This window comes from Microtus oregoni, unplaced genomic scaffold, assembly GCF_018167655.1.
Source record: "Microtus oregoni isolate MIOR12 unplaced genomic scaffold, Mior012 000011F_ref0000422, whole genome shotgun sequence".
NCBI classification, from domain to species: domain Eukaryota; kingdom Metazoa; phylum Chordata; class Mammalia; order Rodentia; family Cricetidae; genus Microtus; species Microtus oregoni.
The window spans coordinates 47,909,973-48,153,765 of NW_024543070.1; the positions used below are offsets into that span (position 1 = coordinate 47,909,973).

At 43.3% G+C, this 243,793-nt stretch overlaps 7 protein-coding genes across 13 annotated transcripts; 6 read left to right on the plus strand and 1 right to left on the minus strand.

The window, feature by feature from the left end:
- Positions 1 to 72,548: 72,548 nt before the first annotated feature.
- On the minus strand, positions 72,549 to 81,663 carry LOC121453233 (recQ-mediated genome instability protein 1-like). Of its 3 annotated transcripts, none has more exons than XM_041659757.1 (3): positions 81,533 to 81,663; positions 76,997 to 77,083; positions 72,549 to 74,736 (listed from the first exon to the last, which is right to left on the minus strand). In XM_041659757.1, exon 3 carries the CDS (start codon positions 74,706 to 74,708, stop codon positions 72,852 to 72,854), a length of 1,857 nt encoding a protein of 618 aa, XP_041515691.1. In that variant the 5' UTR covers positions 74,709 to 74,736; positions 76,997 to 77,083; positions 81,533 to 81,663; the 3' UTR covers positions 72,549 to 72,851. The 3 variants fall into 3 exon arrangements, with proteins under 3 accessions (XP_041515691.1, XP_041515690.1, XP_041515692.1); XM_041659756.1 differs by having other exon boundaries at positions 81,412 to 81,549; XM_041659758.1 differs by lacking the exon at positions 81,533 to 81,663 and adding an exon at positions 80,710 to 81,376.
- A 9-nt stretch (positions 81,664 to 81,672) lies between these two features.
- Positions 81,673 to 92,978, plus strand: LOC121453234 (heterogeneous nuclear ribonucleoprotein K). 5 transcript variants are annotated; one of them, XM_041659760.1, is made up of 16 exons: positions 81,673 to 81,808; positions 83,761 to 83,845; positions 84,182 to 84,279; positions 84,961 to 85,017; positions 86,377 to 86,420; positions 87,278 to 87,350; positions 87,992 to 88,063; positions 88,563 to 88,676; positions 88,967 to 89,095; positions 89,444 to 89,751; positions 89,851 to 89,905; positions 90,023 to 90,106; positions 90,373 to 90,388; positions 90,467 to 90,549; positions 90,879 to 91,048; positions 91,762 to 92,978. In XM_041659760.1, the coding sequence occupies exons 2-16, from the start codon at positions 83,788 to 83,790 to the stop codon at positions 91,793 to 91,795; spliced, it is 1,395 nt and encodes a 464-aa protein (XP_041515694.1). In that variant the 5' UTR covers positions 81,673 to 81,808; positions 83,761 to 83,787; the 3' UTR covers positions 91,796 to 92,978. The 5 variants fall into 5 exon arrangements, with proteins under 5 accessions (XP_041515694.1, XP_041515697.1, XP_041515693.1 ...); XM_041659759.1 differs by lacking the exon at positions 81,673 to 81,808 and adding an exon at positions 82,087 to 82,160; XM_041659762.1 differs by lacking the exon at positions 81,673 to 81,808 and adding an exon at positions 82,087 to 82,160 and having other exon boundaries at positions 91,822 to 92,978.
- A 4,002-nt stretch (positions 92,979 to 96,980) lies between these two features.
- LOC121453690 (queuosine salvage protein-like) lies at positions 96,981 to 104,745 on the plus strand. The gene is made up of 4 exons (XM_041660619.1): positions 96,981 to 97,376; positions 98,204 to 98,463; positions 102,067 to 102,262; positions 104,402 to 104,745. The coding sequence occupies exons 1-4, from the start codon at positions 97,046 to 97,048 to the stop codon at positions 104,632 to 104,634; spliced, it is 1,020 nt and encodes a 339-aa protein (XP_041516553.1). The 5' UTR covers positions 96,981 to 97,045; the 3' UTR covers positions 104,635 to 104,745.
- Positions 104,746 to 113,238: 8,493 nt separating this feature from the next.
- Positions 113,239 to 177,685, plus strand: LOC121453347 (kinesin-like protein KIF27). The gene is made up of 17 exons (XM_041660063.1): positions 113,239 to 113,536; positions 119,751 to 119,951; positions 120,664 to 121,622; positions 124,243 to 124,386; positions 133,873 to 134,079; positions 134,873 to 135,042; positions 135,660 to 135,763; positions 140,052 to 140,207; positions 145,575 to 145,780; positions 148,463 to 148,660; positions 159,984 to 160,097; positions 161,812 to 161,988; positions 163,898 to 164,113; positions 170,238 to 170,444; positions 172,022 to 172,220; positions 173,933 to 174,097; positions 176,875 to 177,685. The coding sequence occupies exons 1-17, from the start codon at positions 113,239 to 113,241 to the stop codon at positions 177,333 to 177,335; spliced, it is 4,182 nt and encodes a 1,393-aa protein (XP_041515997.1). The 3' UTR covers positions 177,336 to 177,685.
- Positions 168,607 to 169,130, plus strand: LOC121453346 (signal peptidase complex subunit 1). Its single transcript, XM_041660062.1, has one exon. The coding sequence runs from the start codon at positions 168,676 to 168,678 to the stop codon at positions 168,982 to 168,984; it is 309 nt and encodes a 102-aa protein (XP_041515996.1). The 5' UTR covers positions 168,607 to 168,675; the 3' UTR covers positions 168,985 to 169,130.
- Positions 177,686 to 187,945: 10,260 nt separating the features above from the next.
- Positions 187,946 to 192,147, plus strand: LOC121453225 (translation initiation factor IF-2-like). Its single transcript, XM_041659749.1, has 3 exons — positions 187,946 to 187,982; positions 190,839 to 191,536; positions 191,750 to 192,147. The coding sequence occupies exons 1-3, from the start codon at positions 187,946 to 187,948 to the stop codon at positions 191,978 to 191,980; spliced, it is 966 nt and encodes a 321-aa protein (XP_041515683.1). The 3' UTR covers positions 191,981 to 192,147.
- A 47-nt stretch (positions 192,148 to 192,194) lies between these two features.
- On the plus strand, positions 192,195 to 243,210 carry LOC121453619 (G kinase-anchoring protein 1-like). Its single transcript, XM_041660503.1, has 12 exons — positions 192,195 to 192,317; positions 200,278 to 200,517; positions 200,934 to 201,077; positions 205,337 to 205,414; positions 210,904 to 211,027; positions 216,238 to 216,260; positions 223,241 to 223,393; positions 226,887 to 226,988; positions 230,302 to 230,365; positions 231,683 to 231,753; positions 232,193 to 232,270; positions 242,899 to 243,210. Exons 2-12 carry the CDS (start codon positions 200,302 to 200,304, stop codon positions 242,944 to 242,946), a joined length of 1,101 nt encoding a protein of 366 aa, XP_041516437.1. The 5' UTR covers positions 192,195 to 192,317; positions 200,278 to 200,301; the 3' UTR covers positions 242,947 to 243,210.
- Positions 243,211 to 243,793: the final 583 nt, after the last annotated feature.

Sequence of the window (243,793 nt, forward strand, 5' to 3'; positions counted from 1 at the left end):
AAACACTAGTGTGGGGAGACAGAGGAAGAGGAAGCCCTGGGAAGAAGAGAACAGGAGCGGTGACCCTTGGTTTCCATGGCAACGCCAACTCCATTTTATGTCCTTGTGCTTCTGTGTATTTTTATTACCATGGAATTAGTGAACATCATCTTCTAGACAGATGAGAGCCAAGAGAACAGAGACAGCCCTACAGAAAGAACGCGCGCTCCGCGGGAGTGGTTTAATACATGTTTTTCAGCCATCATCTTGAATTTAAAAACCTGCAATCATACACGCAGACAGAATATTGTATACAAAATAAAATAAATTTTAAAAAAAAAACAAAAAAAAACCAAGCAGCTGGCTTTTTTCACAAAGAGGTTTAATAGTATACGGAGAAGCGGGGAAGAAATTGAGGTAAACACTCGGGGAAAGAGGGGAGGGAGATCGAGGTGAACAACGCCTGTGTCAGAGCCAGCTGCACGAAAGCCAAGCCTTACAAGGTGAAGCACTGTATCCTCCTCTGGTAACAACGTTAGGATACACGACACTGGATAATGAAGGGGTCCTTAATAACTGATGTGGTTTAAAACATAATGTTCCAAACATTCTGAAACTCAGAATTGTGCCAGTAAATGCAAAGGTGGCGTCACCCTACTCCGTGGAAACGACGTGACTGTTGAAGGGCAGATCGCAGACTTTGTGGTGCCTCCGTGCACCGCCAATGCTCCGACGTGCTTCTTTCTGCCTATTTTTCCAACTCAAATGCATTCTGGTTTGAGCTGACCGTTTCGAAGTTTCCATGATATCTCCAGCCTGTTTTGTTCGTCTCTTACCGGCTTTGACATTTCAACACAAAATTAGCAAAGTACAAGTCATAGATGATTTGTAAGGACATCACAGAATGTTCTAGAAAGCCAAATAAGGGACTCTGGCTTGTTCAGCAGATCCGTCTCCTTGCATGAGGCTGTGCACCTTGTACGCTATTTAATCATCACATTTAGATGGAGTCTGGTGGAGGGGGACATCTGGTCACGAAACACAAAGACGCCTTCTAAGTTCCACTTAGGCTAAATTAACCACACGACCAGCAGAAAGGTGCTGCCTTCCCCATAAATATAGATATTAGCAGAGATGCCAGCTAAATAAATTCTGCTTAGTGGGAAATGAATTATGTAAATGCAATTTATACCATTAATTCGGCCTGTAAATTTAATCCACTCAGACACAGAAAGGATTCCGTGCAAAGAATATCTCTGAGGCTGTTTAATATGTTAAAATAAATATTGAACAGCTGACAGAAAAACATGTTCCCCACATCACAAAAGCTGCTTTGAAACAACACTTTAAATGCATGCTGAGTATTGACGATTGTGAGTTTCTAAATCTTATCTAAACTTCCTCCCTAAAACACACTCCACGTGCCAGCCATCCAAGCCACACGAAGCAAGAACTCTTAAGGATGATAAGGGTCATAATATGGGCAGAGGGGAATGCTGGGTGAAAAATAAGCCTATTTAATGCCACCCAGAAGGCTGAAAGAAGCACATGTATTTGGGGGATCTATATCCTCCCCTAAGGCATCTGCCACTCACCATCAACCCAGATGAGGGATTTACAATATTAAATATCAATCAGAAATAGAGTCATTTAGAAGCTTTATTTAAATGTAAATAAGACTTAAAATAATGCATTAAAAATATATATGAGCAAAGAATATGAAACAAAAGTTGCTTGCTTTGATCTTTGGAAGAAAAAGGGAAATGAACAGTTTAGATTTAAAAGCTTCCTAGCCAGGAGGAATGCATGGAGGGTGTTAGGCTCAAGCATGGGGACCCCAAAGCTTTCCTCACTCACTCTGTCTCCTCTCTAGAGAGGGGGTGCTGGGGCAGCCTCAGTGAGCAGTTTGAACATAAGCTCTCATCGTTCCCACACTGAGTTATTCTCACAGCTTCATTCTAAAGTGCTTTGAACCTCGTTCTATGATAGAACCAGTCTGCTAGGAACGCAGCAGCGACTCTTATCTAGGTGTCCAGTGTTTCGATGTCCCCTCTCAAAGGCACAGTAGCCAGCTAGGGCTACTGGCTGGCTGCCCTGGAAGCCGAGGCAGAGAAGGAGAATGTGTGGTCCTATCAGTCAGCACTGGCTTTCATCAAACACAAAGGACATCCCTCTCCATCCAGGGGAAGGTTCAGCAGTGCCAAAGACCTCAGGACCCAGAGTAGGACTTAAGTCTGGGCATTTGAATCCCCAGACTCCATTGTGCTGCGTCTGGTAGCTGAATCTCTAGCTTTACAATAACACACACGCACACACGCACACATGCGCACGCGTGCACACACACAACATACATTACACATGCTTACAGCTCTCGGCCTTGCCTAGTACTTTGACAACTGTACCAACTTTGGCCAGTGCTCTGCCTCAGTCCCTCATGGGAACCACTGCTGAGCACAAAGGCCTGGTCCCAAAACACATCATCTCTGTCCACTTACTTGGCCCTTCCTCTGACTCTGAGAACCAGCTAGGCTGCCTAAGAGCAGGCCCACGTACCAGTGAGCGGTTCTCTAATAGTCTCTTGGTAACTTCTGTACCTGAGTTCCAGCTGCCCACGGAGATGACTGGCTTGAGAACACTCTATTTGATGTCTGCCTTCCCAGTCCCAGAGTCACTTCCCCAAACCTTGCCTGCATCTCCTTTACCAACTTACAGCAGAAGCAGCTTGGAGTGGGGGAGCTATATTAAAATAATGGCCCAGCAAAGACGCTCCCTCTGGTATCTACCTGTCCCTGACTCCATCCCACAGAGGCAGAGACTAACTGGCTGGCCTCTGGATTGCAGCTGTGCCCAGCCTCCACCAGGCTGGACAAGCCAGCTCTCTCCCCGAGAGGGGATCTTCTTCCATTGCAGCCTGAACATTTCAAGCACAGAACGTGAGATGCCCAACTCAGAGGATCCTCCCAACCTTCCAACTGTGAGAGCAAAGTCACAACCCCTCTTGTGATGACAGTTGAAGGATATTAACACAGGATCAAAGGTGACCATCAAAATATCTTCTATGAGGTCCAGCCAGTCAGGACAGATACCAACACTGAAAATCAGTGTGGCAGTAGAGATGTGAAACAGCTGTGCATGAGACATGTAAGGGACCTCTCCAGTCTGGGGATGGATGAGGCAGAAGGAGGCCAGAGGCAGGCTGGCCAGTCAGGATCCTTTGAAATAATGACCAGAATCATCTGAGGATTAGCAGACAGGCCACCCCCAGGCTCTGCTATCAGACCTTAAATAAGAGTCCCTGGGCCAAGCAGTGTGTGTGTGAGTGTGTGTACAAGTGATGACTGTCTCCTCTCAAGCTGAGAGGCCAAGTAAATTCTAAACCAAACCCATCTTTGGTCTTTCAGAGACCTGTGGCATGAGGGTATCCTGCTCCATCTTCTACGGAGTGCCTGGGCCTGACCACCCCAGGTGTCAATCTTTCAAGTGCCCCTAAGTGCTTCTGATAGCAAAGTTCAAAATGTGGGAGGCAGAGACGCCACGGTGGGCACGCAGCAGGCCTAGCGACATGGCCCGCATCCTCTGGTCTGTTAGTCCAGTCGGTGTTCATGCAGAAACTGTCTCTGCAGCCGAAAAAGGATGCATCTAAACTCCTGCCAGAGGCAGCCGGTGGGCAAAACAGTGGGAAGGACCACAGCGGCTGCTCTCTTCTCCCAGATGGAGATGTCATTACCTCGCCCCAGGCTACTGCTGCAATTATAGGCAGCAGAGAAAAGGGCCCTGCCCAGCACCTGGCCCTGGGGACTGTTTCTAGGGCAGATAACCCAGTGGCTTAGTTATTATTTCAGTCTCTCCTCCTTCAGTCCTCTGCAAAGACCACCCAGACGTTCTTTTTCCTTTCCTTTGAATAACGAGAAAATGGCCAAACTACGATGATCAGAAAAGGGGACAGAGTCTGCGTGATTGTTACAAGGGCTGAATTCTTCCCTTCAGACAGGAAGGCAAAGGAAAACTATGCTTTGTCTATGGGCTTCAGCAAAGGTTCAATTAGGAGTAATCTCAGGGCCAAGCAAGGTCATTAGTATATTAAGCAGGACTGATGGTTTGATAGCAGGCCAAATTTAACCACTTGGAACTACGAGTAAGTGAGACAGCTGGGGGGCTATGATGCTGGTGCTACCCAGTCCCTGCCCTCTCCCTAGTACCCTTCGACAGGATGCTTCACTGAGCCTGTGCACTCCCAAAATAAAGACTGGTCTTCCTTGCAAAGTTTTAGCTGAGACGTGTAAGAGGAAGTGGTATACGGTGTCACCTAAGAAGCGGCTTCTCGCTCCTGCAGCTTGAGTGTGGACCTGGCGGCTTGAGCTGCAGCGGCCTGGGCAACGGCTGAACCTGAGAATGGAGAGCAACATGGAGACAGAACACAGGATCCCCGTGCTGTGATTATCACGTAAACCTGAGACCTTTTACCCAGGGTTTCACATGGAAAAAAAACAACGGTTTTCAGGCAGTTGTTGGTTTGGATTCTCTGTCTTTTGCAGCTCGTTCTAATCCAGACAGTTATCATTTCGGGTGGCCCAGCACACAATTTCCTGTGAAATGCTCAGGTTCTTACATTTTTTGTTTACATCAAAATGAGGCACTAAGATACTTGGGTTCCCTGTGTCTTCTGGCTCTGCTACCAGCAGAGGCCTTCCCTGATAAAACAGTTTCATTGTGGTTATCACCTAATGGAAATTTTTAAAAATTAAAATAGTAAATATAGTTTTAATTTTTAAAGAAAAAACCCTGCTTTGTGTGTGTAAAAACAATCTCATTCTCCTTACTTGATTCTTGGGGCTATCTGTATGTTTAACAGTTCTTTCGTCCCCTTCTCCTCCTCCCTCTCTCCCTCCCTCCCTCTGTTCTCTCCCTTCCCCTCCCTCCCCCTCCCTCCCCTTCTCTCCCTCTGCTTTCTGTCCTCTCTCTCTCCCTCCCTCCCTCTCTCTTCTTCTTCCCTTCTTCCTTCTCTCTTCCCCTTCCCTCACTCCTTCCCTCCCTCCTCCATTTTTCTTCTCTCGTTCCTTTTCTCCTTACTTTGTTTTTTTCTTCAAAGACTTTTAATGCTATCCACCTTTGAGAGACTAAGGGAAGACAACTGAGGGGAGGAAGAGGGTTTGATCATGTAAAACTGCAAGCTTCTTCAAGGGTTGTGGCTCCAGGGAACCCCTGAAGCATCTGAGGATCCTCACCCTGGCAGGTGATTCTGTGCCCCTTGATTCTGTAACAAGGTCAGCGGTAGCTGCCAACAGTCACCTGCCATTCATAGTCCCTTGTGACTGGTCTTCATCAACACAGTCCTCTCCATCCTCCTGCTTCAGCCTCCTGAGTGCTGGGATTACAGGCTTGTGCCATAACTCTCAGCCTGACACTATAAATTTTTAGTAATATCCGTGAAATCACAGATGAAATTATCAATCCAAATTTTTTCACTACATACTAAAATACAAGCTTTTAAAATGGGTGTATGCTATTGTTTTTAGATTAGGTTCAAATTAGAATTAAGACCTTTTGTTTGGCCAGGGGGTGGTTCCCAGGAAGGACCACCAGGGAACCAGGGAACATGAAGGCCATTATCTGGGGAGACTCTGTGAATGCAATACTGCCATGCCCCAGACTGAGCCTCAGAGGTCCACCCAGTAACTTCCGTTCTTCATGGATAAAGAATTCTCTTGCTGGCACTGCAAGCCTGCAGTACACAGTGAGCCATCTCCTGCCATCTGAGTCCCGCCCCCCACCATCAGCATTCATAGACCTGTATGGTTAGAAGCCATCAACAGAGAGGAAGGAGTGCCATGTTGGTACCCTCAGGCCACCAACCACATCAGCTACATCTGTCACACTGCACGTCTCACAATTGGAGTACACACTGCAGGACATGCCACTGAAATGACCTAAAGAGAGTGCCCGTCTGCATAAAAGGGCATCCGGTCAGGTGGGATGGACACCTAACTACACACCATACTTTCTGAAATGCCAGGAAAGGTTCCCGTCCCCTCTCCCCCTCCTTTCTGACTGCCAAGAGTAAGGAGTTCCACCACCAGCACCAGGTTCTTTATTAAACATCAGCTCAGCAGAAGATGCCAGCCTGGTCTACATAGTGAGTTGTAGGCCACCCTGGTCTACACAGTTCCAGGCCAGCCTGGTCTACATAGTGAGTTCTAATCTAGGCTAACCAACCAAGACACAGTGAGACCCTGTCTCAAACAAAGTGAACAAAAAAAAGAAAGAAAGAAGATAGAAAAAGGAAAGAAGTGAGGGAGGAAGGGAGAGAGAGAGAGAGGGGAAGGAAGGAATGAAGGAAAGAGAGAGAAAGAAAGGAAGGAAGGAGAGAGAGAGAGAGAGAAAGAAAGAAAGAAAGAAAGAAAAGAAAGCAGCTTGTTTTGACAGCAAAAAGACACTGAGAGGCTCTGAGAATCCCCTTGCACCCCTTTGTGGGTGCAAGGAGACCACAACTGCCTTCCCACAGTTGAGTTACTATGAGTACATACATGAAGACACAATTCTATACACTCCCCTCACAAGGTTCCCACCATCCACCACCTCCCTTTCCCCTGTCTGCCTGACTCCAGCATGGGGTATATGTTTCTGTCACTCCAAGAGCCTGCTTGGCTCTTACCCTCAAGAATGCACCACCATATGGGACCAGGTATCAGGAACAGCCTCCCAGGAGCCAAGCAGGCCACAGGGCCAGCTGGCAGGCTCCACAGCTCTCAGCAAGGCCTGTTCCACTCTAGCCTGTCACTCACTGAATCTCCAGATACAACACTGTTGAAGATGAGAACACATGTGTGTGCACACCCCTGCACGCATGCACACACACATGATGAACAAGTGACTTCCGGATTCTTCACATATTTGGGTCATGTGACAGACTGTGCACGATTGCTCCCGTCCACCAGCAAGAACCTCATGGCCACCTCGTTAGACCCACCAGTAAAAAGTATGCCTGGCCAACAAGGCTATTGTTGGAGCTGAGCAGCCTGGTGCAGTTTGGTGCTAACTTAAATGCTGCTCAGGCGAGGCAGCTGCATCTCTGCGAGTCGCAACGCCTCAGCGACATCCATAAAGTCAAACCCATATGGAAACAGCAGACTTTCTAGCCAGACGTAGTGGCATATGCTGGAAAGTCAACACTCTGGGGCCGAGGGGGGAGGATTGGAAGCTCGAGCCTGCCTGGGATTCACAGAAACCCTGGCTCAGAAAAAGAAGAGGAAGAGGAGAAAGCAGAGGAGGAGGAGGAGGAGGAGGAGGGGAGGAGGAGGAGAGGATAGCAAACAAAACCCACTCACTATAAATATACAATGCAGCCAGCAGCACAGGCCAGCCACAGCCCTAGCCTACTTCAAGCACTGTTCATAGCTTTGGCAATGAAGTCACCTAAGAGAAGGGGGTGAAATGTGGTCTCCATGCTTGGTCATTCAAAATACACAGATGGCTAACAAGAAATTTCCTGCAAAATTCTTTGCAAATTATAGAAATAAAAGCATAGAGAGGCTACTTAATAACAGGACTTATTTGGAGCCAAACAGGGGGAGCACATTGTCTCAGAGATCCCTTGCTAAGGGGCCTCAAATTTAGCCCTCTGACACCGTCTCTCGGTGACGCTGAGGGACACACAGACCAAGGCGTTCTGAGAGCTGCGGGGAGAAAGGGCCATCATACAATTTTAAAGCCGTTCCATTTCTGGATCCTGTCACCTACCTGCATTAATATTGTAAAGCAAGCTTACCGACTCCCAAATTAAAAACTAAAGAACCTCACAGTATTTTTGTGTGAAATCATTACATCATGAAAGGTGAACTACCTATCCCTACACATACACTTCAATGTACAGTTTTTCAGTGGCCGTTTGCTGGCTTTCTCTATTTTTAATAGACCTAAGTCTCAAATGTTTGAAGGCTGGGGAGAAGGCTCGATGGATGAGTGCTACACAGGCGTTAGGACCTGAGGCCTAGTCCCCAGACACGTGCATTCGTGCACCCAAGGTTGAAAAATAAAGAAATATGTCTCTAAATAGTAGAAGTGTCCCTGAACTCATATTTTTCTTTTAAGTCAAAGCCTTCGTAGTGACAGCCCTGGAAGCAGAGTCTGCCAGGTCCTGTGTGCGGCTGAGAGAATCCTAGAGGCTAGAGAGGCAGGTGGGAAGACAGCGCTAGTGAGAGTTACTCTAAAGCGCTTGACTCTCCTGACCGCTAACAGGTTCCCACGGCACGTAAAAGGCGCCCACTCTCTTGTCAGACTTCCTTAACGCCTTCAGCTGACCTCCTGGTCTCACAGCTGTCAAGACAGCCCATTCTTATTCTGTGCCCTTTTCCTATGAGGACCAACCCGCCTCTAGAGAGGTATGTCCCAGGCAGGTTGAGCCCTGGATGCCTCTTAGGCATGCGCATTACGGTCTGCCTGGCTAGGTTCCTCTGAAGCCAGCACTCTGGGAAGAACACACTTTCTCTCTCATGGCCCACATTTGCTTTTGAGGAATTACTGAGATTCATGCCTTATAAAGACATGCACTTCCATACTTCAGCCCGTCCTCTGTACCTACAACACGACACCTGAGGCTTGATAATGCACACGGATGTCTTTGACTCACAATTCTGTAGGCTGGGAACCCTGAGAAGATTGCCACGGTGGCAGCTGTCTCGTTTTTCTTCAGAAAGAAAGAAAAGTAGGTTAGCATAGAAAATAAGGATTTCATTGTGACATCCTGCTGCGTGTGTGCCATACACTTTGTTCTAGTTCATTTCCTCCTCCTTTATCCTCCCCCATCGTTCCATTCTCAGAGGCCCCTTCTGCTGCCTTACTATATGTCCCGTTAGACTGTGACTCCACCTCATTCCCCTCACTGAACATCTCTTCTTACTGACAACAGAGGGTTAAACATAGTTTTTCTCTCCAGCCAGTTAGTCTCTGCCTCCTTATCGGTGAGTGTTCACATTTAAGGTTATTCCTGAAGGAAGTTTTTACTAATTCCTGTCGTTCTATTTGTTACCCGTTCTCTGGTTGGTTCTATTTTTATTTTCTCCCTCTTAGTAAGAGCGGCTACCGCATAAGACGTGATGGATTCCTTCTAGTGTTTCTGTCTATCTATCTGATGGAGGAAGGTCATTGGCTAATAAAGGAACTGCCCTGGCCCATTTTATTGGTTAGAGGATAGGTGGGAGGAGAAAACAGGACAGAACACTGGGAGGAAGAGGAAGTGAGCTCAGAGACTCCACAGCTCTGCTCTCTCTGGAGCAGACGCCTCAGCAGAGACGCCATGCCCTGCTCCCTGGCAGACACACGTGATGAAGCTCGGACCCAGGATGGACTAGGCTAGAATCTCCCCGGTAAGCGCACCTTGGGGTGCTACACACAGATGATTAGGAATGGGCTAAATTAATATGTGAGAATTAGCCTAGAAGAGAATGGGCCAAGCAGTGATTAAAAGAATACAGTTTGTGTGTTGTTATTTCGGAGCATAAGCTAGCCATGTGGGCGGCCGGGTGTGGGGGACGCAGCCCTGCCGCCCCATATTACTACATCTATCCCTTCATACTCTCAAACCTTCGCACACATTTACACCATACTTGGATTATATTCAACCCGTTCCTTTCCGTTCCTCCCAAACCTTCTCCCCGGGTCCCGTTCCACTTCGTGACTCCTGTGTGTGTGACTTACTGCGCTTCATTAGGGTTGCTTGCGTGAGCGGAAGGGGGAAACTTATTTACTTGAACAGGGGTGACTTCCTCCAGGGTTGCTGGGGTCTGAGCCCCTCCCCCACCCAGGATAGAAATGGATGCTTGTAAGTCTGGTGACAGTCGATGTCCACACGCATAGAAACTGTCTAGACCCCTCTGGGAACGTACTATGATACTACAGGGAAATATTTTGACAATAATCTGATGGAATTATTTTCCTAGGCCTGTGTGCACTTCCTGGCTATTGTCAATAGAACAGCAATAAATGTGGATATCCAAAAATCTCTGCAGTAGGATGTGAGGCCGTGGGGTATGAGCCAGGGGTGGTATCACTGGATCACATGGTACGTCTAATTTAAGTTACTTGAGAAGTCTCAGCTGGGTGGTGGTGGCACAGACCTTTAATATGAGCACTTTGGAGGCAGAGGCAGGAAGATCTCTGTGTTCAAGGCCAGCTGGTCTACAGAGTGAGTTCCAGGACAGCCAGGGCTACACAGAGAAACCCTGCCGCAGAAAAACAAACAAACAAAAAGAAGTAACCAAAATTTCTTCTTGTTTCTCTGTAACCTAAATATTGAAGAATTTCTTCTTGAGGCAAGCTTAGAATTGGCCCACTTCTGCCCCACTTCTCAGCATCACAGCTGACCTTGGAGATGAAGACTCACAGGTGTGAACCCCACAGTTCCCTCTGGCCTGTGCCCTGACTCATGCGGTCCTCCAGGCTCTTAGCTCTCCAGGCACCTCGCCTGCTCCCAGCTCTCTTCCTCCCAGATCCTTCCCTCCCAGACAGAGCAAGAAGAGCTGTACAGCAGCATCCCCGTGGAATGCCTTGTCTGCTCTCCTTCACTATCGTAGAAAAGTGAGCACGGTCATACACTCCATAACCCCAGCACAGAGAAGGCTGGCACAGGAGGATCGTGGGTTCAAAGCCAACCTGGAGAATATACCTACCAAATACAAGGCCAGCTTGGGCCATACTTCAAAGGACAAAAGAAAAAAAATGTGTCCTATCATTCCAGACAACTCCTAAACTTATGTAAGAACCGTCAAAATCAATAATAATAATAACAACAACAATAACCTTGGTTTAAGCTGAAAAACAATCCTACCCACTAACATTTTGACAAACATATGGGTGAGATTTTATATGTTAGAGGAGCCAACACACGTCGATCTCTGCCATGTTCTACTTCCCTGTTTATACAAAGCCATACGGGCTTTTCTTTATCACATTTGTTAGTTAAAGGTTTTTATCTTTTCTTCATGGATTTTTATTCTTAATGTGAAAAAGCAAGACTGAGTCGGACGTGAAGGAAAAGAGTGTCACGTGGCAGCACTTGTCCTCCAAGCGGCAAGGCTGTGCCTCGTCTGTCTTGAGCAAACACATAGTTATGGAAGAGCAAAACACTGGGGGAGCTCTCAATTATTGTTAATTCATCACCAATTTCAAACGCACGCAGCCACTTTCTCCACTGTGTAAATTGGGAATGAAATGAAGTAATAATTCTGCTTTGTTGAGCAAAAACATCAGCCAAAGCAAGACAAGATTTTCTTAATGACCTAAAAATATGTGGATTTTCCTTTTCTTTCCTAGAAGAGGGAGGCATTTAAAAGGCGGCGACAACACAGTGTTTTCCCCAGAGATGGTAATTAGAAAAGAATTAGCGCTTCCGACAGGGAAAACAAGCGAGGCGCTGTTCACGTCTCACACCAGCTACAGCCGGGTTTCTGAGCCTTCATTACGGAGAGTCGGAGAGTCATGGAGAGTCGCCTCCCGGCCGTACCCTACCAGTGGGCACGGTTTGCAGCCTTCCTTCAGCTGGGACTTGAGACACAGTGGTAATTGTTTCCAATCTGAGGAGATCCGGTCGTATTCTAACTAAACCAGCTTCAGCATCGAAACAGCATTTCCACCATGCTTTCTCCAGCTCCTTTAAAAGTATTCCAGCATTCCTGGAAAGTCGTCTACAACCTCAGACTCCACTCTCAACCCGTGTCCTTTTGAGGAAACTCATGTCTGGCGGTGTTTTACTCTGGGCATCGCACTAAAGACTTTATCTGGGGCCAGCCAGTGACCTGCCTCCAAGCTTGATCTGTCATCGAGAACCCACCCAGCGGAAGGGAAGAACTAACTCTCACTAGTTGCCCTTGCCACAACGTACAATTTAAAAAAAGGGAATTCGTCCAAACAGGAGACAAACTTTACAGGGATAAACATGTATGCGGAAAGCTGAGGCCATCGGGACAACCTTCTTAGTAGGCCTGCCTTCTCCCCGCTGTGTGGCTCAGGCTGTCTTGTAGCCGCTGGGCCCATCAACCTCAGCTACTCAACCCCAGAAACAGTACGAAAAAGATTGGAAGCCTTAGAGGAGGCCACTGCCCATCATGCCCACCTTGGTTAAAGGGCTCTTGCAGGTTCAAACACGGAAAGCTTCACCAGTGTCAGCGAAAAGTTAGGCACTAGGAAGAAAAAGTAAAGACAGACCAGTTAAAGGAACGCTGAAAGCACGTAACTGAAAAAATAGGTGTAGAAGTGGCGACTTGAAACAGAAGAGAATGACAGAGGTGATCCTCAGAAAGGTCCTGGGACGCACAGGAGGTGGGGGGGGGGGGGGCAAGGAGGGCAGGGGTGTGCAATTCAAAGCTCCAAATTTACAACAAAGGGCCTTGATCTGCATTCAAAGAAATGGAAGCTTGTCATTCATGTGGACGCTTTTTAAGCGGTGCCTTTTAATTAACATACAACAAACAAGCTGAACAGAAAAACGGAAAAACGTTGTTTGACATCCACAAGCCACTTCTTTACAGCAGCAACGGGGCTGTGTCCCCAGGGAGCCGGCAGGACAATCTGCTTGGTCACCATTTGGGTGTTCTTATGCTCCCACGTTGGAGCTGGTTTCTAACATTCCAAAAACAGCCAAAATGGCTCCTCAGAGTCAGAAAGTGAGGCACAGTGTCTACAGTGAGAGGGTGTGAAAGTCCAGGAAAGGGGGCTGGAGACACGGTTCCGCATAGATGACTCTTTCAGAGGATCCAGGTTCAGTTCCCAGCACCCACCTGTAGCTCCAGCTCCGAGGAAGCTGATGCCCCTGGCTTCTGGGTTCCTGCACATACGTGCACACACCCTCCCATCCACACAGATTTTAAAATAAAGCAAACATTCGAAAAGAGTGAGAGAAGCCAGAGCGTGAGCGTAGGTAGGAGTGCGTGGGACGCCATCTGCGTTGGTCTTCAGGCAGCTGCTGAGGAAACCGCTTTCATCTAATAGTTACGAGATTCGGTGCTGCCAATCGCGTTCCACAAAAACAGTTTCAGTCGATGTGTTTAACACACGTACATGCCAAATGTCACTCTGTGAAACCCAAAGTGACCATTAATGGCCCCACGGCCCAAGAAAGAGGTTCCATTACAATTATCTTCTCTCTCTCTCTCTTTTCTCAAGACAGCGTTTCTCCATGTAGCCCTGAGTGTCCTAGAACCAGCTCTGTAGACCAGGCTGGAACTCATCTGCCTCTGCCTCCTTAGGGCTGGGATTACAGGTGTGTGCCACCATGCCCCAGGCTTCAGTTATCTTAAGACATTGGTGGGATGTCGTGCCTCATGCCTATAATCCCAGCCCTCAGGTGGGGCTGGTGGGTCACTGCAGATTCAAGCAAGCCCAGCTTGGACTACATCATAAGACCTTTCCTCAAAAAATAAATAACGAACAAGCAAAGCAGCAACTTGGAAATGTATTTAGGGAGTATTGTGATGCCGCTGACCACAGTGCTTCATGCACAGAAATGAGCTCCACCCCCACCCCCATCCACGGTCATCTGTAGAGGAATCTTCCCCCCTTGTGATCACGTGCTCTTTGCTGCCCATACTGCACACACGGCTGCTTTTCTAGGATTTCCCCTTTAGTGATGGCTGTGCTCCCCATCACTTAAGTTTGCTCACATCTAAGCTGCCTCAGGAAGGAAGCAAGGCTTTCTCTTGAGATGGAGGGGAGGGGAAGGATGCCCCTTTCTCTCCTCCTATCTGGCTGACCTCTTCCCCCAGCATTTCAGCCTCACCCTGAGGTAAGACAGCGGTCAGATAGCCCAAGGCAGGCAGACAAAGTTACCCTGAGGCATTACAGCAGTCAGATAGCCCGACTGGCAGACAGCCTCACCCTGAGGTAGGACAGCAGTCAGATAGCCTGACAGGCAGACAGAGAAAGGGGCATAAATAAATACAACAGCATCCTCCCAGCTTTGTTTTCACACAGAACAGAGTCCTGGCTGGATTCCCACCCGCAGTAGGCCCCCTTTCAACTGCCCTGCCTAAGCTGGCCCTGGACACGAGCTGGGAGCCAATTAGCCCTCTTTTCTTTGTCGAGGCTGACCAAAGTAAAAAGGGAGGGGAGGGGATCATCCCAGGCCACCAAAAACACTTAAATCCTGCCCAGCCTCTGGGGGAAATTGGATTTTAGTTTCCAAATCCCCTTTCCGTGTTTGGGGGAGTCCTTTGCTCTGTGTGTTTGTTCACTTCTGATTAAATCCGCTACCTGTTGCTGCCTGCTGTATCTGAGGCTTTGCCTGCCTTTTAATTCTTTTGGTCAGCAGAGAAAACAAACTCCATCAAGACCCCCAGACAATAACAATTTTGCATTTGTCTTGATTTCTAAACTGGATTTGTAGGTTCTGCACAAAACCTCTTAGTTCAGTTCTGGTTTTAGCTCGGTCCTCTCCAGGCACAGAAAGATCTTCAAGGGTCCTTCTCCGGCCCGAGTATCTCTTTTAAGTTCACCCATAACTGAGTGAAAATAGACTCGGGAAAGATTGCAGTGTCTGCGGTGGGCACTCTACAGCTGTTCTCATTCACTCCAGGTGGGATTAAACAAAGGTCTTGAAAAAGAACGTGTTTCTGCCTGGGCAGTGGTACCCCTCTCCTTTAATCCCAGCACTCAGGAGGCAGAGGTAGGTCTCTGTAAGTTTGAGGCCAGCCTGGTCTACAGAGCTAGTTCCAGGACAGTCTCCAAAGCTACAGAGAAACCCTGTCTTGAAAAACCAAAAAAGAAAAAAAAAAAAAAAAAAGAAAAAGGAAAAAAAGAATGTGTTTCTTTTTAATCCTGAGACATGTACAAAACTATCTCGGACAGAAAGAACAGGAAGTCAGGTTGATGAGTCAGAATTGATCATCTCAGCCGAGGGTCTTGCGAACAAGACACAAATTGGATCATTTGTAATAGTCCCACCTGGATATAAAGTTATTTTCGATAACAACCTCTATTTTCTTGACTTACTTTTTGTGATGGCTAATTTTGTGTCTATTTGACACAGGCTAGAGTCACTTTGGAAGAAGGAACCTGGATTGAGAAAATATCACCACTAGACTGTATTATGCACAAGGCTGAAGTAATTTTTTTTTTTTTTGAGACAAGGTTGTTGTTTTGCTTTGTTCTCATGAGACTGGGAAATGGAGCAGCCCCAGATCTGCTCCAGGCATAGAGAGACCGGAAGGTTTCTATGACCCAGACAGCGATTGCCTTCCGCCGTGCATTCGTGCTTACCCTAGCACACTTCCTCCTAAGAAGCCGTGATGAAATTAATAGGGCCGAGATGATCGTCTCTTGTGTTCCTTCCTCTCTCCACTCCTCCTCGTCTCCCTTTCTAAGCCTGAAGAGTCATAGAAAAGGGGTTGCTTTGGTTACCGCTAAATCATCCTAACCGCCTATACTTTCACAAGCAGAAAATGAATTCAGCGTGATTCTGATTACACCCCAGCCTGATCACACCTAATTACAACTCGATGCGGGGTCCCTATCGTGGCTGCATATAGGTAATGGAGCCTGCATTCTAGCCGACTGTGTTTTGTTAATGACTAGGAGCCAAGAGGCCTACACGGCGTCTCCGATGACCTCTCTTGCATCACAGGAGCAAACTGCCTTGGTCGACACACTAAGACAGTTATTACCCATTATTCCGTTTCATAATTAGCAAACACCTGGCGCACCAGTAGTCGGGAATCCTTTGCTGTCCACTTGTACTCGAGCAAGCTCTCAACTCCAGTGTTCTGCCTTGTCTATTTCCCCTCACCAAAGGAAGAAGATGGTGAGCAAGGGGCTGTGGGAGGCTCAGAGAGGCGCTGCTGCTCCCGCCGCTGCTTTACATCTCATGTTGTTTTCAAGGAGCAGATGACGACAGAGCCCTCACAAATATTAGACACAGGTTGGATAGAACTGGCCTTTTAAATTATGTCTTTTTACTTTCTAGAAAAAAAAAATACTGGGTTTGGTATGTTGTCAGATGGGCAAGACCATGAGGACCCACAAAGGCCAAAACACAGCCACACTGCCACCTTCCCGGCAGCAGAAAAACGGAAAAGCTAGTTACGTCTCCCTCATCTGCCTGTGAGTTCAACTTGCTCTCTTCTGATTCATCTACGGTGCGCCCCCCACTATTGCATGGGGTAGTGTGATTTGCCTTGGCACGCTTATTTGTTTGTTGGTTGGTTGGGTTTTTTTTTTGTTTGTTTGTTTTTTTAAACTTGCATGTCTCGGTTCACTCACGATCATCCTTCTGTAGGAACAAGAAGTTTATTAAAGGCCAGTGTGTACTCTCCAGGACAGAGGGTCTACTTTCTGAGTGGCACTGGGTTTATCTTCTACTCAGAGATTCAGTGCATGTTTTTTCCAGCCTGACATCTCTCTGGGGTTCTTAGCAGTCCCCCCAAAAATCAGTTTTCTCCCTGAGTCATCAAAGGACAGACAGGAACAAGAGACAATTTGAAATAACTTCGGAAAGAAGCATACAGGATTCACAGGTTCCCAGCTCGAGACAAGCACAGCAGAGGGCCACACCAGCCCCAGTTCACACTGATCAGCCTGTGAACCCAGGTGCTGGTGTGAATGTGACTCCAGCCTTTGTCCCTAACAGAATCAGATCCCTGAGCACCATAACAATGCGAGGAAAGCCGAGTCCTTCCAAAAAAAAAAAAAAAGGCTGCACTTCACTAGGCAAATTGTGAACTCGAGGCCAGTTCCTCGACAGCCAGGGTTACACGGAGAAACCCTGTCTTGGGAAGGGGGAGAGAAAAAAAGGACATGAAATTGGTAGAGAATGGGGAGGTGGGGCTGGATCTGGGAGGAGCTAGGGATAGGAACAGGGGTGACTGTTGTCATATGGAATTCTCATCGTTCCCATCAACACATCATATGGAATTCTCAAAGAAGCAGCACGGATCTATTTCTAAAAGTCACAAGATCTCTGAGTGTTCTGCATGCAGATGTGAGTGGCGTGGTGGTAAAGTTGCAAGCGAATTTATAGCTGTCATCCACCACAGCCGAGCCCAGGGCGGAATTCAAGCTGCAGGGATCCTACAGCTTTTCAGTTTTTCGCTTGGTTGCTGTTGGCCATTTTCAAGTATCAGTTAGTGAATGCGACTTAAAATTTTTCTTAAATAAGATCTGTTTGGGGATACAGACAAGCCCTGCATAGAGAGAAAATGTACAGAGTAAGAGTCATGTCTTAAGATGACACTGCAATACATTTTGCTAAATACATACACCTGCATGATCATTCCCCCAGAAAATTCTTTTTCTTCCAGTTTTATTGAGATTTGCTTGATAAGTCAGCAGCCTTGTTCAGTCCTAACATTGTAGCTCTGCTGCTTGAGGCACGCTTGGCCGCTCCGTGGAGCTGGCTCCCCTCCATGCCTGTAGCTTTCCTAATGGACATCCCATGTCTGTGGCATCTCCATTATCCTGGAGTCTCACTATACCTTCACACATAGCCCACCCAGGAGCACCACGGGGAAGTCAATCTTGCTGCTTTCCATCTTCAGAGAACCTTCCGTGTCTGTCATCTCCCCTTCTGCTGCTCTGCAAAGGCATAGGCAGCCTTAAGGCGCACTCTGATAACCTCCCCAGGTCAAGATCCTCACTGATCCCATACAGTGAGTCCCTCCCTCCGCACAGGGCAAGGTGGGTTCCAGGCAGTAGATGTGCTCATCAAAGGGAGGAGGCTCGTTCCTTAGTCTCCCGTGCTGTGTGCAGATTAAATCTCAAACAGGTAAACAATAGTTATGAATAAAATTACACATAAAGACATTATCCTGGTGCTACAGGTTCAAAACGTACAAGAGACCGCGAGAGATGGCAGATGATCGAGCTATAGAATTTGCTGTCTTGATTCAGGCAGGCAAGCAATGAGGGACGGCTTTTTAGGTGAAGGAAGAGTGCGAGCTGGGATTAGTTGACAATGGGAAATTATTCGGAGGTAGGGGTATTGCGGGTGGTGGGTATGGATTCTCTCTGCTAGAATGTACGTGGTGTCTCCAGATCACATGACATGATGTCCAGCAGGCGCGTTTCGGGGTTCTGGAACATAAGAACGGATCGTAGCAAATGGGATCTGCACACAAGCAGGCTGGTAAGTGAGCTCGTGGCTGGCCAGGCAGGGAGAAGACTCAGCTCTCCATTCTTCCAGATTTGAACATTTTTTTAATTTTTTTAAGCAAATGCATTCGTGGAAACAGGTTTAATTTTCTTATATAAACTCTGAACAAATTTTATGTGGGAGTTTTTCACAAAGTACAAGATCCCCCGATCCTTTCAGACATATTTTCTTAATTCTAACATTTAAAACGCTATATTTTTTTTAAAAAATTAAAGAAAGAAAGACTGTTAGAGATGTACTCAATGTTCTTCTGGTCTTACCCCGAATCTCCTCAATCAGCGTCATTTTCTGGGCTCGGTGACACAGCGAGGTTGTAGAGCCTTTCCCTAAAGGAATTGATCTTTATTTTTTCAAAGAGCAGATAAATAAAGGCTTTCAAAATGTCTCATTTCCAAAGTGCTCTGGGCGTTCTCTCCTCTCCCTCTCTCTCTCCAGCATTTTTAAAGTGCTTTCAGAAAAAAAAAAAAAAAAAAAGCAAATGCAATCTTGAGATTGAAACAGCCCCTGCAGCTGCAGCCCCGGCTTCAAGTGGCCCACTGTTTTGAAAGAAGCGCTGTACACAAGGGCTTCTTTTCCCAAGGGAAAAGTCAAATCTACCCCGGTGTTCTTCTAAACAGAAAATGAAAACCTTGAGGCTGCCACAGAGCAGGGCAGGGCGGAAGGAGACCTTTGGCAGAGCAGATACCAGTGGGTAGCATCCAGGGCTGCAGCTAAGAAGGAGAACTTGGCTCTGGATGCCTGGAGAGCTGGAGATCAGAGCCCAAAGCTGAGGGGGCTGAGATGTGCAACTCCTTCTTAGCCAGGGATGCAGCAGGCAGGTGTGCATCCTTTCCAGCCCCCAGAAGTATCCCACGATGGGGAACGCATCACCCCACCCCACGCCTGCCTTAAGTAGTTGCTTATCTTTGGATTTGGTTTGGTGTTTTGTTTTGTTTTGGATGTTTATTGAAGCTCTTATACGCAAAGTAACCATTTTCAAAGAGCATGAAAAGTTAGCCGGGGGAAATACGGTTTCTCTGGATCTCAAACTCCCACAGAAGCGGCCACCTCGGGGCTTCTTTTACATCTTTGCAGTTTTGTCTTCTTTGTTTTCATTATTTTAAATTGTGCATGTGCCTGAGTGTGGACATGTCAGGTGCCCTGTGGACCTCACATGCGAAGGTGAGAGCACAACTTGTAGCAATCAGCTGACTGAGTATCAGTGTAGGTATATACGTATCTTACCATTTTGTTTATTCAACTTTTAAGTCCATGTATTTCCCAATCTCAAGGTAGATCACTTATGGAAGTGATTCATACAGGTGAGCATTTGGACTGTCTCCAGGGTTGACAATTCCCAGCAAAGCTACAGGAAATTTTGAATACCCTCAAGCTTTCCCTGAAAAGACCCATGCACCATGCTGACATCAAAAGAAAAAGGCAACAACCAAAACCACTCAGAGTCCTCAGAAAAGGCAACAGAAAATCACAAGCATCCGACAGAAGTCCATGCTGGTCCGGCCACCAGCCGGAATCAAAGCCACAGGAAGATTCCAGCAGCAGCGGTCCTCAGCACCCCGCAGTTGGCTTTGTTTAAAAACCTCCCAGGCTGCAGAGTAAACCCTTTTATCTGGGATCTTTCCCCTTCACCTCTGACCTGAAAGCCCAACCCAGCTGGTTCTGCAAACCCCGCCCCATCCCCCAAGTTTAGAAAGGTCCCTCCCTCTTTCCTTCTTGTTGGGAAAAGACTTGTATGACAGAGCGCGAGCCTGGAGACCTCAGTGGAAGCCAAACCTCCTCCAGGGACAGAAGTCAGGAAAATGAAAACTTCATGCGGCCCCAGGGCCCTGCCCTGCATCCTAAGCACCTTTGGTCAATGTTTGAGCAAGTGGAAAGGGGGCCAAAAGTTGTCTCTCAGCGACAGCTAGAAGAGATTCACCAACAACTGAACCATCACAGGAGCAAGTAAGCTCACCTCACAGTCCCAGGGATGCTTAGTTCGTTAGGGCAGATCTGGGGTAAGCAGTTCAAACTAATTACATATCAGGGCAATGGGCTATGCTGAGACTATAAAATGGGATCTGGGGAGGATCCATCCAGCTCTGATGCGGGAATCTCCACAGCTTTGATTCTGGGCTGGTGGTAAGTGCAGGCAGGGGCTTCCGTGAGTCTGAAGCCAGCCTGGGCTACACGGTAAGAGTCTGTCTTAAAGAAACAAAAATGAAAGTAAAAGGAAAGAAGGAGGGAGGGAGGGAGGAAGGAAGGAAGGAAAGAAGGAAGGAAGAAAGGATATTTATCATGAAAAGCAGTGCTCTGAAGCCCTTCAAACCGCTCTACCCTATCGAGTGGATTAAACGCTCATTCCCAGAGGTAGCACTTCCTATTCATTTGCCCACCAGACACCTTTCCTGCTCATCTAATATTAATCAACTCATGTTTCAAGTCTGAAACGCTTCCATATGGCATACAGCTTCACAGTTCCCAGAAGACAGGGCTTCACCAGTTTGGAGGATGATTCTGTGTAAGAACCTAAACTAATGAGTGGCCTGAATCCATGATTCCACGCCTTCAGATCTGACTAACCACAAATAGAACATGGAGTCGGTGACACCCTGTTAATCCCAGCACTGAGAGGCAGAGGCAGGTGGGTCTCTGTGAGTTGGAGGTCAGCCTGGTCTACAGAGCCAGCAGAAGTGCATAATGAGATCCATCAGAAAGAAAGGAAGAAAACTGTCAGGTATTTCTCCTAAGCCGAAACTTTCTATCAATGCAAATAATTCCAATCAGACTAAATAAAAGATGCCCATGTTTAATGAAATGCTCCCATGTGGCCCCGGGAAAGCATGGAGAAGGAAAGAGAGAAAAGGGAAACCACATGTTCCTTCTCTGGGGGGCAGTTTAAACAGCCTGTGGGAGTGGTCTGGACCTTCCCTGGGGAGGGGTCTATGCCAGAGGCTGGAGTGAAGCCCCCAGGCAAACCATCCAGACTTTTTGTATAAAAGGGTGTTAGGGAGCTGGGGTGATGCTTACTACCAAACAAAAAAGGGAAGAAATGAGTCTATATTGACATACACAGACTTTTTCTTGGCCTAATATTTCCTAAACAAACAGAACAGTGATGTGCATAGCATGTTCCCTTGGCATAAGACACCGGGCAATCCAGAGATCATTCAAGTGTGTAAGGAAATGAGCACTGGTTCTATGCAAGCACCACCCTTTTCATACATGTAACTTGAGTTACCAACTATGGCAGTGGTTCCCAACCTTCCTAACTCTGTACCCTTTTAATACAGTTCCTCGTGTTGTGGTGGCCACTGCCATGAAATTATTTCATTGCTGCTTCATAACTGTGATCTTGCTACTGTTATGAATTGCAATGAAAGATCTGTTTTCCTCTGGTCTTAGATGGCCTCTGTGAATGGATCATTTGATTCCCACCTCCACAAATGAGTCACAACCCACAGGTTGAGAAGCACTGATCTATGGGATTTGGTGCCCTAAAGGTTCCTGGAACCAAAGACCCCTGGACACTAGAATACTATTGTAAATACTGTTCTCTCACCAGGAGGAGAGTCCAAGCCAGAATAGCTGCCTCCCACGGGCTCCAGCAAGGTCTTTGTTACTCCCAACACTGTTGGACTGGAGGAGCCTGTGTCTCCGGACCATCTGCTGTTGAACTCAGAAGATTCTATGTGAGGCTTGCAGGATTTTAGGAGCTGGAGCAATGGTGGCAAGTGCGGGGTTTCAGGAGCTGGAGCAATGGTGTGCAGTGCAGTTTCAGGTGCTGGAGCATTGGTGTACAGGGTTTTGTGTGCTGGAGCAATGGCGTGCACTCAGCTTCTGTAAAGCTTCTGTAAAGTCACAGTCAACAAGACAAAACAGCAGCCTACAGAATGGGAAAAGATCTTCACCAACCCCACATCAGATAGAGGACTGATCTCCAAAATATACAAAGAACTCCAGAAATTGGTCATCAAAAGAACAAAAAAATGTAATAAAACCATGGGGTACAGACCTAAACATAGAACTCTCAACAGAGGAATCTAAAATCCCTGAAAGACACTTAAGGAAATGTTCAACACCCTTAGCCATCAGAGAAATGCAAATCAAACAACTCTGAGATTCCATCTTACACCTGTCAGAATGGCCAACATCAAAAACACTGATGACAACTTATGCTGGAGAGGTTGTAGAATAAAGGGAACTCTCGTCCATTGCTAGTGGGAGTGCAAACTGGTACAGCTGCTTTGGATATCAGTATGGCAATTTCTCAGAAAATCAGGAAACACCTTCCTCAAGACCCAACAATGCCACTTTTGGGTATATACCCAAAGAAAAGATGCTCAATTATACCACAGGGACATGTGTTCAACATAGCATTATTTCATTATTCACAGCAGCATTGTTTGTCATAGCCAGAACCTGGAAACAACCTAAATGCCCCTCCACTGAAGAGTGGATAAAGAAGATGTGGTACATTTACACAATGGAGTACTACACAGCAGAAAAAAATAATGACATCTTGAAATTTCGGGCAAATGGATGGATCTAGAAAACAACATATTGAGTGAGGTAACCCAGACCCAGAAAGACAATTATCACATGTACTCACTCATAAGTGGCTTTTAGACATAAAGCAAAGAAAAATCAGCCTACAATTCACAATCCCAGAGAATCTAGACAGTAATGAGGACCCTAAGAGACTTACATAGATCTAATCTACCTGGGAAGTAGAGAAAGACAAGATCTCCTGAGTAAATTTGGAGCATGGGGATCATGGGAGACGGTAAAAAGGGGAGGGAGAAGGAGGGAAGGGAGTGAAGAGAAATATATAGCTCAATAAAAACCATTTAAAAAAAAAGAGTCAGCAATGGCAAAGGCCAAGTCTAGCGCACCCCACACACAGTCCAGACAGTCAGCAGATGGGATATTCACTCACAACACCTACAGGAAGCATTCACTGTATAGACCCGGAACGACACAAGCAAGACATGGTCACGTGGTCTAACAGCATCTCCCTCGTGAACCCCAAAGGGGAGATTCTGAGAAGATCACCAAGACTCTCGGAGCATCCTGTCCTCCAGGAAGGCTCTGCAGAGTGTCCCTGAAGTCACAAACATAGACAGTGTGCACTGCCTTATACTCTGTAACGAAAGACTGACCTGGCTCAACCATGCTGGATGAGTGCATGTGCCTATGTGTGTGCATGCATGTGTCTGTGTGTTTGTGTGTGAGCATATGCATGTATGTGTGAGTGCATGTTTGTGTGTGCATATGCACATGTGTGCGAGTGTATGTATTTACTTACTCTGGAACACAACCCATCTGAAATCCCCTCCACCAGTACTCTGTAAATAGGTTGGGGCCCCACAGAGTGAGGCTAAAGCAACAGCCTTGTGCCTGCTGCAGTAACAGCATAGAAATAAATAAAATCACATTGTTTACCCCTCTATATATTCCCCTTGTTTTTCTTCATGAAAAATAATAAGGAAGCCTCATTAAAATGTTTGCTGTGCTTGTTAAGCTTATAATAGCCCCAATAGAGCATTTGCTTCCCTGCCTCACGTGGAGTTGTGATCCGTCTGTATGCCGTCCCTCACTGTTGTTGCACTGTTGCCATGACAACACTTTTCCTTTCAAATACCAAGGAAATCACGGAGCAGCACATACAGTGTGCTCCTGTAGGTGAATGCTTCATTGCCGTCTACACAAACGTGTCGTTTGTTGGACCCACTTCGTCCTATCTTGACAAACCCAGCTCCATTAAAATCCAATTTTTTAATTTCTTTCAAGGAAATTCAAAAGTCTAGTTCCACCAAAAAAAAAATTGAAGAGGTTGGGGCTTTACACATTTTTAAATGTTTTCCCTATTCCGCGATTCTTCAGGAGGGTTACTGATACAGTAAAAGTTTTAAAACTCAAGCCAAGAGGTTAGCAACTGAAGTCTTCTCCATCACAGACACCGGAAACCCTGGCCTCACATCTTAGTGTGACTCCCAACTGAGAGACACACTGGGCTCTAAGAGTAAATGCCACAGGAGTTTGGGGACATTCATATATGTGGCCAATAGCCTCACGCCTCTTGAGCTCCCGTGCATGTGATGAGCTACACAATCGTGCAACGTTGTCACCCCTCCTCCGTCAACAGCAGCAATGGCTCCCAAATGCCCTGGCACAGACACAGCTATTGCAGTCACACAGCACTCCTTTTTTTTTTTTTTTTTTTTTTTTTTTGGTTTTTCGAGACAGGGTTTCTCTGTGGCTTTGGAGCCTGTCCTGGAACTAGCTCTGTAGACCAGGCTGGTCTCGAACTCATAGAGATCCGCCTGCCTCTGCCTACCGAGTGCTGGGATTAAAGGTGTGCGCCACCGTCGCCCGGCTACCCAGCACTCTTTAGTAATGTATTCTGTGTGTAGTGCTCAGGGTTAAAGTCAGAGCTGATCTGTAAGGTAGCCCAGAGGGTTGTGAAAACCTGAGATCAAAAACGCACATAAGCTCAGTAGCTCGGGCTTGGCAAGGAGACAGTTAATAAATGAGAGCTCTATCTGTTGATAATAAAACATTAATGGCAATATTCTACAGCAGGAGGGGGTGGGGTCGTAATAGGGTCTGGTGAATAGTGAGGAACTCCTGGGAATGCATGCCAGCTCCAGGGAGAAAGTCGGAGTCCTTAGTGGCTGAAGGTCCCTGGCAGATCCTCTCTCTCTCTCTCTCTCTCTCTCTCTCTCCTCCCTTTCCCTCTCCCTTCTTCTCTCTCTCCTCACCTCTCCTTTCTTCACTCTCTTCTCCTCCCTTTTCTCTCCCTGTTTTTTTTTTCTCCTAGACAATATGTCAGTAATGTAGCCCAGGCTGGACTTGAAGTAGAGATCTCTTTGTCTCAGCTATTTCCTCCTCCCCATTGTCCCCCACCCCACCCTCACCCCAATGCCTGTGCTAAGATTGGGAAACTGCAGGAGTTTGTCACCCCACCCTGCCTCAATAATCCCTCCTTACACTTAGAACAAGCCTAATAAGGTTTCTAGGATGGGGTTGGCTGCTGGACCAGGCCAGTGTCCTTCATATGCTGTCTCATTTATGTCCTTTGACACAACAGCCCAGGGTTGGTGGAAACAGTAGGGAGAAGACTTTCAAGGAATCCGCAGGCTCTTGAGGTCTTTTCCGTGAAAAAGTCTCTGTAGGAGTTCCTGTGAGTCTGGGAGCAGTGAGGCCACACAGATGAAGGGTGGAGCCTGAACATTCTGTGTAGTCCGCAGCAAGTGTATAGGGACAATGCAGTCAGACTGCGTGGAAGAAACCGAGTCCTGGCTCTCAGCCTTTCCTGACATCATCTGTAGTCTTAAATCAGCCTCACTTTTCACATCACAGTTCTTAAGAACTTGGAAAACAGCTCAGAACCCGTGTAGACATGTCAGAAAACAGCTCAGACCATGTGCAGGCACGTTAGAAAATGGCTCAGAACATATGTAGACATGTTAGAAAACAACCCAGAACATATGCAGATATAGTAGAAAAAACCTAGAACATATGTGAACATGTTAGAAAACAACAGCTCAGAACCCATGTAGACATGATAGAAAACAGCTCAGAATATTCAGACACGTGTGTCCTTCTGTTCTCACGGGTCCCAGGAATCCCAAACTGAAATGATTCAAACATCGAACGACAGCTAAATAAGTCACAGCAAACAAAGCTGTAATTTCATGGAATTGTTAAAATTTATGGAAACAAAACAAAGGACTGCGCCTGTGCTCTGTGTGCGTCAGAGGATCTACAGTTTCGGTACTCTGCTATGAACTTTTTAATGTTTTACATTTATAATTATTTTGTGTGCTTGTGTGCGTGCATGTTGCATGTGTATGCACTCTGGGGGGCACACATGCCACAGCACGACAACTTTGCGGCATCAGTTCCATTCCTGTGGGTCCTGGGGAACAAACTGATGTCGTCAGACTGTGCCGCAAGCGCCTTTACCCACTGGACCATTGTGCTGGCCCCTGCTGCACACTTTTTAGACATGTTTACTATCAGAGATTTATATTTTAAGATGTCATTTTAATAATCAGAACTCTTGTGTACAATAATATGACAGAGGAAGTGAGAAAACAATAAAAAAGGGATTGTAAATAAAAACCTTATGTAAAAAACAAAGAATTCTGTAACTTTACTTCCCTGAGGTAATTGTACTCAGCCTTTGGATTCTTCTACACCTGTTTGTGTTCTAGAAAATGAAGTACCACTTTGATACTGAGTTACTATGATAAAGGGAAAAGAATTCCTGTGGCTTCCAATAGAAACAGAAATGAAGTTTTACCCTCTCTAGCTACAGTCCCTAAAATAATGAAATCTTAATTTTTTTTATATACTGATGTCTAAGAATAACTTTCTCTCTCTAACTTGCAGTGCTGATAAATAGTAACATAAATAGTAATATATCTCCTTGGAGAAATATTAGCCATTAGAATGTAAAAGAAGTTTGAAAAGCAAACAGGACTAGAAGTACCCAGCATGCTGTATTTAAAATGGGGCTAGATGGTTTAAGCTACAGGCTTCTGCTCTCTTGATACTTTGGTAGCATTTTATTAAAGATATCTGACTTTTTTTAAAATGGTTTTTACTTTGTTTTTTATTTTTTGAGAGATTCTTATATTTTAGAAATATCTTTATTTTAATTTTTTCTAAATTTATTTATTTATTATGTATACACATACCAGAAGAGGGCACCAGATCTCATTATAGATGGTTGTGAGCCACCATGTGGTTGCTGGGACTTGAACTCAGGACCTCAATGTTTGACATTTTTACTTAAACAATTTAACAACCCAATTGACATTAAATAAAAGAAATAAAGGAAAACTTCAGGGTAGGCCTAGGAGAAACTGTGGCTTCAAATAGGAGAATGTTCCCCTACCCACCCACCCACCCACCCACTCCCACGCAGTCCTTCAGCCAACAGGTTAGAGTCACTGTGTTGTAAGTTAAAAAACGAAAACCTAACAGGGAAGACAAGAAGAGAGGGAGGGAGGGAGAGAGGGAGGGAGGGAGGGAGAGAGGGAGGGAGGGAGGGAGAGAGGGAGAGAGGGAGGGAGGATGAGCAAGCCCACAAGGTAGGAAGTCCCAGGAATCATGAAAGACAGAGAAAAGAATCTCAAAAACCGTGCACACAGAGAAAACTGAGGAAGAGCAGAGAGCCGCAGAAGATGACGAGGCATGCGTAGGAAGAAAACTAGGCCAGACACATAGAGAAAAATGATGACAAGTATGACCAGGCTTGGAAACGTCAGGACATCATAGCTAAAGGGGTTGGCACACCAATTGAAGGCTCGCGTCTGTGGTAACTGTCTAGAGATCTCTATGATGGACTTTGAGGTTCCTTTCAACTTCTCTATAAATCTGCCCTGAGCAGCAAGTTGCTTTTACTTAAATCATGATTTACTATATGCTCCAAAATCACTGACAGTATGCTTCAGGGGGTCTCACTAGAAAAAAAAATGGTAGATAAGTTGATGAATATATTAACTAAATTATTTTAATCATGCTAGATATTCTAGCTTTATAAATATATTACATTGTGTCCCATAAAGGTATGCAGTTACACTTTCCAATAAAAAAGAACAATACTAAATTTTAAATGATTTTTAAAAAAGCAACTCAATAACTTCCTTTCACATGGAGGTCTTTGTGACCCTAAAGAGTGCTGTGTTATCTATTTTTTAAAGTGAAATGACTTCCCATTTGCCATAACTCTACTGTGAGCCGTGTGTAAGAGCCAGCAACTGTCTGAGTGGCATTTGGTCCACATGGATCAAAAACGCCACTGTAAGTGAAGGTCACGGCTGTGTGGTGTGTGACAGAAGGAGCAATATTTTGAAAGACACTAACAAGTCATGAATCACAGAATGTACTCGGGGAAATAATAAGTTTCTGGGGACAAGAAATCTCTTGAGAGGAAATGCTGCTCCCGCCTTAAACTGGCTAATGAATTTGCCAGAATGGCAGGCACATGACTCAGCCCAGGAGTCCACCGTCTGTGCGTGCCTCCCTCTACCTTCCTAGCAGGTGGCAAATGACCACAAGGCCGGTTGACACCAGGGACTGCTCAGAAAAACAAGTTCTACCCATCATCTCCGGTCACCAAAGCTCACGTCTGGCACACACAACACAACCCAAAGCTGTATTATGGCTCCGGAGAAGGCCCTGAAGTTGAGTGTTTTGGGGAGGACATTGACAAGCCTGCAGGGACAAACAAGGGGACAGTAGAACTCAGGTGTCCCTTTTAGAAAGAAAAATAAATTTTTTGTTGTTTGTTTTTCAAGACAAGGTTTCTCTGTGTGGCCCTGACTGTCCTAGGACTTGCTCTGTAGACCAGGCTGGCCTCAAACTCAGAGGTCCGCCTACCTCTGCCTCCCAAGTGCTGGGATTAAAGATGTATGCCACCACCACCCAGCAAGAAGAAATAATTATTTTATCAGCTCTTCCAAAAGCAGTGAATTTCTTTTGTTTGTATTTTTTGGTTGGTTGGTTGGTTTGGGTGAGTTTTCACAGTTTTGCACACAGTAAAAAATATAAAATGGGAGGAGACGAAGGAACAGAATGTGGAAGAGTCTTGCCCTTCCTTCAGCCCCTACTTCTTACCCCACTCCACTGAGACCCCTAGCAATGTCCCAGGGAACTGTGCCCACCCATGCGTTTATGTGATGAGTCAGGACATGGTGGTGTGAGCAGAGGAAAAGAACTCTGAGCCTGTGGGAAAGCTCCCCAAGAAGAGGGCTGCACAGAAGCTCAGAGTCTAAGAGGTGTGTGGGAGCTTCCTGAGCTCGGAAGGGCGGAACTTCCTCAAGGGTAATCTTTGGAAAGCCAGCCTGTTGAACCAGAGTGAGCCGATGACTGGGAGTCATGGCCATGGTCAGTGAGGAGCTGAGGAAATGAACTAAGGACAACCAGGGACAGTGCCCTCGCTTGATTTCTTCTGCTAACGCTCGGCAGTAATGATGTAATTTGCTGAGGCTGGGGAGAGGACACCAGGGGCTCTGTCATCCCTGCAACTTTTCTGTATCTCTAAGATTATCTCAGATTTAAAAGGCTTTGTTTCTTAAATTCACACACTATGCTTTTAATATCCCAGAATTATCTGATAAACATTCCAAGGGAATTTCTTCCTTGCCTCATATGCTTACTTTTATTTAGCTTTATAAAAGTCTTGGAATATTTGTGGTGGACACACAATCCCTAGAAATCTCACGGCAGACTTCTCACAGCTACCATTCCCATCAAAACCTAACATCCTGCAGCACAATGCAAACGCGACCACAGCACCTTGCCCTTCTCTGGAACCCACACCTCCGTGCATGCCACTTAGACGTCCTGCATGGCCGTGAGGGTAGGAAGTCCCCTGTTGTCGTGCCCCCACACCCCTGTACCTCCCACCCCCCCCACTTCTCCACCCACCCACCCCTACCCCTCAACTGCATGGCCCTGAGGGTGTGAAGTCAGCCCAGCAGGGAGCGCTTGCCTCAGACTAAGATGTGCAGGCAGAAGTGGTGAGATGCTTAGTGAAGTGTGTTTACTACAATTTTAAAGGAATCCAGGTTCCAGATATAACTCATACCTAACGTGTATGAGGCTTGGGGTTAAATTTCACACGCACATACACATGCACATACACATACATGCACACATACACATGCGCACATACACACTTACTGATACAAGTCAGTCTCCTGACCTTCTTACCTTCATACACACGCACACACATACACACTCACTGGTACAAGTCAGTCTCCTGACCTTCTTACCTTCACACACACGCGCACACATACACATTCACTGGTACAAGTCAGTCTCCTGACCTTCTTACCTTCATACACACGTGCACATACATATGCACATACACATACTGCACACATACACACGCGCACACACACACTCACTGATACAAGTCAGTCTTCTGACCTTCTTACCTTCATACACACACGCACATACACACTCACTGATACAAGTCAGTCTCCTTACCTTCTTACCACACTTACCACACTTGAAAAAAAATCTACTCTCGAAATCTAAAATCTGACCAAATACAACCTCTTCTAGAACTCGGATGACCTTGGCCCGCACCACCCACCAATAGCCCTCCAGCAACTCAGGGCCTCTTGGAGCCCTCAGGTTCTCAGAAACACTGTCCTTTAAAATCCAGCCAACACAAGCAAACACCTACAAAAGATTTCTTTTAAACGTAGCTATAGTCTCCATGGGGTGTGTAGCAAAAGCTAAAGAATCGGAGGAAGGAAGTTAGTGTGAGGGATATGCTGTTAATTCTGTCCCTGCCACCTCTTGTCTCTCCTCCACAGACAGAAGCTCCCGAGGGTCAGCAGAGCCTTTTGTCTCTCACTCAGCCCGTGTCCAGGTCTGTTTATTTCTGCCCCTTGTACATGGTTTGCTTTGTCGTGATTCCAGATGGCCACAATTTTGGATTAAGCTATTAAACTGGGTCCCGATGACGAAACTGAAAGTCGGAATGAAGTCACAGTTCTAGTGTCCCCATCTCCAGACCTGGGGCACAGACTTGCCTGACCCCCTATGAAAGGGGAGTGAGAGTGAGCCAGTTTTCCTGAAAAGACCAAGGGCCATGGCAGTGGAACTGTCTGCTTTAATCCCTAGATAGTTTCATTTCTTTTTAAATACTTATTTTATGTGTGCGTGTTCCTGAGCATATGGATGTACCCAGAGAGGCCAGAAGACAGCAGAGGATCCCTTGGAACTGGAGTTATAGGGGGGTGTGAGCCACCATGTGGGTGCTGGCAACCAAACCCGGGTCCTCTGAGGGAGCAGTAAGTTCTCTGAATCCTATCTCTAGACTACATGTAATCCTCTTATCCTCACAAAAGTAGCCTGGAGAAGCCAAATAACTGCTGACCAGTTAGTTGTTCTCTATTGTCCTTTACAGATGAAGGGATTTTGAAAGGACAGTTCTTCTCTGTTTCTTCTTTCTGCTGTGTGACTTTCTCTAAGACTGATCTCTTCAGCTCAGCCCTCAGGACAGCTACTCTTTGTATTATTAAGTTAGCATAGAAAATCATGGGTTTCCTTTTGCATTTTCCTGCTTGCAGTTGTACATTTTCCTTCTCATCCACCTCCACTACCTTCTCCCATTCCTCTCTCCCTCTCTTAAAGGTCTCCTTCCCCTTGCAGATAGCCCCCCTTCTATTTTCATGGAATACTTATGTTTCCTTATAAAAATCACAGTGAAGGCAACTTTAAACTTTAATCTTTAAACTCAATTATCATATTTTCCTTTGACAGTTTTTTTGCTTTTATTTTTTGTTCTGTTTTGCTTGTTTGTTTTTAACCTTTCCTAACATCATTATCATAGCCTCTCCTGCTACTTACTGTCCCCTCATTCATATTTGGGAGGGGAAGACAAGCAGAAGAAGCTGCCCAGTGGTCAAGACTGCAGTTTTCTTCTCAGAGAAGATGGAAGCTGAGCATCCATTGTCCTGGGTATATCACCCATGTGACCTGCTAAATGCCCTGATGATAAGAGTCGTGTAGGGACATGGATAAACATACTTAACCTCTGTATTTCTTATGAAATAACTTTTGGATGAGATTTGCATTTAAACCAATTCTATTTCCAGGAAAGTGCAGTTCTTCAAATTGAATCTCAGATGAGTTTGATTAAAGGTGGTTTGGGTGGTGAAGGCTGCGCATTTCCCATCTCACAGAAGAAAGGGATAGTGCAGCCGCTGGCAGGCAAGAGACGATTTCTGTTGTGTACCCACATCCCTTACAGCATTTGTCCCAGCCAAGATGGAGGGTCAGCCTGGCCAGGTGCCCGCCGATGATTACTCTATAAAGAAAACAAGGCATCTGTGAACAGAGAACTTCGATTCAGCAGAGAGAACAAATGATGTCACGGTCAGGAGAATGGGCTGAACTAGAGACCGGAAAGTTAAGCAAAATAAACCAGACTCAGAAAGACATTTTTCTTTCACATGTAGAATTTATATTTTAAACAGACACACATAAAAGAGAGATCTTAGGAAAGAGAAAGTGGGTCAAGGAGAGAGAGGGGAGATAAGTCTGAGTCACAGGATGAGTAGTATTGAAGTACAATATGCACACATAAAAATAGCGAGATGAAACCCACTGTTTTCAATAATTAGTATATACCAGTTTCTAAGAAGTTGCCTTGCTGATTCTGACCACAGGACCACAGGCCAGCTGTGCAAAGTGATCATGGGACCACGGGCCAGCTGTGCAAAGTGACCACAGGACCTCAGGCCAGCTATCCAGAGTGACCATAGGACCACAGGCCAGCTGTGCAAAGTGACAATAGGACCACAGGCCAGCTGTGCAAAGTGACCACAGGACCACAGGCCAGCTGTGCAAAATGACCATAGAACCACAGGCCAACCCAGGCAGGTAGCTGCTGTCTTTATCAAACACCTATCTCTGCTACCTGATTGAATAACTTATCTCAAGAAGGAATTTAGCATTTCATGGATCCTTATTCTGAGAATGAAATCTTATTGCTTTCTACCCAGTGTAATCAGTTTTTCCTAATATTACTCTTTTTATTGTTTATTATTTTATGTATATGTACCAAAATGTATATGTCCCTTGTGTGTGCAGGTACCTATTAAGACCAGAAGAGGGTGAGAGAGAGCCCATGTACATGGAGTTCTAGGCGTTTGTGAGCCTCCCAGTGTGGGTGCTGGGCACCAAATTCTGGCATTCCTAACCTATGGACTGCTCCAACCACCTGCTGTTGTTCTGTGGCAGTCATTGCCCGCTGTGCAAGTCAGCCAGATGCCCTGGTGAGTGCAACATTGAGTCAGACTCCCTGACAAATCCTGGCTCAGCTTCTTTTCTGTGCTCCAGCCTGCTCTCCATAAATCTAAGGGGAGAGTAACCTTCCTTTGCAAATAGTCAACAAGTTTGCACACACAGTGTTTACAGTGTCAGTGTGGCTGGCAGTGAGTGTTCAGGTGACTTCAGCCTTCAGCATCACTGGTACTTTTGTAAGTTTTATTTCTTTTCAATTTATTATTATTATTATTATTATTATTATTATGTGTCTGTACATGACACACATGGAGGCACATGTGTATCAAAGCACACACACACGGAGCCTGGAGAACAGCTGCTGGGAGTCGGTCCTCCCCTTCCACCATGCATTCTGGGGGTCAAACTCAAGCTGTCAGGCTTCAGGCTCAAGTCCTTTCACCCACTGAGCCATCTCTCCAGCTCCTCACTGGCACTTTGAAAATGAATTTTTGACATAAACTATTGATAGTTTAGACTTCATTACAGCCTTCTAAACAGCTTGCCCGGAGTCATGCAATTAAAAAGAGCTAAAATCTGATAAAAAAAAATAAGGTTTATAAAAAATAAAATAAGGTTTTATTCCAGAATTTCTATTTGTCTTTCTAGCTCATTCACAAGCTTGATTTATTCCAGACCTTATTAACAGGCGGCGGTTTCTCCAAGCATGCGACACTACATTAAAGTCCAGGTGTAACGTGTTACGCATCCGTCACCCTCTAGCCACAGATTTGTTTCCCCTGGTTTCAGTTAGCAGCTGTCAGCCGCTGTCTAAAAATAGTAAATGGAGAATTCCAGAAACATTCATAAGTGTAAAAATAATAACAACTAATAAAAGATCTATGTCTCAGTATTTTCCCTTGAACTGTGATGTCCATGTTGGGCTCAGATATACATACACACTTTGTCATATTAGGTGAGAATGCTCGGAATTCTACTTAATTGGAAGTCTTTGTTAAAATTCAGATGATATTTTCCAATACACACTCTCAATGTTTCCAATAATCATCCTCAATGATTACAAATTTTTCCATAGAGCCATGAGCTGTGCAATTTTACACTAGTAGACTATTGGCCATTGATCTTTTTGTTTCTAGAATATACTTTTTAAATTTTAAAGGCACTTTCTCAGGTTCCAAATTTTAATCCTTGTCCTCCTGGGGATCAAGATTCATGTAAAGCCACAAAACTGACAAAAAAAAAAACCATCATGAGTGTTTGTGTATGTATATGTGTGTTTGTGTATGTATACATGTGTATGTGTGTGTATATGTGTATTGTGTTTGTATATATATATGTATGTATGTATGTTTGTTTGTGTGTATATGTATGCGTGTATGTATCTCACATACTGAGATGATTTGGGTTTAGCTGATAAGAATAATTAGAACTTGAAAATTTTTATCCACAGACTTTTTGTTCTCATCTGTTTAGATTATGTTATTATGTTAAGATTATTTGTTTAGAAGTTTGCGTTCTTGCCGCAGTGATAATCTCCAGTCTTTGAGAAAACAGAGGCTATTTATCTCATCAGGAGCCATGTGAAGGAGGCCTCTTTCCCTGACGGCGAAATTTCTCATACACAACAGTACCAGTGTGGCACCAGATCCCGGCCGGACTCTGAACGTCAGGATCCGCTTGTCACAAACCTCCTTCTGCTCCTGCTTTCCCAGCATCCCTAGCGCTCGGCCTGAGCCGTTTCCTTCCTTCACGAAGGTAGCTGTCTTAAAGCCCATTTTAACGTGTCTACTCTTGTAATTCACACGTACTTTTGTTTTCTCAGATTTTTGTCAATTTTTAATTTGCACTATCTCAAATTCATTAGACCCTTGCCGGGTGACTCACTCGGCTCTGAAAAGTCAGAGCCTGAACTGATAGGCAAAGCGGAAATTAGTGAAAACTCCCTGATAATCTATGCTTCTGGAGAAAAAAAGTTCTCATCTAAGCACACAAAATGCTACATCCTACGTCAGTTGCAAAGCGGGGGTATTGATGAGATGCAGAAGATTTAGAGTTCAAAATTAACAATATTCTGCTTGGGAGAAAGCCCATCTTTCTGTGTTACAGCGACTACATCGTATGTCTCTGCTTCAATCAATAAGAGTCCAATTATACTTGAAACGAGGATTAATTACTCTAAAAGCACCAATCAGTCGGGCAAGGACACCAGGAATAATGCATCTCTTTCTTGTCTAGTCCGTGAGACGGCATCGCCGTCATCTCAGCGGCTGATTGACACGAACCCCTCTCCCCTCGGTTAATTCAAACAGAACGTTTCTTTGGTGCTTCAGCTGATGGGATGCTAAATAATTTGCCGACTAAAAGTTGAAGTGGATTGATTAGAAGCAATTTTTTTTCTGTTTTGCACAATAAAAGGATGAACCACATGGTCCAGCAAACCCATTTCCAGAGTGGTCTCGTCTCTCTAATTGCTGCCAGGCTAATGCAGGAGAAGCGAGTCACAGGAAGTAGAGAAATCCATTTACCCGACCATGACATTTAAGTAGCAAACACAAGCAGTGGATTTTTCCATTACCCTCCCTCCCAGCCCCAGCCCATTCCACCTGTGGCCCTTCCGTCATGAGCGCAGGGCACTTACATACAATTTGGTAGCTATAATCAAGGTCCACTTCAAAATGTTTGAGAGCAGACTAAAAACATTTTTTTAGAAAAGCATAATTAAGTCCATAACCAGTTTCACTAATTCATGATAATGTATTGGAAAATCAAATCGCTTCATAAGGCTCTCAGAAATGCATGTCTTTCTTACCAAAGGGAGGGAAGCGCCATCATTTATGTCCCAGCGCACACGGAGAGTCCCAGCCATGGGCTCTTGTTTTGTGAGAGAATTTCTCCTACAACAAGAACCACACAAGTTCTCTGAATGTGCCAGCGACCCCACTGTTGTGTGTTTTGTACAAGAAAGGAAATGTTATCTGAATAGAATCCATACCGCACATCAGAGAGCCTCGGGCGAGTTTGCATCAAACTGAGGCAAAGAACTTAGAGAGCCGCCTTCTGCTGTGTGGCCACTGTCCTCCCCAGTACAGGAACAGGGCGGACAGCCCATGAATGTTTGCTGACCAGCGGAGGCAGGACCTTTACCAGGCCCTAGACTTTGAGGGTGTAGAGAAGACCAGAGCAACGCTTTGAAATTTATCAAAGTCAGTTTTGTTTCATCTCGGATCTCTAAGGGGTCCCTGCGGCTCTAAAACAGAAATGGAGAAGAGAAATTGAAACCGTTATCGCTGGTGTAAATTTCTGCAATAATTCATCAACACCGCTTTGAAGTCAAATCATTCACTTCGGTGCTGAATTCAGAGACTGGCTGCACCAACCGTCAGCCTTGGGCTGTGAACAGACTGTGCAGAGCCGCAGGAGGAGAGCCCAGTCCTGGAGACTGTATTTGTCGAGCCCTAAACATTTTGCCCCTTTACTTGTTGTTTGTTTACATTACTTCAGCAGAATATTTATGTTAAGGGTTTTTCCTGGCATACATTGAAAGGCCAGACAAAACCATCAAGTTCAAGGGTTAAGGAAAATATCAACCTTGCTTCCTTTTTATTTTTATGTTATTTATTTTACGTGCACACATGCCAGGGTACATGTGTGGAGGTCGGAGGACAGCAAGAAGGAGTTGGTTCTCTCCCTCCTGCCATGAGTTTTAGGGATCAAACTCAGGTTGCCAGACTTGGCAGTGGGCACCTTTACCTCCTGCGCCATCCTGCTGGTCCTGCCTTGCTCCTTAATAACAGCAGCCCACCTGAGTAAGCACGGCCAGCTGCATTCTTAATACTTTAACAAAGATATTTTTAAAAGCAAATAAGTAACTGGGCGGCAGTGGCACACACCTTTAATCCCAGGGCTCCCCAGCACTCAAGAGGGTGAGACAGGAGGATCTCTGTGAGTTCGAAGCCAGCCTGGTCTACAGAGTGAGTTTCAGGACAGTCAGGACTGTTACACAGAGAAAACCCTGTCTTGAAAAACCAAGGGAAAAAAAGTCAGTCTCTGACTGAAAAATAATCTAAAATAATAGACAACCCCCAACGTTAGCTTTTCTTGGCAGAATGATGGTTTTCTTGGTTCAGCTGCTGTACACTGTTTCTGCGAAATTCTTTTTACAAGGCAGGCAGCCCATGCTTAGGAATATTTACCTTACTGTGGGTGCAGTTTTTCTACTTTAGTTCCAGCATTCAGGAGGCAAGTGCAGGCAGATCTCTATGAGGCCAGCCTGGTCTATATTGTAAGCTCTAGACCAGCCAGGGCTGTATACTGAGATCCTGACTCAAAAAAAGGATTTTTTTTTTTACTCAAATGGTGTTCCATAACTATCAAAAGCTTCACCAATTTAAAAAAAAAATTGTGAAACTGGGTAATAATGGCACACACCGATAATTCCAGCACTTGGGATGCAGAGGTAGGCGGATCTCTGTGAGTTCGAGGCCAGCCTGGTCTACACATCAAGTTCCAGGACAGCCAGGGCTACACAGAAAAACCCTGTCTCAAAAAAACAAAGGGGGGGAGGGGGTGGGACACACACACAAAATCAATTCAATTAAAAAAATGAATCCCTGTCATTTGTAACATCCTGGATGTAATCTACGACAGGTTCTGAAAGGTAAATTGTTTTTTTTTGTTTTTTTTTAAATTTATTTATTTATTAAGGATTTCTGCCTCGTCCCCACAACCGCTTCCCATTTCCCTCCCCCTCCCCCGATCAAGTCCCCCTCCCTCATCTGCTCGAAGAGCAATCAGGGTTCCCTGACCTGTGGGAAGCCCAAGGACTGCCCACCTCTATCCAGGTCTCCTAAGGTGAGCATCCAAACTGCCTAGGCTCCCACAAAGCCAGTACGTGCAGTAGGATCAAAAACCCACTGCAATTGTTCTTGAATTCTCAGTATTCCTCATTGTCCGCTATGTTCAGCTAGTCCGGATTTATCCATGAAAGGTAAATTGTTACATGACCTTACTCACACATAGAACCTGGAAAGATTGCTCTCCTGGCAGCTGGGGGAGGGTGGCGGCTCTCTGGGGCTGCGGAGAAGCAGGTTCACAGGGCCAAAGAGAGTTCGGCAAGAAACCTGGCGCTGTGGTACGGGAAGATGATCAGTGCGGATAATGCGCTGTGCGTGTCAACGCCTGGGAAACAGATTGTGAAGGTCCTCCTGGCAAAGAGATTGCACACGTGTGAGGACATGGACATGTGTACCCCGGTGCAAGCATTGTGCAGTGCAGGCGTGTATCAACACCACCTTATCCCGCCACTGTGTACACGTTTATGGTTTATGTATGAGTTAGAAAATAAATTTCATTTAGCATTTAAAAGGAGCCAAGGAGATGATTCAGATGGGAAATGCTTGCCTGCCAAGTACAGGAGCCTGAGTTCAGAGCTCCAGTTTACATAAAGACCAGATGCAACCCGGGTCTGGAACATCCGTGGGGTTTGCGCAAAAACAGGCGGCTCCCTGGGGCTCGGGGCCAGCTTGTCTAGCCAGCTGGTGAACTCTGGGCTCGGTAAGAGACTGTCGGAAGGGACTGTCTAAAAAAACATAAGTCAATAAATTAGGTGGATACATGCTAACCAACATCAGCCTGGGGTTTCACAAGTCACAGATGGGGTCAAACCAGCCCGAGTTCTTGGCAGTGTACCTGGAGGACCAGAGTGGAATGCCTGCTGAATGCAGGGCCTTGAACACGACCGCCCCACTGTCTAGAAAGCCAAGCTACAGAGCTTCCTGTCTGAGGACTGAGGTGCGGACAGCTGACTGAAGGCTGCGGTGATTATTATCAGAGGAACCTCTTAGCAGAGCTGGAGGGCAAGAAACGCGTGCGCGGGGCTGAAGAAGTGGCTCAGTGATTAAGAGCGGCCAAGGGCTGTTCTTCCAGATGGCCCTGGTTCGATTCCTAACACCCACAAAATGGCTCACAACCATCTGTAAACATTAGTCCCCGGGGAATCAGATTACCTCCTCTAGGCCCTGCATGCCGTGGCGCACGACACACACACAGGCAAAACATCCACACAAATTAACTGCAGATAAAATAAGGCTTTTTTTTGGGGGGGGGGGGATGTATGTTCAAAGGCGCTGTGCAACCCTGGAGCATTAGATCCGCAGCCAGTTTCCAGGGTCAAATCATAGCCACACAAAGGTGTCCTGTCTTTTATACTCAGCCTCCTACCTGGGAGGCTATGGTGAAATTTTCAAGAGCTTAAGGCCAGCCTGGGCTAGATAGCAAGGACCAGACCAAATCTACAGTGTGAGGTTCTCACAAAAGAAAAAACAAGAACTGTGTTTACACTCGTCCAGAACTGATAGGTCTGAGCAGTCGTTAGCATTTTTTTAAATATTTATTTATTTATTATGTATACAATATTCTGTCTGTGTGTATGCCTGAAGGCCAGAAGAGGGCACCAGACCTTATTACAGATGGTTGTGAGCCACCATGTGATTGCTGGGAATTGAACTCAGGACCTTTGGAAGAGCAGGCAATGCTCTTAACTGCTGAGCCATCTCTCCAGCCTCCAGACGTAAGCATTTGAGCATGTGCCTGTCCCTCAGAACTGTCCCAGTGAAACAAACCAGTTCACTCCTCAGATGGGGGATCCAACCATAACAACACCTGCTTTCTCCACATCCAATGTTAGAAAAAAAAAAGACAAGGCAATTAGTAAACAAGTGCTTTAAATTTATTTATTTATCTATGTATTTTTATGTGCATTGGTTTTTGGCCTGTATGTGTGTTTGTGTGTGGGTCTCAGATTCCCTGGAACTGGAGTTACAGACAGTTTTGAGTTGTCATGTGGGTGCTGGGAATTAAAGCTGGGTCCTCTGGAAGAACAGCCAATGCTCTTAACCACTGAGCCATCTCTCTAGCCCTAAGAGCCACTTTTTAAATGCCCAGATGTTTTCAGTTTATTTTTCTACAGAGAAGTTGTTGCTCCACAGTTTACCTTTATCAAAGAAGTCAGAGGCAACTGAGGGAAAGATTTGAGAACACTAACAGTGCCACTAACAAAGACATGGTGGCGCATGTCTTTAATCCCAGCATTCACGAGGCAGAGGCAGGCAGATCTCTGTGAGTATGAGTCCAGCGTGGTCTGCAGAGTGAGTTCCAAGACAGTTTGGACTGTAGCAGGCCTGTTCCCAGCTGCTCAGTCCCGAAATAATCACATAGAAACTGGATTAATTAAATCACTGCTTGGCCCATTAGCTCTAGCTTCTTATTGGCTAACTCTTACATATTAATTTAACCCATTTCTATTAATCTGTGTATTGCCATGTGGCTGTGGTTGGCTAAAGTTTCAGCATCTATCTTGGACAGGGCTACATGGCTTCTCCCTCACCCCACCTTTCTTTCTTTCAGCATTCAGTTTAGTTTTCCCCATCTAGTTCTGTTCCCCTATAGCTCTGCTATAGGCCCAAAACAGTTCCTTTATTAGTCAACGATATTCACAGCATACAGAGGGGAATTCCACATCATGGGACTACATAGAGAAAGCCTGTATTGAAAAACTTAAAACAAAACAAAACAAAACAAAAAAAACTCTAACAGCAAACAGCTGGGCATGGTAGTGCACATCTTTAATCCCAGTACCCGGGAAGGAGGCAGAGGCAGGCAGATCTCTGAGAGTTTGAGGCCAGGCTGGTCTACATGGTAAGACTCTCAGAAAACCAAAAGGGAGGAAGAAGAAGAAGAAGAAGAAGAAGAAGAAGAAGAAGAAGAAGAAGAAGACAATGAACAACAGATCTTGAAAGCCTAGGTCAAGAGAGGGTGCGTGACTTTGGGTGAGATAATTAACCTACCTGAATCTCATCTGAAAATGCAGACAGCAAGTAACAGGGGCGTTACATGAGGCAAATCCTGCAGCCTTAAGTATTGTTCTTGGCACACATTGAGCCATCCATACCAATGACTGTGCTCATACCATGCTAGTCAAAGAGCCCTTGGTCATCCTGTGCCCTGTCCCTCCCTAGTTCTTGCTGTTGTTTCCTGGGGTTTTTTTTCCTTTTCTTTTCTTTTCTTTTTTTCTTTTCTCTCTCTCTCTCTCTCTCTCTCTCTCTCTCTCTCTCTCTCTCTCTGGTTTTTGTTTTGTTTTGGTTTTGGTTTGTTTGTTTTTGAGATAGGGTTTCTCAGCAGTTTTGAAACTCACTCTGTAGCCCAGGCTGGTCTCAAACTCATAGAGATCCTCCTGTCTCAGCCATCACCGCCCAGCTCATCTGTTTTTTCTGAGTTGAAGTCACACTGTGCAGCCCTTGCTGGGGCTCAGACTGTTGACATGACTGAGTCTGAACTCAAAGCAATCTTGTGCCCGGGCTCCTGAGTACAGGGTTACAAACTCACACCTCTACGCCCAGACCCTCGAAATTCTCTTTGGGCTACAGGAAGGCAGGAGTGTGTCTTGACAGACTGCATGTTGAATTTTCTTCTTTGGGAAGGTTCTTCATTTCGCACTGACTTCATCTCAAGTCCCAACCGCTTCTAAATGGACTTAGGAGAGTTGGTTGTGCACTCTAGGGAAATACTATAAATGCAAACTAAGAGTAATTAATAAAATAAGTTGTAGTGTGAATCTAATTCCAAATGATTTGCAGTTATTCATTTGTTGTGCACCTCTTCCATAGAAAGAGAGAGATGGCTGCATGCGAGGGCCCTGCAGGCCTTCGAAGACTAAAGTGAGTACATTGTCCCTTCAAACAAGATCAACTCACGCCCTCTGAAGAAAACGTCATGCCATCTGAAACACTCATAACTTCATTAGGACGACTTGTTCCCACAGGAACGCTGTTAAATGGGATAGTTCTGGTTCTATTAAATGCCATTTTTCCAAAATAAGATGCTAACACAGCTGGAGCCTCAGAGGGAAAGTAAATGTTACAAAGGAAAAGGAAGAGCCCAGGAAAGGCCAGGTAAGAAAGGGAGCAGCAACAGGAGATAAAGGAGGAGGGGCAAGCTGGATGGCACACAGGTCGGTGGCGCCTGTAAGCCACATAAGCCCAGCTGGGAAAGCACCAAAGCTGTTCACTATTCTTCCCCTGACAGCCAGCTGTGCCTGGTTCCGGAATGTGGAGCCACAGCTGTGATCACACACCCATGAGTCCAGACCCCCAAAGGCCCCCTGACATCCAGCTGCAGGAAACAGCTCTGTGATGGTTGCCAGTGAAATTTGAATGTGTGTTGTTGTTCCTCAGTGCTCTGTCCACTAAGCCTTCACCTCGGGTCTTTGTTTTGTCTGTGCCCCAGGCCCAGTGGTTTAGCCAAAAGTGACCAGGAAGCGGTTTGATGGGTGGAGGGCAGCAGGGTTGGGAAGAAGGTAGTTTGGAGGCTCCTTATGTCTTAGCACTCAGGGACAAAGCCCCAGCTCTGCACCCTCTGTAGCACGCCATGTTAACACGTCTAGGAAAGGGTTGTATTTCAGAGACAACATGGAAGCAGCCTGCCCCGTTCTTCCTCAGCAAAGTCACCTGCAGGTACAGAAGGCATCTGTTGTTAAATGTTCGGTCGCACGAGTTAACTGGAGCCGCAGCATTTAATTTCGAAGGAAATTAGATTGGATCTGAATAATTGAAGATAAGTGGAGAAACATTTTAGTAGAACTTAGTCATTTGCCTCATTGTTCCCGGGGCCATTAGTGCTCGGTCTCATTTGATGTACCATAAGTGCGTGGTCGGCGAGTACGGGCTAATAACACTCACGGAGCCCTTTCCGTAGCTGAAAGCTGTTGTGCTGGTTAAACGGGCTTTCATCCATCTTCCTCAATCTGAGCTTTTGTCGTTCTGCATGTCACTTTCAAAAGGGGCCATAAAACAAGGTCGCTGTTCACCTCCACCACCGCGGGCACAGCACAAATGTCTGCTACTGTTGGTTCCATATCGAGGTCCCTCCGTTTTCGGCAGTGACTCCATTCCCCCACCCCATGAACGACAGAAAAAAGTCCTAAAGCATTGCCTTTCTCTTCTCACCACACCCGGTGGGACAGAACTCTGTCAACAGCCCCATGCTCAATCACAAGGCTAGCTGGGTTTCAGTCTGACTGCGTGCTGAAGAGGAAGGGTTCCTTGGACCCTCAAACTGTTTCTGCTTTGTTCACACATATAAGAAAAGGAAGAAACTGTATGTGTGAGCTTGTAGTGAGGAAGATTTGTCTTAGACTGAAGACGAAAGGTTGGCAGATGCGTCACGAAATAAAAGTAACCAAAGACACCACCTCAAAAGGTTCGGATAGAATAAGAAGCCGGGAAATAATTCAGAGTGTATGAATATTAATAGTCAAGTAAGTACTACTACAGAACACAAAAGATCCAAATGACGCACAAATAGATAAAAAGGTGTCAAAGACCCAGCAGACGTTCATGTCTTGCTCACAAAACAGTATAGAACACGTGGACAAGCTGGCAGAACAGCCGGTTGGAGAAAGGAAAGTGATAGAGGCCTGCCCATGTGCAACACAGGGTTTCCGTGGTTACCCCTGGAGTCATCTCATCCCAGCTGGCCTGGAAGAAAAGAGAAGGAGGCAGACGGCAGAGGTTTTATGGACCATACTAGAAGCAGTGCTGTATCAGGTTTGAAAAAACTCAAGCAAAGCCAGGCACAATGCCGCATACCTTAATCCCAGTAACCAGGAGGCAGAGGCAGGCGGATCTCAATGAGTTTGAGGCCATTCCCAGTCTACACAGAAAATCCCAAGCCACCCAAGGCTGTATAGTGAGTCCCTGTCTCAAAGACTCAAAACAACCCTCATGTATGTGCCCAAACCAAGTGAAAAGGAGGGCAGGAGACCATGGACTTTGGTGAGCCTCTAGTATTTCTTGACATGGACCATTTGCAGGCCTGAAGAGAGGGTTGAAGAAAGACTTCCGTCAGTTCCAAGACCCATACTGTGTTTGCCTTCTCAGATGGCTAACTTCATACAAAGACAACCCATTTCTAAACCTGCTTCTGCAGCACAGACAGTAAAACTGGAACAAAACAAAGAAGACCTGCGTGGTGCATGTGCAAGGGTGACTTTTCTGGAGGGTTCCATGTTTTTTCACACAAAAGTAGAAGGGGGTAAAACTAGGGAAGAAATGGTCTAAAGGAATTAGCAATATGTGAAAATAAAAAACACAGAAACCCACTCCCTTATAAGCTAACTTTCAAAAAAAATTTAAGGAGATATTTAGATAGAAATACTCTACATGGATGGTCAGTACTGCTTCCAGAAGTCACCAGTATTCAAAACCCTCCTGTCAAGTGAGGGATAGCTCCCCATGAGCTGTTGGTGTGGGAGCCTGCAGAGAATCCCTAATGCAACCCAGCCCCTTACCATTGCTCCTGGATGCCCAGCAGAACCAGACAGTAAGACCGTATTGCTGAAGACACCCACGCTCTGAATATAGGACACAGAAACCAAAATGGCACTGAGCTTCTTGCCAGCGGTGGTCTATCAGTCACAGAGCCAGATGGTGCCATGCCGACCGCTAAGGGAGCAAAGTCACTAACAACCAAACCCAGCATTCTGCAGTACTGAACTTCCTGGCAAGAGATGCACAGTGGTCCAACTGGGGGGAACCAAGCATCTCTAGCTCGAATTTAAGGCCGACTTCATACTTGGAGCTGATGAGCTGATCAAAAGCCTATAACTGGGCTGGAGAGATGGCTGAGCTGTTAAAGGCTATGCTCACAACCGAAATATAAAAGCCTATAGCTAAGGAAGTCACGGGCCCCTTAGGAGAACCTACGACAGACATTACCCCAAGTAGACAGGTATAGTTTAACTGTCTCCTCATCGTTTGTGCTTACACCCATAGACTAGTGTGTTGTAGTATTAACGGCGAGGCTGCGTCCCCTGCACCCGGCCGCCCGCATGGCTAGCTTATGCCCCGAAATAATTACACGGAAACTGTATTCTTTTAAACACTGCCTGGCCCATGAGTGGAGCCCAGACATAATGGGCTAAATCCACTTAAAAACCTGAGAAGGCTTAAAAATAAGGGAGAGAGAGTTTAACACAGATTTTTGCTGTTTGTTGGTGGCGTACTGTTAGAGAGATTTCCTGATTCGGCAACAGCAGCAAAAAAAAAAAAAAAAAAAAAAAAAAAACGCTGTGTCATTTTAAAGCGCAGCTTCTTGGGGCTGTGCTGCCAGCGTGAACTCTGGCTTTAAAGCATTTCAATGGCTTTTATGTGACTGTATGTTTGTATTCCCGCTTGGAATTGGAAGGAGAGTGCGTTGAGACCGTGCTGATGGCTCAGCGCTCCCCGCCTGCAACTGGGCAGACTGCAGAATCAGGCTTAGGCAGGCGGAAGAGCAAGGCAGATTCCTGCTGCCATACAGAGACGTGTTTTCATACTGCACAGTGCTCTGCCTGTCAGATTTGGCTGTAACTTGGATGAAAAGAATTTCTGTGCTGCACGCTCAGTCTCAGAATTAAAGTGCTGAGTGCCGCTCCTACCTAGCGGCCCCAGAGCTCACACAAAATGGTATGTCCTCCATTTTGAAATTTTCCTAAGGTGAGCATTCAAACTGCCTAGGCTCCCACAAAGCCAGTACGTGCAGTAGGATCAAAAACCCACTGCAATTGTTCTTGAATTCTCAGTATTCCTCATTGTCTGCAATGTTCAGCGAGTCCGGATTTATCCCATGCTTTTTCAGACCCAGGCCAGCTGGCCTTGGTGAGATCCCAATAGAACATCCCCATTGTCTTAGTGTGTGGGTGCACCCCTCGTGGTCCTGAGTTCCTTGCTCATGCTCCGTCTCCTTCTGCTCCTGATTTGCTGATTGCTCTTCGAGCAGATGAGGGAGGGGGACTTGATCGGGGGAGGGGGAGGGAAATGGGAAGCGGTTGTGGGGACGAGGCAGAAATCCTTAATAAATAAATAAATTTAAAAAAAAAAAAGAAATTTTCCTGACTCAGCAGCAGGAAAAAACTGGCTGTTTTAAAATGCCGGCTTTCTGGGCTGTGCCGCCATTGTGATCTCTGTCTGGCTCCTGCGGGAGACAGAGCTTTTGAATGAAGCATTTGGAGTAAAGTGCTATGATTTGTTTGATGGCAACTAGACTCACTGTGTGCCTAAAAGGAAGTCATTGTGTGCTGTGGCTCAGAGGCACAATCAGTTCCACCACGCTACTGGTGCAATGTGCAAGAATCAGAGGCACGAGCGGCTCCGCCATGTTGGACTGGGCAGGGCAAACGGGCAGTACCTGTTTTTGACCTAGGAATTGTCACAGCTTAGATTCTTAAGCGCTTAGTGATTTAAAGGCGCAAAACAAAGTGCTCCTGGATAGTGTAAAAAAAAAATTACAGATTCACAATAAAACAGATTCAGACACTGTTGGATGAATGTACGTAGGCTTGGGAGAGAGAAGAAAAAGAATATAAAGAATAAAGTTAATGTCTTTAAAAAAAAGGTAAAGTCTCTAAAGAGACAGAATAAAGTAAAGTGATAGAGTAAAGATAAGCCACGTAAAAATGGAAAATTCACAGAGAGTCTGGATTCTTTGTATTATTGTGTTTTCTTTAAAATTTTTGACTGTGAAGGAGAGACATTTCATTATATGGGCTGCTAAGCTGAACCTGCACATATGTTCTGAAGGTATCTTGACTTCAGAATTTGGATCTAAGGTTATGATGCTTTGGAAAAGTCCTTCTTTTGTTTTCACAGAGGATGAGACTCTATGGATTTCTTCTATTTCAATATGGTATGATAGACCTCGCCCTCCTGAAAGGTTGCTGTGAACACCCTCAAAAAATTACTTTGCTCAACTGCTGAATGAGATGGACCTAGCTGACAGGTTATCCCATAAAAGACCTGAATAACAGTGCCCCCATTCAGCAGGAAGCAGTTTGGAGAGAGAAAACTGCGCCAATGTTCCCAAATATTGTTTATAAATGTTCTTTTACATTTAAAGGGGGATATGATATAGATATGAATAATTTGCATTGGTATGGATTTTAAGGTCAAATTTTGTTATATGTATATGTATTTCTGATCTTGATTAAGGTATTGTGATTGTGTAGTTCATTTTTAAAATGTAATGTATAATTAGGAAATAAAGGTTGTTGATGGATAATCATAAATAATAGTCAAGTTTGTAGTCATGTTACTTAGATGTTCTAGATATATAGAGATATATTTCAGATAGGCATTCTTCATATCTCTCAAAGGCTGCAGAATATGGCATTTAAAATATTTTAATAATTTAGGACTTTTCATGACAATGAGACATGTCTGCTCCTGGCAGCACCAATCTACTTCGAGAGAAAGATGGGCATCGAAGAGGATCCTTATGGAGTTTGATAGCCATTTGGGCAAGAAACTGTTCTTGCCTGGACTGTTGCATAAAATGGACACAAAGAACCTGCAGAGAGAGGAATTGCTGAACTTGCCTAAAGGTGAGACAGTCTTTTGGGGTTCATGACTCATGAAAGAGTCTGCGAGACATTCTGCAGGACAAACTGCCTTTGAAATTTCCTGCTTCATAGAAAAGTCTGCTGGATACTATGGGCCTGAAGGCTGAAGATGGATTCCCCAACGGTACAGAGGAATTTTGAGTGACTGTCCAGGCAGCGAGATGTCTCTGTCATTTATTTCTTATTTGCTTAGGTAATATTATATCCTTCTGGAGTCTTTGATGGAACTGAAGAATGGATAGTTATAGTTTTCCTTAGTTATGATAAAAGATATAAATATTGTAACTGTAATTCTTGCTTGATAACTGTTTTGCTATATCTAATTTTACTATGTTAAAATGAAAGACTTTTTTTGTTTAAACAGAAAAAGGGGAAATGATGTGGGAGTCTGCTGTTTTGTGTTAATTTCATTGGTTAAATAAAGAGACTGCCTTGGCCCTTTAAGAGGACAGAAAATTAGGTAGGCAGAGTAGACTGAACAGAATGCTGGGAGAAAGAAGCAGATTGAGGAATCGCCATGATTCTCCTACCAGACACAGATGCAGGTTAAGATCTTCCCTGGTAAGACACCTCGTGGTATTACAGGGATATTAGAAATGGATTAGGTCAATATGTAAGAGCTAGCCAATAAGAGGCTGGAACTAATGGGCCAGGCAGTGTTTAAAAGAATACAGTTTCCGTGTAATTTTTTCGGGGCATAAGCTAGCCATGCAGGCGGCAGGGTGCCGGGGAGGCTCTCAGGCCTGGTCCAAGAAGCCTCTTTCAGAAGTGGCTATAGGCGGGATTCATAAAGGGCCAAGTGCTGAGAGTAAGTGATTGTGGAGCACTCAGTCCCAAACAGGACACCATGTCATCCTTTCCGAAACCCAGGGAACATTGCAGAAGAGGGACAGAAAGGCTGTGTGAGTCAAAGGCTGTAGAAGAGTTCCATTGGACTCTCTCACCTGGGTATGACTTGACCACTCCAACCATGGACAAGGCTGGGGCAAGGGAGGGGATGAGAAAGTGATAGGAGGTAAATGTGATTATGGTGTACTGTAAACAAGCATGGCAGTGTTAAAAATGTCTTTGAAATTCATTTTCGTGGCTGGAGAGATGGCTCAGGAGTTAAGAGCATCTACTGCTCTTATAGAAGACACACATTCAGTTTCCAGCACCTATGTGATAACTCACAACCATCCATGGCTCCATGACCTCTTCTGACTTCAGAGAGAACCAGGCATGCCCATGGGACACACACGTACATGAGAACAAAACATTCATACATGTGAAAAAAATATTGCTAAACCCACTTAGAAAAACTACACTTCTAGATGCCCTTTTAGGAAACTTTCCTCTCCCAATTTTTTAAAAACAAGAAAGGCAAGCTGGGCTTGGTGGTGTGCATCTATAACGCCAGCCCTCAGGAGGCATGATTGGTCTGCACAGTGGATCCTAGGACAGTGGGTGCCACACAGGAAAACCCCATCTTAACAAAAAGCAAGGCAGCTTCGTCCTTCCGGTGTGTCTGGAGGGTCATTCTGTTCCCGGGAGGACACAGGAACAAGGTGGCTGCTTGGAAGTAGGGGGATGTCCTGTGTGGCCCTGTGCGTTTCTCCGGAGAATGTCACACTGGTGCAGTCTTTGTTAAGTCACCGATCAATCCTCTGCAGAGTGCAGTTCTAGAAAACCTAGTGTTTCTACTGTTCCCATCTGCCCCACTCTGAGCAGGAGATGCCAAAAAAAACAGACACACTCTGTCTCTTACCCACAAACCCTAGTAGGCACGCGGATGGATAAAAAGAAGAATTCAGTTTTCAGTTTACAGGAGGGAAGGCAATTTAGAAGGAAATATTTTAAATGCCTATTTGAATGGAAATTATAGCACAGCATTTTCACGTGTCAAGAGAGTTCCAAGAATTTTCTTGAAAAATTAGCATTTGCTTATATGAGCTTGATGTTTTCACGAGATCCACAAATAAAAGGGGTTCTGGATTTCATAGCAATTACCAAAAAACAGATAATTATTATCTCTGGTAATATTTGACAAGAAATTTATTTTTATAATGAAAAACAGGATGGCTCTTTACCCCATCCAAGAAAAGCCAGGGTATTAATGCAATTAATACCCAATGGTTTTATACAGACGTCTACCCCACAATCCCAAAAAATCATGAACCCTGACTGACACCCCAGAACATTCTAAGAACAATAAAGAGTGAACAAAGAAGCCAGAAAAAGCCTTGGAGAAAAAGCCCCCACTGTCCTGTTTTTATTACAACCTTTCCTAGCCCCAGCGTAGCCGGTTGTGATAGCTACAGGCCCAGATTCCAGGCTAGAAAAACAAAAGTGTGCCCAGGGAATCAGAGAGGATCCGGCGGGTCCCTGAGAGGACGGAACTCCGGAAAACAAACACACTCATTTCCTGTGAGTTCCCGGTTCACCCCAGAGCGCACACGTGGCACGTGGCTTGGACGTGAGTGTCCCGTGTTCAGCTGCATCTTCACTGTGTGCATTTAAAGTGAGTGAGATATCAGCTCTAAATTGGATATAAGATGCTATGTAAATAGTTCATAATTCCTAATAAAAGGACTGTGAAGAAACACAGTGTAAATCTCCTTCATTCCTAAATCCCAAACCCAAAGTACTCCAAAATCCAGAATTTTCTGCTCCCTACGTGATACCATAAATGGAAAACTCGACTTCTCACTTTTGCGTGACAGGGCACAACAAAAACACAAGCACACTAAAAATTCTGTGTAAGATTAACCAGCTAGAATCACAAGGTATATTTGAACCATAAAAGAATTTTGCCTTTATTCTTGGGTTTCGTTCCCATAAATCTTATAAATATCCTAAAATGAAGGGAAAAAAATCTGAGATCTGGAGCATTTATGATCCCAAGATCCCTGAATATGAATACAAGATGCTAACCACCAAAAAAGTAAATAGATATCTGGGGGGGGGGGCAGAATATCCCAGGAAAACCCATTACTTTATATGCTAACTAACAATAATAATAGCCAAAGAAAACGTGGCCAGGACCTGTGAGATGGCCCGGCAGGCCCTTCTTGTCTGAGGACCTGAGCTCATCCCTGGAGTCCGCACAGTAGAAGCAGAGACCCCATTCCCATAAGTTATTCCATTACCTCCACACCTGTGTATATGGGTGTACACACATAAAATAAATAAATGTCATAAAAATTTAAGTGATCAAGTCCACAATGGATAAATTAAATACAACAAAAAAAATGTTCAAATAACCCTAAAGAAAAAAAGAAAAGGAAAATAGAACTAAAAGTTAGAGAGAGAAAAAACAGAAAAGAAATAATAAAATTAGTCCTAAATCCAAATATATCACCTATTAGATATAAATACTGAATTAAGTGTAAATATTTTAAACATATCAATAAAAAAACAGAAATTGGGAAGGACACAAATAGGTTTAGAAATGAATATAAACATGAGAATTTATGTTGCCTGAAGAAAATTCACATTAAATACCACTTGTCTTCCAGCCTCTAGACACACACCTAAGTCCTCTGTCTCACACACGGGCATATGCACATAGATACACATACATATACACGTACCACTGATAAAAAAATTTAAAAATTATATCTGTGAGTTTGAAGCCTGATCTACATAGCAAATTCCAGGCCAGCCAGGATTACACTAAATAAATAAATAAATTTTTTAAAAAGTCTCAAACTAGTAATTGAAGACGCCTTCTGAAACAGAAATAAATCCAACTACGGTGGTTTGAATGAGGATGGCCTCCATAGACTCTTACGTTTGGTCTTTAGTTTGTGGAACTGTTTGGGAAGGGTCTTGTTGGAGGAAGTGTGTCTCTGAAGTGGTCCTTGAGATTCCAAAAGCCCCCACCATTCTGTTAGCTCTCTCCTGCGCATGCTTTCTCTCTCTCCCTCTCTCTCTCTCCTCTCTCTCTCTGTCCTCTGTGTGTCTCTCTATCTCTCTGCCTCACGCTGTGACTCAGATGTAAGCTCTCAGCTCGTGCACATGTGCCCTGCCTACCGACCTGCCTGCTACTGTGCTCCTGCCGTGATGGCCATAGACTCCCCGTCTAAAACTGAAGCCCCAAACAAACTCTTCTATAAGTTACTTTGGTCATGGTGTCTTGTCACAGCAGTAGAAAAGTAACTAAGACACCAATGTACAAAGTAGGGGGATAGTAGAGCTAAAAGTAGAAACCGTTGAAATTACAAACAGGAAAACAATGGAGAAAGATCAATGAAACACAAAGAGAGCTCTATTAATGGATCAATGTCTCTAGCAAGACTGACATTGATCAATAAGAAGGATAAGCCTCCAGTAAGACCGACAAGAAACAGAGAGGTCAAAGATCACCAGTGCCAGGAATGAGATGCCTGCGAATCCAATACACCTGCAGCCACAAAAACTCAAGGCGTGCCGGGAGGTGGTGGCGCATGCCTTTAATCCCAGCACTTGGGAGGCAGAGGCAGGCGGATCTCTGTGAGTTCAAGACCAGCCTGGTCTACAGAGCTAGTTCCAGGACAGGCTCCAAAGCCATAGAGAAACCCTGTCTCGAAAAACCAAGAAAAAAAAAAACTCAAGGTGTGGGTAAAATGCAACATTTTGCAAAACACCAGTTGCAGCGTTCCCTTGAAGTGAAGGTAGCCAACAAACCCATAGAGAAATCCGTTCATAGCTTCACATCCTCTGAACAGACAGCTCAGAACATTTCTCTGATGGAGTCTACCAAAACAAAGCAAAGGAACACACACAAATTTGCACAAGTGTTTTCCAAAGCATAGGAGAGAGAAGAGGTACATGACATGACACCAGGATGAATCTAGAACTAAAGCCTAAGCCATTATAACAAAAGGAAGCCTTGTACTCTGAGCTAGAAAGGTCCTTCAGCAGGAGCACTCACTGCCCTAGGGAGGACCTGGGTTCAGTTCCCAGTACCCACATGCGGTTCACAGCCATGTGTAACTCTGTCCCAGTGGATCCAGTGACTTCCTCTGACCTGCATGGGCTCCCACACACATGTGGTGCATATATGTACACACATAAATTTAAATAAAAACTTAAAAAAATAAAACAATGTCTTGTAAATGTTTTCCAAAAACCTCAACAAGATATTAACAAACTGAATCTAGCAATAAATTAAAATACTTTGTTGTCTCAAAGTACAAGAAACAATCAATGTGATCCACCATTATCACATTCTAAGGAAGAAAAAGCTACATGATGCAATCGAAATCACACTGCACTCACTTGACACAGCTCAGCCTTCACGTATGGTAGGAATTCTCAGCAGTTTACAGATATAATGGTGCTTCCATAAGTAGACAGAAGCATAGCCGACGGGGTAGACCCAAGCCTAAAACCTTCCTGTCTCAACCTCTTAAGAGCTGGGATTACATCACATGCCATCATCCACTGCTCCTGGCTGTGGGCTTCTAGGCTCCAAAGCTAAGGTGTTATTTAGAGTGTGAGGGTGACAGCATACCCGCTCTTGCAGACAACCGGAATTTGGATCCCAGCCTCCAGAAGGTGGCTCAAAAGCACCTGTAATTCCAGCTCTTCTGAGCTCTGTGTGCTCTGCACACACATAGTAAATCGACTCACACAGGCATATGCACACATGCATGCACACATAATTTTAAATGCATTTATTTGTATGCATTTGGGTGCTTTGCTTACATGGATGTCTACTCACCATGTGAGGAAGCCGGAAGTAGACGTCAGATCCCCTGAGACTGGGGTTACAGATGGTTGTGACCTGCCATGTAGGTTCTGGAAAATGAACCCCAGGTCCTCTGCAAGAACAGCCAGGGTTCCTCATTGCTGAGTCCTCTTTCCAGCTCCTACATAACCTTAAAATATGTATTTAAATTTTTGGTGTAGCTCAGTGGTAGAACACTGCCTAGCATATTCAAAACTCAATACCACAAAGAGACAGAGAGATTTAATATTTAAGTGCCCAGTCTGTAGCGTCTGTTACCTGTGTTAGCTGTACTTAGTAGAGGCATCTACAAGCCAGCTTTAGCTGACCTCACACCTTATTGAGGGGCAAATTTCTAAGTTTTCTAAGAACAAAGAGGAAATGACTGTAGTTGTCAAGTAGCTCAAAAAGGTGACTTAGACAATCTGGTCCACAGACGGTATTCCCTCACCTCAGTACCCTCAAGGTGTGTACGCCCGTACCACATACCTGTTATCTATATGTTAACCACTTTTTAACCACTGAGTCATCTCTTTTCCCTAAAGGTCTCCATTAAAACACTTTCACCTAAATTATCCAAATTGTCCCTGAGTTCACCAGGCGTACACAAAGGCTGTTTGAACATAATGAGGGAAGAGGCAGGGAATTGGGTTCACCCCAAGAATATGAAATCTGCGTGAAACAAAATTTAAAAAGCAACAGGATTTCAGTGTGCTCATGTGAGCGTCCTCAGCCCTGTTCGAAGGGCCAGGGTTCAGCTAACGGAGCTTCTGAACCCCGTTGTGCTCTCTCTGTTTATTACCCCAACCCTGAGGAAAGGGGGACAAAATGTGATTAGATGCAGAAAGTTTCTCAGAACCCTCAACCGTGAGTCATTTGGAGATGCAGCCCTCCCCACACATGTATCGGAGCAATTTAGAACTGCAGGCTCCACTTCGCACCCACTCTGACCAGGCGGGAGTCTCACGCTAAACATAAAAATTGCAACTATGGTTCTCAGACGGCTGCTTCACCTGAAGTCGGTGAGGGCCGCGGTGCTGCGTGGCGTGCCAAGTCGGCTCCAGCAAATAAGGCTAGTGTTCGGTGGCTCTTCTCTCCCAAGGCTCTTTAAACAATGCCTGGATATGCTCCCCACTCCCGAATTACCTTTTAAAAGAACGCAGCAGTAATTTAGCATCACTGTGTACTGTCACTTCTGCAACAGTAAACACCAGAACCTGCTGAGTAATTAGAGAATAACCTCGTAATGAAATGCAGAGAAGACTTCTAATTAAACTTTAATGTCGCTGAGAATGAGTCTGTTTTAAAAATGAGAATTTTCCGGCCGCGTGTTCTAATGAGTTATCAGAATGCAGCACCCTCCTCCGCCCCAAACCGCGGAGATGGTCCCTGAATATTAGCACCAGCGGGCACATGTGTGGAAACATTTATAGGCAAAATTATTCACCGCGCTTAAGTGGTTGATGTGTAGTCACACATGAGAATGCAGTGCCAGTGGGGAAAGGTAATTATGAAAGCTCGCTTCTCAGTTACTCTTCAGTCAGCCGCAAGCGAGCTCAGAACTCCCTGCTCTGAACGTTGCCAGCAGGTCAGGAGCTGGCAACGCCTATGCTGTCCACCGCCTTCAAACGCTCCCTGGCCCCAGGCGCACACTCAGACCTGCCCACGTTCTCTTGTTTTCGGGTTCCATCCACTCATCCTCTTCTGTGCATTTGCTGGAAATCCCTTTGGTGTCGATTGAGGTCAGACATGGTAAACAGCCCTTACCGGTTCTCTTTTTCTCGTGGCAGGAAGGCCACAGCCATCTCTTTTCCTCTTAGCACAGTGTGTTGAAGACCTGCCCCAGCATTGCCTGAAATCAGCGGCGTCCTCATTACTGACATGAACAGCAGCATCCGCAGAGAGAACTTGCTTGGGTAGTTACTGGGAGACAGGACTTATTTCCAGAGACAGGGTTTCCCTGTGTAACCCTTGCTGTCCTGCACCTTGCTTTGTAGAGCAGGTTGGCCTGTAACTCACAGAGATTCGTCTGCCTCTACCTCCTGGGTGCTGGGATTAAAGGCATTCATCATCATGCCTGGCTAAATAGCTTTTAAAAGTAAACATATAATTACATCATTTTTCCCTATACCTTCCTCCCTCCAACTCCTTGCACACATACCCTTCCTCACCTCTCTCTCTCTCTCATTCAAGACCACGGCCTCTTTTTCTTTGTTGTTTCATATACGTGTATACTCCTAAATATATAGCTACAATCTACTCAGTCCTTATAATGTTACTTCTGTGTATATGATATGATTTCAGGGCTAATCATTTGATTCTTGATAACCAATGGAGGGGGTTCTTCCCTGGAAACACTATTTCTCTTATTCCTTAGTCCTTTGTTTAGGGTTGGAGCCCCATTAGATCTCTCTTTTTCATGTCAGGATGTCTATTGTAGTTCTTTAGCTGGGGTTGGAGCCCTATGAGATCCCCGTTCCATGTTGCGTGTCTGTGATGTCCTCTTTGCCCAGGTCTTGCTTTGGCAACCACATAGTAGAGACCTCATTAGTGTGGCTTCCCTTACTCTTCTAGGAAACACAGTCTATCTCACAGTCAGCTTCTTGTCCCCTGGCTCTTACCATCTTTCCACAAGATGTTCCTGAGCCTTGGGAGCAGGAATTGTGTTTCACAGGTATCAGGTGGGGTTGGGCATCCAGGATCACTTGTTCTCTGCATTCTGACCAATTGTGGTTTTCTACACTGGTCTGTTACAAAGAAAAGTTTCTCCGAAGAGGGGTGAGAGCTAAACTTATCTGTGGGTGAAAGGATAAATCTTTATAGTTTGGAATTCTGCTGGTTTAGTGAAGTGACATTTGTAGATTCTCCTGCAAATCCAGGACCTCACTCCCCCAAGGGAGGAGTCAGTTAGGCTTGCAGGACCAGGCACGGTTTTCCTCTGGTTGAGTGGAACTTTGTCACCACCAAGGTATGTGTGCCACGACTGCACCCTTAGGGTTACCACACCATGCTGGTCCTTGACAGTTGGTGGCTTCTCACCTTTGGAAGCTTGTGTGATGCCTTCTGGTATCATGAAAGCCAGTCCTCAAGAAGGATTTTATGTCAAGCCAACTCTGATTCTCTAGGTTCTGTGTCCAAAGTACAAGGTATCTTCAGCAATAGGGTCTTACTTTCAACATCTGAGAGGAAACCAAAGGCAAAAGCACTAGTTCAGGTTTTTAGAGTCTCTTAGACTCTCCTGCCCTACAACTAGAAAGGGGTTTCTCATTTCTGTCACTGGGGTTTTTGTTAGATAGTCTGTGGCTCTTGAGGGAAGGAACATTGTCAACCCAGGTAGAAATTTTTCATTTAAATTATATATGTATTTATGTATATGTGTGTGCTGACTTTCATGTATTATATATAATTTTAGATAAACAGATAAAATATGAATCCTTAAATTTTTTTTCCTTAAATTTTTTATAACATCCTTACTATTATTTTACACTCCTCCTCCCTCTCAAAAAGGTTACTTTTATCTGTAGGCCAAGTTTCACAGTCTGAGTCTGGTAATCATTTGTTTCTAATAATAAGTTAAAACTAGCCCCAGGAGTACCATCACTTTGTTGATTTTGAATCTTTATTATTTTTACTGCACACACACACACACACACACACACATAAACACACACACACACACACACACACACACACACTTGTCTGTGGTAGCTCAGCATGGGAGGTTTCTCAGTCAGCAGAGTTCCACAGTGAGACTCGGCGAGCCCTCCCACACTCCCACTGATCACTCTGGATTGGTTCCCTTTCCTTTGCTTTCATCCTTCTCTCCCACTCAGGGATTCCTGAGAGACCATCTCCCACATAAATTAAATCCTCACGTGTATCCAGAAGACCTAATCTAAGCCTCTCCCATAGATCATAGATTGGGAGGTCTAGACAATAGAAAGTAAGTTTCCAGAAGCACATTGGCCATGACCATACTTGACATAATCACAGAGGTGATTTCTTCCAAGGTTTCTTTCCCTGGGCAGAAGAAGGTCATCTTTCCTCTAAATAGTTACTGTCTTTCAACTGGAATCAGCCTCCAAGAGCCAACAAAAATCAAGCAGTTAATGTAAAAGTAGTGGTAGTTGTTTTAAGATAGGGTCTCACGTGGCACAGGCTAGGCCTAAAATTTGCTATGTAGGAGAGGATGGTTTTGAACTCCTGATCTCCCTGCCTCTGCTTCCCAGCTGCTGGAATTACAGGCATGTGCCACCACACCAATTCTTTGCAGTGCTGGGGATCAGATCAGGGCCTCATACACGCTACGTGAACACTCTACTAACTGAGCCGTATTTCTAACCCCATGAGTAGTTAAATATACTCTTTCTATTTTCGACTAATGCAATTTTATTTTGAGACTGTGAGAATTTGAGATAGTGGAAAATTCCAAAGAAGTTATGCCAGATATTTACCCAAAAACATGTTCGTTCCAACTTAGCCCAACCAGTGTGCATATCAGGCCCAGCAGGCTGCTGTGAGAAACCCTGCTCCAGACCTGAGCAGCTTGGCCCCAAGGACACACTCAGGTCTTGGTGTCACAATGGCGATTCAGCATCGCTGCTTTTAGTAAGAATTTAACCTAAATGAATGCAAGCCCCTTAATTCTGAGTATTTCTTTATGTCCTCTTGGAGCAAGGCCATGCTCATCTTTCCAGGATGGTCCTGACGTTGCCCTGGAAGCCAGCATCCTAGGACATTCCTCATTCCTAGCCACACTGGAATGGCTGATAATCCAGAGTCCCTCAGAGTCAAGGGGGTGGTGGGGAGAGGTGGGAGAAGAATGGAAAACTGATAAGAAGGGAGAAACCTGATAAGTATTGGGCTAAATTGAAAATGATTATTTTTTCTGAGACTGTTGCCAGTCTAGTTAGTGCAAAGATATTCTCAATTCCTTGCATGCTTAACTCTGAAATCTAGTAGTTGGTAAGGAAGTGACATTGACCATGAGAAAAATAATCACTCTATCGAGATTCTGAGAGAAGTCATGTGGGATACAGTAGAAGGTGAGAGAGAAGATAACTCCTTTTGTAAGGTTTACTTGTTTGTTTTGTTTTTGTAGTTTTTCAAACAGGGTTTCTCTGTGTAGCCCTCTCTGTCCTGCCTCTGCCTCCCAAGTGCTGGGGTTATATAGCCTACCACCTGACTGAGAAGACAGCTCCTGAGCAAGGCTGTCCACAGTTCTCCACTGCAGCTCACACCTCATGCTCTCATAGCTGTGCCGGAAACCACTTGTTGAACGTTTTTACATTTCTTTCCTCACTAGACAGCAGCTTGCTCCAGAAGCCTCCACCTCACTCATCAATGAAGACCTGTTGACATATTAAAATACTTACCAATTGCTGGTTGATTAAATAAACAATCAGATTATGAAAATTTCCCATTTTTAGCATTAACAATGTATTTTTTGCTAACAAAATCAGCGTCCCATCCAATAGTGATCAAAAGGGCCAGGCATGGGATCGTCAGTGAGGTCCTGGAGATTCCACCCCCACAAAAATTGTAGGTCATTGCTGTTGCTTATGGTTACCTGTAGAACTTGACTATAAGACCCTATTACCAAAGATTCCATATATTTGAGTCATAGGAAAATGTAACGCCTGCGCCTGCGTTACTCTCTTGGAACAGTTTGCACGCCACTGTACCGTATGTGAGCCGGGCAAGGGCCTGGAGATCAGAGACTAACTATAGTCAGTATAATGAATATGAGCAGAGGCAAACTTTTCTTCAATTAAAGAAATACTTTGCCTTGTCTGAGGTGTCAACTTACGGAAGGAGGCTGGATCTGGACTCCGCAGCAGAATGTGCTCTAAGATCTTGCAGCAGCCTCCATTTACCAGACTTCTTCTTAATGACAAATATAGGAGTATTCCAGGGAGAAGTGGATGGCACTATGCATCGTGCCTCTAGCTGTTCCTGGACCAGGGTGTGAGCAGCCGATAATTTTTCCTTACTTAGGGGCCATTGCTCTATCCATACAGGTTTTTCAGTTTTCCATTGCAGCTTTCTGGCTGCTCTGCAATGGTGCCGAAGAAAAATTTCCCAACCCTGCACGCCGTCCAGGTAACTGTTGTATTTATTTTCTTGTCCGCTAAAATTTGCGTTATCTCCCTGCAGATTTTTGCCCAGCCCCCGACCAGGGACAAAGCCCTGGTTTGTTAACATGCGCTGCACAGGTTCAGAGGTCAGAACTACTCCCATAGCTTGCAAAACATCTCTTCCCCACAGATTGAAAGGAAAGTATTCCAGGACAAATGGTTTAAAAATGCCCTTATAGCCTTCTTCATCCTTCCAGTCTAAATATTGGGTACTGCACTCTGGAGAACTGGCCATTCCTACCCCTTGTAATGTCGTAGAGGCCAGGCTGCAGGCCAGTGTTTTTTAACAATCACAGAACTATCAGCCCCTGTATCTGGAGGGCCTTGGAACTTTTCCCATTAATTGTTAATGTAAGTGTGGGGCAGTTCTCTAAACTAGAAACCCAAAAAGCTCCAGGGAGTCCTGTGGAGCCAAACCCCTTGTCCCCTTGCTCTTGTTTAAAGAAAGGATTAGTAGAGCGAAACCTGGGTAGAAGCACTAGTTGAGCTATTCTCGCTCCTTGAAAGGATGGTGCCTGGGGACGGGAATCCAAGCCTCAGGCACCACGTGGTGGAAGGAGAGAATTGACTCTTCCAGCAAGTTCTCCTCTGACCTCCACATGTGCACACCCACACAGGGGAAAACATACATACATACATACATGTAACTTTTAAAAAGGTATGAAAATGGGAGGGAACTTGTAGGAGGAGATGGAGGTTAACAATGGTGTTGTAGAATATTATTTTAAGGTGTGTTTTGTTTATGATCTGGAACTTTTGTTTAATGATGCAAAGATGTATTTGATTAAATAAAATAAAATTTACTGTGGTCAGATGCATTATATATACATATGTATGAAATTGTCAAAGAAGCTTAACTTTAAAAATACATAAAAAATTCTGGGCATGGTGGTGCACAGCTTTAATCCCAGCACTGGAGAGGGAGACCTCTGTGAGTTCTAGGCCAGTCAAAGCTACATAGTTTTGCCCTGTCTTTTCTGTTTGTTTTGAGACAGCATTTCTCTATAGTTCTGACTTTCCTGTAATTCGCTAGGTAGACCAGAATGACCTTGAACTCACAGAGATCCACCTGCCTCTGCCTGAGTGGAGTTGGGATTAAAGGTGTGTGCCACCACCACCTGGCAGTGAAAGCCTGTCTTAAGGAAGGAAGGAAGGAAGGAAGGAAGGAAGGAAGGAAGGAAGGAAGTTGTAACGAAACCCACTATTTTGTGCATCAAATTAAAAATATTAATAATGTCATATTATGTGGCATGAGGTAGGACCATGACAGGGGACAAACATGCCATCAGACAGGGTTTACATGGGAAGGAAGTTTACTGGGGAAGGTAAGGGTGTGAGAGGAAAGAGAGAGAGACCTGACTCCTCAGAGAAATGGCAGAAAGAGACGAAGAGTGGGAGGAGTTTGTCTCTTAAAGACTTTTGTAGCTTCACACAGGGGCAGGGTCTTGCCTGCCACACGTGCAGGGGTGATCACTCTGCCTCTGCCAGGTCCCCAAGTGGCAGGGCCAGGTTTGCATTTGCCTGGATGTTAACAAATAATACATAATTTAATTGATCCTTTGTCTATACTAAGCTGCTTCAGAGTAAAAGTTCACTACCTCTAGAATTCTATTTATGTTGGAAAATATTATCCTTTTTTAAATGCAAGCTACTCTTAACTGCTATTCTGTTACATAAAGTCCAATATAACCCAACTAATTAAAACAGTGACTACATGCCAAGCAGAGATCCAAAAGCTTGCAACTTCATGAAGGATATGTAATTATTATCCCATTATACAGATTGTATAATTAAGATCTCCTGAAGTCAAATAACTTCAATCCTGCACACCTAGTGAGTAGCATAGCAACGGTTTGAAGCCAGCAATCAGCTCCCAAGTCCCTTACTCTTGGAGGCTGCACATACACATGGATGACAACACACAGATAGAAGTCAGGAGCAGGTGTTCATAGTTGAAATTCCAAGTGGAAATGTCTATCAGGAAGCTAGATATGCCAAAAACAGATATTCAGAAGAGGGCGTCATTTTCATGAGACAAGAGTTGGCTTGCGACTTCTGAAAGATGCAAATCCTCCTGTTTGCAAGGTGAACTGAACAGAGGCATGCGGGGAGCAACTCTCTACCTTGGCCTGAATAAAGATCTTTAATTGATAAAAATGCCTTTACATCTCCAGAAATGAGCACACTTCTCAATGCAAGCCTTTGCATTCTGGCTTACATCATCAGGAGTGCTGCGAAACAGAGCTCAGGCTGACCTCAGCTCCGTACTGCCAGGGGAGACTTTGGCTGTGCATAGCAATTAGAACATGACCTCAATCTCCCAGCAGCTACCCGTCTGCTAGGCTATGCTGACCCAGCAGAACTGGACAGAATCTGAAATGAAGTTCCCAGGGCCGGTGGCTGCTCTAACACTTCCAACTCCAAGCAGCTAGTCCTCGAGAGCAGGAATGGGTGAAGTTCCCAGGGCTGATGGCTGCTCTAACTCTGACCTCAGAGCAGCTAGTCCTCCACTAGTCCTCCAGAGCAGGAATGGGCGCTGTTTTATCTTCACAGTACTGGGAAAGAAGAAAGCAGGAGAGAGGGTAGATGGCATGGGTTCCAAATAAACAACGACAGGTTATAGTTGGTTTTCCCCGGACTTGGCCATTATCTCAAAATTTCTCTCTGGAACCCTAAAAATACTTCCAGAGAACACAACGTCCACCTCCCAAGAGAAAAGGGTTGGTGAGGGATCTTCTGTTACTTTGTGAGTTGTGGATGTTTGTTATACTGAGGGGGATCTAGGACAAAAAGACAACTATTAATCTCAGATATTTTGCATTGGCATGGATTTTGGTATATGGGCACAAATTCAAAGTCAATTTTGTTACACTGTATATATGTTTTTACTCTTGCTTAAAGGACTTTTGTATATTGATACAAATTTAAAGTAATTTTGTTACAATACACTGTATGTGTATATATATATTCTTGCTTAAAGGATTTTATATATTGATACCAGTTTAAATTTATTTTTGTTACAACACATTTTATATATGTTTTTGCTCTTGTTTAAGGTGTTGTACCTATGCAGTTCATTTAAAAATGTTAGGTAAAATTGTAGTTTTGAAAGCTATTATGAACTATTTAGAGTAATCAAGAAACATAGGTCAGTAGTTAGCCATCTATAACAATCAAATTTGTAGATATGCTAGGTACATTTTCCAGATCATATAGAGATATATTTTAAATAGACAAGTGCTGGGATTAAAGGTGTGCGCCACCACCACCCAGCTCAGAAAATCATCTTTAGATGACTTGTGCACACCATACATTCCATACTTGTGTTAATACAGATATATATGTTACTTTTAAAAGTTTGTGTTTTCAGAAAAAAAGGGACCAGACACCAATGAAGACAAGCAGCCTAGGTGATCCAGCCTCTCAAAATGCCTCTGTTGCAGTTTACTCAAAATTCTACATCTAAAACAACTTCAAAGCTGCTAGCTGAGATGGTTCAGTCTCACAGATTACTTCATCCAGGATTTTAGATAAGCCCTATACTTTCCTACACAGATACTAAGCAACAACAGCTAGCTCTCCCAGGACTTGACCATTATCCCAGTTTTCTCAGGGTCTCCTAGAGACGCAGTCACACTCCACACCCCCACCCCCAGACAGCAAGAAGCAGTCTAAAGAACACAAAACCCACATTCCCAAGAGGTGGCATGGTGGTTTTTGGTTGTTTGGTGCATTATGTCACTGTTTAGGAGGGTTAGCTGCAAGTAGTTATTGATAATTGTCAGGGAAAAAATTAAGCAAAGGAGGTTAGATTTAGGGATCTTGTTCTGCGAAGATAAAAAGGGGGATATAGGAATGATAGGATAAAAGGGTAGATCACTAAGTACTTTTAAACTAAATAAAAACAACTACTTATCTCAAATATTTTACATTGTTATGAATTTTTGTATGCTGATTAGACATTTAAGATTATTTTTGTTTTAACATACTGTGTATATATATTATTTCCACTCTTGTTTAAGGTATTGTACTTATGCAACTCATTTAACAATGTAATGTAAATTTCTAGTCCTTGAAAGATATTTTTATAAACTAGAATAATTAAGAAATTCAGGTTAGTAGTTAGTCATCTATAACAAACTTGTAGTCATGTTAGGTATGTTTTAAAGGTCAAACAGATATATCTTAAATAGATTGGTCTTCAAACACTTCAAAGCTCTACAGAATATGGCATTTAGGATGTTTTAATAACATAAGGCTTTTCATGACAGTGAAACACATCTGTTCCTGGCAGCACCAATTTGCTTCAAAAGCATTGAAGAACATCCATATGGAGTTTGTTTTCAATGTGGCAAAGCTAGCCACTGGGCAAGAAACTCTCCTTGTTTGACTGCTAACAGTATACTGTCCAAATTGGACAAGTAGGACACAAAAGAAGGTGTCTGCCAAACTTTGCCAAGACAAAGTACGACAGTCCTTCAAAGTACCCGCTTCACAGAAAAGTTTGTCTGATATTCTAGACCCGTAGGCCAAAGATGGATGCCCCAATGCTGCAGAGGAACCTTGGGTGACTGTCCAGGCAGTCAGCTGTTTCCGTCATTTCTATAATTTGGGGAGTTGTTTGATCTACACTTCCTGTTAACTCAGGTAATATTTCCTTCTCAGATCTTTGATGGGGTTGAAGACTAGATAGTTATCACTACAATTTTCCTCAAATAAAAAACTCTTAAAGAAGCCAGGTGGTGGTGGCGCATGCCTTTAATCCCAGCACTTGGGAGGCAGAGGCAGGCAGATCTCTCTGAGTTCAAGACCAGCCTGGTCTACAAGAGCTAGTTCCAGGACAGGCTCCAAAACCACAGAGAAACCCTGTCCTGAAAAACAAACAAACAAAAAAAACTCTTAAAAGATGTAAAGTTTGGGGCTGGAGAGATGGCTCAGTGGTTAAGAGCATTGCCTGCTCTTCCAAAGGTCCTGAGTTCAATTCCCAGCAACCACATGGTGTCTCACAACCATCTGTAAAGAGGTCTGGCACCCTCCACTGGCCTTCAGGCATACAGACAGAATATTGTATACATAATAAATAAATATTAAAAAAAAAAGATGTAAAGTTTATAAGGTTGAGAGACATAAAAGCTTAAGTTGTGTAAGAAAATGTTTTAAGGTCAAAAAGATATTTTTAGTTTAGTAGTACAAGTTATTATATAAAATGGTTTAGATACAAAACTTTAAATTCATGAAGATAGGATAAATAATAAGAGTATTTTCTCTGAATTTGCCAAATACAAATGGACTGGACAGGGATGAACCAGTTCAGCTGGAGCACTGGGACCAACAGGACAGGGTCTCAGGAATAGGTGGTAAGGAGTCGGCAAATGGCAGACACAATACTCAAAGGAATTGCATCTGAACGTGTCTTTACTAAGCATGAGGCTCATCCTTTATACAGAAGAGATTGCTTAACAGCATGTATTGTTTGTCGTGTGGTACAGATTATTCTTAGTATCATTATATCAGATACATGAGAATAGATTTTCATCAGACAGATGTCCCCAGTGTGAGTCTGTGGTTGGTCATGTTAGACATGGCTTGGCATTAGTTTTGATATAAATCTTTTATCTAGGCTATGAGTTCATGGCATTTTGAGCTAAGGGCAAACAGTTGTGGTTAACAGTCACGCAGTTTACAGTCTTTTTATATTTATGCAATCTATGCAGAAGAACTTCTTCTTTCCCTCTCCTTCTCCATATTTCTAACTCCTTTTCAAATCTTCCCCCAAACCAGTGTCAAGAAGTTACAGGCATTTATCTCTCTCTTCTGTCCTTATCCCATTTTTGCTGAATTTGTCTTAATTTTAATAAGCACCAGATTAAACCTGGCAACCTTTTTTCCCTTGAATGTTAACCTCTTCCTCCATTAGCATCATATACTCCTGTATATGGCAATGGTTCATCAAAAACATACTGTCTTCCCTTCCAGGGGAAACCAGACTCTATTCCTTAGAACATAAGCAGATAAAATGCCAAAAATGCAAGGGCTCTGATGCAGGAAGCACAGCACACACACACACACACACACACACACACACACACACCTTCTCTGCAGCACTCTTCCTTGAAGCTTGTGCCACATCTTACGTGAGAGACCACATAGACCCCATAAGAGGTGGTGTGACACTGGATATTGTAAATGTAATTCTTACCTGATAATTGTTCTTATTGTATATAGTTTTTACTATGTTAGCATTAAAACCTTTTCTTTTTATTTAGACAAAAAGGGGGAATGTTGTGGGATTATTTTTTGTATAGTGTGAAAATACATCTTTGTCAAGGTATCTTCTGATTGGTTTCTGAGTGGCCAACAGCTAGGCAGGAGAGGATTAGGCAGGATTTCTAAGGAGAAAGAAGAAGAGAAGGAATCTAGGTATGTGAATTATGCCATCAAGAAGCCAGGGAGAAACTGAGAAGGTTGGACATGTGGTACAGAGTAGAAGTAACTGAACCATGTGGCAGAATGTAGGTTAATAAAAGGTTAATTTAAGCTATAAGGCCAGGCAGTGATGGCACACGCCTTTATTCCTAGCACTCAGGAGACAGAGACAGGCAGGTCTCTGTGAGTTCCAAGCCAGCCTGGTCTATAGAGCGAGTTCCAGGACAGGCTCCAAATGCTACAGAGAATCCCTGTCTTGAAAAATCAAAAAAAAAAAAAAAAAAAAAAAAAGAAAGAAAGAAAGAAAGAAAAAAGACAATTAAGTTATAATTTATAACTTATAAGAGCTAGTGGGACTCATAAGAGCTAATGGGACAAACCTAAGCCAATGACCAAGCTTTCATAATTAATAATTGGGGGCTTAAGATCCAAAGATAGTCCAACAAGAAAGCTTGCTACAGTGCACAGTGTGAAGTTATAAAGGAGCTTCCAGATAACCCTGGTAGGCTGAGTGTGGTAGAAGCAGAACACAAGGTCAGCTGGTCTACACAGAGAATTCTAAAACAATCAGCACTATATAGAAAGACCCCAATTCCAAAAACTAAAAATAAAAGGCTTATAATTTTATGTGTGTTGGTGTGTGGCTGTGTACACACAAGGGCAGGTGCTCTTGGAAGCCAGAGTTGTCAGATTCCCTGGAGTTCGCTGCCTGACGTGGTGCTGGGAATTAAACCCAGGTCCTCTACAGGAGCAGTAAGAGCTCTTAACCACTGAGATGTCTCTCCAGACCCCAATATGTATTTTCTTTTTTTAAAAAATAATATTTATTTATTTATTTATTATGTATACAATATTCTGTCTGTGTGTATGCCTGAAGGCCAGAAGAGGGCACCAGACCTCATTACAGATGGTTGTGAGCCACCATGTGGTTGCTGGGAATTGAACTCAGGACCTTTGGAAGAGCAGGCAATGCTCTTAACCACTGAGCCATCTCTCCAGCCCCCCAATGAGTATTTTCTCATCAGCTAACAATATCTTGTGTCTTCATATGCTCCTTCACTGAGTTTACATGTCTTGCCTTGAAATGTCATTTTGTTCCCTAAATCATTTTATCACAGTACCAAGAAAAGCAAATAAGACAGGTATTGAGCCGGGGGTAGACTATTGGCCTGATGAAACCATCAGTGCACTTACACAGGCCAATTGCTCAGCCCCACAGCTCAAGCAGCTTATGTCCCAGCAAGCACCAGCACTTAAATGGGGATATTTTCCCTAGGACATACTTAGCAATATCACAACTAGAAGGAAGCCGAGGGTCTTCCTACAGCAGGAGGAACATACCTGTACAGATTTGGACAACTACGAACAACCTGGGGCAAACTCAGGATGGGAAGAAAGGGGTAAGTTGATACAAAAAAAGCAGTCAGACTAGATCACTAATTGGGTAAGGAGTTCAGACATTACCTTGTATTTAAGAGGATAGTGAGAGATTGATATTAAAGGTGAAGGAGGAGAAAACAAGTAGAAAATTAGAAAGATCGTTACCAAGTGGCAACCAAAAAACCATCTTCCAGACAGCAGAGCTGATCATGTATGAACTCACTGAAGACTGTGGCAGCACACACAAGATTTGCACAGGTTCAAACGGTACAATCTCAGCACAAGGAAGGGAAAGTGAACACAAAGTCCCATCTCTAGCCAAGGAACTATTTACAATTGATACCTGCTGGGAAAGGGAACTGTTTTCTCCAACTGAGCATCAAACACACTGCAGGGTAGGCTCTATGCCCAAAAGTTGTTGGCCAACATGAAATGGACACCATGGGTTTTTTTTTACATTTGTTTGGTTTTGGTGTGTATGTTGTTTATCTTTTTGAAGAGAGACAACAGGTAGGTATGGAGGTGGGTAGGATCTGAGGAAATGGGGGCAGAAAAATATTGTCAAATATATTATAAGAAAAAATTAATAGAAGAGATTAGTTGGGTGGTGGTGGCACACACCTTTAATTCCAGCATTTGGGAGGCAGAGGCAGGCAAATCTTTGCAAATTCGAGGCCAGTCTGGTCTATAAAGTGAGTTCCAGGACAGTCAGGGATACACAGAGATACCCTGTCTCAGGAAGGGAAAAAAAAGGGGCACTCTTGCAACCCTACAAAGAATGGTTTGACAACAAAATAAAGACCAACTAATAAACCACTGAACACGATCCAAAACAGTTTAGACTACAAACCAAATCACAGTAATCTTGTTTGCCAAGTGACTGGGTCTAGAAGCAAATAAAAGATACACTTCTGGGTGGGTCTGTAATGGTATTTCCTGGAAGGACTGAGGGAAGCCCCTCCCCCAGATAGAAAGCTTTCCCAAGGCTGCTGCCACCATCCTTTGCTGATATAGGAACCCATCTTTTGTGACCTTCCAACACAAGACTAGTAGCTCTCCAGGAATTCTTCAGGTTTTTAACATCAGACAGGGACAGCTGGGGCATCAAGCCTCTTCAAGCCAGACTGACCCTGGTGCCCATTTTCCCTGGTATGCAGATGACCACTGATGGACTACCCTGCCAAAATGGCTTAATCCAATTGCATAAATTCTTTGTGTAATATATATATAATAATATACATTAATATATATTATATATTATATAAAAATAATATATTAATATATATTATATATTATATAAAAATAATATATATATATATTCATTCCATTGGTTCTGATCTTCTAAAGAGCCCCAATTCAAACACCAAAAATGAATATAGAACAATGGACTCGTACTTCTATTCAGTGATGCAATATGAAGATCTATTTTTATGCACCATCCATGTATTAATCAGGGTTCTCTAGAGTACAGAACTCACAGAATGAGTTTCTCTCTATATAAAGGAGGCTTATTGAATCATTTACAGGCTGTACTCCAGCAAATCCAACATGGCTTGCTGTGAACATTAAGTCCAAATGTTCAGTAGTTGATCGGTCCATAAGGCTGAATGTTTTGCCGGGCTTTCAGTATAAGCTGGAATCCCAAAGAAGTAGGCTCCAATGCCAGTGAAGAAATGGATGTTAATAAGGCAAAGGCAGCCGGGCGGTGGTGGCGCACGCCTTTAATCCCAGCACTCGGGAGGCAGAGGCAGGCGGATCTCTGTTGAGTTCGAGACCAGCCTGGTCTACAAGAGCTAGTTCCAGGACAGGCTCCAAAACCACAGAGAAACCCTGTCTTGAAAAACCAAAAAAAAAAAAAAAAAAAAAAAAAAAAGGCAAGGGCAAATCAACAAAAAGCAAAGGCTTCCTTCTTCCCTGTCCTTATATAGACTTGTAGCAGAAGGCGTGGCCCAGATTAAAGGCGTGTCTTCCCATCTCAAAATCTGGATCAAAGGTCTAAGTATTCCTACCAGACTAGAAGTGGTTTCACCCACTTCGAACTAAGCAAAGCAATCGCTCACCATTTCTGGATTGCAGTTCGTTTCAGATGTAGTCAAGTTGACACCCAAGAATAGCCATCACAATCCACAGTTATTTAAAAGAAAATGTCACACACACACTACTTAGATCTCATAAAGATACTTAAGTATACAGATGAGTACTATGAGAGTATGTATCAACAGTATCTGGTATTCTTGGAACTGGAGAGAAGGCTCAGTGGTTAAGAGTACTTGCTGCTCGGGGGCTGGAGAGATGGCTCAGTGGTTAAGAGCACTGACTGCTCTTCCAGAGGTCCTGAGTTCGATTCCCAGCAACCACATGGTGGCTAACAACCATCTGTGATGAGATCTGGCGCCCTCCTCTGGCGTGCAGGCATACATGGAGGCAGAATGTTTATACATAATAAATAAATAAATCTTTAAGAAAAAAAAAAAAGTACTTGCTGCTCTTCCAGAGGACCTAAATTCAGTTCCAGGCACCCACATTGGGCAGCTCACAGACACCAACAACTCCAGCTCCAGGTGATTTGATGCCCTTTTCAGGTCTCTGTATGCACATAAACACATGGAAGACACACGTGTTAAAAATACTTACTGTAGCATGATTAATAAAAACCCAAAGACAGATATTGGGGTTCAATCTGAAGGTCAGGAAAGCAAAACAGCCAGCCACTGGCTCTTACCTTTACCTCAGTCTGAAATGGTGATCCTGCCTCCAGGAATCTCAGAATGAGACTGTGAGAGCTGTCTCCTCCCATTTTATAATCCTCTCTAGGGCTGGGATTAAAGGCGTGCACCACTATTGCCTGGTTTGTAAAGTAAACTAGTGTGGCTGCTGGGACTAAAGGTGTATGCTATTGTGGCCTGGTCTGTAAGGCTGACTAGGGCAACTGTTTTACTCTCTGATCCTCAGGCAAACTTTATTAAAATACAAATGAAATATTACAACTTATTATTTGTATTCTTGTGCTTTGAACTGTTTTTTTTTCAATGAAAAACATTTTTACATCTTTTTATTCAATTTTTTTTAGGTAAGTCTCATGTGGTCCAAGCAGGCCTCTATGTAGCCAAGAATAACCAACTTTTGATCCTTGATCCTCTTACTTCGTTTTTCTCAATTATGAAATCAGGCATGGTGGCACACACCTTTAATCCCAGAGGCAGGTGAATCTCCAAGTTTGAGGCCAGCCTAGTCTACAGAGCAAGTTCTAGGATAGCCAGGACTACACAGAGAAATCGTCTCAAAAATTTTTAAAATTATGTGTGTGTATCCACTATGCACACAGCCACACCTGGGAAAGCCAGAAGAGGGTGTCAAATCCACTGGAGATGGGTTTACTAGTATTATGCCCAAATCTGCCAAGTCCCAGCAAAAGCCAACAAGGAGAGCCTTTATTTTAATCAAGTTTGCAAGCCGGGTGGTGGTGGCGCCTTTAATCCCAACACTCGGGAGGCAGAGGCAGGCGGATCTCTGTGAGTTCGAGACCAGCCTGGTCTCCAAGAGCTAGTTCCAGGACAGGCTCCAAAACCACAGAGAAACCCTGTCTCGAAAAAAAAAAAAAAAAAAAAAAAAAAAAAGTTTGCAAACTGAGTCTCTCCACATATTCAATGTATTGGAATAAACAGAGAGTCCTGAGCTCAGTTAGAATTGGTTTTTTATAGTAGTAAAGGTGGAAGTGATGGGTTTCTGAGGTTTAGGAAACCTGATTGGCTGACACTTGGTGAGGTGATCCTATCTACAGCAGTTGCAATGCTACGCATTTCCTTTGAATGGTCTGTTCTTGGGTGGAGGTTGGGTAATCTCAGTTTATGGTTCCTCCTGCAACCAGGCATAGCCTCAGGGTAAACTACTGAGACTCAGGCCTCCATTTAAATTTATCGATGCCTAAAGATAATGGTTGGAAGTAAAGAACTTCCTTTGGGTGACCTGCCCATACTTAGCTTATGGCTGGCCCCCACAACTAGCAGGTCAGCAGTCCATCTTGGGACCCAAACTTGGGTTTTCTAGAAGGGCAGCAGTCAGTTCTTAACCACTAAGAAATCTCTCCAGCACCCCATTTATAATTTTAAGAGAGAAGATTAAAGTAACTTCACCTCCCAAACATAATCTTGTAATAGCAAAGTGAGTGTGGTCTTTTTCAAACAGCCATAATAAAATGAAACAACTTATATGCACAGCTAGTTCAGAGGACTAGAAGCCTCATGAATTTGAGACTACCCTGGGGTACATAGTGAGATGCCATCTCAAAAACCATAGGGCAGTCGTATGGTCCAGTAAGAAAGTAGCTGCTGCCAAGCCTGATGACTGCTTCTACAATCTGCATGGCATGAGAAAAGCAGCTCACAGGTTGTCCTCTGAACCATACACAGACAGTGTTATGGTTTTGGTCCCTTTAAGAGACAAGCCACACCCACCCCTCCCCCATCCTCTGAGGCAGGCTGATCTTCAGCTTCTGGCCTGAGCTCGCTCTCTTTCCCATCTGCCTCTCTCCCCACTTCTCTGCTTCCCCCTTCTGTCTCTTTCTCCTCTTCTCTCTCTCTGTCCCCCCCTTCACCCTTCCTCCTCCATAACCCCCTGAATAAACATTCAACCTCACCCTGCATGTTGTGTCTATCCATGTTTCTGTCTTCTGCCCGCCCGCCATGTATCTCCCTGCCTGGGACCAGCCATTGCTCAGGGACCAGCAGCCGTTTTTGCCTGGGGCCCACTGCTTGCTGCCACATGGCCCGCCACCACCGCTCAGGCCACCACTCTGGGACTAGCAGCCATTTCTGCCTGGGACTGGCTGCTCCCAGAGCCTGCTGCCTGCCACCACATGGCCCACCACCACCATTTGGGACCTACAGCATTTCTGCTGCCTACTGCCATGGGGATCTTGCAGCATTTTTTAAAAAAGAATATTAGACAGTAAATATAAAGACTCCTAAATAACAGCACAAACAAACCTTTGAAATATTGAACATATTAGGGGAAAATTACTTTTACAATTTGCAACTTTCAATAATGTATCTCATAGGGGAACTTTTAATTCCTTGTGCGTACGGGGGAGGGGGCGAATGTGGAAATCAGAGGACATCTTGTGGGAGACAGTTCTTTCACCATGTAGGACCAAGAGAAGAATCAGGTCATTAGGCTCAGCAGGAACAGCCTTTACCACCAAGCCATTTTGTCAGGCCATCACAGTTCTTTACCCATTATCTCATATTCAACAAGGAGAAAGCCAGTTTCTCAGCAAGAATGAGTCAGCAAAGTTCTTCAACATGGGTGACTGGGGATTAGCTCAGTCAGTAGAGCATTGGTCTAGCACATACAGTCATGGTTTAAACTAGTGCACCAACTGAAACCGAAGAACCCTAATCCAGGCACTTGGAAGATGGAGACAAAGATCAGAAGCTCAAGATCACTCTCAGCTGTACAAGAGAGCTTGAGGCCAGCCTGGGAATGTAGATCTTTTCCAGGAAAGGGGGGAAATTAAGGGTCTAGAGATTAGGCTTCATGATAGAGGCTTGCTTGCATTACAAGGTCCTGACCCATCATTATCAAATCAAACAAAAATACCCTTCACATTCATTTTGATTAGATACCTTTATTTTTAAATGTCACTTAGTGTATATGTGTTTTTATGTGTGCACAAGCTCTATGCTGCATGTGTGAAGGACAGACAACAGATTTTGGGAGTTGTTTCTCTCCTTCAGCTACAAGGGACCAAGGGATCAAACTCAGGTCCTCAGACCTGGCAGAAGCCTGTTTAACCACTCAGCCATCTCACCCATTTTTAAGCTCAAAAGCTTTTTCTTCCTTTACAGAGTTTCAAAAATAATACGAACAAATATTTGCATGTTTTAAAGTGTACTCCAATAGTATTTTGTCAAATTATTTATGCAGCCGCTTCTTTAGGTTCTCAAGGTGCTCCACACCAACATCTTGTAATTCAAGTACCAAGGCTTTATGTGAAGAAGGATCAAACAAAATAGTCATTAGGCAACACAAATCTATCAGATCTCGCTGACATTTTTGTAACCCTTTTAGGAAGTTTTGATATTTCAGAGGGTCTTTTTTTAATTGCTTCATTTCTGGTACTGAAAAGCCTATCATACTGGTAAGTATTTCATCTATAAAGTCCACATCTAGATAGGCGGTGCCATCAGAAACCTTTGCAGTTACACACCAGCAGCCACCGGAGCTTGAGAGATTCCCAGTCAAAGTGACAATAAATGCTTTGATTGTCACAGTGGTGACTTCCTTTGGCTTCCTGGCCATTAGAACAGACAAATAGATAAAGGGTGGAGAATGTAAGTCCATGTCAATAGAGAGATCAGTATTATTCTCAACTGATCTTGAAGACTGAGCCTGTAACGGGGAGCCATTTTCATTAGAAACCTCTGAACTCTTTTCTGATAGACAGGTTCCTAGTTTTCTGTTTAACATTTTATTACTGGAGCAATGTTCATCTGAACTGTCAATGTTTTGCTCTGTTGTATTACTGACTTCCAAAGTCTTACTGTCATCTGTAAAATCATGGGCTAAGAGTCTCTTATGGTCTCTCGCAGATGGGCAGCTAAAAAATTTGTCTTTGTAAACTATTTGTTCAGATAATTTTTTTTCATTGCAATTGCTGTTTTCTTGTTTATTAATCAAAGGAGTATGGTTCAGAGTATTAGGTTTATGTGAAAATATCTCTACACATTTATCTGTGTTTTTCTTCAAAGTTAATGGTTGTAATGCGTTTGTTTCCATCTGTTCTTTCTGGACAGTTTCCTCTAAAAGCAAGGCCTCTTCCAGTGAGAAGTCGTCAAACTCTCCACTAGTGAAATGCACAGACTGGTTTGGCTTCTCCTTGTGCTTTGAATAAATATTACATCCGGGCTCAAAACTAGACTGAATTATGGGAGTGGGAGTTGAGGAGCTGCCTGTGCTGAAACAGCTTCCTTCCGTGGGTGATGTATCATTGCTTGATGCAGGCTCTTCACTTTCATAGAGACTTGCTAAGAGTTCTTCATCTGAAGGTCCTGAAACAGCATCCAACCCTCCTGAAACTCTGGGCAAACTGTGATCAGAATTACTTGGTACAACTGAAACTGTAGGATCAAGTTCACCAATTAATCTTGCAAGTACTTTCTCTTGAGCATATTCTTCTGAAAGACCATCTACCTCACCCCCTAACACCTTCACATTTTCTGGTTTCAACAAGAGAACACCAAGACGGAATGAAATGCGTCCATGAACCAAAATTTTTGTACCTGGGGGAAGACCACCATGGAGAGCTGGAATAGACTGATACTCCATCCCTTGAATTTGAGTGACACCATCCGTGAGCTGTAGCATCAGCATCCGGGAAGGCCTTGCTTCCCATGGTTTTGGAGTAATCTGTGTTTCAGCTGAAACTAGATCATTGGTTGTATTCTTTCCTCTCAGCTTTTGTATCTGGGAATACGCGGGCTGACTTACATCAACCAAAGAATTGATCTGTAGAGCATAAAATCCATTCAGTTCTCCCTTTGGAATTTCTAAAATGTTATCAGGTAAGAGAGGATATTCCAAGTCTCTCAGGTCAGTAAGAAGCCATTGTTCCAACACCTGTTTGTTTATTTGTGCTTGGCTCAAATTAACATTATTATTTTCTTCTTGGATCCAATTAACACAAGCTTCCAGCCACATTAGAGGCACTTTAACATGCCACGTTGCCAAAAGCCAGGTTTCAACTCTTAATACATCACTAGTTAAACTCATTTTTTAAAATAGGAGCATACACATCCACCTGAAAACAAATAGAAAAGAGATTCAATAAACTTAAAGTTACATTTGTTTCTTTTAAACAAGAACATCTATGTCCACTTGATTCCCTAGACTTAAATACAGCACCTCTACCTCTCAAATCCACAGGCAGGCCTAATTACTTACCACTCCCTTTACACGTTTCTCTCCAGCGCTAAAAACTACTTGACTTTCTACCCAGTCAATACGCAAACCTTACAAGTACTAAGAATGAGGAAAAACAAAATGTTTATGAGCTAGCTTTGTCAAGGTAAAGGCTACATGACCTAACGCCAGTACTTTAACTTCTCTACTCAGTATGTTCATCAGTATCACCAACTGTCTTACACGGTTGCTCAAACATTGATATGCGAAAGGGTAAATGTCAGATCTTTGAAAGACAGTCATTACTATATCTTATTATCTTCTCAAAATTATAATCAGATTCATTTTTTATCACCCCCTCCTTCCCTCTTTTTCCCCCCAAGGTCTGATCATTTATTTGTTACCCTTTATAGACTTATTTTTGACTGGACTCAGACTTAGAAGCAGAAGCTTTCAGTGAGGACAGCCTTCGCCTCTTGGCAATCTGTTCTTCAATGGCAGCATGGGCCAGGAATTCTTCACGGCCTCAGGTGGCCTCACAGCCTACTCACTCACATCAGGCTGTTCCTCTCCACCCTTATGTCTCCTGATCTGCCTCTCTTTACAGTGCTCAAGCTGTTCAGCTTCTTTCTTTCCCATCTCTCCACCCCATATTTGTTTTTTGTTTTTTTTTTAGTTTTTCGAGACAGGGTTTCTCTGTGGCTTTGGAGCCTGTCCTGGAACTAGCTCTCGTAGACCAGGCTGGTCTCGAACTCACAGAGATCCGCCTGCCTCTGCCTCCGAGTGCCGGGATTAAAGGCGTGCGCCACCACCGCCCGGCTCCACCCTGTATTTGTACACAGCAGTGGCTTGTGCCACAGGCAAGCCTTGTTGGGTGGGGTCTTTAGGTGTGTTCCTGCCTACTCTGCATGATGGTGGGTGGAGCCTATGTGTGCCTTCAAGTGTTTGTCCAACCCAAAGCTTCCAAAGAAAATAAATCTCTGGAAAACGTTAGACACAGCAGGGCAAAACTGTAATTCAATATAGAGTTGTCCAGTCTCATAGCTGAACCACTACAACCAATGATGAGAAGTCCCAGCAGGACACGTCCAGTCAAATGGGTCTCCATTCTGCGCAGGCACTTCTCTTCCTCCTGGGCTAGGACATGGCTCTGGGAGTCATGGTAACTTATATGGTGGTCAGTTTTCTCAAGGGAAAACTCGCAGGCCGACTAGTGCTTGTGTCTGTCGCTGACTCTTGTGATGAGCTGTGTATTTCACCGTTTCCCAAGGAACAAGCACAGCAACTGCCTTCCACACCTCATGTGCACCTCACTTGACAGCGCACATCTTTTGTGTCTCTGCCATCTATCACTTCCCACCTTGTCTCGGTGCTTCCAGCATGCAGGATGATCCTAAGTCATGGTGCCTGCCAGGAGCTAGCACTGCTCTCACGCTGTTCCTCACAGCCAGGTCTCACCTCACCAGGCTGCAAGGGCACCAGAGCTCTCATTCTAGGGAAAAATCAAGGCCCTGGCCGAAGCTTCAGCTGCCTCAGTCACTGCCGAGACCTGGAGCCTGACGCTCAGGTTGCAGTGGTCACTAAGGCCATCATGATTCTCCAAATAATCATACTCTATTAATTTAAATTTTACTTAAATAATGTTCACTAGGTTCTTTTGAAAGCTATACTTAACTGTGTACTTTTACAATTAAAATTTATATATGTATGGTTGGCTACCTACCTCTCTGGGCAGATATTGAGAAGTCTTGTTTTCCTAAATATTCTCAACTGTGTTGTCAGTAACATTTAAATCTGATTTTCTCAGAGGGGTGGTGGTGGTACATACCCTTAATCCCAGCACTTGGGAGGTAGAGATAGGTGGATCTCTGTGAGTTCAAGGCCAGCCTGGTCTACAGAGTGAGTTCCAGGACAGGCTCCAAAGCCACAAAGAAACCCTGTCCCAAAAAACCAAAACACAACAAACAAAAAATAAACCTCTCAGTATAATACAATAGCAAAGTACTAAAGACAAATCTCTCTCTCTCTCTCTCTCTCTCTCTCTCTCTCTCTCTCTCACACACACACACACACACACACAATATCTGTTCCTTCTAGAGATGAAGACACTAAAGAGACAGAACTTATTTAAGGTCTAACATGTCCATAAGAAAACTTACTTCACAGAACAGCATGAACTCTGATGACAGGATTTCAAGCTAGGTGCCCAGTGGAGTACTCAAAGCCTCTATTACAGAGAAAGGACCCTGGAAAGACAAGCAGCAGTAAGGATTCGAAAACGAATTAAAGACTCATTGTCCTATTTCCATGAATCTAAGAGTATGATTGTATAGTTCTGGGGACTCCCTAACAGTCAAGATAAAACGGAAACAATATAGGCTAGAAATGAACAGAGACTCTTTGTGAGTTCAAGGCCAGCCTGGTCTACAAAGTTAGTTCGAGAACATCCAGACTCCACTGAGAAACACTGTGTTGCAGGGGGAAGGGAAGGGGAGAATAGGGTGAGATAAACAGAAACAAGCTGTTGAGAGAAAGTTACTCCTTTTAGACCTGTTTCCTCATTTCATTTGTAAACCCAATGGGTCGTGAAAGTACGGTAGAAGAGAATTAATAAAGTAAATTAGTGAAGTGTGTGATGGAGCGGTTCAGAGGAAACTGTAACATACTACCATCACTTGTATGTCTGGAGGGAGCGCATCTATACCACGGTACCCATGCATAAGTTTTTTTTTTTTTTTTTTTTTTTGGTTTTTGGTTTTTCGAGACAGGGTTTCTCTGTGGCTGTGGAGCCTGTCCTGGAACTAGCTCTTGTAGACCAGGCTGGTCTCGAACTTACAGAGATCCGCCTGCCTCTGCCTCCCGAGTGCTGGGATTAAAGGCGTGCGCCACTATCACCCGGCTCCCATGCAGAAGTTTGCACAACTTGCAGGAGTTGGTTCTCTCCTACCAGGTGGGTTCTGGGGACAAAACTAGGGTTTCAAACTGGGTGGCCAGTGCCCTGATCTGCCGAGCCACCTTGAAGAAGGCAAGCATAGCAGATAGTTTAGCCCAGGACCCCACCTGCTTTTGGTAAGACACACCCCCACTCCTATAGAATTCTATTACCATAGTCACAGCAGGTAACAGCTCAGAAGGAAAGGCTAGCTAGGATGGCACAATTTCCCATTAGCTGATAGACAACAGCCGCAGAGTCTTAAGAACCCCTCAATACAGGAAGAGAAACAACTTTGGAAAAGATGTCTCTTAAACTGAACGTTAACTTGTAACACACATTCTAACTTTCTAGAACCAATATTAAAAGAACAATCAAAACCAAACATGGTGGCGCACGACTTTAATCCCCAGTACTCAGGAGGCAGAGGCAGGTGGATTTCTGTGTTCCAGAACAGCCAGGGCCATTACACAGAGAAACCCTGTTTCCAAAAACAAACAGGAAAACACACCCAATTAGAAATAAAGATAAAGGCAAGAACAAGATATAGCTAGCTCTGGGACCCTGGGTTCAATCTCTAGGACTTACTAAAGGGGGAAAGGGAAGACTAGAGGAAAAAGAAAAAAGATATGAGAACAATCATGTCAAAGTTCATGTTTTTATATTAGAGGGATTCTGAATGTTATCTAGAAAAAAATTGCATCATGTTCATGAAATAGAAAGCTGTGTAATCTTAGATTTTTAAAAATGTTGAGTATGCCTGGGCATATGCACGAGTGCAGGTGCCAAAGAGGCGAGGAGTTGAGTAAACTCCAGTCCTCTGGAAGAGCATCAGATACTCTGAACCTCCGAACCCTTTCTTTTCTTCTTTTTAGACAAGGTTCTCTGTATAAGTGCCCTAGCTATTCTGGAACTCACTTTGTAGACCAGGCTGGCCTCAAACCTGGAGATCCATCTGTCTCTGCCTTCCAAATGCTGGAATTAAGGTATGCGCCACCATACCCAGCTCTGAAGAGGTTTTTAGGGACTACTTAATGACATGAAAATGTGTTCATGTTTTCTTAGTATAGTAGCCACATACAAAATTACAGAACTTAACCCTCCCTGCTTTTACAGTAAGAAAAAAAAAATATTTGCATTAACCTTTGTGCCTGATAGATTTGTATGTCCGTGCAAATCTTCATTCTAAATCCCAACTACTAGGAATGATCAGAAGAGAATAAAGCAGGAAGGTTCCATTACTTGTCACTAAGGCTTAGGCATAGCTGGCTCAATGATTAATTATCAATCAGCTTCAAATATTTTTAACAGGAAAGCAGCATCCCTAGATGGTATATGTGACTCCCAACCAATAGCTGAGATTCTAAAGCACCAACAAAAATCTACATCCACTTTAAGGGTATTATTTAAAAAATAAAAGTTGGGCCAGCAAGATAAAGGTGCCTGCCACTAAGTGTAATGACTGAGCCCATTGCTACTGTCCCACACGGCCGATCAGAGAGCCAACTCCTCCACAAGGCTGCCTTCTGGCTTCCACTTCTAGTCTCTCTCTCACAACGTAATTAAAGCATTTACTCTTTAAACCCACTTTAACTTGTTAAAGACTTCAAAGAATTTCAGAATTTTGAAAAGGTACTTCAAAAAAATCAGGGATGAAAAATTGTTTTATTGTCTGGGCAGTGGTGGCGCACGCCTTTAACCCCAGCACTCAGGAGGCAGAGGCAAGTGGATCTCTGTGAGTTCGAGGACAGCCTGGTCTACAGAGTGAGTTCAAGGACAGCCAGGACTTGTTACACAGAAAAACCCTGTCTGGGGTGGGGGTGGGGGGATGTTATATTATGGTTGACATAAAGTAAGAATAGTAAGAGCTGTCTGTGCATCCCCCAAAACCCAATAAAAGGAAACATGAAAGAAAATTCCATTTAGGAGTCTACAACCCAGCTGTTATGTGGCCTTGGATATGGTTCTTATCCTCAGTACTTTTTACATTGTGTGTGTGTAGATTCACGTGGAGATTAGAGACAGATTGAGAGTTGGCTCTCTCCTTCCACCACAGGCCTTCTGGTGACAGAATTTACATCATCAAGCAAGGCCTCAGCAGGAGCCACAAGCTCACCAATTCCTCTCATCCCCACCCCCCCCCCACCGCCAGGTTTTTAGTGTTTGTTTTGTTTCTTGAGACAGCCCTTGGCTGACCTCGAACTCACAAATCCACCAGTTTCTGCCTCTCAACTGCTAGGATTAAAGACAGGAACACAAAACAAAGATAACCACAATTTACTCAAAGTACTGTAATAGCATTTAACTGCCAGTACAAAGTCTGGCATTCAGTAGAGAACTCGGGATATGGTACCTATAGTATTTTAAATATTATTCCAGCTAGCTCCTGTACAGTTACAATTATATTAAATCCCAGTTAAGTAAGGGCTCTAAAACATTAGCCTATACAATTTAACCATTAACCCCTCATGTACCCGGGTGTCACTAAATGAAGAGGACTGTCACAGTGCCCAAATCCAGGGCCATGCCACAGAGCTGTACATCCAGTCCTGAGCAGGGGTTTTAATAATGAACTGAAAACGTCCAACTTCAAAGAGAAAATGGAAGATGGAGGCGAGGCAAACTTTCAGTTACACAAAGAGGAAACCTAAAAAGACAAAACCAAATAAGTATAGCTGAGTTTGGAGAAAGTAACTTTCCACTAGCGTCTACTCAAGATAGTTCCAGTAATTTCCTTTGGATTCACACTCATCACTGGTTACAGGTTAGAAAAAAAAAAGGCGCAATAGAAATACTAATTTTAGCTGGGGGTTGTGAGTATGCCTTTAATTCCAGCCCTTGGGAGGCAGAGGCAGGAGGATCTTTACGAGTCACAGAGTGAGACCCTGTCTCAAAAAAAAAAACAATTAAAAATTGTGGGTCAGGTGTGGCGGCACACACCTTTGATCTCTTCATCTGAGAGGCAGGAGTATATTATATCTGTGAGTTCGAAGCCAGGCTCGTCTACGTAATAAATTCCGTCGCAGACAGAGCTACATAGGCTATCTCAAAACCTTTCTTACGTCCACCCGCACTTCAAGCCTCACCAAATCCTCAATTCCCAGTTTTCCTCTGCCAAGTAAGTAAAAGATAACGCAACGACCATAAATAGCGATCCTTAGAAGGATGCAGGCATAGATATCCTGAGATCATTCAAGGGTCAGGACACGGGTGGACCAGCAAGGAAGCCTCACTGATTAGCTTCCAGAGACCAACATCTTGCCGTCCCAGCAAGAGTCTGGAGCAGTGGGTGAGAATCGAGGGAACTACCGAAGCCGGCTCTTCCCCAGGTCGGGCGGCCACACCGCCCGCGAGCTTCCTGCGGGGGAAGGAGTGCTGCCCCGACGCGCGGGGGCCTACGTCGTGTTCTGCGCTCTACATTTTACGGGGCCAAGGCGAAAGTGACTTGGGTCAGTTACAGCGACCTGAAGGCCTCGCCAGGCCGGCGCCCCTCCCGGGCCGCGGCGTCCGCCCGCCCTCCCGCCCGGACCGGGCCGTTAGCACAGCGGGTTTCCCGGGCCCGGCGGAGGGGCGCGCAGAACCGCGGCACTGGGAGCTAGCGAGCCGCGACGGGGAGCTGTGGAACCCCGGCCGATCACCGACCTGGCCATCCCGCCTCGTGTCGCCACAACCGTGGGCTCCCCGGCCCGGCGAGGCACCGCCGCGCGCTCCTTCTCCCGTTCGCGGGCTCTTTCCCCTCCCGCTTCCACTTCCTACCGCCCACCTCGCGGCGCGCGGCCGTGCCTCCTCCAGACCCGCAGCCACCCCCTCGGGGCTCGCAAACGCCCAGGCGCCGCCCCCTCCGCGGCACACGTGAGCGCCCGTGGCAAGTCTCGCGAGAGCGCCGTCCCTCCCCCCCCTCCCCCTCGCGACAGAGTGCGCGAACGAGAGAGGAGGAGGGCGCTCTGGGCGACAGCGCTGCAGACGCCATTATCCTCTGTGCCTCCGCTGCACGGACGTCGCCGTCGTGCTCGCCTCCCGCTCGCCTGCGGCCCCTCACGTAGGTGTCGGAGGGGACCGGGCCGTGGGGAAGCGGCGGGTCTGGGGAACGGGCGGGCGCCGCGGGACGGCGGGTTGCTCCGGAGGGCGTCCCAGCCCGGGTGGGTTGTCCCAGGCCCCGCGGCCTGCCAGCCCGAAGGGAGTCGCCGGCGGGAGGCGGGGTTCTGGGCGCCGTCATTGACGCGGCCGGGGGCCAATCTCCGCGCGCTCGCGCCACCGCAGACGCCCGGGCAGCCAATGGGGCGCGGCGCCGAGGCGGGAGGGGGTGGGTCCTCGGCCTCTGTCTGGAGCAGGGACCGACCGTAGGAGGCGGTGCGGTGCGGCGGCCGGGAGGCAACGGCGGACTCGGCGCGGTGAGCTCCGGGGGCCGGGCGAGCGGCGCGCGCGGCGGAGAGCGGGGCCGGAGCTGTGGCGCTGCTGTCGGGAAGGGCTCGGGCCGGCGCTTGGTCCCCCGCCCGCCGGGGAACGTTGCCCGGGCTCCCCTCCCCCACGGCCGCCATTTCCCCGAGCGTGCCTCTGCAGTTGGCGTGCGCGCCGCTGCTGCCGCCGCCGGAGACTCTGGGGAGCTCGTGAGCGGAGGCCCGGGGGTCGGAGCCGAGGGGCGCCCGGGGTGGGAGCGGCGCGGGGATGCGGGAGTCTCTCCTCAGCCGGGACCCCGATGGAACGGGAGCCGCCGCTTTGTCTCGAGCGGGCGGGCGGTGGGGGGAGGTGCGGGGGCTGAGCTCGCGGGCCCGCGTGCTGGGTGGGTGGGGGAGGGGGTCTCGCTCGCGCGGCGCCGCCTAGTCGCACGTAGTCGCCATTACGCGGGCCGCCATTTCCTGTCGGATCCGGGTGAGGAGAGAGGGAGGGAGGCGGGCGCTGCTCCGCTAGGCCACCGGCCGAGCCCGGGAGGGGAGGGCCGGAGCGGACCGTGAGCAGGGGGACGGCGCGAGCTTCCGCGCGGCCGATCCCGCTCGGCTTTCGCGGACGTGGGCTCGACTCTTATCGGTCGACCCTGCTGTCGTCCGCGCCTGCATCCATTTGCGGTCGTGGCTGCAGAGCGAGCCGAGCGGCGGGTCCTCGAGCCGCCCTTAGCGACGCTAGCAGCCGGCGCTCGGGGGTGGAGGAGGCGTAAGTGGGTTTCGGCCTCAGCTTTGTTGTGCTGGCTGTTCGCGTGGTACGGCCACGAGAGGACCGGACCAATTGTGTCGCTTTGGCTGTAGTCTTTAAGAGCTGTATTAGAGGTGAAATTGTTGGGTGCCTTTTTAAAGCACCGTTTACAATCGTAGTGAGTGGTGGTGGTTGAAGGTTCCGCTGGCTTTGCTGGAGAATGGCGCTGGTTTGAGTCTGTCTTGTCAGGGCTTTAGATTGTTCCCTGTGGACGTTGAAAAGCAGCTTGTATTTGCCGTTATATTTGTAAACTTGGCAAATGTCATTGAAGTGGTGTTGACATTCGCAAACAGCCACAATAATTTCAGTTACTTACTGGTCTTACAATAACACTAATTTTGTGCTACGGTGCAGTCTTTCCCAGAATTAGTTTTGTGAACAAAATCTTAGGGCAGTTGACTTTCCAGTTGTAATGATATGAAGTAAGTTGTTGAGGACGCGATTACTGAATTCCTTGGGGGAAATTTTTCATTTCATGGTAGTGAGTTGAGCTGTTGTGTTTCATTGAGACAATCCAAAAGCAATCCACCACACTTGTTCCTCGCCTGAATTTTTTAGAGTAGGAAGGAACAGCCGGCTTCCTCAAATCAGACTTGCGACCCAATATTAGTATTGAATAATAAAAGGAAAAGCGCAGTTGATTTGTGTTGGTTTTTATAGGCTGCTGCGGCTCTGCGGTGTCAGTTCAGCGTTGCAAAGCTGTGTGTGTGTTCTGGAAGCACGGTCCCTTTTAAAGATTTTAAGCAAAATAGTGTTTGCTTTTTCCAATAAGCCAAATGTACTAGCTTCTTTATTTTTCTACAGGTTGGTGTATCCATTTAATTCAAGAAAATGGAGACCGAGCAGCCAGAAGAAACTTTCCCCAACACTGAAACCAATGGTGAATTTGGTGAGAAGATATTTTAATTATAAGCAGTTTATGAATATATTGTTAGTTTCATTATGACAGTAGCTTTCTGAGCGTGCTGTGGTTACCTCTTACTATAAAATTCTGTAGTTTTGAGATTCTGTTAAATCTTGGTTTTAATGAACAAGAAGTAACCCTGTCTTGCACAGGTAACAGCCAGTACAAATTGTTTTCATCCAAATTTTTAATCCTTTGAAGTATTATGATCTTTGTTGCAAAGGGGAAAGACCAGGAAAACAGCAGGGATTTTATAAAGTGTATTTTAAAATACATTTACTTGAGGATATTTCTAATTCAAAATATGAACTTAATTTGTAGGTAAACGCCCTGCAGAAGATATGGAAGAGGAGCAAGCCTTTAAAAGATCTAGAAATACTGATGAGATGGTTGAACTGCGCATTTTGCTTCAGAGCAAGGTACAAATACAACTTTTTGAATTTTGGATATTTAAATTTTGTCCTTAAAACTACAGTATTTTATTCTAAGCCCTAATTTGAATCCCAGGAACACTTTTAGAACTTTCCACATTGAATGAAAGTTTGAAAGATTTCATTGGTGAGGCTGGCCTTAGCGCTTTATCCATCTGTCCTCTGCCCTTGATTGCTGGCAGAACAGATGGACACTAACCATGAGTTAGTTGGTTTGGCTCTTTATAAGCAGACTTGTGAATTCTTGGTAGTGCTCAAGTTCTGAAGGTGTGAAAGCCTTATTACAGGGTTGCCACAGATGTCTTTGAAGTATGAGCGGGACTCTGGGCATTGAAAGTTTTATTTCCCCTGGGAACTAGTTTGATTTTGGTTACCTTATAACTTTGCTCAAGTTACAGTATAAAAGTTTGCTGAATAGATTTTGGCCTGGTTTTCACAAGATAGCACTGGTAAAGATATTCTGCACTTTCTAGGAACTTTACACATGTTTGGTGTTATAAATATTCCAGTGATGTATTGTAAAATATCTCATACTCAGTAAATAGAATCTTGGTTTCCCTCACTCTTAAGTAGATTCTCTGTCGTGTGCAGACTTCGTTGTTAAAGTTTAAAAATACAGGTAGGAATACCAATTTTATGGAAATGCACAGTAATTTTTTTGTCTTTCAGAATGCTGGTGCGGTGATTGGGAAAGGAGGCAAGAACATTAAGGCTCTGCGTACAGACGTAAGTATTAAACTACTAAACAAACAAATTCGTTGTCTGTTTCTAGAATTTTAAAGGATCACATCTTAGAAGTCACTGTAGCTACAACCATTTGTAATAATTAATGGTCGTATAGAGGATTCCTATTCTTTTTTTAAAAGCTCTGATGGTGGAACATATATAATTAAATCTTTTCATTTTATGGGAAGGCCCTTCAAATTAGTTCTCTTTCAAATAAGACAAAACATCTTAATTAGAAATAGAGACAATGTGTGAAAACCCTTAATTGCATCATTCCTCTTGTGTGTGTGTGCGATAGAGAGAGGGAATCTGTATTACTCAACGCCATCGTGGATGGCTGATTAAAACAATTTTTATTTTCTTTTAAAAAAAGACTATCTGTTCCACAGCTTGCAACATAGAGCTAATGTTAACTGATTTTTAAACATGAATAAATAATAATCTTGCCAGTCGAGCTATCTGCCTATAATTTGAGTCTTCATAATTTATAGTGGGTTGACTCTTGTGATTAGACACATTAAATGTTGGCAGCACCGGAAGTGTGTGTGTATTTCTAGACCTTGATTATATCAAAATTTCCTTACTTAGTAAAATAGAGGCGAATAGCTGTGTGGAGTACCTAACAGTAGTATTTCATTTCTCTCGGTAACAGATCTTCATGTTTCTCTTTATTGCTATAAACTTTAAATTTTGTTTTAATTTTTATAAGCCTGCTTTTGAGATACAGGATTGTGTTTGACACCTCATGAAACCAAAACAGTCTTACTAGTTGGGGGTTTGGTGTGGGAATTTTTGTTTTGTCTTTGAACCTCTTTCTCCTCTTAATCCAGATGTTCTGTATAATTATCTGGGTTATTTCCCCCATTTTCCTCAAGAATTTCAGTAAACTTTTGAGTCATGACAGGTTTTGTGTCTACCCTCACGAGCCAGCCTGCTACTGAAACATTTTTTAAAAAAACAAAAACAAAACTAGAACCATCAATTTAAGGTCCTTAAATGTTAAGCCACAGTCAGGTATAGAGAAGTCCATTATTGTGTTAGTCTTCAGAACAACTTAAGCTTGTTTCATTAATTGAGAGTATGAGTATAGTTTGTATTAAATTAAAATTTATTGCTTTTCCCCCTTTTCCCTCTCCTTGTTTTTTTGGCCATATATCTCCGTTGCCCATGTACTGGATCGACTTACCCCTGCGTTGCCCACCATGACGTTGGCCCATCCGCCCCTGAACGCCCATGTGAAAACCCTGGTTGGCTATGCCCAAAAATGTGCTCGTTGCCAAACGGGTACAATACTTGACAACTTCTGATTGAATGCCCATGCCCAATGCCAACATCCACGAACGCCAATGACCAATGCAGTACAATGCCAGTGTTTCAGTCCCAGACAGCAGTGGCCCCGAGCGGTATGTCCCAACAGTTTATGCCTCACTGCCTGATTAGAAAGAGAGAAATGTATTTTATTACCTGCCTTTTATATAATTAAATAGTATCCCCTTTAGACGGTGTATTGTTTTTCAAGTTTCTGTCTTATTTTCCCCATTAAGTCCTTTTGTCACTGAACTTTTACCGTGAGTTGCCCACCCAAACGATCCACTAATTTTATTTCGATGGAAGGAGCACAGCTTCAAGTGTTGCATATTTGCTGCATTGTAAATCAAACTGTTACCCAAATAGTCTCTCGCTCTGTCTTTGTGGCCCACCTTGCTTCCCAACATTGTCTGTTCATAATGTTTTCTGATGAAACGCTAACTGGTTCACTTTCCTTCACTTCTCATTTGTATTGTCTGTTTTGTCTTGGCATTTGTATTTGTTTTCTTGCAGAGCCCATTAGTAGTCTAATTTCTAACTGGTATCCATAACCTTACTCCAGATACAATGTTCACCACTTGCATATTCCCCCACTTTACCCAAGAGAAGGTGTGCCAGTATTACCAATGTAACAGCGAGGGTGTCCTTAACTTGGTGGCGGGGAACATGAGAATTCAACTCTGCTTCAATTCTGGTCGATTATTGCCACTTAATCTGAGCCCTTCCAGCAGCCCATTCTCTCTGTCTTTCTCTCTCGAAGTCTTCTAATAATGTTATGTCTGTATTGGGCATAAAATAAAATGCATGTACAAAATTCATAAATAGGTTACTTTAAATGGGGACTATTAAGTAAATGTGATGTTACTTCTCTAAAAGATGACAAAACTGCTGATGACAAAACTCATTTTTCTTTTCCACCTTTTTGTATTATGTGGTATTTGATATTTGGCAGCATACTGAGTATCAGTGCTGATATTGAAACGATTGGAGAAATTCTGAAGAAAATCATCCCTACCTTGGAAGAGGTAGGTTTCTTTTGTTATAATAAAAAGATGTTGGGGAAAGTTGAGGGTTGGTGTTTAAGTTTTATTGGAGTGTACTGAGGGATGGGAGAGAAACTGAACAGTTCTGTAGCAGCAAAATCATTCATAGTATATAACGTTCTCTATTTGTCTTTAAAATTCAGGCTGGCCACTCCTGGAATAGTAAATATCTGTGGTCATGTATTATGACTTAAAGAAAGGCCTTGATTTTAGGGTCGGTTTTCTTAAACTGACAATGTTGAAAAATAAAGGGCAGATTTGTTTTGTTGTTGTTGTTTTTTATTTTTTTTTTAATTCGGGAGAAAGGGTTTGTGTACAGTTCAGTTGCGGGGTCATAGTCCCATCTAAGGAAGTTTTAGCTATAGAAACTTGTCGTGGCTCTTCTGTAGATAGGAAGCAATGAACCCATGGCTATGGCTCATTTTCTATATTAATATTGGCATTAAGGGGTCTGAACATTTATTTACTGGGTATACATGGAGGAAAGATTTTACTGTTAAATAAGTTGTTTTCTGGATTAGTAATATATTTTAATATATGTTGTAGTAGCTTTACCAATATATGCGACAATAGCCTGATCACGCTAGACACTTAACCTATTATTCTTATTTTTCTACTTTCAGGGCCTGCAGTTGCCATCACCCACTGCAACCAGCCAGCTCCCGCTCGAATCTGATGCTGTGGAATGCTTAAATGTATGTCATAGTGCCATTGAACCCCACTGAAGTATGGAGCCTGGCCCATAGGATTGATTTATTTTTAACATAGTGTGCTTTTCCCATCTCTATAGAAAAAGGCTTAAAAATATGATATATGAATGGTCTTACAACTCACTGTTGACCCTGCTCCATGCTGCAGTGGGAATTAACTACATTTGCAAAGTGCTTTGCAGTCATTTTTATTATGGTGTTATTTGAATGTTAATAATTTTGTGGTAACAGCGACATGCTAAATGGCTGCAGTGTGGGTATGGTGTTGCAGGACCTGAAAATAAAATAGTTTTTTAAGGTGGTGCAGATTGTCCTTTTTGGGCCTGGCTATTGAGGATAATAAGCACATAACTGGTAAAGTTATTGAGATACAAATTCAGGTTGCTTACTGCAGCAGTGCATTATGTTGTGCTTAAACATAAGCTGATAGTGTGTCGGGAAGAGAGTTATAAGAAAGTAAAATTGTGTATTTCCCCCTCCACAGTACCAACACTATAAAGGAAGTGACTTTGACTGCGAGTTGAGACTGTTGATTCATCAAAGTCTGGCAGGAGGAATTATTGGTGTCAAAGGTGCTAAAATTAAAGAACTTCGAGAAGTAAGGCATTATTTTGCTCTGTTTTGTTCCTTGCTGGATTTCATAATTTTCTGTGCAGAGTTGGTTCTTTGTGCTATTCCCAATGATAGATAACCCCATCGCTATTTACTTAGGTCTTAAAGTAACAAAACTAAGTTGTTTTGTTCAACTTGTATCATTTCTAGGTCTTGTATGTTTGACCACATTTTTTATGGGAATCATTGGGTTCATATGTCTGAAGTAGGGAGCCTGGATGTTGTTTAAAGTGTTAACTTCCTCTTATGAGTTTTCTTTCTGTGAATGTGTTACAGAACACTCAGACAACAATCAAGCTTTTCCAGGAATGCTGCCCTCACTCTACTGACAGAGTTGTTCTTATTGGAGGAAAGCCTGATAGGGTTGTAGAGTGCATCAAGATCATCCTTGACCTTATATCTGAGGTATTGTTGGGAGATTCTGTTTGCATTCAGTTTATCACACTAACAGAAATATGGCAGTATTTAATTTTGGCATTTCCGTGGGAGTTTATGTTGCTAGCTTTAATACAGAGCCTTTGGTCGTTTATGCAAAGGTCCTTACATATAGTTCTGTATTGCCTGCTTCTTTCAGACATATCTGGGGTAATGGTCTTAGTAATTTTGAAATCCTTTCTGTCATTGCCTCTTTATATCTCTGCCTCTATTACCTTTTGAGGCTGGTTAATTAATAATTACTAATAATTAATAATTGGAATGGGTTGATAAGACCAAGGCTCTTCAGTCTTTAAAGTGTTTTGTTTCTGTTTTTAGTCTCCCATCAAAGGACGTGCACAGCCTTATGATCCCAACTTTTATGATGAAACCTATGATTATGGTGGTTTTACAATGATGTTTGATGACCGCCGTGGACGTCCTGTGGGATTTCCCATGCGGGGAAGAGGTGGTTTTGACAGAATGCCTCCTGGTCGGGGTGGGCGTCCCATACCTCCCTCTAGAAGAGATTATGATGATATGAGCCCTCGTCGAGGACCTCCACCACCACCTCCTGGTCGTGGTGGCCGGGGTGGCAGCAGAGCTCGGAATCTTCCTCTTCCTCCACCACCACCTCCCAGAGGGGGGTAAGTTTTAGCCAAACAGCAACATAAAAAGAGGCTGCGGTATAATGGGGTTGTCTTGGTGCGAGGCTAAAATTATTACAACACATGTTATGCTTACAGAGATCTAATGGCTTACGACAGAAGAGGAAGGCCTGGAGACCGCTATGATGGCATGGTAAGGATTTTGATTTATAAGGGGGTATGTATGTGTTGTAAGAGACCTTTTAATCAAATATTCTGTACAAGATTGTACAGCCATCTAAATAGTTTGATATTTTTGTGTGTAATACAGGTTGGGTTCAGTGCTGATGAAACTTGGGACTCTGCAATTGACACATGGAGTCCATCAGAATGGCAGATGGCATATGAACCACAGGTTGAGTATTAATAACGTTAATGTAATTATCAGCAATATAATTTGCCTATTAGAAGTGGTTCGTGTCCCTGCTCCCTGATAATTTCTACCTTCTTAGAAATCTGTGCATCTAAATCTTTAGTTTGCTTACTGGAATAGTGTGGGTGTGGGTTGATATGGGGGGAGTTATTGTTTTTTTTCCTAAGCTCTGGGTTTTGTTGGCTTTTTGGGCTTTGTTTTGTTTTAGGGATATTGAAATAAGTAATTTTATTTTTCTTTGTTTTTAGGGTGGTTCTGGATATGGTAAGTTTCTTCTTTTTGAAATCAGACATTGTTTTATACTTATTTTTCTAAGAACTTACTGCTCATTATTTAAATCAGATTATTCCTATGCAGGGGGTCGTGGCTCATATGGTGATCTTGGCGGACCTATTATTACCACACAAGTAACTATTCCCAAAGATGTAAGTATTTTTAATTCAGGGAACTTTCATTATTTTTTTTTTTGTTATGATTGCTGCTTCTGTAAATTTAGCAAAGACTTTCAATTTAAGATTGAGATAATGTTTAGGATTTGTGGGAGTATGTTAAATCTAACAGCAGATAGTGCCATGAATATAGGTGGTTTTGGATTTCTTATTAGTTTGTTAAGGAAATGTTAAATTATAACAATCTAAAATATAGTTTAGAAATTTAAGACTGACATTCTATAAAGTTGCTCCTCTTGATCATCGATAAGGGATTAAGTTTTCCTTAAAGTTGTCATTAAGCTTATATTTAAATATCTTTTCAGTTGGCTGGATCTATTATTGGCAAAGGTGGTCAGCGGATTAAACAAATCCGTCATGAGTCAGGAGCATCGATCAAAATTGATGAGCCTTTGGAAGGATCTGAAGATCGGATTATTACCATCACAGGAACACAGGACCAGATACAGAATGCACAGTATTTGCTTCAGAACAGGTCAGTCTGAGCTCCGTTTGTGTTAGCATATGCACACTAAAACCTTTTAAAGAGCTCTTCTTCCCAATTGATTTTTCTTTTAGAAACCATGGTGTTTCCGTCACTTGGGGAATCTAACTTCTTAAACATCTTAATTAATAGCTCTGCCTTGATTTTCTTCTGTTTTCTTACTAAAAATGAAGACATTCAATACTAATCTTGCTGGAAGAAGCCCTAACCAAGCAAACTTCTCATTTCTCTGGTGAAAACTGCTGCCAAAACCACCACTTGTAATAAATTATACAGAGCCTGTAGAAAATGTAGAAGAGTCATTGGATGTTGGCCTAGTTCTGTGTGGAAGACTAGTGATTTTGTTGTTCTTAGCTAACTAAAACGACAACAAATCACAGTCTGCCATATGGCACAGGCCACCTCTGCAGGACATGATGGTGCTGGAAATCGCAGCATTTCACACCTGCCTCGCATGCCTTGTCCTTTCTACCAAGGATTAACAGCTTCTAGTCTCATCTTCTTACTCTGCACTACTTGCACTACTGTCTAACATTTCTTGAGTTAACATTGCTTTAACTTAGAGTTGCTAGTGCTCTTTAAAGTTCTTCTAAATGTAATGGACATGTTTATCATTTTAATTTAGCATTGAAATTGTCTTAATGTTGATTAAGATGTTTCGAACAAAAATTCTAATTCGTACTTTTTTTTCTTTTCTTTTATAGTGTGAAGCAGTATGCAGATGTTGAAGGATTCTAATGCAAGATATTTTTTCTTTTTTATAGTGTGAAGCAGTATTCTGGAAAGTTTTTCTAAGACTAGTGAAGAACTGAAGGAGTCCTGCATCTTTTTTTTTATCTGCTTCTGTTTAAAAAGCCAACATTCCTCTGCTTCATAGGTGTTCTGCATTTGAGGTGTAGTGTTGACAAGATGTATAATGTTTTAGTTACTTACAGGGTTGGGGGGAGGGCATGCAAAAACAAACATTAAAAATTTGAAACCGCAGCAGAGTGAGTGAATTTAATTTTTCTTTATTGTTGGTGGTTTTAAAAAATTTCCCCCCGTGTAATTATTGTGAACACCTTGCTTTGTGGTCACTGTAACATTGGGGGGGTGGGACAGGGAGGAAAGTAATAGTCCACATGTCCCTGGCATTTGTTCAGAGCAGTGTGCAGAATGTAATGCTCTTTTGTAAGAAACGTTTTATGATTTTTAAAATAAATTTAGTGAATCTATTTTTGGTGGTCTTTTTTGTTTTTTTAAGGCAATTTTCAAATCGTGGTTGAACTTTCCAGCCCACCCCTAAACTAAACACTAAGTTTGATTTTCAGCTCCTCTGTTGGATATAAGTGCACGTCTTAGACATAGGCAAAACACATTGGCAATTTCGGTTTGGGTGATTTTCTTAATGGTTGGAAAGATGTGGCTTGATAAATTTCCATCACATATTCATGCTTATAATAAGCTTGGAATTTTGTTTGTTTTTGCAAATGTTTGCCACTACTTTTTAGCAGTTTTTTATGTTAATGGGGAGAACTAAGGTGGGAAACAATATTACAAGAGTTAACCATCCTAAGTATATGCCAGAAGCCTAATGGGCAGTGAGCTTTATTAATCAGAGTAACACTTGGTTATAGAAGTGGCTGACGCTGAGTAAATCCTGGTTATTTTTGTTAGATAATTTCTCACCTATAGACAAATTGTCAACCGCTTTAGTGTATTGTTAGTTGAACTTTGTAAAAAAATATATATATACTTGTTTTTTCCATTGTATGCACAATGAAAGAAAAAGGATGTACCATTTCTCTGTGTGTTGAATTATGTAGGAAATGTTTGTGAACGATTCAAAAAATGGAAAAAGTTCCTGTGGATGTTGTGTGTAGACTTGGCATCTGTATTGGTAGTTCAAAATCCACATCTTAAATAAACTTCCATGATGTTAGTTTTGATGTGTGCCCAATTTGAAAGGGGGTTGACTGATACATACAAAGTTTATTGAAGTGTTCCTCTTGTAAGGAAATACAGTAATCTTAAGTTACATGGGGATTTTTGTGTGTGTGAAATGGGATTTTTGTGTGTGTGAAATGTTCTAGCACATGGAGACATTGTGCTCAAGGGTGGCACAGGAAAACAAGTTCTTCAAAGAAGCTGCTGATACTAGTTAGACCTCTGTTCGGTAACTGCAGAGAGTAAAGAATAGCTGGCTCTGTCTATCAGAATAATTTGCTTTCAGCTCCAGTAAATTTGAGGTGAAGTCATAGCTTAAGTCTGAAAATGTTGGGGTAGGGTCTTTTAGCACACGTTGAGTAGTGTTTGCTTGCCAAAGGCTTTTTAGAGTGAGTTAACTAGCTTAGTTTGTGGAAGGGCATATATATGGTTTTGTTAGGAAACCATTAAATGAATCCTTTTGCAAATCAGCAAGAAGTAACCTGAGATTTGCATCCTAGGCAAGACCTTGCCTTGGCATTTAAGTGAATTTAAGGTTGGGGATAAAGCAAACCCACCCCCCACCCCCACCCCGCATGAGAAAAATCAGTACCAAATTGCTAGCCCTACTGGAGGGAAGTAGCCTTCATTTCTATGCTTTCATAACATCAGTAGAACACATGTTCTTTTAGGTTTGCTTTTTAGCATAATTTAACATAAATATATGAATACCTTGATGCCCTTGGAAAGTGACACTGATTTGAATACAGTTCTGGACAGGATAGATGTTTTACCTAGGGATTTAAGGACTAGGATGTCCGCAGGGCTAAAGGGGTGTTTAAGTTGGCATGCTTGAGGCCTTTGGTTCTATCTTAAGTACCCTGTCAGCTAGGATTGTACATAGCTGTAACCCAGGACAAAGGGGTCACAGAAGGTTTAAGCCAGCCAAAGGATACATACTACATGAAATTGTCAGGAAGCAGTTGTCAACTGCTTTAGTGTCTTGTTAGTTGAACTTTGTAAAATATATATATATATATTTTTTAAATATATATTTATAAAATATATACATATATGAGCGCAACTGGTGCATTAGTTTTCTTGAGGTTGGTATGCATGTGTCTCCCTGAAGGGATTACACATGGGGTGGGGACCCGAAGGTTTTCACCAACTCAACTTTCTTCCTAGCATGATTTCCAGGCTCCTGCCTGGCTTTCTGTAGGGTTTTGGGAACCCTAACTCATGGTTGTATAGCAATCATTTTTCACCGACAACTATTTTTACCAGCCAGTCAAGAATATGCTTAAAAAAAGATTTATCCAGCCCAAGAATATGCTTTTTTGAAAGACTTACATGCCTGCGAAAATTTGGAAATAAGATTTCCAAAAACTCAGCAATGAAATCCCAAAGTTCTACTATATTCATCCATTTGTGTGAAGAGGGGGTGTGTTTGTGTGCCGTGCATGTGTGGAGGCCCGAACAATTCAGAAGACTAGATTTCCGTAACTGGAACTGGTCAGATTTGGTACCTTTAACCTATGAGCTCAAATCAACTTTTAATGTGTTCTTTTTGTTTGCTTTAAGATGGGCTTGCTGGCAGACCTTCAACCTGTGGTCCTTAAACCTCCTGAATATAGGGATAATGATCTTGTAACACCACACTGAGCCTGGCCCAGCTTCGTGGTACTGCAGAATTCCTGGAAAGCAATATTGTAATGTTTCTTATTGTATTATTAGAACCAACAAAAACACCAAGGGTACCGGTTAATTAAATCCAGGGGGCAACCAGCACTTGTCACATAAGCCTTGCGTCCTGAGTTCAATTTCCAGAACCACAAAGTTGTCCTTCGATCTCCCCTTGCAGAGGTCAGAGTGCCCACCCATGTCAAAATACACAAAAATTTCAAATTGATATTAACAAAAATGTAATTTCAATGACCCATTTAAAAAGTCGGGGGTTGGGGTGGCACATTCCTTTAATCCTATCACTTGGGAAGCAGAGGCTGTGATTTTGAGGCCAGCCTGGTCTACAGAGGGAGTTCCAGAACAACCAATAGCAACAGAAAAACCCAGTCTTGAAAAACAAAGTTTTAATGCAAATTCACACAGCACAGGAGAGGTTGGAACAAGAAGGAGTTCAAGACCAGCCATGGCTGCATGAGACTCTGTCAAGACAAGAAACAAAGCAAATTAATAAGTCATACTAGTCAGCATATTCCTAGGTGTGATGGGGAAGATTACCTATGAGAATAATCTGGATTGGGTTAATTGAGGCAGGTAAGACTCATCTAAAATGGAGGTGCCATTGTGAGTGGCTAGCTGAACCTCCTGCTGCATGGTAAAACAGTCTTCAAACTTAATTAGAATTACAATCAGCATAAACAATATCAAGCAAGAAACACGATAAATGTTTCAGTAATTATCCTAATGAGTTTATGTCTTGGATATAAATAACTTGGCCAACTCATGAGAGGAAAGTAACTACAACTATCTAGTCTCCAACCCCAAAGAAGACCCGAGAAGGGAAATAATATTACTTGAGTTGCAAATGAAACTTTGGGTGATTGCCTGGGTAGCCAGTTGTCTCTGTCATTTGATGCACATTTTGGAAGTTGCTTGATTGCACCTCCTGCTTACTCAAGTAATATTTCCCTTCTCGTGGACAGTGGTAAGACTGGAAGACGGTGCTGCCTAGGTGGGAAAAGTTGGCCACTTTGGGAGGAGTATGAATGCATGTATATATATATGCCTTCGAACTTGGTTCCTAACTAAAGATGACTTTGGTTATCCTACCTCCACCTCCCATTAAACTGTTTCTTTTTGTTTTACTTTTTGAGATAAGGTCTCTACATAACCCTGGCTGTCCTGGAACTCACTGTGTAGACCAGGCTGGCCTTAAAGACACAGACACCCACCTGCCTCTGCCTCCCTAGTTTTGAGAATAAAGGTTTGAGCAGGCACCACACCTGGCTTCTCAACGATTTAAGTTCTTGTCTATCATTACTGAAAATAGTAACCCCAATAGAGAAGGCCACTTACAGTTTATAGTCAATTGAAAGTCTTTATTCCAGCCAGTTGGGACCACCCAGGGAATTCAGGGACCTGGGTGTGGTCCTGAGTGTCTCTGTCGGTCCGTGGTTTTTTCGTTTGTTTTTTTGAGACGGGGTTTCTCTATAGCTTTGGGACCAGTCCTGGAACTTGCTCTGTAGACCAGGCTGGCCTCAAACTCACAGAAATCTGCTTGCCTCTGCCTCCCTAGTGCTGAAGCGTGCGCCACCACCGAGCCCAATCACCAGTTTTTTAAAGGCAGAAACCACGTCCTTTCACCTCGCTCAGCAGTTGTAGGGAAGTTTTGAAGAAGCAAGTAGTTATAACAAAATCGAAGAAAAGCAGTTGACTGGAGGGGCTTCCGCCCAATCAGGCAGTTCGCTGACGTCTGGGTCCTAGAATAGAGAGTTGGGTAATTGTCTATGGGATTGTCCATCAAGATCAGATTCTAGATAAACCTGAAATTGTCTCAACAAGAATACACGATAGAAGAACTTTTGCACTGTTTTACCCTATCACAGCCTAAAGGCCAGAATGATTGGCGTCTATGATTGGTTCATACTGTTTATTAAGTCTGATGGGCAAACAAAGGTACAAATTTCAGCCTTCGCTATTGCTTGAGGGTGGGGAACCTCGACATTGAGTGTGCCCCCCCCCCTTTATTTGCAAACCGGGGTCACCATCACTCCTGTCACATGCAGGAAATTCAGGGTCGAGCACAAGGCTAGACATGAGGTTTAACAATACTGTTCCCTCGTCTACTCCATGTTCTGACTAATCCTGAAGCTTGGGGATGGAGGCCAGGGGTGTGCAGAAGCGGCCTGGGAGCCGGCTTGCTGGCGGCCGCCGAAGTCTGTCTCCATCTCGCCACCAGGCGGCGCGGGGCAGCAATTTGAGCCCCACGACCTGCGCGATTCCCCGGAGGCCAGCCGGAAGTCTCCTGCGCGACTTCCGGACTTCGACCCGGAAGTGGGCCCGAGCGCGTGGCCGCGACCAAGGCTCCCAGCGGCGTTGGGGGGCGAGGGAGCTGACAGCATGGAGGCGCCGCTGTTGCCGCGCGAGTCCGCGAGGTTCGTGGCCGAGAACAGTCGTGACGTGCTCGTGGACCTCGAGGGCGTGCGCAGGGCGGCCGAGCTGCTGCTGCCCGCGGCCTCGGCGTGGCGTGTGGAGCAGTGGAAGGCCCTGCACGAGCTCAACCCGCGCGGGGCCGACGAGGCGGCGCTCGACTGGGTCTTCGTGGTGGACTCGCTCAACTTCTCCTTCTGGGCGGAGCAGGAGGAGCGCAAGTGTGAGGTGCGCTACGGAGGAACAGCGTACACCGGCTACTGGGCCCTGTGCGCCGCCTTGAACCGGGCGCTCGACCAAGGTGGGTGTGGCCCTTCGTCGCCTGCTGCCTCGGGCGCGCGTCCTGAGGTGTCCCTCCCTCTGCCTAGAGCAAAAGCCCGACCGCAGCGCTCCGGCCACCAGCAGAGGTGGCAAAGCCAGTTTTCTTTTAAAAAAAAGAAAAAGAAAAAAGAAAAGTTACTTTAAGTTGGGCATACTGGCTCCTGTCTGCAATCCCAGCACTCCAGGCCACGGCAGGAGCATCACTATGGTTTCTAGGCCAGCCTGAGCAACGTAGTTTTAGGCCAGTCTCATAGCGAGCAAGACCCTCTCGCAGAAAAACAAATGAAAAATAAACGCCTCCTGAAGAAGAAAAGGACAGATCATAGAACGTTTTATGCAAGGAAAATACACGTGCCACATTGAGTGGTTGAGTAAGCAGACAGCGAGGGGCGGGGTTATTTGTGCGCTTTTGATGCACTTCTGGAGCTCTCATTTGGTTACTTATTCTAGAATTATTTTTCATTTGTATGATTTTTATTTTGGGGTTTTTCCTTTTTCTGTTTGGTTTTTGTGCACCACGTGCATGCAGTGCCCATGGAGGCCACAGAGGGCGTCGATCCCCTTGGACTGCAGTTACAGAACGCCGTGAACCACTGTGTGGGTGCTGGGAATTGAACCCTAGTCTTCCGAAAGACTCACTGAGTAGCCTTGACCGGTGTAGAATTCAGACTACGCTGGCCTTAAACGCTCAGGGATCCCATTTCGAATGCTCAGGTTAGGCCAGCACCACTGCACTCCGTCTTCTTTAACACGAATTTGATTCCATATTGTTTGCAACTTCTCCATCTCTGAATTCGGTCTTTAAAGGGATACCAGTAACCAGCGCCTCCTACTATGCCACCGTGACTCTTGATCAAGTTCGGGATATATTCCGTTCAGATACCGCCGTGCCCATGCCCTTAATAGAAGAGCGGCATCGGATTCTCAATGAAACTGGGAAGATTCTGCTGGAGAAGTTCGGCGGCTCTTTTCTTAATTGTGTACAAAAAAGTGAAAAGAGTGCACAGAGGTTAATGCACTTGGTCGTTGAACATTTTCCTTCTTACAGAGACGAGGCACAGTTTGAGGTGAGTTTGTAGCCGAGGATTTTAGAATGCGCACTAACTCCGAGTTAATGCTTTTCTTGCCAGAGCTGTTTTTAAGGCTAGCCACTTAAAATTTGAAGCTTGCTCACCTTGGACTAGAAGCAGTAACAAAATTTGCGTTTCACACCTGTCACTTTTTGTTTTCCCATCAGTTTTTAACATGTTTCAATCTTAAATAGAATGGCATCACCTGAGGCTAAAGAAAGCAGGATTAGTATTTTAAAAAGTTCACAGAGGGCTGGAGAGATGGCTCAGTGGTTAAGAGCATTGCCTGCTCCTCCAAAGGTCCTGAGTTCAATTCCCAGCAACCACATGGTGGCTCACAACCATCTGTAATATGGGGTCTAGTGCCCTCCTCTGGCCTGCAGGCATACACACAGACAGAATATTGTATACATAATAAATAAGTAAATAAATAAATATTTAAAAAAATAAGTTCACAGAGCTGGATGAAAATCAGAGTGGAATGTATAACAGTTTTTCTCCAGGAAAAAAGCATTTCTTGAAAAGCTTGGTATATATTTTCTTTCTTCCACACTGTTCTTTTATAATATTTGTTCTAGGATACGAAACAGTTGAATGGAAGTACTTTTTAAATGATGACCGTTTGTTTTATGCTCCCACTACACACCTAGGTTTCATTTTTGTAAAATTCCTTTGGAATCCTTGCCGCTGAATATCTTTTGTTCTGATTTCTTTTATGTGTATGAACTGTGAGCTGTCAGCTTCCTGTGCTGTGTGTGCCACCGGCCAGGCCCCTTGCCCCCAGACTCTCCCTCTGGAGCTGTCAGCCCAGATAAACTCTTCCTTTTCTAAACTGCTTCGGGTCGAGGTGCTTTGTCACAGCCCCAGAAGAGCAATGACATCCCCTCCCCCATCCCGAGTTTCTTCCCGTTTTTAGATATGTCTGATTTGTGTATTAATGCATTCATGTTTTGGCTTCCTGTGCATGTGTGCACCACGTGTGCCATGTGTGTGTGCCTTTTGCCTATAAAGTTCAGAAGTGACAGGTTTGGGAACGGCTGTGAGCCACTGTGTGGGTGCAGGGAACCACCTCCTCCCACCCCAAAGTCCTAATGAACATTTGTTCCTTTCATAAAAGTAGGTCAACCTTAAGGTTGGGTAATAGGTTATTTCTCATTGTGAGGGAGTGTTTTGGAGTGTTTTTAGGTATCTTTTTTTGCTGCTTAAAATTTACTTTGGTTTTTATACTTGTGTGTGTGTGTGCATGTGCACACACCCAAGCCTATGTGTACACTGCATGTGTGCCGAGGCACCCATGTGGATGTCAGAGGACAACTTCTAGGAGTTGGTTTTTTACCACTGTGGCGTTCAGGAGGTTGGACTTGGTGGCAAGCCATCTTCAACAGTCCTTTCAGTGTTTTGTTTTGCTATGTTTTTGTGATATTGGGGTCAAATCAGGGCCTCCAGGATGCAGAGGAAGTCCTCTATCTCTGAGCAACACTCCCAACCCTTGTGGACTTTCTCTATGGGATTTGTCCTTAAATTAATTCCAGAGGGCGTGTGGTGGTGCACATATCCAGCCTCCACTCTTGGAAGGCAGATGAGAGGACTGAGTTCCAGGCCGGCCAGGGTGCTATCGTGTGATCTTGTCACACACAAAACTGTATTTATTTATGGTATTTGCTAATTCAGTTATTCTGAGGTGGTAGTTGTATGTTCTGAGAGCTAGTTATGGATTATTTTCAGTAGATGAGCTGCTTTAAAACACGGAGAGTACAGCCACAGGGATCAGACTAGGAATAGATTTTAATTATCAGTATTTTTTGTAATCTATTCATTAGAGGCATTTGGGGGAGGGGCTTTATGAGAGGCTTGAGGGTGGAGAGGGGCTGTAGAAATCCAGACCCAGGTGATCTGATGTCCTCACTGGGGCTGACCTTCCTGACTCCAGGCATCATGCATGCTAGACAAGCACTCACCGAGACATAGCGCTGGTCTGTTACGTAGACTCCTTAAGTTATGGCCACGACCTTATTCTGTGCTTAAATGGAATTGGCACTTTTGTTATGTAGACTCCATACTGACTTTTATTAATTGCCCTGGCTGGATCCTGTCAGTTACATCTTCATCTCTAAATTAAGTGTGTGATTAAAAATCAGCGCTGTGCTTTCTGTAGCCTAGAGGTAATTATCTTCTTCACCCTCCATTATTTATATATGGTTAGTGTGAACTGCGCTCCAGTTAGATGAGCATTCTCTTTTTTCTACTGTGCTTGGAAGTGAACTCAGAACCAGTGCTTCACCACTGGGCCACACCCCCAACCACAGATTCGCATGTTTTCAAAAACAATGCTGCCTACATATAGGAATACTAACTAGCTGAATTATAGTACACGGGCATATATTTATGAATAATATTGAGAGAGTGCTAGAGACTGGAGAGTTAGCTCAGCAGTCCAGAGCTCTCACTCTTCCAGACCAGCGTTTGGCTCCCAGCACCTATGTTGGGCAGCTCACCAACACCCGTGACTCCAACTCCAGGCTATGTGACACCTCTGGCTTCTGCAGGCACCCACACAGGTGTCATATACCATCCCCTACACATGCATATATGCAAATGATTAAGAATAAAATCTTTTTTAAAAAAGAAAAAATACTGGAATCTAGGAATATAGCTCAGTTGGTGGCTATAGCTCAGTGTGTTTATCAGTTGGTAGCTATAGCTCAGTGTGCTTATCAGTTGGTGCCTATAGCTCAGTGTGCTTATCAGTTGGTAGCTATTGCTCAGTGTATTTAGCTTCTGCACATGAAGCCCTGAGTTTGATCCTTCACACTGGAGAGCAAGGGAAGGGAGGGAGAAAAGAAAAGAAAATGAGTACTGAATGCTGAATGGTGTCAAAAGTGAATATTTTGTGTACCTTGGGGTGGTGAGGGGAACAGCCAGGCATAATAGTGCACACCCTTACCCTAGCACTTAGGAGGCAGAGGCAGGCAGATCTCTGTGAGTTTGAGGTCAGCCTGGAACTCTACAGAGCAAGTTCCAGGACAGCCAGAACTACATAGTGAGACCCTGTCTCAGAAAACAAAAAGAAGTTTTAGTGAGAGTGTTAATTAGATACTTTAAAATTTTGTTTTGCTTTGGTTTGAGATAGGGTCTTCTTACTGTGTAGCTCTTGCTGGTCTGGACGCTGTGTAGACCAGGCTGCCCTAAAACTCAGAGATTTGCCTGCCTCTTCTTCCTAAGCACTGGGATTAAACACGTGTTGCCACACCAGGCGAGAATTTTTCTAAACTACATGTTTATTATGTGCTCAGGTCACGGTTGTGTGCTGTACTGCACAGTGAGTGTGGAGGTCAGAGGACAACATTTGGAAGTCGGTTTTACCATGTGAGTCCTGGGAATTGAATTCACCTCATCAGGCTTGGCAGTGCAGACCTTAGCTTGCTGAGCCATCTTGTTGTCAGGTCCTTTTATTTTCTGTAAAACGTTTATATTTATAAATCTTTATCAACAGAATAGGATCGTTGTAGACAGTCTCTCTCTGTCTCCATCGCATGCCCTCTTTAAATAGCATACGGTAAGAATTCAGAAGCTCCAGTGATAAGTATTCTCCAATCACAGGGGAAAAGGATTGCCTTTTACAAGCGAGCCCAGATCCTTGTGGCGGACACATGGAGTGTGCTGGAAGGAAAGGGGGATGGCTGTTTTGAGGACATCTCCAGCATCACCATGTTTGCTGACTACAGACTGCCGCAGATTCTCGTTTACCTTGGAGCCCTGAAATACTCCGACAAGTTGCTGGAGAAGCTTCGCAAAGGTTTGCAGCTTTCTGTCCTTGTTTGCTGCTCTGTGGTTTGTTGCTGAGTCTGTTTGGTTTTTGTTTACAAACAACTCTCCTTTGCTTACAAAACAGCACTGGCTTGAGATCTATGTGCTGGGCGGGGTGGTGGCTTCCTGTACTGAGGAGACAGAAGCAAAGGGTGGGGAGTCCCAGAGCAGCTTGGGCTACAAGGGGAGGGGGAGAGAGAGCCTCTGTTGAGTGGGGCAGGGTAGCACACACACCTTTAATCCCAGCACTCAGGAGGCAGAAGCAGGCAGATCTCTGTGAAGTGGAGACCAGCCTAGTCCACAGAGTGAGTTAGTTCTTGGACAGCTAGGGATACACTGAGAAACCGTGTCTCAAAAACAAAACAAACAAACAAACAAAAAAACCCAAAAAAACACGACTAACAGAAAGGAAAGAGAGGAATAAAACATGCAAGGGTAATTGAAATGAAAACAAAATGGCTTTTCTTGTTTACACTGTGGAATGTAGACATTATTGAAAATTGTGTTTACTTGGTCATTATCATTTCAGACCTTGATAACTGAAATTTAAACTTGTTACATAGAGATGTGTGAAATAGGTACAGTGATTAATGTGTAGTGATTGAGCTGAGTAAATTCCATTGTGATGGAGGTGGGATCAGAGAGAGGAGGATTTACAGAGAGCTTTCTTTCCCAGGCTTACCTATTGCCATGCTTGGGCACAGTTACAGAAGAGTAAGGCTGGGCATCTTACTCGTTGGAATAGGCGGGGTACATTGAAAAGTTCACGTGAGCGTGACTTCTTTTTATAAGAAAATGCCACTTTTGCTGGGCGGTGGTGGCGCAGCCTTTAATCCCAGCACTCGGGAGGCAGAGGCAGATGGATCTCTGTGAGTTCGAGGCCAGCCTGGTCTACAAGAGCTAGTTCCAGGACAGGCACCAAAAACTACAGAGAAACCCTGTCTCGAAAATCAAAAACAAACAAACAAAAAAACAAAACAAGAAAATGCCACTTTCATGCCAATTTACCTCTCAGGTAGAGGAGTTTCTGTTACTTTATTTTTAAAACCAAGTTTTTATAATTGAATCATTTTCTCATGTGAAATAAATGTAAACAGAATTATTATCCATCTAAAGTTCACCAGGCTTTGTGCTGCCTGGAGCAGTCCTTTCTGTCTTTGTGCCTTCACTGAAAAGTAACAAGCTGTTAAATTGTAATGCTCATAGCCGATATAAGTGCTTGATTATTAGATACCTTAAGTTTTATGACAAGAGAAGCATGTGTGTAGGTGTGTGGGCATTCACCTAACTTCAGCTGACCTGTTTTGAGCCAAGGTCTCATGCGTAACCCAGGTGGCCTCAGATTCTCAGCCTTCTGCCACAGCTTCCCAGGTATCCAGGACAGCAGACATGCACCACCATGTCTAGCCCATTCCTGTTTTCAAATGAAGTCATGTGCACAGGTAGCAAAAGGTAGCGCTCCAATGTCATCTTTCCAGGGAACAGAGTTTTTAACCCATTACTGGATGTCTTGTGTAACACAGGAAGCATTTACTGTCTTGCAGTTTCTGTGGTCTGGGAGTCTGGGTTCTGCTTAGCTGGGCTCCTCTGGGCAAGGCTGCAGTCGGTGAGAGCAGCCATCTGATCTAGAGCTCTGCGGAGGTGGTGGCCTCTGCTTTGGGGTTACACTCGTCGTTGACTAGGCAGTTTAACCAAATGAGAGTTAAGTTTGATTAACAGAAAAGAAAGGCTTACATTTTGTGCCAGCTTATGAGGCAAAGGAGGTGGAAGAAACCCCATTAGTCTGCATTCTTCCACTGGCCAAGCAACGAGGATGTTGGAGAGAGAGCAGCGTTACTTGACGTTAGAGGTTGGATGCAGCCTGCCAGGCTTCCCATCCCTCAGCTGGCCTCTGGGTACCCTGAATGGTCCTGCCTAGAGCCCAGGACCTGAACAGCACCCAGTGCCATATCTTCATTTAACAAGTTTACTTGAGGAACTAGTGTGTGCAGAGTGTAATAGTTGGTCCTGGAAGGACTGAGACCAGCAAGGCAGACACCCTCTGTCACTGTGAATTTAACTTGTAATCTTGCATTAATGCCGAGGTTTATAAAATGATTTTTTTCTTCCTCTCTTTTAATTATTGCAGGAGAAATGCTCTCAAATGGAGACAAACAAGAGGTGGAAATTAGAGGTTGCTCGATTTGGTGTGTCGAGCTCATCCGGGACTCTCTCCTGGAGCTTCTTGAAGAAAGGGGTGAAAAGCCTCAGGGTGAGATCAACTCCATTCTTCTGGATTATCACTTGTGGGACTATGCCCGCGACCACAGGGACCACATGAGAGCAGTCCCGTTTCACCGTACCCGCTGCATTTATTACTGACCCGCGTGTGGACGGATCCAGGGGAAAGACTTGCACTTTTAGATCTTGCGGTCATTTGCACAATTTTGATTTGATAGAAAGACAAAAATTATAGGAATAGGTAATTGACTATCCAGTCTTTGTTTCTGTTTTTTTTTCTTGGCATATCATTGTGTATCCCCATAATCATACTGCATAATCTATAATGATAATATTCATGTCTTTAGTTGGTAGCTTTTCTCAACTTGTAGTCATTTTCTTCCTCTTCCCCTTTTTTGTGTTTTATGGCCCTGGGGATCAAGCCTATGTCTTGTGTATGCCAGGGAAGTGCTCTACCACTGAATCACGTGCCCATCTTAGTTATTGACTATGTGTTATAGTAATTTAATATTAGATAGAGATAGTCTTTGGTATATGACTATTGCTTTTAATTTTTTTTTTAAATGTATGCAGCGAGTGTTCTGCCTGCAGGCCAGAAGAGGGCACCAGATCTCATTATAGATGGTTGTGAGCCACCATGTGATTGGTGGGAATTGAACTCAGAACCTCTGGAAGAGCAGCCAGCCTTCTTAACCACTGAGCCATCTCTCCGGCCCCTAAACTATTGCTTTTTAAAAAATAACTTAGAATTTATATACATATATTCCCAGTACTCAGAAGGTGAAAGCTGAGTTTTAGGCCATCCTGGATCATCTTAAAAATCAAAAACAAGTGCTAAAGAGACATTTGCTTCTCTTGCAGAGGACATGTTTGGTTCCCAGCACCCATCCTGGGCACTAACAAGTACCAATAACTCTAGCCGAGCTCTCCTCACCACTATATTCTTACAGTAACCATGCAAACCAGGGAGAGCTGCTGCGTCAGGCACCTCACTGCCATCTGCTGGACACTTGTGGCAGCGACTGGGTGTGCAAAGGTCTGACCTGAGCAGGACACAGCTTCCACTAAGTAGCTGGTGCCTGTCCCTCCTTGTGTGATCCTATGGGATCAGAGCCTGTGGATCTGACGGGCCAGGCGATCCTGTGCCCACCCAGAGGCAAGTGTGGTAGTTTCAGTGAGTCACTGTCACCCTGTCTCCTCGCTTGTGAATCTTGGTAATGGGGATTGCAACTCTTCAGGAAGGACCCAGGGAAGTCTCTTCTTTGAGAGAGGGTCTGTCTGTCAAAGCATGGCAGCTGAGACAGTAGTAACCTTTGTGTTTATTCTATTCAATGTTGGGAATGGAACCCAGGGCCTCTGGCATTCTGCAGGCAAGCTCGCTACCACAGGGCCACACCCTCCCTTATTGTAGCCAAGTTGAGGACCCAGAGCTCTGTTGTACCTGTGGTACCTGCTCTCTCTGCGAGCTTCATGCTTGAGATTAAAAACCACATTACAGTTTCATTGTTTTTTTCATTTTGTTATTTACTATGTGTGTGTACATGCATGTGCTTGCCATGGCACATGTGTGGAATTGAGAACAACTTGCAAATGTTGAGTGTCTCCTAACCACCATGTGTGTCCCGGTGATCCAGCTCTTGTCATCAGGTAGCAGGTCCCTTTACCCGCTGAGCCATCTGGCCGACCCTCAGTTTGCTGTAACTTATACTTAAAAAGCAGCCTGATAGTTTTCAACTTAATCTTTGTACTCCTGCCACGTTCTGTGCCTCTTCTTCCGAGCCCCCTCTCTGAGACAGGATCTCATTCAGCCCCGTAGAGAAGGCTGGCTTCAAATTCACAGAGATCCACCTGCCTCTGCCTTCTGAGTGGTGGGATTAAAGGTTTGTGCCATCATACCAGTATAAGTATTTTTTTTAAAGATTTAACAATTGTGTGTGTGTGCATGCACATGACTGCATGGGTTTATGTGTGCCACGTGCATGCCTGCAGAGGCAAGAGTTGTCAGACTTCCCTGTGGGTGAAGTTGCAGAGGTTATACGTTTCCTGATGAAGGTGCCCAGAACCAAACCAAGTCCTCTTAAAAAGGAGTAAGCACTCTCAACTGCTCCAGCCCTTTGCAGAAAGTAGCTTTCACTAATGCTACTACCTCTCTCTCTTCCCTCCATAATCCCCATACCCTTATACGCTTCCCAGTACCTACTAAATAAGCTCTATACCCAGGCTCCCTGCATGGCGTGTCTGTCTGTCTCCCACCCGCAGCGGGTCCTGCTGGGTCTCCTGCACCTCTGTGAATCTTGCATGGCTCTGCCTGCGTAGCACCACTTGCTTCTGATGTTGCTACAGTTTTCAGGTTGCTTTCCGAAACCGTTTTCTCTGTGCTGCAGATGCAGTTGTGCATTTGGAAGCCAGGCCACTGTATGTCACACGTAGGTTTCCACATTTGATGTGATAGAGTTCAACGTCTGTCAGCTGAAGAACATCTCTAGGAAGCCAGGGTGGGTCATGCCTACAGTCTCAGAATTCTAGAGACAGAGGCAGGGGGGATGGTTGTGAGTTTGAGGCCACTGAATTTTAGTGCAATCCAGCCTGGACCATAATCCAGCCTGGACCCCATCCAAAGAGTAACAACAAAAATCTCAGTAAGCCTTTGGGGAACAAAAAGTTTCATTGTTTTAGATGGTAACTGCCAAGAGTTTCTCCAAGACATAAACTGTTAGTTTGATTTCATAATGTAAAGAACAGCAGTCAGACTTTAGTCTCCTGTCTTTGTTTAAGTTGTGTAACCTGGGGCCAGGAGCTGAAAGAGGTTTAAGGATGCATGTCTGTGGAATGCATGAGCCTAAGATGTATATGATTTAGTAAAATCTGTTGAATACCGAGCTCTTCCTTGGGTGTTAGCCCAGCCAACAAGCACTATTCAAGAGGTTCTCCTTAATTAGTCTCCACGTTTGCGGAGTGATTTCTCACTAGGAAGATGTTGCAGGCAGAGGTAGTATAACCAAGGCTCAGTTGGTGTGACAAAAATTGTGTTTTATTATGCTGAGAGTCTTCACAAAAGGTCCACACTCTTAAGTTCCTAACTGTGATCCTAAGCCTATTGCTCCATGGCTGCTCACCTGTGTGGCATGTCCTAGCAGGCAGTCAAATCTAGTCTCTAGTTCAAGGGTCAGGATCCCAGGGGACACTCTTCAGCAGCAGGACAGATAAGGTGGCATCTCTAGTCTTTAGCAGTCCTGAAAAGGTAAAGAGTGCTGTATCGCCCTTGGTCTCTGCTGATATGCTCTCGAGTGGGTGTCATTGGGTTTCTGCTCAGAGTTGTATGCCTGGTTACTTTGAGTAACTAGTGGTATCACTGGTTCTGGGTTCTGGCTATTAGGTACAGCATTGGGTGTAGTGGGGGTTCCTGGCAAGGCTATCTCTGTGCCTACTTTCTTTCTTTTTTTTTGGTTTTTCGAGACAGGGTTTCTCTGTAGCTTTGGAGCCTGTCCTGGAACTAGCTCTTGTAGACCAGGCTGGCCTCAAACGAACAGAGATCTGCCTCCCAAGTGCTGGGATTAAAGGTGTGCACCACCACTACCCAGCAGAAGGCATTCTATTTATCAGGGACTATTCTCCCCTTAATTTTATTTATACTCTAGACTAGTGGTTCTCAACCTTCCTAATGCTACAACCCCTTTAACACAGTTCCTCATGGTGTGGTGACTCCCAACCATAAAGTTATTTTCATTGCTGCTCCATAACTGTATTTTTGCTACTGCTATAAATTGTAAACATCTGTGTTTTCAGATGGTCTTAGGTGACCCCTGTGAAGGGGCTGTGACCCACAGGTTAAAAACCACTTCTCTAGACATATCACTGGAGATAGCATGAGCTTCGTGACTCAGCTGAGCCATCCCCAGGCTCCGACTCAAGCTGTATGAAGTCTGTTTTAAGCTGCTAATTTTCAGGGTAATTTGTTGCTCGGCACTAGGGGTTAAATGCAATGGATGAGTAATGCATCAGGCATCTCTCTGTTACTAGAGCAAAACATCTGTGCTTGTTTTATGAGATTGGCCCCCACACGCTCATGTAATTGAATACTTCATACCCAATTTGTGGAACTGTTTGAGAAGGATTAGGAGGCGTGGTCTTGTTGGAAGAGGTGTCACTGGTGTGGGCTTTGAGGTTTCCAGGGCCCAAGCCAGGCCTGGAGGGGTCCCTGCAGGGTTTACAGCAAGGGGGGGGGGAGTGATCCTGCAAAGAGACAAGGATGAAACTCGATCTAGACGAGTTTTTAGACACTAGTGCTGGGCCAGGGCTTCTAGACCCTGATACCAGATCATTTACATTAGCCATAGTTAAGCACAGCACAATTTTGGAAAAAAAAACTTTTCTGATAGCAACTATTCCCAAGTGTACAACAAATTTAAGACATATTTACATTGAGGGTTTTTTTTTTTTTGTTTTGTTTTTGTTTGTTTGTTTTTGAGGCAGGGTTTCTCTGTAGCTTTGGAGCCTGTCCTGAATCTCACTCTGTAGACCAGGCTGGCCTCAAACTCAGAGATCCACCTGCCTCTACCTCCCAAGCGCTGGGATTCAAGGCATGTACCACCACTGTCTGGCCTCCATTGAGATTCTTTACAAAGTCTATCTGGCTTCTTTCACAAGAATAATGACTGTTGACTCAGACGTAGGGATACTGACTGAGGGTAAACAGAACGCCTGTGGGAGTCAGAATTGGCCTGCCCCAGAATAACATGAAGTTCCTTAGGCTGTTATAAATTACAAGTGACATCACTCATAAGGGTGGGTTTTATGGCCCAGAAATAAGGTTTTAGGGGCAAGAGTCTGGGATTAGTAAACCATCAATTCTGGAATATACATACAGGGCAGAGCCTGACTTATCGACACCAGCTGTAGACTCCATCATTGCTTGCACTCCAGGAGGGGCAGGTTCAGCATCTCCTTCCTTTGAAGGATGCCTGTGATTTTAACCTCCCTGGCTTCTCCAGTGCTTATCTGTGTGCATAAGCACCCTTTGCCCTCCAAGGCCCCATCTTATCCTCTCTGCCTACAGTTGAGAATGATGTGTGCACTCCCAGTTGCTGCTCCGCTGCCTGCCTGCCATGGTGCTCCCTGCCATGACTAACCCTCGGAAACTGTAAGCAAGTCCCCACTTAAATGCTTTCCTCTATATATTGTCTTGGTCTTGGTGTCTGCGCACAGCAGTAGAATAGTGATGAACAAAGACAACACCTAAGATAAACAACTCACACATCCTTGGAACAGAAAGAATTTGGCTCACAGTTTTAGAGGTTTCAGTCCATGACCAATCGGTGCTACCACAGGCAAACAGCGTAGCAGTGAGAGCACACTCAAGACCATGAGGCAGGGGCTGGAGAGATGGCTCAGAGGTTAAGAGCATTGCCTGCTCTTCCGAAGGTCCTGAGTTCAATTCCCAGCAACCACATGGTGGCTCACAACCATCTGTAATGGGGTCTGGTGCCCTCTTCTGGGCTTCAGGCATACACACAGACAGCATATTGTATACATAATAAATAAATATTTAAAAAAAAAAAAGACCATGAGGCAAAGAAGGGAAAGAAAGGGGGCTTCTCATTATTTCTTCAAGGACAAACTTCAGATGATTGAGGAGACAACCGTCACTTTCCAGCAGCACATTTAAACCCAAGTGTTCTGGCTCTTTTAATTCAGTTGGGCACAAGCTAATAGTGCGAGAAGAGGGAGCTCAGTGGAGAAAAGACCTCCACAGATCGGTTGTAGATGGGCCTGTAGGGCATTTTCTTAGCAAGTGCTGTGGGAGGGCAGTAAGCATCGCCCTCCATGGCCTCTGCATCGGCTCCTGCCTCCAGGTTCCTGCTCCATTAGAGTTCTTGCCTTGGCTTCTTCCCTCAATGGACTGGACTCAGCATATATAAGCCACACAAATGGTTTCCTTTCCTCCCCAAGTTGTCTTGGGTCAGGATGTTTCATCAGAGCAGTGTCAACCCTAGGACACCAAGGTACAGCAGTAGCTGTTATGTAGAAAATATCTTACCCATCTTCAGCTAGAGCTTCACTGAAGACCAAAATACTTTAAACTGCAGGTTGCATTCTGTTACTGAGTTTTGAAATCAGTTGTTTGAGAAAAAAACCATGGTGAATGAACTCTGGGCCATGCATGTTATAAGTACAAGTTCAATCACTGTACTATGTGCCAATAAAATCAACTTAGGGAGTTATAGTCATTGTTAAAAAGTTACAGGAGCCTGGAGAGATGGCTCAGTGGTTAAGAGCACTGGCTGTTCTTCCCAATCTTCCAGAAGACTTGGGTCCAATTCCCAACACCCACATAGCAGCTCACAATTGCCTGTAATTCCACCTGCAGGGGACCCACACTCCACACAGACATTGTTCATATACGGCCCGGCAACGCTTAAGCATGCATGAGCAACCCATTTTTGGCAGTTCTCCAGTTTTCCTATCCCAGGAAGTCCTAGGTGGCTGTGTTACTGTCATACCCAGGGTTCCACAGTCTTCCTCTATGCTGTCTGTCCAGCTTTTTTTGGGCCGTCCTCTCCGCCTTATCCCGTGCACTCCTCCAAGCTGTGCTGTCTTCGGGTATCTGCCATCATTCAGTCTCAGCGAGAGACATAACAGCAGAATTACATCTGTCGTGAGCTGCCATCTTTCCAACTCTGAAACCTGGACACTCCTCAGAACAGTGGCTGAATGTGTTCGAGATGGCATGTCTCAAGAGGATTCTAGGCGTCACACGAAGAGACAGGCTGCGCAACTTTGACATTTAGAAACACCATCTGCAGAAGGAAGTAAACTACAGGATATGGCAATGGCGCTTGAGATACTTTGGCTGTGTTATGAGAATGAATGACGGCACACAGACACACATGCAGGCAGAATGCATTGGCACGTAAAATTAAAATTTCGAAAAAGTTAGAATCAGAGCAGAACTATTGTTTCATGAAACTTGTTTTCGTTTATGTACTTAAACATGTATTGTCATATGGTAATTTTTTTTCATACTGCCTCAGTATGTTGGGTTCTCAAGTTTATCTCTGTTAATGGGACGGGTCAAAGTTGAAAGCCATTGTTCCACCCCACCTTTTTTTAAAATTCCTGAGAGTCTCATTGTGTAGACCCGGCTGATGCTGAAAGTCTTCTTGCCTAGGTCTTGAGGATACTGGTGTTCGCCACTCACCAGTTTGGATCTACGATCATGCCTAGCATGGACAAAGCCCTTGGTGTCAGTTCCCTGTACCACATAAGCAGTGTGGTGCCAGGTGCCTGGGGTCCTGCTCCCCAGAAGCAAAGGCAGGAGGTAGCCTGGGCTACAGAAGACCCCAGTCTCAAAAACAAGCTACCCGAGATAGTAGCTGGAGACTGAAACTCAACGCGGAATCCAGTGCATTCATTTTCAAGCCTGACTCACATCTGCCTAGTTACTGGGGATTCTCAGAGAAGGCTCCTGGGGCACAGGCAAGCTGGGGACTCCACGGAGGGCGGGGCCTGTGGGCGGGGCCCTGTGGGCAGCTTTAGCGTGAACCTGGGCCTACGTAGGCCGGGACACCTTGGGGCGGAGCCAGCGGGGGGCGGGGGCGCGGAGGGGCGCGGGAGGCGTGCTGTGCCGTTGCCGTGAGAACTGTTGACAACAAAAGGCGTGGGCGCGGCGGGGCGGAGAAAGGCGGCTCCGTGGGGCGCCGGCCTGCAAACACCCGGGCTGTCCCGAGCCGACGGTGTGCCCGCGGACCCGAGGGGCGCGAAGCCGGCGGCACCGGTCTGCAGCGGCCCCACGGAGAGCGGCGGGCGCGGCGGGCGAGCGCAAGCGAGCGGGGTCCTGAGGTAGCCGCGGGGCCGGAGGGCGGCGGGGCGCGCGCGGCTGCGGCGTGAGGCGGGCTGGCGGGCAAGTCTCGGTGCGGTGCCCGACGCCCGCCCGGGGGCTGTTTCCCCACTCACGCCGGGGCCCTTTATGCCGTCGTGAGAAGCTGCGAGCTCCGTCATCTGCTGGGAACGCTTCTCTAACTTCCACACTCCCGCCACACGCCCAGAGAAGCCGGTGTTTGAAGACCCCATTCCTGGCCAATGACAAGGCACGGGCCCAGTACTTACCTTGCATTTGATCACGTTTCAAAAGTCCAGTGGGTGTGTCCCTAAATATTACCAGCCAGTTAGATTTCCCTGCTGTTGGTTTTTGTTTTTAGTTTATATCTGGCAGTGTATAGGTTTCCGAGGACCAAACTGAATCTGAAGAGTAGCTGTTATATACAGGCTTTAAAAAACTTGACTGAATATTGTTTATGAGCCATATATGTATGCATAATTTTTAATGATTACAATAAGTGAATTTCAACTTCATATGGCCACACTGATTCTGTCAGGATTGTCTTCACAAAAACAAATCAATGAGGTGAAAATTTCTGCATTTATCCCTTAGCTTTATAATTAACCAATTCGTGGTCCCCAGTCCCCTCAACTATTTTGAACCAAGCCTAAATGCTGAATTATTTAATTATTAAATTAAGCACTTTGCAAGTCAGATAAACTTTGTAATTTAATTTGTACTGGTAAAGAATCTGTTCTAAAGACTTTGCTTTGAAACGTGTGGTTTTATTTGCATAAATGGAGCCAGTAATTAAATTATATCTTTTATTTTGATATGCAGGAGTCCAGATCTTCCATAAAATGGGTGTTTCTCACATTGTTACTGAACATTAAGTAGATAATCTATTCAGTAAAGTTCAAGCTGCCATGGAAGAAATACCAGTAAAAGTCGCTGTAAGAATTAGACCTCTACTTTGCAAAGAAGTTCTTCATAAACATCAAATTTGTGTGAGGGATGTTCCCAACACCCAACAGATTATCATTGGCAGAGACAGAGTTTTTACTTTTGATTTTGTTTTTGGCAAAAATTCCACTCAGGATGAAGTTTATAATATATGCATAAAGCCCCTAGTGCTGTCACTCATCGAGGGTTATAACGCAACGGTTTTTGCGTATGGACAAACTGGATCTGGGAAGACATACACCATTGGAGGAGGCCATGTTGGTAAGACTCTCAACTCTCACTTCCCCTTTTATAGCGTGTGTGAAGAATTCATTTCGTTTGTGACTGAGCACTGTTTTATTGGGTGTGCTTTGTTTGACTTTGCCCTGCCGATGAGCCTAGGCTCGTCTCCTGTTCTTGATGCTTTAAACGCTGGTGTGTGGCCATCTGTTTGAGTCCATCATAGACCTTAAAATTTTGATTTTGATTCTAAGGTCCTGGAAATAGTGCTTGGTTGCTGTGCTTGCTGGCTAAGCACCAGCTACTGAGCTAGATCCCTAAGCCTCGTTTTTACCTTTTTGGTGCAAGGGAAAGTCACTCAGTTGCCCTTAAAACTTATTCTGTAGCACAAGTAGTCTTTGAAATTATGATTCCCTTGCCTCCATCTAGGCTGGTTCCATTTCTTGCCTGTTGTGAATAGTTGAGCAGTGATCAGAGATGTGCAGGTGTTTCCGTGATGTCCTAGAGTCCTTTAACCAGGGCCAGAACGATGGCGTGGTGGATTAGAGCACTTGGTACTGTAAGACGGAACCAGGGTTGAGTCCCAGCACCAACATGTGGCTCACAGCTATCTCAACTCTAGTACTAGGAAACCCCGGTGCTCTCTTCAGACCTCCCTGGATACCAGGCACACTCATGGTGCACATGCATACATGTTGTCAAAACAGCCACAAATATAACATAAATAATCTAGAAAATAAAAAGCAGCTGAAATAGATACTTAGAAGATACTTAGGAATATTATAACAGCCATATGGAAGTTCTAGTTCTGGGTTTTGGGGAACTTCTGTGCTGACTTTCTTTTTTGCAGCACGTCTTTTCTTTTTTTCTTTCATTTTCTAGAGGCAGGGTTTCTCTGTGTAGTCCTGACTGTCCTGGAACTCACTCTGTAGACCAGACCGGCTTCAAACTCACAGAGATCCACCTGTCTGTGCCTCCCAGTGCTGGGATTAAAGTCATGCATCACCACCACCTGGCTTTTTTTCTTTTCTTTTTTTTTTGACTTTTGTTTATTTATTATTTTGTTATATATATATATATATATATATATATAGTGTTCTGTCTGCATGTATCCCCGCAGGCCAGAAGAGGGCACCATATCTCATAATACATGGTTATGAGTCACCATATGGTTGCTGGGAATTGAACTCAGGAACTCTGGAAGAGCAGCCAGTGCTCTTAACCTCTGAGCCACCTCTCCAGCCCTTCTTTTCTTTTTTAATTAAATTTTTTATTTGTTTTACATACCAACCACAGTTTCTCCTCCCTCTTCTCTTCCCTTCCCTCCCCCCACCTCCCATCTATACTTCCTATCTCCTCCTCCTCCTTTCAGAAGGGGCAGGCCTCCCATGGGAGTCAACAAAGCATGGCATATTACATTGATACAGGACCAAGCTCCCAGGCATCTCTGCATAGAGAATAGGGTCCAAAAAGCAAACTTATGGGCCAGAGACAGGTCCTGATCCCAGTGCTAGGGGCCCCACAAACAGACTAAGCTACTTAACTGTCATCCACGTGCAGAGGGCCTAGGTCTGTCCTATGATGGCTCCCTAGCTGTTTGTCCAGAGTACAGGTCAGCTGCCTCTGTGGGTTCCCCCATCATGATCTTGACCTCTCTCCCCTTCTTGTTCATACAGTCCCTTCTCTCTCTCATCAACTGGACTCCAGGAGTTTGGCCCAGTGCTTGGCTGTGGATCTCTGCATCTGCTTCCATCAGTTACTGGATGAAGGCTCTCTGATGACAATTAGGGTAGTCACCAATCTGATTACTGGAGAAGGCCAGTTCAGGCATGCTCCCCGCTATTGCCAGGAGTCTCACCTGGGGTCATCCTTGTGGATTCCTGGGAGTTTCCCTGGCACCAGGTTTCTCTCTATGTAGTAGGAGCTGCTGGCTGCATTCCGCCACCCAGCTCCCGCCACTGGCTAGCTTTACCCGAAATAACAACACACAAATTATATTCTTTTAAACACTGCTTGGCCCATTATATCTAGCCTCTTCTCTGCTAACTCTCGCACCTGGGTTAGCCCATTTCTAATAATGTGTGTAGCACTCCAAGGTGCGCTTACCGGGAAGATTCTAGCCTATGTCCATCCTGGGTCAGAGCTTCATTACGTCTTTCCTGGGGAGCAGCGGCATCTGAGCTCACTTCCTCTTCCTCCCAGCATTCTGTTCTGTTTACTCCTCCCACCTATGTTTTAACCTATGAGGCCAAGCAGTTTCTTTATTACTTAACCAATGACCTTCCTCCATCATCTCTAACTCCCAAATGGCCCACTATATCAAGATACCTGTTTCATTATTCTTCCTCTCTGTTTCACCCCCAAGTCGACCAACCCGTTCCCTCATATTCACCTTCCCACATCCTCTCCATGTCCCTCACCCTCTGCCCCTAGCTTCCCAGGAGATCTCTTCTATTTCCCCTTCCTAGGGAAATTCATGCACCCCTCTTAGGGTCCTCTGTGTTACATATCTTCCCTGGGCTGTGGATTGTTGCCTTGTTATCCTTTGCTTTACAGCTACTAAAGTGGAGCTTATGAGTACATACCGTGTTTGTCCTTCTGAGTCTGGTTTACCTCACTCAGGTTGTTTTTTTCTAGTTCCATCCATCTATCTGCAAATTTCATGATGCCATTGTTTTTGCTGCTGAGTAATACTTCTTTGTGTAAATGTATCACATTTTCTTTATCCATTTTTCATTTGAGGGGCATCTAGGTTGTTTCCAGGTTCTGGATATCAGAAATAATGCTGCTGTGAACACAGCTGAGCAAGTGTTCTTGAGGTATGATCGAGCATCCTTTGGGTGTGTGCCCAGGATTCGTATAGCTGTGAACACAGCTGAGCAAGTGTTCTTGAGGTATGATCGAGCATTCTTTGGGTGTGTGCCCAGGATTCGTATAGCTGCGAACACAGCTGAGCAAGTGTTCTTGTGGTATGATTGAGCATCCTTTGGGTGTGTGCCCAAGATTCGTATAGCTGGGTCTTGAGGTAGGTTTATTCCCAATTTTCTGAAAAACTGCCATACTGATTTCCAAAGTGACTGTATAAGTTTACCCTCCCACCAGCAGTGGAGGAGTGTTCCCCTTACTCCGCATCCTCTCCAATATAGGCTGTTCTTAGCATTTTTTGATCTTAGCCATTTTGACAAGTATAAGATGGTATCTCGGCATTGTTTTGATTTGCATTTCCCTGATAGATAAGGATGAACAATTTTTAAGTGTTTCTCGGTCATTTGAGATTCTACTGTTGAGAATTCTCTGTTTAAATCTGTACTCCATTTAAACATTGGATCGTTTGTTTTTCTTTTTTAACAATTTATTTAGCTTTATATTGTGTGCATTGGCATGAAGGTATCAGATCCCCTGGAACTGGGGTTGCAGACAGTTGTAAGCTGCCGTGTGGGTGCCGGGAATTGAACCCAGGTTCTCTGGAAGAACAGTCAGTGCTCTTAACCACTGAGTCATCTCTCCAGCCTGATTATTTGGTATTTTGATGTCTAATTTCTTGAGTTCTTTATATATTTTGACGATCAGTTCTCTGCTGCCAGGTGGGGAGTTGGTGAAGATCTTTTCCCATTCCGAAAGCTGCTGTTTTGTCTTATTGACCGTGTCCTTTGCCTTACAGAAGCTTTTCAGTTTCAGGAGGTCCCATTTATTAATTGTCGATCTCAGTGTCTGTGCTGCTGGTGTTCTCTTCAGGAAGTTGTCTCCTATGCCAATGCATCCAAGGCTACTTCCCACTTTCTCTTCTGTCAGCTTCAGTGTAACTGGGCTTATGTTGAGGTTTTTGATCCACTTGGACTTGAATTTTGTGCAGGGTGATAAATATGGATTTATTTGCCTTCTTCTACATGCTGACACCTAGTCATGCCAGCACCATTTGTTGAAGATGCTTTCTTTTTTTTCTTTTTTTTGGTTTTTTTGAGACAGGGTTTCTCTGTGGTTTTGGAGCCTGTCCTGGAACTAGCTCTTGTAGACCAGGCTGGTCTCGAACTCACAAAGATCCGCCTGCCTCTGCCTCCCGAGTGCTGGGATTAAAGGCGTGCACCACCACCGTCCGGCTGCTTTCTTTTTTTTTCAATTGTATAATTTTGACTTTGTAAAAAATCAGGTGGTTATAAATATGTGGATTTACATTAGAGTCTTCAGTTCGAGTCCATTGATCCACCTGTCTGTTTTTATTACTGTGACTCTGTAGTAGAGCTCTAAGTCAGGCATGGCGATGCCTCCAGAACTTCTTTTATTGTACAGAATCGTTTTAGCTATCCTGTGTGTTTTGTTTTTCCATATGAAGTTGAGTATTGTTCCTTCAAGATCTGTGAAGAAATGTGTTTGAATTTTGATGGGAATTTCATCGAATCTGTAGATCTCTTTTGGTTTTTTGTTTGTTTGTTTGTTTTTCGAGACAGGGTTTCTCTGTGGCTTTGGAGCCTGTCCTGGAACTAGCTCTGTAGACCAGGCTGGTCTCGAACTCACAGAGATCCGCCTGCCTCTGCCTCCCGAGTGCTGGGATTAAAGGCGTGCGCCACCACCGCCCGGCTATAGATCTCTTTTGGTAAGATTGCCATTTTTACTATGTTAATCATTATGATCCACGTGCATGGAAGATCTTTTTATTTTCTGGTGTCTTCTTCAGTTTCTTTCTTCAAAGATTTAAAGTTCTTGTAATACAGGTCTTCTACTTGCTTGGTTAGAGGTACCCCAAGATATTTTATGTTATTTTTGGCTATTGTAAAGAATGTTGTTTCTCTGGTTTCTTTCTCAGCTCATTTATTATTGTATATGGAGAGCTACTGATTTTTTTTTTGAGTTAATCTTGTATCCAGCCACATTACTTACGGTGTTTATCAGTTGTAGGAGTTCCCTGGTAGAATTTTTGGGGTCACTTATGTATACTATCAAATCATCTGCAAATAGTGAAAGCTTGACTTCTTCCTTTCTAATTTGTATCCCCTCAATCTCCTTTTATTGCCTTATTGCTCTATTTAGAATTTCGAGTACTCTATTGAATCAATATGGAGAGAGCGGATAGCCCTGTCTCATTCCTGATTTTAGTGGAATCACTTGGAGTTCCTCTATTTAATTTGATGTTGGGTGTCGGCTTGCTGTAAATTGCCTTTATTATGTTTAGGAATGTTCCTAGTATCCCTAATTTCTCTAAGACCTTTATCATGAATGGGTGGTGGATTTAGTTGAAGGCTTTTTTAGCATCTAATGAGATGATCATGTGTTTTTGTTTTCCTTTTAGTTTGTTTAGTTTGTTATGTGGTTTATTGACAGATTTTTGTATGTTGAACCATCCCTACATCCTTGGGATGAAGCCTACTTGATCATGGTGGATAATTTTTTTGATGTGTTCTTTGAAGTGTGATATACCATAGGGTCTACATTTCATATACCATAGGGTCTACATTTAATATACCATAGAGTCTACAGTTGGTCTTTGTTGCTACTGCTTCTTTCTTCTCAGGGGAATCCCACAACATTAGAGAATTTTCACTTTGTTGATTGGTTGTTTCCAGGGCCCTAGAATATTGCATGATATATAGTAGATACTAAATGCATATTTAATAAATGAATAAATTCTGCATGAGGGGTACATGTGAAAATGTTTGCCCTGAATTGTTTTATATAGGTATATGTGCATGGTATGTATACACACATGTTGTATAGTATACAACTCTATTCCCTTGATACAGGGTCTTTCACTGAACCTGGAGTTAGGCTGGTGATCAGCAAACTCCAGTGATCCTCCTATCTCTGCCTGCTGGAGTTACAAACACACTTGTGCCATGCCTGACTCTTTACATGAGTGCTGGAGCTCTCAGCTCAGGTGCTTGTGCCTGTGCAGCAAGTGCTCTTATCTGACGAATCATGCCCCTGCCTTTCCCCCCTGAATGTTATGGTTGTGTGGTTTAGCCCTGGCAGGCTTTTAACTTTCTATATAGACCAAGCTGTCCTTGTGTTCATTAATTCAATTAATTACTATACATTTTGAGACCGTGTCTTGCTATGTAATCCTGACTGGAACTCTGTATGTAGGCCAGCCAGGCTGTCTCTGCCTCTGGAGTGCTGGGATTAAAGGTGTGAGCCACCATGCCTGCCCAGTTTTTAAATTCTTATAAAAGAAATGTAAGAAAAATATATTAAACATAAATTTTAGATTCCAGTTTTCTTATATTTCAAGTCTCAGCTATGCTTTCTATTTCTGAATTTTTAGCATCAGTTGTGGAGGGTCAAAAGGGCATCATCCCTCGAGCTATCCAGGAGATATTTCAGAGCCTCTCTGAAAACCCTGGCGTGGACTTTAAAGTCAAAGTGTCATACATAGAGGTGTATAAGGAAGACCTAAGAGATCTCCTAGAGCTGGAGACATCCATGAAGGACCTGCACATCCGGGAAGATGACAAGGGAAACACAGGTGACATAGCTCAGTGAAATTATTGAGTTCCTTCAGTGGCATCTAGAAAAACACATTGATATTCTAAGAATTAAGACAATATATGCATAGTGAATTTGCTTTTGCTTTCTGTTCATGTACTTGCTTTGCTGTGCTGGAAGTTATCCAGCTAGGTCAGTGCTGTGCCACCTTCTGATTTGGGATGGCTTTAAACTTTAATCCTTTTGCCCCAACCTCATGAATAGATGGGGTCACAGGTTTCTGCCACCAGGCATGGCTCATGTTTTCCTGTAATAATTACAATCAAAATATTGAAGCAAAGTGTTCCTTGTCTCTGTTTGTTTGTTCTTGAAGCCAGGGCCTCATACTTTGCACATTCTCTCCCACTGAGCTGTATTAGTCCAGCTCCAGGGATTTTGATTGCCAGTCATTTTAAACAATTAAGTATGATATTTGTCTAAAAGCAACAACTGGATTTTAACCAATAAAATACGCCTTTGAGAGTTTAAGCATAATACCATTTCTTAAAACTGTTCCTTTTGGAGTTTTGCTGAAATGAATGAAAGTGACTGATGCTAGTATTTGAACCACTGGAAACATGCTATTTGAAACATTAGTGCTTTTTTAAAGGGACTGTCTTTTAGGGTTGCTTAGCAAAGGGTAACTGTTGTGCGATTGATTTAATTGTACTGGATTTTGATGAAAGCATGGTTTTAAAACTTTCTGTTTGAAGTGATTGTTGGGGCCAAGGAGTGCCAAGTAGAGAGCATGGATGAAGTGATGAGTCTCCTGGAGATGGGGAATGCTGCCAGGCACACGAGCACCACCCAGATGAATGAGCACTCCAGTAGATCCCATGCAATCTTTACCATAAGCATTTGCCAAGTTGAGAAAACTCCAGAGACAGCTGAAGATGGAGAATGGTATTCACATCGGCATATTGTCTCCAAATTCCATTTTGTGGATTTGGCAGGATCAGAAAGAGTGACCAAGACGGGGAACACTGGTGAACGATTCAAAGAGTCAATTCAGATCAACAGTGGGCTGCTTGCTTTAGGGAACGTCATCAGTGCCCTTGGGGACCCACGCAGGAAGAGTGCTCATATTCCATATAGGGATGCTAAAATTACCCGGCTTCTCAAAGACTCCCTGGGAGGCAGTGCCAAGACTGTCATGATCACATGCGTCAGCCCATCCTCCTCAGATTTTGACGAGTCCTTAAATTCTCTCAAATATGCCAACAGAGCTCGGAACATTCGAAACAAACCTACTTTAAACTTTAGCCCCGAGTCAGACCGAATGGATGAGATGGAATTTGAGATTAAGTTGCTTCGAGAAGCTTTGCAGAGCCATCAGGCCAGTATCAGCCAAACCAGCCAGACCCCGTCAGAGGGCATTCCCGACCAAAACCGGCTTCACTCTCTAGAGGAGCAGGTAACCCAGCTCCAGGAGGAGTGTCTGGGCTACCAGGACTGCGTAGAGCAAGCATTTGCATTCCTGGTGGACTTAAAAGATGCAGTCAGGCTAAACCAGAAGCAGCAGCACAAACTCCAGGAGTGGTTTAGCAGGACTCAGGAAGTCAGGAAGGCTGTCATCACCCCATTTCCAGGACACCAGGGCGTTGGGGACACGGAGGAAGGACCCCAGCATGTGACAGTTCTCCAGCTGAAGAGAGAACTTAAGAAGTACCAGGTACTTAGACATTACTTTAATTAATGTATTTTTTGAGACAGCGTCTTGCCATGTAACCCTGGCTGGACCTCAGTGTGTACCTGAACTCTTTCCTTTGTTTCTTGTGTTCTGGGATTTTAGGAGTGTGTGTTCCTAGCAGACTAATAGAACGCCCCTTCCCACTCTGGTGGTAATGGGGATTGAACACTTTCCTTGCATATGCTAGGAAAGTACTTTCCTTTCTGAGATACAGTCCCAGATCTATTTTATCTTCTTTGAAATAAGGTCTTAATCGATTATCCAGGCTGGTCTTGAGCCCTAGATAGTGCTCCTGCCTCTGCTTCCTAAGTGCTGGCTATGAATGTGAGCTCTTACACCTGAATCAGACAGCACTTGTTTAAGGACTGCATTTACTGGGACAAGTAAATTCCAAAAGTTGCTTTGGAATTTCAGAAGTTAGAAAGTTGACAATGAAGATCAACCGTTACAATTCCATCCCTTATCAACTTGACATCCATTATTTTTGGTCGTAACATTCCATCCCTGTTTCTTGGTCTCATTTTCATCTCAATTCAAAATATATTTACTTAATCTCTAAACATCCCCATAGTCTAAAGATTGCTCAGAAGTCTAAAGTATCCTCTGAAACTCAGGTATCTTAACTTTGGACCTCTACAATTTCAGTGGGCAATGGCACCAAATAAACATATGCATTACAGAAACAGATCCTAGCAAGGAAATGGGACCAAAGCAGGATTGAAACCCAGCAAGGAAAACACCACATCTTGCAACTTCATGTCCAGCATCTGGGGCTTGTGATATATCATCTGGGCCACAAAGGACTTGGGTCGCCACACCTCTCCAGCTCTGCTGCTTTTGTACAGATAGCCTCTCTCTTAGGCTTGTATTACTGCGTGTCTATAGCTTTCCTTAATCAGTGTCCCATGGCCCTGGCATCTCCAATGTTCTGAGGTTTCATAACAGTGTCGGCATTGCCCTCACAGCTTTACCTGTTGACCCTTAGGGATTCCTTTCAGGCAATTCTACATTGCAGTACATTGGCTAGTCTCAGTGGCTTTCTACAAACTTGGTACAAGCCTCCACGACCTTCCACTTTTGTTTCTGTCATGCCTACAAAGGCAGTTATCTCCTGGATAATGCTGCCAGGTGATGCTGCAGCTGTGTTCACCTTTGGATGAAATGCTGTCCTAGGCAGCTGTTTCTGGAAGGGAACCCCTTCAACAACAGCAGCAGCTTGGTCTCTCTTCTATCAGATGAATTTTCATTCTCACAAGATGGAGCCTTTCTTAGGTAGAATCTTGCCATCAGGGCACATTTCCTCTTGTCCTAGTGCAAAGCACTGGGGTTTTTTTTTTTTTTTGTTGTTGTTGTTGTTTTTAACAGTTCTAATTTCATTAACAATTACAGCTGTTTTTTTAGCCACCTTTCTACCCGTTTCTTTCCCTGGCAAGCAGTACATTTTGCCGACAGTGTATGCTCTTCTTGTAGCTTTCTCTTTCGCTGTGTAGATCTAGGTAAGAGCATTGAGTAGTTACTATGCTGTAACCTGAATGCTTTCTTGTTTGAAGTTTTCTTCACTAAACAAATTAGTCCAGAATGCTTTGAATTCAGCCTCACTCAAGTTCTCATGGACAGGCTGTGTCAGCCTGTAACAGTTCCCATTAGAGTCCCGGTTTCCCTCTGAAGCCTCATGAACTGAGTCTTCACGCTCCACATTTCTTCTGGTCAACCAAACTGCTGCCGGAATGACCCACTAAGCTCCAAGTGTAGCATTCGAGGGTTTTCTACATTAATTTTCCAAACTTTCATAGTCCTCCGGCAAACCAGGTCATGTGATGAGCTTCATCACAACATTGCCCTACTTCTTAGTAGCAATTTTTTTCTGTCAGTTACTTTTCTTGTTGCTGGGAAAAATCCCTCACGAGAGCAGCCTACAGAGAGGAGGACTCATTTTGGATCACAGTTTTGAGGGTCCAGTCCTTGATGACAGAGCTGCCATGACAGCTGGAGCATAAGGCCCCCCCCCCGTCAGGAAGAAGACAGGTAAACGCTGGTATTCCAGCTCATTTTTGTCCCCATGGAATGGTACCGTTCACATTTACGGTGCTTTCCCTCAGCCTTTGTACAAGACCTTAAAGGCACACCCACGCTTAATACCTATCAGTCTGCCTGACAGATTCTTTGTGCTTATTTAGTTTAAAAAACTGTTTACTCTGTATCTTAAGTTTATACTGAACCTAACAAAATTAGTCAGAAACAAGAAATAAAGACATTACATTTTATTTCTGGACTTTAGAATCTGTCTCTTGCTAGTGAATGTATTAAAAATCCACAAGGAAACTATTTAAATGCCCAAATGAATTTTTATATCTTATAGGTCTTATAGGAAGATGAGAGCTTTGATTATTAAAACCCACATTAAAGTCTCATGACAAGTTTAGCAAAGTTACAATTGTACTCTAGACCCTAGATAACTAATTTTTATATAGAGGAAAAAATTATCAAGAAAATCTTATTTTCATGGCATCACGGTGATGGCCCCTCTATGTATGTCTTTCTCAGATTATATCATCATGTAGTTCTCTGAGTAATTCTGAGCTCTGTCTTCCTTTCCTCCCAGTGTGCCCTGGCTGCTGACCAAGTGCTGCTCACTCAGAAGGAACTGGAGATGGAGGAGCTAAGGAATCAGGTGCAGGTGATGGCGCAGGAGAACAAAGGGCACGCGGTGTCTTTGAAAGAAGCCCAGAAAGTGAATAGATTGCAGGTAGGGCTGGGCTCACAGAGTCTGTAGCACAGCGTCCGGGTGGACGGAGAGCATCTTAAACCATAGACTGGTGCTTTCCCGAGGGGCGTTTCCTGTGGATAGCTGTGGACACTGGCAACTGAATTATTTTTTAAACCCTAAATCTTAAGGGGAAACCATTTTTGTTGTTAACCTGGCGTGTGTTTCACAGACAAAGAAAATACCTGTGGATTTGATTTACAAATTATGCATTAATTATAGTTTCTCCAGCCTCTTTCATTCACTTTTGTCAAATTACTAGGCAATGAATGTTACGGACTGCAAGGCAGGACTGGTGGTGTGGGGCAGTGGTAAACAGCTTACCTGGTATGTGCAAGACCGTGGGCTAAGTCTCTCGTGACATTCTCTCTCTCTGTGTCTTTTCTCAAATCCCAAAGCAATTAGAAGGTAATCATAAAAGTTTAAACTTTTATAATTCACAAGGTTAACCTCTTAAACTACATGAATGATTTGCTCTTTGATTTTAGTTAAGTCTTTGAAATTCTCTGTCTTGGAATTCATATAAGTAACACAGATATGCCTGTATATTTAAAATTTTTTGTCCAAGGCCAATTGTAGTGGCTCATACCTTTAACCCCAGCACTCAGGAGGCAGAGGCAAATGATCTCTGTGATTTAGAGTCCAGCCTGGTCTACACAGGGAGTTCTAGGCCATCTGGGGTTACATAATGTGACCCTGTCTCAAAAACAAAACACAATATTTTGCTCAGACTAGGGTCCTGCAATATTTTTTTTAAAGATTTACTTACTGTGTATACAATGTTCCTCCTGCATGTGCACCTCTATGCCAGAAGAGGGCGTCAGACCTCATCACAGATGGTTGTGAGCCATCATGTGGTTGCTGGGAATTGAACTCAGGACCTCTGGAAGAACAGTCAGTGTTCTTAACCTCTGAGCAATCTCTCCAGCCCAGGTCCTGCAATATTTCTTCTGTTTTTATTTTTCCCTTTTAATTTCAGACCTTGCATTTTGACCCATTTTAAGTTGATTTTTGTATAGAAGACACTAAAGTCCAGTTTCTTTATTCTCTGTATGAATATCCAATTTCTTGAGCACAATTTCTTGAAAATACTGTCTTTTCTCCACTGTATTTTTACTGTATATATAAGTTAGGGTTCTAAGGCTGTGACAAAACACCATGGCTAAAAAGTAAATTGGGGGAGGAAAGGGTTTATTTGGCTTAACATTTTCATATTGCCATTTAACATCAAAGAAACTGAGACAGAAACTCAAACAGGGCAGGAACCTGGGAGGCAGGAGCTGATGCAGAAGCCATGGAGGGGTGCTGCTTACTGGCTTGTTCATTGTGGCTTGCTTAGTCTGTTTTCTTATAGAACCCAGGATCACCAGCCTAGAGGTGACACCACCTACAATGGGCAGGCCCTCCTCCATTAATCAAGGTAGCTCTTACATCTTGTTAACCCATTTCTATTAATCTGTGTATCACCAGAAGGCTGTAGTCTACCAGTAAGGTTCCAGTTCTGTCTCCTTCGGCAGCTACATGGCATCTCCTTGACTCTGTCTACTCTCTCTATATATATCTCTATTCAGATTTCGCACCTTACTATATTCTGCCTTGCCATAGGCCAAAGTAGATTTGCTAACCAATGGTAATAAAATATATTCACAGCATACAGAGGGGAATCCCACATCACCAAAATGCTGGGGTCTTCTGCTGTAACTGGGCTGCACTTTCACCAGTATCCTCTCATAAGCTTTCTCCTTGCCTCAACTTCTCTGCATGACCCCTTCTGTTCTGGGGTTTCAACTTCCACTGAGGCTACATCATCACCAATGACTTCTCCTGGCCTCTTACAGTGCCAACTCTCAACTTCATTTCTTTAAAACCAGCACTACCTTGGTTATTCTTAATAATGCCAAAGTTTGGCTTCCAGTATGAGGTACAACCTTGGTCCCCTCTGACACACAGCTTCTGTGTGGTGACTCTGAGGAAATGCTTCTCAGAAGATTTTTGCTCAACAATTGATGCTGGTCTTTTCTGAATCACCACGAATTTCTTAGCTCCAGCTAACCAACATCGGTTGTTACAGTAACGTAAAGGTTCCACTTCAGTTGTGCTGGTCTCTTGTTACACAGCTGACCAGAGTGACAGAATTTTAATTCAAAATAGAAAAAGCCCATGATAGAGTATTGACTTTTCCCTCTGAAACTTCATAAGCCAGGCCTCCATTGTCTGCATTGTTCTGACCACTCAATGGCTTTTCTAGCCCAAAATTCAAAGTCCTTCCACAATCCTCCCCAAAACATGGTCAGGTCTGTCACAGCAACACCCCACTCCTGGTTCTAACTTCTGTCCTAATAGGTTATCTGTTGCTGAAGACAAAACATTATGACCAAAAACCAAATTGGAGAGGAAAGTATTATTTGGCTTAATACTTCTATGTTGTTCATCATCAAAGGAAGTTGGTACAGGAACTCAGACAGGCAGGAACCTGGAGGCAGGAGCTGACCCAGAGGCCATTGTTCACTTTTACCAATAAAGACTTGGGAACCAGATGCTGGGGTGAAAGCCTGCTAGCTCAGAAAAACAGAGAAAGCACCCAACTGACCTTCCTCTCCCCAAAGCCTCTCCTCTCTCCTGCCATCTCAAACAAGTCTCCTGAAACTCAGTGTCTCTTCCCCTTACTCTATATGTTTTTTTCTTAATCATCCTATGTTCACTTTCTGTCAACTGATTGGTTGCTCTGCCTCTTGACCTATGGTTGACTTTATTTAATCATGTTTATAATATTCAAGCAGAAAGCTTTTGGATTAGAGGTATGTGCTAGGGTTGATTCTACAACAGGCCATGGAGGCTCGCTTCTCATGACTTGCTCAGTTTACCTTCTTATAGAACCCAGGACCACCAACCCAGAGATGGCACCATATACAGTGTTCTGGTCTCTTCTCCATCAATCACTAATTTTTTGTTTATCTTTTGCCTTTGTTTTTCAAGACAAGGAGTTTCTGTGTAGCCCAGTTGTTCCGGAACTCACTCCAGTTCCGGGACAGTAAACCAGGATGGCCTCAAACTCAGAGATCCACCTGCCTCTGCCTCCTAAGAACTGGGATTAAAGGAGTGCACCACCACCACCTGGCTGCTATCAGTCACTAATTAAAAAAATGACCAGCAGCCCAATGTTATAGGGCATTTTCTCAGTTGAGTTTCCCTCCTGAAAGATAACTCTAGCTTGTGTCAAGCTGACATAGGACTAGTCAGCACACTGTCTTTGTCAAAAATCAGTTGACTGTAAATACTCGGATGTAAGAACTCTGTTTCATTGTTCTGTGTAACATACACACCACATAGTTTAAATAAACAGACATTCTGTGTTTTAATGCATGTGGCATGCTGTTTGGATTTGGTTATATAGTCTTTGTAGTCCTGTGCAGGTTTGGGTTGGCCCTTTCTCCAGCCTTCCCTTTCCCCAATCTCTGTACCCTCATCCCATCTCAGTTTTCAACCCCTGATATTGCTCCCTCGACTTCATAGCAGATGGTTTTTGCTCTTCCCACCCACATGAAAAACTCACTTTCTTGTCCACCTCTAATGGACTGTTCTTGCTACCTGGGCTGTGCAAGTATTTACTCCAACTGGAACGTGGAAGTCTGGAGGTTTTGAAGTTAGGATCCACATATAAGACTGTCAACAGAGAGAATTGCCTGTTCCCCCACATTCTTGCCACCATTGTTGCCCTTTTATTTTCTTCTACATTTATTTATGCTCCCTTCCCCGCCCCGTACATGCAGTGCATTTATGTACATGTGCCACCGTGTACTTCTGGAGGTCAGAGGATACTTTACTGGAGTTGATTTTCTCCTCCCACCATGTGGGCCATGGGAAGCACATTAGGATTGGCAACAAACATTCTTAACTTAATAACCACCTTGCCATCACTTTGGGTTTTCAATAGCCATTGTGACTAGGGTAAGATGTTAGCTAAAAGTAATTTTAGTTTTCCCTTTCTAGATGAGTCATGTGAACCACTTTAAAAGTCTTGACTAGCCATTTGTATTCCTTTGAGAACTCGCTGTTTAGATCCGTGGTTCTGTTTTTAAGGAATGTTTAGTTTTAGCTTCTCTGTGTATTCTGGATATAGTTCTCTGTCAGATATGTAGTTGGCAAAGATTTTCCCCATTTTGTAGACCGCCTCTCCACTTGGTTGACAGTTTCCTTAGCTTTACAGAAGCGTTTTAATTTCATGAGAGCCCACTTGCTGATTGTTGTCCTATTTCTTGAGTGGCTGGAGTCTAACTTAGAAACTCCTTATCTGTACTGTGGCTGCAATACGCCTCCCACCTTCTCTTTTGCCAGCGTCAGTGTTTGCAAGTTTTATATTAAGGCCCTTGATCCGTCTGGAGTTGCTTTTTGCGGAGGGTGAGCAATGAGGATCCAGTTTAATTCTTCTCCATATCGACATCCAGTTTTCCAACATTTGTTGAAGGGGCTGTTTTTTTTCAACAGTGGGGTTTGTTGCTGTTGTTTTTTTTTTTTGGGGGGGGGTGGAGTTGTTTGCTTTAACATCTCTCTCAAAAGTCAGTTGGGGGGCTGGAGAGATGGCTCAGTGGTTAAGAGCACTGTCTGCTCTTCCAGAGATCCTGAGTTCAATTCCCAGCAACCACATGGTGGCTCCAAACCATCTGTAAAGAGATCTGGCGCCCTCTGGCGTGTGGAGGCAGAAAGTTGTATACATAATAAATAAATCTTTAAAAAAAAAAAAAAGTCAGTTGGATCACTGACTATGCGGATACTACTTCGTTCTTTGTTACTATGCTCTGTTTTATAACTGAAACCAGGCGTGACACTTAATCATGTATGTATTCTTTTTGCTCAGAATCTTTGGCTCTCTAGGTCTTTTGTGATTCCATATGAATTTTAGGACTGTTTTCTAGTTCTGTGAAGAAGTAAGATGGACATTTTCCGAATGTTAATTATTCCAGCCCTTGCCCTGAGAAGTTTTGCCATCTTTTAATGTCTTCCTCAGTTATTTCTTTGGATTTTAAAGTTTTCCCTGTAGATGTCATTCACCCCTGGTCTAGGCTCATTCCGAGGTATTTTGTGGAAATAATTAGCGAGATCCACAAGAGCCCTGAAGAAAAGAGAACAAGGTTTTATTTATTTGGGGAAAAAACTCACAATAAGAGTAGAGAGCCTCTGTCCTCTGTGGGCCCTGGAAGTTGTGAACAGAACTCTGACCACAACTCAAGGGAGAGTGAGCGTGCTTTTTGTCTGCACTTCTAGTGCCTCAGACCGCGCTCTGATGGGCTGATACCCAGAAGGCTGTTGGCTGAGTGAATTCCCACAACAGTATTTTACTTTGGTTTCAGGCTGTTGTGAGGAGTGTTTCTTAGTGTACCTGTCATAGGTGGACTGGAGAGCTAGTGTTTTTTCCTGCTGATTGTGCCACTTTGATGCTTGTCAGCACTGAGATTTTCTGCTGGAGTCCTTAGACTCATGGAGATCACCAGCCAGTGAGGACACTTAGACTTCTTTGTTTTCCATTATTGTTGTCTTTTGAGACAGGGTCTCATTTTGTAGCCCTGGCAAGCTTGGACCTGGATTTGTAGGACACACTAGCCTCACACTCACAGAGATCTGCCTCCTGAGTCTCGGCTCCTTACATTCATGTTTCTTGTCTCAGTATTCTAACTAAGACTTTAAATAACACTGTAGTGGCATTTCACTTGTATTTTAATAAATAAAGCTTGCCTGAAGATCAGAGAGTAAAACAGCTCCACTGGTCAGCCACACAGGCTAGGCAGTGGTGGTGCGTGCCTGTAATCCCAGTAGCCACACTAGTTGGCCTTAGAGGGCAGGCACTGGTGGTGCATGCCTTTAATCCCAGAACTGGAGAGGAATATAAAATGGGAAGAGACCTCAACTCAGTTTCCATCTGAGGATTCCTGGAGGCAGGATCGTCATTTCGGACTGAGGTAGAGATTAAGAGCCTCGGCTGGCTGCTTTGCTTTTCTGATCTTCAGGTTGAGCCCCAATATCTATCTCCGGATTTTTATTATTCATGCTACATAGCATATTGAATAACAGTGGGAAAAGTATACCTGCTCATCTTGTTCTAGTTTTTAGTTGGAGTACTTGAGTTTGTCTTCATTTACCATGGTGTTTGCTGTGAGTTTGTCACATACTGCCTCTATTATACAGAGATATGATTCCCCTCATCCCTAGTCTGTCTAGGGTCTTTATCATGAAAGGATCTTTTGGGATGATCATGTGATTTCTGACCTTGAGGCTGTTTATAGTAGGCATTTTTTATAGTTTTTTTTTTTAGTTTTATTGCTCTAAGCTGTGTTGAACTATCTCTGCATTGCTAGAATGAAGCCAGTGTGATCAAGTGGATGTTCCTTTTCTGTGCTCTTGAATTGTTTGTGAACATTTTCTTGCGTGTTTTTGTCTGTGTTTGTGGTAGTTTGAAAAAAAATGCCCCAAAGGGCGTGGCACTATTAGGAGGTGTGGCTTTGCTGGGGTAGGCATGGTCTTGTTGGAGGAAGTGTGTCACTATGGGGGGTGGGCTTTGAGATCTCATATATGCTCAAGCCACACCCAGGATCTGGGACCACTTCTTGTTGCCTGCAGAAGATGTAGAACTCTCTGCTACCTCTCCAACATCAAGTCTGCCTGAAGTCTGCCGCGTCCTGCCCTGACGATAATGGATCTGAACTGTAAGCTGCCCAATTGGATGTTCCCTTTATAAGAATTGCGGTGGTCATGGTGTCTCTTCACAGCAGTAGAAACACTAATTAAGATAATAGTCATCAAGGAAATTACTTACAATTTTCATTTCATAAAAGACTCATTTTTATTTATGTATGTGGGAGTTATCTGCCTGCCTCTGTGAATTAAAGTCATGGGCTGCTCTGCCTGCCAAGAATAACAGCTTTTCATCTATGAACACAGTATATTCTTCCATTTATTTATATTTTGTTTCATCTTTTCCAAATAATTTACTTTGTATAAATATTAGACATATTTTGTTAGTTTTATTCTTGTTTTGTTTAGATGGCTTTTGTTCTTGAGACAGGACCTACTTTACTATGTAGCCCTGGCTGCTCTACAATGTACTGTGTAGACCAGGCTACTTTGGAACTCAGAGGTCTACCTGCCTCTGCCTTCTGAGTGCTGGCATTACAGATGTGACCCACCACACCTTGCTAGATTTATTAAGTACTTTTTAAAAATGTAGCTTACAAAAATTTCATCTTCCTGATTATTTATTGGTCTGTGGAACTGTGTTGATTGTCATATATTCATATATTCTGGCAATGTGATCCAGGGCCTCATGAATGCTAGGCCAGCACTCTGTACATTTATGTACAAATCCCCAGCTTGCTCTCTGCCTCTCTCCCTCCCTCTTCTGTGTGTATTTGCATGTGTGTGTTTGTGTTACTGGGAACTGGCTGAACCTATAGCCTCATACGTGATAGATAAACACTCTACTACTGAGCTATATTCTTCAATCTTCTTTTTACTTTTTATTTCATTAAATTATGTATTTTCTGTGTAGAGATGTCTTGTCTGCATGTATGTCTGCATACCAGAAGAGGTCATCAGACCCCAGGAGAGTACAGTTATATAGACAGTTGTTAGCTGCCATTTGGGCACTGGGGATGGAACGTGGGTCCTCTGAAGAGCAGCCACTGCTCTCAACCGCTGAGCCATCTCTCTAGCCCCTTACTTTTCATTTTGAGCTGTGACTTTTTTCTATCACCAAATGTTGATCTTGAACACTTAGAACCTGTCTCTTGTCTCACCTTCTATACCACCAGATCCAGCCGTCTCTGGTCCTTCCATTGTTTTTGAGACAGAATCTCACTCTGTAGCCATGGCTAACCTGAAACTTGCTGTGTAGACAGGCTGGCCTCTAACTCACAGGGATCTTCCTGCCTTTGCTTCTTAAGTGTTGGGATTAAAAGCATGAGCCACCACTCCCAGCCTTAATATTGAGAAGTTCAGTGATCCTACAAGGTAATTTTAAAATACGATTGTATCTTATTATTCTATATCAACATAATGAAATCTTAGTCATTTTCTCCCTATTTAAACTTCATAGTATATGTGAAGTTAAGATGAATGACATTTTTTTTTGTCTATTTTGCTTTTTGAGACCAGATCACACAGTGTGAGGCTGGCTTTGAACTTGTGATCCTGGTGCTTCCTTTTTTTCAGACCACATGCTCCACCACACCTAGCAGGCCGTTGCTTCAGTTGTTCGAGACTGGGTCTCACACTCATTACATAGTCAAGGATGACTCTGAACTTGTGCTTCCACTTCCCATATGTTGGGGTTATAGGTGTGAGCTATGGCACTGGGAGTGAATCCAGGCTTTGTAGGTTCTAGGAAAGTTCTGTCACTGAGCCGCCTCTCCAGCCTTGTCTGATAAGTTGTTGTTTACGTTTTTTGTTGTTGTTTTTGCTTTTAGGATAGGGTCTCATGCAGCTATGGCTGACCTGAAATGTGCTCTGTAGATCAGGCTGTCCTCAGATTCACAGATAGCCAGCTGCCTCTACCTGCAGAGCACAGAGTCTAAAGGCAGGTGGCACCATGGTGCACTTTCTGTGCTTGGGAGACAAATATTGAAGTTAGAACTTTCTGCACTGACCATGCTCCAAACCCAGACTGTCCTCAGACCAGACACACATCCTGTCTATTCTGCCTTGGAGTTCCAAATCCTCTCTCGCCCAGGACTGTCAGGTCACTGTCTCCTGTCTCTAGGTGTTGGACTTCCTTTGTCAGATAAAGTTTCACTTTGCCCAATCCACCATTTTCTGTCTCCTTTGCTGTAATCTTCTGTGCTTAAAACAAACAAACAAACAAACTTGTGCTTCTCGGCTTTGTCTGGTACATCTTGTATTTCAGCTAGAAAGTTCAGACTTTTATAAAAATACCCAATTAAGTAGAACGCTTAGAATCACAGGGTCAAATTATCCAATCATAGTTAATGAAACATTATTATTCTGTAGTATTTGCATTTTCACCTATTTCTGCATAGTATTCAGTAATTTCTGTGGATGGGGATACAGCTCGATGGTAGGGTCCTTGCCTGGTTTGAAGAAGAAAAGATCCTTGGCTCTTAGAACAGTACTAGTTACTGATGGGCCCCAGAGGGAAGTGGTGAGGTGCCATTTAGGCAGCTGTGGCTTGGGCCAGTGTAACTTAGCTCTTTTTTTTAAAAAATATTTATTTATTTATTTATTTATTTATTATGTATACAATATTCTGTCTGTATGCCTGAAGGCCAGAAGAGGGCGCCAGACCTCTTTACAGATGGTTGTGAGCCACCATGTGGTTGCTGGGAATTGAACTCAGGACCTTTGGAAGAGCAGGCAATGCTCTTAACCACTGAGCCATCTCTCCAGCCCTGTAACTTAGCTCTTATTCATGATTACACATATACTGAAGTTCTCTGCTTCTCAATGATCTCTTCTCCAAAGAAAGAAAAGATAATAGAACAGCAACTTCTTCTGGATCAGCTGGGTGAAGAACTAGCAAAGTTTAACCTGTCAATGACATCTTCAGTTAAGGAAAATTGTGGCGATGGACCTGATGCCAGGATCTCTGAAAAGAGACCTCACACCGTCCCCTTTGGTAATTACTGGGGACACCGTGTTTACAGCCCTTCACGGCAGGACTCCAAGCAGGTGAGTTACATGTCAGCGTTGGTTCTGCTGGGATCTTCAGGTTATTTAGACTATCTGAGTGTTTGTAGTCTCAGGAGGATTTCTCTGCCTTTTGGTTTCATGGACACTTCTCTATGTAATTTTCCTCTTAAGTGCTGCTAAGATTAAAGATCGGTAAACAAGAGCACACCTGTGTAAGTTAGGGTGCTGAGTGATGGCGGCAGCCGTACCTGCTATGCATTTACAGACATGTGTTTTCAGACATGGCTAAGTTTGATAGTGTCACGATACTGTCCCTGTAACCTCTCAGGGTGAAATGAGGGTAGTTTCAGTGGTTTTGCTTGTTCATTTGTTTGCTTGCTTGTTTTATCTAATTTGTCTTTGTTTTTAACTTTTGTGTCATTCAACGTTATCAAGTTGACAGTCTGGATGGCAGAAACGTCACATGAAACTTAGTGTTAATGTTTGTAAAGATGTGGGTAGCAAATATATGTCTACACTTTTGCTGGGGAGCATGAACTGTGCCAGACAGTGGGATACTATCATGCTGCTCCAGCTTTGTTTTTGAATACTATTCTCCGTAAAACCATCACTGAAAACAGGAGAGAAAGAGCTGTCTAGGGTCTGAAAGGAAGCTGAGTATGTGACGCATAACAGTACTGTGGAATTTGTTTGGATGTTTGCACAGAGTGTATTTTCAGTGACTGGCCCCTCACCAGTTCTTACCTAGATTCCCTTAAAACACTGTGAGTCCTAGGATAAGAGTTGGCTTAAACAATCACCTCTTTTGTTGTTGGGTGGGGTCACTTGCCAGGTCTGTTCCAATCCTCCTATATGCTCTCTGGATCAAGTGTTTGCCGGGTTCCGGACACGAAGCCAGATGCTCGTGAGCCACTTAGAAGATCAAGACGAAGTCATCCACTGCCAGTTTTCTGACAACAGTGATGGAGAGGAGTCGGAGGGCCCCGAGAAGCCTAGAGTGAGGTATGTTACGTAGAGACCCCATCAGCAGCCATTGCTGTAGCTGTTGGTGTTTGACTCACTGTGCTGTCTCCTCCATTTATAAAGCAGTGGGGAGTCTCTGCTAAATCAACTGTCTAAGAAATAGTGTTTGAACAGGCCAGTTTTTATTTATAAAAACATATTTACTTTATTGTGTTATGTGCGTTAGTGTTTTGCCTCCATGTATGTCTGTGTACCACCTGCCTGGTGCCCGAGGAGGCCAGAAGAGGGCTTCAGATTCCCTTGGACTGGAATTACAGATGGGTGCTAGCAGCTGTGTGGGTGCTGGGATTCAAGCTGGGTCCTCCACAAAAGCATCAAGGGCTCTCAACCTTTGAACCACTAGACTTAGGCATCCAGAAACTTTTTTTAAAAAAGTGAAGCGATTTTTTTAAAATATTTATTTATTATGTATACAATATTCTGTCTGTGTGTATGCCTGAAGGCCAGGAGAGGGCACCAGACTCCATTACAAATGGTTGTGAGCCACCATGTGGTTGCTGGGAATTGAACTCAGGACCTTTGGAAGAGCAGGCCATGCTCTTAACCTCTGAGCCATCTCTCCAGCCCCATAATCTTTTATAAACGTTCTTTTTCAGATCTAGAAGTCATTCATGGGTCAAAAAGCCAGGCTCTGCTTGCTCTCTTGTTGAGTTAAGTGAGAATCGGGATGAAACACAGAAGTCCTATCTGGGAAATGGAGGTAAGTGTCCTTCCCAGACTGCACAGGTGTGGTGGCGGATTTTAACACGGTCCTTTAGAATTTCTGTGCACTCAGAGCCGGCGAGTAGCAGAACTTCCTGTTAATTCCATATTCTCAGTCGTCCTTTGTCTTTTCAAGATATTTATTCCTTAATAATTTCTTAGGTTTGTTTTTTTTTTTTTTTTTTTTTTTTTTTTTTGAGACAGGGTTTCTCTGTGGTTTTGGAGCCTGTCCTGGAACTAGCTCTTGTAGACCAGGCTGGTCTTGAACCTACAGAGATCCACCTGTTAGGTTTGGTTTTTCGAGACAGGCTTTCTCTGTGTAACTCCGGCTGTCCTGGCACTCAGTCTGTAGACCAGGCTGGCCTTAAACTTAGAGGCCTCTGCTTCCAAGTACTGGGATTAAAGGTGTGTGCCACCACACCTGGCTCTCCTTAATTTTTTTAAAACATGGGTGTACTGGTGCACCTGAAGTCTCAGCACTTAATCCTCTGAGGCAGGAAGATTCAGAGTTTGAAGTAACCCTGGATTACTTAATGAGCCCCATCTCAAAAACAAAAAAGGTTTCTACCAACCACTTCTGGCTGGAGACAAATAAACTCTTCAGAACAGAAGTTTAAGTCTGGACTTGCTCTGATCTGCGTTGTACTGCTGACTACCCTGAAGTCACTGTAGGCAATCTGCTAGGAGTCCACTTGGCATCCTGCTAGTGATCCACCACGAAGCCTAATTAGTGCTGCAGCAATGCTTTAGAAAAAAGTGATGGAATTTTATACATTTTAAAATCAGTTATGCCCTGTGTGTGTATATATAAAAACAGTAATAATCAAAGAAAAAGAAACTGAATTTGAGAGGCAGTGACACAGGCATTGAAGGGATTAAAGGAAGGAAGGGGAAGGGGGAATATGTAATTATATTTTAATTAAATTTTTAAAAATGAGAAATTATGTAGCAAAAGTTCTACTAGGATTTAAAGCCACGTGTGTCTGTGTGTGGGCATGCACACATAAGCACACAGGATTTAAAGCCACGCGTGTCTGTGTGTGGGCATGCACACATAAGCACAAATGCCTGTAGAGATCAGAGTGTCGGATCCTCTGCAGCTGAAGTTACAGTGTGAGCTACCCAGTGCAGATGCCGGGAACCGAACCCAGGTCCTCTGCAGGAGCAGCATGTGCTCTTGACTTCTGAGCCATTCTCCAGCTAAGCTATTTTAACTTACCTCTTTATGAACTATAAGTGGGTTAATACACAAAAGTAAGATTATAGAGAATTTAACATGAAAAATGTCAAATTATGAAATGACATCTTTTAAAGAGCCTATGCTTATAATTCCTACCAAAATTAGATATGAATAAAACTAAGAAATAATAAAGATAAGATATGTGCTAGTCAAGTACCCATCCTTGAGTCATTTGTTACTTTCAGTCTGCAGCCACAAAAGAAACTTGGGTAGAATGTACATGAGTGTATACCTAGTTCCTTTCTTGAAAGGCTGTTTATGAATATGAAGTAACCTGAACAAAAACAGCTTTGTGTTCTGCTCAGGACACTGACTTATTGTACTGGAGCACACTCTTGAAGAGCATTGTAATTTTCTGTCCCTTCTGCCAGCTCCCAAGTCATGACATGGAGGCTTATTATTGATTATGAAAGCTGAGTCAGTAGCTTAGGCTTGTTTGTAACTAGCTCTTATAACTTAAACTAACCCATTTCTATTAATTTACTTTCTGCCTCGTGGCTTTATCACCTTTACCCTGTACTGCCCATGCTGCTTTCCTGCTTCCTCCGTCTGTGGCTGGAGACTCTCTGCATCTCTCCCCTTCTTCTTCCCAGGGTCCTCTCTGCCCTGAAAGTCCTGCCTAGCTCTTGACCATTCAGCTTTTTATTAAACCAATCTGAGTGACAAATCTTCACAGTATATAAAAGGATTATTCAGCAACATTTTCCCCTATTGTCTAGATAAAAAAGAAAGGTTTTAACTCTAACATAAAAACTGTAAACAGTAAGAACTTATTCTTCTTATTAGGTAAGAATTACATTTATAATGTCCATTGTATTTGGAATATTTGGAGAAAATACTCCATTATTTATTGTATCTTGATGAGTCTAAAGCAGCTCTGTACATAATTAACATTTTTATCATAACTAAGGAAAGCTGCAACTATAAGTACCAAATTTTCAATTCCTTACAAAAATCCAAGAAAGAGGCCAGGTGGTGGTGGCACACGTCTTTAATTACAGCATTCAAGGAGGCAGAGGCAGGTGAATCTCTATGCAGTTGAGGCTAGCCTGGTCTACAAAGTGAGTTCTAGGACAGCCTGAGATACACAGAAAAACTCTGTCTCAAAATAAAGAAACAAGAAACCCAAGGATAAAATATTACTTGAGTAAACAGGAAGTACAGCAGCAAGCGACTTCCAAAACTTAAACAAATGACAGAAGCAGATGGCTGCCTGGACAGACACCCAAGGTTCCTCTATAATGTTGGGAGTATCCATCTTTGGCCTACAGACCTAGAATATCTGACAGACTTCTCTGTGGAGCAGAAATTTTTAAAGGAGTGTCCTACTCTGTCTTGGCAAAGTTTGACAGTCACTTTTCTTTGTGTTCTACTGGTCCAGTTTGGAGAGTATACTGTCAGCAGTTGAGGCAAGAGCACTTTTCTTTGCCTAAATGTCTAGCTTTTACCATAAAAAAGCAAACTCCATATGGAGGTTCTTCGATGCCTATCACCTTTTTTTCTAAAATATTTATTTATTATGTATACAATATTCTGTCTGTTTATGCCTGCAGGCCAGAAGAGGGCACCAGACCCCATTACAGATGGTTGTGAGCCACCATGTGGTTGTTGGGAATTGAACTCAGGACCTTTAGAAGAGCGGGCAATGCTCTTAACCTCTGAGCCATCTCTCCAGCCCCCTATCACCTTTTTTTGAAGTAGATTGATGCCACCAGGAAGAGACATGTCTCATTGTCATATTCTGTAGCTCTTTGAAGTATTTGAAGGTCACCTATCTAAAATATATCTCTGTATGACCTTGAAGACATACCTAACATGGCTATAAGTTTGATAGTTATAGAAGACTGTTAACCTGTATTTATTACCCTAAATAGCTTTTAAAAACTAAAACTTTACGTAACCTTTTAAAATTACCTGCATAGGTAAAATACGTTAAACAAGAGTAGAAACATATATGCACTATAACAAAGTAACCTTAAATTTGTATCAATATACAAAAGTCCATACCAGTGTAAAATATTTGAGACTGGTGGCTGTTGAAAAGTAGACTCAACAGTCTACCCTTCAGTCTCATCATTTTATACTATATCCCCTTTTGTTCCTTCAGAAAGAGATCTTGAATCTAACTCCTTTGTCTAGTTTTTCCTGACTATGACCAATAACAACTTATACCAACCCCTTAATGATGTTGAGCATCTGTGACTCATTGAATGACCAAAGTTATCGGCTGTTCAGCTTTTTATTAAACCAATCCAAGTGACAAATCTTCACAGTGTACAAAAGATTATTCCACAACAGAGTAAGCTAAACTACATTCTCTGCTTACAACAAAATAGAGGTTCATAGGGAAACACTCACTTTTCACCTGGAGATCTCATCTCTAACTCAAGTGACTTTAGTTAAAGGGAATAAAAACTATTCTTCCAACCTTATGGGACATGATAAAAATATGTGTGTGTGTGTGTGTGTGTGTGTGTGTGTGTGTGTGTGTGTGTAAGGGTATATATTTTAAATTAAAAAATTCCTGTAAGACAGAAGCTTAGATCTCAATTGCTGTACATTGTTCCTGTCTTCATTCTCTTCTTGTTTGCCCTTCTGCTACCTCTTTGAGATTATAGAGAATATGAGAATAGCCCCCCAAGCTTATTTGACCACTTTGTCTCCAGTTGGTGGAACTCTCTGGGAAGGATTAGGAGGTATGACCCTGATGGAGGAGATGTGTTACTGGGGACAGGTTTTGAGGTTTCAAAAGACTCACATCATTCCCAGTGTGCTCTCTCTGCTTTATAATTGTGGGTCAGAATGTGAGCTCTCAGCTGTTCCTGCCATCATGTCTTTGCTCTGCCATCATGGACTCTAACCCCTGAAACTGTAAGCCAAATAAATGCTATCTTATATAATTTACCTTGGTCATGATTTTTTTTTACAGCAATAGAAAAGTAACTAAGACACTCTAAATTGCTTTTGTTCTGTTTTTGTTTAAAATTCTACTTCAGTTAAAATATTTTAAACACAGGGATTTTTTTTTGTGTCTTTGATTTTAAAGATTTGAAGATGGAATGTCTACAGGACAGTCAAGAGTTAAATATGCAAAAATTAAGGACTTCAGAACTCATACTTAATAAAGCGAAACAAAAAATGAGAGAACTTACAATTAACATCAGAATGAAAGAAGATCTGATCAAAGAGTTAATAAAAACAGGTAATGGTGTCTTGTGCTTGTGTGAGAAAGAAAAGTACCTGAGGTTGCCCTGATGTGGTGGCATGAAGCTCACAACCGCCCCTGTACTTGGGTGTGTCTCGCCAGCATGTGCACAAGTTTGTGAGGCCAGGACTTGCCTTGGAATTGCTCTCAATAGTGTTAGCTCTATGTAGATGAATTATGACATTTAGTATGTGGATCTAAAAGGAATATATTTATCTCAGCTTTCTTTTCTTCCTGTAGAGCATAGGATTAAACCCAGGACCTAGCTGAACCTCACCTCTATAATCCTAGCACTTTAGAGGATGAGGAGGATGATTTCTGTGAGTTCAAGGACAATCTGGACCAGCTAGTGAATTCCAGGCCAGTCTGGGCTACAGAGTGACATCACTCTGAACTACAACAACAGTAATAACAAAACCAAAGCAAAATCAGCTTAGGTGTTTGCATGTGCTGTTCAGTAAGTTGTGCCCTAACAATAATTGTCTCCCTCCCTCCCTCCTTTCCTCCCTCCCTCCCTCCCTCCCTCCTTCCCTCCCTTCCTTTCTTTCTTTTTGGTTTTTCAAGACAGAGTTTCTCTGTGTTGTTTGGAGACTGTCCTGGAACTCACTCTGTAGACCAGATTGGCCTTGAACTCACAGAAATCTGCTTGCTTCTGCCTCTGGAGTGTTGGGATTAAAGGCTGTGCCATCACTGCCCAGTTATTTTTTTTCAATAATGATTTTTAACTATTAGTCACCATTGACTTAAATAGTTCACTTTAATTTTTTTCTGTATTGGAGATTGAAACTGGGACTTTGAGCACCACACAAGTACTCTCCCAGTGGGCTATATCCCCAGCCTTATAGTTTATTATTAACATTAAATATTGTACTTTGGATATTTTGTACTTTTATTTCTCTCAAAGTGTAAAGATTTGGTCTTAAGAGTTACTTTCTTTGATGAGCCAAGCTTTTATCTCTTGTCCTGTGTCTGACTTTTGTCAGGTTGGGGTGGACACACATCGTAAGGCAGGTTAGGTTTGCCTTAAGGGCAACTTGGGCTCTTTGGTCTTTTTCTTCCCAGTAGTCTAAATGGTCAAACCTGACAAATTTGAACTTCAGTAAAGAATTGAAGGTGAAAGAGACACCATCTTTTATTTCTAATTCCTATGCAAAATGACTCTGGTCTCATTTAAGGGAACTGAAGAAAATGTTTCCTTGTGTGGGAGTGGGGTGAAGAGCTGTGTGTGCCTGCAGTGGCCAGAACAACTGGGGGTGTTCTGCCGTGGCCAGAGGACAGCCGTGGGTGTTCTGCAGTGGCCAGAGGACAGCCGTGGGTGTTCTGCAGTGGCCAGAGGACAGCCGTGGGTGTTCTGCAGTGGCCAGAGGACAGCCGTGGGTGTTCTGCAGTGGCCAGAGGACAGCCGTGGGTGTTCTGCAGTGGCCAGAGGACAGCCGTGGGTGTTCTGCAGTGGCCAGAGGACAGCCACGGGTGTTCTTCCGGCACTGTCCGCCTAGTTTTTGAGAGTCTCTTTCTGGCTGAAATACACCAAGTAGGCTAGGCTAGCACAAGTATGTGTCTCTGCACCTTCTCTCATTACATGGGTGCTGGCGATTGAGGTCCTCCTGGCAAAGGCAGCACTTTTATCAACCACATAAATTATGCTGAGTCTCAAATCTGTTCCAGTAAGAACATGGCTTCCCCGTTTCCATGTTCTTCATTACAAGCTGTTGTCTAGCTATGGGTCCTTCCAAAGTCGGCTTCATCCCTCATTCTTAGTGACATTCATGCACCATGTCACCCTCACTCCGGCGAGCACAGACATTTCATTAAGTTTGGCTGTGTTCCCTCAGATACCCCGTTAGGAGTGTGGGGAGCTGATCTAGGTTTGGGTTTCAGGATAGTGCTTCTGCAAGTAGAGACAGTTATTACCTCCTGGAATAAATGAGCTTTAGGAATGGGGTCTTACCCTGGAGATCACTGAGCACATATGCTTTTGTAGCTGTGTACGTCTGTGAGTGCTTCGACAGAGAAGGCTTCCAAGCTTTTATACAGGCGATCTTTTCCCTCATAGACAAAGATGGTGTGGGGCTTCCCTAACTTTATATTCTCAGTGAAGACTTCTCCCAAGCAACACCCATGCCAGTCATTAGTAATGACAGGGACATGGATACTGTATCTCATGTATTCCAATATGCTTTTTATGCCTAGTGTCTTATGAAATCAGTGTGTGTCTCTTCATTTTGAACAAGGTCTCGTTATGTAGACCCATAGAGATCTGCCTGTCTCTGCCTTCCCAGTTATTTTAGTGATTGTCTGTTGCTGTGAAGAGACACCATGACTAAGGCAGCTCAGAAGAAAGTGTTTAGTGGGGGCTTATAGTTTCAGATGGTGAGTCCATTACTGTTGTGGTGGGGAGCGTAGTAGCAGTTGGCACACGTGGTGCTGAAGTAGTAGCTGAGAGTTCTCATCCCAGTTTACAAGTTCTCTGCAAACTGGGAATAGTGAAGTTTAGGAAACCTCAAAGCCTACCCCCAGTGACACACTTCCTCAATAAAGCCTCCCTTCTGAGTCCTTCCCAAACAGTTTCACCAACTGCAAACCAAACATTCAAATACATGAGTCTATGGCTGCATCCATTCAAACCTCCCCAGTGTATGCCACACACCTCCACAGCGGTGCAGGGGGTAGAGGTGTGTACCTCACACCTCCACAGCGGTGCAGGGGGTAGAGGTGTGTACCTCACACCTCCACAGCGGTGCAGGGGGTAGAGGTGTGTACCTCACACCTCCACAGCGGTGCAGGGGGTAGAGGTGTGTACCTCACAATACTACAGCAATGTGTGTTGGGGGGTAAAGGTGTGTACTTTGTCAGTGTGTCATAAATCCATAGCAGCTCAGCATCTTTTTATGAAAAAATTGGCCCTATGACTTTTTTGATTAGTGGTTCATAAAACACTTTTTAAATAATGAATTGACAGCTACCTAAGGTTTGCTCAAGTCTGCAGAGTCGTGTGTGGTTTCTGCCAGCCTGCTAGTTGTATGTATTATTGTTATGTGCTCATAGAATTTTAGAGTGAGAGAGAAGCTATTTCACTGCTCATTCAGGTTAAGAACTCCACTTCATTCAACGAATACAGCTGTAGAGTATGTTGCATTGTTTCTGCTAATTTAAGCAGCAGCTGGGATTTTTTCCTCCTTCCAGGCAGGGTTTCTCTATTTAAAGCCTTAGCTGTCCTGGAGCTTGCTTTGTAGACAAGGGTGTCCTCAAACTCACAGAGATCCCCCTGCCTCTGCCTCTGCCTTCTGAGTTCTGGGAGCTGGCAGGAAAGGCGTGCGCCACCATACCCAGCACAACACCTGGGATTTACTGAGAACAACAGAGGAATTCATGGAGCTGGAAAGAGCCAAAACACAGTTCAGGCTCAGAAAGTGATCAATTGCAGGGATTGAGTTAATTCCCAGGACCCACACTGTAGAAAGAAGAGCCGACTCCTGAAGGTTAGCCTCAGGCCCCTCCACTTGCAGCACTGGACACACACACATGCAAAAGACATAGTTATATGTAAATAAAAATTTAAAATATTTAATTACTGTAATGAAATGAAAAATAGTTAGCTCTGTATTAAAGGATACTTTTAAAAATTAAATTAATTTATCTGTTGTGTGTCTTGTACATACATGCCACAGCATCGATACAGAGTCTATTCTTCTGTCATGGGTTCCCAGGATTGAACTCAGTTTGACAGGCTTGGCAGCAAGCGTCTTTACCTACTGAGCTATCTTGCTTGCCGTAGATTAAAGGTTTCCTAATAGATATAACAGCTGTATTGTGAACCTTATGTAGATCCTGATTAAAATAAACCAATTAAAAAGACATAGTAAAGCTGGAAGTGCGGGTCTGAAGCAGCAGGCACTCATGCTGTGCTGGGATAGAGACTTTGTGGTTTTGTCTGCACTTGACACAGGTAGTTTTCAGGGAATATAAATGGAATGATGTAATATCTGGGATCCAGCTGTGGTGGCGCACACCTTTAATCCTGGCACTCAGGAGGCAGAGACAGGTTGGTCTTTGTGAGTTTGAGACCAACCAGGACTATATAGCAAGATCTAGGCCACCCAGGGCTACATAGTGAGACCTTGTCTCAAAACAACAACAACAAAATAGTATCTGGGATCCATATTGAGGCAAACTGAAGTGAAAATAGGCTTTACTGAAATAGTTGCTACCAATACTGATCTCTTAAATCTAAGCAACGGGATACCATCTATTAGTCCTTTATTTTTAATATGTTAAAATATTTCATAATAAAGTTTCCATTTTTCTGGAGACAGGTTCCTGGCTGTACTGGAACTTACTCTGCAGACCAGGCTGGCCTCAAACTGACAGGGATCCACTTGCCTCTGCCTCCCAAATGCTGAGATTGAAGGCATTTGCCATCCCACCTGGCATAATAAAGTTTCTTAAGAAAAATATTTCGCCTGGCAGTGGTAGCATGTGCCTTTAATATTAGCACTTAAGAGGCAGAGGTATGCAGATCACAGTGAATTCAAGTCCAGCCTGGTCTACAAGACAAGTTCCGGGACAGCCATGGCTGTTTCGCAGAGAAACCCTGCCTCGAAGGAAAAAAAAAAAAAGCCTAACTGTTGTTTAAATTAGCAGAAAGTATTTCATATTGTTTTTAACTTAAGAAGACATCGTGGATAGTAAAAAGCTAAAGTATTCTAACTAAGAAGAAAAGCCCCTCCTAGGAGCTTTTATTCTTTTAATGTATGTGGATATTCACCAGTGTGCATGTGTGTACCACATGTGTGCCTGGTACCCACAGAGGCCAGAAGAGGACATTGGATTCCCTGGAACTGGAGCTTGGGTGCTATGTGGGTGCTGGGAAATAAACTCAGGTCTTCAGGAAGAGTAGCCGGTCTCTCTAACTGCTGAGCCACTTCTCTGGTCTTCTCATCTCTTAGATAAAGCTCCGCACTGGCAAACCTCAGCTGCAAATTTGGAAGATAGAAACAACTTGCTGGGGCTGAAGAGCCCCGAGTTTGCTTCCCAGCACTCACATGGGGCGGCTCATAAACCATTCCCCACTCCAGCTGCAGACCACTGGACAGCCTCTTCTGGCCCCAGTGGGTACCGCACACATGGACATCTACATATACAAATACACACGTTTGTTCATACATAACAAATTGATCTTATTAAACATTATAACATTAAAACACAAAGGATAAACTAGTGAAGAGATCAGCTAGAACCGGATGGGGACAGTTCTGAAGAGGGCTTGGAGGTCAAGCTGGGTGTTGAATGTAACTGCGTGTTGTTTTAGAGTAGAGGGCTGGAGCTGTGGTTTGTAATCACTCTTCTTCCTGTGTCTCGGTGAAGGTAACAATGCCAAGTCTGTGAGCAGACAGTATTCTTTGAAGGTAACAAAACTGGAACACGAAGCTGAGCAAGCGAGAGTGGAGCTCACTGAAACCCGAAAGCAGCTGCAGGAGCTGGAGAGCAAAGACCTTTCTGATGCTGCTTTGAAGGTAAAACTGCAGAAAGAGTTCCGTAAGAAGATGGACGCTGCCAAGCTGAGAGTTCAGGTGAGTGGCTGACCTCATACGGCCATCCTTCCTTGGCTTTGCTTGGTTTTGTGGTTTGAAACAGTCTCATGTTAGCCTTGGCTGTCCTGGGACTCACTGTGTGGACCAGGCTGGCCTCAAACTCAGAGATCTGTTTACCTGTTTTTCTGAGTGCTAGGATCAAAGGCATCCACCACCATGGCTGCTCACTGTCCTCAACGTGCTGTGCGCAAGCCCAGTAGAAATAAGTATCTTTAATCACCGCCCTTGGTGGTGGAGGTTTTTCCATTACTCACAAAGAAAGAAAGTTAAGTGACTCATCTCAAGTTGCAGAATGTAATACTAGTTTTCAGTACTGTAGTGTGCATCTTAGAATATTGAAATATTAGTGTTTTTATTCCAACAAAACAGTTTGTTTCCATTTTAAAACTTAATTTTTAAGGTTGTGAAAATGTTATATTTTCAAAGAGAGCTATATTCTGCATTCATACTATAATGCTGATACAGGTGTACTTCTGAGCCTCTGTGGAATAAATGTGGAATACAGTGACAGCCTTACTTGATTTTTAAATAAGTTTGTTATGCTGCACACTAATATTTAGTAGTATATTAAAAACACTCAAAATGGTAGCGTTGTTAAGTTTTGTTATTATCGTGGTAAGTGACAGAGCCAGCATAAGATTGCAGTATGCTGGTGGGACCTGTGTCACAGTGTTGGTTCATAATTTGCAATGAAATACAGTCAGTCAGTGCACAACTTCCTTCATCAAGAAATCTTGCATGACCAAGAATGTCAGAAATAGTCTTTTCTAGGGAAGGTCCCCCAATTGGCTGTCCAACACCAGGTGGCCAACTCTAACATCATATACATACAAGTAACATTATACAGACTGAGCAGTTGCATTTATATACTTAGGAATACACACACACACACACACACACACACACACAAAACAGCAATTAAAGAAGTAGAGACCATCAGTTTGAGAGAGATCAGGGAGCATGCAGAGAAGGTGAGGGAGGGAAGGGAAAGGAGGAAATGATGTGATTATATTTTAATTTCAAGAACTATATATAAGAAAAAGTCTTTAAGGAGCTGGTAAGATGGCACACTGCTATACTTCCAACATTCAGAGATCTGAGGATTGCAAGTTCAAGCCCAACCTGAACTCTTTTCTGTCTGACGTAAACAAGATGTCTTGCATGGAAATAATATTACCTCAGCCTAAAAGCATGCTTTGCAGTGCAAGCCGCAGTCTGACCAGGCTGGTTCATAGACTGACTTGGAATAGCACTGCTGTAAGTTGTACTGTTTCCATGAATATTTAAATCAGAACAAATTGTTTATATTAACAATCTTTTGCTATAATGAAGATAATAATTACTTATGACGTGTAAATTTATTAATGGCGTTTATAATTTTGTTTGTTTGTTTGTTTGTGAGATAGTCTCTTGGGTATCCTGGAACTTTCTGTGTAGAACAGGCTGGATTTGAACTTGTGGTCATCTTTTTGTTTTTGCCTTCTGAAGCTAAGATAGCCACCATTCCCTATTCCCGGAGCTTCTCCCAGTGCCATGATACAAGTCTTATATGTGTCGTTTGTTTGACTGGGATTACCTTGTAGCATGCTGGCATTTAATACCGCTATAAACAGTGGAAAACATGAGCATGTTTTAGTGCTGCTAACATAACTATAGACGTGGTGGGTTTTCAGGGCAGATGACAGTGCTAGTCAACTTCTTCAAAGATTGAATGATTCAGGCTACAGTTGAATCAGAAAAATAGGAGCGGAATATTGTGTAGTCGTGTACAAAGCAGGAAGTTTTAGACCTCCAGGAGCTATAGAAAAGACATGCATGTCTCCCTACATCTGATGAACATGCCACAAATAATTTGTCACAGGACAGTACAGGTAGATATAGAGTCTGGGGTAGCATAATTTTATTTATAAACTCAGTTTTGTGTTCTAATTTTTACCACATATGTGATCATCCTCCTCAGGCTTTACAGTGCTGAGAATATGGGTGTGAGCCCCTGTGCGTGCGTGTGTGTGTTAGAGAGAGAGAGATGTGTGTGTGTGTGTGTGTGTGAGAGAGAGAGAGAGAGAGGTGTGTATTAGAGAGAGAGAGATGTGTGTGTGTATTAGAGAGAAAGAAATGTGTGTGTGTGAGAGAGATGTGTGTGTATTAGAGAGAGGTGTGTGTGTGTGTGTGTGTGTGTGTGTGAGAGAGAGAGAGAGAGAGAGAGAGAGAGAGAGAGAGGGGTGTATTAGAGAGAGATGTGTATGTGTGAGAGAGAGAGAGGGGGGATTGTGTGAGAGAGAGAGAGAGGAAGAGAGAGAGAGAGATACAGTTTAATGAATACACTGCAGAGATTTGCAGACTATATACTAAACAGAATACTTCATGCCGTCTATATTTTAAATTAGACTCATCATAAAGCAAAAGAGGTGGTTTCCTCTGATTGTCAACACAGGTTTCAGCTTTCTTTGGATATCTGATGAAAGTACAGGGTTTTCTTCAATTACAGAGTTAGAAGTAAAAGATTCTAACTCAAACGCTTTTAAAAGGAGTGTAGAAAAGTAAGCATGTATTGATGAGCCTGACCAAAATAAATATAAATCCAAGACAGTGGCCACCCTTACCACTGAGGAAATGAGAGAAATATGCTTTCTTATTCTGGATTATTCCATGTGATCCCAGGTCTTACAGAAGAAGCAGCAAGATAGTAAGAAGCTAGCCTCACTTTCCATCCAGAATGAGAGGCGCGCCAGCGAGCTGGAGCAGAATGTGGATCACCTGAAATACCAGAAAGTGCAGCTGCAGAGAAGGCTTCATGAGGAGAGCGAGAAAAAGAAGCACCTGGATGCAGAGATTAAGAGAGACCAGCAAAAAATCAAAGTAATACTGTCCATACTTCCTGCTTAGCATTGTATGAGATGGCAAAGGCTCAGGCTGAAGCCCAGGCTCATTCGGCTGCCCTGTGTAGTGTCTCTGGCCTTGCCTGTGTTTCAGTGATGTCCTCTTTCCTGTAAAGCTCTCAGCCACATAGTAAAACCTGTTAATCAACTCTAAGGACTGCCTTGAAGGTTTTGACATCACAAGTTACAATGATAAAAACTCAGATCTTTAAGGATGTCAAAAATGTAAGCTTATAAAGGTCACTTTGTACACGGCACCATTTGTAAAGGACTGCTCATTTTCCAAAGTGCTTTGCCGTACGCTGTTCCTGCTGCTGGGTGGGAGAGTTCAGCTGGAGTGCTAGCATCCCCTTCAGAGTGCGAATGAGCCAGTCTGCATACCTGGTGTTCTATGGAGTGGATAGCTGGAAAGGAACATGGGCCAGCCTGCGATCTGGAGCCAGGCTGGCATTGTGTTCACCGCCAGCTTTCTCTGCTCCTGCACGAGGTGCATGGAGAAAAGCATTAGACCTCCCTGAGTTTGTTTCTTCTTAACTAAAGTTGCCTTCATCAGACTTAGCTCCAGGACTCTGGAAAAGAAGTGGACAATCCTAAAAATACTTCCTAGCTCTGTGTGCCAGGCTCCGTTCTGTTGAAACAGCAAACAGAACTCAAGGTTGCAGCATAATTAGAAATGCCCTAGGATGTTTTTAAGTGACGACTTATTTCTAGAGTGGTTGTAGAGACTCGGGAAACAAAAGACAATGGTGTCTGTTCCTGCAGCACCCACCTTCCTCCATTACCAGCATCCCAGATTAGATGTATTTTAACATGGGTTGTAATCTGCCTTCAGACCATTTCAAAGCCAACACAGAACCTAGTTATGGAACTTACGACGTATTTGCCCATCCTAAATTTTTTGGGGGGTGGAGGGGTCTTTATTATCCCTTTCCGTTTACTTAATATAACCTTTAGAGTTCAATTTGATCTTTTTTTTAAGTTTTTTTAATTGATATTTATTGAGCTCTACATTTTTCTCTGCTCCCCTCCCTGCCTCCCTTTCCCCACTTCAACCCTCCCCCAAGGTCCCCATGCTCCCAATTTACTCAGGAGATTTTGTCTTTTTCTACTTTCTACTCCCCATGTAGATTAGTTCTATGTATGTCTCTCTTAGTGTCCGCATTGTTGTTTAAGTTCTCTGGGATTGTGGTTTGTAGGCTGGCTTTCTTTGCTTTATTTTTAAAAGCCACCTATGAGTGAGTACATGTGATAATTGTCTTTCTGTGTCGGGGTTACCTCACTCAAAATAATGTTTTCTAACTCCATCCATTTTCCTGCAAAATTCAAGATTTTTCCTGCTGTGTATACTCCATTGTGTAAATGTACCACATTTTCTTTATCCATTCTTCGGTTGAGGGGCATTTAGTTGTTTCCATGTTTTGGCAATGCAAACAAAGCTGCTATGAACATAGTTGAGCATATGTCCTTGTGGCATGATTTGGATATATACCCAAAAGTGGTATTACTGGGTCTTGAGGAAGGTTGTTTCCTAATTTTCTGAGAAATCACCACATTGACATCCAAAGGAGTTGGTACCAGCTTGCATTCCCACCAGCAATGCAGAAGTGTTCCCTTTTATTCATAACCTCTCCAGCATAAGTTGTAATCAGTGTTTTTGATCTTGGTCTTTCTTACAGGTATAAGATGGAATCTCAGAGTCATTTTGATTTGCATTTCTCTGATGACTAAGGATGTTAAACATTTCCTTAAGTGTCTTTCAGCCATTTTAGATTCCTCTGTTGAGAATTCTCTGTTTAGGTCTGTATTCCATTTTTTTTTATTTGATTATGTGTTCTTTTGGTTATAATTTCTCGAGTTCTTTGTATATTTTGGAGATCAGACCTCTGTCTGATGTGGGGTTAGTGAAGATCTTTTCCCATTCTATAGACTGTTGTTTTGTCTTGTTGACCATGTCCTTTGCTTTACAGAAGCTTCTCAGTTTTAGGAGGTCCCATTTATTAATTGTTTCTCTCAGTGTCTGTGCTGCTGGAGTTATATTTAGGAAGTGGTTCCCTGTGCCAATGCATTCAAGTGTATTTCCCACTTTCTCTTCTATAAGGTTCAGTGTGGCTGGCTTTATATTGAGGTCTTTGACCCATTTGGATTTGAGTTTTGTTCATGGTGATAGATATGGGCCTATTTTCTTTCTTTCTTTCTTTCTTTCTTTTTTTTTTTTTTTTTTTTTTGTTTTTCGAGACAGGGTTTTTCTGTGGTTTTGGAGCCTGTCCTGGAACTAGCTCTTGTAGACCAGGCTGGTTATGGGCCTATTTTCATTCTTCTACATGTTGATATCCAGTTATGCCAGCACCACTTGTTAAATATACTTTCTTTTTTCCATTTGATATTTTTTGCTTCTTTGTCAAAAATCAAATGTTCGAAGATATATGGATTGATATCTGGGTCTTCTATTCGGTTCCATTGGTCCTCCTGTCTGTTCTTATGCCAATACCAGGCTGTTTTCAGTACTGTAGCTCTGTAGTAGAGTTTGAAGTCAGAGATTGTGATGCCTCCAGGAGTTCTTTTATTGCACAGGACTGTTTTGGCTATCCTGGGTTTTTTGCTTTTCTGTATGAAGTTGAGTACCATTCTTTCGAGGTCTTTGAAGAATTTTGCTGGGATTTTGATTGGCATTGTATTGAATCTGTCCATGCTAAATTTTTTATTATAATTTTTTGTTGGAATATAATTTCTTCACCATACAATGGGCTTTGATATATTGTTAAATTTTATTTTTATTATAATTTTTAATTTTTCATTCTTGCACTTATTTTTGTGTGTGTGTGGAAGTCAGAGGACAAGGTGCAGGAGTCTGTCCTTTCCTTCCACTCTCCTCACATCTGAGGAGTTTGTGAGTCAAACTCTTGTCGGCAGGCTTGGTGACAAGCGCCTTGCCTACTGAGCCAGCTTGTTAGCCCTGTCAATTTTCATGAAGTATGACAAAATATATATAATATAAAACTTACCATCCAACGCTTATAAATGTTTAATTATGTGGCATTAATTATATTCACAGCGAGGTGCAGCCATCATAGTTGTTTTTTAAACATTGTCAAGACTTCAGAGAGAAACTCCGTAACTGTTAATAGCAATCCCTGTCCCCCTTTCCTCAGCTCCCGATAAGCTCTGATGGATCTTGTCTCTGTGAATCTGCATTTTCATGTATTTCTTGTACATGGGATGATCCGTCCCTTGGCATTCGTTGGTGTTGTAGGACCTGTCGGAGCCTCACCCCCCTCACTGTGGCACTGGGCGCAGTGTGTGTGTGCCAGCTCCTGAGGATGAGACAGGCTGGCTTGTCATCAGTTTGAAGCCAGCCTGGGCAAACAGCAAGACCATCACCCCTCTCCCAACAGGGTTTCTCTGTGTAGACCTGGCTGTCCTGGAACTCCCTCCAGAGACCAGGCTGGCCTTGAACTCACAGAGATACACCTACCTCTGCTTCCCAAGGGCTGGGACTAGAGGCGTGCACCACTGTGTCCGGCCTGTTTATTCGTTTCACTTTTACCCATCAGTGGATGCTGAGGTTGGACTTTCTAGCTGTTGTTCATAAGAACATTGATGTGGTATTGTTGCCTTTTAAATTTACAAGTGTTTAAGTTCCTTTAGCTTTCTGAGGAGCTGCCAGTGGCTGGGTTTTTATAGCAACAGCAGCATCATTTTTGCATTCCTACTAGCAACACAGAGTAGATTTTATTATAACATTTTCTGGCCTCGAACTCACAGAGATCCGCCTGCCTCTCCCTCCCAAGTGCTGGGATTAAAGGTGTGTACCACCACAACCTGGCTCTTTTTATTTATTCTTATACATCACATCCCTAGTGTAGTTTCTCTCTCTCCACTTCTTCAGCTTCCTCCCCCCACACACCTCCCTCTCTTCCCCAGATCCACTCCTCCATTTCCCTTCAGAAAAGAGCAGGCCTCTCAAGGATATCAAACAAATCTAGCATAGCAAGTTACAATAAGACCAGGCACATCCCCTCTCGTTTAGGATTTATGAGGAAAAGGCAGGCAAAAGAGTCAGAGACAGTCCCCACTTCCACTGCTGGGCGTCCCACAAGAACACCAAGCTACACAACCATAATGTATATACAGAGGACTTAGCTCAGACCCATGCAGGCTCCATGTTCTGGTCTCTGTGAGTCCCTGAGAGCCCTGCAGAGTTGAATCTGTGGGCCATATTCTTCTGTCTTTGACTCCTCTGGCTCCTGCAGTCTATCCTCTCCCTCTGGTCTGCCTAACGTTTGCTTGCGGATCCCTGCATCTGCTCACATCAGCTGCTGGATAAAGCTGGATAATGACTGGGCTAGGCGCCAGTCCATGAGTATAGCAGGATATCATTAGGAATCATTTTATTGACTTTGTTTTGTCAGCCGTGTTTGGTTCTCTCCCAGGTCTCTCTGGGAGGTCCAGCCTTAGGCTCCTGGCCCTCCAGGGACTCTCAGGCATGGGCTCCCTCTTGTGGTCTGGGCCTCACTTTGGACCTTTATTGGCCTCTTCCATAAGTTTTGCACCACATTTACCCCAGCAGGACAAGCTGTAGGTTGGAGGTTTTGTGGGTGGTAGTCCCACCACCGGAAGCCTTGCCTGGTTACAGAAGATGGCTGGTTTAGGCTCCACATCCCCCATTCCAAGGAGTCTTCACTAGGGTCAGCTTCACAGATTCCAGGGAGTTCCCACTGCTCTAGGTTCTACATTGGTCTCCTAATGCCTCCCCATTTAAAATCATCTCTTCCAGTACTCTCTTCCTGTTCCCATCCCCACCTGCCCTACCCACCCTTGATATCTTTTCTATTTCCCCTTCCCAGGGAGATCCATGCATCCCTCTTGAGCCCTCCTTGTTATTTAGCCTCTCTGGGTCTGTCGTATGGATATCCTTTACTTTACAGCTAGTATCCACATATAAGTGAGTGCATGCCATGTCTGTCTTTCTGGTCTGGGTTACTTCACTCAGGATGATCTTTTCTAGTTCCATCCATTTGCTTGCAAATTTTATGTTATCATTTTTTTGGCAGCTAAGCAATACTCCATTGTGTAAATGTACTACATTTTATCTGTTCTTCATTTGAGGGGCATCCAGGTTGTTTCTAGTCTGTGACTCTTTTGAATAAAGCTGCTATGAACACACTTGAGTTAGTGTCCCCACTGTAGGATGGAGCATCCTTTGGGTATACTCCCAAGAGTGGTATAGCTGGGTCTATGAATAGATAAAATTCCCAGGATTTTCAGGAACTGCCATACTGATTTTCATAGTGGCTGTACAAGTTTACGCTCCCACCAGCCATGGAGGAGTGTTCCCTTGCTTCACATCCTCGCTAGCATGAGCTGTCACTTGTGTCTTTGATTAACCGTCCTGACAAATGTAAGATGGAGTCTCAGAGTTGTTTTGATTTGCATTTCCTTGGTGGCTAAGGATATTGAACATTTCTTTAAGCGTTTCTCAGTCATTTTAGATTCTTCTGTTGAGAATTCTGTTTAAATCTGTACTCCATTATCTGGTTTGTTGATGTCTAGTTTCTTGAGTTCTTTATATATATTGGGTAGTAGCACTCTTTCAGATGTTGAGTTGGTGAATATGACATTTTCCCACATGGACCTACTATATTTGGATGTCTCCTGCTTCCCCCTGCTATCCCTTTACCCCCCTCTCACTCCTGTTAACCCCTTTCTCTTCTAATCCCACTTTGCTCCCCTTCATTTTCCTCTTTTATTTATTTTGCTGTTGCCCACTGCTCATTTGAGTTGTGTACAGGAGCGTGTATTCCTTACCAGCAGCTATACCACTGCAGAGAGTGTTCTCCCTCCCCTGTCAACTGCTCACAAATCCTTGTTGGGGGGAGGGGGCCATGAGTCCCGCCCCTTTCCATGGCAGGGTGTTGAAAGGCCCAGTCATATGGGGTATAATGCTATTCTGTTTTTCTATTTTGAGGCAAGGTCTCATATAGTTGAGCCTGGCCTCCAACTCACTATATAACCAAAGATGGCCTTGATGAACATCCGATCCTCCTCTCCCTGCGTGCTGGGATTCCAGGCTTGCACAGCCATGCCCCGTTTATGTGGTGCTGGGGACTGAACCCAGGACTTCTGCCTCCTAGACAGGACTTGAGCCAGTTGAGCTGCGCCCTCATCACATCCCTGCAATGTTTTTGACGTCAAGTCCAAGGCCATGAAGAACTTAGCCTGTATTTGCTCGCAGAAGCTGTATGGTTGTAGCTTATACAGTCAGCTTGTTAATCTGTTTGGTGTTGGTTTTCATATTTGATGTGATGCACAGGCCTGGCTTCATTCATTTGCATGTAGAATTATAGTTGTACCAGCACCCTCTGTTGAGGATGCTATTCTTTCTTCCTGATGGAACTGACAAGGGTGTTGTCAAAACTAAGTTTGGGTTGGGAAATGGTGGACATTGGTTGAAGGGTACAAAGCTAGATGGGTGAGTCCAGACTTCTGACGGGCAGATGACTGACGACAGCTAACAAATGGTGTATTTAAAGAAAGCTGGATCTAATGACTCAGGCTTGGAATTCCCACATTCAAGGGGCTGAGGCAGGAGGATTGCAAATTCAAGGTCAAAATAGGCTGTATCTTGAGATCCTGTCTCCAAAAAAAACTTGGCCCCCGGACTAGAGATTGGGAAGAGTAAAGGAACAAGATAGCCCAGCATCCTCAATCCTGGGTCCCAGGGCTAGGGAGGGGCAGAAGACCGCACTCAGGGTGAGTGTCAGAACAGAGGGGAACCCAGAGGAGAAGTAAAAAGAAGGGATGTGACGTAGCTAAAGGTGGGAGGCAGAGGCCAGACACCCAGGATAGCTCAGCAGACGGGGAGGGGAGTGGACAGGGCAAACCCATCTGGTCTGCTGAATGCAGTTAGAGATTAGTTGAGGGGGGCGTTGAGCATGAAGGAGAGAGAATCACTGGCTGTGCTCAGATGCTGGCCCTGACTGTTGAAGTCTGCATGTGAGTACGGGTGCTGGGCTTGCTCGGTATGGCCCCTAGTATAGCCTAGCATGGGTGCTGCGCCTGTCTGTGGGCCACTGGGCTCTCTGGCTTAGGTCACATCCCCACCTCATGGAAGACTGTGGGAAGACTGTGTGGTTGAAAGTTTCCCTCTTTACTTAGAGGTATTCTCCAGCTCAGATCTCAGAATACAGCCCTGTGACATTTGTTTTGGATTTTCGGAATGAGACATCCCAGGAGGGACCATTGCCTCTAACTTGTCCATGCTGTTTGAGTGCTGAGAAGAGAGGGTTTTCCTGGTTTCCTTCCCTCTGCCAGTGTAGTCTGCTGCAAGCACCTCCTCTCCCTCCCCCCCTCCCTTCCTCCCCCTCCTTTCTTCCTTCTCCCTCCACACCCTCGGTCCTATAGAACTACCTGTGCAGTTTCTGAGGCTTGCCTTTGTCCTGCTCTGTCATTCTGTAGGCTGCAGTTGTCCTTAACCAGTCAGGGACAGGCCCTCTAGAACAGACTCCCCACTTTTCTCCTCTCTTCTGTTTTCCAAACTTCCCTTTCTTTGCTGCTGAAAATGGTGTTTGCCATTGCCTACCACCTTGGAGGGCAGTGCCCTCCAGCTGTCCCTGGAGCAAGTTCTAGAGGGCAGCCTGAGAGTGGGTGTTACTGCCATCTTCCGGAATGTCGGTTGCCAGTTTGTAGTGTTTCTAATTCTGTCTCTGTTGTAAGCAACTCAGGGCCTTGGTCTCTGTTCTTCCATCCATATAAGGATCAGGCCTGCCTGTCAGACTGTGCTTTGAGGGTTTCACGTAACACAGGCCAACGCTTACCTCAGACAGAGTGCTGTCTAAATCCATGCTATAACCTGCTGAAATGAAACTCTACCTACAGCTTGAACTTTTACACTCTGCAGTAATTGTTCAGTGTAGGTATTCCAGGAAAAGAAACAGATTGCTCCAAGTGTAGTAAGATTATATTCATTCCTGTAAAACAAAGAACCATGCTCAGTCCAAAAGGAGGTAACTTAGTCTGTCTGTCCTCTTCATACTTATCTAAACCATTTCCAGAGCATAGAATGGCTTGTTCACAGGCTCGTCTTCCCTGCTTTGTCTTAGCTGCACTAGACTGGGAACTCAGGGTCTTTTATGGATGAGGCTTGCACTGGCCACCTGAGCCACATCCCTGTGGTGAAGATTTGGCTTTTGCTTGGCTTTGAGACAGAGTGTGTCTCTGTCACTCAGGCTGACCTACAGCATGTGCTCCTGCCCCAGCCTCCAGAGTGCTTTGGTTACAGTCATAGACAGACACCATACTGAGCTTTTGCAAAGAAATATGAGAGAATGTCTAAAATTATGGGTTGTGCTGTGGTGCTGAGCTTTATTAGTTATACCCACCTGTTTCCTTCTTACATGGAGTTTACAGTAGTCCTGTTTCCGTGCTGTCTCTGCAAGGGACAAATGTAGCAAGCTTTCTTGTTGGACTCTCTTTGGATGGCCAGCCCAAAAGTAACGACATAGAGACTTGGATTTAATTATGAAGGCTTAGTCTTACCTTAGGCTTGCCCCCAATAGCTCTTATAACTTAAACTAATCTGCATTCTACCAAGTGATGTCTTTACCTCTTCTCATTTCTATGTGTTTAACTTGTTCTGTATCTCTTGGTATCTTCTGCATGCCCAGATTCTTCTCAGTTTTCCTCTGCCTGGAAATCCTGTCTATGCCTCTTGCCTAGATACTGGCCATTCAGCTTTGTAGACAAGTTTCTGTCCCACCTGGCCCCACAGCAGTTCAGTCCCAAAGAAACACACAGAGGCTTGTATTAATTATAAACTGTTTGGGGTGTTAGCTCAGGCAGCTCTTAGAACTTAAATTAACCCATAATTCTTGTCTATTTTTAGCCACGTGGCTTGGTACCTTTCTGTAATAAGGCATTCTCATCTTGCTTCTTCTGGGCCTGGGTGGTGACTGACTCTGCCTTTCCCCTTCCCAGAACTCTCTTAGTCTGGTTGCCCTGCCTATACTTTCTGCCTGGCTACTGGCCAGTAAGTGTTTTTATTAAACCAGTATGAGTGACAAATCTTTACCATGTAAGGGCATTATCCCATGGCATTTCCCCTCTTTTTCTTTTCAAAACAAGAACTCTGAATCTAATCTCCTTACTTTAGATTTTTTCCTGATCATTATTTATAACAACTTGTAACCAACACACTAAATAAAGACAAACATTCATAATCCATTTTTTTTGGGAATGTGGGCCTAATTTTCTAGGATACTTCCTGTTGACTGGGGGCACTGATAATCTTATGGGGACCCAAAGAAAATTTAGGATTATGTTCAAGTCTTGACTGGAGTAGTCTGTGAGGCTGAATCCTCTCAGCCAGCAGTCTTGAAGCTTGTTCTGGTTGTAGAACTCAGAGGAAGCAGCAACACAGTTGCTCTGAGATGTTGGATCATCTGGGACATCTGTTCCTATTGGAGACTTTTCAAGGGTTCTTCCTTGATCAAACCTGATTTTTCTTTATGCAGAATGAATCCACAACCTCTCATTTCCTGTGAAAACAAAAGCAAAACCTTTTTCCCAAAGTAGCATATCTTTTGACTTATATTTTGAAGTCAAGATATTTTTAAAATATATATGTTGGTTTAACCCAGCAGCATTTATAATCAAATGTCTTTGAGCAGCTGTTGCTCCTTCCTCAGAAGTCAAACAATTCAAAGACAACACAATAACATACAGTATCCAGATTCTCTGTGTGTTTTCCATCTTTATGTGGCTTTTAAAAAAAACTCTATTTCTTTTTCTTTTTTGATTATCTGAAACAGGGTTTCTCTGTGTTTCTCTGACTGTTTTGGGTCTCACTCTGTAGACCAGGCTGGCCTCTAACTCACAGAGATCCACCTGTCTCTGCCTCCCCAGAGCTGGGATTAAAGGTGTGCACCACCATGCCCAGCCTAGCTCTTACACTTTCAATTAAGCCATACTCCTTATTTAAGCTCTGCCCCGTGGTGGTACCCTTATTAGGATGGCATATTCATCTCCTGCTCTCTCTGTCTGGCAGGCAACTCCTGACCTGCCCTTCTTCCCATCATCCTTAGTTTGGTTGCCCCATCTATACTTTCTGTCTGACTACTGGCCAATCAGCACTTTATTAAACCAATTTAAGTGACAAATCTTTACAGTGTACAAGAGGACTATTTCATAGCAAGCCTCCCAAGTAGTAAGAGTATAGGCGTAAACTATGCTCAGATAAGCACAAAATATAACCGATTGAAGTCAGTAGATAAAAAAATTATGAGGTGGAATCGCTGTGAAAGTAACTCACACTTTCATCCTCTGTACTTCTCCATCGTAGGTCAGTAACAAGCCAACATATAACCAAACATCTGCTCAAATTACTCTGAAAATTTAAATAATCCTTAGGTCTCTTGAGTTAGAAGGCCAGGCCCCTTAGTCTCTTCCTTCCATGTTTCTTTCCCTGAGTTGCTGTCTAGCACATGTGAAGCATCTCATCCACGGCCTCCTTCCTGACTCCCGGTATCAGTAGTAGAGGAACACCATGAGCATCGGGCGTCTTGATTCAGTCCTGCAGGGTGGAGGGAAGCTAGTGGGGTTGGGGAGTGCTCTCAACAAGGCTTGAGTCTGTCTGACCTTACAAGGCTTTTCTCAAGCTGTAGGCTCCCATTTTTAACATGCTTACCATTTTTAATTCTGTATATTTGGGTGTGTATGTGCCTGTGAGCACAGGTCCCCCAGAGGTCAGAGACACCTGATCCCCCAGAGCTTGTGGTACAGCGGTGGTGAGCCCCCCAACATGGGTTCTGGGCACTCAGGTCTTCTGCGAGATCAGCACCCACTCTTAACTACCTAGCCGCTGCTCCAGCCCGAGAGTGATTCTGCACTGCAGGCTTACATTCCTACTCCCAACTCAGACACAGCACATCGCAGGTGGCTGTGAGGGCCACAGTCTTGGAAAGGAAGAGAAAACACGGAAAGGAAGAGAAAACACGCGGAAATCTGTAGCACAAAATGAGAAAGCTTCAGTTTCGTTAGCAAACCCTGACCTTATTGCCTTGGAGCCAAACTAGCCTCACTCTTCATCGTATTTTGCTCTTGTAATAGGCGTGTGAATGCTGAGAACCCCTCTAAGACGGTGGGTGTAAACGCAGCAGGGTACATGTGGCATGCATGTGGCTGTGGGATCTGACGAGCATTGGAAGGGATGAGGGAAGCAGAGAGAGCAGAGAGAGAATGCTCATCTGAGTATTAATGAGAGGCGGGGAGTAAAGGTGAGTAAGGTGTTTTAATTTCTCTGTGTGCAGGACCTGCAGTTAAAAACCGGGCAAGGAGAAGGTCTGACCCCAAAGGCTGAGGACCTCGATGGACTTAACTCGAACAGAAGAAAAGGTCCTTTTAGAGGTGTGGACCAAGTCCAGGTTGGTCAGCTCTGTTCAGTATTTCTAATTCTCTTCAATTTGATGAGAGAGAGCCTCAATATAGGTTAAAAAATAGCAGTTTCTGAATAAAATCTTCAAATGTTAGATTTTTTTGTTGCTTGTTTGTAAAATGTTCTGTATTTCTTTCAAAAATGTTACTAAATTATTTCTCATCCAGAAATGTGTTATCTTATTTTGGCAGAAATGATTTTTTTAAATATGGTATGAAATCCATGTTCTAGATTATATTTAGTCCCATTAAAGACAGATGTCTTCTCAGACAGGTATATTTTTAAAATCCAGAGCTCTACTTTCAAACAGAACCAAATTTTGTATATACTACAACATATTATAGTATTTTTGTGTTATACTTTAAAATAAAACCAAAACCTGTAAACTAAATTCAAAGGTCAAAAAAATTAAAAATATTTATATAAGAAAAACAGTGTAGTTAAAATTGTAATCATATTCAGAATATAAATGCATCTATTTAAATTTTGAAAATACTTACATTTTACATATTTTAATAGTAACATTTAGAGCATGGCCCTATTCCCATAGATACCATTTACACCCAGAAATATTTTCAACAGTTGTCTTTTTGTCTATTGGAAACTCCACTCACACTTGAGAGATGCTATAAATATTAACTTAATTGTGGATTCCTAAGGCCTTTTCCTGGAGGCTAAACTGAGGTGTTTGAACAGGTACAGTGTGGTGTGGGTTGACAGTGCTTACAGGATCATACTTCATAGGTCTGTTCTGAGATTTGGCTGCCTTTGCATCTCTTTTGCTTCGGCTACATTGCTCCCTTTTCTCCTGCATTTTTATTACTTTGTGGTCTTTGTGCAGTTGCTTTGTGACAGGGTCTCAGGTAAGCCCAGACTACTCTGAAACTTTCCTATGTAGGTAGATGGCCCTGAACTTCTGATCTTCGTGCTTCTGCTCTGGAGTGCAGGCACGGGACCCTGTGTCTGGTTCTCACTGTCTTAGTATAGATTTCTAGTTCTTTCTATGGGGCCCAGGAGAGACCGGAAAACAGTGCTCTGTTGACATCTCTGTTTATTTGTTGTTTTAGTGATTTAAAGACATTTCAGTGTGCTTGTGATGGCATGTGTTTTAGTCGTGTTTTATGTTTGTCTCTACGTGCTCCTGGTCGTGTCTAACAGAATACTATCACGCTTTGTATGCCCTCCCACCCTTCATTTTGTTTTGTGGCCTTTGAAGTTGACAATCTACAAAGTCAATTTCTTTTCCATGGAGTATTTATTTCATTGGTTGATTGAATAAGGCATTTATATACTTATTTATTTGACCTTGTATCGAATGCCGTCTGCAGACCAGGCAGCATAGGGAACTGGCTGTAGGGAGCTGACCATACCGCCCTTGCAGTCCATCGAGTGGGGGGGGGGGGGAGGTGGCAGGCTGAGAGAGCAACTGCCAGTGGGAGCCTACTCTCTGCAGCAGTGATCTTAACAGACGTGAAGAAAACCGTGATGCTTTTGTCAGGCGAAATAGCTGGAGTGTGCCACTGTGGGCCAATAAATTATAACTCCCTATAAAACAACACAGCAGCATGCTCTCAGAATCACCAGAGCCTTGGGAACAGGAACTGCTCTGATAATTGTAGCGTTCATTTTAAGTTTCAGCCTCTTGAAATGGTATAATTTTTGTGGTGGGGGAGTAACAAACCATAGTGTTTCTTTTAATATAGAAATTGGATGAGCAAAAGAAATGGTTAGATGAAGAAGTAGAGAAAGTTTTGAACCAACGCCAAGAACTAGAGATGCTGGAGGAAGACCTGAAGAAACGTGAAGCCATTGTCTCTAAGAAGGAAGCCCTGCTCCAGGAGAAGAGCCAGCTGGAAAATAAGAAGCTGCGATCTAGTCAGGTATCATGCTTGTTAGTTTTCTCTTCTTCTGGGATATGCTCTCTCTAAAAGGGAAATCTGGATCAGGATAAATGGCTAAGAGACTAAGAGCACTGGCTGCCCCTCCAGGGGTTCGAGGTTTGATCTCAGCACACACATGGAAGCTTACAACCATTTCTATACAACTCCTGTCCCAGGGAATCTCTTCTGGCCTCCTTAGGCACCAGGCATACACATGGAACACAACCATACATTCAGACAAAACACCTTTAAGGCATAAAAAATTAGAAAAATTAAAAGGTAAATCACGAGCTTATTAAGTAATTTGCTTTCCGTGGGCTGGAGAGATGGCTCAGCGGTTAAGAGTACTGCCTGTTCTCCCAAAGGTCCTGAGTTCAATTCCCAGCAACCACATGGTGGCTCACAACCATCTGTAAGGAGGTCTGGTGTCCTCTTCTGACCTGCAGACATACATGCAGACAGAATACTGAGAATACTGTATACATAATAAATAAACAAATCTTTTTTTTTTAAAAAAAAAAGTAATTTGCTTTCCATCCAAGGGTGAGGACCTGAGTTCAGATCCGAGAACCCACATAAAAGTGGGGGATGGAAACTTTCACTTGTAATTTCTGTGGGATTCCTGGGCCTGGCTAGCCAGCCTGGTCAAATCACCAAGCTCCAGGTCCACTGAGAGACCCTGTCTCAAAACATAATGTGAAAAAGCCAGTGAGGAAGACACCTAATGCTGACTTCTGGCCTCGAAACTCATGTTCACATGTGCGCGCACACAGATACACATGCACATAAAGATCAACTATAGTTAAAAGGAAAGGAAAGTTATTCCCAGTTCTGTTGCTTTATCTAGTGACTGTCACTGGAGCATTGAGACTCTTAAGTAACATGTTCAATGTTCTCCAAGTATGACTTATTATCACATGATGGTAAAATATATGGGACATAAAATTGACCTCTTGTGTTTGGTTCTTTACCAGTGTCCTCTGTAGCCTGGTCTGGCCGTGAGCCTCTGCCTCAGGCTGGGGCTAGGATCATAGGACATGCTGTGGTCATGGCCAGCTTACAGTTGACTTTTAAAGTCCAGTTTGTGTGTTCACAGGCATTAATACCTACAGTGCTGTTTAACTGTGGTTTACAGCAGCATCTGAAGTTGGTGGTTTACACACAGGGCAGAATACCAGAAGAACCAATTAAAAGGAATGAAGGAGGATTATTTGGGCACATGATTCTGCTTATTATTATGATATGTTGAACCTTATGATAGTTTATGTGTATGTTAGAAACCATATGGAAGTACATAATACAATATCTTTACAAATTATTTTAAGTAATAATGGACATATCCACAAATCTGACCAGATTCTTATATTTTCTGACCATAATGAAATAAGAATAAAAAGTATGCGGAAACACACCAAATATTAACATCTTAAGAAACCGTAACAGTCTTACCATGTAATGAGCTAAGGAATAAAATAATAAAAAGAAAAATGCCGCCTCTCAAAACCTTTGTTTTTTTTTTAATGAGTCAGTGTTTTGCCTGCATGTATAGTGCACTATATGTGTGCAGTGCCCAAGGAGGCCAGAAGAGGGCGCCGGATTCCCTGGGACTGGTTACATTGTTAACTGTCTTATGAATGCTGGGAACTGAAAGGCCATCCTGCCTGAGCAGCCAGTGCTCTTGACTGAGCCACCTCCCTGGCCCCCATAACTTCATACTTCAAACCTATATATCTTTAAAGAACCTTTAAATTTAAGATTTTAGTTAATGGATCCCTTGAGAAAGTTTATGGAAGAAAATAAAAAATAAAAATAGAACCATTCAGTATCTTATTGATGTTTTTTTTTTTCTGTTTTCTAAGCTATCTGATTTTCTTGTAACTCTCTTTCTACTGGTGGTTGTGTCTTTTAGGACTTAAGCACAGATTGTCTGAAAATATCGGATCGCCTGAGCTCGTTGGAGCAAGAATTGTCGGAGAAAAGTTTGCAACTTGAGAGCTGCACAGCCGAGGAGAAAATAAAGATCTCAGAGCAGGTTCAGGCACTCCAGAAAGAAAAGGATCAGCTCCAGCGACAAAGGGACAGTGTGGATGAGAAGCTTCAGAGTGGCAGAGTGCTGTCCCCCAAAGTAAGTCAGTACTCCTTGGAGCTGGAGCTGTCCTATGACGAGTGATGTGGGTCACGTGACCATAAACCTGATAAACCGTTCTGTGTCAGCTAATGAGTTCATCTGGCGTCTGTGTGGTACTGTAAGCCATGCTTGGGGAGACAGATGTCCTCACAGAATGGCATTCCGCATGGACCCTCCTGGACCGCCAGGCACTAGAGAATCCACGCGTCCCTTGAGTGTGGCACTAGGAAACCAATACTCAACATCCCTTGTGCGTGCCTCCTCAGCTGATTCTCACCTGAAATCACAGATCACAGGAAAGCCTCTCCCATTCGTCTTTCAAGGAGAGCACATAACCTGCTTTTCCTCTCTCACATTTTGAGGGATGCGCCCATGTGCACAAACCATGGTGTGTTGTGGGGTCAGGACAACGTGGAGGAGTCAGCTCTCCCTTCTTACCATGTGGGACTCAAGGGTCAGGCTTGGCCCTCCACTCATCTGTTACCTGGGTAGTTCACTTACATAAAACATGCCTATGACATTGAGAGTTAATTCTTTCTATAGAAACTTGACTGAAAAAAAAGGCTGGTTTTTCAGAGAAAATTCTCCACCATTCAAATGAAAATACAAATTCCAATAAGATACCTTCCAGTTAGAGTTTTCATCTGAGAGGTCATATAGCTCTTCCCATCTGGTTTTGGTTTTGGATTTTTGAGACAGGGTTTCTTTGTGCTGCCCTGGTTATCCTGGAATTAGCCTTGAACTCGAGATCCACCTGCCTCTGCCCGCCAACTGCTAGGATTAAAAGCATGCACCATCACCACCCTTGCTGTTTTCTTTTTTATGTAAGAATTGATTCATTCATTGGCTGTCAATGAATGAATTGACTTGGTCCTTTAGAACATGTTTTATTTCAGTGGGAAATGATCCTAATGTCCTGAAACTTCTCTCCGAATATTTATCGTTATGGCCCATCATTGCCAAAGCAAGGGCAGCTGCCGAAAGAAGGTGAACTTCAGGAGCCTTGTGCCTTATGTGTTAGCCAGGGCAAGAGGGGGCATTAGAGGAGCTCCTGATGAAACAGCTGGAAGGGTACCATGTAAGTCTCCTGTAAATCCAGTGTTGAATGAACTGATGAAGGGAATTCAGGCTACCTTAGACAGCAGTCTGTCAGCTGAAGGGACACATCTGTTCACTATTTTATGACTTAGAGCCCCTAGAGCTCCGAACTTTCAGATAAGCACCTAAACACAGCAAGCTTTAAGGAATTCTGTCTGCCCAGGACCGCTACTAGGAAAACATTTAGAGGAAAACAAAGCAAGCCAACTGCTAGGTTGTGTTTCTCCTGAGAATCCATATTCTCATGGGGAAGATGGACATATTAGAAACTGAATCCCTAAAGAACATTAAACAGATGATTATGGGTGCTGTAGTAAAGCTATAGTTACATTATCTACACACAGTAGTGCAGGGGTCATCTGGGAAAGCTGTCTTAGTGCTGCCATGGTTGATTGCAACTCTAAGTTGGATTTTGAAAAACATGGTGAATGTTTTGATAGGGCCATTACGAGGTAGAGCAGCCGGAAGTGAGAAACCTGTTTGCAGAGGGCAGAGCCCCTTGCTAGTAGACAGTGAAACCGTGGTAGTTAGTACGTACCCACATCCTAGCATTTGGGAGGCCGGGTGCAAGTCAAGGCCAGCGACCTGTGAGGTCGCTCTCACAGGAAATAGCTTCTGTTCCCTGTGGAATTCTGTGGCAGAACATTGGCAACACTCCCTGAACAATACCATCCCAGGTGGAACCCAGCAGGGTTCCGCTGAGCCTTGCAAGCTTCTCTGGCTTTCTTTGGCGTAGTGCGGTAGTGCCTCTGCTCTCTCTGCTGTGTTCTAAAGCCAAGGTCAACACTCTCAATAGGTCGCCAGTGGCGCATTATCAGAAGGAGATTCTAAAGTGACCAGGACGTGAAAAGGTATGGGATAGCTTGCAATTTTGATGTTTTTAAATTGCCTCAAATTATTTTCTCTTTTTACAGTCATTATTTTTCTAATTATATTGTTTACAATAAATGATAGACATTAGATCATTTTAGTAGCAGATTGCCCAACAATTCATTGGAAACAAAACACTTCCATTTTTTGATGAAATACAAAAATTAAAATTTACATATTTGAGACTGGGTGGTGGTGGCACACACCTTTATTCCCAGTACTCAGGAGGCAGAGGCAGGCAGATCTCTGTGAGTTCAAGGCCAGCCTGGTCTACAGAGTGAGTTCCAGGACAGCCAGGGCTTCACAGAGAAACCCTGTCTCAAAAAAACAAAACAAAAAAATAAAAAAAAAAAAGGAGGAGGAGGTCAAAGTCTCTTAGGGCTGGAGAGATGGCTCAGTGGTTAAGAGCACTGGCTGCTCGTCCAGAGGACTGGAGTTCCCAGCACCCGTTTCAGGTGGCTTGCTGTCACTTGTAACTCCAGCTCCAGGGGAACTCATGGAACCATCTGTCCTATGGGAGTACCTGCACACATGTGGCACACACACGCACAGACATGTACATACATATAAATGAAAATGAAAACACGAAGTCCAAAGTCCCTTAACTCTGGGCTGCTGCGGAATAAAATTACACACTTTCCTTCTACATCGTTCTCTAAACTGTGGTCAGGTCCATCACAGCAGCTTTCCTCTGCTGCCAGTCTCTGTGCTGGCTTCCTTTCTGCCGCTAGTAAAGCCAAGCAGCTCCGGGAAGGAAAGGTTATTCAGCTCACAGGTCACAGCCCTTCACTCAGGGAAGTCAGGACAAGAGCATGAGAAAGAACTTGAAACAGAGAGATGCAGGAGCACTGCTTGCTGGCATGTGTGCAGGCTGGTCCTCTGCTCGCTTTGTAGATAGCCCAGACATGTCAGCAGTCAAGACAGTCCCACACAGGTCTATCCCCAGGTCGGCCTTGTCTCAGAAACCCCTGCTTAAGATGACCCTCTCAAGTGACTCGCGGTGTCAGGCTGACAGATCTAACTGGGAACATGAGAACTAGATCTGTTTCGGGTGCCAGCTATCCTCTCACCATCCTCCCCACTTATAGTTTTGCTGACCGTTGTTCTACTCCCCACTTGTAGGTTGTCAGGTTTTTTTAATCTTGCTCAAGTGTGTTGAAAATGCTTCGTCTTCATTTTTCTGTACGAGGCTTATTTTATTAACGCTTTGTATAGCTACCATGTTGCTGGAGATGACAAGATGAATGCGGACGTTTGCTAATAATTCAGAGCTGTTCTCTAGTAAGTGGTGTACAGGAAGAAAATATAGTAACCTTTATGTCTATTCTGCCTTTTAAATTTCAGTTCCTTCTTTATTATCTAAACATTCTTTCATCCCAAATGCACATATAACACAATACTCGCATGAAAACGTTTGTTAGTCTTTTGTTTTACTTCTTGATTGAGAGTATTTAATTTAAAGACTACTTCTTTAGGCCCTTGTTCTCGGGGAAGCTATTAGAAAAGTAGGTCCTTAGGACTCACCCTACCTGCTCTCTCAGAATCTTTATCAACATCTTCAGTTCAGATGAGAATTTAAAAGTGTGTGCTGTGACGGTGTACCGCGGCCACTTACCTTGAGTTAGAGGGACCCACAACTGTGGCTGGTAGTCATTGTATTTTCACCTCTTCACTCTTTAAAGTTTCATGTGGGGTGTGTGTGTGCACGTGAACGTATCCACTTACACGTGTATGCGCGTACATGCATGTATGCCATTCCGCATGTACGGAGGTCAGTGGACAGCTGGGGAGTTGGTTCTTTACTTTTGTCATGTGGATACCAGAGAACAAGCTTGAGTCAGGCTTGGCAGCAAAAGCCTTTACCCACTGAGCCATGTCATTGGCCTGTGGGCAGTAGGTATTTAGAGTGGTGGTCTCAGGATTCCATAGTTATAATACCTCATGTTTTCTTAGCCATTCCTTAACTTATATCCAAAACTATGAAAACTAAAATTATGCTAAATAGTTCTCAGCACACCTTTGATATTTGTGATAAAATATGAGTATCAATTAAAAAGTCAGACTGTTATCTTTAGATAACTCACTTCTATTTCTAGGTTCCTTTTCTTCATTCACCTGAGAACCTCTCAGGAGTATTTAAGGTGGTTTTCTTTCTTCTGAAAAATGTGATTGTTGGGGCTGAAAAGATGGCTTCAGTGACTAGAACCTGGGTTCAGTTCCCAGCACCCACATGGGACAGCTTGCAGCCGCCTGTAACTCCAGCTCCAGTCCAGCCAGTATCCTCCAGTATCTTCGTCTGGATTCTGCAGGGCACCTGCACTCACGTGCACAGACAGTACACAGATATACCTAATTTCAATGTTGTAAAAATTAATCTCTCAAAATATCATTTTGTTTATTTTGGAACAATTATTATATAATCAAAGGATGGTTAGCCTAGAGAAATGGCAATTGAATGTTTTTCCCCAAATTGTTCTCCCAGAAGATTTAATAAGATGGCCTTTTAAGGATACGCTCGGTGTTGCGCCCCACAAACCGTACTCCTTAAGAATCGGCTACCTCTGCTTTGTTGTCGATCTTCTCCGCCAATCATGCTGGAACATCTGAGTTCGCTGCCCACCCAGATGGATTACAAGGGGCAGAAGCTAGCTGAACAGATGTTTCAGGGGATTATTCTTTTTTCTGCAATAGTTGGGTTTATCTACGGGTACGTGGCTGAACAGTTTGGGTGGACCGTCTACATAGTTATGGCCGGATTTGCTTTCTCGTGTTTGCTGACACTTCCTCCGTGGCCAATCTATCGCTGGCATCCCCTGAAGTGGTTACCTGTTCAAGACTTAGGCACCGAAGACAAGAAATCAGGGGACAGAAAAGTTAAGAGACATGCTAAAAATAATTGATGTGAGCTTTCACGACTCAGCGCCAGCTTTCGTTTCCTGTAAAATGAGCTGAATGGCTTTCATAACCAAAACGTGAGCTGTGTAGAGATCCAGCTGTGCTTGTTTCTTTCTCATCCAGCTGGTTTTAAATTACAGCTATTTTATTCCATCTCTTCATAATCTTGCCATGGAGATTAAAAAAAAAAAAGAAAAGATGGCCTTTTAAAGTGAGTGCTCGACTTCCTGCTAGATGAGGTCGCTATCTGATTCTCGAGTCACTGAAAAGCCCTCAGAAGAGGTGGAAAAAATAATCAGACATACGAAAATTTTAAATTTTCATTAAGTTCAACAAACAGTTTACACCATGTGATAAATACCGTGCTGAGCAGATGTGCGTGTGGACAAAGCCGTCTTCCTGGAGAAGCTTGCTCTGGGGACCTCAGTGCAGACACAGGACACAGAGACAGCCACCTCTCTGTCACCAGGGATCCAAGTTCCCCTCCTTCCTTCCGGATAGCCTTAATCTGGACAACTCAAAGGCCGGTTTTCTGTTCTGACACACGCTGTGTATTATTATCTGATGCTATGTTGCCACCATTTAAAATAACATTGCATAAGAGGTTTTTTTTTTTTTCTCAGAAGGGGGTTAAAACAGATCTTGAACTCATGATTCCCCTGCTTCAACCTTCCAAGTGCTGGAGTTTTAGGCAAATGCTTCTACAGTTGGTTCATTTCATAGGAGTCCTGGGAGGTGTCCCAGTCCAGAGTCCTGACTACTCTGTCACCTCTGCTCCTTTTCTTCCAGACTCTGCTGGTCGCTAGTTCTCAGCCGCTGGCTCCCAGTGCAGTGTCCCCTCCTCCTGACCTAGCACTGTCTGCTCTGCCAGGTCTTTGGAGGTACAACACTACCCCCATCATCAGTGGGGATTCTACCTTTAAATGCACTTGAGGACTATAGGGAGATGTCAGTATTGCAGATTCTGTGAGCTGAGATCATGTTCAGGTGTATCCTCTGGATTAGGTAGTCAATGTTTGCTGCGTAGCCTTGGAACATCATGGAACACACTTAGCTTTTGTTTCTTCCATTTTGTTATGTAATGTTTGTGGTGGAGATTTGACATCTCTGTTATACACTGACAAGTGACCCATCCTACGGTGAGAGTCGGAATAGTTCCTTAGATGGAGAGACTATCACATGGTAAGACCCGAGGTAAGCATACGACAGAGTTCAGGCTATAACTGTTTTTAAGATAAATGCTCTCTGTGGTCCCTAGGAAGAACATCTTCTTTTCCAACTTGAAGAAGGAATAGAAGCTTTGGAAGCCGCAATTGAATTCAAGAACGAAAGCATCCAGAGTCGCCAGAACTCGCTTCGAGCATCATTCCAGACGCTCTCTCAGAGCGAGGCAGATGTCGTGGGGAAACTAGTTTGCCTGAACCTTACCGAGATCAGAGCTATTCTTTTCAAATATTTTAAAAAGGTATGTGTCCAAGGAACAATACTTTTCTTACAAAAGAGGGCCAGAGACCCTTATTTATTCTGAACTAAAAGTGCCTGGCTGGAAGAGCTGGCGGTTGACTAGCCTTAAGCACCGTTGTTCTTTATGGTGCTGAGCATGTTCAGAACCGCTGTGAATTATCCAGATACACCTAACTTTGTGAGGTGGTTAAAACTGAAGTCCCCTTGATAGGAGGTCTTTCTTAGACAAATTAATTTATATACTTCTTTATTTCTTGCTTCTAAACATAAATGCTATTCATGAGAAGTCTAGGGTCCTGCAGCTTGTCTCTCCTCCATCGCTGTGAATAGGAACCTGGTGTGTTTCCGACCATGATGTCTGAGTTGACTGGAGACGAAGTGGTGCTCTGGTGGCCATGACAGTAGCAGGTTTTATTAATCTGGATTGCTTCATCAGGTTATCTTACAGAGCTGGCAGTTTTCTGATACTGGGATACTTTGTATCACTGAGAACTATATTCTTATTTTCTCTATTATTTTTTCATTTAAAATATGTACCATTTTCCCTAAAAATATATTGAATTAGTGAGAATATCCAACAGTTGATACAAAGTAAGACAAATACTTTTTCAAGGTGTAGTTGTGTAAAATAGAAAGTGAATGCAAAACTCAGCATAGTGGTGCACACCTTTAATTCCAGCACTCGGGAGGCAGAGACAGGTGGATCTGTGAGTTCGAGGCCAGTCTGATCTACAGAGCAAGTCCAGGGCAGCCAGGGATACACAGTGAGACCGTCTTGAAACAGATGAGTGAAAATATTAGTCAGTCTCCTGTTTGAGAGTCCTGTCAGGATCTACTGCACAGACACTGTCCGCGGTGCTCTGTTTCCTATGGCACAGCAGACTACAGCAAACACATGCATGGCCTGAAGGGGAACCGCTGTGCTTCAGGGACAGAGTGGACGCTGCAAGAATAAACGCATCCCCAATATCCATACGGACTAGAGGAACAGAGTTACAGAATTATAGCCAGGCATGCTGGCACGTGACTATATATTCCTAGCACTTAAGAGACAAGTTCAAGGCCAGCGAGGACTATATAGCAAAAACCATGTCTCTAAAATAAAAAGCAAGCAAGAAAGAGAATTATAAAATTTGAACTCAGAGATCTTATCTAATAAGTTTTATTAGTACAATATTATGTTGAAAATGAAAATATTACCAGTTCAGAATTCCAACAAATTCAAAAGGTTATTAGGCTATTTTCTAGTTATGTTTTAAAACATTTGCCATGTATCCTACACCTTTAAAAGGCATTTAAGATAAGCTCTAACTTCATGTAGTCCAAGAAAACTAGACTAATCTATTGTGTCAGACAACGTAAGATACCTTCTTAAGGCCGGGCGGTGGTGGCGCACGCCTTTAATCCCAGCACTTGGGAGGCAGAGGAAGGCGGATCTCTGTGAGTTCGAGACCAGCCTGGTCTACAAGAGCTAGTTCCAGGACAGGCTTCAAAACCACAGAGAAACCCTGTCTCAAAAAAACCAAAAAAAAAAAAAAAAAGATACCTTCTTAAAAGGTCAAAAACCGTCTTTGATAGGTGATTAATTTGCGAGAAGCTGAACGCAAACAGCAGTTGCAGAATAAGGAGATGAAGATGAAAGTTCTGGAGCAGGACACTCTGATCCACGAGTTAGAGTCTGCCCTGGAGCACCTGCAGCTGCAGTGTGACCGGAGACTGACCCTCCAGCAGAAGGAGCACGAGCAAAAGATGCAGTTGTTGTTAAATCACTTCAAAGGCAAGTCTTTGGGGGTCGGCTGGGTTAGGGGTGTGCTGAGGAAGGGAGCCAGGCCCCATGTCATCTCCTTTACATGCGTGGCTACCGTGTTTTTTGTCATTTGGTATAAGATGACCCATGCTCGAAGTGTCGCCCCCTTTGCCTGCTCCCAGCACTAAAGAAGGCCTATAATCCTGGTGGGTGGTTGTTGGTCTGACCTTTCCATGTGCAGACGAAGTGATAGATTCTGTTGTAACTCCCGACTTTATTTCTTGTTACAACTTTAGTTGATTATAAAATTTTATGCATTAAGGTTAGATCATAGATCAAAATTGATGGGTACATATCATAATACTAGTGGCCAGCAGCGGTCCAACAGCAGATTCTGGTGCAGGAGAGCTATCACAGTAGTCTGGCCTCACGTTACCTGAGGAGGACTGGTGTCCAAGCAGGCGCTGTGGCAGCACAGACCTTGCTAGCTGAGCCTGCTTCCGCTCTAATTCAGGCTGCTCAGCCCTGACATTCATGATCACAGAGCTGTGATTGGTTGAAGGGATTTGAAAGAAGGAGAAAATTGGAAAACATAAATCTGGGTCTTGAGGAAACGACAGCAGGTTAACTCTACAGTGTTCGTGTCTCTGCACAGTGAACAGGACTTCCCTGGGCCAGTCCCACAACCACTGCACTCAGACACACCCCTCCTCTCTGTAGTCATGTCTAAGAGTGAGAGCGGAATAGAACGCTGTTGTTTTGAGATGACTGGGGTCACACAGCAGTAATTCATAGCTCACTTGGAAGAGTGCTTACAGATCATGCGTGAAGCCTGGGTCCATTACTAGCACCTCTTATTCTCATGATTTTCATGATGCTGTGTCTCAAGAAATCAATAAAAATCAAATTGTTTCTATAGTTATGCATACAGATTATACACAATAGCTATAGTTATAATTATTAGCAATTTGAGAATTTCCTAATTTCAGCTTATTCATATGGGAAATTAAGCTGATAAGGTATATGGCTTTTGGTTGGTTGGCGTTTTTGGTTTTGGTGCTCAAGACTAGACCCTGGGACCTTGCATGTCAGGTTTAAAGCTAGATGATGGGCTAAATAAGATAGAAGAATAGCAAAAGAAGATGGAAACCAATTTTTTATATGTACTGTACAAAGGAGGGTGTAAGTCTGGAAGTGTTTTCTGAAGGTCAGAAAACTAGATTTTATCATTGTAGAACAATGGTACACAGCTCGCCCCCCCCCATTCTGTAGTGTTTTTTTCTTTGTTATTTAACCTTTCTAGACTCATTACTAACAGCTTTTCTGTTTGTGGGTTTTCACTGTGTATTTCTTCGGCCTATAACCCAGGCGTATAACTTTCCATAGAGCCACAGTCTGACGTAAGCCCCAGGCCATATGGGTAGAGGTATGCACGCTTGAGCTGTTTTCTGGAGGATGCCCGTTTCTGCTCTTGATAAGTCGTCTCAGTAGCCAAGGCAAAGGCGCCAAGGCGGGGCAGGAAGTGGCTGGCAGAGAGTAGGTAGAGAAGGGAACGAAGGGATCGATCCTTTGAAGAAAGTTGTATAGCAAGAAGAATCCTTACTATGGCTGCGGAAATCCCTTCAGGCAACAGATCCATATAAATGCTTCTGGCCCTTTAATGTGAGTCTGGAGCTATCTGAGCTATAGTTTTGAGTCATTTGTGTAAGCCAAGGTTAAATGTCAATTTTTGCTTTGTATAGAGCAAGATGGAGAAGGCATTATAGAAACCTTTAGAAAATATGAAGATAGAATCCAGCAGCTGGAAAAAGATCTTTACTTCTATAAGAAAACCAGCAGAGATCTTAAGAAGAAACTGAAGGAGACTACCGGAGGAACGTCCCCATGGCGGCTCTCACTAGCAGAGCGTAAGGCTTCAGGTGTTACCTGCCGTGCTAACCCTGCCTCCCCTCCCAGACCTCTGCTGGGGTCACTTCCCAAGTGACAAGTTGTTTAGGGGAGGTACTTAATTTACCTCTGTAGACAAACTGTTTACAGAAGTGCTGGGGAATTGAACGTGTGTGTGTGTGTGTGTGTGTGTGTGTGTGTGCGTGTGTAGAGTCATAATGTTTTCTTTTCCTTTTTTGTTTTGCTTTGGTTTGGTTTGGTTTTTGAGATAGGGTTTCTCAGTGTAGTCCTAGCTGTCCTGGAACTAGCTCTAGTAGACCAGGCTGGCCTCGAACTCACAGAGATCCTCCTGCCTCTGCTTCCCAAGTGCTGTGAGTAAAGTGCACCACCACCGTCCCCAGTGATTGTTTTTTTTTAATTATGGGCATGTCTTTATTAATTATGGAAAATATTCAAGTCAAATTTGAAAATGAAAATATAATATGCCCAAAGCATGGTTTAAAAAATATATTAACTCCAAATAAAGGTTGTTTCAAATAATATGTTATGGTAGTTTAAATACTGCACTTAATTCTTCCTTGTGCAGTGAATTAATGAACTGAACCCCTTGCCTCTTGTCTAGGAGTGTTGCACACACACTCACACGTGCTCTTGTCTAGGAGTGTTGCACACTCACACGTGCTCTTGTCTAGGAGTGTTGCACCGCACACATACTCGGCAAGTGTATCTTGAGACTTAGGCTCAACTCAAACTTGTGAATCTGCCCTGGAGTTTATCAACATGACAGTAGCTACAGAATTGTTCATTTCACTTCAGTCACTAGTCAGGGTTGTAGCTACAGGTTTGTTAATGTTCTCATTCATTGTTGAGGGATGTAGTTGACTTTCAAACATTAAAAATGTGTAAAGTTTAAATAGATAAGCTGTGTTAAAATTACAAACCGTAGGATGATTGCTTTTATTAATTGCCTGCTATGGGGCAATTGCTTTTGCTGTCCTTGGCTCTTTGCCCTTAGGGCAGCCCTAGCATCTGTTACCTTCCTGTGTTATAGAAAAGCAGCCTCTGGTTGCCACCAGCCACTGTAGACAGGAGATGCAGTGGTCAGGAGGACTGGGTGCTCTTGCCATGGACCTGGGACCCACAAGGTGGCTAATGGACACCTGTAACTCCAGTTCTAGAGGCTCTGAAATTCTCTGGCCTCACATAGACGTACACGAAAACACATAATAAAAATAAATAAATCTTTTAAAACAAGATTTTTAACAATATTGTCCAAATGAAAGTAAAACCATGTGTTCCTAAGGTCAGTCCTAAGGCATGCCCTCCACATTTAAAAACATGACCAAACTCAGACATATCCTTGTATAATAATTAAATGTACATATGTAAAATTAGCCCCTTCATAATAGAACAGTTACCATGACAGAGTACTCTACAAAAGTCAAAAGTTCCTGGAAGGTTATACTTTGTTCCTTTTTATAAGACCTCAAAATAGGGGGGCAATGAATATTTCGGAAATAACTTGACCCTAAATCACAGACTACAGATGGATACAGAATACTGCTATCATGCGAGAGGGCCAACATGACCGGATTTGCATACATGTATGTGATGAGGAAGGCCTGAAGATGAGGCCAGAGCAAGCTTAACTTGGCCAGGACTTGGCATTAACCAGTAACTAGCCAAGCGGAGGACAAAGATAAGAGGGAGGTGGAAGGGATGGAGAGGGGGCTCACTGGCCTTGCAGAGGACCCAGACTTCAGTTCCTGGTGCTCATGTCAGGTAGCTCATAACCACCTGTAAGTCCAGCTTCAGGGACTCTGACACCCTCGCTTGCCTCCTCAGGCACTGCACATGCATGATACCCATACATACATGCAGGCAAAACACTTACATACATAACTCTTCAGACTAGAGAGGTGGCTTAGCAGTTAAAAGTACTGCCTGCTCTTTCAGAGAACCCAGGTTTGGTTCCCAGTCCCCACATGGCAGCTTGCAGTCATTTCCAGGCCAGCCTGGTCTATAAGAGCTACTTCCAGGACAGGCTCCAAAGCTACAGAGAAACCCTGTCTTGAAAAACAAAAACAAACAAACAAAAAAATGTTATTCACGTTTCAAGATGTTTATATGTGAGTCAGGATTGGTTCGTAGCCACACGTCTATTTGAAGACATCATTAACAAAGTCTGAAAGCGTCGCATGTAACAGTCCCAAAGGATGCGATACCCTCTTTACTCTCCGCACATGAAGTGTGCAGACACTTGCAGGCAAACATCCATGTGCACAAAACACTGAATTGCATTAAACTCTAGAAAAAATGAATAGCTATTTCTTTAAAAAGATTTCAGAGACACACAAAGTACTCAGTTTCTAGAGAGTACCAAAATCACTACATGATTTTTCAATGTCAATGAGTTGAAAAAAAAAACGTTATTCACACTGGGCGGTGGTGGCGCACACCTTTAATCCCAGCACTCAGGAAGCAGAGGCAGGCGGATCTCTGTGAGTTCTAGGCCAGCCTGGTCTATAAGAGCTACTTCCAGGACAGGCTCCAAAGCTACAGAGAAACCCTGTCTTGAAAAACAAAAACAAACAAACAAAAAAATGTTATTCACGTTTCAAGATGTTTATATGTGAGTCAGGATTAAGGTTCGTAGCCACACGTCTATTTGAAGACATCATTAACAAAGTCTGAAAGCGTCGCATCTAACAGTCACAATGATGTGGTTTGTTAGGCTGTGGTCCCAGAAGTACCTGGCTTTGAGAAGATGTTTCCTTTTTGTGTGGCTCCTCCTTAGAACGTGATGCTGGAGATGGAGTCCTGAGTCCAGAAGAGGCGGCTTCTGAAGAATCAAAATGGGCCTGTAGAACTGAAAAGACAAAATCGAACGGAGGTGAAAGAAAAGGAGACAATTCTTCAAGCGGCTTAGAAACGGAACCGGCAGCGCCCCAGCAGATTCCAGAGGGCAACCTGGACTCACTTCCAGTCCACGGCTCAGTAACACCCTCCAGTGGCCAACTGCCGAGCAGTGCCGATAAACCAGGGGCCCCTCCCTTCACACAGCTGCAGAGTCCACCGCTGTCCCAGTTCCAGACACTGAGAAGTACCAGGCAGCTTCAGGGTGTCAAGCCTGTCAAACTGTGCCGCAGAGAGTTACGTCAGATTTCTGCCTCAGAGCTGTCATTACGGCGCTCCAGTCTTGGAGCTGGGGTCCGGTCAGTGACTGCCGATTCCCTCGAAGTACCCGACGAAACCTAGTGCCTTTAAAGCCTAGGCCTGGACAATAAAACTTTTAATTTGGTAGTTATGTGAGAGGCCCCTTCTTCTCACCTACAGGATGAAAGCCCAGGATCACAGCTTCTTCCCGGGACACAGGAAGGGGGTGGGACTCTTGGGTACTAGAGTGTATTTTCAGGTTTACTGTTCTATAAATGAGTTTTTGAATGCTTGGTACATTGAACTGTTCTACTTATGTAAGTGTACTGAAGTTCTCTTCCAGGCATATTTCCTTTATTTTTTCAGTACATTTGGAGAACAAAACTAAGACTAAAACATGCTTCAGATGTATATCATTCTCTATACTATAAAGGCATATCTTAGAAGTGCATTATAACCCTCGAGTAGTGGAATGTTTAAGGATACATATGTTGCTGTTTTTTTAAACTCCAGATAAACCCCACTGTGCCAGAGTTCCCTACCTGCTGTGTTTGTTTGGTAAGATGAAAATGTTTGCCAGAATTCAGCCTGGGGTCCAAGGGTGCATTACAGCTCTTAGGATCCACAGAGGTGGCACGCCAGCCTTAACTCTAACATAGCATCTTTAATTTTTATAGTTATTTTATATTCTTTGTGTGATGATACGACAGACTGCAAATTTCCACCTTTGTCCTGCCCTGTGCACTTCACATCCCTCTCATATGATGCCAGACCTGTGTGTGGGCCATGTCCACAGCTCCCGGGACAGTAACACGAACATCCCACCGTCCTAAGGAAAGACACCGCTGTGAGCAGTGTGGTCTAAACAGCATGCATGGGTAATGCATCTGTCTGATAGGCTAAGAGCCGAGCCTTGACAGGCTCAGGTTTTCAGCTTCGCGGGCTTGACGGCACTGGGTGTTGACACGTCCATGCAAGCTTGTTAGTTTTTCTGGTTCAATTAACTGAGCGATGGTTCTCCCTGCCGTATTTGTCTGTGATGGGCAGCATCCCAGTGTAACTCCGTGAAGTATTGTATGTGTAAGCCCAAGGTGGGGTGGTTTGTTTTTTGTCTTTTTTTGGTTTTGGGGTGTTTTTTTTTTTTTTTGACTAATTGAAGCTGTGTGGAGCCATTAGCAACCCTACCTTACACAGGCTTACTCAACTCCACTGAATTCTCTTGCCACCTACTTCCCTGCTGGTTCATCTTTAAAGTGTATCTATGTCTGCACACAGACACACACACGCAATCATACATTAGTCTTGTGACAAAAGTGAGTGCCTTTGACTAAACAGAAGTTATATATTAAGGGTGTGGTCTACAGTGAGCTCTAGGACAACCAGGACTACATAGAGAGACCCTGTCTCAAGAAACAAAACTTATGGACTAGTAAAAACCTTTTTACTAATGAGGGTACTAATTGTAAATTCCTCTAAGATTAAATAATGTGCTATGCCTTAATAAGTAATTCATACAATTATGTGTTTTGATGCTAGAATCCCTCCTGCCCAGCAATTAAAACATTCTCTTTACCTGTGGAAATATAAAATCTTGTTCTCACTAGCAGAGCAACAGACGTTATATAAAGCTGTAATGATCATATCAGATAATACAGCTGTGAATTGATTGCCAAGTAACAAAGGTATGTTTTTCCCATTTTTGTTAAACATTTAATTTGTATCTTGTATATGCTTTGATAGATTTTATTTATATACTCAAACATATATAAATAATATCCAAAACATGTAATTTAGGTGTGAACAATTCATTCTAGTTAGGTCAGTATGCTTATAGAGTAATCAAAATATAAGATACTTCCTCCCAAGATTCCATCTTCCCATTGGGGGAATGAATGTGCATGCTTTTGCCTGCTCGGATGTGCGTGCTTTTGCCTGCTCACGTGTGTGCTTTTGCCTGCTCACATGTGTGTGCTTTTGCCTGCTCACATGTGTGTGCTTTTGCCTGCTCACATGTGCATGCTTTTACCTGCTCGGATGTGCGTGCTTTTACCTGCTCGGATGTGTGTGCTTTTGCCTGCTCGGATGTGCGTGCTTTTGCCTGCTCAGATGTGTGTGCTTTTGCCTGCTCACATGTGTGTGCTTTTACCTGCTTGGATGTGCGTGCTTTTACCTGCTCGGATATGCATGCTTTTGCCTGCTCTCATGTGCATGCTTTTGCTTGCTCACATGTGCATGCTTTTGCTTGCTCATGCATATTCACTGTGTTTGTGCCTCTGGGGGCCAGAGAAGGAAGTTGATGACTTTCCTTGTAATTTTTTTGGAAAAGGGTTTCTCACTGAACCTAGTCACTATTTAGACTAAGTTGGCGAGCCAGAAAGACCCCAAGAGCATCGGTTTCTGCCTGCCACCGCAGAGCTGGGGTTATAGTCTCCACTACCACGGCAGGCAAGCTGTATTTGTCTCTTTTAATGTTTAAATATTTTTTGTAATGGGGCCCCAGACCTTAACACAACTGACTCCATGATGGAAGTGCCATTCAGACGCTAAAACTCAACATGTAGATAGCACCTACAAAATCTTTTCAAAGGCCTAACCCATCCGAGCCCACAGTTGTGGGAAATCTCTAAATGTACTAACCTTGCTTTTTGGCGTCTGTAGTTAGTTGTTCTTCTGACTAACTGTTCTTGTTAACTGAAGTATAACAACCCAGGGTATGGTTATTGTACTTAAAAGCACACCCTAAGGCCTGGCGGTGGTGCTGCACGCCTTTAATCCCAGCACTCGGGAGGCAGAGGCAGGCGGATCTACATGAGCCAGCCTGGTCTACATGAGCTAGTTCCAGGACAGGAACCAAAAGCTACGGAGAAACCCTGTCTCGAAAAATTAAAAAAAAAAAAAAAAAAAAAAAAAAGCACACCCTAAGAAAGGCTCCGGGTTGCGTGGGGATCCGAAGACTTCGGTGCTCTATTCTCCTGGCTAGTTTCAACACAGCGCCCCCTACTGGGTTATTGCAGCGTTGCTTTAAGAGAGATGGAGCCACTTCATAGGCTTCATTCTAACGTGTAGGTGCCTTGATGCTAAAGGACCAAGGCAGTCAGAAAACAGTAAAGTTTAAAAACCTTTTAGAAATACTTATGTCATTAAAGCAGAACAAAGGAAATCACTTCAAAATTATTTATGTTTCAAGCTTGTTACAGTATATACAAAACAAAATACAACTTTTCAAATCCAGATAGGTAAATACTGTTCATTTGACTTGATCTGAGGTATCTGTTTTTCACAGTGCTGGGGATCAAACCCAAAGCCTTGTGTGTGCTACATAAGCACTCAACATTGAGCTTAAAGTGTCTTTTCTTAAAAACGGTTTTAAAATTTTATATGTGGTGCAAGAGAGAGAATATGCACATATTGCAGGGTGTCCAAGTTGTCCAGAAGGCGCTGCAGTTACACGTGGCTGTAAGTTGTGTGGTCAGGATGTTGGGAACTGACTGCTGATTGTCTGAAAAAGTCTCAAGCCTTTTAACAGCTGAACCATTTCTACAGCCGCAGAAGGACTCAAGCATTCCCCCCTCCCCTTCCCTTCCTCCCCTGCCCTCTTGTCTCCTCCCCTCTCCTCTATTTCTCTTTCCTCCCCTCACTTTCTCCTTTTTCCTCTCCCCTCCTCTCCTTCCCCTTATGCATTGTTTTAAAAGAATCACCACTTGGCCCCATGTCCCCAGTTATCAGCAGCAAATTATAGGCATGTGGTGCTTTACCCTGGCTCTCCACTGGGGTCCAGGTGAACTAGGGACAGGCGTGGAGGGAACAGTAGAAGGGATCTGAGAAACCAGCAAAGATTTTTTTTTTTTTTAAGAATTTGGGGGAGGATTTGTTTCATTTTTCTGGCAAAATAACTGAGACTTAATGTCAACATCCAGGTGTCTCTAAGACTACAGAAGATTCCTTCAGAGGACCCCTCCTGCAGCAGGCAGACACAGAGGATTCTCCTGCAGCAGACACCTATAGACAGAGGACTCTCCTGCAGCAGACACCTATAGACAGAGGACTCTCCTGCGGCAGACACCTAGAGACAGAGGACTCTTCTGCGGCAGACACCTATAGACAGAGGACTCTCCTGCGGCAGACATCTATAGACAGAGGACTCTCCTGCAGCTGACAGACAGACACAGAGGACTCTCCAGGAGACAGACACAGAGGACTCTCCAGCAGACAAACACAGAGGACCCTCCCGCGGCAGACAGACACAGAGGACTCTCCAGCAGACAGACAGACACAGAGGACTCTCCAGCAGACAGACAGACACAGAGGACTCTCCAGAAGACAGACACAGAGGACTCTCCTGCAGCTGACAGACAGACACAGAGGACTCTCCAGCAGACAGACAGACACAGAGGACTCTCCTGCAGCAGACAGACACAGAGGACTCTCCTGCAGCAGACAGACAGACAGAGGACTCTCCTGCAGCAGACAGACACAAAGGACTCTCCAGCAGACAGACAGACACAGACAGAGGCCCCCTCCTGCAGCAGACACCCACATTGGATGTGAACACTGAACTTGCCATTTGAAAATATACAGCCAGTTTTATGCTGGTTTGTTTTCCTGTGGTTACCATTTACTGAGGATTATATAAAAAGCCGGCTAAGGCAGAACTGGGGGAAACAGGAAGCCATTCAACTGACACACAAGAAACAGTTGGTCTATAAACGAATGGAATTAGTTGAGCCTAAAGTGATTTAACAGTGAGGAACCAGGAAGGGTCGAGCAAACATCTAACAGACAAGCTAAGGATTCATTGCTACTGAACAGTATCATCTCAGTTATTTTGCTTAGCTTTTCCTTCATTAAAATATCTATGTGAAGAAAACGTCTTCACTGAGACCTGACTAAAACCAGTGGGTATTTGTCTGCCTTGAGAGGCTGAACATGTCCACTTTTGTTTGGGGCTTGCAGTGACATTTCCCAACATTTTAGGACCGAGGACTTAGCAGAATTTATTAACTGATAGTTCCAATAATTTGCCAGTTTCAAACTTGTTGGTTTTGTTATTTTTTAACATGATTGCATTCTCTAATTGGGAAGAATGGGAAGTTAGGATACCTTTATGCCAAGGCCTGCCCTGTGTTGACAGTGCCATCATCTCGAGGCTGGGCAGTGTCTGAATTGTAAGTTTGAGGCCTTGGTCTACGTGCATCTCCACCTACTGGACAATTCCAAGTGGCTCTGGTGTCACCAGTAACCACGAACCCAGTTAAAATCTTAATAGAGTGCATTCGCCTTTCCTAAACCACCAGTAAACCTCTTTAAAAATAGAAGAGCACTTATCATTCCTTTACTCTTAAATATTTCAAATGCAACATTTAACCACTTTGAGAAATGCTCATTTAAGTTACATATGGCAAAGAGTCTGTTGCTTTATCAGAGAAATGTACCACAGCACTTTCTTAAGCACACATTGTGTGGCCAGGATGAGATTATCCATCGATTCCCAAAGTGGGCTATGTACGTAGAATACCTTCCAGCAGACATGGAGCAAAGCATTTGCTAAATGACCCCCAGTTTAGTCTATCTCAGCAACAGAGGCCATCATAGTCTCTGCTATTTTTCTGTGACTTGTGTCAGGAAAGTATTTTAAGAACTTACTGAATCCATTTTTATAGGAATAAGTCATACTTTGTAACTGTCCTTAATTTATGAGTGAAAAAACTACATTTTTACTGGGATTTTGACTAGTATTTTTGGCTATTTGTTATTTCTTCCTTTAGCAATAGTTACTTCAGAGAAACTGAACCATAGCTGGAAAGATGACATTTCTTGCAGCTGATCTTATGGATAGACCGGCAGACCACCGGCATGTCCTGATCTATGCTACAGATACAGAAGTAGGCAGATCAACTCTGACATTACCGTGTCAGTGTGTCCCGCGTGGGTTTCCAGAGGGAGCACCTTCCTGCTAGTTTATGTGTAGCTAGAAATGTTTCGGCTCTAGACAGCAGTATCTGAGACCTGACCAGGCAAACAGGGAGGACAGGACTTGAGGGAGTAGAACCTACAGTCTGAAGAGTTCTGTGGGATTGTGAACCAATAAGAGGGGAGGAAGACTCCCAGATACTTCTGAGTGGGGGCTGGGACTATCGCTCAGTGCCACAGAGCTCGCCTAGCATGTGTAAGTCTCTAAGTTAAACTTCAAGCATCTAAAAGTAGAAAATTTAGTGTCTGCCATGAACAAGGAGGCTAGATATTAAAGATCTGATTGATTTTAATTGGCCAAGTTACAGCAAACCTGGACTCCTTAAGAATGGAGACAGTCACTTTTTTTGCCATCTTGCTGGTCCAGTTTGAATGGCATACTTTTAGCAATTGGGGCAAGGGCAATTCTTTCCCCAAATGGCTAGCTTTTGCCACAAAGAAAGCAAACTCAGCCGGGCGGTGGTGGCGCACGCCTTTAATCCCAGCACTTGGGAGGCAGAGGCAGGCGGATCTCTGTGAGTTCGAGACCAGCCTGGTCTGCAAGAGCTAGTTCCAGGACAGGCTCTAAAACTACAGAGAAACCCTGTCCCTGAAAAAGAGGAAGAAAGAAAGAAAGAAAGAAAGAAAGAAAGAAAGACCAAACTCTATACAAAGGTTCTTCAATGCCCATCATCTTCACTGAAACAAATTGGTTCTGCCAGAAGCAGACATATTTCACTGTCAAGAAAAGTCTTATGTCATTAAAACCTTTTTTGTTTTTGAGACAGTGTTTCTTTGTATAACAGGTCTGTCTTGAAACTACTTCTTGTAGACCAGGCTGGCCTTGGTCATTAAAACATTTTAAATGCCATAGGTCTTTGAAGTGTATGAAGACTATCTATCTATCTATCTATCTATCTATCTATCTATCTATCTGTTTAGCCTTGAAAACATTCCTAATATGACTACAACTTTGATTATTATAGATGACTACTAACCTGTATTTCTTAATTATACATTATATTTTTCTTTTTTTTTTTTTTTGTTTTGTTTTTGTTTTTCGAGACAGGGTTTCTCTGTGGTTTTGGAGCCTGTCCTGGAACTCACTCTGTAGACCAGGCTGGCCTCGAACTCACAGAGATCCGCCTGCCTCTGCCTCCCGAGTGCTGGGATTATAGGCGTGCGCCACCACCGCCCGGCTTATACATTATATTTTTAAATGAGCTTTATGAGTACAATACCCTAAACAAGAGTAGAAAATACATAAGTATAAAAAATAACTTTAAATTTATATCAATAAAAAATCCATACCAATGTAAAATATTTTTGAGATTAAGAGGTTTTTTTGGATTAAAGAAGGTTCAGTAATCTATGCTTTTTCCATCATTCCTATATCACATCCCCTTTTTTCCTTTAGAAAGTGATCTTTGAATTTAACTCTTCTGTTTAGTCTTTTTTTTTTCTTTTTACTAAGACTGATAACAATTTGTAACCAACCCCCCTTAAATGATAGCAAACATCAATAATCCATCTTTTGGGAATGTGGGTGTCATTCTCCAGACTGCTTCCTGTTGTTTGTGGGCACTGGCATCTTGGGAACCCCGAGAAAATTCAGAATAATTGTTAAGTCTTGACTGGAGTCGCTTGTTAGGCTGGACCATCTCAGCCAGCATCCTTGAAGCTGTTCTGGATGCAGAACTCTGAGAAACTGCAACAGAGGCACTCTGAAACGCTGGATCACCTGGGTCATTCATTTTCATTGGTGTGTGGTCCCTTTGTTCTGAAAATACATAAACTTAAAAAAAAAGATTTATTTAATTATTATGTATATTACGTTCTGCCTGCATATATGCCTGCAGGCCAGAAGAAGGCACCAAATCTCAGTACTAATGGTTGTGAGCTATCATGTGGTTGCTGGGAATTGAACTTAGGACCTCTGGAAGAGAAGTCGGTCCTCTTAACTGCTAAGCCATCTCTCCAGTCCCATAAACTTTTAAAGAAAACATACATTTCTGTATTAGTACAAGTATAGACTGTGTTGTACACAAGTTAGCCAAAGATGACTTGTTTTCTGTTTTAGCAGGTTAAATATATGTTATGTGTTTTGTTGTTTTTTAAGGGTTATTTCTTTATACCTTTTCAGGAGGTCTTCCTTAATCAGACCTGATCATCTTTAACCTGGAATGAAGCCACAGCCTCTAATTTCCTATGGAAATAAAAGCACAACCTCTCTCCCAATGCAACACACTTTTTGACTTCCATTTTGAAATCAAGATATTTTAAAAATATATAGGTTGGTCTAACCTAGCAGTTTCCATAATCCAATGTTTCTTAGCGGTTATCACTCATTCATTAGCACTCAAAAAATTGAAAGACAATACAATAACATTCAGGATCCAGATCCTTTGTGTACTTCCCAACTTTATCTGGCTTCACTTTTATATTACTTTACTCCATTTTAAGGGCTTTATTTTATTATTTCAAATATATATATATATATATTATTTTCTATGACTGTATATTCGTTTTCTTTTCTATCCCAAGCCTTTCTGCATTTTTTAACACACTGTAACCTGTTTAGGTTTTTTTCTGTCTAGATCTGTCTTTACTGAGCAGCTGTAACCTTTTCACTCTGAATAAGCAAAACCCCCAACCCACCATGCAGTACACTGGCAGAGCTCAAGCTGGCACCTCAACCCATAGGCAGCAGACAGGAGACACCTGTCTGTACCATAGCCCATGTGAGACTGTAGGAACCCACCATGTGGCTTAGCTAATGGCATGCTGGCAGCCGAGAGGAGATGTGCCTCTGTACTGTGGCTGGCATCAGAGACATGAGACTAGGGAGGCAATGTTTGGCATGGTTTTTGTATGTTTAGAACCTTTTTAAAACTTTCTCAGGTCTTATGTGGATGTAGGTGTTGGACATTTGAGTGCCATTTGTAGGATGAGTTTTTTGTCAGAACCAAAATCAGCTCTGTTCTACCAGCCACTTCCCAAATAACCATTCAGAGACTTATAAATGCTCAGCCAATAGCTCAGGCTTATTACTAATTAGCTCTTACAACCTAAATTAACCTATTTCTATCTATGGGCTGCTATGAGGCTCATGGCTTTTACCTCTCCTCATGTCCTGCTTCCTTTCTGTCTGTCTGGAGACTCATTCCACTCTGCCCTCCTTCCCAGCATTCTCTCTGCCCCAAAAATCCTACCTAGCATTGACCAATCAACTTTTTAGTAACAGTGAAAGAAATAAATATTTACAGTGTACAAAGATTGTTCCATAGCACCCGAATCCTAAAAAATATTTAACCTGGTCAAGTGTACCAATTTAGAAATCTTACCATATTTTATTTTTTAAAATGTTTTCAGATGTTTGCTTACACGTATATCTGTGCACCACATTCATGTCTGGCACCCGTGGAGGCAGGCCAGATCATCTCCTGGGATTGGGGTTAGAGATGTTTGTGAGCCACCATGTGGGTTCTGGGAATCAGACCCACCTAGGTTCTTTGAGAGAATAACAAATCTAGTGATGTTTTGTTTGAATCTAACAAATAAAGTTTGCCTGAAGATCAGAATTCTGAGCTAAGTCACTAGTTAGCCACAGAAGCCAGACAGTGGTGACACACACCTTTAATTCCAGCTTTTGGGAGAGAGAGGCAGACAGATCTCTGTTAGTTCAAGGCCACCCTGGACTACATGAGATTGCTTCTGTCTTAAAGAGGAAAAGAGCTCATACAAAGGTGATCCCAGCAATTGGGATGACATGCCTTTAATCCCAGCACTAGGGAAGTGAAGACAGGAGTGATATGGCTGGGAGGAGAGAGGAATATAAAGTGGGAGGAGACAGGAGATCATTGTAGTCTCAGGGTTCGGTCTGAGGATTCGTGGAGACAGGATCGCCCCTTCAGTCTGAGCACTGGTAGAGGTAAGAACTCTAGTGACTGCTCTGCTTCTCTGATCCTTCAACTTTCACCCCGATAGCTGACTTTGAGTTTTTATTTTTAAACCAATTAGAATTCGCTCCAGCCCCAACCTTACTGTATTTCTAGTGACTCCTCACCCTCTTAACCTTCCCTCCTACCACGCCTGACATAACAATGCTTCCTTTGTTTCTACCTTCAAGTACCTTGTCCTTCTTTAGTACACTTCCTGTCCTGCTCAGTGCTTGCACATGACTGGAGAAGCACGTATGATTGGCCGGCTAGGCTCACGATAGATTCTTGGTCCTTCCCTGGAGGGTTTAGTGGTGTCTGGAAAGCTCAGTCTGAACCCTTGTCTTCACTCAGACATGCCGAGTTCTAGCCTTCATGAGTCTTTTAAGTTAAGTAGAGGGGGCTCAATGGCTACAGCAAATGGGCCCCAAAGTCCTAAGGCTCCAATTCAACCCAAATCCACACATCATTCACACATTTGGGTATTCTGGATCAAGAGGTGGAAGCCCTTCTTCATCCAGGCACTTTCTTGTGGCTCTGCGAATTCCATGTACTTGTAGACATCTAGATAACTGAAGCCGAGCTGCTGTGTGCAGGGTCCAGTTGGCAGGAGGAAGAAACACCTGGAGGAAGTACAGCACTCAAGGCTCTGACCTGACTGGCAGGCAAGGTCCTGCTGTAGGCATACTGAGAGAGGCTGAGAAAAGCGGCCTGTGGCAGGGATGTGAACTGTGACAGACAAAAGATGACCTTGCTCCTCACTCTGCAGAGAAAGCAGAAGCAACCATAGAGACTTCTCTGTCTCTCCGTCCCAAGTGTGCGCATATGGCAAGGACTGTCTCTCGGAATCCCCAGTCAGAAAGTGGGAGTCTCTAAGTTCCCACTGTGATGCTCGTAGATCTCAAGCCATAAACACCGTTGTCCCTCATCCTCCTCACTTGCACAGTTTGTGACACTGACCCCCCACTCCTCTGTTCCCAGCTTTGAGACTGAAGTCTCCCCACTTTGGTACTCCGGCCCTACTCAACTGCTGCTCTTCCTCCTCTGCTGGCTTCCCACATGCTGGTGTGGATCACCTCCTGCGGTTTCTTTCAAGCTGAGGATGTTAGTTGGCAGGTCTGCCTTGGGGCTGAGATCCCCATATATCTAACAGACATGCTGGTGAAAGAGATGTGGCCATACTTGGAATAGCAAGACCCTAACAATGTATTTGAAAACTGAGTCTACCCTTTCTCTCTGAATAATATACAGGTAGGCTGGGGAGTTTCCAACCTATTTCTTGTGTGTCTGGGGGCGGGTGCTTATGGACAAGCAGGTGGATTGTGTGTACGTGGCGGGGGGAGGCTAGAAGGACAACTTTGTTTATAATCCTCAAGTGCTGTCCACCTTGGTTTTTTGTTTATTTGTTTTTTGAGACAGGTTGCCTAGCAAGACCCAGGGATCCACCTGTCTCTGCCTGCTAATCACTGGGACAAGAGCATGCTACCATGCTGGGAGATGTTGCATTCATTCTGAGGATAGAATTCAAACTATCCACTCAACTATTTCCCCAGCCCCCGGTATACTTTCCAGTTCAGTTCTTTTGCCTATTTCAGAACTTTCCTTTTCAACTTCTTAGTGACCACATCTATTTGGCTGCCTTCAGCCCCTCCAAAGGTCCAAATATAAACTGTTAGTCTTTTCTTTAAAAGCAGCTGTCTGGGAGCTGGGGAGATGGCTCAGTGGCTGAGAGTATTGTCTGCTCTTCCAGGGTCCCTGGGTTCAAGTCCCAGCACCCACATGGCAGCTCACACCTGTCTGTTCCAGTTCCAGAGCTTCTGACACCTCACAAAGACACACATGCAGGCAAAACACCAGCGCACATTTTTTAAAAGTAGCTGGAAAAAAAAGAAAGAAATCGGATATTGGTGGTGCATGTTTAATTCCAACACTCAGGAGGCAGAGGCAGATGAAATCTCTGTGAGTTCAAGGCCAGCCTGGTCTACAGAGCAAGTTCCAGGACAGCCAGGGCTACACAGAGAAACCCTGTCTCTGAAAACAACAAACAAACAAAAAACCCAAAACAAAACCAAGTAGCTGACTGCAGGGGCTGTCTCTGACTCTTTTACTGGCTTTTGGGGCCCTACTTTGAATAGTGGGTACCTTGCCCAGCCTTAATACATGGGGTATTCATCATTTTTCCTTTGTATATTAATAAATAAAGCTTGCCTGAAGATCAGAATGCAAAACAGCCACAACTAGTCAGCCATACAGGCCAGGCAGTGGTGGCTCACACCTTTAATCCCAGCACTAGAGAGGAATATAAGATGAGAAGAGACAGAAACTAGCTCTCTTTCAGTCTGAAGATTTCATAGAGGTAATAGCTTCAGGTTGAACCCCGATATCTATCTCTGGGTTTTTATTATCCATGCTGTACATGGGGAGGTGCATAGTCTTATGGCAACTTGATGCAATGTTTTGTTGATATCCATGGGATATCGTGCCCTTTTTGAACAGAAACAGAGGAGTGCATTGAGGGATGGGAACAGAGGAGGTGGGGGGAGGGACTGAGAGGAGAGGAGGGAGGGGAAACTTCAGCCTGGAAATTAAATAAATAAATATTTTTAAATAGTAGCTATCTCCTTTCTAAGTATTATTTTCAAGCCCCTATTTTTCTCTCTCTCTAACCCTAACTAATCAAGCTGCAACCTTCGCATCATGTCTCAATCATTTAAAGTTCTTTCTTGTTGTCCCCCCTTAGGGTCCCTGATGTGGGATTTCCCTCTGTACGTTGTGATTACCATTGACAAATAAAGGAACTGCTTTGGGCCTATAGCAGAGCCATAGGGGAACAGAGCTAGGTGGGGAAAACTAAGCTGAATGCTGGGAGAGAGAAGGCGGAGTCAGAGAGAAGCCATGGAGCCCCACCAGAAGCGAATGCCGGAACTTTAGCTAGTAAGCCACAGCCACATGGTGATACACAGATTAATAGAAATGGGTTCAATTAATATATAAAAGTTAGCCAATAAGAAGCTAGAGCTAATGGTCCAAACAGTGATTTAATACAGTTTCTGTGTGATTATTTTGGTTCTAGGCAGCGGGAACCAACAAGCAGCTCTCTCCTCCTACAAATTGGTGCCCAATGAGGAGGCAACTACATCCACATAAAAACCTAAAGATTTTCGGATCTACTGCTGAGCAGCCGGGTACCAACAAGCAGTCTCCCTGCAACAGGTCCCCACATCAATCTCTCTGTGAGTCTGACCTCAGATTCACTTTTTGGATCAGCTTCTCAAGTGGGGCTCACACCTCGAGAGCTGTACAGCCCCTGGTCTACATAGGGCTGTCCATTTTCCACCTCTGACATTTGCTTCACTTAGAAAGCAACAGCCTTCTTTTCTTTCTCCAAACTTCTAAGCCTAAAAAACAAAATTGTGCCTTAAATACCAACTCTTTCCCTTGTCAACATGCCCCCAACCTCTGGCATCTTCGGTGTCCAAAAACCCTCCACTTAAGGCCCCGAGGTCTCCCTGCAAAACTCCACCTCTTCCCAGGCAAACTACAAATGCCTCCTCCCCCCTCCCCACCCCCGTCACTGATGCTGCCCCACAGAGGCACGCAGTCCTCGGATCCCGCGTAGTTCTGTGTTTTTCCACAAGGCCCCTCTCGTGGCTTGGGATTTTCTCTGGTTTTTATCTCTGGGAGCGAGGATAACTCCAACTCCTCTCTTTGCCTGCAGCATCCTCCCCATGGAAGCGACTTGTGCGGGACAGCGTCAGGCAAGACCGCTGCAGCTCCGCCCTTAGCTGCGGGCTTTGGGTGAGCCGCTTAACTTTGCTTGCAAAACTAAACAGAGACCCGGTAGGTGCTTGGGGCGGTGAGACTGTGCGCTCCTCTTTCCCCCAGGGAATCCCAGGCCGCCCGGCTGTTTGCATCCCGGCACCGCCCTCCTCCACCTCCTGGAGGTCCTCCTCCACCCCTGGGCCCCCCGAGAGCCCAGGGATCCCGCCGCGCTGCGTGGGCGGAGGCCTAAGCCTCGGTCCCGGAAGGCCTCACACCTCGGCGGCCGCTCCGCGACCCCGACGACCGCGGAGCCGCAGCCAGACGCGAGCCGTTTGGACCCTGCGCGGCCCCCGTAGCGCGGCTCCTCCAGCAGGTGGTTCTGGTCCTCCGCGGTCCGTCACCCGCGGACCTCTCCTCGGCGCCGGCGTCCGCGTCCGCCGCGCAGCACCGCGACCCTCAGGAAAGAAGTCCCGCGCGCCGCTGAGGGCGCCAGGCCTGCCGGTCCGCTCGGCTCCGCCCGACCGCCCGCCCACCGCGCGCTCACTCGGCCGGCCGCGGGCCCGTTACTGCGGACGCCCCGCGCCCCGCGCCCAACGCCCGGGGCTGCGCGGGAGCGGCGGGGAGAGGAGAGCGGCCGCGCCGCGGCGAGGCCCGGTGAGTCCGTCCGCGGAGCCCCCGCCGCTCGCGGCTGAGGCGCCGCGGCCGAGTGCGGCCTGGGGCGGGGAACCGGGCCGGCCGGGGCGAACGGGGCGAGCGGGCCGCGGAGGCTGCGGGAGAGTGCGGGCCGCAGGCCTCGTCCGCCGCGGGGCCGCGGGAGTGACAGGTGCGGCCGGCCGGGCGCCCACCTGACTCGGTGTCGCTTTGCAGGCTCGGACGCCGCGTCTCGGCTGCAGCTGCTGCGGCTCGCCCAGCCCTGCGCTCGCTCGGTCTCCGGGGACTTGGCTGAGAAGTTTTGGAGCAGCCGGAACCCGCTCGTGCGTGAGATTGGGCGTCGGTGCCCGAAGGAGGGAGAGCGAGGACGCGGACGGACGGCACACCGCCCTCCTCCCGGCGGCCAGAGGTAGACGTGCCTTCCCCGTCGACGCTTTCGGTCGCTAACGCCCCGCGCTGGGGTCGCCAGCTCCGGGCTGCTCGGACCTACCGAACAGTTGGGACAAAAAGTTTATTCCATTGTCTGCCCCGCCCCCTCTCGTTGCCATATTTCTCCATCGACGTCGGCGGAGAGTTCTAGTGAGAGCCGGGCTCTCCTAACGCCAAAAACGCAGTCTTCTGCACCCTGGTCGGTTCCTATGAACGTGCTGGCACCTGTAACCAGGATGAAGTTAAGCTGTAGCTCCCAAAGTATTCTAGAAGCTCTCGGAAAATCGTAATGCTATATTGAAAATCTTTCTAGAAAACTAGGGTTTCTCTACACTAGTTTATCCCACTAAAACTGGTAAGTCGTGAAAGCCTGTTTTATGAGGTTATCATTATAGGGCAAAACACACTAACTTGCACTGACCCAAGGGCTCCTAGGAGGGCTGCTGTGGAAATTCTTACTTTCCTTCATGGCAGAATCCCTTAGTACATTGTTGGGATTTTTTTTTTTTTAAAGTTTTCACCGCACGGAAATTGAGAGGAAGGCTGTTCTTAACCATTGTGGGGGGGTGTGGAATTTGGGGGAGACCTTTAAGTTGATGTCATTTGCAATAAATATGTTGGAAGCAAAGGTTGAGAATGCACTTGGCCGTTGATGCCTGTGAACCTTAAGTTTTAAGAAGTCAAAATGACAGGTCCAAGGATTAGTGATGCTTAATGCCGTTTCAGTGTATGCACGTTTTTAATGTTGGGGTGAGGCGGTGCTTGGCATCAGGACTCTTCATAGTCTAATTCATCCGTGTGTTGTTTCTAATCTATGAGAGGTCACTGAGGCCTCTCTAGTGGATGTGGTGGTGGTGGACACCCGCATTCCCAGGACTCGGGGCTGGGACAGGAGGTTGAGAGTCTAGAGGCCACGTTCACTGATGGTGTTTACAGCGTGGGTTTTCTTTTTGGATAATACTGGATGACAGTATTGATAGAGGGTAGCTGCTGTTCGTTTTTCAAAGGGAGAAAATTGTTGTTCTTGAGTGAAAATTATGTCACCGAGTTGCCCCTGACAAGTTCTTTCCTGACTCTAGTGAGATCATAGAGGGAAGGAGGTCAGGATGGCTGCAACCCTTCATAGAGACCAAGAAGGTAGATCCTGTATACGTCTTCTTGGTTGCAGCTCAGCCCACTCTTTACTCCCTCATCCTTTAAAAACCAGCACTTAACACAAAATCAAAAGCTTCCTGTGACAAGAGTCCTAGAAAAAATTAGTTGTAGGAATAATTAGTTGTTATGGTACTTTTTTTGGGGGGGGGTGTTTAAGACAGGGTTTCCCTGTGTAGCCCTGGCTATCCTGGAACTCACTCAGAGATTTGCCTGCCTCTGCCTCCTGAGTGCTGGGATTAAAGGCGTGCGCCATCATCACCTGGCATGATGGTACCTCTAATGAAACAGTTTTGAATTGATGATTGTGCATTTACATGCACTTTGCACCCTCATTTTCCTAGTTCAGAAGCACACATTTCAGTGCACACTTAGGTGTAGCACTCTGTACCTGGAAAATGTAACCAGGCCCAGCCAGTAAGCTTGATACCGTTATTAGTTTATTTGATGTTATTTCTTCTTATTTTTGCTGAGACAGTTTCCTAATGTGTAGCCCAGACTAGCCTTGAACATATACCCTTCCTGCCTTAGCCCTGCAGATATGCACATTACAATTGACTGATAAATCTATCTGTTAATGTGCGCTCCAAGTCCTTTATGTTTTGGGGGACACAGGGAAGAGATCCATGTTCAGCATTTTGAAATCGGGACATCAGGGAGCTAGATAGAATGACAGCTATTTTAAGGAATCCATTGGCTAACGGGTAAATACAAGTGTGGGAATATCAAAGAGAGCGAACGGTTAGCTTGAGGGCAGTTCAGAGTTGACTGCAACAGCTAAATCTGAGGATAGAGGATACATTCTAGACCTCAGGGGCGGTGGAGGTAAAGACAGGAACAAGTAAACAAGTTGTTCGTCCGTTTTCTTCAAGAACCTGGACCATCTGAGGCGCCTCTATGGAAATCTGACATAAGCCGTAATGTGTAAGCAGCAGCTAGTCGGATTTAGGGTACAGGGTGAAGGGAAAGTTGGTCATTCTGTAGCCTCAGAGGAGGAGAACAGTGAGATGGCTTTGCATGTGATAAATTACGTGCATGCTTTTTGTTTGTTTGTTTTGTTTTATTTTCTCTTTTTTTATTGCTTTATAAATAATACCATTCACAATTTCCTCTTCCTCCCCTCCTCCCATTTCCCTCCTGCTCCCCCAACTCACCATCCCCCCTTCCCCTCCAGTCCTAAGAGAGGGCAGGGTATCCTGCCCTGTGGGAAGTCCAAGGCCCTCCCCCCTCCATCCAGGCTTAGGAAGGTGTGCATCCAAATAGACTAGGATCTCCAAAAGCCAGTACATGCAGTAGAGACAAATCCCAGTGCCATTATTATTGGCCCCTCAGTCCCCTATTGTCAGCCACATTCAGAGGGTCCAGTTTGATCCCATGCCCGTTCAGTCCCATTCCAGCTAGCTTTGGTGAGCTCCCATTAGATCAGGCACACTGTCTCAGTGGGTGGACCAACCCCTCACGGTTCTGACTTCCTTGCTCATCTTCTCCCTCTGTCTGCTCTTCAACTGGTCCTTGGGAGCTCAGTCCAGTGCTCCTATGTGGGTCTCTGTCTTTATCTGTTGCTGGATGAGGGTTTTATGGTGATATTCAAGATAGTCATCAGTCTGACTACAGTACAAGGCCAGTTCAGGCCCCTCTCCTCCACTGCCCAGGCTCCTAGCTGGGGACATCCTCATGGACACCTGGGAACCCCTCTAGAGCCAAGCCTCTTGCCAACCCCAAAATGGCTCCCTTGATGAAGTTATCTTCTTCCCTGCTTCCATGTCTGTCCTTCCTCCATCTCAACTATCCCACTCCCCTAAGCTCTCCCCAACCCTCTCCTTCTCCTTCTCTCTCCCCCTCTCCCCTTCCCCCACCCCACCCTTACCCCCTTACCTGCATGCTTTTATTATATATGTTCCTGCAACATTGGTTTTTTAAGTTACCTCGTGAACTCCTCTTGTTCTTCTTCAACCCCTGACACTAGCTGTACAATTTTATCTCACAGAGGAGACTTTACCTTTGTCTTCAGTAGTGCTGAACAGTAGTTGTCCTAATTAAACTATAAATGTCTATATATTAAATACCTTTTATAGACTACCTTAGAGAAGGCCATTATTCTTCTTTGTATATTGTGTGTCTTAATTATGTAAGTATGTGTAGATGAGTTGTAAGTATCTGGATTTAAAGAGGACAGGAAAGGAAGTGATGCTGTATTACTCTCAGATGTGACTGGAGGTGAGGATGCTGAAGCTGAGGATTCGAGAACAAAGGAGCACTAACCCCAGCCACATCCTACAGGAAGGACTTGAAAACCTGGGGTGTCTGTGTGAGCTGTAGGGACCTGGGGTGTCTGTGTGAGCTGTAGGGACCTGGGGTGTCTGTTGAGCTGTAGGGACCTGGGATGTCTGTGTGGGCTGTAGGGACCTGGGGTGTCTGTGTGGGCTGTAGGGACCTGGGTGTCTGTGTGGGCTGTAGGGAACCTGAGGTGTCTGTGTGGGCTGTAGGGACCTGGGGTGTCTGTGAGCTGTAGGGACCTGGGGTGTCTGTGTGGGCTGTAGGGACCTGGGGTGTCTGTGTGGGCTGTAGGGACCTGGGGTGTCTGTGTGGGCTGTAGGGCTGTTGTTTTCTCAAGCTGCAAAGGAGATGGTGATTGTATGAAATAACTGTTTGTGGAAGTCTTACAAGTTGATTGGTGACACTAATGGGCTCTTAGGAGCATGCTTTCCTTCTTTTGCTATCCTTAGGCATCACTGACATGAAAGACAGCAGTCTGACTGCTGATGCTAACTTTCTGAATTCGTCATTTTGATACATGGTAGGAAAAGTCATACTGTATTGGTTCAACTCTGCTTTTTCAGTTGAGGGTAGATAGTAATTTTCATGGTGTTTTGTTTTTCATAGGAGTCATTAGAAAACATAATGTAATCTCAAGCATTTTTCTTATATTTTTTCTTTTTTGTAAGCTCAAGGACCATTTTATTGGACCTTAAGATTAAAAATGGCAGGAAAGTTACAGATTTTGGTTGGTGCTTGAAAGAAGGAGATAGTGTTGTGTCTTCTGAGATCAGGTCCAAGAAGTCAGGCTCAGAGTGGGATTCTGAGAGAGTGTCTTGGAATCTGAGGAGCATCTTGAGAGAAGTGTGGGAATGAGAGCACCCCGGGTGTTAGGACAGGATTGTCTAGGGATTTAGCCGGCATCTGAAGAAAAGATGGGAAATGGAAACAGAGTATCCTATAGGTGTGGAGGTGGAGCTTGGAGAAGTGGAATGCCTGCTGGTGGAGAGGCCGCAACTGCCATGGGCTGGATATGGTTTTGTCATTTAACCTTTACATCTGTCGCTTCAGAAGTACTGGTTACTCTGCCTTTGACATGGCTGCCGGGTGAGGATGTAGGGTCAGGGTCTGGAGGCCAGCCTGGGCCTCACAGTGACCTCTGAACGCTGCGGTTGGCTTGAGAATTCTGGTTGTAAACAAGAACAGGGAGCAGATGAACTCTGAAGTTTTAGCTTTGGAAGACTAAGTTGAACGTTATTTTTGTCTTGAATATATTTACTATATTAATACTTAGCATACTTAATAATTTATTATATTACTGTTCAGGTGACTGCCACTGCCCTATCCCTTTTTGCAGCCTTAAACCTGAGTGAAGAGGGAATCACCATTGCTCATAAGCATTTCTCCTTTGCACTGGACCCCTTTGAAGTGTCTTAGCAGAGTGCTTTATCTTAGAACGTTATTCTTGTCATTTCTCATTTAATCTAATGTTCCCTTTGTGCTTTGCCTTTGTTATTCACTCATTCAGAACATGTGTGTGTGCAATGTTTAAGACATAGTCCCGCTGGGCAGCAGTGATGCACATCTTTAACCCCAGCAGTGGGGAGGCAGAAGCAGGCTGATCTCTGTGAGTTTGAGCCCAGCCTGGTCTACAAAATGATTTCTAGGGCAGCCAAGGCGACATGGGAAGGAAAAGCCACAGTCCCAGCTGTGGTTGCTGGTCTTAGGTAGACCCTTGCTCATCTTTTGTAGTGTACTGAGTACACTTGTTAGGTCTTGGATGTAGTTTTGCTGATTGCCTAATTTCTACTTCATGCCCACAAACCTTTTTCTTTCATTTCAAAGGTTACAACCTTAGTTTTTAGATAGGGCAAATGTTGGTTTGAATTTCAGAACGTATGTTGCAGTGCAGACATCGTGTTTAGTCACGTTTTAGTTGTGCCAGGTCCTAACTCCTGTTCAAGAGGTGTTTTAGAGAAGATAATTGGTTTACAAGAGCTAGTTCCAGGACAGGTTCCAAAGCTACAGAGAAACCCTGTCTTGAAAAACCAAAAAGAAAAAAAAAAAAAGAAAAGATAATTTATGAGCATTTAACTCATACAAGACATTACAGTCGAATAATACCAGTAAGTGCTGACATTTAAGCGCTGTGGTGCATCTTCACACAGTTCACACTGACCGACTGCATGTGAAGCCCTCTGGAATCAGTGCTGCTCTCCTCACGTCACAGGGAGGGAGGTCATGGGTTGTTAGGGGTTCACACTAAGGAGCAGATTGGGCTTGGCCAGACTCCCTGACTCCTGCTGAGCTCTTGGCTTAGGACCCTCTGTCCTTTGACATGGCATTTCTAGCATAAAGGAAAAGGGCGTCTTTACTGTCTCAACAAGGAGACCTGTAAGTGTATAGAGCTAATGGGAGAAATATATCCACATTTTAAAAATAATGTTATCAGGAGAAATAAAACTGTAGTAATAAGGAGCGGTGGGGCTGCGTCCCCAGCACCCCAGTCGCTTGGCTAGCTTATGCCCCGACATAATTACACACAAACTGTATTCATTTAAACACTGCTTGCCCATTTCTATCTAGCCTCTTGTTGGCTAACTCTCGCACCTGGACTAGCCCATTTCTAATATTCTATGTAGCACAGCTAGGTGCGCTTACCGGGAAGATTCTAGCCTACGTCCATCCTGGGTCGGAGCTTCATCACATGTGTCTGCCCAGGAGCCGGGAGCATGGGGTCTCTGCTCCAGAGAGCAGGGCTGTCCGTCTGAGCTCACTTCCTCTTCCTCCCAGCATTCTGTTCTGTTTACTCCACCCACCTATGTTCTAAGCTATGAGCCCAAGCAGTTTGTTTATTACTTAACCAATGAAATCAACAGATTGATATATGACACTCCCACATCATAAAACAATAAGTTATCAGGCCTGGCACTAAATACTGAATTTGTATAAATTCAGTAATTCAAATTTTAAACTGATGGCAAAGCTCTGGCTGGCAGGATATGTCTGCATTGTCTAAGCATGACCTTGTAGATAGATTTGTGTGTTGTTAAAAGAGCATGTTATGAGCTCTCAAAGGAGGGGAAATGTCAGTGTAGAGGTTTAAGGCCATTGCTTAGAATCTGCTCATAGGGGCTGGAGAGATGACTTAGAAGTTAAGAATACTGACTGACCTTCCAGAGGTCCTGACTTAAATTCCCACCAACCACATGGTGGCTCACACCCATCTATAATGAGATCTGGTGCCCTCTTTTGGTGTGCAGGCATACATGCAGGCAGGATACTGTATGTATAATAAATAAATAAATTTTAAAAAAATCTCCTCATAGGAGATGGGGCTTCCACTCCTGAGCTGCTCCTCCCTATGCTGTGTGCTTTGCTCCTCCAGCACCTGCAGCATGGTGGTAGCAACTCTCCCCAGCGCTACAAGCTCAACGGTGGCCAGCAGTGATGTCAGCTGTCAGCTCAGGTACAGTCCCAAGGGCAGGATACTTGTCCTGTCACAGTGACAGGGCAGCATGTACAGGAGCAACCACCAGCAGATGCCAGGTAAGGCTCCTTGCATCTGATGGCGACTGTCCCGAAGGTGGTGACTCCACAGGGGTTTCTTAGTCACTCAAAAATCTGAAAGAAACTGTAGATAAACTGGAAACTGCTTTATGCCACAGAAAGAAAATTCTCTGAACTTTGGAGAAATGTTTTAGAATAAATATTTATAAACACTAATACAGAACAATCCAAGCGCAGAATTTGTGATTTTGATATCTATTCTAGAATGGAAAGGAAATGTCTTTAAAATACATCATTTGAAGCCAGGCTATACCACAATAACAGTCTGAAAAATCCCAGGAGCTTAAAGTAGCCAACCGTTTGGTCCAAGCCCCATGCCTGGCACAGGTTATTAAGGGTTTAATTATTTAGTCTGGCTAATAGAGCCAGCCCCATCCCTGTGTGGCATGTGCTTCCAGGAATTTAGATGAAGGGGAAAGAGAACACGGTGTCATTTAAAGCTGGTATTTCGGGCTAAAGAAGTGATTCTGTGGATAAGAGCACTTACTGCTCTTGCAGAGGACCCAGGCTTGGTTTTCACCACACACACAGTGGGTCACAACCATCTGTATGGCAGTTCCAGGGGATGCAGTGCCCTTTTCTGGCCTCTGTGGGCTCCTGCGTACCTTGAGCACACAAGTCACTTATCCTCAGCACTTTGGCCGTTATTTTAACTGCACTCCGTTCTAAACAAGCTAAGAGCAGCACTGATCAAAGTGGTTTGGCATGCCTTTTCAGCAAGACAGCAATAGAAAATACCACCCCAGGTCTATGACCTCATCAGCCATAGGCTTTGGCCAAAGTTGGCAGTACTCGGCATGAATTCCATGGTAGAGGAGATGTAAGTTCTTTATTTTTTTAAAGTAGTTGTAAGGCCTCAGTCTATATGATCAAACTTCAGCATCTTGATTGTAAGAGTGCCCTTTCCTGTTCTTTTGTTTCCTGGCAGTCTGGGATAAGTGTAGCTGCAGGAAGGGTCTATGTGCATACAGAAAAGTGTTCCTCCTCTTCTGCGGCTGACCCTCGTCATTCAGGGTCTCTCCCATAAGTATGTACACACCACAAAAACATTCAAGGAAAAGAAAAGTCAAGGATGTTAAAATTAGATGTGGGAGTGAGCGTCATGCATGATTTTAGTCTTGCATTGTTGCCTGTGAGATAAATAAAACTCACATTTTCTTAATTTTGTGTTATTAAGTTAAAAATATGCTAATGCTAATGAAATTGTGGGTACAAACACAAATACTACCAAATCTGTTGTCAGGAGCAATGTCTTTCATATGTCTGGCTGGTCTAGACACTAGAATAGTTTTTCTTCACTGTGTTTCTCACCTGCCTCCTCTTTCCCCTGCCCACAGGAGTTTTCTAGAACAGTTTGAGCCATGGCTTCAGCGGTCCTCAGCTCTGTTCTCACTACCGCCTCTCGGTTTGCCCTGTTACAAGTTGATAGTGGCAGTGGTTCTGATTCTGAGCCTGGAAAAGGCAAAGGCCGGAATAATGGGAAGCCTCAAGCCTTGGGAAACAAACCAACTACAAATGAAAAAAAGAGAGAGAAAAGAAGGAAAAAGAAGGAGCAGCAGCAGAGTGAAGCAAATGAGGTAGCTATTAGAGTTCCTGGTTTCCCTGGGTCTCTGGGTGGAAGCTGCACCGGCGTGGCCATCGCGCCCTGTCCTGGAGCAGCGCAGCTTGGTGAACAGAAACCTACCTGCAGTCAAATGTGAGCATTTAGGAGGCGCTTTCCCTGGTGTGCGTGCTCTTAAGTTAAACAGAGATGTCTTCAAAGGAGCCGGCCTGTGCCTGGAGCCCCAGCCTCTCAGGAGACTTAGCTAGCCTGGACCTGGACAGCATAGTGAGACTTTGTGTGGTAAACAATGAATAAGTTCATAAGTAAAGGTAAATAAAATCCACACGTGACTTTTGAGTTTTATAAGTTTTATAATGTGTATTATGACTAAAAATATTTTAAAATTAAAATCATTAACTGAATTTAATATATTTTGTGTTTATTTTATAGCTCAGGAATCTTGCTTTTAAGAAAATTCCCCAGAAATCCTCCCATGCCATTTGCAATGTTCAGCATGAGCTTTCATTGCCACACCCAGCACAGAAGGAGTCTCGGGAAGAAAACTGGCAGGAGTGGAGACAGAAAGATGAGCAGGTAAAACCAAGTAAACGGAGCTGCCTGCTCGCTTCCCTAGCTGATGGGATTTTCGGGGGGGAGGGGGGGGGGGGCTCTGAGTCCGTGTCAACATTCTACAGAGCCACTAGTGTTGGAGGACTCCTGTGTGCAGCCTGGATGAGAGGTTGTGGCCCGTGTGTACATTGTGTGGGTTAGATTTGTCTGCAAAGCAGTTGAGCGTTTTCTCTGGGTTTTGTGGGTTTTGTTTTTTAGTTCATCTATTGTGTACAAATGAAAAGAGTGTTAGGAACATAGAGAGATATAATTAATTTTGGATGGCTGGAGAGATATCTCAGTGGTTAAAAGGCACTTATTCAAATTTTTTTAAAAACCACATTTGTAGGGACACAGATCTGTTAAATATCTAATGACAGCTTTGATTAAACGTAAGGACTGAGGTGAGAGTTCCTTTTAACGTCAGTGTAGAACTGTTGAGGGCATGCTTGTTCTGTGATCTATTTACATGGCGTTTGATTCTGTATCTCTAAGTGCTTATTCTGAGGACACACGTGAGTGAGGGAAGGGAGTGTGTGTGCTTCCTACATGCGTAGGAAATGAACAGTGTTTACTTGCATATTAAGCTATAGTTTGGTCTGTAGGAAAGTAGGCCTTATTTTCAAATAGATATCTGGTCCATTTAGTGGATTTTACTACCATTCTTGTGTTACCAGTTTTTTTTAAAATATTTATTTATTTATTTATTATGCATACAATATTCTGTCTCTGTGTATGTCTGCTGGCCAGAAGAGGGCACCAGACCTCATTACAGATGGTTGTGAGCCACCATGTGGTTGCCAGGAATTGAACTCAGGACCTCTGGAAGAGCAGGCAATGCTCTTAGCCACTGAGCCATCTCTCCAGCCCCCCCCCTTTTTTTTAAAGGTTTATTTATTTATTATGTACAAAGTGTTCAGCCTCCATGCCTGCAGGCCAGAAGAGGGCACCAGATCTCATTACAGATCGTTGTGAGCCACCATGTGGTTGCTGGGAATTGAACTCAGGACCTCCGGAAGAGCAGTCTGTGCTCTTAACCTCTGAGCCATCTCTCCAGCCCCTTGTGTTACCAGTTTTAAAGGAAGTAGACAAAACTGGGTGCCATAGTGCATATATGTAATCCAAGCATCCGTCCACTTGGGAAACTGAGTCAGGGAGCTCTTGAATTCCAGCCCAGCCTGTTTGGACAAGATCCTGTCTGAGAAGCCAGACAAACTAGCACAGGCAGTGCCCCAGTGTGCTCTTCTCAGAGACTGAGTTCATTGTGTTTCCTTGAGGATCTTGCGTTTTCCACCACTCAGCTTGTGAGCACCTGGAGGTGCTCTGGAGCCATGCATTGGTGCCGTTGACATTTCCAGATAGCGAGGTGCTGTTGGGCATTGGTAGAGTTTACATGGTTTTCACCAGAGAGAGCTTCTCCTGATTGCCCAAAGGTTACTGGACGCTGATATAGGAAATAACTCCGTCACACCGAAATCAGTGCAGTCTGCTAACATGAGCACTGTCTCAGGTTTTTCCCCTTTCTGCCGCCACAGTGATCAGGGAGTTCTGAAGAGAACATAGATCTCATAGTTCTATATATGTGTTTCGTATGTGGCTCAGGGGTTTGTGAGGGATTTGTACTGGGTGTGTGCTGGCTTACACAGAAGGACCTAGATTTTTGTTAGGACTTCTGCTTAGAAGCAGATTGTCAAGATCATTCCCTGTGTCAGGACGGTCTTCGGGATTCCATAAGATAGCTGTATATGTAAGCAATGCTATTCCACAGTTAATCTATTCCTTTTTCTACCTATCAAAATTATTTCTGTCCTTTAAGTATCAACATAAAATTCATTTTCAGAAAATTCCCAGCTAAGGTTCTTGTATATTTTTTAGAATTTTATATTTCATTTTTGTTTATTTGTATACTAGTTTATGTTAATAAAAATAAATTTAAGGGATAGGTCAGGGTTTTGCTTGATGCTATCTTATACTTTATCATTGCTTCTTATCATGCTCTAGGCCAATTGCCAGCAGCACAGGAAAGTCAGGAGACCTCAGGCTGTTACAGTCAGAGTCCAGGGAGTGTGTGGTTTGTGTTCTTTGTTTGTTCCACTTTAAGGTTCATTTCTATGCCAAGACCAACCTGGACTATGTAGTGAGTTCTGGGACAGCTAAGGATACATAGTGTAGTCCAGCTTTTTTTTGGGCTGCCAACTAACAGAAAAACAACACAGAGACTTAATATTAATTATGAAAGCTCAGCCTTTGGCTTAGGAAAAATTGTCCCACTAGCTCTTGTAACTTCAATTAACCCTTATTTTTAAATCTATGTTCTACGTGGCTCAGTTACCTTTACTCTGTTTTGCCCATCCTGCTTCCTCTCTGTCTGGTTGGCAACTCCCCATTTTTCTTCCCAGAGCTCTCTGTACAGAAGTCCCTGCTATACTTCCTGCCTAGCTATTGGACATTTAGCTTTTTATTAAACCAGTCACAGTGACACATCTTTACATAGTGTAAAGGAATATTCCAAAACAATGTAGTGAAACCATCTCAAAAGAAAAAAAGTTTGATTTCATTCATTTTTTGTTATTGTTTTATCAGAATGTTTTTCCTTAACACTTAAAATCAGTGAGTTAATGTGGAAAAATCACAATATCTTGCAAGACGTCCAGCTTCCTAACCTGTTTTGCTGTCTGGCATGCTGGGATATCATTGCAAATATATGATTCGATAGAAATAACCACAATTTTTTTCCATAATTAAATGTTAGAAATAGGATTTTAATAGCAAATTAATCAGCTTTGTTCAGAATAAACTAAAATTTTGTTGATTTTTTTGTTAAATCATCATATTTTTAATTTATGAACAAACATTTTGTACTTAGCTTAGATGTATATAAATTGATTTATACTCTTTAAATGTGGCTAATATATGTAAATTCTATTTTTACTTTATTATTATTTTTCATTGTCTGTATAGGTTTTTATGTTTATGGGAGTCTGGCCTGCATGTATATATGTGCACCACATGTGTATCTAGTGCTTGCAGAAGCCAGAAGAGGGCATTGGATCCCTGGACCTGGAGTTACAGATGGTTGTGAGCCACCATCTGCCTTGTGAAGCTGGGAATGGGTTCTCTGCAGGAGCAGCCAGTGCTTGGAACCACTGTTAATCTGAATTGAGCTAATCTCAGCCCTGTTAGATTGTTGTGTGTTTACTGTGGGTTTACTTGGATTTCTCATGTACTCTTGTTTATCATTCTAATTCTTACTGTTTTTCTGTTAGGTTAGTGCTTTTCTGTGTAAAGCTAACTTGTTTTGCTGTTTTTGTTTTCATCATAGGATGAGATGAGATACTTTCAAAGGGGTGATTCCAGTTGGAAAGAAAGGTTTAATTGTAGATTTCAATATTAAGTTTTCTAGTTTTCAAGATACCCTTTTACCCTGGTGACGACAGAGTTTAGTCTATATATTTTTAAACATTAAGTAACAAAAATATTTCTTAATAGCTTGGGCAAAAACATATTGAGGAGTGATTAAAACCTGAAAACTTAGGCCGTAGGAAAGATGGGAACTAAGAAGTTCTGGGACACCAGAAGCTAGAGCCAGCAGACCCCACTTGCCAGAGTGACGTCAGGTGCTTAGACCTTTCTTGAGCCATCTCAAGGCCATGCCTAGGAGAGCAGAAAAGAGCTGGCTGTGTTGCTGGTGATTCAGCTTGAGTGTCAGTGTGGTGTTAGAACAGTGGGGTTGCTCACCTGTCCTGTCGAATCAAGGAAGAGTGGGAGAGAAGAAATAGGAGATGTCAGTAGCACATGTAGACACAGATATGTTCTCGGATTAACAATGAAAAAGGAGATAGGGATTTTAGAAATAGGGGTTATGCTTTCATACAGTACAGGGCTCCCAGAAGCATGGCTGAGTAACTTCAGAGAACTGAGAACTTTTTCCGTTTGATTTTTCAAGACAGGGTTTCTCTGTGTAGCTTTGGAGCCTGTCCTGGAACTTGCTCTGTAGACCAGGCTGACCTCAAACTCACAGAGATCCGCCTGCCTCTGCCTCCTGAGTGCTGGGATTAAAGGCGCGTGCCACCACCACCCCATGAGAAGTGATAACTTTTTATTTAAAGTGCACTCTTTTTATGTTCCTATATATATTACCATATGTCATGGTTATTTCTTTTTTGCATGTGTATGTTATCGTGTGTCATGGTTGTTCTGAGAGTATGGTATAAAGCTGTGCTTACTCTGAACCTTCTTTCTAGCTGACATCTGAAATGTTTGCGGCTGACCTGGAGAAGGCCTTGTTGCTGAGTAAACTGGAATATGAAGAGCACAAGCAGGTACGGAGGTGTTCACCAGTGTAAACATCTAGACATTTTTAAGTGGTCAAAGCTCAGGTCAGTCCTTCCTGATGTATATAGAATTTCTTCTTTAGGGCTGGGATGTAACTTAGTGTTAGGCCCTGGATTCATTCCTTAGAACTACAAAAAAATAAAGTTTGCCTTAAAAACCCATGATAGGATCCACGCCTCAGATCCTGAGGGACAGAAACAAATGAGCCGTGCTTTGTCTAAAGCTTAGAATGTCAAGTTTCTCCCGTCAGATGAAAAAAACAAAAGAAATAAAATTAATGCCAGATGATTTATTTTCATTTTAAGTGAACGTAGAATATAAATACATTTGGGAACCTTTGAGTATACTTGGTGGTAATGTGTGCTTAGCACATGTGAGACCCTTGTTCAGTCATGAGCGCTGCAGTGCACAGGAACTCACTCAAGGCCTCCCTGCCAGAGAAACATGCAGTTCAGCACGCAGAGCTCACCTCCCAGGCTGTGTTCCTGAGCTCAGTGTGTGTGCACACTGGTCATTGTGCAGCTCTGATGAGAAGGACACTAAGTGAAAAGTGATGCTGGCTTCCCGTTCTCACATGTAAACTGCGTGAGATCTGATCTGTGTGACCGATTCCAAACGTGTGCCAGGGGCTGTTCTTCACTGGACTCCCACACTGTAACTTGATGGTTGATCAGAAATGCTCCTCCCGAAGTACACTCGAATGCATTGGCACAGGAGACCACTTCCTAAATATAACCCCAGCAGCACAGACCCTGAGAGAAACAATTAATAAATGGGACCTCTTGAAACTGAAAAGCTTTTGTAAAACAAAGGACACGGTCAACAAGGCAGCCTACAGAATGGGAAAAGATTTTCACCAACCCCACATCAGACAGAGGGCTGATTTCCAAAATATACAAAGAACTCAAGAAATTAGTCATCAAAAGAATAAATAATCCAATTTAAAAAATGGAGTACAAACCTAAACAGAGAATTCTCAACAGAGGAATCTAAAATGGCTGAAAGACATTTAAAGAAATGCTCAACATCCTTAGTCACCAGAGAAATATAAATCAAAACAACTCTGAGATTCCATCTTACACCTGTAAGAATGGCCAAGATCAAAAACACAGATGACAACTTATGCTGAAGAGGTTGTGGGGAAAAGGGAACACTTCTGCATTGCTGGTGGGAGTGCAAGCTGGTACAACACCTTTGAATATCAGTGCGGCAATTTCTCAGAAAATTAGGAAACAACCTTCCTGAAGACCCAGCAGTACCACTTTTAGGTATATATCTAAAGGATGCTCAATCATGCCACCACAAGGACATATGCTCAACTATGTTCATAGCAGCTTTGTTTGTCAGAACCTGGAAACAACCTAAATGCCCCTAGACCAAAGAATGGATAAGGAAAATGTGATACATTTACACAATGGAGTACTACACAGCAGAAAAAAATAATGACATCCTGAAATTTGCAGGCAAATGGATGGAGCTAGAAAACATCATTTTGAGTTGAGGTAACCCAGACCCAGAAAGACAAATATTTCATGAACTCTCTCATAAGTGGTTTTTAAACATAAAACCAGCCTACAAATCACAATTCCAGAGAACCTAGACAATAATGAGAACCCTAAGAGAGACATACATGGGTCTAATCTACATGGGAAGTAGAATAAGACAAGATCTCCTGAGTAAACTGGGAGCATGGGGAACATGGGAGAGAGTAGAAGGGGAAGGAGAAGAAAGAAGGGGAGCAGAGAAAAATGTATAGCTCAATAAAATCAATTTAAAAAAAGAAAAAAAAGAATTTTTCTGGCACCCGTGTACATAATGGGATGAGAAAGTGGGTAAGATAGTATGCCCAGGGTTTTCTTAAACACCTAGCATAGCCTAATGGCATCAAAAATTACATAAGAATTGCTAAAGTTCATTTGACAAATGAAATAAATCAGACTGTATTTCCAGCAACTGATCATAGCACAGTGCAATCAGTAAGTTATGCAAGAAGGAATTTCACATTTCACCCAGCTTAAAATCTGGATAAATAAATTGCTTTGTTATCACAGGTTTTGTTTTTTCATTAATATTATGTAGATGTATTTAAGAAATAAATATCATACAAGATTAAATATGATAGCATATATACTTGTCTACAGTAAAGAGGTCATCATTGCACTACAATCACAAGAAAGTTTCCTAAATAAAAATCAAACATATTAAAAATGATACCAGTCACAACTGGTTTGACTCAGGATATCCATGTTTGTCTCTACCTTACTACTCTCCGTGGTTAGCTTTAATTTATTTAAGGGATGATGGAAGGCTGCTGTCTACACTAGCAAATAGTAGAATGTTAGTCCATAGTCTCATAACTAAGAATCTTTGTGAATAATAAAATATATAAATACGTGAAAAAAGAAATGCCCCTCTCATGATTAAAACCTTTTTGGCCTTGCTGGAGTCCACTGGTGCCTCTGTCCAAGGAGAAAGGAAGAAAGGATTAAAGCCCACAGCAGATGATTTTGCTATAAAAAAAAATAAAATAAAACTTGCCAGCCAGGTGGCCAGTGTATCCTGTGTGCTTTATCTTCCATGCCTTTATTTCCTGTATGCTATATGATTGAAACCCATTATGACTAAAATCAGGGCTGGGGAGCCGGCTCAGTGCTTAAGAGCAGTGTCTGCTTGCTCCTTAGAGGACTCAGGTTTCAATTCTTAGTACCTGTATGAATGCTTCCCTGCTGCTTCAGGCCCAGGGGATCTGACACCCTCTTCTGGTCTCCGGAGGCACTGCATACACATAATGGGTGGACACACTTGCAGCCACAATAGTCATACACATAAAAATAAATAGTTTAAGAGAAAAAAAGAATGATTATAACCTTAATAGCTAGATGTCCACTTAGATAAAAATCAAGCTAGTATAAAAATAAATACAACACACTTTATTGTGGTTTAGCCATTTAAATGGACTTGAAGGTTATGCTTGGCAAGGTCCTCCTTCATTTCTGCATTACTGCATAAGATTTTAATGTGTAGAATATTACCATACAGTAATTACCACACAGCTGTTGTTGGATGTATGTTAGCTATTCAGGAGTAGAGCAGCTGTGTTGATAAAATGTGATCCCATCCAGTTTTCTTGCTAAGTTCATAGGCGTAGCACCCCAAAGTATTGATTTTTGTCAGACAACAATGACTAAGAGAACAGAAGTGCTACTTTGTATATAAAGGCTAGTGTGTTCATAGTGTACCAGCCAGTATTTCAGTCAGATAACCATAATAGTGTGTGTGTTGTGCATGTGTGCATGCATGTGGGAACAAGTGTGTATGTTGGTGCTCATATACAAGTTTTTGGGGAGGCCAGAAATTAGCATTGGGCATCTTCTTCTGTATCTCTCCATCTTATTTTTGAGACAGGGTCTCTGCTAAAGCTAGATCTCACAGACTCAGCTAGATCAGCTGGCCAGCAAGCACCAGGGATCCTCCTCTATGCCCTCCCCCAACCCTGCTCTGGGGTCACAGGAGTCTAGCAGGTGTGATTATTTGACATGACCAGGGACTGAACGTCAATCCTCACGCTTGCACATCAAATGCCACTGATCCTTCTCCACTTCCCACCCATGATTAGTCCCTCCTGTGAATTTGTGTAACAAATAATGAAAGTTTGTCCTTCCTTTGGCTCACATCTATAATCCCAGCACTGATAAGGCAAAGATGGGAGGATTGCTATAGCATCAGGCCAGCTTGGGCTATCTAAGCTTGGGATGCATAGTGTGTCCTAACCCAGAAGGGCAACAGAATGTATTCATGTCTCAAAAAGAGAAGAAAGAAAATGAGGGATGCTGTTTCTGTCCTCTTCCACCACTCGCTCACCAGGTGCTTATGAAATAACCAGAGCACGGTGACCTAGGATGGGAAGATGAAGACAGCCTCAGCCTCGAGCTCAGTGCAGGAGACATGTTAGTCTTAGCACAGTGAAGGTTCAAGCATCATCAGCATCTCAGCGCGTTCCAAAAAAGATTTCTTGAAGTCTTACTAGATGTATTAACTGTCTGCAGAGCAGCCCAAACAGAAGTAGGCCCTCAGGGAAGACAGACAAAAAGACACATAGGAATGTGTGAGAGAATGTGCTATATGTGAACTGTGGCTGAGTGACCTAGGAAAGCTTCGCTATGGAGAGGAAGGCATGGTGTCAGAACACATGTGGACTTGCCTTCTCCTAAGATACTGCTATTTTTATCTTCTAGATTGATTTCGGGTTTTTATTTTAGAAACTCATAAGTATTACAGAAGGTGAAATTAGAGACCATCAGTGTCCATGTAAGAGAAGAGGAAGGAAATGACAGAAATACAAAAGACAAAGAGATCCTTAGGAAATAAACTCGCCAAGACCTAGTAACTAACTGAAGGACTCATTTGCATAGAAGATGTGGCTTATAACTGATAGCACTGTAGGGGATGACTTAACCAAGCTCGTAGTAGGGGATGGCTTGACCAAGCTTGCAGTAGGGGATCAAGTGGGAAGTCAGGGTTGTTGGTGGAAACACAGTATGGCAGTCTGCTGAGCACTGCAGCCGATGTCTGTAAATAGAGAAATCATTGGTGTAAAAGTGGGAACTTGGGTGTTGAAGAGTGTGTAAGTGAAGTGAGTATACTGGATAACAGCTATGTTCTTATGAGGAGGGTTGGGAAAGAAGGCAGCAGTGGAGACCCAAGTCATTACAAATACATGGAGAAAACCATTTTTGAAAAATGTATGGAGCTAGGGGCTGGCTTGGTGCTTGAGATTACTGGCTGCTCTTCCAGAGGACCAGTGTTCCATCCTCAGAACCCACATGGTAGTCACAACCCCCTATAATTCCAGTTCCAAGGGATCTAGTGCCCTTTTCTTTAAACAACTCATGTTTTTTAAAAAATATTTTTTCATGTATAGGTGTTTTGCCTATATGTATGACTGGTGCCCAAGAACGTTGTCTTAGATCTCCTGAGTAAATTGGGAGCATGGGGATGGAGAGGGTAGAAGGGGAGTGGAGAGGAAGGGACAGGAGCAGAGAAAAATGTAAAGCTCAATAAAATCAATTAAAAAAAGGGGGGAGAATTTATTGAAATCTCAAAAAAATTGTCGTTTAGATTTGGTAATTAAGAGAAAGCTGGTGGCAGCTTTAGTGTCAGAGAGTAGCACAGTCCCCATTTCAGGGTGTGAGGTCGGAATTGTAGACCATTGTCTTAAATTTAGTCCTGAAGGAAAGAATAAGAAGTTGGCAGTAAGGGGTTTATAAACCAATCTGTGATATTTTTACTTCAGCGATTTTAGTTGAGAAGATGAACAATAACTAATTAGGAATTTTCATACAATTTTGCTGGCCTAAATTTTCAGGGTTTTTTTTTTTGCCTTTAATCTTTAAAAGTAAAACATTAAGAAATATACTGAGGAATTGATGTTATTCTTTGTAAACCAAACTTAATTACTATTGGTAATTCTTTTTAGGATTATGAAAATGTTGAAAATGCTTCAACTCAGTCCAAAGGTGTAAATAAAAAAGATAAGAGGAAGACCCAGCAGGGGAAGGACAGACCTCTCACAGTGTCCCTGAAGGATTTCCAGTGCGAAGGTAAGGTGTGCCTGCCCGCTTCCCCAGAGCTGCGCCGACCTCCTGCTCTGCCTCAGTCTAGTTGATGTGGTACTGGGGGTCAGGCCCAGAAGCTGGCTCGTGCTGGACAGGTTCTACCAATTGATCCTTTTTATAGTCAGGAGTGCTTTTCTGACTTAGGTTAGGTTTACCATGTAGAGTATAAAAATGTAAGCCTGTGTTAGTTTATTTTGTATTCCTTTGGTAGGTAATTTTCAGCAAACAGAAATGCGCTGGCTCATGGGTCAGTGTCGAGGGGCCAGAATCTGTCAGAGTCATGCCTGCTGCTCAAGTAGTAGGAGGCAAAAGAGCCAGAGAGAAAGTGCTGAGTGACTTCCTGAGGAGATGAGGACAGTGTTTGTTCACTCGGGAGAGGGCATCAATAGCAGACCAAAATGACATGAGAGGTCACCTGCAGGAACACTGGTAACTTTTTGACAGCTGCATCACCAGAAGCCACCTCAGCCTGGGTGACAGCTCATAAACACTGCACCCTGAATATCACTGTCCCAAAGACAGGCACCACCCTGAATATCACTGTCCCAATGACAGGCACCACCCTGAATATCACTGTCCCAATGACAGGCACCACCCTGAATATCACTGTCCCAATGACAGGCACCACCCTGAATATCACTGTCCCAATGACAGGCACCACCCTGAATATCACTGTCTAAACTACAGGCAACTCTATCTAAGGCAACTCTGCTGCTTATATAGTCTCAGGGACAGGCCTTGTGAGGCTTCCAGAACTATAGGAATCTCCTTCTTTTCTCTAGGGAATTTTTCCTCTAAGATACTGGTTGTTTCATCTACTTTGTAACTTCCTTGTCTAGCTATTGAATATATTCAGTAATTTTCTTGTTCAGGTCTTAAAGTCCTTATCTTTTGTACCATGAATTCTAGTTGGTCCAAATAATAAAAACTCAGAGTCAGATAAAGAGATTAACCCTGAGAGATCTTAGAAGCACAGCAGCCAGCCACTAGTCCTTACATCTACCTCAGACGAAAAGGGGCAATCCTGTCCCTACAAATTCTCTAACTGAATGCTATCTCTACAAAACCTCAAACTGAATCCGAGCTCCTGTCTCCTCCCACTTTATATTCCTCTCTGCCCAGCCATATCGCTCCTGTCTCCATCTTCTTGGTGCTGGGATTAAAGGTGTGGCATCCCAAGTGCTGGGATCACCTTTGTGTGAGTTCTCTTTCTCTTTTAGACAGATTCAATCTCCTGTAGCCCAGGGTGGCCTTGAACTCACAGAGATCCCTATGCGTCATCACTGCCTGGCCTCCAGTGACTTAGCTCTGCACTCTGATCTTCAGGCAAGCTTTATTTGTTAGAGTATAAACACATTTCCACCACATTTCCCCTTTTTGTCTAAAATAAAAGATTATAACTAATATAAGAAAAGCTATGCAATAAGTACAATAACTATATACAATATATATAGTCTATGAATACATCAACAATGTCTAGTCCATTTGCAATTGACAAATTCAGGGAAAGTACTCCATTTTCTGCCCTAACTTGGTGAACCCAAAGTCTTATACCTAATTAGCTTTCTAGCCTAACTTGCATTACCATTCAAAACTATCTTGATATCTCTCAGTCTTACACTTTACACCTCTTTAGTGAGTTTCTTTTCTGCATCTAGTAAACGAGGAAAACTTTAACTGTCTAGTCTTCAACTCCCTCAGAGACCGAAAAAGGAAATAATATTAACTGAGTAAGCAGGAAGTGCAAACAAGTGACTTCCAAAAAATGTGAGCAATGACAAAAAGAGCTGGCTGCCTTGACAGTCACACAAGGTCGGGGCACACATATTCCGCTTACAGGCCTAGCATATCTGATGGACTTTTTTATGACGCAGTTTTTGAAGGACCGTCCTGCCTTGTCTTGACAAGGTTTGGCAGTCACTCTCTTCTGTGTCCTGCTTGTCCATTCAGCACCAGCATACCGTCAGCAGTTGATGGAAGAGCACTTTCTTCCCCAATGGCCTACTATTGCCACAAAGAAAGTAAACTCCATGTGGAGTTTCTTCAGTGCCCATCAACTTCCCTGAAGATGCACCAATCTAGGTGCTTCCAGGAGTGGACATGTCTCATTGTCATAAAAAAAGAACCTATGTTCTTAAAACATCTTAAATGTCATATTCTGTAGATCTCTGAAGTGTTTGAAGGTGACGTATATAAAATATATCTCTGTTTGACCTTATATGACTACAAGTTCGATTGTAATAGATGACTAATTACTAACCTGCATTTCCTTATTATCCTAAATGGTAATAATAACTATGAAAAATCTAAATACATCTTCGAAAACCAGGTTTTCTGTAAAACTAAGAGTAAACTTAGAGAGGTTTTGCTTTCACTTGAGGATCAGGAAAGTTCTTCTGAGGCTGGAGAGATGACTTAGAAGTTGAGTTCTTGCTTCTATTACAGAGGAGCTGAGTTCTAGTCCCAGCACCCATGTCGGGTAGCTCACTACTACCAGTAACTTAGTGTCAGGAGATCTGACTCCCTCTTCTGGTCTCTGTTGGCATTGCACACATGTGGACACAATGCACACATGCACACTGAAATTCTGAAAAGAAGGAAGTTTTCTATAGTCCGTGGTCCTCTTTAATTGTTGCTGCCTTTTAAGCCATGACTACCCTAGTCAGCAACTTCAACTCCACTGCTACCAGCAGCCTGAGGAAATTCTGTTCCCTCAGGCACCCACTCTTTCAAAGCTACTAAGGGAACTTATCTTTATCTCTGTTCCTCTAAAGAACTCAAGATTCAAAGGTTAAGGTAGAGTTCTGCTCCTCAGACAGGGTGAATAGCAAGCAGCTCACCTAGTTTGCTGCCTTGTCCCTCCTTATAAACCCTTCTCCACCTGGCTTCTCCCTACAATTTCTGTCATCCAGTTGCTGACGCAGCCTCCTGACTGCAGGTGAATTTTATTTAATCAAATACATCTTTGCATCATTAAACAAATGTTCCAGAGCATAAACAAAACAACACAAAAAAACATACCTTAAAATAATATTCTACAACAGTAGTATAAGTAAGTTACTTGGTTTAGGGATGAACCATGCATGTTAAAGTAAAATGTCCAAATTTACCCAGAAGAATCTTTTATATAATAAATTTTGGGTTTATGGAGATAGCTCAGTAGTTAAGGTCAGTTAAGGCAGTAACTGTCTATAGTCACTGTAGTTCCAGGGAAACCAATGCCCTCTTCTGTCCTCCTTGAGCACCACTCGGACACGGCACAGAGACATACATGTGGGCAAAACACCCATGTACGTAGAGTAAGATAATACATTTTTTATCCTTATTTTTATTGTAAGAATATTTTGTCTGTATGTGTATCTGTTCACCACATATCTGCCTGGTCCCTGTGGAGGTCAGAAACAGGCATCAATCCCCAGGCACAGGAGTTACAGGTGACTGTAGATGCTAGGAATCCAACCCAGGTCCTCTGCAAGAACAACCAGTATTCATAATCACAGTGCCATATCTCCAGCCAAAACCTTTTGAAAAAGAAATTTTATTAAAATTTAGGCAGAAGTGTACTTGCTAGGGGTTGGGGATGCTTCTCACTTGGTAGTGGGCTTGTCTGCCATACAGGAAACTCTGAATTTGATTCCTAGCACCACGTACAGTGAGTTCCACAGGATGCTCCTGTGATACTAGCGCTGGAGAGGTGGAGGCAGGAAGGGAAGTTCAGTTTCATCCTCAACTGCATAATGCATTGGAAGTCAACCTGGAATACATAAGACAAAATACATGTTCAAAATACTTTTCTGAAACTCCTGTTTTCTGTGTGTTTGATTTCTCAAGTTGTAGGCAAACTTATTAGCTCACTGAGAGGATAGAAAGGTAAGCTACATACGTTTTCAAGCTGTGATGGCCACAGTGGTGCTTTCCCCTGGGTGAAGGCATCATACTGCTGAGCAGAGCATACCAGAAGAAAGATCATTTGGTAGTTTTAATGTAAATCAGTGACTTTGATATTGAACATGTTTTATACTGTTCTGACAAACAAATGATGTAGAAAAGGAGACCAGCTTTCAAATTGTTGGTCATAAAAAAAGCTAGTCTGGAACTGTGGTGGCGCACACCTTTAATACCAGCCCTCAGGAGGTAGAGGTAGGCAGATCTTTGAGTCAGGGCCAGCCTGGTCTACAGAGTGAGTTCCAGAACAGCCAGGGTCACACAGAGAAACTCTGTCTCAAAAAACAAAAACAAAAGAATTCTGTCAGGTTGTTCTTTGAGAGGGGATAAATGTTTGTATACAAGAACATTATATACAATGTTAACCTCATTACCCTGACTCATGCAAGTACTTACTGTTCCGGTCACCCTTACATCCCAGTATTTGGTCCTGCTTGTGCCTCAGATTAAGCTGTTCCTCCCTCACCCTGTTCTCGGTCACTCCTACCTAGAAGGGCTGTCTGGGGGTTTCTTGTCCATGGTTTGTTTCATGTGTAATTTGTTACCGTTCCATTGATAAATCCTGTAAATGCACATCTGTACATATGTACTATAAATCCTGTAAATGCACATCTGTACATATATACTATAAGTCCTATGAATGCACATCTGTACATATGTACTATAAATTCTGTAAATGCACATGTGTACTATAAATTCTATAAATGCACATGTACTATAAATCCTGTAAATGCACGTTTATATACATGTATTATAAATTCTATAAATGCACATCTGTATATATGTATTATAAGTTTGCTAAGGATTTCATTACAGTGCAAGCAAATAACCATCTGTATCTTTAAAATAATATAGCCAACAGCTTTTAAGGACATCAAATGTTTTTTATTTTATTTAACAAAGACAGTCATCTGAACATTTTCAGTTAATAGTTCTCTGATTTGATTTTTGACATAGCTATATCTATATGACATAGAACTGAGATATGTATTAAACTCACATGCTTAAAATCTAGTAACATCCCTCCATGTGGTAGCATCTCCTAAGATATAAGATGTAGTCCTGGAGCTGAACAAACCAGCCGGTCTGTGCTGGATTTTAACATTCTGAAAGTAAATCAGATGTGAATCTTAGAAAACTCTGTTTATAACTCTTCACAATTTTAACATTCTTTTGGATACTTTGGGTTTTTTACATGCTGAAATATTTGTTAATTCTTCCCAGTAAAACTTTTCTTTTTTCGTTTGCAGATCATAATAGTAAAAAGACAGAGGTAAGTTTCCCTGTGATTGTCCTGTAGTCTAGAACACACTGAAGAGTAGTACTGTAGTGATTAGCAGTAAATCTGTTCTGGAGACAAAGGTTTGTCTCATTATGTTTCTGGTTTTATAAGGATATAAATACAAGAGAATAAAAGTGATTATTTGCATAAACTAGTTTCATTTGGTATTACTGTCCTAATCTGTGTCTAATATATAAATTTAAAATCAAAGAAGTGATTTAGTCTCAAAATGTATATTTTATTTTTTGTATTAGTATTACTAGTTTTTGAGACATGGCTTTTCTGTGTAGCTCTGGCTGTTCTGGAACTCATTCTGTAGACCAGACTGGCCTCAAATGCAGAGATCCACCTGCTTCTGCCTCCCAATTGCTGGGATTAAAAGTGTGCCACTACCTGGTGCTAATTTTTGTGTTTGTATTGTGTTCATTTTTTTTGTTTTGGGGAAGGCATGTGTGTTCACAAGTGTGTGTGCATAGGTGTTCATGTGTGTGTGCTCATGCATGCGTGTACATGGTTATGTGTAGAGGTCAGGAAACAAGTGCAGATGTTGTTTCTTAGTTGCTGTCCACCTCTGTGGACCCACATGGTGAGGAGAACTGACCCTTACAGCTTGTCACCTGACCTCTGCATGTATCTTGGTACACATGCCACCCTACATGTGGCACTCAGAGAAAGGCTTATCCTTCTAAGTGTGGTGACACAAATTTATAGATCTCAAACTGGGAGGCAAAGGCAGGGGAGTTCAGTTTAAGGCAAGCCTGAGTTGTATAACAAGACCCTGTGACTCAAAACCAAAACAACAGAAAAATCCAAAAAATGTTGGCAAGGGGTCTCAACACATGAAGGTGCTTGCTGCCAAGCCTGACAACTGAAACTGATCCTCGAGACCAGGTGGTGGGAGGAAGGAAATGACTAGTGCATCTGTGGTGGCTCATGTGAGGAACACCGTTAGGTGGCTGCTGCTTGGAATATGTTACAAATGCTTGATTAGTGGGGGAGTAGCATGTCTAAATGGACCATTGTGAAGATTGTTTATTGTAGTGCATTAAGAAATGTTTAAGTTATAGAGCTGAATGTTAAGGGGTTACATGGAACCCTTAGAAATCAGAAAATGTTAGGCTCAAGAGATGCTCGGTGGTGGAGTGTCACAGTGCAGTCCCGAAGGCCTGGGTTCAGCTTGATTGACATGAAACAAGCTCCAGGACACAGGAAATTACAGAGAAGGATGCCTGATGTCCAGTTGTGCAGACCACTCAAACATACAGAGATACATTGTAGATGAGAATCTTACATAAGTGTTGGTATTTATGTGTGATACCAGGCCTACCCTTTATCTTACCCAAGAAAAGGCTAGAATAAATCCAGAGGTTTATCTTTAGTAGAATACTTATTTTAGGATAATTAGACAGAGGTTTGTGAAATAATGATACAATTTAAGGATAAACAAAACTAAGTGTGCTCAAAATAGTGCTTAACCTAAACATAAGTCAAGCCTTAAGAGGGCTCTCTATGCTACATGAGGTTCAGGGCTCAGATATATAAGTGAGACGATGCCTAAAAGAAGCACTTGAGCAGCTGGAGATGTTGCTGATGACAGAGCATTTGTCTGCTGTGAATAAGGCCCTGTGTTGATTCCCAGCAAATCTGGGGAATGGGCTTTTTGTCCAACAACTCACCTGTCTCTCCAACAAGACCATGTGAAGAAAAGTGGGTTGTGTTCTAGGTTAGAGGAGACTTGAGAGATCACCAGCTGTAATGTGCAGGCCGTATTCAGATTATGCCATGGTGTCCCTAATGCAGAATACCTAAGCCAAGAAGTGTACAGGTGAGATAAAACACACAGAAGGAAGTTACATTGTGTAGTGCTGTTGCCTAATAACAAAGAGAGAGGTTGAGAAACACTCAATTCAGGGTCATGGTTACTTTGTGGAGGCGAGAAGATGAGTGTGGGAGACTGCAAAGGGCACAGGCACAGGTATGTCATGCTCCAGTTTTCAAGAGAAAACGGAGTCATGGGTGGCATTTTTGCAAGCAGTTTTACTGACTGGCAGTGTAGCTCATAGGAAAGCAATTGCTGCCAAGCCTGAAGATTTCAGTTCATTCCCTGGGCCCACATAACAAGAGTACTAACTCTTTCAGAAAACAAGTTCTCTGGCTTCTACTCCCATCAGTAAACAAAATATAATTTAAAATGACAGCTTTATTGAGTTAATAGAATTTGTATCAAATTTACCATTGCATGTATAAGTCATGAACAAAGACAGATAGACGAGAATCAACTGGGATCTCAGATATATTAAGCAGTTGCTTTACCATTGAGCTAAACTCCCAGTCCCATTTGTAGTGTATTTAAGGAGTTATATGGCCATACTCACAGTATAGATTTTAATTTTTTTATAATCCCCAGAGGTTCCTTATACTCTCCTCTTAAGTCCCTAGCAATATTCTGGTTTTTTTATTTCTACAGATTTGCATTTTCTCTGTGTGGTCTTTTATGATTGACTTTTTCGCTTGGCATAGTGTTTTTAGGTTGATTTGTGTTGTAGTTATCAGTAGTTCATTCAGCTAGACATAGTTACACACTGTAGCCCAACACTGAGGAGACAAGGCCATCCTGGTCTATAATTCCACGCCAGCCTGCGCTACAGAGTGAGACCCTGTCTCAGACAAGCAAATAACAATTGATTTAGTTTTATTGCTGAACATTGTGGAAATATTTTGTGTTCAGTTATAGACTAGCGATAATATCTATGTGGTTTTGTGTTTTTATTTCTCTCTAGGGATGAAATTGCTAGGCTGTGTAATTTATTTTTTCTTATTTGCAGAGATAGGCATTAAAAATATTTGCCTCTTTGTAATGTCCTGGGTCTCAAGCCCAGGGCCTTGAGCAGCTAGGCAAGCATGCACTACTAAGTTACATTCGAAGACTTCTTAGCTTTTCAAGCATGATCTTACTAAGATACCTAGGCTGACTTTGAACTCTCTGTATCTCAGGCAAGTCTTGACATGGTATCGTGCTTTAGCCTTGCACTATCTGGGATAGTAGGCCTGCATCAAGGAGTCCTGGTTGAAACAGTTCAGAGCCTGTTAGGTTGTTTTAAAGAAAGGTGTGTGAGAAGTTCTGGTTTCTATACATCCTTGCCAACACCTAGTGCTGTCTCTAAGTGGGAAGGTAACGTGTTCACTGAATTTCACTAATAGTGTCTCTAAGTGGGAAGGTAACGTGTTCACTGAATTTCGCTAATAGTGTCTCTAAGTGGGAAGGTAACGTGTCCACTGAATTTCACTAATAGTGTTTCTAAGTGGGAAGGTAACATATCCACTGATACTGTCTCTAGTGGGAAGGTAACATATCCACTGAATTTCACTAATAGTGTCTCTAGTGGGAAGGTAACGTGTCCACTGAATTTCACTAATACTGTCTCTAAGTGGGAAGGTAACGTGTCCACTGAATTTCACTAATAGTGTCTCTAGTGGGAAGGTAACGTGTCCACTGAATTTTAGTTGGATCTTCATGATGCCTAATGGGTATGTTTTCATGTGCTCGTCAGAATTCTGGTATCATCTTTGAACAGTCTTCTTAACTCGTTTTGCTTGTTCTAAGTGTGTTTTATGTGTGTGTCATTCAGAAATACTAAGGGGCTAAATTGTTTTGGGGGATAGGAACACTGGCAAGAGGAACCACAATCAGAAGATGGTAGGCATGGTGAGCATGCCCTTGATCCCAGCACAGGGGGCAGGTCTGCATCCAAGGCCTGCACAGCTGCAGGGTGAGTAGTGAGATCTGTCTCACACAGGGCACTGATCGCTAGTGTAAATCCAGAGCTGGGCTGGTTGTCATCAGCCTGTTGATCCTTCCATGGAAGCTCAGCGCTGTTTTATGCTGTAAATGAGATCTTACCAGAACATAGTGGAGGTGCTTTATGAAGCAAACTTGGAATTATGTCTGTGCCACTTGGTGATGGCTCCAGGGCATTCCAGGCCTTGATAGCTCTGCCGGCCTCTCCTGGTGTTTAGAAAACTCAGGTAAATCAGTGTCTTAGTGCTCTGTAGAACATGAAGTTTTCTTCAGGTAGCTAGAAGCTATCTCATTTGTACTGATGTACAAGTAAATTTCCATTTCAACATTTCACTTCCTTAGGTGTTATGGAGGTAAAGCAGTGAGCAGCCATTTAACTGTGTGTCACTGTCTATAAATCCAGTCGAATCTGGTAAAACTCAGTACTGTAGCCTAAGAGCACGGATTGAGGGGAGACCTGTGGGACAGGAGAATTTCCTTTAGTCTCTGTGCTTGATAGCAAGAGGGAAAATCCTATTTCTATTAGAGAATGTGTAAACTCTCCAAGTCTAAGTAATTTGATAGATGGTGTTAAAATCACATCTCTTTAATATATTTATTTATATGCACAGTTTATGTCAAAATGACTTTTTTTGTTTTGTCTTGTTTTGGTTTTGGTTTTTCAAGACAAAGTTTCCCTGTGTAGCCCTAGCTGTCCAAGAACTTGCTTTGTAGACCAGGCTGGCCTCAAACTCATAGAGATCTGCCTGCCTCTCCCTCCTAATGCTGCAGTTAAAGTGTGCACCACCACCACCTAGTGTCAAGATGACTTTTAAGGGCTGGAGAGATGGCTCAGTGGTTAAGAGCATTGCCTGTTCTTCCAAAGGTCCTGAGTTCAATTCCCGGCAACCACATGGTGGCTCACAACAGTCTATTTGTAATGAGGTCTGGTGCCCTCTTCTGGCCTGCAGACATACACACAGACAGAATATTATATACATAACAAATAAATAAATAAATATAAAAAAGACTTAAATGTAGCACAAAACAACGCAAACACATCGCTGTAGTAATCAAGTCAGTTTGACACTGAGAATTGAGTCTTGAGAATGGACGTAGAGGCTGGTGGAATTGAGTCCAGAAATAAGCCTTGATATCTGTGTTTTCTTGATTTTTTTTTTTGAGTATGAGTGCCAAGACAATTCAGTATGGAAAAATTTGGGTGTATTCTGCACATCATACACAGAAATTAACTCAATGCGGATCACAGAAGTATGTATGTAAAACCCAAAACCGCCAGGTGGTTGTGGCACATGCTTTCAATCCCAGCACTCGGGAGACAGAGGCAGGTGGATCTCTGTTAGTTTGAGGCCAGTCTGGTCTACAAGAGGTAGTTCCAGGACAGGCTCCAAAGCTACAGAGAAACCCTATCTCAAAAAACTAAGAAATAAAAAGCAACTAAAACTTTTGTATTATATAGAGGGCATAAAACACTTGGTAAAGCAACCTTTAATGAGGGAAAATATTTAGAAATAATGTTTGATGAGATGTTTATTTAAAATACATAAGTTTTTGTATGCGTACATGTTCATGTATGTGTGCATGTGTGTGTTTCTGGGGACCAAAAGTCAATGCCCAGTGTCTTCCTCAGTTGCTCTTTATCTTGTTAATGTATTGACAAGGGTGTCAAACCCATTTATTACTGTATTGAGGGAGTGTCAAACCCTTTTATTATTGTATTGAGGGGGGTATCAAACCCTTTTATTCACAGACTTGAGAATGGGAGGGGACAAAGAGGTTCACAAAATCAGATGTCCTTCGGAAGACAGGTCTTTGGCCCTCTGTCACTAACCAGGATTGTATGCACTTGTCACCATGATCAGCTTCTTAGACTACTTCAATGATTTCTGTTAGACCTTTATTTATATAAATATGCATATATGTCTGGGGACGTGTCTGAGGGATAGATTGTGCACATAAATGCAGAGACCAGAAGCTGGTATCAGATCCCCTGGAGCGGGAGTTAGAGGCTGTGTGAGTCACCCAGAGTGGGTGCTGGGAACTGAGCTCAAGGCAGTACACACTCTCAACCATGGAACTCTCTCTCTCGCCAGAAGACAGACATTCTTATAACACGAAAGTGAGTAGGCAAATAACTCAGTTAAAAATGAGTAAAGGTTCGAAGTAAACATTTCTCACACAGACTGTACAGTGTCTAGTAACACTTGAAAGCAGCCTGCTCTAATAGCCATAGTGAAAACACAGCTCAAAACCCTGGAGAAATAGTTCACTTCCAGGAGGGTGTCTGCAGTAAAAATACAATAACATAGGTGAGAATACAGAAATCAGAACTGCCTCATGTTGTTGACAGGATTGTAAAATAGTAAACTGCTTGGAGCACACTAGCTTTTAAAATTTCAGATGGTTAAACATAAGCTCTGCACACCACCCAATAACCTTACTCCTAGGTGTATGCCAAACAGAGTTGGAAACAGGTCCATAAACATCTTGTGGATAAATATTCATAGCAGCATTATTCATAAGATCAAAGAGATATCTATCCACCAGTGACAAGAAAAAATGTAAAATGGGATATTACTTGGTAATAAAAATGAAGTACTAATCCATGTCATCACGTGGAAGAATCTTGTAAACATATTGGTAGTTCAAAGAAGTTTGAGACAGATAGCACAATTACTCTGTTTATATGAAATGTCCAAAATAGATAGGTTTATAGAGACAGAAAGTGAGTGTTGCCTAGGGTGGAGAAGAGTGTCAGGTGTCTGTTGGGTGTACAGCTCTCGAGAGGACATTAAACCTGGGTCTTTCACATACTAGCAGACTGAACTGTGTGGTATGTGTAATAAAATCTTTAAAGGCCAAGTAGCCTGGACATGATGTTACAGATCTGTGGTTTCAGCATGCGAGAAGTTGAGGCAGGAGAATCACAAGTTCCAGACTAGTCTGTACTCTGTAGTAAGACCCTGCCTCTAAAACCTGTCAATCATGACACTCCAAAATACGAAGGACTAAGAAAAAGACAGGTGCAAGTGTCCGTCTGCTGCTTCCCTTCCAGAGACAGAGCGGTGACCTGACTCCTGCTGGTCAGTCCCTTTCACTGTCCTCTGAGAGACTCAGGGTTGAGTATGTGCATTGGTGTGGAATGGTAGTGATTCATGATTTATTTCGACAGGAATCGAATTCTTCTCAGACTTTGTCACATGATGGGGGATTCTTCAATAGACTGGAAGATGATGTTCATAAGATTCTTATTAGAGAAAAGAGAAGAGAACAGCTTACAGAACATAATGGAACAGAGAATTGTCCAGCTCCTGAGCACAACCAGGCATGTAAATAAAATTCTCTCTCTCTCCTTAATTAAATCACTGCTTGGCCCATTAGCTCTAGCTTCTTAAAAATTCTCTTAAAATCACAGAGAAGTTATCTTTTGAAAGAAAGAAAGAAAATGGAAGATTTCAACTCTAATTGTACAAAGTAACAGTTTTAGGGTATTATCTTAGTCACCATTCTGCAAAGAATAATGTGCATGTGCAGTTACGTCACTAACGATGTGGATCTTGTGCACGTGCAGTTACGTCACTAACGATGTGTATGTGTATGTGCAGTTACGTCACTAACGATGTGTATGTGTATGTGCAGTTACATCACTAACAATGTGTATGTGTATGTGCAGTTACGTCACTAGCAATGTGGATCTTGTGAATAATGTGTATGTGGAGTTACGTCACTAGCGATGTGGATCTTGTGAATAATGTGTATGTGCAGTTACGTCACTAGCGATGTGGATCTTGTGAATAATGTGTATGTGCAGTTACGTCACTAGCGATGTGGATCTTGTGAATAATGTGTATGTGCAGTTACGTCACTAGCAATGTGGATCTTGTGCTGCACTGTGTAGTTAGGAGCTGGTGCTGGAGAGGGCAGCAGAACTGCGCTGAGTATGTAAATGTGATTAGATGACCTGGCGGCATTGTGCTGTAGAAAGCCTGGATGACAGTGGGATGTGACTGAAAGAGAACAGGTGTTGAAGTCAAATATTACATATAAAAATATTAGCATTGCAACTCATCTGCTATACTGTACTGAAACATACTTGTTTTTTTTATTAGGAATTAAAAATTACAATTTTAAATAATTAATATAGGAGTATGTGTACATAATATATATTTAATAGATAATTGTTTTGTGTAGATAAAAGAGTCATGAGTACAAAAATAGTAGGTGCATTAGTGCAATAGGAATGGGTTCTGGAGAGAAGTGAACATTTGAGGTGGAAGATAACAGGCCAGAAGGATCTGAACATGCAAAGATGAGGATAAAGAAGCTAAAATGTCTTCAGTAAAAATACAGACACAGTGAAATAGAAACCAGCTCAATTAAAGAGAGTGTTGACCAAGTTTGATAAGGTAGATTGGAAAGAACTGTGGGACACTCAAAGCCAAGTTTGTAATTTAGTTTGTAGACAGGAAAGAATTCAGGAAATATTTGAGCAGAATAAATTTTTATATAGTACTAGTTATTTTATTGCAGAGCCTAAGAACAACTGAAGGGATATGAAGAGTGTGCATGGGGCTAGGTGACATCTCGAGGAGACGGGCTAGCAGGCACACTAGGTGACATCTCGAGGAGACGGGCTAGCAGGCACACTAGGCAGAGTGAAGATTGGTGTAGCCGTTTGGAAAACAGTGTGGCACTATCTTTTAAATCCGAGGCTAGCTGATGGACATGATTTATGCTGTAGTCATTCTTTCTATTTTTTTTTTCCGAGACAGGGTTTCTCTGTGTGTAGCCCTGGCTGTCCTGGAACTAGCACTGAAGACCAGGCTGGCCTCGAACTCACAGAGATCCGCCTGCCTCTGCCTCCCGAGTGCTGGGATTAAAGGCGTATGCCACCATGCCTGTGTGCTGTAGTAATTTTATACATGATTTTATATAAAAGTCAGTTGTTTATAAAAGCAAATTCAGTCAGACTGAATGGACTGTACCTGTAGATAACAACACACACAGCAACTTTTTAAAATACACTGTATAATGAGAAAAGTCACTAGATAATAGTTCAGTGAGATTAGTATATATATTAAAAATGAGCCAGATGTGGTGTCCCAGCTGTGTAACCTCAAGAGATGTCTTCTGACCTCCTTTCATGTGTGCCTGAAAGCATAGGCATGTATGAACACACACACATAATAAATAATACCAGATTTGCACACATGATACCAGATTGAGAATACCTCCGTGCAAGCCACTGAAGTTTTTAAGAAAAGCAGAGTAAGCCGGGCGGTGATCGCGCACGCCTTTAATCCCAGCACTCGGGAGGCAGAGGCAGGCGGATCTCTGTGAGTTCGAGGCTAGCCTGGTCTACAAGAGCTAGTGCCAGGACAGGCTCCAAAGCTACAGAGAAACCCTGTCTCGAAAAAAACTTTAAAAAAAAAAAGAAAAGAAAGCCGGGCGGTGGTGGCGCACGCCTTTAATCCCAGCACTCGGGAGGCAGAGGCAGGCGGATCTCTGTGAGTTCAAGGCCAGTCTGGTCTACAAGAGCTAGTTCCAGGACAGGAACCAAAAGCTATGGAGAAACCCTGTCTCGAAAAATCAAAAAAAAAAAAAAAAAAAAAAAAGAAAGAAAGAGAAAAGAAAAGCAGAATAAGGAAAAAATAGATTCTGTTCCAAAGAGAGAGCGAAACAGCCTTGGAAACCCACAAAAGAAATCAAAGGAGCCTGGAAGGCACTAGACACAGGCAGCACAGAGAGCCGAGGGACCAGCCTCCCACTTAGCCTGTCAGGGAGGAGAGAAGGCTGAGGGAAAAAAAATCCACACCCGCCCCAGTTAGGAAGATAGCCACACTAACAGGTGGGAAATCACAGAAACTCAGGACCCTTCGGTGAGATGGGTACAAAGCCAAACAACTATTTCAAATGTTTTCAGAAAAACGAAGAGTGACCTTTGTCTTGCTTGGGTTTAACTCGTGAGCTCAAGTAGTCCTCTGGTATTAGCCTCATCGTGTCACACCCAACACCAAGTCATCTGTGCCCTCTCCCACAGGACACTGCACAGCAGCTTCTGCCTTGGCTTCCGTGTATCGTGCACTTTATGTGAAGTTCCCATGCTATGCTAGACATGTTTCATAGGAACAAAAAAGGGTTTCAGTCTTTTTCCCTGGCACCTAGAAACTACTTATGAGCACCTGTGTACATCTCTCTTTAGGAAAATACAACCAGTTAAATTCCTCAGAGCAGAACCCGGCCTGATGGCACACACCTTAATCCCAGTGCTCAGGAGGCAGAGGCAGGCGAGTCTCTCAAGCTCAATGCCAGCCTGATCTGCAGAGTTCCAAGACAGCCAGGGCTGTGTAGAACCTGTCAGGGTGCCTCTGCATGTGTTTATTCTAGGACGGAATTGTCGATTCTAGGGCTGGATATTGTTGTACGTATACTTAGAGCTCATCATAGAAATCTCACCTGCTATTACTGTATGAAACTAGGATCATGTACTTGAGCAAAGGTAAAAATGTAGTAATTAAAAATTGCCTAAGAAATAAAGTCTAGCCGGGCGGTGGTGGCGCATGCCTTTAATCCCAGCACTCGGGAGGCAGAGGCAGGCGGATCCCTGTGAGTTCGAGACCAGCCTGGTCTACAGAGCTAGTTCCAGGACAGGCTCCAAAGCCACAGAGAAACCCTGTCTCGAAAAACCCCAAAAAAAAAAAAAAGAAAGAAAAAGAAATAAAGTCTATTTTTCCTCTTAATCTTTTCACAAAGGACTGTTGTAAACAATGATAGGTTGGACAATATCGGTCAAAAGCAGTATTTTTCTTTTTTTTCAGGAAGTGGGTCTGAAAGATGGAAGAATTGAGAGACTGAAATTAGAACTTGAGAGGAAAGACGCTGAAATTCAGAAACTCAAAGCTGTAATCACCCAGTGGGAGGTGTGTCCACTCACTTCTGGAAAGAATTCTGTATTTGCATTCTGTGGGTTCTGTATGTATTTATTATTCAGTTACTCTGCTATTCAGTCTTTTAAACTGACTATCCACTTAAATTCTGAATAATGGTATAAATTTTGTTATAAAATATATATTGTAAAATATGTTGTATGTTATATGCAGGTGGCTTTGTAAACTATTTTAAGCACGAGGTTCAGTAGCATTAAGTTTATTTAGCTACTTGTTCTTTGTTTTTTGAGACAGGGTTTCTCTGTGTAACCTTTACTGTCCTCACTTTGTAGACCGGGCTGGCCTCAAATTCAGAGGTCAGCCTGCCTCTGCCTCTGAAGTGCTAGAATTAAAGGCTCAGTAGCACTAAGAACCTTTTCACTGTTGGGTGACCATTCCTGCTGTTCCCTTCCAGAAACTCTCCATTAAATCGCTCACTATTCCCACCCTTCACCCCCTAACAACAATTTATCTCTAGGAATTACCTGTTCCTGATCCCTCGTTCTGGTAGGATCACACAGTTTTTGTCCATTTCTATCTGGCTTATTTCTTTTAACATAGAAGTTTTCTGAGCTTTCTCTGTGTTGTAGCGTTTATCAGAACTCCATTCCTTGTCCTGCCTTATTACATCCTCTGAAGTATACGTGCTACGTTTTGTGTGTGGGTGCACAAGTAAGTGTCCAGGATCCTGCTTTGAGTTCTTTGAGTATTTTGAAAATCTACAAGTAGAATTGCTGGTTATAGGATAATTCTGTCTTAGCTTTTATGTGACTTCCAAGCGTTCTCAGAGCAACTGTTTGTTGTCCTTTTGACCAGAAGTGCACAGGGATTCCAACTTCTCCACACCCTTGCTAATGCTATGTATGAATTGTTTTCTCTTAAAGATTAATTTTAAATTTTTATTTGTATATGTGTGTGCTTGTATACATGCACATATGTGTTGAAGTACCAGTGGAACGCAGAAGATTTCAGATGCCCTGGAGCTGGAGTTAAGAGGGTCCTCTGCAAGAGCAGCAAGGACTCCTGCCCTTACAATTGTTTTAATCACAAACTTATGAGGCACTCTCTTGCTACTGCCCTTTAGACTTCAACAAAGATGCTCCAGTTCCTCAAGAATCATTTGTCTTCTGATCAATGTTAGTCCACGGATTACTTACCGAGAGCCTGTGGGGAGCCAGGGTTCTGGCGCTGGTGTGTGCCAGAACTTAAAATAGTTTACAAAGCCGCCTGCATATAACATACAACATATTTTACAATATATATTTTATAACAAAATTTATACCATTATTCAGAATTTAAGTGGATAGTCAGTTTAAAAGACTGAAGAGCAGAGTAACTCATTCATCTCAAATTTTTACTTTTTTTGTTTTTTGTTTGTTTTTTCGAGAAAAAATTTCTCTGGAACAGCTGTCCTAGAGCTAGTTCCATAGAATAGGCAGACCTCAAACTCACAGAGATCTGCCTCCGAAGTGCTGGGATTAAAGGCATGCGCCACCATTGCCCGATTCATCTCAATTTCTTAAGCATTTTTACTCTCTTTGTATTTACTATAGCAGACGCTTCAGTTCCCTGTGTGGACTACAGTATTACTCAGTAAATAATTATTATCAGCAATTTAATTGGATAGAGTACTATTTAGTAAAAAATCACTTTTTATAGAATTTAAAACATATTTAAAGCCAGGCGGTAGTGGCCCATGCTTTAAATCCCAACACTAGGGAGGCAGAGCCAAGTGGATCTCTGTGACTTTGAAGCCAGCCGAGTATACAGGACAGCCAGGGCTGTTGCACAGAGAAACCTTGTCTAAACCCGCCCTCCTCAAATAATAAATAAAAATAAAATATATTTAAATCCACTGGGTTCTGGCATCATTCAGTGGTAGCTCCTTGCTTTGTGTATTTGGTGAGGCCCTAGGTTGGACTCCTGCACTATAGAAATAAAAAATAAAACTGGTAAATCTTCCACATACTTGTTCCGTGTTGAGAGAAAAAAAAAAGGGAGAGGTTTTTTACACTGATATTTTTAGGCATTTATTTTTTATAACATTTTATATTGTTTTCAATAATTGGTTATTAGTGTTTGAAAGTATTTCAAAATACTAAAAGAAATGTTCCAGCCAGGCTGTGGTGGTGCATGCCTTTAATCCCAGCACTTGGGAGGCAGAGGCAGGTGGATCTTTGTGAGTTTGAGGCCAGCCTGGCTGTAGAAGGAGCAGCGGGCTACATTCCTGCTGCCCAGCTCCCGGCCGCCTGGCTAGCTTTACCCAAAATAATTACACGGAAACTGTATTCTTTTAAACACTGCCTGGCCCATTAGTTTTAGCCCCTTATTGGCTAATTCTCACATCTTGCTTTAACCCATATTTAGTAATCTGTGTACCGGGAAGATTCTAACATGTGTCCATCTCGGAGAGGAGAGCTATGGCGTCTTCCTCATTGCTTTCTTCCCAGCATTCTGTTCTGTCTACTCCACCCACCTATGTTCTGACCTATAAGGCCAAGCAGTTTCTTTATTAATTAACCAATGAAAGCAACACATAGAAAGAAGACCCACCTACATCACGTGGCAGAAGGGAGGGAGGGAGGGGAGGGGAGGGGAAGGGAAGGGGCCAATGAAGACTGTTTGGGGAGATAATTATCAAAAATTCAAGTGGTCCATGTGGGAACCCAGCTCCTCTTATTCATGAATTATGGTGTATTGTTCATTAGGAGGAGAAGAGTCAGCCATTGGAAAAGGAGCTAAAAAGTCAAGTAGTGCCACTAGCTCTATGCCTGACAGTGGCGGTGTAGAACTGCAGGGCAGTCTAGTAAAAAAGATGGAGCTAGTTTCTTTTGATTTTTATTGAAATTAGTTGGATTTATTCAAAATTTTTATTTAGGAAGAAAGAAAAAACCTTCAAAAATTTTAATATTTTCCTGACTTCACCTTTACTCCCACCTACTTTGAATTTTTTTAAGTTTAATTTTATTATTTGTGTCTGTGTGTGTGCATGCACGTGTGTGTGTGTGTTTGCATGTGCACAAATCCACAACACACGAAGATTTCAGCTCTCTGGAGTCACTTTTGTCTGTCTACCCTTCTATGGGTTTCAGGGATCAGACTCACATCATCATGCTTTACCCTCTAAACCATCGAATTGGCCTTTTTAAGTTTTCTGAGGTTTAATTAAGTAGTTCTGATTACATCTTCCTCCATTCGGTTTATTTCCTAAATGATTTATGTTTTTAAATATACAGCCCATAAATTAAAAGTAGACCATAATCTACCATTTTTTAAAAAGTTAAAATCTCTTTTCTTTGATTATTAGGCAAAGTATAAAGAAGTAAAAGCAAGAAATGGACAATTATTAAAAATGCTTCAGGAAGGAGAAAGTAAGTGAGTCACATGTTTTTAGGGGTTTTTTTTGTTTAGTTGTTTTGCCTGCATGTATGTATATATGTATTGTATGCATTGTAAACATGTCTGGTGCCCAAAGACACAAGAAGCGGAGGATGGTTTCCCTAGAATTGCAGTCACAACAGTTGTGAACCTCCATGTGGGTGCTGGAAGTTGAACCGGGGTTCTCCATAAGAGCAGCTGGTGCTCCCTTGTTTTGTTTGCTTCTTTGAGATGGGGTCTTTCTGTGCAGCTCTAGCTGATCTGAAGCTATGTAGACCAGACTGCATAGTCCTCTGCCTCTCATGCACTGCACTCAGCCTGGGTTAGAGGCGCGTGCACTGCACTCAGCCTTTGTGCAGTGTTTAGATTTAAAGGTAATCTTAATATCTGAAAACAAATAACCAAGTTCCATGTTTTATCAGCACACACACACACACACACACACACACACAAAATTCCCCAGAGGGATACAAATTGGATAGTTTATTTTATTATTTCCACTGTAAGGCCTCTTAAAGCACCTGGCCACTATTCAGGTAAGAGTGCTTAGTTTCTAGTTCTTACACATTATTGCACCAAGCTGGGCATGGTGGAGCACACCTTTAATCCAGCACTCTGGAGGCAGGGGTGGGCAGATCTCTGACTTGTAGGCCAGCCAAGGCTGCACAGTGATGAGACTCCTCCCCTCAAAAAAAGAAATAAAATAAAATCTTGTTTTAAGATTAGCCAAGAAGCCAAGTATAATGGTTTGTGTCTGTAAGCTCAGCACCTTGGAGCCTGAGGCAAGAGCAGCTGAAGTCCAAGGGCCAGTCTGGGCTACAAAATAGAAGGATGGCTGAACAGGTAAAGCCGAGCTGCCAAACGTCATAAACCTGAGTTGGATCCCTGAAACTTGTATGCTATGATGAAAGGACTGTGACAAGTTATCCTGACACGTGGACGTGGCAAGTGCACACACATACACACACACAAACAAAAACATGACCTAATAAATAGATAAATGCTCAAGATATTTCACTTTTCCTTATAATTTTTCAGTTTTCTTATATACCTGTCCTAGTTATTATAAATTGAAAAATTAATCATATCTATGCAGATGATATTTGAGAAAAATATAAATTACTTAAAAAGAAAACACTGTTGCTGTAATAATGACCAGAATTACTAGTGAGAAATAAGACCAATCAGGCTCTAGAAGAACATCCATAGAGCAAAGAGGAGAAACTGGTGTTCTGACTGCTCTGTCCTGAAGTTCGTCTCTCCTCACTGAGTGGCTGGGATGGTGACGATGCTGTTTTCCTTTCCCCCAGTGAAAGATAAGGCAGAAATACTCCTGCAAGTCGATGAATCCCAAAGTATCAAGAATGAGCTGACGGTCCAGGTGAGCGGCTTTGGGAGATGTTGAATGCATTTTATACTATTCTGAGGTCTTATTGACCCCACAAAATAGAAATACTGCCTCTTTAGCAGGTGAGAAAGCAATGGAAAGTATTCATTATTATTGTGTACTAGCAAAGAAAGTTCCTGCTTATTGTATTAAAGATGGTAGGGGTGTCCTGGAGAGTTTGGAAGGTGAAGGTTGTGAGTTAGTGGACAGAACACCAGGAGCAGGCAGCGCTTACCCTGTTCCTGGAGTGGGTTTCTCTTCATGGCAAGCAGGCCCTCCTGTCTGTGCTCACTGCAGTGTCTCTGGGAACCATGGGAAGGGAGGGCATCTCTGATACTGACAACTGTCAGATTTTATCACACGAATATGTTCAGAATTAAGGTACTTTCCAAAAAAGGCAAAAAGAGTTTTCTCACTCATTATTTGGTTGTAGGTGACCTCACTTCACACTGCATTGGAACAAGAAAGATCTAAAGTGAAAGTATTACAGGCAGAATTAGCCAAATACCAGGTATGTTTTATAGTTTGAAAGTTTTCTTTATAGTTACATTTGGAGTAGATACAATGTAAGAATAAATGTGCTGTATTATTCTTAAGCAAGAATTTATTCACCAGATATTTAATGACTTTGTATAAAAAATATTTATCTGTGTTTATATGTATGAGTTTGCAGTGGGTGGGGCTGTGGAGGCCGGGGAGTATGCTGGATTCTCTGAAGCTAGAGTTAGAAACACTGTGAGCTTCCTGACCTGGGCTGGAACTGAACCCAGTCCTCAGAAGGGAAGCAAGCACTCTTGGCCACTAAGCCATCTCTCCAGCCCTGTGTTAATGCTTCCATTATGGCCAGATAATGAACATTTTCAAAAATATAAAAGTAGCCGGGCCGTGGTGGCGCACGCCTTTAATCCCAGCACTCGGGAGGCAGAGGCAGGCGGATCTCTGTGAGTTCAAGACCAGCCTGGTCTACAAGAGCTAGTTCCAGGACAGGCTCCAAAGCCACAGAGAAACCCTGTCTCGAAAAACCAATATATATATATATATACATATATATATATATATATATATATATATATATGTGTGATTCTAGGTATTGTGTGTATGACAATAACTCAAGTGATTCAGTAGATGCATTAGAGCTGCGCAGACAATATGCACTGCTAACTAGGTGACAGGAAGGCACATTAGAGCTGTGCAGACATCACAACATCACACATTTGATGACTTGGATGTAGATTCTGCTCTTTTAACTGAAAAGTGTACAGATGGATTCTTTGACATTGTGTGACCTTTCACCCAGGGATTTTATATCCATTGATGTTATATGCATTCATTATTATTTTGATGACATTTTAGATTCTCAGCTTAAGAAGATAATTCAGCTCTTTTTTCCTGTGTGAAACAGTAGAGAGTAATCATCAGTACTTTCCTTTAATACTGTGTCAGGTGTGTTCTTACACAATGTTGGGGAATATTAGTTTAAGCTGTCTTTTGTTTATGCTGTGTTTGTTTAACTCTGTGAAGCTGTGTTACTGTGCCTTTCTAAAACACATGTAAATAAAGAGCTGAGCAGCCAGTAGCAAGGCAGGAGAGAGAAACAGGCGAGGCCGGCAGGCAGAGAGGATAGATATGAGGAGAAATCTGGGAGAAAGATATGAGGATCTGGGAATGAGAGAGGAGGGAGGAGGATTTCAGGGCCCAGCCACATAGTTACACAGCTACACAGCCAGACACAGAGTAAGAAGGAAAGGAAAGGTACACAGGAATAAGGAAAGATAAGAACCCTGAGGCAAAAGATAGATGGGATAATTAAGAAAAGCTGGCAAGAAACAAGCCAAGATGATAAGGCCAGGCATTCATAAGTGAGAATAAACTTTTGTGTGTCATTTATTTGGGAGCTGGGTGGTGGGCCCCCAAAACAGAAAAGAGTAAAAAATGAACAACTACAATGTACTTACACATATACATATAAATCATCAATGTGAAAACATGGTAAAAAAAAAATAAAAAAGGTTTGAAAGTCACTGGTGGCATAGAGAATATAAAAATTACCTAATTTAGCCTGGCATGGTATGGTGACACACACCTTTAATCTCAGCACTTGGGAGGCAGAGGGAGGTATTTCTCTATGACTTCAAAGACAGCCTGATCATAATGAGATGTTGAAAGCAGTCCTTGCATGTCTTATTATGTGAGGTTTTGTGTTTTGGGTTTTTGAGACAGGGTTTTTCTGTGTAGCCTTGGCTGTCCTGGAACTCACTCTGTAGACCAGGCTGGCCTTGAACCCACAGAGATCCACTTGTGTTTGCCCTCTGAGTGCTAAAATTAAAGGTGTGTACCACCACTGCCTAGCTTGCTTGCTTATTTATTTATTTATTTACTTATTTATTGTTTGATCTCATTGAAGTTTTCACACTGGCAGTATCACATACCCAATGGTGCTTATCCCAGCTGTGTTATTGAGAGACATGATATGTAGCATAAACTCTAATTGGTGTTAAAATAAAAACCCAGAATACGGGTTAATGCTGAAGATCAGAGAAGCAGAGCGGCCAGCCACTAGAGAGTTCTTTTACCTCTACCAGTGCTCAGATTAAAGGGCTGATCCTGTCCTCAGATTCCATCTGTCTCCATCAAATCTGTGATTGCAGTGAGTTTTTGTCTCCTCCCACGTTATATTCCTCTTTCCACCCAACCACATTTCCTGTCTCCACATCCCGAGTGCTGGGATTACCTTTGTGTGAGCTCTGTTTCTCTTTTAAACAGATTCAATCTCGTGTACTCACAGAGCTCCCTCTGTCTCTGCCCTCTGAGTCCTGGGATTACAGGTGTGAGCCACCACCACCTGGCCTCTAGTGGCTCAGCGCTGCACTCTGATCTTCAGGCAAGCTGTATTTGTTAAAGCACAAACAGAATATCACTACATTTCTCCTTTTTTGTCAAAAATAAAAGAAGGCTATAATAGAAGAAAAACTATATACAATAAGTACAATAACTATATACAATATATATAGTCTATGAATACATCAACAATGTCTAGTCCATTTGCAATTGACAAATTCAGGGAAAGTACTCCATTTTCTGCCCTAACTTGGTGAACCCAAAGTCTTATACCTAATTAGCTTTCTAGCCTAACTTGCATTACCATTCAAAACTATCTTGATATCTCTCAGTCTTACACTTTACACCTCTTTAGTGAGTTTCTTTTCTGCATCTAGTAAACGAGGAAAACTTTAACTGTCTAGTCTTCAACTCCCTCAGAGACCGAAAAAGGAAATAATATTAACTGAGTAAGCAGGAAGTGCAAACAAGTGACTTCCAAAAAATGTGAGCAATGACAAAAAGAGCTGGCTGCCTTGACAGTCACACAAGGTCGGGGCACACATATTCCGCTTACAGGCCTAGCATATCTGATGGACTTTTTTATGACGCAGTTTTTGAAGGACCGTCCTGCCTTGTCTTGACAAGGTTTGGCAGTCACTCTCTTCTGTGTCCTGCTTGTCCATTCAGCACCAGCATACCGTCAGCAGTTGATGGAAGAGCACTTTCTTCCCCAATGGCCTACTATTGCCACAAAGAAAGTAAACTCCATGTGGAGTTTCTTCAATGCCCATCAACTTCCCTGAAGATGCACCAATCTAGGTGCTGCCAGGAGTGGACATGTCTCATTGTCATAAAAAAAGAACCTATGTTCTTAAAACATCTTAAATGCCATATTCTGTAGATCTCTGAAGTGTTTGAAGGTGACATATTTAAAATATATCTCTGTTTGACCTAATATGACTACAAGTCCGATTGTAATAGATGACTAATTACTAACCTGCATTTTCTTATTATGCTAAATAGTTGGTAATAATAATTTTCAAGAGCTAAAAATTTTCATTACATTGTTAAATGAGCTGTAGAGGTACAATGCTTTGAACAAGAGTAGAAATGAATATAGTGTTCTAACAAAATCTAAAATTTGTATCAATATACAATTTTTATATAATAAACAAAAATCCAATCAAATGTAAAATATTTAAAGCTAGTAGTTGCTTTTTTAGAAGTAAATTCAATAATCTACCTTTTTTATGTTATCTATACCCTCCCTTTTTTCTTTTTAGAATAGATTCAATAATCTTCCCTTTTATCCTATCATCTTTTTATCCCTGTTTTTCTTTTCAAAACAAGAACCCTGAATCTCGTCTCCTTTGTTTAGCTTTTTTCCTGACCATTACCAATAACAGCTTGTAACCAATCCCCCTGAACAATAACAGATACCTATAAGCCAATGAAAGACCAAAAACCACCCACGCCTTCCTCTGGGGAATGTGGGCATCATGTTCTTAAATTTACTTCCTGCTGTCTGGGTCGATGGTATCCTGAGAAGAAAAATTTGGGTTAAATTGTCAGGTCCTAGAAGAGGTAGAGCTGTCATTTGTATCCAGGCTCTGCGCAGGGGGAAAGTGCAGGGCTTGTCTCCAGTCCTGGCTAGATGATCCATGAGGCTGGATCATCTCAGCTAGCCACTTTGAAATTGTTCTGAGCAGTTTGTAGTCCAAAGCCGATATTTAGGTAGTGTTTTTCAGCTTAGTGGGTGTTACCATAGTCCAGGTGAATCGTCATTGTGGGGCCCCTTCTCTTTTTGAGACTTCAAAAGCCTCTGTTAGGTGTGCTCATGGTTCACTGCAGAAAACGGATAGAGACTCATAGTCAAAATAATGTACAAAAAGTAGATGAATGCTTTTTCTAGAATTAGTACTCCATATGACCATTATTAGTTTACTAAAACCTCAAAATATATATATTAATCTTATAAAATTTTAGATAATATTTATACCTTAAAAAAGCTGTTTAAGAGTCAAAATAAAACCAAAAGATTGTGAGATTAGTGGCAATATAATAGTCCCTAAATTTTGTTTTTTCTTCTGTCCTATATCAGGTGGCTCTTCTGACATGAGACAGAGATTTGGGGTTTTACTTTAATAAGCTTGCTTGGTTTATAGAAGGAGAGAGCCACCCTCCAACTCCAAAGTCAGCTTTAATCTGTAACTGGACTGGGACTACAAAAGACCGTTTGCATTACATGTCTGTAGAGAACAGCAGAAACAAACATTTGGGAAGATTTATGAAATTTTATCCTGTCGGAAATGTGATGTATCAATAAGCCAATTTACTCTTTTTCTTGGGACATCATTTTTTTCTGGATGTTTTGTCCTTTTTCTTTGGATGTCTCATTTGTCCAGTGGTCTTTGGATTCCTTAGCTGGATACCTTTATTCTCCTGAAAAGAAGAAACAAAACCCTTCCCCAACCCTAATTTTGGGAGGTTCTCTTTTGGCAAGTTATATATGATTCCTATTCCTAATTATTTCTTGTACCTGAATAAATAATGAAGTCAGTTCTGTATCCTCTGGTATAAATTCAGTAATTTCAATATGCAAAACAACTCTTTCTGCATATTGCAAATCAGTAACTTAAGAGGTTCCTTAAAATCCATTAATACCATGAGAATATCATATAATTCTTACTTTTATATAGAATCATAAGGGCTTTGTTCCACTTTATTTGAATTTTCTGATTTTTAACCTGCTTTTCATGATTTATTTGCATCAGTATAGAAAATAAGGGCTCCAGTTATTGGTGTGTCCTGTACAATGCGTAGAAGGATCCAACTAGTTCACTTTATAAGTCGAATTCTCCTGCTTTGAGATAGTGTTGTTAATCTCTCCAAAAAATTACTGCAAGCTCTTTTGCCAGGGTTCACTTTCTGCCCATAATTTATCAATTTCATCTTCATTAAAATGTACTATAATTTCTGCTAATTGATGAAGTCTCAATTTTCCTTTTATAATTTACTCAGAGAACTTTTCCATATAAGTTTTTAATATTTTACTTGATTTATGTGGTAAAAAGATTCATTCTAAGATGATATCTTCCCTCTGTATTAAAATTCCTGTAGGGGGATGCTTGGAGGGTCCTATGACCAGAATGCAGTTAAGCTTTGGATACATATGATTCCCATGTGCCTTCTGTAGTTTCTCTTCCATCAAAGCCATTTCTCTCTCAACTTAGCTGATAATTCCCAGGTACTATTTAAGTTCATGTCACCCTCTGAGGTTTTGATCAAATTACTCAGTTCATCAGGACCTATCCCAATAGTGGGCCATAGATATGAAATGTCTCCTAGCAGTATTTGAAAGTCATTAAGAGTCTGCCATTGATCTCTCCTAATTTGCACCTTTTGGGGTCTAATTTTCTTGTAAACTTATTTAACCTAAATAATTAATAGACTCTTCTTTTTTTTCAGGAGCAATGTTTAATCCCCAACAAGGCAAAATTTTCTTTATTTCTTCAAACATTCTAAAGTAATCTACATTTGAATCAGATGGTAAAATGCCATCCATGTAATGGTAAACTATAGATTGAGGAAATTGTTTGTTTCATTTCCAATGACTGACTTATAAAATATTGACACAAGGTGGGGCTTTTTAACATTCCCTGTGAGAGAATGTTCCATTGATATCTCTCAGCAGGCTGAGAATTATAAGTAGGCACTATGAAGGCAATTTTTTCTCTTTTTCTTGTAAAGGTATCATGAAGAAACAATCTTTTAAATCAATAGCTGTAAGAGGCCATCCTTTAGGCAAAGGAATACCAGACTATAGAGGACCCACTGGTTGAATCACCTTATTAACAGCTCTTAGATCTGTCGCTATTCTCCATCTTCTGGATTTATTTTTAATAGCAAACACAGGAGAATTTTCAAGAGCTGGTTAATTCGTCAGTATGCTGAGCATTTAACTGCTCCTCTACCAGCTGTTTTAAGACATGCGGTTTCTCAATTGTTAAAGGCTGTTGTGCAACCCATACAGGTTTGTCTGTCAATCATTTTATAGGTAGGGCTGTTGGTGCCTTTGAAAGATCAGAAGTTGTTGTTCCCTCTTCTTGTACAACCTGAATGGTTAGTGACTATTCTTAATAATACCTTGTAATATTTCTCCCAGAAACATACATTAATTTATGGTTTGTTTCTAAGATTGGGGGAATGTTAATTTGTGTATTCCATTGCTGTAACAAATCACATCTTCTTATGGCTTTAATATTCCTCTCTGTCCTTCTGGCCTTATACATTCAACCCATCTCACATTCTATTTTACCTAAGATATCTAATCCCTAGAAACTGAAAATTTACCTCCTGAAGAGGCCAATTTGGATGCCAATATTCTGGTGCAGTTCTTGTTACAACTGTACCTGTGTCTACCATACCTTCAATGATGTCATTTTTCATATTTTTAATTTTGGTCTTTGTTCATTTACAGAAGTTTGCTAAAATACTCACTTTATGGTTCTTCCTGAAGGTTTTGTTCTCTCTTCTATAGCTATTCTATTTTCCAGAGTAGTATGGTTTCTTACTATAGGCATTAGGTTCTTTAATTGCTCTGGGAAGGAGTTTCCTCTATGATGGCAGGAAACAACTGAACAGAATTTGTCATAGGGGCCTATGAGAGGCCCCTCAAGGAGTTCTCCCCACAGCATAGGGTCACCTTGAATGTCCCTCTTTGATCTACATCCATTAGTCCAATGCCTGCCTTTGCCACACCTTCTGCATAATCCAGAACACAGGGATTTTGTGTTTGAATTATGCTTAGAAAAAAACATTGTTTCTAGGAACACTCTATTTACAATCCCCTTTAAGGTGACCTTATTTGCCACAATTAAAACACTTAACATTTTGATTTTTCTTCAAACCTCTGGAAATCACCTCTCCCATCCGAGCATCATCTCGGTCATGAGTTTTAATATTAATTGTATCTCAGATCCATCCTCCGAAGGTGCTGACCTAGTCTTTAATAGCCTTATTACCTTTTAGTATTGTGCAGCGCCATTTTCAAAAGCCATAGATTCAACTATTATTTGTCTAGCTTCTGAATCTGGTATCATTCTATTTACTGCTGATGCCAGCCTTTGTAAGAAATCAGTGAAAGTTTTTTGGGGGGGGGCCCTGTATGACTTTAGTAAATGACTCAATTTTTTTTTCCTACTTTTTCAATTCTGTCCCAAGCATTCAAAGCTGCTGCATGACATAGAACCAGAGTGTGGCCATCATATAGAGATTGCCTTTACATATTAGCATAATCTCCTTCTCCAAAAAGTTGATGTTGGGAGATTTCCATACCTCCAGCTCTACTCCATTGTTCACTGTAAGAGCCTCTTCTTTCCACCAAGTCTTGTCATTTTGGACAGGCTCCAAGACTTGTGTAACAAAGTCTCTTCAGTCTTGAGGGATAAGTCTATTAGAAAATGACCACAAGTTTAACATTTCCTTCACAAAACGTGAATGCATACCATATGAGACTCTCACTTCCTTGAATCTCCTTAAATCTAACATTGGTTGGCATAGAAGTGCATTCAGCTCTAATAGAGCCTCTCTCATTTGGCAATTCCTGTAAGGTTACTGGATATATTAAGGTTGGTTGTTTGAAAACCTTAGGCTGTTCCTCTCTAACCTTATAATGCAATGCTGAGATTGGTTCTCCTTTAAATTCCTCTGTCTGAATCTGAATATCTGTAGGATCTGTCTTAGGTTTTTCTATGGCTTATATCTTAGCATTTACACCAAACAACTTTTTAAGAGATAAGCCAAAAAAATTATCAAAACCATAAGGATTATCAAAAATTATAATTAACAGTGTGTTAGTCCCAGTTAAGTTGATTATCCCTTTATTTAATTGTTCTACTTTTAAATAATGTATTACACAATCATACAGAGACCTAACTTTTTCTGTCATAATTGTGTGTTCCATTTTTTAACATGGGGAAAACTTTTAACTAATCCCCCCTTTAAGAATTCCCAACTGTCTCACCAAGTCTGCCAACAATGGCGATGAAGAGTGAGGCTGACTGCTGCTGCGTAGATCAGTAGAAGCCTGAGCAGGTGTCAAGGCAGCTACCTAGCTTGGAAGCAGCCTGGAAAAAGGGGGTCCAGGGAAAGGCCACCAGGAGAGAAAAAAGGAAAACCTAGTAGGAACGATGGTGACTCTGGTCTCGTAGCTCCAGCTGCGCCAGTGGCTGCAAAGCCACAGGCAAACAGCTTTTTTTGTGAATTTGTGCCCCAAATGTTGGGCACCTGATGTAGTACAAACTCTAATTGGCATTAATAAAAACCCAGAGTCAGATATAGGGTTAATTCTGAAGATTAGAGAAGCAGAGCGCCAGCCACCAAAAATTTCTTTTACCTCTACCAATGCTCAGACCAAAGGACTGATCCTGTCCTCAGACTGCATCTCCAGACTGCATCTGTCTCCACCAAATCTCAGACTGCAGTGAGCTCCTGTCTCCTCCCACCTTATATTCCACTCTCAGCCCAGCCATATCACTCCTATCTCCACCTCCCTAGTGCTGGAATTAAAGACATGGGACTCCCACGTACTGGGATTAAAGGTGTGAGCCACCACTGCCTGGCCCATAGTGGCTTAGCTCTGCATTCTGATCTTCAGACAAGCTGTATTTGTTAAAACACAAACTATCACTACAATGATAAGAATTTTAATTTAATACACAATCATAGGGCTATTTACCTTAAAGGAATGTTTCCTAAATTTATTTTTATTTTCCAACTAACAGGAAATAAATCTTTTTTTAATTTTTTTTCTTTTTAAATATTATTTATTTATTTAGTACACAATATCCTTTCTGCGTGTATGCCTGCAGGCCAGAAGAGGGCACTACACCTCATTACAGATGGTTGTGAGCCACCATGTGGTTGCCGGGAATTGAACTCAGGACCTTTGGAAGAGCAGGCAATGCTCTTAACTGCTGAGCCATCCCACCAGCCCCTTTAATTTTTATTTTTGAGTTTGTTTTTTTGAGACAGGATTTCTATGTGTTGCTTTGGAGCCTGTCCTGGAACTCATTTTGTAGACCAGGGTGGCCTCAAACTCACATAGATCCACCTGCCTCTGCCTCCTAAGTGCTGGGATTAAAGGTGTGTGCCACCATTGTCCAGCTAAATGTTTTTAAATGTGTTATAACACATTTCATCTCCCACAAAATCAGTACATATTTTTCCCTAAATGAGTAAACCTTTTTGGCCCTTGTATGTGATCAGGAATGAAGAGCAACATTCATGTATTTAAAAGAGTTTTTGGTTTTTAATTTAGAAGATTGATGTATTTGACTCCAAAGGGAAGCTGAGGGCCCAGGGGGTGAAAGAAATGAAGAGAAGCTGCTGCCCTTCCAGATGAGCCTGGCCTGACGTACTCCTAATACAGCTGCAAAATATACTTTTAGTATATTCTTAAACTTTTAAGTATTTATTTTTATTTTACGTGTATGGGTGTTTTGCCCTTAGTCCCAGTCTGAAAATCAAATTTCTAATGCTGGGGCTGAAGAGTTGGCTAAGCAGTTAAGAGCACTGACTGTTCTTCCAGAAGATCTAGGTTCAGTTCCCAGCACCCACATGGCAGCTCACAACCCTCTGTAACTTTAGCTCCAGGAGATTTGATGCTCTCCTCTGCCCTCCCTGGGCACCAGGCATTAAAGTAGTACAGTGACATATGTGCAGGCAAAACGCCCATATGAAGAAAATAAATTTAAAAATTGTTAAATTCTAATACTATTTAGTAAGAATATAACTATACATAAATTATAAATTAAATTACCAAAATGGTTTTTTTTTTAAGATTTATTTATTTATTATGCATTCAGTGTTCTGCCTGCATGTATCCCTGCAGGCCAGAAGAGGGCACCAAATCTCATTACAGATGGTTGTGAGCCATCATGTGGTTGTTGGGAATTGAACTCAGGACCTTTGGAAGAGCAGGCAAAGCTCTTAATCACTGAGCCATCTCTCCAGCCCTAAATTACCAAAATGTAATTAACTGAATTTCCAAATTTTCTGATTATATTAAATGAATAAACTTTGTACTTTTTACAGTATTTAGGATAAAGTGAACTCTGAAAAATTAGATATTTGTGATCTTATTTAATGAACCTAAATAGGTCTGCATAGAAATACTATTACTTCATGTAGCATTTGTAAAAGTAACTGTGAGAGCAGCCAGGTAGAATACCTAGCTTTGCTTTTGATTTTGTGTGCTCATGCACTAAAGAAGGCCGGAGCTGGTGTGTCTAAATAATGTGCTGTTTTTCCTTCCAGGGTGGCAGAAAAGGGAAAAGGAACCCTGAGTCCGACCAGTGTAGGTGATTACGGCAGCCTTTGCGGTCATCACACAGCACTGTCAGAGTTTTGCAGAAATGTGTGTATTTGATGCTGTGCAACTGCCCACCTGTGCAGTTTCTGTTGAAGGAACTAAAAGCAACTAGCTCACTCATAGTCTACAATTCGATGTTCTTTTGGCTTAAACTTAAAAGAAAATATAGAATACCAGCAGAACTTGATTATTGTTGTTTGTCCAAACCTATGACTTTAGTTTTTCATCAGTCAATAAAATTAATTTACTCTTCCACTAATCCGCCTGACCTTTAAAGTCTCCTGAGCAGTGTGGATTGTTATTGCTCAGTTGCCAACACCATTGTGTGCTAAACCTCACAGGACAGCAACGTGAGTAGAAAGGATGCGGCCGATGTCCTCAGGTGGTGGTGAGCAAAAATAATGATCACATATTCCCAAGAATAATCACAAATGTTTCACATTTTCCTCATTGAAAATTGATAAAAATTGAAAAATTTCTTGTAAGAAAGCTTACAAGAGATGATGTATAGAGAGAACTTTTCCTGTATGTTTGTTGAGAAGCATGACAGAAGGAATAAAATCTGGACTAGAAAGATTTGCTGAAATAGCAGCCTGGCCCAGCAGAGTGAGAATTAGACACAGCAGCACTGAGGAGTCCTGGTGAGGGGAGACCAACAAATGACTTCATTGCTGTGAAACTGCTAGGACAATTAGCAGCAGACGGGGACTTTGTTTTCTTTAGTATATTCAGTAGTACACAATTATGATTCATTAAAAGACTGTCTTTGCCTTTGAAATAGCTGAGTGGCAGAAACAGTGGTTAGTATTAGAAGAGAATACATGAACACTAATCTTGGCC

What these genes read in the sequence shown, in the direction of transcription:
- LOC121453233 (XM_041659757.1), bottom strand. Translation starts at nt 74,708, where the DNA reads ATGAGTTTAACTAGTGATGTATTAAGAGTTGAAACCTGGCTTTTGGCA.
- LOC121453234 (XM_041659760.1), top strand. Translation starts at nt 83,788, where the DNA reads ATGGAGACCGAGCAGCCAGAAGAAACTTTCCCCAACACTGAAACCAAT. An exon ending in GCATTTTGCTTCAGAGCAAG is followed by an intron (nt 84,280 to 84,960) that starts GTACAAATACAA and finishes TTTGTCTTTCAG; the next exon opens with AATGCTGGTGCGGTGATTGG. An exon ending in GACAGCAGTGGCCCCGAGCG is followed by an intron (nt 86,421 to 87,277) that starts GTATGTCCCAAC and finishes GATATTTGGCAG; the next exon opens with CATACTGAGTATCAGTGCTG.
- LOC121453690 (XM_041660619.1), top strand. Translation starts at nt 97,046, where the DNA reads ATGGAGGCGCCGCTGTTGCCGCGCGAGTCCGCGAGGTTCGTGGCCGAG. An exon ending in GAGACGAGGCACAGTTTGAG is followed by an intron (nt 98,464 to 102,066) that starts GTGAGTTTGTAG and finishes CTCCAATCACAG; the next exon opens with GGGAAAAGGATTGCCTTTTA. An exon ending in GCTGGAGAAGCTTCGCAAAG is followed by an intron (nt 102,263 to 104,401) that starts GTTTGCAGCTTT and finishes TAATTATTGCAG; the next exon opens with GAGAAATGCTCTCAAATGGA.
- LOC121453347 (XM_041660063.1), top strand. Translation starts at nt 113,239, where the DNA reads ATGGAAGAAATACCAGTAAAAGTCGCTGTAAGAATTAGACCTCTACTT. An exon ending in CATTGGAGGAGGCCATGTTG is followed by an intron (nt 113,537 to 119,750) that starts GTAAGACTCTCA and finishes CTGAATTTTTAG; the next exon opens with CATCAGTTGTGGAGGGTCAA. An exon ending in CTGCCAAGCTGAGAGTTCAG is followed by an intron (nt 145,781 to 148,462) that starts GTGAGTGGCTGA and finishes ATGTGATCCCAG; the next exon opens with GTCTTACAGAAGAAGCAGCA.
- LOC121453346 (XM_041660062.1), top strand. Translation starts at nt 168,676, where the DNA reads ATGCTGGAACATCTGAGTTCGCTGCCCACCCAGATGGATTACAAGGGG.
- LOC121453225 (XM_041659749.1), top strand. Translation starts at nt 187,946, where the DNA reads ATGGCAAGGACTGTCTCTCGGAATCCCCAGTCAGAAA. An exon ending in TCGGAATCCCCAGTCAGAAA is followed by an intron (nt 187,983 to 190,838) that starts GTGGGAGTCTCT and finishes CTTTGCCTGCAG; the next exon opens with CATCCTCCCCATGGAAGCGA. An exon ending in CCGCGCCGCGGCGAGGCCCG is followed by an intron (nt 191,537 to 191,749) that starts GTGAGTCCGTCC and finishes GTCGCTTTGCAG; the next exon opens with GCTCGGACGCCGCGTCTCGG.
- LOC121453619 (XM_041660503.1), top strand. Translation starts at nt 200,302, where the DNA reads ATGGCTTCAGCGGTCCTCAGCTCTGTTCTCACTACCGCCTCTCGGTTT. An exon ending in GAAGGATTTCCAGTGCGAAG is followed by an intron (nt 211,028 to 216,237) that starts GTAAGGTGTGCC and finishes TTTCGTTTGCAG; the next exon opens with ATCATAATAGTAAAAAGACA. An exon ending in AATGCTTCAGGAAGGAGAAA is followed by an intron (nt 230,366 to 231,682) that starts GTAAGTGAGTCA and finishes CCTTTCCCCCAG; the next exon opens with TGAAAGATAAGGCAGAAATA.